At 39.2% G+C, this 283,536-nt stretch overlaps 1 protein-coding gene, 1 non-coding gene and 1 pseudogene across 2 annotated transcripts; all 3 read left to right on the top strand.

The window, feature by feature from the left end:
• The first annotated feature begins 45,085 nt into the window (after positions 1 to 45,085).
• AsnRS (asparagine--tRNA ligase) lies at positions 45,086 to 259,662 on the top strand. Its single transcript, XM_067136961.2, has 11 exons — positions 45,086 to 45,563; positions 65,076 to 65,224; positions 91,750 to 92,011; positions 108,506 to 108,663; positions 128,954 to 129,097; positions 154,983 to 155,131; positions 167,766 to 167,894; positions 203,525 to 203,660; positions 226,315 to 226,428; positions 258,913 to 259,176; positions 259,266 to 259,662. Exons 1-11 carry the CDS (start codon positions 45,524 to 45,526, stop codon positions 259,395 to 259,397), a joined length of 1,677 nt encoding a protein of 558 aa, XP_066993062.1. The 5' UTR covers positions 45,086 to 45,523; the 3' UTR covers positions 259,398 to 259,662.
• On the top strand, positions 158,473 to 158,627 carry LOC136858921 (5.8S ribosomal RNA). Its single transcript, XR_010858700.2, has one exon. It is a non-coding gene; the product is annotated as a 5.8S ribosomal RNA (ribosomal RNA).
• LOC136858934 (5.8S ribosomal RNA) lies at positions 161,569 to 161,723 on the top strand (annotated as a pseudogene).
• Positions 259,663 to 283,536: the final 23,874 nt, after the last annotated feature.

The raw sequence follows: 283,536 nt of genomic DNA, 5'->3' as shown, positions 1-283,536 counted from the left end.
GGAATAATGGCAGAGGAGTGTTTACGGCTGCCTGCGTCTTGGTCATTCCAGCTCTGGAAATTTGGACTGTTAGATCGGCACTGTAGTACTGTTCGTTAAAAGTGAGAAAATGTTTAGTTTTTCATTTGATCGAGAAATATGTGATAACATTGCTTTTAATCGCTACATTCCTACTGACGTTTTTGTAATGACTTATGCTGACTTCAGTTAGGAAAACCACAATCAATCAATCAATCAATCAATCAATACTGATCTGCATTTAGGGCAGTCGCCCAGGTGGCAGATTCCCTATCTGTTGCTTTCCTAGCCTTTTCCGAAATGATTTCAAAGAAATTGGAAATTTATTGAACATCTCCCTTGGTAAGTTATTCCAATCCCTAACTCCCCTTCCTATAAATTAATATTTGCCCTAGTTTGTCCTCTTGAATTCCAACTTTATCTTCATATTGTGATCTTTCCTACTTTTATAGACGCCATTCAAACCTATTCGTCAGTCTTTCTGAGAATCCCGTAGCGAAGCACGGGTACATCAGCTAGTATTATATACATGTATAACTACCATCTCACGTTCGTAACTAAAGTTCCATATCAAAAGTTGAGATCCAGAAAAGAGGTTCGCTTGAGATACAGTGTAAGTCATCTATACAGAAACAATGAACACGCAAAGGACACTCAAATGCAATGTGATCGACTGTCTGCTCTTCTCCGCAGTCACATCACGGTGATGTCTTCCATCCCCATTTGAAGAGAGTGGCTCCACATCCACCTTGGCTGGTCCTGATTAGGTTTAGCGTCCTTCACTGCCGTCTGGGAAGGGAAAATCCATCTGGGCACTTGCAGGGGTTCTCAATGATGTGATGACTTGGTAACAAGGTTTGCTGTTGCCATTGTTCTTTCCAGGCATCCGATACATTAAAAGGGGTGCCCTGTAGATTAATTGCAGTACGCCAAGAAGGGTGTCTGGCTGGATTTCAGTCCTTTAGCTGGAGAAGCTGCCATGTCAGAATGTACATGGAGGTGAGGATTGTTTTATACTTTCGGCCATAAGTTAAGCAGTGATGGTGATATTCTTAGGGATGGATGTGGTATGTTGCCTATGGTGGGAAGCCAGTGTGTTAGTTGCTCGGATGCATCCTGTAATGATACGCATTGCTTTGTTCAGCTGGGTGTCTGCTAGTCGAGTGTGAGCACTATTAAGCCAGGTTGAGCAGCAATATTCAGCGACGGTATAAGAAAGTGCCAGTCTCAATCGAGTAAGCAGTGAGGACGGATGTTCTGAGTGAGTGCTGAAGTATGGGGATAGCGCTAGAGCTCTATCGAGCAAGGATTGGGAGTTGGCTATGCAGGAGGAAGAAGGAAACGGACTTGTGCAAGAGGATGAAGGGTGAGAAAGTAGGGGTGTTGGTAGGGCTGCTGGTGGCAGTGGTGCTATCAGCACTGCTCATAATAGGTGGAGTGGAGTTAAACCCAGGGCCAGGCCCAATTGGTGCCCTAGGATGGGAAGAGAAAGAGGCGCTAAAAGAAGTGGTGAAGGAGGCGTGTCAGATAGACCAACTGAAGGAGATGATACGTAAACATTCCAAGGAGCTAAAGGAATTGCGTCAGTGCGTTAAAATGAGGTGGACGAGCTGAAGAAGAAGGTGGGGAGAAATGAGGCGGAGATGGAGAAAATGCGATAGAAAGTACAGGTGCTGGAGGGGGAGGTGGCGAAACTGAAGAGAGAAATGGCTGATGGGATCCAGGTACGAATGAGAAAAAACATTTTTATATACGGAGTGGAAGAAACAGCGAAAGAATATAAGGTGGCTTTAGTTTTTAAGATAATAAACTTGATAGGGACAGAATGAAGATAAATTTTAGTGAAGTAGATATTGATGAGGCACAGAGAGTGGGAAGAGTGAAAGGTGGAGGTGGTAGACCAATTAAGCTCACGCTGATGTCCAACCTGATGGTGGACATTATCCTAAAGAACGCGGGAAATTTAAAGGAATGAGGAATGGTTGAGGCAGGACATAGGTAGTGAAGCGAGCGCAGGGTTGAAAGTGCTAAGAAGACACATGTGGCGTGCGAGGAAACAAGGATTGAGAGCGTTCATTAGGGGAGCAAGCTGGTGGTGGGAAACGGCCGCTGGACAAGAGAATGGTCAATAGAAAGGCTGCAACATATGAACCAAATTATTTACAGACGATTACAGAAAAGAGAGCGATAGGCGTGACAAGAGAAGAGGAGAGCTCGGTGGCGGACCAGGGAGAAACGGCGTTTGGCGAGAGGGGGAGCGAGGACCAGCGTGAAGAAAGAAGAAGAGGCAAAAGTGAAGATGGACGGGAAGAAGATGAGGACGATCAGGGAGTGGAGCATGACGTCAACAGTCACCGGGAAGTGCTGGAGTGGAAGAGGCGGCAAGTACCGTACCCGGAGAGAGGTAACGACCAGGACTAGAAGTGTAAGTCTGAAAGATCTATGGGGGAAGAGAAATAAAGGGCAGGAAGAGAGGGGGAACAAAGAGTCTGTAAGGGCGGTTAAGAAGGGAGAGAACAGAGAGGATACAGAAGGTCTTGGTAGAACTAGAAGTAAGTTAAATAACGCTGCTGAGATAAATAAAAATAAGGGAGGTAAGGAGGGGTAGGGGAGGGTAGTAGGTAGCGAGGGTGGAAGATAGGCGTGATAGATATTGAAGGCGTGGGAAGTAAGTTGGGGAATGAAGAGGTTTGCAAGATGGTTGAGAGTTTTGATATAGTGGCCCTCCTAGAGACATGGCTAAAAGAAGGGACAAATTTAACCTGTAAGGGGTTCGTGATAAGGAATAAAACGAAGAAAAAGCGGGGAAAGAAGGGGAGAACTTCGGGCGGAATTTCATTATTAGTTAAAGAAGAACTAAGTGATCAAGTCATAGATATATAAAATGAGCTTGAAGAGGTATTATGGGTTAGGTTTAAAATGAGGGGGTGTGGAAAGAAAGAATGCGTGTTTGGGTTTTATATACAACACTCCAAGGGGATCAATATATGCGAATGATTACTTCTTCGATGGCCTGATAGAGGAAATTAATATTATTAGTGGAAAGTACGAAGAGGATGGACTGATTTTGTTAGGGGACTTAAATGCAAGAATAGGAAGCTCTTGTCCAGAGTATGGTAAAGGTGTAAGGAGAGTAAAGATGGGAGATAGGTAAAGTGAAGATAAAGTGAGAAATGTTTACGGTCAGAAGTTGTTAGAAGTATGCGGGGCTTGTGAATTGTATATTCTAAATGGGTGGTGGCAGGGTGATAAGAAAGGAAATATGACTTACATTACATACGAAGGAGGTAGTGTTATTGATCTGATTATGAGTTCGGATGATATGTTGGACAGAATTAACAGAATCGGAGTGGTGGATTGGCTGGAATACCACAATTTCCGGTATATATAATCGTAAATAGAGATGGGGGTGCAGAAGAGAAGAGTTCAGAAAGAGAATGGAGTGTGGGAGGTCTCAGAGTTCCAAAGTATATCTGGTTAGAGGAGGGGAGAGCGAAGTTAGGCAAATATTTGGAGGAGGATGAATTCCAGATCATCAGGGTGGGGATTGAGGCAGCTGAGAAAGGTAATAATATTGACAGAACTGTAGAGCTTTTGGAGTATCCGGGGAGGAAAATAACTGAGGAGAAATCATACAGGAATAAGAATAGAGAGGTGGGAGAGGGTTGGTTCGATGAGGAATGTAAGGAAAAAAGGAAGGCAGTGCTGAGAGCGTTGGCTGAGTTCAGGAAGCATGGTGAGAGGTGGTTAAGGGAAAAAATTTGCAGGATGAGGATAGAATTCAAGAATATGATAGGAGAGAAGAAAAAGGTTTTCGCAGGAGGCTCCAACGGAAGCTTTAAATAGGGAGTGCAAGAACAGGGAAAGAGAAAATGTAGGGGCGAGAGTTAAAAAATAAACAGGGGGACGAGTAGAGTGACGAAACCGAAAATCGGGTATGGAACATGGGTAGAGCACTTCCAGGAATTATTAGGAGTACAGGAAGGGTGGGTTGAGGTCGATGGAGGTGATAAAGTAGATAGGGACTGGAGAGCGGCTGCCAAGAGCTGGAAAAGGGAATAGCAGGTGAGGAGGTGAGGGTAATGATAAAATATTGAGACTGATAATTTAATTTAATTCAATAATTTAATGATCGTGAGGACCATAATTGATAAGTATGTAAGAAAAGCAGGAGCCAAAGTATTTATTGCCACAATTGACTTCCAGAAGGCGTTTGATACAGTGAGCAGGGAGGCCCTGTTTGAAAGATTGGGGAGGGTTGGGGTGGGAGAGAAGATGAGAAGAGCGATTAGAAGTATATATGAGAAAGTCTATTGTAGCATCAGGCTGGAAGAAGGGGTGGTTAGTGGAGTGATTGAGTCGAAATTTGGGGTTGAAACAGGGGTGTAAATTGTCCCCAATCCTTTTCCTATTGTTTATAAACGACCTACTAGATGGTCATGTAGAGAGAAAAAGAGTACTGGGCAAACACGAAATTCCAGGATTAATCTTTGCCGATGATGTGTTGTTGCTGTCGTTAACGGCTGGGAGTTTGCAAAAAAGTTTAAATAAAGTAAGGAGTTTTTCGGAGAAATGGTCCTTGAAGACCCACAGTAAGAAGTCTAAGGTGATGGTACGCAGAAAAGGGAATTAAAAAATCGGGAGTAAAGTGGGCAATAAACGGGGAAGAGATTGAGGTGGTGGAAAAGATGGAGTACCTGGGGGTAATGCTGAGTAGAAATGGTAGTTGGATGGAGCAGATTAGGCGTATTAAATGGAAAGCCCAAGCAGCACTCTCAGTAAATAGGATATTGGAAAATAAGTTTAGCGGAGCAAGCTATGCTATACAAAGTATGGTATTCAACACGGTAGTTAAGGGTAAAATGCTATATGCTTCGGAGGTTTGGGGAGTAGAAAAAGAGTGTGTGATATTAGAGCAGGTTTGCAAGATTGTTACAGGCCTACCCTTGTGCACAGCGAGTGCAGGTGTGAAGATGCTGTATAAGGAGTATATTAAGATCGATATTTTAAAAAGAGTTCTTGGTTACTGGTGTAGATTAAGAGAAGGGGTGGGGGGCCGGATCCTACACTCGGCCTACCAAAGTCAAATAGAGGATAATTATGGTGACCACTGGGTGGACAAGGTGAAGAACACCTTAGATAGACTGTGGTTGGGCGAGTTTTATAACGTTAAATGGGGCTGGAGAAAGGGTACGCATTGGAAACACGTTATTAAGAGAGCGAGTGATATTGCTGAACAAGAATTGGTGGCCGAATGCCGGGAGAAGGCTACCTAAAAATGTTTCTGAGAGTAAATCAGATTCTAAACCTGAGAATGGCAAATGTAAATAAGAATCTTAGTTGTAAGCATGTTTTATTTTTAAAAAATGCTGGCCAGCTTACTTTGGGCATCCTTATATTTTACTTTGAGTCGATTAGCAGTTTGGAAATTATAATAATCGTTTGTGACATTACTAGGTGTCATTCTTAGGTGTTTATTTCCTTTAAGTTTAATGTATTTTATATAAGTGTTAGGTTATGTAAGATTTGCGTCCATGTTCATAACTAGGGATTTTATCTGTGAGACTTTCAGGCCCATGGGTAAACTCCGGTAGACTTTTCTTTTAATCTTTCACATCTATTGAATTTTATTAATAGTGCTTGCCCCGTGGGCTGGGGTATCCCAAGTCAATGGTGCGGGAGGAGAGCTCCCTATGGAGGTTGTCGAGTCACCGGGTGGGTGAATGATTTGTTAGTTGTTAGATAAAAAACCCTCCTGAACACTTCACCCTTCTTCAAGATCTAAATAGTTGGACGATGCCTTTCTTTCAGAAATTCTTCTTTCTGCTGCGGATGTGTTTGTGTTCCTGTGGCTACTTTAACTGGCTCCATTCGAGGTACAACGTGCCGTGCCAGTTTGGGGAGCACGTTGAACTGTGGCGTCACTGTCATCCGACGTGAAATGGAGTGGCCTGATGTTCCTTGTGGCGGCAGTTCTTCTACACTGCGTCACATTTCACTGGTGGTTACTGGTAATTTTTCTACATGGGTGCCTGACATGATGTTCCTACACATCAGGTTGGACTGTTGTTGTATGGAGTTGTTGCCGATCGGCCGTAGTCATCAGCTGCATGTGGTCAGTGACACCTGAAGTAGGAACTCTTCGACTGATTATAGATGTTCTTCTCAAGAACGAAGGTAGTGTTGTTGAGTGTCGAATGTGACATCTGGTAAAAAACCCACCGGTTAACTTAAATTATATTAAAATCTATTTGCCTCGAGCTATGCTCGAGTTTGTAGAGGGAAGTATGTCATGGTGACAAGAAAAAGGACAAGTCATCGTTTTCATTTTGATTTTGTTCTATTGGATTTTGTAAAATATGTTCATTTCCTTTGTAAAAATGTTGATTTGCCTGGCTTTGAAAAATTGATGTGGGAAAAGAAGAACCTTTTAGTGCCTTAATTTGGTTATTGCGTAAAATTTTTAATTATGTAAATAACTCTGTAAATAGCATCTGAATTTACGGTAATACATGTTGTGGCAGGGGGTAGCCGCACGTGTTTTTGCTGGTAAGATGATTCTACCGATATCCTATTGTGTCAGAAAGGAAGTTTCTGTAAATTGTCAAGATCTCTTCTCATAAAAAATTTCTGTGCCCTCATTGGCTAAAATAACGAGGCGTCTAATCGGCTAATCTAAGAATAAATGGTGAGCTATTTGGTTATATTTTGATTGCCCAATTTACGGCTAATGGTGACTTGGCCAGGGTCAAGCTTGTTTCAGTCGTCTTTGAATTCTGACCGGCGAAGGGAACAGTCATCCCCTCCGTCTGATGGGACTTCCGGCCCGTCCGAGGTGAGCACTATTTGTTTCATGTTTTGGATTTCAACAATTAAATGTAAATTCTTATTTTAAATTTCTGGCTGCGCCGGAGTTTGCCCGCGGTATCATTCGCCGATTTTGCTTCAAACGACTTAGAAGCTAGTCATACCCCCTTTGTTCTGGAGGCATTCCCCTTTTCTTTAGTTTGTGTGAATAATATGTAAATTATAACTTGGATTTGTGATAAATGTGTAAATTTTAATTTCCTCCGGGATTCCCTCCAGGCATTCTTTCTTTTAATTCAATAAATGTAGTGTTCAATTGGGATCACCATTAATTTCGTTTTCCCGGCAACGCACTACATTCTCGCGGAACTGGCAGGGTTCCTAACCGCTTCCCTTTTCCTTTCTTTTAGTTGTCATGTTGGTTAATCTGTTATTTATATCTCTACGTTGTTTTCGGAGTGTTACCTTGGTGTGTATGTTTTATTTATTTGGTGCAACCTAAATTTCATTATGTTTATTATTATTATTATTATTATTATTATTATTATTATTATTATTATTATTATTATTATTATTATTATTATTATTATTATTATTATTATTATTATTTTGATGCTATGTAACCAGAAAAGGTTACAAAAACAAGAATGTAATAATCATGGGCGACTTTAATGTAGATTTTTAGAGAATAATGCTGGGCAAGATATGGAAAGGCTAGAAATGTTTATTTCCTTGTATGGTCTAAAGGCAGTTGTAAATCAATCAGCTAGAATATCTGGGGATAACAAGTCAGCGGTAGATCAAGTTGTATTGAATGAGGAAAGGTGGAATTATGAAATAGAAGTTTATGAAACAGGTTTTTCAGAATATTTTGCTGAAAGTTTGCATCTAAATTTTAGGGTAATCCGAAGCCGGAATTTAAAAAAATGTCAATGTAATTTACAGGGAAACTAGAATGAGTAACAAGGAAAATATTTCAAATTTTAGCCAGTTATTGGCCAAGGAAACTTGGGAAAATACATATGAAAATAACTCAACTAATGAGGCCTTCAGTGAGTTTTTGGGTTTGTTCAGCTATTATCACCATGTGGCAATACCAGTCACAAAGTTAATTGTAAAGAATTATGGGAATATTTGGATTACAATATTAATTATAAATTCAAGTAGACGATTGAGAGTTTTAAGCAAATGTGTCAAAGGGAATAACACCTAATCTGAATTGAAGGAATATTATACAAAATACACTGACTGACAGAGCAAATGCAACACCAAGAAGAAGTGGTCAGAACTTTATGCCAATTGCAGGGTAGACTGACGTCACTGAGGTATGCTCATGATGTGAAATGCGCCGCTGTGCTGCGCACGTAGCGAACAATAAATGGGACACGGCGTTGGCGAATGGCCCACTTCGTACCGTGATTTCTCAGCCGACAGTCATTGTAGAACGTGTTGTCGTGTGCCACAGGACACGCGTATAGCAAAGAATGCCAGGCCGCCGTCAACGGAGGCACTTCCAGCAGACAGACGACTTTACGAGGGGTGTGGTGATCGAGCTGAGAAGGGCAGGTTGGTCGCTTCGTCAAATCGCAGCCGATACTCATAGGGATGTGTCCACGGTGCAGCGCCTGTGGCGAAGATGGTTGGCGCAGGGACATGTGGCACGTGCGAGGGGTCCAGGCGCAGCCCGAGTGACGTCAGCACGCGAGGATCGGCGCATCCGCCGTCAAGCGGTGGCAGCCCCGCACGCCACGTCAACCGCCATTCTTCAGCATGTGCAAGACACACTGGCTGTTCCAATATCGACCAGAACAATTTCCCGTCGATTGGTTGAAGGAGGCCTGCACTCCCGGCGTCCGCTCAGAAGACTACCATTGTCTCCACAGCATAGACGTGCACGCCTGGCATGGTGCCGGGCTAGAGCGACTTGGATGAGGGAATGGCGGAACGTCGTGTTCTCCGATGAGTCACGCTTCTGTTCTGTCAGTGATAGTCACCGCAGACGAGTGTGGCGTCGGCGTGGAGAAAGGTCAAATCCGGCAGTAACTGTGGAGCGCCCTACCGCTAGACAACTCGGCATCATGGTTTGGGGCGCTAATGCGTATGATTCCACGTCACCTCTAGTGCGTATTCAAGGCACGTTAAATGCCCACCGCTACGTGCAGCATGTGCTGCGGCCGGTGGCACTCCCGTACCTTCAGGGGCTGCCCAATGCTCTGTTTCAGCAGGATAATGCCCGCCCACACACTGCTCGCATCTCCCAACAGGCTCTACGAGGTGTACAGATGCTTCCGTGGCCAGCGTACTCTCCGGATCTCTCACCAATCGAACACGTGTGGGATCTCATTGGACGCCGTTTGCAAACTCTGCCCCAGCCTCGTACGGACTACCAACTGTGGCAAATGGTTGACAGAGAATGGAGAACCATCCCTCAGGACACCATCCGCACTCTTATTGACTCTGTACCTCGACGTGTTTCTGCGTGCATCGCCGCTCGCGGTGGTCCTACATCCTACTGAGTCGATGCCGTGCGCATTGTGTAACCTGCAAATTGGTTTGAAATAAACATCAATTATTCGTCCGTGCCGTCTCTGTTTTTTCCCCAACTTTCATCCCTTTCGAACCACTCCTTCTTGGTGTTGCATTTGCTCTGTCAGTCAGTGTATAAGAACATATATCGAGAAGTTTTGAAGGTTGCCAAAGGACTGCACAATTAGAATGAGCTAAAATAAAGAACAGTTCTAAATGTATGCGGAAAATACAAAAAGGGAGGAAGGTTCTCTAGTTCCAACAAAAATAATATTATTCTTACAAATGGGGGAAGAAAGTCAGTGATCCAGAAGAAGTTGCAGAAATCTTTTGTAATTATTTTCTAGAAGTAGTTTGAGTTTAACGGGGAATTTTCACACATCAATGATAAGAACATTCTTGAATACAGTTCATAGGAATGTATCATTCGTGTTTCTTACTCTTGTGACTGAGCAAGTGATAGAGAAAATAATAAAAGATATGGGTAAAAGAGATCTTCTGGTTTAGTTGGTTATTCAAAATACGTTATTAAATGCTGTTACCAATACATAATCAAGCCTCTCTGCTATTTGATAAATTGGTCACAAACCACTGGTAAATTTCCAGACAAATTCAAGGTAACCAAAGTTGTTCCGGTACATAAAAATGGCAGTGAAGAAGATGCCGGTAACTAGAGACCTGTCTGCCTCCCGTCTGTATTCTCCAAAATACTGGAAAGAATTACATACGGTACACTGTTATCATTCTTAGAGAAGCATAATATATTAGCTGGTTGCCAAAATGGCTTACGCAAAAGTAAACAAGCTATCACAGCATTCAATAATTTTATTGAACGGATATATAACACACTAGATGGGAAAGGTGCATGTTTAGGTATTTTCTTGCACTTAACAAAAGGTTTTGATATAATTGACCACAGCTTGTTTTTAGAAAGGTTATTCATGTATGGAGTTCGGGGAATGGCCTGTAACTGGTTCAAACATTTTTAGGGGATAGAAGACAGATTATTGAAATATCATAATATACCGGTAATGATTTGTGCAAAAATGAAGTTAAGAATTTATATTTCCGTGCCAGAAACATAGATCAAGGTGTTCCACAGGGTCAGTTTTAGGAGCATTATTATTTTTAGTATTTTTCAATGATATAGTCCAAATTGTCGATGATATGCAAGGAGTGCAGTTAACTTTGTTTGCAGATGATATAACTGTTTTAGTAGCTGAAGAAAGTTCTGAAGGGTTAGAATTAAAGGCAGGCAATATAGTGAGTAATATCCTGAGCTGGCTTGAAGATAATAAATTAATCTTAAGTAAACAGAAAACTTCTGTGTTCATATTTCACCATAAGATTAATATAAATACAGGAATTTGTCCGATATCATTCGGGGACACCATAGTTGAGTACTCATCATTAACAAATGTTCTTGGATTGTAGATGGATGAATCATTAAACCTGGGAAAAGCATACAGAGTTTATAGGGAAAACCTAGTAAACTTTATTTCATGATAATATATTTGAAAAAGTTTTAATTTAGAGGCTTGTCAAATCATGTAATTTGCTTATGTCCATCCCAACTAACATATGGAACCTGTTGAGAAAAGAGGTTATAATGTAACGTTAACACAATTTAACACAATTGCTCCAATTTATTTACATAAAACAAGTTTACAATTCACTGCACTGACCAAGAGATACATTGTACGCCATGATCTACACCACAACCAAAGATTACACAAACAAGATAAACAGTGTTGTGTCACTTTTAATGTTCATAGATATGCCAGTAAGATATGACACGGCAGTCCATGGAATAAATGTGGTTCCGTAACATCCTCCCACCTTGCAATTGTTATTTTCAATTGCAAAATACTCCGTACCACAACTGAAACACAAACACATAACACAATAAATAAATGAACACAAAAGCAAGGTCATATCAAGAGTATTCACAAATCAAGTCTTGATGGCACTTTAATTCTCCGCCCCCCTTTTGATAATTTGAATTCTTCATGTGGAGGCTTTGTCTCAGGCGAAGTGATAGTCACAGATTCAGGCTGCTTCCACTCCTCTGGAGTTGTGTACACCTCCAATGGATAGAGACGCTGGAGTGGTCTGATCAGCTCTCCCTCAGATGTCTTCAGTTTGGCTACTCTTGCTACTTCATCCTTCCCTGGATACACTTCCACGACGACCGCGAGGGGCCAGTTGATGCGTTTTGTGGAATCTGCTCCTATCAATACCACATCTCCCACCTTGATGCTGTTGGTCTTCCTCTGGCCGTGGTGAACTAGGAACGCCAAGTATTCATTCCTGAATCTTTGTCGTAGGTCCTCACGTAGTTTCTGGAGGTACCTACATCGTTTAACATAGTCAACCTTGTCAACTGCATCCAAATCTGGAGTCTCATTTGTAGCAATACCCTGCAGAAATGTTGCTGGTGTCAAAGGCTTTAGTTCAGACGAATGGTCCGCAATGTATGTAAGTGGTCTAGAGTTGATCGCCGCCTCGCAATCACACAACACAGTATATAACTCTTCATAGTACACAGAGGCTCGTCCCAAGATTCGACGCAGTAGTTCTTTCACTGTTCTGATTAGTCTCTCCCACCATCCTCCCCACCAGGCTGCTGTAGGTGGGATAAATTTCCAAGTAATCTTTCTCACAGCCGAGTGGGTTACAATCTCATCACAATCCAACGCTTTCAGGGCATTATTAAGTCCTATGAAATTGGTCCCGTTGTCTGAGTACAGCACAGAAATTCTTCCACTCCGGGCAATGAATCTTCTTAACGCCAGAATGAAAGCATCAGTTGTCAAAGACTGCACCAGCTCCAGATGATTCGCACGATACACCGCACAAGTAAATAATACAACCCACGCCTTTTCTCCAGACTTTAGGTACAGCGGTCCAGCATAATCCACTCCCGAGACCTCGAAAGCTGCTGTTGAGCCCACTCTATCCTTGGGCAAAGGAGCAAAAGCTGGTGCTGTAGGACTAGCCTTGTACCTTTTACATTTGAAACATCTTGCAATAACTCTTTTTGCAACTTTCCTAACTCCAAGAATCCAGAATCTTTCCCTGAGTCTAGCTAACAGCGTCAGTAGCCCTGCATGCTGTGACCGATGATGTTCGTCCCAAACCAATCTGGTCACGATGACATGGTTTGACGGCAACAAGATGGGTTTTGTGAATGCTTCACTTTCTTCCCCAAAGGTAAGTCTTGTTTCAACCCTCAGAACTCCCATTTCGTCCTTGAATACCCTGACTTTCTTCTCAAGTTCCTGCTCGTGATCTCGAAAGCATTCCTGCTGCACAACTCTCAACAAGGTGTTCTCGGCTTGTTGCATTTCTTCACCAGTGAGTTCACCTCTTCTTGCTTGTTTTGCCTTAGTAAGGTTGCGGAAAAATCTGATGATCCAACCAATCATTCTGACTATCTTGACATAACTTGAGAAATACAAGAGACGCGAGCAAAAGTCAGGTGAACTACACGCCACACTCGATATAACTGTCTTCCGTTTCTCAATATTGACTTCGTCTTCAGGTGCGGCAATTTCATAAAAAGGCCACTGCTCTGGATTATCCTTTAGCCACCGTGGTCCTTCCCACCATTTGCTCTCAAAGAGTGCCTTTGGACTGCATCACCTTGATGGAAGATCTGCTGCGTTAAGAGTCCCCGGTAGGTGGCGCCAATCCTCAGTATTGGTGTACTGTCGTATTTCATGACAACGGTTACCCACGAATGTACTCCAATTGTCCGCCCGCTTTATCCAAGTCAAGGCTACTGACGAGTCGCTCCAAAAGAATGTTCTGCACCGTTGTAGTCCCAACGCCTCTTTCACTTGGGTAGAAATTCTGGTACCAATGACTGCTGCCAACAGTTCCAAACGTGGTATAGTGACATGTTTGACAGGAGCAATCCTCGCCTTAGCCTGGATCAACTGGACCGATACCTCTGCGCCTCTCCTCCCTTAAGAATACACAAGCTGCATAAGCAAGTTTGCTCGCATCACAAAATACATGAAGACTGATATCTTCTGCTCCCCAGTCCACTTGTACCATTCTCCTTGGAAGGCGACATCTAGCTAACCATTGCATCTGCTCCACCCAGTTCTTGAATTTACTTGTAATGCTATCCGGAAGCTCTTCATCCCATCGAGATTCGTGTTTCCATGTTTCTTGCAGCATCAGCTTTGGTAGTAAGGTAGACGGACATGTGAAGCCAATTGGGTCGAAAACACGCTGAGCCACAGACAACAGATTCCTCTTGGTAACTCGACAAGTGGTCATCGCAATGGTTTTGACATCACAGAGAAGCTCATCTGTAGTGACATCCCATAAGAGACCCAGGACTGGAACAACTCCATCTTGCATCGCAGCTCTGTCTTCTTGATGAACGGGGCTGCTGATCCATCCGCGAAGATCAAATTGTGCTGTAGACATCAGTGCAGTAGCTTCCCTCACAAATTTCTGCAACTGTTCTTCATTGGCTACACTGGTAACACAGTTGTCCACATAGAAAGAGTCTCTGAGTCGCTCTGCAGTACTATTCAGTTCCTCAGGCGCATGTCTCAAGTGATGTGATATAGTCGCACCCAGTAGAAATGGACTAGACGACACTCCAAAGACAACTCTGCAGTGCCTGAGGATTGCCACCTCTTTGTTACGACAGTCCTTCCACCAAAGGAATCTTAAAAAATCCTTGTCACCTTGGGCTAGCTTGATTTGTAAAAATGCCTTTCTGATATCAGCTGTCACTCCAATAGCATGTTTTCTGAATTGTATCAACAGCTTGGGTATTAATTCCACCAAATTGGGCCCTTTTTCCAGACAGCTGTTAAGTGAGTTGCCTCTTTTATCTTGGGCTGAGGCATCGAACACAGGCCTAATTTTGGTGGTCATACTAGATTCCTTTATTACTGGCTGGTGAGGGAGGTAGTGACCATCATTCTTGCTGGCAGAGGGTATCATTTCCACTATGCCCTACCGCAGCCATTCACGAAAGATTTAATCATACTCTTTCAACTTGCCAATGGTTTCTAGTATTTTGCTTACACTCAACAATCTCTTCTCCGCTAAATCGTAGTTGTCCCTCAGCTGCGGGTGCCCCTCTTTCCAAGGAAGGCAAACCTCGTATCTTCCTTCTTGGTCAACTTTCACTGTCTTCTCGAAGAATTCAAGTGTCTCTGCTTCTAGAACTTCTTTGGTTTTGACGTCTGCCGGGTCGCTAATGCCTATGGCTTCCAGACGCCACAAATCAGCTACATTAAAACCTGCCATACAAAAGAGGTCAGTTACTGTATTGCAGTTGCTGAATATTCTACGCTGCCCCATCACCATCCAGCCCAGCTTAGTTTCGAGAGCAACCATCGTGTCATCTAAAACTAATCTGCAACCTGTTAGCAGTTGCCCCATTACGTCTGCCCCAAGTAATATCTTTACCTCAGGAACATTATAGCCTATATCTGATAAGATTATGTTGTGGTTTCGAAGCACTGGGTAATACCGCTGTGTCTCAAGCCGGGGTACAAAATCACAAATTTTCTGTTGGTCCAACATAGGAATGGTGCACTCAAATTTTTCATCTAAACTTCTAAGAGTAACTTCATAAATACCATGCACTTCTCGACCTGTCTCTACTCCACCAAACAGATTATGTATTAACGTCTCTTCCCCTATCTTCTTCAGCCCAAGCTTGTGAACACTGTCCTTCGTGATGTATGATCTTTGAGATCCCGAGTCTAGTAACACTCTTGCCAACTTAACAATCTTGTCCACCGACACTTTAACTACCAAAGTTTGCAACAATGTCTGACCCTTTTGATGAGACAGTAAGTTCTCTGTTCTACCTGGTTCGTTTCCTTTCTCAACTGAACTTTTCTTGCTGCTATCGACTGGAATTATATCCTTTAAACCCTTGCACATAATAGTGTGATGCCCCTTGCAACAAATCAAGCACTTGAGTACAACTTTGCACTTTTTTGCACTATGGCCCACCTTGAGGCAATGAAAACATGCTCCTTTCTTTTTCAAAACCTTGTTTTTTCTCTGTAGTGAGACCTCTAGCTTTAAAACAGTCCTGAGACATGTGGTTCCCTTTATCGCACCAAATACATGCCCTATCACCCCTTTTCTCTTCACTCGAGAAAATTACTGCTGCTGTCGGTAGCTTTTCTTTGTTGTTTTGCGATGCACTCCCACAGCCACCTAGGAAATTAGAACGAGCCAGAAGGAGACGTTCTTCACTTTCTACCTCTTGTCTCAAAAATCTCAAAAGTGTCTCGAGATAATTAGATTGGTCACCCTTCTTACATGCCTGCGACATACGAGACCGCTCCCATGCTTTCAAAATGTCATCTGGTAGTGCTGATTCTACAAGCTGGTAGAGCATTGCCGCATATTTATCGCTAGTAACCCCTAGTGACTCTAGTGCCCTTAACTGGGTCACCGGTTAATCAAAAAGACTCCGTAGACTTATATCATTTAGCATGCTACTCTTTTGAAGTACTAATTGCAAGAGTTCACGAACGTAAATCTCAATCAGAAGTTCATCTCTTGCAAACCTCGATTTTAATTGCTCTATAGCTTTCTGATAATTTGAAGCTGAGGGTGGGAAACTTTCCACGAGTTCTCTAGCTGACGTCCCGGGTACAGTAGCCTGGCAAAGGTATTGGAATTTATCCTCTTCCTCGATTTCGTCATCCTCATGTATCTTTCTGAACTGCCCCCAGAAGGCTATCCAGTTACGCACATCTCCATCGAACTGTTTAAGTTCTAATTTAGGCAGTCTTAAATTTCTTTTACTCCTGGATTTACTAGAACTAGTACTATCAATACTATTTGCCCCATTGTCACTGAGCGTGTCATCATGCAAAAAATTCTCATACCTGGTCTTTAAGGTTAACCACCTTTCGCGGTATCCCTCCACGATTTCGTATTCGGCAGCGATCTCTTCTTCTTCTACTTCGTGCTCTCCGGCGTACCAAACATCAAGAATTTTTTCATCGAGCACGAATAATCGTTCAGCTTTGTCCTCGAAAATCTTGAATCCTGTGGAGATCTCTTCTCTTGTGGGTTGTTCTGCATTTAACTTCTGTTCAAAGTCATTGTCAGCACGTGTAAACAATCGGCGCAATTGTGTTCGTTCACTTTTCAATTTCGTAATTTCTGCCATATTTACGCGGAAACTAGTCCTGTCACGGTCGCCAGATGTTGAGAAAAGTGGTTATAATGTAACGTTAACACAATTTAACACAATTGCTCCAATTTATTTACATAAAACAAGTTTACAATTCACTGCACTGACCAAGAGATAGCCTACATTGTACGTCATGATCTACACCACAACCTAGAGATGGGCACTATCGACTGATAACTATCGAACTAGTCGATAGTTTAAACTATCGTAACAGTCGACTACTTTAAAAAACAAGTCGACTGAATTCAGTCGCAGTCCCCGTCACGGATCTCTCCACGCTTTGCTCTCCAGTCAGCACAAAACAAGTCGACTGAATTCAGTCGCATTCCCGTCAGCCGACACGGATCTCTCCACGTTTCACTGTCCAGTCAGCACAAAACAAGTCGACTAAATTCAGTCGTACTCCCGTCACAGCGACGCGGAAGCGAATGGAACTATCGGTTTATGATCATTTCGGATATGTAATATATAATATGTTAACTTTATAGGTACATACTTAATGTGGCGATTTTCTCTTGTTGTTTATGTGCTCTTTATTTCGTTGCATATTTGTTTATATTAATTACGTTATTCATAAATAAGGCATAACTATAAAATAATCTGCATAACTATAATAATAATAATCTAGAAAATACAGTAGTAGTGTGTTTGGCTAGTCTCATATAAATTCCCCCTGTGGGTGGGGGCAGTAGAATAACACCCACGGTATCGCCTGCCTGTCGTAAGAGGCGACTTAAAGGGGCCTCAGGGGCTCTGAACTTTGGAGCGTGGGTTGGCGACCACGGGGTCCTCAGCTGAGTCCTGGCATTGCTTCCACTTACTTGTGCCAGGCTCCTCACTTTCATCTATCCTATCCGACCTCCCTTGGTCAACTCTTGTTCTTTTCCGGACCGACGCTATTAGGTTTGCGAGGGCTAGGGAGTCTTTCATTTTCACGCCCTTCGTGGCCCTTGTCTTTCTTTGACCGATATCTTCATTTTTCGAAGTGTCGGATCCCTTCTATTTTTCCCTCTGATTAGTGTTATATAGAGGATGGTTGCCTGGTTGTACTTCCTCTTAAAACAATAATCACCACCACCACCACCATCATCTCATATATATCTTGATTGTGTACTACAGCAACAAATTTTACATATTATTATTGTTAGTACTGTTCGGGAATAGAGCCTCATTGTCGTCTTTCTACGTTTCACTGTCCATTTAGCACCAAGAAAGACCATTCCTATGATGCTGATTCGTATTAAGGGCATCTCCCTATTTATTAGCGCCGCGTCCGGACGAGTGCGTAAATCGGATTTTAACCTGCCAACTGTGAATTCCTCGATAGCGTGATTATATAAGTCTAGGATTGGGGTATGCGCCCAAGGTACAGTACTATTGTGGCATTTGCTAGGAATGAATGTAGAAAACCCCATGGAAAACTGCATTAAGGATACGGTATCCGCTTTCAGTGAATGGAATACGGACCTGGGATATCCAGGTGGCGCAGCTTCTTATTCCTAATGTGGATTGGTGTGACTCCTCGGCTGCGAACGTGGGTCCCTTTGAATACATTTGTAAGTCACTCAATATAACATTAATTTTGTTCTAATGGGTGTCTATACACGTTATTTCGATTTATTGGTAAATTGCGTTAAAATCAGTCAAATTCGTAAAAGTACGATTCTCCACTTTTGATACGGAGAGTTTCGACTGGAAACATTCGAATGTTTTTCATGGACTGACTACTTGCGTTATATGAACTTTCTTTCGACTGAAATCATTCGACTGTTCAGTCTTCTCAACAGGAAGTAATGAATACTTTTGTTCGACTGAAAACATTCGACTATTCTGTCGATAGTTTGAAGGGACTATCGCCCGACTAGTCGACAGTGGTTTTCAGTCGATAGTGACCATCTCTACCACAACCAAAGATTACACAAACAAGATAAACAGTGTTGTGTCACTTGTAATGTTCATAGATATGCCAGTAAGATATGACACGGCAGTCCATGGAATAAATATGGTTCCGTAACAGAACCATTTACTGGGAGAATTCACGATGTAGAGGGGTCATCTTTAAGTTGACAAAGAAAATAATTAGAGAAACGGTCGATGTCAGCAGAAGGACAAGCTGCGAGAATTTTGTAAAACATTATTCTATTTTACAATTGCCTAGCCTTTATATCTTCCAAACACTTGTATAAATGGAAGAGAATGTAATCAGTTTCACCATAAACTCAGATGTACATAGTTATAACACTAGAAATAGACACAGACTGCACATAGAACCACACAAAACTATGAATCAAGTTTGAGGTATGCAGGAATACATTTGTTTAATAAATTGCCAGACTTCATTAAGCATATAAAACCATGTTCAATATTTGTGAAAGAATTATTTGTTTCAAACCATTGTTTTCATTCTATTACAGAATACTTAGCTTTTGAAAATTAACTTATGTATCGTCTTTTTTGTGCTTCTTTACTACCTTGTATATTTCTCTTTATTTCTCATGGCATGTATATTAATGATTTTGTTAATGTAAATATACTTTTTGACGTGTCCCATATCATTGCATGATCAGTTGAATGAAATAAAGTACAATACAATAAGAACATAAAATGGAATATGGAATCAACGAATAAGGCGAATCAAAATGAAAGGGTTGTCCGCTGTATCTAGCACAGCGTGTTTGGAAAGGAAAATGCCAAACACTAAATATAAGCTATATAAAAATATTTTAAACACTCTTCTAAAATCATTGTATGGAGCAGAAGTATGGAGTAGTGGGGTAGATAAAAAAGAACTAGACGTAATTAATCATGAATTCTGCAAAATAATAATGGGTTTACCAGAATGTACAGCTAACAGCGGAGTAAGAATACTATGTGAAGATATAAGCATACGAGCAGACATAGCTGGAAAGATAATAAAATTCTGGCTGAGATTAAGAAGGGGAAACGGAGTGGGGGAATTAAATTTAGCATTCCAACACCAGATAAAACTTTTACGTGATGACTGCTGGCTAACGAAAGTTAAAATGATGCTTGATAGAATAAGAATGGGGCGAATATTGGGATAGAGAGATGCAGAATAAAGGCAATAAATGGTGCAAGAATATAAAGATTAGAGTGAAAGATATTGGGAAGCAAATTATTATAGCAGAATGTAATACTAAAGGACGTTATTCGAATTCTCTGAAATTACTTTAAAAATGTCAATTAAGAAAGGCTTCCAAGCAGAGACGTAAGAAGTATGCTCTGGTGGCTAATGGGACTATTCAGGAATAAGAGTCAGAGAGAGAAACATGACGAGAACTGTTGTTTACTTTGTGAGAAAATAATGAAAGAAGTGGACAGTTTGGCATTTAAGCGCTAGGTGAATATTCAGACTTATACTTGAACACAGATATGCTATTATTTGCTGATGTTTCGAAAATTTTCGTTATGTTTGCATTAAAACGTACAACCTTGACACTTGTCAGTATTATACAGCACCGGGTTAAGTTGGGATGCTATGTTAAAATACACAGAGGGGAATATGGAATTGCTAACCTTTCTTGACATGATACTTTTCATAAAATCAAATATTCGCGTGGTTTAAGTCAATGCTCTGCGCGATCTTCTAATGCTGAAAACAAATCTATGTCCAATTATGATCTAGGTAAGCGGTTTATCGTTTATCTATATATAAATAATCAATACGGTTGGGCTATGGGTCAATATCTACCACTAAATACTTTTCGCTGGCTGTCACAAAGTGAGATTGAGAATTTATAGGTTCAAAACATAGATAATGAAGACATTAAAGGATATATTATAGAAGAAAATCTCCAGTACCCGAAAGAGCTGCACAAACTTCATAATGATTGTCCATTTTGCCTTGAGAATGTGAAATTTCCGAACATCACATCCAAAACAAACATGTTAATTGCAAACTTAAATGATAAATGTAAATATGTAATGCACTACCTAAACGTAAAACAATGTTTGCGAAACGGGTTGAAGCTAACTAAAATTCATCGGGTTTTTGAATTTCACAAGTCACAATGGCTTACATCGATTTCAATACTAACTTAAGAATGATGTCTGCAAACGCTTTTGAAACAGACCTTTACAAACTCATTATTAATTCAGTCTCCGTAAAAGATATTGGAAATGTTGATAAAAGAGTAGATGTTAAATTAATTACAAAATAGGAGAATGTTGGTAATTTAATTTAATAAATAAACCTAAACAGCTGTGCAATTATTCATGAAGATTGAGCTGTAATACAAATGTATCGATTAAAAGTAACCTATGACAAACTAATCAACAATATGTATGGTTTACCTTCCTTGAATGATCAAAAACGCTCATGTACGATTTTCACTATGATTATATGAAGCAGTACACTGTTGATGTAAAATTACTCTATACAGACACTGATCTATTTATTTATTTATTTATTTTATTTATTTATTTATTTATTTATTTATTTATTTATTTATTTATTTATTTATTTATTTATTTATTTATTTATTTATTTATTTATTTATTTATTTATTTATTTATTTATTTATTTATTTATTTATTTTTGAAATTAAATCATACGACTTTTATAATGATATCAAAACTGACACCACACACGTTGGTTACAAGTGACTACCCAGAAAAAATATGTATAACCTCCCACGGGTTAACAAGAAAGTTCTTGGGAAAATGAAAGGTGATTTCAAAGAAAAGTCATGAACAGTTTTTTGGCACTAAGGCTAAAGCATATAGTATTATGCCCGAAAATCATAAAGTAATTAAGAAACTTAAAGGCATTAAATGAATTTTTTTTTGACAACGATCTGAGTGTGAATGATTATAAGAATTATATTACCAATAGTTCAACAGTATTAATGAAGAAAATGTATGGGTTTGAAATCATAAATCATCAGATTTTCACACAGTTAATAAACAGAATTTTTCTAAGTAACGATGATAATAAGGGATTTATTATACCCAACTCAACAGATATCTAGCCTGGTGGAATAGTCTCGTTGACCATTATTACATCAGACAGTTTTACATTTTAGTTTACGGGTATGTAATATGTTTTTACGATTATATGTTTTGTACTATATTGTTATACATGCTTTTAAAATGTATAAAAGGGATAAATGAAATAAAAAGATTATTCTGTATAATACGCTTTGTATTGATTTATAGGTATTTGTAATAAAACCATTTAAAAATAAGAACTCTCTTATTTTTATACCAAGTTCCATCTCGTTGAACACACCGTTGAACGCCCGGTGAATGCACCCTATCCCGTTGATGGTGATGACTGAAGTGACACGTTCAATATCAATATTGGAGTTATCGGCTAAAACTTCTGTGAGGGTTTGTAAATAATAAACTCCCTAAGCCTTACAAACCTATTACAGACAGAGCAGTAAAATATTCAGAGAAGTCAGGCAGTAAAGGCAAAGGCAAAGAGTCTGACATAGGTAAAACTAATTATAGATTCTGCTACAGCCCCGTGGCCCCTAACCAACACTGTCAAAAAGAAAGGATCTGAGTTCTCATTCTAGTCACCTCTTACAGCAGTATTCCACCACCCACAGAAAGAAACCAAAAACCAAAACCAAATCCCATGGCGCAACAGACCGTGAAGGGCCTTGGCCTACTAAGCAACCGCTGCTCAGCCTGAAGGCCTGCAGTTTACGAGGTGCCGTGTGGTCAGCACGACGAATCCTCTCGAACGTTATTCTTGGCATTCTAAACCGGCGCCTCTATCTCACCGTCAGATACCTCCTCAATTTTAATCACATAGGCTGAGTTGACCTCGTACCAGCCCTCCGATCCAGGTAAAAATCCATGGCCTGGCCGGGAATCAACCGCGGGGCCTTCGGATAAGAGGCAAACACGCTACTCCTGCACAGCGGGGCCAGGCTCAAAAAGAATTACATCACTCCATAGCAGACTGGCGTAGGGATGTGCAGCCGGTGAGGAGTAGAAAGCCGCCGAACTCCCACAAAAACTACTATTCTGATCGGGCAGAGGTGCAGAAATCAGGTGTTGGATTGCAAAACATTCCCAGGAGCAGATGTGGACTCCGACCACAACATATTGGTCATGAAATGCCATCTGAAGTTGAAGAAATTGAACAAAGGAAGGAATGCGATGAGGTGGGATCTAGACAAGTTGAACGAAAAGTGTGAGGGATTGTTTCAAGGAATATATTGCACAAGGACTAAATGAAAAGGCTGAAGGAAACACAATAGAGGAAGAATGGACAGTCGTGAAGAATGAGGTCACTAAATTTGCTGAAGTAATGTTAGGAAGAAAGGAAAAATCAACTAAGAATCAATGGAGATATCCTCAGGAGATACCCTATAATAGGATTACTCGTAGATATCATTATCGAGTCCCTGACTACCGGTATAATACCCAATAAACTAAAGATAGCTAAAGTAATCCCTGTGTTTAAGGGAGGGAATAGACTAAATCCAAGTGATTATAGGCCAATCTCGACTTTATTAATTGTTTCCAAAATTATGGAAATAGTTTTGAAGAAAAGATTTTGGCTTTCCTAAACAAAATGAATTTCTTCTATAAGGGAAAATATGTGTTCAGGGAGAGGTCTAGTACCGAAATAGCTACTGTTGATCTCATTACAATGTTACAATCCACCGTAGACAACAACATTGCAGCAGGCTTATTTATTGATCTTACCAAAACTTTTGATACTGTTGATACTGTATTCTTTTCAGAAAATTAGAAAAGGCTGGAATTCGTGGCCTTGCCCTGAATTGGTTTCGAAATTACTTAACAGGACGAAAGCAACTTGTTACCGTGAATAATTACTCGAGCTCTGCCAATTATGTATCCCATGGTGTCCCACAGGCTTCCATACTAGGTCCTGTTTTATTTCTCATTTATATAAATGATATTTCTTCATGTAATCTAAATCTAAATATCTAATCTAATCTAAATATTCCAATAAATTCTCATGGCATGGCTGCAACGTCAAGATCAGAGCTGGCCGTGTGGATCGTCTACCTCCGTTTTGAGACGACGTCTTAAGATGAAGAATCTAAATGGCTATATCTCGTTATACGCGGATGACACCAATATCTTCTATACGGGCAAAAGTAAGGACACGATTTTAGAAAATATGCAGCAGGACATACTCACTCTCCTACACTGATACCAGTGTAATAAATTGACAATGAATCTGGAGAAAACTAAATACATAATTATTTCAAAACAGAAAATCCTTCACTCAAATAGTGACAAATTACTCATAAATGATACGGTACGGAAATAGAAAAAGTAAATAATGTGAAATATCTTGGATTAATTATTGATGAAAACCTGACCTGGAATGATCATTTTGAATACATAACTAAGAAAATCGCCCCAGTTGCTGGGTTACTATAAAGGCTTACATACTTAATCCCTGAACACCTCCTCCTACAAATTTATTATTCACTAGTACATAGCCACTTGCAGTACTTATGTGTAATTTGGTCACATTGTATAAAGTCTTCCTTGAATGAACTAATCGTGATACAAAACAGGGCTATACGGAACACATTTAACTTACCATTATACACCCCAGTAAAAGACCTGTACACTGTAACTATTTGATGAATACTAATAAATAAAATCATGAATAAAATATATAAATAAATAACATTACTAAAAACTTCATGAAATACATGGAATAAATTAATATTCCTCAAAATAATGTATCGAAATGTCCGTAGTATGGGCGCCAGAGTTCACCAGAATGGATCCCTCGAATCTAGATAAGAGCATGATAAACTGTATATCCCAGGGCGTGTACATAATGCTGCGTACTGGTACATCTGCTGCAGGCCTTACCTAACCTCCTGAAAACGACTAATTAGGCAGGAACTGCACCTAGGGTCATCAAAAACACTGATTCTAAAATAGCTAACTATATTCTTAACAAATTCCGTGCATGAGCACCTCATCAACATACAACATTATACATATTATACACACATAAAATATTGCTGGAAGACTCCATATTTACAACAACAACAACAATAATAATAATAATAATAATAATAATAATAATAATAATAATAATAATAATAATAATAATAATAATGAAAATCGTGGGAAAACGAAAGCGAGAACTAAGCTACCATTTGTAGATAGTCCGATGAACAATGTATATGTATGAAGATAAATACCCTTCACTGTCTCTATATCAATTCGACTTACCGATTCTCATAATCGGCAGTTATCACATCACACAGGTACTGTACCTTGTACTATTGTGTTCACATATTTTAACACTTGTTGTAAAGATATATACACACGTCTGTCGATCCTCAACATAAATTATGGAAAGTCTGAGATAGCTTTCACCAACATATAATGCTAGGCCGCCACAAGTGCTACAATACTTAATGCGCAAGCACTCTCCACAATCAGCCACTTTCCACGAACATAACGTTTGAAGTCCAGTCCATTGCAGGCGTGTCACTCCAGTACCGTGTATCAGCACTACTTCCTTCTCGTACATTGCGTCAGTTGTAGTTCTCTTATACATTGTCACTGGTTGTAGTTGTAGTAGTTGTCTTCCTTCTCGTTCCTTTACAATCACCTCGATTGCCGCCGTATGATCAACCTTTATAGACATCAACATCCCCCTCCTCTCAGATGACACGTCTGGATTGGTGCTTGCCAGCCAATCATGAGTGAACCTCCTGTCAAGACCTTGCTCCCAAGAGATAAACAAACTCTGGGGTTTGCCTCGGATGAGTCAACGAACTTCCCTAATACAACAACAAGCTCATCTCATCAGGCTGGGATATATACATGACTCATTGAACATCCCGACACAAGTACATCACAACAAACACTGGGGTATCCACATGACTCAACCAAATTACCAGAGTTATTAAAGCAATGTTTTCCCACTCGTGAAAAAAAATTACTCATACCTACATATGTGGATATCTTCCAGCTTACCAATATAAATGGCAAAATATACAAATGAAATACTGATAATAATAATAATAATAATAATAATAATAATAATAATAATAATAATAATAATAAATCGAATACTGACAATAATATCTCTAACTTCTACATATAATTCGGGGGTGTGATATATGTACTATCACAACACTCAGACAAGAATTCTACCTCTCAGCATAATTACAGCTATTAATTCTGTCATACTAATGTATAAAATAAAAAGAAACATAATATTTCACAACACTACTTTAATAACCAATTCAGACAACCACAGGTATCAAACCAGACATGCAGATGATTTGGCCTTGTATCACATCCATTCTTCCAAACATGGGAAGAACAGTTGTAAATTCTCAGCAATTGAATCTTACAACAAACTTCCTGCTGACGTAAAAATTACCCTTACTTAAATAAGTTTCAAATGAAAGGCAAAGGAAAATCTATGTAATAGATACATCATAGGTCAATTATAAATAAACCGGGCGAGTTGGCCGTGCGCGTAGAGGCGCGCGGCTGTGAGCTTGCATCCGAGAGATAGTAGGTTCGAATCCCACTATCGGCAGCCCTGAAGATGGTTTTCCGTGGTTTCCCATTTTCACACCAGGCAAATGCTGGGGCTGTACCTTAATTAAGGCCACGGCCGCTTCCTTCCAATTCCTAGGCCTTTCCTATCCCATCGTCGCCATAAGACCTATCTGTGTCGGTGCGACGTAAAGCCCCTAGCAAAAAAAAATTATAAATAGGTAATGTTTAAAACAAACACCCAGCTCGCTTTGTCAATCATCCTGTTGCATGTTACTCACTTGTAGTACCGTACTAAATAGTTTAACCCATTCCAGTCTGGGCCTTAATATCCCTAACAAACGTTCTGGACTGGACATTTTTAAGGATCTTTAAAACATTATATCTCTGTACCTGTAGTAGATATTGGCATGATTCTTTTTTCTTTGTGCTTGTTTGAGAATCTAATTTTAAAAGCGCTCTTTGTATCATGTCAACTATCACTTGAGATTTTAAAATTGTTTATATATTATACCATGTTTTGCGAATGGAAGAAAAGTCTGACGGATAACTGAGCAAGTACAGTTTTCTGAAATACAGTTATATTTACCCTATTTCGCTAATATAAATTGTGCATTGTAATTACAAAACAACAACAGTAATGAGTACGATATAAAAACAATAATTTTTCAATAATAATAATAATAATAATAATAATAATAATAATAATAATAATAATAATAATAATAATAATAATAATAATAATAATAATAATAATATTATTATAATATATATATTATATATTATTATATTATTATATATATATTATTATATTATTATAATATAATATATTATATTATTATTATTATTATTATTATTATTATTATTATTATTATTATTATTATTATTATTATTATTATTATTATTATTATTATTATTATTATTATTATTATTATTATTAGAATAACGAAAATGGCAAGTCTTACGAAATTTTATTTTAATTGATAAATTTTGTTAAAACTTACTCAAATGTAAAATTATTGTTCCATTTACCACAAAATGCTTCTGAGAAAGAGAAAATAAGTCTTCTAAACAGACAACTTTACGAATATGTAGACAATCTTACGTATCACGCAAATATGAAATACGCGGGAACATGCGCTGGGCCGTAAAACGATCACCAATCATCATGAAATGCAAAAAGTCGTTTCGAATTCATATGTCAATAATATGTTCATTTGCGCATAATCTTATAATGTATTATAAAATATCGAAAATATCACTTTCGTCAAGCACATGTTCGCCCCGAGAAACCATGTCTTAGAGCTCACTGAGTGACAACATCTACTGATGCATGCAGTTCAAAAATATCGTAAATTCTCTGACTTTGACATATAATACTGCCATCTGCTTAAATACTCTCGTAACTAATACATGAAGAAACACGATGTAACCACCAGAATGCGTGCATAGCTCGTTCTCGATTTTTAGCGAACTGTCAAACCTTACTACGGGCTATGCCCGCAGCGCGTCATGAACGTAATTTCGGCCGCTCAGTTAGACCGGAAAGAGTTAAGTAACTTAGTATAATTAAGGAACTATAGAATGGTATATTGTTTTTACACTTTCTGTATTGATGTCTCCACTTCTACTGTTTAAGACACCTGATTATATCATTGTAAGTATCAGAGTTTATAGATCCGCCATTGAATATATTATTAATTGTACAATTCCTCTGTATGAGCCTTTGGCTCGTTGGAATTAATTATCGAAATAAATATCTCTATCTAGACCTGATCGATGAACGACGAAAATACAAGAATAAAGAAAATTCAGGTGATTAAAAAATGACGTGTAGTGCAGTACAGTGCAGGAGAGCTAAGAAAGTATGACTGAAAGAGAAGTATAGGAAAGTTGAAGATTCTTTGGTCCTAGTAAGATAGATGCTGTACACAGGAAAATCGAGGAAAGCTTTGAAGAAAGCAAAGCTATCTGTATGAATATTCAGAATTCAGAAGGAAAACCACCTACAGGGAAATAAGACAAGGCAGAAAGATGGCAGGAACATATCCAACAGTTTTATCAAGGTAAAGACGTAGATAAAATGGTTCTAAAAAATAAAAGAGGCTGTTGATGCTGATGAAATGGGAGACCCAATTTTGAGTTCAGAATTTGACGGAGCTTTGAGAGACCTTAATAAGGAAAAAGGCACCTGGAATTGATGAAATACATTCTGACTTACTGACTGCCTTATGAGAAATAAGCATGGCGACCTTATTCCATTTCGTGTGTAAAGGCCGGTCTCCACTGATTAACATTTAACACCAACATGTTTAATTTAACATGTTACAATTGACATGTATATTGTAATTGTGTCTTCCAATTGACTTTGCATGTTACCTCAGAATGTTGAGGTTAACACTTTTAACATGTTGGCGTGTTTTCCGCTCCAAGTGGAAAACATGTCAAGTCAATTCGTTGTTCATGAGATGTCGGCCCAGCTTCGACAACTTCCGTGCTGTTTCCATACCAACAGATAGCCTAAACGACGCAAACGACGTGCTTCTCGTGAAGTAGGATTATAGTTACAACACTCCGAAACACTCATTCTCTTTGTTGTAAGCTACAAATACTGTACGAGCACGTATGTCATTCTCTCTGCACTATACGGGTACTAGAATTTATAGTCAGAAATGGAGTGGAGCAAGGAAGATTACGCTGGACTTAATGATATAGTAATAGAAAGGCCTTGTTTGTGGGTTGTCCCATCAAAGGAATACAGAGATAAAGCGAAGAAAGCCGACAGTTTCCACGAACTCGAAATTATCTATAATTGTTCCCGCGAGTGCATCGAAAAAGAACTAGCATCCCTCCGTTCCAAGTACAGTCGAGAATTACAAGAAGTTCAGAAAAGTTGAAGTCGGGGGCGGACGAAGTTTATACTTCAAAGTGGTTTGCTTTTGAAGCAATGAGCAGGGTGAGGGGAGGAAATATGCCTGATAAAACTGCATTTCAAAATCATAACAAGAAGCAACAGTGGCAATGACAAAGGCCAAATCCTCATCTATTTTCTTTTTGCTAGTGGCTTTACGTAGCACCGAAACGGATAGGTTTTATGGCGACAATGAGATAGGAAAGGCCTAGAATTTGGAAGGAAGCAGCCGTGGCTTTAATTAAGGTACAGCCCCAGCATTTGCCTGGTGTGAAAATGGGAAACCGCGGAAAACCACCTTTCGGGCTACCGGCAGTGGGATTCGAACCCACCATCTCCCGGATGCAAGCTCACAGCCGCGTGCCCATAACCGCACGGCCAACTCAATCAATCAATCAATCAATCAATACTCGCCCGGTAATCCTCTTCATCTGAGACCATTGTCCTTGTTTGAAAATACTAGACACGACCTAAATGTATTACTACAAATTGATATACCGGTAATGAACAACCTGTATATAGACAAAGGAAGTCGAGTTTAACATGTTCATTAAGTGTGGACACAATGTTAAATGAAACAGTATTCAACATTTAACATGTCGATGGTGTCACCAGTTAACATTTAACACGTTTAACATTTATCATGTTGTTAAATGTTAATCAGTGGAGACCGGCCTTAAGATGTATGAGACAGGAGATGTGTCAACCGATTTACGGCAGAATGTCGTTGTACCTGTGTCCAAGAAATCCGGTGCTGACAAATATGAAAACTACCGCACCATTAGTTTAATATCTCACACCTGCAAAATTTTAACACGTATTGTTTGCAGAATAATGGATAAACAAGTTGACACTGAGATGAGAGAATATCAATTTGGCTTCAGAAGAAATGTTGGAACACGTGAAGCAATCCTGACTGTACTTTTGATCTTAGAGAATCGAATTAAGAAGGTCAAGTCTGCATACATTGCGTTTGTACATCTAGAAAATGTATTCGATAATGTTGATTGTAACAAGCTATTCGAGATTCTGTAGGTGATCGCGATTAGATAACGAGGAAGAAGAATTATCTACAATCTGTATAAAAATCATTTTGCAGTGATAAGAATCGAAAGTTTTGAATAAGAGACAACAATCCGGAAAGGAGCGAGGCGAGGTTGCAGTTCCCCCCTCCCTTTCAATGTTTATATAGAACAAACAGTAAAGGAAATGAAAGAATACGCTAGTTTGGAAAGAAAACAATTGGAGTTACATTCGTACGAAATCAGGTGATGCAGGAAATATTAGGTAAGGATATGAAGTCTTAAAGGAAGTAGACGTACATTGTTACTTGGATAGTAAAATAAGTAACGAGGTAGAAGTAAGGAGAACATAAAATGCATACTAGTACTAGCAAGGAAGACCTTTCTGAAGAAAATAAATTTGCTCACTTCGAACTACTTGTGCTGCTAGTGGACTTTAGAATATTTAGATGTTCAATCATTACACTATAATTCGAATATTTAATTAAAATAATTTCACACAGTGTATATGGATACATTTCTTATCAAATTATTCAATGTAACAATAGGATGAATCTAACAGATAATGCCTATTGTACCGGGTGGTACACCTCCACACCGCTAATTCAAACTTTGCGCCAGTTAAAACTCCTCTACTAGAGGAAGCCTGAACTTTAACTTCCATATTTATTCAACGATTTCTCAGAAGATGTCATTACTATAAATTTTGAAGTTTTCTGAACTGGGTCGTTTTCGATGTATTTTTGTTTTGCCTGTAGTAAGAAGTGTGGACATTCTCTTCTAGATGGCACTACTGAAGGACTACAATTATGCACCCTAGTGCGAAGTGAAAGAACTGTGTTTTTGGAGAAATTTTGGGTTCATAATTTTGTTCTTTGTTAAATTTCTTTCTGTCATTGTTTAAGTTGGCAATGTTAACCCTTTCTTTCCGCCAGTTTTGAATTTGACCAATAAGGAATTTCTGTAATTAATTTTCCACCTATAAGGTGTTTCTTCTTCGTCTAGTGTAGTAATTTTTGCCATTATCCAATAAAAGGCTTGTGGGCGGGTGTTCTCATTCCTGAAACGCCTCGAACTTTCCACGAGGGTATATAAACTGCTGATTTTCGGGTCTCCGCGCCACTTCAGTAACATCTATCAGTGTGTAAAGTACGTAGCAGGGGGCGGGAAGCGCTTCTTTCTTCGGGCAGCAGTTACCATGTAACTTTCCCCTAAAATGTAAAGACACTCGGTATCAATTCTATCTTTTTAAACTACATATTGGGATAGAGAGTGCTTAACCCTCTCGAGCTCCCACTCATATTGCGTTGAGGTGAACTTATTTTCACAACCGTTTCTTCCTTAATGTAATGTAAATTGTCTCCTTCTATGAGTCACCTCTTCAGTATGGGATTAGCCCTTGCATTAGAGGCCTAGTGCCAAGTAGGTTTTAATAAGGCGTATTAGGAGTGCAGTTTCGCCTCCTCTCAAGTTGGTATTGTGGAGGCCATGTAATATTTCTGTTTCTTCACTGAATAGGCCTCAGTAGGTTGGGTATTTTTACCCCTGTGTATATATCCTTGGAGGACAGCTTGAACGTGGAGTTTGGTGCGGCCTTTGATAGGCTTGAACTTAAGAGCGGGTTGCTCTTTTTGAAAATCTGTTTGTGCGTGCCTCGAGGAGGCTTTACTGTATAATTGGGAGCAAGTGCTCCTGGGCATGATTGGGGTCTTCTGCCCCTTTGTTGAATCCTGTATATCGTAAGGTAGGGCTTATAGCTCGAGAATATCTGAAGTACTTATTTGATTTTTGTTTGCTTGAAGGAGCTATACCAAATGAACGGCGAGGTGCTACAGTTGCCTCTGTGTATAAAGGAAAGGGTGACAGACATAAAGCTGAAAACTACAGGCCAGTAAGTTTGACATGCGTTGCATGGAAGCATTGAAAAGACATTCTTTCTGATTTTATTAGACATGTTTGTGAAATTAATAACTGGTTCGATAGAAGGCAGTTCGGTTTTAGGCAAGGTTATTCCACTGAAGCTCAATTTGTAGGATTCCAGCAAGATATAGTAGATATCTTGGATTCTGGAGGTCAAATGGACTGTATTGCGATTGACCTATGGAGTCTTGGTTGTAGGCGGCTCCACATCGTTCATAAATAAACCAGCCCTCATGGATAATAAGATTTATTTACACAACACACAGTTTTAGTACACCTTTGCATGTGAGATAGTTTACACTGATTATACCAACAAGACACAAACAGGCGTGATGCTCATACTCACTCCACGCAGCCGAATGACGCTAGTTTTGCAAGCTATACCCTGATGCACGGGTGGCCCAGATTGGTTGCGCAGTAGATTTTAGTTTTCCCTCGTTCTGCTCGTGACGTCATCACAGGAGCACCGTGACTGTGTAGCATACAACCGCACGTGTATCTCATTTTGTTGTTTATATATTATTGTCTTATAAAGAAATGATTTCCACTTAATAACTATACGTTATTTCTTTCCGTATATTGCTGTTGGTTTATATAGTGGCCTACTGTATTTTGCGTAGTGTGTGTCGTAGTTCGTTTCTGTGAGATCTCTGTTAAGTTGGTGTGTTTCGTGCAGTGAGGTGCACTTATTTTATTTTCGTTAGTTGCGTGAACAGTGTAACAGTAGCTGGAGTGAAATTTATGTGTTCATAGTACAGTATCGTTGCGATAGAAAACCGTACCGTTAATGATTCACCGACCGAGCTCGATAGCTGCAGTCGCTTAAGTGCCGCCAGTATCCAGTATTCGGGAGATAGTGGGTTCGAACCCTACTGTCGGCAGCCCTGAAGATGGTTTTCCGTGGTTTTCCATTTTTACACCAGGCAAATGCTGGGACTGTACCTTAATTAAGGCCACGGACGCTTCCTTCCCATTCCTAGGCCTTTCCTGTCCCATCGTCGGTGCGACGTAAAGCGAATAGAAAAAAAAAGATTCACCGCAATCTACAGCGACACCTGATTGTTCAGCAGAGGGATTTCGGTACCTCGCCGCCTACCTCGCCGACCGTGAAAGAAAATATGACAGGTCAATGCGAAGTCCCACTGGGGAAATGCTTTACATTTCTTCTGGTACTGCCCCTGTGGGATGGATAGAAATGTTATCTCGGGGAGGTCTACTCGTTCCATCGTTAGAATGGTAAACCAAATAAAGGAATTTGAGTTAATTTTCAGGGACACTCACGGACGTGCTGAACTGTGACGCATACCTAATATTATACGCAAAGTGTGTCAAATAATTAGCAGTAAATTCCCCGCTTACCACCAGAAATATTAAAAATGTATGTTAGAACGAGAATATTTATACGCATACGACAAATGAACATTCGGACAAGAACTGAAAAATTCATAACAGCTCATCGGCGAAAGGCACGACAGTGGATTTCATCTTCAAAAGCAACCACTTCATGACATCTAATCTCAGAGGTAGGACTGTGTTCTAATGAAATGTTTTTCCTGTTCTTTCTTATTGTTTAATTTTTAAAAAGTAGACTATGCGGAGCCTCCGTGGCTCAGACGGCAGCGCGTCGGCTTCTCACCGCTGGATACCGTGGTTCAAACCCCGGTCACTGCATGTGAGATTTGTACTGGTCAAAGAGGGGGCGGGACAGGTTTTTCTCCGGGTACTCCGGTTTTCCCTGTCATCTTTCATTCCAGCAACATTCTCCATTATCATTTCATAGCATTTATCAGTCATTAATAAATCACTTTGGGAGTGGCGACCCCATTGTAATAATAGGCTATATATGGTTCATTCATTAAATCCCTGACCCGGTCAAAGACTGGAAAACAGGTTGCAGGTTTTCCAGCACTATCTATGCATGGTTTCGAATATAAACTTACTTCTGCTGCTGTTATAATATGTGTTAAGCTGTAAACTCGATACCTGCGGAAGTGAGTCAGTATATCGTATGTTAACATACGCTAGTTCCATAACGGAATTTCTGCTGTAAAGATTTAATATGACAAACATTTCATATCTCTAAATATTTAGACTATGTTTACAGATTTGAAAGCGCGTAACCTTCCTCAAACTAAATAGAGGAACTTGGGAATGTTAATAAATTTTAAGCGTTGGTCAGTGTGCCGTCACGTTACATTTACGGCTTATTCGTAATGGAAATAATGAAAAGTTACTATGCTGTACTCTTTTTCAATCTTATAACAGCAGAAATCTTTGTCTGGTCTGCAATTAGTTCTGAGAAACTGTAATGTTTGCTGATAATATGAGATTCCTACTGATTTGCGCGCTCTGGGCTCGGCTGCTTTGCTCCTACTGTGACGTCATTTCGTTAACCAATAGCAGCTCGGCTCGCGTTGGGCCCAACCTTTAGTAGTGTTTAAGAACCTTGACCCTGATGAAATGTTGCATGAGGACGAGTTCGACTGCGCTAGCGAGAACACGTATGTGCTTCTCTCTCCGCTCTCACTCTCCTCTCACCGGGAACCTCTAGAACTTCAAGTGGATACACTACCTGTCCTAATCGGTTACTGCCTCTCAGTACCTAGGGTTAGATAGGGATTCTGTGGCCCAGGGACCCCCGTAACAAGGGATAATCCCGCGTCCACTAGTTCGTATTAGATGCCCCCACATACAAACACACGGCTCCGGGCTCGAGAACTTCAAAAGAGCAATACGCTTAGTGAAGAGCAAATTGTCAGCGAGCCCGGTGCTAATACAGACACCAACGACGATCCGGAAGAACTGACGGAGAGTGAAGGGCTGCCGTTATTACGGCAAGCTACTCACTCCACGGCCGTCAGCCCACCAGCGGAGGGTATAGCGCTGTTGTTACAGCGCACCCCCCAGCCAACCACCATCAGTAGACATGGACTGACCAGTCCTATCTTTATGGGCCTAACCCATAACACGTCTACCAGGAGCCCAGCCCAGGCGGCCAACGGCCATGCTATGCTGAACACTTCGATGAAAATCCCATCATCGCAGTTAAGCAACATAGGCCTTGGTCAGTACTTGGATGGGCGACCGCTAGCGCGCAGCTCAGAGCTAACGGCCCCCGCTACGGCCAAGGACCCGGCCGAGCGGGGACCGGTGGCTACCCAACACAGCGTGCCCCCCGTGAGCAGTGAGCGAAATGCGCCAGAGGAGCACAGAACAGTCACCCCTGATTCTGTGCAAGTAAACCTAACGCACGAAACTCACGTAACGGAGTGCGCCATGCAGTACTTTGCGCTCACCACCAACACGAACACAACAACCACCACCACTACCAGGACAACCCCCATAGCCACCCCGTCAGTAGCCGCTGGCAAGCACATACCTGTGCAGCTGCTGCCCACTCGGCCGGCTGGCTCTACTCGAGCTGAGCCCCGAGAAAGGAGCGCGCAGCGCGGGGAAAGCGAACCATGCAGCCTGACGTTATGTGCGAGTGAACGGGAACCGGGGTTCGACCCTGAAGTGCCGGAACTCGCACTTGGGAAAGTGACTGGGGAGATACCTGAACACAAACAGGAGACTACTTCTCCCCCCAACACAAACCTTGCCCTCAAACCCAACCTAGTGGCAAGCCAGCTGGACGCCGGGAAAGCGGGACCCAGTTCCGCCTACCCGAGCGATGAGGCGGCGCCCAAGGGAAGGAAAGAGGGCAAGAAAAGACGGACTCGGCGGAAGGGGCCACGTAAAGTCCTACCCCCCCCCCCCGGGCAAGCCGGCGAATCGGACTCCGACCAAGATGAGGCAAGACTGGTGATAGATGTATCAAGTACATCCCAGGATGCCGACTCTGAAGGCACGGAGGGAGAGGAGCCGAGCGAGCGCGGGGTGACCGAAACCTTGGACCCAGCCACCCTGCCGGGAAACCAGGATGACGGTTTTAGGGAGGCCAAGAGTGGGAGAAGGAGAAAAGGCGAGGAGAAAGGAAAAGACACCAAGCCTATGAGCCGCAAGGCCCAACAGGGAGGGAGTCGGAATCCGAGTACCCGAGCCGAAAGCTCCACCGACACCTCATATAGCTCGATCATGCCACCACCAAACACTAACACGAGACAGGCACAACAGATAAGACCTCAACAGACACAAACAAGTAAACCAGCCACCCGTAAGGGGTCGACCCCCCCACCCCTTACGGTCTACAGTAACAATATTAAACTCATCGAAATTGAGCTTCTCAAAAAGCTGACACATGAGCAGAGAAATTATTATTTCTCCAAGCCGAGAATAAACGCACATGAAGCGATCCGGCTACATATGTCCAGCTTCGAAAGCTATGAAATCGCTATGAAAGTGCTGCAAGGGCTTAATATCAAGTTTGTACAGATATTGCCCAATTCAGCAGTAAAGCGATTTGTAGTGAGAACGCCCAATAATACGTATGTGCCATATGATATCGGGTTTGCCATGAGAGCCCAAGGTATCCAAGCACTTTCTGTACACAGGATGCGAACAGGAAACAGGCCAGCCAAGGGCTGCCTCTACCTAGTTGCCGTGGCGGATACCCCGGGAGCGGACAGCCTGCGAAAAATGCGGATGCTGAAAAACATGCTGGTGACAGTCGAACCGTACCGCCCGCAAACCACTGGCCCACAATGTGGGGTGTGCCAGAGGCATGGGCACTCAGGGGCGACATGTCAGCTGGATCCCAGATGTCGCAGATGCGCCGCCTCCCACCTGTCCCGCGACTGCCCCCACGGCAATGACCCAGCGTACTCAAAGTGCGCCAACTGCGAGGGGAAACACGCGGCTAATTATAGAGAATGCCCCCGCCGCAGGGACTACGAAGCCGCCTTTCAAGGCAAAAGGCCTAAGGGTAATAAGCGTGGCAACCCTAAAGCCCCAGCAGGCCCATCAGGCACAGACGCTTCACGTGGACAACAACAACAAATAGGCCCCTCAGGCAAAAGGACCCATCAGGACCTACAGGCCATTCAGGCACCAAGGGCCGAAAGCAAGGCCCATCAGGCAAATTAGACCCTTCAGGTGGAGGCAAAGTAACCTTGCAACCCCCAAGGACGGAGGGTACACACAAAACCGGGCCCTCAGCCCAAGCACCCGCCACCTCCGTCCAAAGTAAGACCTCCGAAAATAAAAACAGGAAGAAGGCCCTACCCCAAAGACCCAACCTAAGGCAGGTCAAGTCCACGCACCCTCCCCCGGAGCAGCCTCAGGGCCCGCCCCAGAGCAGCTCCACCCCCCGCAAGGAACCTGCCGCTAATAAAACAGCATCCGACCCACCCCCCCCCCAACCCCCAAACCCCACACAACAACAGTCACACCCATCTCACCACCTGCACATGTAACACTAACACAGGCTCAACAGCCAGAGAGAAACATGGCAGTAAAGGCGTTCAGGGAAAGGATAGAAGAAATCCTGAAAACCTTCTTTCCGAACCTGAACCTCACGGCAGCCATTACCACTGGGGTAATGATGGCCAACATGCTCCCATTTTCCTGGCTAAGGGATCTGGTTAATGCGATCGCTGACCTCCTGTCCCAAGATGCCTGAACAACACGGCGAAGACCACAATAATAATAATAACACGCAGGAGCTTCGAGTTCTAATATGGAACTGCCAAGGCGTCAGATCCAGGAAATATGAGCTCGAAGCCTTCCTAGCCGCGAACACCATACACATAGCTCTCCTAACAGAAACCTTCCTCCCACCGGGGAAGAAGTTCACCATAAGAGGCTATAAAATACACCGAAGCGACAAGGCCAACAGAGTCGGAGGAGTGGCAGTTCTGGTAAGGAAGGACATTAAACATATGGAAATTGACTTACCAGAACTGGTCGAGCTGGAGGCATGCGGAATTGCCATGCCAGTGCGAGGAACACTCGTCAATGTAATATCGGCATACTCCAGACCTAAACACCTTAACACACAAGATATAGAATCGGTACTAAGGCAAAATAGAAACACGATCCTAGGAGGCGACCTAAATTCGAAACACGCCAGCTGGGGGTGCCTGAAACCTAACGCAGACGGCGAAAGGCTGTACAACCACATGCTATCCCAGGACTATGTGGTAACAGCCCCCAGCGAACCCACGTTCCTGGCACCAAACGAACAGGTCGACGATATATTGGACATCGCCCTACTGCGAAATATTCCTCAAAGACACACTATAAAGGTCATTAATGACCTAGGGTCGAGGCATCAACCAGTAATATTTACACTGGAAGCGAATCCGGAGGAATACGAGAATAACCCCAAGCGCCGACTAAACTATAAAGCAGCCAATTGGGGTAAATTTGAAAGAAAACTCGATTCATTCCTACAGGGGACTGAGGACATACAAATAGTAAACCCAGCCCAAACGGATGAATCCCTAAAAACACTCGTAAATGCGATCCAGGCAGCCACAACTGCGAGCATCCCGGTACACAAACCTAGACAAAACACCAACATGGAAATACCGGCCCACATTAAAGATCTAATACGCCAGCGCAACAGACACAAGCGCAACTGGGCCCGACACCACCGCGATGAAGACCGGATACGTAAAAACGAACTCAGGGTCGAAATCGAAACCGAAATAATGGAGTATAGGTCTCGGATCTGGAATAACAAACTGAGTACGTTTGACACAAATACCAGACCGGTGTGGAACTTAGCGAGATATTTCACGCGAGAACCACACGTGATCCCAACAATTAAGGGACCTAACGGACCAGTATATGAAAATCAAGATAAAGCAGAGGTGATAGCCGACTCACTCGAAGAGGCCTTTAAGCCCAATGACGAACCGTCGGACCCCGCCTTCATTAGGCAAACAGAGGCCAAGGTAGCGGAATTCCTAACAAACGCACCTAAGCCCGAGGTTAAGAAGACTAATATCCACGAAATTCAGTGGATAATAGGTCACCTTAACCCGAAGAAGGCACCCGGCCCTGATGAGATTCAGAACATAATACTTAAAAAACTAACCCCGAAAGCCCTCGCACTACTCACTAAAATATACAATGCAATGTTCCAATTGCAGTATTATCCCGAACAGTGGAAAAAGGCGAGAATCCTTGTATTCGGCAAACCAGGCAAGGACAAATCTAACCCCAATAATTACAGGCCCATCAGTCTCCTGGACGCCCTCAGCAAAGTATTTGAGAAAATACTGCTGAAAAGGCTCATAGCACATATCAAGGAAAGAGGAATCATTCGGAACGAACAATTCGGTTTCAGAAACGGCCACTCCGCCCCGCAACTGCTTACCCGGGTCCTAGAACAAGCGACCATCGGACTAAACAAGCGCAGAGACACAGGCGCAGTATTCCTTGATATCCAGAAGGCATTCGATAAAGTCTGGCACGAAGGCCTATTAGCGAAATTAATAGACCTCGAATTCCACCCAGGGTACATAAGATTAATTAAATCATACCTGGAAGGCCGAGAGTTCCAAGTAGATGTTCATAACACACTGTCAAGCACGCGACCAATTAGGGCGGGCGTAGCCCAGGGGTCACTAATAGGGCCAAGCCTGTTCATTCTATTTGCGAATGACATGCCGACAGCGGAACTTACTACCACGCACCTCTACGCGGATGACACTGCTATCACAGGACAACACTTTCAGCTAGCATGCGCCCGAAAGAGACTACAAGTAGCACTGCGAACTCTCGAGCCCTGGCTAACCAAATGGCGTATCAAGGTGAACGTTGACAAATGCCAAGCTGTGATGTTTACTAGGAAGAACAGACGCACACGCATGCCAGCCAATATAAAACCGCTCAAACTGTTCAATCGAGATATAGCATGGCACGACAAGGTCAAATATCTAGGAGTAGTCCTAGATAGAAAACTAACCATGCTATATCACGTCAAAGACATCCAGCGGAAAACAAACGCACGACTGGCACAGCTCTATCCGATACTGAATAAAAGATCCAGTATTAACAAGCGAGTAGCAATAAACATGTACAAGGCCCTAATTAGGCCGATAATAACGTACGCAGCTCCCGCCTGGGGCTACACTGCTATGACGAACCTGGATAAGCTGGAACTAATACAAAACAAATGCATTCGAGCAGCGGCTAGACTCCCGTATGACACACCAATTCGCCACCTACGCGCAATTGCGAAAGTCACCTCCATAAGGCAACACATACGTAAGCAAACACTCCGAATGTACAAGAAGTCATGGGGTAGTAAGGTCAACCCACTAGTCAGTGGAATAGGACGCTATGACGTCGACCTATACACCAAATACCCCACACCGAAACACATTGGGCCGATTGCAGAAACGATGACTAGTTTTAAGCCTTAGACATCGTCTACCTAAACAACGTCTAAATCATTCACGATCTTCCATTGCATAAACAATGTTCAGTCGATGTTTAACTAGACATCCCTTAAAGTTTAAATTTTGGTTTGAAAATGGAGACAGAAGTATCTTTCATGCAACTCTTTGCTTGTCGCAACCAATGAAATTCGTCGGTGCGCGCGCCGAACGCCAGTCAGCTGTTTTTCTTCCTACACACTACTCAAATATGGCTGAGCATGACTTGCCCACAGATAAGAGTATCGCTTTCGGTGCAAATTAAATCTCATAATATTATCGACACTAAAGCGACACGCCACGGTACGGGGAAGTGTAGCTTTCATTATAATGTTGTTACAGTGAGTGTAATCTACTCATAAATACGGTAGCTTCGACGAAGGGAAGATGAAGCAATAGTAATGTGTAACCGAGTGTGTTGTACGGGCCATATAGATGTAGCTTGCATTCTGGAGATCGTAGATTCGAAACGCATCATCGACAGCCGTGAAGATTGTTTTCCGTAGTTTCCCTATTTTTACACCAGGCAAATACTAGGGCTATTATTATGGCCACGGCTCTTCTTCCCCAGTCCTCTTTAAACGATAATCACCACCACTTGCCTTTTCCTATCTGATAGTTGCCGAAAACCTATGCGATTATATATATAAAAATCCCATACAACATACTTTTTAGTTTTCACTATTATGTGTGTTTACTTGGCAGTAAATATAAGTGAATCTCTCCCGGTTGATGTATGTGACAGCCCTCAGACGTTCGGGACACGTAATTGTGATATGTATGTAGTCGAAGTGACCTATAAATCCATGGAAATTACCCCATTATATAATAAAATATATCGATTGCCAAGAATTGTATTCAAGTTGACAGTTACCGGACTGTCACTTTGTCAGTCTCAAGAAACAAGTCTCTCGTAAAGCGGAACCTTATTTTTTGATTATCTCCCCTTGCATGTCAAAGGAATTGCTGCGATTTAGCAGCGGGTGACCCACAGAGAGGCCGTCGGACTAACCTTTCTTCCCGGAATCGTCTCAACATGATAATGCAAATTACATATTTCACGGTACATAACCTCTGATTGTGATTCACTCCTGTCATTTGAGGTTAAACAGTGCTCTCGGCAGTGTTTAAACATGACCGGTTGAACATCGGTTTTAGACAGTGTCTAAGTGATAAATAACGTCTCTGCAATACGGCAGCCATACTTAGGCATTGTTTAACCGTAGACATCGTCTAAATGCCGTTTCTGCAATCGGCCCATTCTGTTCAGGAACAGGGCCAGGAGGCCGGGGGCCCAAAACCGCCCTCGCTCCTAAACTGACACCAACGCAATACACCGCACCACTTAACAATATGCACACACACCACAAAACCTGTATATATGTACATGCTTGTCTACTACCTACATCCTTGTCCTAGATTATGTTATTAATATGTTACAGATTTAGTCAAGCGAGGGAGGATTGAGAGAAGAAATACAACACGACGAAGGCAACACAGCCATGAAAGAGACGATCCAATCCAACCTCGCCCCCACCAGCGACAAAGGAGTGGACGAAACACCCACGCCTGCTAATACCACTAACTATTAATCTACTAATTGTAATTGTACTTGTTCTACAGGACACGAGAGCGGAAAAGCGGCCCGCACTCTACAGAAGAAAAGTAATAATGTATATATAATAGGATCTGTGTATATATGTGTATATATTTACAGAGACAAGTGTGTGACACCAACACCGCAAAGAAGGGACGTCATCAGGCGGGAAAGAAGATGCCCCTTACAACAAGTAAGGCTTGGCACTACTCCCCTTCTCCTTAAAAGGAGACTTGGCACCAGGGACTGCTGGCTGCTGGACCAAGGGACTAACCTGTGGCCCAAAGCCCAGACGCCAGCGGACCCGAGCCGCACCAGGCAGTGACAAGTACGACTGATCCCCCATAATAATTGACAAAAGCTAGGTTAATGGTTATGATTGCATGACACATATTCCTAACTAACACAACCTCTGGTCTTTATCCAGCCCACATCCTTGCATGTGCTATCAAAAGATGTCAGGTTTTACATGTAGGCTCTTTCTTCTTTCTGCCTATGTGGTTTTTCCCTGACCCTTCAATACCATACACCAATACCATATACCTAACACAATCTCGCCTGGTAACGTGTCCGACATGGAAACAGGCAGATACTCCTTGTATCACTTCCCACTCTACCCAGCTATCTCTTTTCTACTTAGAAATTAATAGCATGTCGGAGGCCATGTAGATTGAGTCGATGGTCACGGCGGGGGAGCGGGCTACGGGGGCCCCCCGTAAAAAAAAAAAAGCAATGTTGCATCGTGCACAAGGGTGCGTTCTGTATGTGGGGCGAGTTCATTCTTCCTGATGCCGCCACAGACCTGTCTAAGCATTTGATAGGGTGGATCATGGGAGACTACTGGCAAAAATGAGTGCAATTGGGCTAGATAAAAGAGTGACTGAATGGGTTGCTATATCTCTAGAAAATAGATCTCAGAGAATTAGAGTAGGCGAAGCTTTATCTAACCCTGTAATAAGAGGAGGTTTCCTCAAGGCAGTATTATTTGACCTTTATGTTTTCTTATATATAAATGATATGAGTAAAGGATTGGAATCAGAGGTAAGGCTTTTTGCGGATGATGTTATTCTCTATAGAGTAATAAATAAGTTACAAGATTGTGAGCAACTGCAACGTGACCTCGAAAATGTTGTGAGATGGACAGCAGGCAATGGTATGTTGATAAACGGGGTTAAAAGTCAGGTTGTGAGATTCACAAATAGGACAAGTCCTCTCAGTTTTAATTACTGCGTTGATGGGGTGAAAGTTCCTTTTGGGGATCATTGTAAGTACCTAGGTATTAATATAAGGAAAGATCTTCATTCGGATAATCACATAAATGGGATTTAAATGAAGGATACAGATCTCTGCACATGGTTATGAGGGTGTTTAGGGGTTGTAGTAAGGATGTAAAGGAGAGGGCATATAAGTCTCTGGTGAGACCCCAACTAGAGTATGGTTCCAGTGTATAGGACCCTCACCAGGATTACGGTACCTGATTCAAGAACTGGAAAAAATCCAAAGAAAAGCAGCTCGATTTGTTCTGGGTGATTTCCGACAAAAGACTAGCGTTACAAAAATGTTGCAAAGTTTGGGCTGGGAAGAACTGGGAGAAAGAAGGCGAGCTGCTCGACTAAGTGGTATGTTCCGAGCTGTCAGCGGAGAGATGGCGTGGAATGACATTAGTAAACGAATAAGTTTGAGTGGCGTCTTTAAACGTAGGAAAGATCACAATATGAAGATAAAGTTGGAATTCAAGAGGACAAATTGGGGCAAATCTTCATTTATAGGAAAGGGAGTTAGGAAGTGGAATAACTTACCAAGGAGATGTTCAATAAATTTCCAATTTCCTTTAAATCATTTAAGAAAAGGCTAGAAAAACAACAGATAGGGAATCTGCCACCTGGGCGACTGCCCTAAATGCAGATCAGTATTGATTGATTGATCGATACTTCCTCATTGTGTTTATTTACAATAGCTCAGTGTAGGAATATACAAGGACGTCGATTTCCTGTTTTACAAAAGGTTAGCACATGAGGGCAAGGAATGCACAGGTTTGCTGTTATGGTACGTCTACCGAAGATATGGAGAAATTGCCGAATCGTATGGACAGATTCTTGGGAAAGGAGTACAAGATGCAAATACTTAAGTCCAAAACAAATGTAATGGAGTGCAGTCGAACGAATTCAGGCGATGCATGAAATATTAGATTAGGAAATGAAGTCTTAAAGGAAGTAGATGAATATTGTTACTTGGGCAGAAAAATAACTGACGATGGCAGAAGTAAGGAGGACATAGAATGCAGACCAGCACAAGCAAAGAAGGCCTCTTGTTAAGAAAAGAAATCTGCTCACTTCAAACATTGATATAGGAATTAGAAATATGTTCTTGAATACTTTTGTCTGGAGCGTGACACTACATGGAAGTGAAACACGGATGATAATCATTAGCTCAGAAAGAAAGAGAGTGGACGCTTTAGAAATGTGGTGTTACAGAAGAATGCTGAAGGTGAGATGGTTAGATCGAATCACTAGTGAAGAGATGAAAATGAAAACCTATTTTCCAGTCATTGACCGGATCAGGAATGTAATGAATGAAACATATATAGGCTGTTATTACAATGGGGTCGCCACTCCCAAGGTTATTTATTAATGAATGCTATAAAATGATAATGGAGAGTGTTGCTGGAATGAAAGATGACAGGGAAAACCGGAGTACCCAGAGAAAATCCTGTCCCGCCTCCGCTTTGTCCAGCACAAATCTCACATGGAGTCACCGGGATTTGAACCACGGTATCCAGCGGTGAGAGGCCGACGCGCTGCCGTCTGAGCCACGGAGGCTCCCTGATGAAGAGATACTGAATAGAATTGGTGAGAGGAGAATGATTTGGTTAAATTTGACCAGAAGAAATGATAGAATGTTAGGACACGTCTTAAGACACCCTGGACTTGTGCAGTTGGTTTTTGAGGGAAGTGTCGGCGGTAAGAACGGTCGGGGTAGATCAAGGTTGAATATGACAAGCAGATGTAGGATGTAGGCTAGCAGTTACGTAGAAATAAAAATATTAGAACAGGATAGCGTAAGGTGGAAAGCTGCATCAAACCAGTCTATGGACTGATGACTTAAACAACAACAATGTAGAATGACGAAATGTCTAATTAAATAATGAAGGCTTGCGGTGGAACTGCTACCTGTTACAAAATGAACAGGATTAGTTGAGGAACATGTTATTCTGGTAACATGTTACAGGTTGGCAAACTGTTATCTTAACTGTTACGTTAAATACCGTCTACCTCTTGATGTAGGCCGTAGGCCTACTCATTGGTATTGGACATTTATCTTAAATGATCATTGTATTGGATTTAAAAAAAACTGTAATCAGACATCCTAACTGGTCGTAGCGCTAAAAGCGAAGTCCAATAAATTACCAAGAAGGATACGTTTTCTGTAGCAGACAAGAGTCGATCACATTCTCTATAGGGGGTTCGACTTTCCTCTTGCGTGGCAGTTTAGGGTGATACTGTAGAAGATATTGAAGTTGGATATAATACATATACACAGACTTCTTCCTTATATATGTGATTTTTTTTAAAAGCTTGCGTATTTGGTTTTATTATAAGAAATTTTGGCTTGTGTTGATAGCGTGCCGGTATTGCGTCATTTTTCATGTTCGTGGTTATTTCCTTTGCTTGCTGACGAAATCTTTACATTTGCAGCACGATGCCAGATGTACAAGCTCAACTCGGAGAGATTCCTGTGGGTAAGGAAGATTCCTGTGCTGTCCCATCATCACTGCTGTTGTAGAACACATTTAATTTTATCTTATGCTTATTTTTTTAAAACAGCTGTTTAAGTATGTAAAATGCTTCCAGAGCGTTTGTGTAAGTGCACCTAACCTCGAAATGTGCATAGTCAAAATGCCTAATAGAAATTGTATTCGTGAGAAACAGAATTATCCACTCCTTTTCCAATTTGCAGTTCAGGTTGCTATTTAGTGTGTTGAACCTTTAGTTGGGAGGGATGGACCCATATGGCTGATAAGTTAGTTTGTTTAAAAATTGACAATTTATTTGGAATGGCACGATTTCAGACTACTTTTTCAAAGGATCTGCAAGTGCAGTTGTAAGGAAGTGGTTACATACATACATCTTCATTATAGACTGTTATATCTTTCAGTGTTCATTTTCAAAGCGTCCGTGAATTTACTAAACGCCTCCACATTCCTCTATTTGCAGCTCTGTGGATTCGTTTAGTTCCATACCTCTTATGTTTAAACCATTAGAAATCGATTCTAACTATCACGCCTTTGTCTCCCTCACCACCCATTCCCCTTCCATGACAGTTCATTATTCTCCTAGGTAATCTCTACTCCTCCATTCGCCTCACAGGACCCTACCATCGAAGCCGGTTTGTGGGTAAGGCTTCGCCTGTCAAGTTAATTCGTAACAGCCTTTACTGTTTTGCTCTGAGTATACTCCTGTCATTGTTCCCAGGTGTTCGTACCAGCGACCTTTCTTGTTACTTTCATGTCTGTTACATCTAACTTATCAATAAGCAATCCTGAGCCCACCCAGCTTTCACTTCCATACAACAGAGTTGGTCTGAAAACACATTGGTGTAAAAATAGTCTTGCCCGGGAGTTAGCTTCTTTCTTACAACATACTGTTGACCGCAACTGTGAGCTTACTAGCTTCGCTGCAAGTCTGTTGAATCTCACTTACTATAGCCTACTACTATCTTGGGAGAATACATCCTAAATACCGGTACTTGAAATGATCTACCTGTTCCAATTTTGTTTTCCAAACCTGTATTCTTTTCTCACCGAGCGAGTTGGCCGTACGGTTAGGGTCGCACAGCTGTGAGCTTGCATCCGGGAGGTAGTGGGTTCAAATCCCACTATCGACAGCCCTGAAGATGGTTTTCCGTGGTTTCCCATTTTCACACCAGGCAACTGCTGGGGCTGTACCTTAATTAAGGCCATGGCCGCTTCCTTCCCACTCCTAGCCCTTTCCTATCCCATCGTCGCCATAAGACCTATCTGTGTCGATGTGCCGTAAAGCAAATAGCAAAAATAGCATTCTTTTCTCTTATGTTCTTCCCTACATTAGTTTTGGAGATGCTAATTTTTGTATCATACTCACTGCAGTTATTGCAGGCTTGCAGTGCAATTACTATAGCGTAAAGCATATGCATGTATCGTAGTAATTATATTTACTCCGAAGTGTTTACTAAGCAATATTGTAGTAACCTATACACTAAGCTTGGATTTGCTTCCTTGGAATCTCATCATTACCATATTTTTTTCAATTGAATAGGTAAGAAAAAGTATGTAAAAGAGTACCCTGGATACTGTATGTTAAAAGTACACTATCATTCAATCATACACCCGATTAGGTATTGAAAGGAATCAAGTGGAATGTACCTACATAGACTATTGAACTGTGCTGAGAGCCTTGTGTGAAAATAGGAAACCACAGAAAACAGTCTTCTCAGATGCCGATAGCAGGGTTGGAATCCACCGTCCCCTGAATGCAAGCTAACAGCTACATGGCCTGAATCACAGTGAACCAAAATCTCTTTCGGACTGTTAGCAATTCCTAGCTTGTTTCAGAGATTCAGTAAAGCTTGCTTAATGACTATGAAAGCAGCTCAGTCAATCAATACTGATCTGAGTCATTCCATCATGGACGGGACATTCAGAGATTAATTTAGAGCTTTAAAGTGTGTTTATAAGAACGAAATCATAGTGAAAGGGATGTACCTGATTTTACTTGTTCATACTACTTATTCAAGTATGATTCTATAAAATATTTTCTCTAATTTAAAATTATTATATATATGTAATATCACTTTTAATTGTTAGGGATGGGGCAGCTGTTAGGACACCACAATACTGGTATGTCATGTGTAACTCGGAAGTTTTTCTGTGAACTCTGAAGGAAAAAACATTCTTTTCCTGCAGGAAATTAAATTTCAAAACATCCTTTTTATGATACAAGAAGTTTTAAAGTTTAATTATTGTAAACAATACAATTAAATATTAAGTACATGAGTAGCATGTTACGGACGGGATGTTACAGATGGGACAAGAGGCTCATTATTATGGGAATTCATTTATACCCAAGCCTATATTAAATTAAGTACTTTGTTATCATCAATTATATAAAGTATCACTGTACAACATATTTATGCGATATAATGTTCAAAATTGTGAACAACATTGTATAGTTCTGGAATTTTCTTTGTGAACTTATGGAAAATCCTATCTCCTATTGGTTTTATGTCAGGTTCTGGTAATAATCCTAACACTTCTGAAAATTAACTACATATTTCTTTGCTGTGTCTGTTTTGAAAAGAATGTCTTTGGAAATGCCACTGCAAACTTGTTTCATGTAGTAAACTTCAAAACTGCCATCTTCAATACCTCCTTGACTCAACCACAAATCTGTATTTTGTCTGCTTTTTCTTTCGACTCACATGTTCCATAAGTAAGTGTTGCCCTCCTCTAATATTCTTTTTTGATATCTTAGGCAGGTCAAGTACATGGCTTCCAGTGGAGTCAGTGTCTGTATATACATCACTGTAACTTATTTTAGATCCTGGTTGAATAGCCTAAGATTCTATATCACCCCCTTCTTGCCAAATTTGGTGTAAATGAAGTTCCGATGTTACGGTTTTTCCAGTTACAATACTGCCTTGGTACAGACGAGAAGTCCAGAAGTAATGGCTTGACAGGATGTTTGGAATGGCATTGACAGTTTTCCATCGTTCTTTTTACTTTTCCTTTCTTTTCCTGTACTTTTTCACTGTTTACTAAAATTAAGCGAATCCCCTTGACAGCACCACTGCTTCTCTTGTAAAAGTCTTTGGCTGATGTAACAGTTGCTTGTCTTGCTTTGACTTTTTCCCACACCATCCTCTTAATGGTCCCTCCTATGCCATCCACAGCTCTTTTACCATGAGAGGTGGCAAAGAACCACCACTCACCATCAATACCAAAGTCATTAGTTAGGTAACAGAGATTACCTAATGTGAATTGGCTTGCAGTGCCATCAGAAAAAAATGTTATGTTCGCAATATTATGTCTTTTCCTTAAGTCATTAATTATGGTTTTAAGATACACCCAGACACAACATTTATCATGGCTTTAGATCATCACTTAAAATTGCATAACATTCCGTTGATCCACCTTTCAACCATGCTATACATGTAAATATTGTTAATTGTAAACTGTTCCAATGTACACTCTGGATTTCATCTTGTGCTACGCAGGAATAGTTCTCTGCGTAGTCAATTTAAATGACAGCTTCTTGTGAGTGAATGTTTGTCTTCTGCTGTTCAAAATAATTTTCTTGAATGGTTTTCACAAAACAGTGTAACTTGAATTTTGCTGCTACCTTATCAAGGATATTAACAGACTCCTCGACTGAGCCATCAATAGTGCTAAGTACAGGTTGCCCACAAATTTCAGTCCAGTATTTCCAGGAAATAGTGGCTGTTAGATCACATTCATTTGGTAATGTACTGACGACACTATTCATGCTACAACTACTGCACATACCTGACATACATTGTTCATTACTGAAGTTGCAACAAAGTTTCATCATCAGGTTTTTAGCAGTCTTTGGGAAGTTCTCGATATGCTTTGCCAAAGCTTCAACAGTATAACTGAAGTTTGCATGTTGTTTACACGCGCGCGCACGCACACTCTCTCTCTCTCTCTCACAAACCACGTCTGAATTCTCAAGAAGAGGCGAATGCCATTAGGGATGAGTTTATGGAGTACTTGTGTCAGATGAAGGCTGTGCACCATGGCAGGATTAGTATGCTTAGAGGTACGGGAAGTTTTAGAAGCTTTTGTATGCTGGAATTTCGTAATTCTTCTTAAATGTATTAGTTTAAAGTAGAATATCCTAACCATATTCTCATTACGTTACCCCCTTACAGTTGACATCTATATATATAAAATAAGAGTTTTGTCTGTACATTGCTCAGAATTTGAAAATAATGGTATTTCTAGATTGGTCATGTACATAGTAACAAGAAAATGCACTTTTTACTTTTCCGTAATTTCTGTCTGTATGTATGTACACGCATCACGAGAAAACGGTTGAAGGGAATTTAATGAAAATCGGTATGTGAAGTCGGGGGATGAGCCTCTACAATCTAGGCTATAAATCATTTTACTCACGCTGAGTGAAATGGTAGTTTAGGGGAAGGCCTAAAATTGAATTCTCAACTTTATGTTATTAGTGGTCGTATTTTAAAGAAAATGGGTATGCAAAGTTGGGGAATAAATTGCTACAATCTAGGTTATCAATAATTGTATTCACGCTGAGAAAAATGGTAGTTTAGGGGAAGGCCTAAAATTTAACTTCTCAAATATTGTTGTTATTAGTAGTTCTATCTTGATGATAATCGGTATGCAAAGTCAGGAAATAAGTCGCTATAGTCTAGGCTGTAAATTATTTTATTCATGCTGAGTGAAATGGTAGTTTAAGGGAAGGCCTAAAATGTAATTCTCAAATATTTCTTATTAGAAGTGTAGTCGATGAATGCTAGATAACTAAGGTTAGTATTAAATTTCCTATTATTCATGTCTTATACATTGTTACCGTACTGGCTATGATCACCAAGATATTAATGAATTTGGATTTTTGTTACTAAGTCCATATCAGCGGCGAGTAACGAGAAAATCGGTAAAAACAGTATTTAATGAAAATTGGTATGTAAAGTCAGAGAATAAGAAACTACAGTTTACTATATAAAATATTTTACAAATGACAGACTCGAAAGAAAACGAAATGTGTAGGCCTACAATATAGAAAGCTCATAACATTGATCAACAATAACATTACATTGATCATTGTTTGTCGTGATGTGCTTTGTGTCTTCTGTTGCTCCTCATCTCCGGTAGATAGGATTACTGCTGCGTACAGAGTATTTTTTATTTGATTTCCGTCGCACCGACATAGATAGGTTTTAGGCGATGGTGGGATAGGAAAGGGCTAGGAGTGCCTTAGGCCTTAATTAAGGTACAGGCCCAGCATTTGACTGGTGTGAATGTGGGAAACCACGGAATACCATCTTCAGCGCTGCCGACAGTGGGGTTCGAATCTACTATCTCTCGGATACAAGCTCACAGCTGCGCACCACTAACCCCACGGTCAACTCGCCCAGTCGGACAGAGTGTAACAGCCTGCCTGAATAATGATGGGAAGTAGCTGGGGAGTTAGATAACTTTCTTCTTTAGCATGCCATTCCCCTGGTTTATAAATTTTCTGATACTACTGGTACGTAACACACTGGATCAGCATAGCATTGGGGGTATTCAATCCCTACTCTGAGGCACTGATTGGAATGAACAGTGTGCATATTAAGTGAATAATGACAGATGAGTGTTCATGGCAATCTGCGGCCTGGTCATTCCAGCTCTGGAACTTTGGACTATTAGATTGGCACCGCAATCTAACCGCAGCACTGTTCGTTAAAAGTGATAAAACGTGCGGCTTTCCATTTGATCAAGTATTTTATATGATAGCATTGCTTTCAATCGCTATATTCATACTTACGTTTTTGTAATGACCTATGTTGATTTCAGTTAGGAAAACCACACAGTCAGTCTTTCTGAGAATCCCGTAGCGAAGCATGGGTACATCAGCTAGTTTCTAATAAACTTATACGAGGAGAATGAAAGATAACCCATGGCAACTATGATAATAAGCATAGTGAGGAAGAAAAAGACTGTGATGAAGGAGTTTTGGAAGACTTGGTCTAAGTGGAGTAGTGGCGAATGGATTTCTAAATAAAAAGTAGATTAATAATTATTGTGTGTTAACAGTGTAGAAATGATAACCATTTGTTGTTATGCTATTAAATGATGCATTTATAAGAAATCTATAGGAATGAAAATGTCATACAATACTGAAATGAAGAATATATCATTATTAATAATAATGTTATTGGCTTTACATCCCACTGACTACTTCAGTTTTTGGAAATGTTAAGATGCCGGAACTTAGTCTCTCAGGAGTTCTTTTATGTGCCACGAAATCTATCGACACAAGGCTGACGTATTTAAACACCTTCAAATACCACCGGACTGAGTCAGGTTCGAACTTGCCACGTTTATTACCGCTATTGTTGTAGTAGTTAGTACAATGATGTCATTAAATACTGTATTCAATATCTCTAAGTTATTTCTAGTGCAGATTATTGCCAGTACTAATAATAAAACCAGGCATTGAATATTAATAATAATAATAATAATAATAATAATAATAATAATAATAATAATAATAATGTTAATAATTTTATTGGCTTTACGTCCCACTAACTACTTTTACGGTTTTTGGAGATGCAGAGGTGCCAGAATGTAGTCCCGCAGGAGTTCTTTTATGTGCCAGTAAATCTACCGACACGAGGCTGACGTATTTGAGCACCTTCAAATACCACTGGACTGAGCCAGGATGAAACCTGCCAAGTTAGGGTCAGAAGGCCAGCGCCTCAACCGTATGAACCACTCATCCCAGCAGGCATCAAATAAATCACAATCTTACCTACAAAAGTTCATAAGCAATTAACTTACATTTATTAAAGGAAAACAGTGGTTAAAAATCAATTCACCTCACGTTCCTCATTGTCACCTGACGTTGAAGTAGTTTTCCTTGGAGCATCGATGTCAAGAAGAAAGGTAAGTAGATTATACCTGAACCACATTCTTCCTCTCAATGGAGAAGTACCACTAGTTTTCATTTTCTGAATTTTTTATGCTCTTGGTGCTGAACGCATTTAAAAAAAATTTCTTCAGTTCGTGGACACTGCAGTCATATTTTTCTGAGAGCCATTTCAACGTATCCTTCTTAATGCTGTTGTTTTTATAATCATGAAAGTTACATTCCACAATTCCAGAGCATTGTGGTAATTCTCAATGAAATTCAGCGTTTTCGATAGCCCACTTCATCTTGTTGCACGGAAATTGTAGCACCGATCCACACACTCGGATCCTGGGCGACACTGTTCGACAAGCATATTTTTGAGGCATGCAGCACCAGAGAGTGTTCGACAGATTGTAACATGTCTCATATCACATAGCCGCACACTACTTGTCGCGCTGTGTTTCCTCAATTGAAAGTTTACTGCAGTGTGCGTAACTGTCGCATGCTCCATATCACCCAAATGTTGCCTCAGTGGAATCACGCCTTTACAAAGACCATATATGAATGAAGTCTGTTCGCTTCCTAGTTATTCAGATCCTTTAAGTAGTTAATTCCACAGTTGTTGATCTTTCATATCAGAAGACTTGAAAAATGTGACGATGTGGTGAGAGTGCCCATTTAAATGAAGGAAAAAGCTTTGCCTCCCTTCAATCCCCACTCTGAGACTTTAAGAAGTGTGAATACTTGTATGTATGTATGTATGTATGTATGTATGTATGTATGTATGTATCTATGCTTCCTTGTATTAAAAAATGCAGACTTCACCATTTTTACCACAATATTCAAATCAGACATCACTGTGATCCAACAATTACCAACTAAGCTAAGCTTATGTGCCCAGCACTGCACATGCTTAAGATAATCCCCTATAACCACTTGTGATGTTTCGTAAGAGAGCATCATACATGCAGCACTTTCACGGCGTCATTTAAGATAATTCCGTACATACCTGCCAATTTTTCCGATTTATGCGGGAGACTCCCGATTTTCGACAGATTCCTGCCTCCCAATTATTCTATTATTTCACCTGATTTTAGCTTATATTTTGGTGAACTTCAAACATTTGTTTTCATATGCCACCATTCCAACTTTGTACGCCATTGGCTGGGAGTCCTTCACTCATTGGTCGCTTTCAAATGAAATATTGACGTTTATTAATATGAGAAATGCGTGCGAATGTGCGATGTTTATTGAAACATGTATATCAGTTGTCAATCTCTCGTTCTCGCGTCTTATGTTCGTGTTCGTTCACATCAGTCTAGTCAATTCTAGAGACTAGTCGCTAGATTTGCAGTCTTTTTTTAAGTAATTTAGTGACAGAATTTCAAAGATAGCGACTAGTAAATTTTTCAGAGATTTCTGCAGCCATTTGGAGACAATTCTGGCATATTTTATTTCATAAAAATAGCATTGCGCTTTGCATGATCGTGCGGGCGCGTGGTGTAATATATTAATCTATGCATTTGCTAAGTAGTGGCGTTTAATGCATGACTAATTCATACGTGTGAAGCATGAGTTCATACAATTTTCGGAAGGCTTATCAGAGACCGATCATCTCACTCACATACTCCTGTGAGGGAATAGAGATGTGTAATTATTTTCAGCCCTGTAGCCTCGTATAGCAACAGTCGAGTTTGAGATAATAAGTGTTATAATATACCATAGTACTCCTGTATTGTGCAAGACATGTAGATAAGCAGTTTTCACCAATTGTATCTCGTGATTTATCCTGATTTTTCCTGATTTTCATATCAAAATCTCCAGATTTTTTGTTTTGAAAAGTAGGTAGGTATGGAGAAGCCAAGTGAACATAGATGGAGAACGGTTAGAGAATGTAGAACAGTATGTCTAGGTAGCATTATTAATGGAAGTAATGAAATCAACCCTGAAATTAATAATAGACTAAGTAAAGGTACAACATTTTATCATCAAGTCAGAGATTTTTTTATTGGATGACAAAGTACCCAAGAGAATGAAATTAACATTATATAAACAGTATTTCATACCAATTGTTCCATACGGACTAGAAACGCTGTTAACTAATAAGAGACAAGATAGTAAGATCCAGCAGTAGAATGAAATTTTTAAGAACATCGGTTTAAAAGACAAGAAGAGAATCCAAAATATTAAAATCAGAGAAGAGCAAAATATTGAACCGTTAGTACAGAACATACAGAAAGCAAGATTGAGATGCTTCGGACATATAAAAAAAGAATGGGAAAGGAACGGGTACCAAGAAGGGAATTAGAAAGAGAAGTTAATGGGAGACCAGTTGGAAGACAGAGAAGAAGGTGGATGGATCAGATTTGGAAGGACATTAGAGAAGCTGGATTGGATGTGGCGGAAGTAATGGAGCAGGAAAAGTGGAAGGACAGAAGGGAGTGGAGGAGGCTTGTTAACCACACCCGGGCGACGGGAGTGGGATGATGATGATGATGTGGGCGATGATAGGTTGATTTAATTTGAAGTTAGAAACTGAAGACGTAAGCAATCTTGTGCCAAACCCTAAACAGTTACAATACTCAATTAAACCACACACATTCCAAGCCCCTACGTGGCATTCCAAAATCAAAATTAGTGACATCTGTTAATAAACTTGAAAATCAAGTACTGATGGTACAGTTATTATTGTCTAGGGCTTTTTTACTGTTGCATTCATTGACTTGAAGATGGTTTTCCGTGGTTTCCCATTTTCACATCAGGCTGTACCTTAATTAAGGCCACGGCCGTTTCCTTCCATTTCCTAGGCCTTTCCTATCCCATCGTCGCCATAAGAAAAGAAAAAAAAAATCATTTGAAAATGTGCGAACTTCTCAGATCACTAAAGCATCTACATTTGTACAGTTGTGCTCATGAATTAAGAATAATTGGAGCTTTTGGTACCACACATAGGACACTCCATGAAACTAGTGATGATGTTGAACACAGAAGAAAGACCCTGTTTATTGGAAGAAAAAAAAACCAGAACACATGTGGTACAACATCCACTATAAGTTGCTGTCCCACTGTCTCTTTTTTAGCATGAACATGGGTTTTATTATGGTATGTGATGACCATGTTCATTGGCACATGCAGTACAATGAGTTGGCATACTGTGGATCAGGTTATCTAGCAACTGTTAGGATATGGCCTCCCTTTCTTGCACCTGTGCTCATCGGAGTTCCTGAAGAGTCCTAAGAGTTAGAAGACGTACACCGACATGCCAACCAAGAGCATCCCAGGTGTACTCGATGGGGTTTAGGTCTGAGGAATAGGCAGGCTAGTCCATTTGCCTGGTATCTTCTGTTTAACGGTACTGCTTCATGATAGCTATTAGCTGGGTATGGTCGTGCATTGTCATCCATTTTTAGGAACATGAGTCCTGCAGCAACTCTGAGAAAGACATTGTCTTGTGGAATGACATGCCAGTACTTCTGACTTGTTATTATAGTTACTCTGTCGAACACGTGCAGGGGTGTACGTGAACCCATAATGATGCCGCCTCACACCATAATTCTGCTACCTTTGTATTGGTCCTTTTCAAGAAAGTTATTGGGTAGGTATCTGGCTCCTGGTTCACGCCAGATGATTAGACAATAAGAATCACTGTTGTGACTATACCTGGGACTGTTTTATTGTCCATGTTCTGTATTCTCTACACCAGGTATTACCTGCTCCTCAGTGGGCATTGGCCAGTGGAATGCTGATAGCAAGGCCTGTTGAATCATCTATGCTGGGCTGAGTAACTCAGACGGTTGAGGCACTGGCCTTCTGACCCTAACTTGGCAGGTTCGATCCTGGCTCAATCCAGTGGTATTTGAAGGTGCCCAAATATGTCAGCCTCATGTCGGTAGATTTACTGGCACGTAAAAGAACTCCTGCGGGACAAAAATTCTGGCACCATGGCATCTCCGAAAACCGTAAAAGTAGTTAGTGGGATGTCAAGCCAATAACATTATTATGAATCTTCAGGTGCTTATGGTGGGATACTTGTCCTCTCGTGATGATTTACACTGTTAATGTCTGCTGCTGCAGCATTGGGACATGTTTCCTGTCTGGTAGAATCATTGCGAAAATCATGAGATGACTCTTAGTGGCACATGGAGCTCCTGTGACACCCTGCTGTGTTTGGCCAGCCTCAAGTCGCCCTCTTGTTGTTCTGCCCCACATAATGTTGTCAGTATATGTTCCCTGAGCCATTTTTGGCACACAATCACCATTCACACATATGAAAACAACTGTACACCTCCTTTTAGCACCAAAATCAGGACAGCAGATTTGCACTTGTGAGTTATTGGTCTGTTTACAGTGCCACCACACAACTTCAAGCTGCTACACGCACACCAAAGTTTTGTTTGCACGTGGTTGAACATTATCCTTTATTTATGAGCATTAGTATAGATTGGTGGCTCCTTACCTTAGTCATTCCATATTAGTGGCTAGCAAAGAGAGTAGCAATGTATGCCGAGCTGAAAGGAACTGAGGAATTGAATGAATCCAAGACAATTAATGGGCTCTTATTGTACCTACAATATGATTTTAAAATTCCAATCCAATATATCATCTTATTCAACCCTTTTTTTCTAACACTAGTTTACGATTGCTAGAAGTCATTTTTGCAATAGTTAGCATTCAGGTAGGAGAATCTGAAATGTTTGTATTTTCTTCATTTATGATAGCATCATCAGGAATGTGGAAAATATTTTTCTACATTTGGAGGAGTATTGAATGTGGCAGAAACAGAAACTATTCGAGACAAACGGCATGGTTTTGTAGATAACAAAGAAAAGTTTGACTCAAATTGAGAAGAAGAGCTTTGTAGTCCTATTTAAACATTATTCTCCAGTGAATACATGGATTTGTGATCATAAAGGATTGTGTTGCAGTGAATGGCATGATGCAATAAAAATGAATACCGATATCTCTACTGTGCGTACTGTACCTGGCAGATCCCAGGGCAACAGCCTCTGTCGGCGTTGCCACAGAGAGTTCGGAACTCTTTCACATGTCCTGGGAGCCTGTCCACATAGTGAATTACTACACACCTCATGCCATAATGTAGCCAGATCAAAGATATTTAATGCTTTGAGAGGGCAAAGTTATAATGTCTATGAAGAAGTACACGGTCTCTCCAACAGAAGAAGCGACTGACGCATTGACATTATTGCTTTTAAGCCATACTGTTGTGAAGGTTTCATCGTTGATCCAACAATTAGATTTGAGACCAATGAAAACCAGCCAGAAGAGGTCGATGCGGAAAAATGAAGAATTTATGAAGAAACGGTGGACTTCTATAAGCAAAAGTATAAGCTCTCATCCATCTCTGTAATCGGCTTGATGTTAGGTGCTCGAGGAACCATACCTAATTTTTTTTGTCAACTTCTGCAATACCTTTGGGTTGATTAGAGATTTCATCTATAACATCGCCATTACCACACTAAGGCAGTCCATCATGATCTTCAAGAACCATGCTTGCGGACCTGAAATAAATGTTTGATGTGCCTCACTCTTTTGTCTACGCTTAACTTCATACTGTCTCATGTATCCATGGTCGTTGTTAAGGTACTCTTTGTCGTTGGGCAACCTGCAGTTGTTGCAGGAAGATTGTATAATAATAAATAATAATTAAAACTTGAATAAATTAGAGACAAAGAAAGGTTTCAGATTTGTATTTGTAACAATATTTATACATACAATAACAGGTAATATTTAGTATTAAATTTAAAATAATACATTTCTGTACTGTACTATCGATATATAGGAGATCGACGTGTGTGTTGTAAGATGAGGGAGAAGAGAATTGTGTTTATGCTTTGGATGTAATGGCGACTGTCAATAAAGAGGTGGTTTATTTCTTTTAAATCGCTTATTATTCAGTACATTGGCGCAGTCGGTAAATCCGTTGATTAAATCGGTAAACTAAACCTTTAGAAGATATTAAAATGGAAAGAAACAGGACAAGGCCTATACCAGTTTTCGATGTAAATGGAGATGTCACCAGCCTTGCTTCTAGATGGAAAAAATGGAAACGTTCAGTCGAATTGTATATTGCTGCAAAAGGAATAACAGATTCAGCTAGAAAACAGGCAATTTACCTACATTCGGGTGGAGAAGGCTTGCAAGACATATTTTATTCTATCCCTGAACACAACACTATTCCTACAGGTGCATGAATATACTTTAGAATTGTTAGATAAACATTTTTTACCGAAAAGCAATCTGCTATTTGAGCGGCATATTATGAAATCTATGAAACAGGATGTTAGTGAAACATCTGACACCTTTATATCTAGGTTACGTCAACAAGTTGTCAAATGTGATTTTAAAACCACAACAAAAAAAGAATTGGAGGACATGTTTATTTGTGACCAGTTTGTAGAGGGTTGCAAATCAGCTGAAGTCAGAAAAAGAATATTGGAAAAATCCTCTGTCACACTAGGCGATTTGGTTGACATTGGACGGGCTCACGAAATGATAAACATACAGACATCACATTTTAGTAAGGACGACGGTTCTGAGCAAGAGGTGTATAGTATGTCGAATAGGAAGAAATATGGGATTTCACAAAGAACTATTTCCAATAGTGGCAAAAACACTGGTGCTCTGCCGAAAACTGGTTAAGAATAGAGGAGAAAGGAAATGTTATCGCTGCGGGGAAACAAATCACTTAGCAAGTGACCCCCAGAGCCCTGCAAGAAACAAAGTTTGCCAGGCTTGTAATTTAACGAGGCACTATCGGAAGTGTTGTAGAATAAAAAGGACATATACGTTAGAATCGGGGGAGTCAACTGTTGATGACTTTCTTACGTGGGCAACGTCAAATATGAAGTCTGCCCTGGATGTAGTAGTGATTTAGACTACACCTTTCTTACAAATGACGGGGAAAAAATGGGAAACAACGGGGAAGACCACTTGTCTATTGTCAGGGGTACCCTTCGTTTTTATCATTGACTCAGGATCTACTTGCGATGTTATTGACCAAGAAACTTGGAAGGAATTTAAAAGGAAGCAGGTAACCGGTAAAGTAGAATTACTAAATAGTTCGAAAAGACTTTTTGCTTACGGTAGAACCGATCCGTTGGATATTTTAGGAGAGTTCGAGGCAGACATAACGCATTCCAGTAGAAAAATTAGTACCACTGTTGTAGTTATTAAAGGTAGGAGACCACCTATTTTGGGACGTTCCTCGGCTACGAAACTAGGAATATTACAAATTTCTGAGCACGTTAACCAGACGGTGGTTTCTGACACATCGAGGGTATGCAAAATAAAGAATTTTCAGCTTAAATTACTAATCGAACCGAAAGTCCCACCAGTTATTCAACCTCTGCGGAGGGTGCCATTGGCATTGAAACAAAAAATAGCAGAACGTATCCTTGAGCTGGAGCAAAATGACATAATTGAAAAGGTTGAAGGACCGTCAAGATGGGTTTCCCTTCTTGTACCAATTCCAAAAGGTGACAGCGTTAGATTGTGTGTCGATATGCGAATGGCAAATAAAGCTGTACTAAAGGCTAGTCATCTCTTACCAACCATGGAAGACCTACACCCTGAAATTAGTGAAAGCAAATATTTTCAAAGTTGGATGTTAGGTCAGCTTTTCACCATGTGGAGTTGCATCCAGGCTCATGGGAGATAACCACATTTAGCACACATTTAGGCTTATATAGGTTCAAGCGGCTAATGTTTGGTTTGAATCGGGCAGCTCCTGAGTTCCAAAAGATAATGGAGCATCTGATAAGGAACAAGATTCCTAAAGGTGTTTACGTATTTATTGATGACATTCTGGTGTATGGGGAAACTAAAGAAATACAATGATTCAAGATTTAAAAAGGTTCTTGAAGTTTTTTGCGAGCACGATGTTGAACTGAATGAGGAAAAGTGTGAATATGGTAAAACTTCAATTAAGTTCTTGGGTCACATAATATCAGCTAATGGCATTGGGCCTACCGAAGACAGAGTGGCGGCTCTGAAGAATTACAGAAGACCACAAAATGTGTCTGAGCTGAGAGGTTTTCTAGGCCTACTGAACTATGTAAATAGATTTATTCCGAACATATCAACCATGACAGAACCACAGCGACAGCTTACACATAAATCTGCACAGTTTGTATGGAAACAAATACACCAAGAGGCTTTTAATAAAATAAAAAAAGTACTTAAATCTAGTTCAGTTTTAGGATATTTCAACCCCAGGGACGAAACGATAGTGATGGCAGACGCTGGCCCAAAAGGACTTGGTGTGGTGCTGATACAACGGAACAATGAAGGGATCCCACGCATAATTTGCTACATTAGTCGCAGCCTGTCGGATGTCGAACAAAGGTACTCTCAGACGAAGAAAGAAGCTCTTGGGATTGTCTGGGCGTGTAAGCATCTAAGGATTTTCCTGACGGGTAAGCAGTTTTGCCTGTATACGGACCATAAACCACTAGAGGTAATTTTTGGGCCTAGATCAAAACCCTGCACGAGAATTGAACGTTGGCTTCTGAGACTCCAATCTTTTGACTTCCAAGTATGTAAAGGGGAAAAATAACATAGCAGATCCTTTATCACAGTTAAGTGAGAATTCAATCGGTGAAGCCAAGAAGGACAATTATCTGATGCACTTAGCTACGTATTTGGCACCAGTTGCATTATCTTTGGAAGAAATAGATGAAGCTTCAAAAATTGATCCCACTCTAAAAAAGGTCCGGTCACATTTACAAACAGGGTGTTGGGATCGTAATGACGTTGACCTCCTTCCATTTCGGGTGATGATGTCTCAATTATGCGTCATGGACAATATATTACTGAAAGAAACTAAGTTGGTAATTCCGAAAAGTTTACAGACTAGGGTCCTTAGTTTGGCACACGAGGGTCATCCGAGAATTTTGGAAATGAAAAACAGACTCAGATCTAAAGTATGGTGGCCTGGAATGGACAAAGCAGCGGAACGGACAGTGAGAACATGTCTGGGTTGTCAGATTACCAGTAAACCCGAGAAGCCCGAAAAAATATCTCTTGACAGTAATTCCTAAAAAGCCTTCTGGGTCCTTTTCCTAATGGGGTACAACTATTAATCTTGATAGATTATTTTAGCCGTTTCATGGATGTAACGAAACTAAGTAGTACTGACTCTAAAAGCATAATAAAGGCCCTAGATGGTATTTTTGCAAGATACGGGTATCCTGAGGTTCTCTCAACAGATAACGGCACGAACTTCGTCAGTGCAGAGATGGAAAATTACCTGCAACAGTGTGGAATTCATCACCACAGAGTTACCCCGTTACACCCACAAGCAAATGGCACAGTGGAAAGACTGAACCCAGGGATAACTCAACGACTACAGATTGCCAATGCCATGAAATTAGATTGGGAGTTAGAACTAAACAAGTACCTACTGATGTACCGGAACCATGAGCACCAGACTACAGGGGTTAGTCCAGCGGAGTTATTTTTTAACAGAAAATTGAGGGACAAAATTCCCGGCCTGGCCCCATACAAAACAGAAAAAATATTGGAAGAGGTGGTGGAACGAGACCTTATTCAAAAGTTTAAAAAGGGAGAATACATTAGACGTGGGGCCCGAGAAAATAAATTATCAGAGGGCGACAAGATTTTGATGTGTAACCCCAAAGTAAACAAATTTTCAACCACATCTGGACCCACACCCTTGAAAGTCGTCAAGAAGAATGGCAACGCTGCGACAGTAGAGACTTCGGATGGTAGACAAATAACTCGCAACTCTACATTCTTCCGGCCTTTTCATGAGCTGTTGTCTGAGGACGAGTCAGAGAGTGTGAAAGAGCAACCAGAGGAACAAGAAGAAGAAGAATATCAACCAGAGAAGAAAGAAGAAGAAGGGAGCCAAGAATCGGGACCGAGGTGAAGTCGATGGGAGAGGAAACCCCCAGGGATTTGTCAGACTACGATTTAAAGTAAGGAAAAAAAAAAGGGGGGGGGGAGTGTACTATCGATATATAGGAGATCGATATGTGTGTTGTAAGATGAGGGAGAAGAGAATTGTTGTTTATGCTTTGGATGTAATGGCGACTGTCAATAAAGAGGTTGTTTATTTCGTTTAAATTGCTAATTATTCAGTACAATTTCTCATTTGATAACTGTTTAATACTCTTCTATGATATCAGTTTTAATTTTGACTAGCAATGTTTTGTGTTGTAACTTTATACTATGCTAATATTAATAATTGATATAAATAAATTAGTATTATCACTTTATATGTAGGCTACTTTCAGGTTTCAGCCATAAATGTAATAAGTAGGCATACTAAGCAAAATTGTCAGTAAATGACACATTTAAAAAATATACAATCATGTAGGATACAATGCACTGGTTATATTAATATATACCTATATAAAACACTAACATGTATGTTTCACAAAACTAAGCTCTTAAACCAGAGGGAGTTAAAAGGTGCAGTTTGTACCAAAATCTTCCAAATCGTCGTTGTAGTACAAGAAAAATCTTGCATTTCTCAAAAAGTTAATGGAAATATATATATATTTTTTTTTTTCAAGGTAAAATAAAATAAAATCACTAAATGACCATTCCAATAATCACAGGCGAAGGATTATTCTAGCCTGCAATACATTCTGTACTTCAAATCAAATTCACTTTATTTGTAAATGAAGTGTCTACCTTGGTGGCAAGTGATACTTAGTGGGTTGCTAAGCAATTAACACTTTCATTAATTGTGGTATATGAGATTTTCATCCTTAGTAATGTGATTGCATGCAGCCATGTTTGATTACTACCTGTCAAGCCAGAGAGTATACACTTTCTCTGATCATGGAAGAATACTATTCTCTGCTAGATACTCTTTGGTTCTCGGATCTTCCCCAGTTTTTAAATATACTCAACAGATTGCAAAACGTTCATAATTACTTACATGCTGCCAAGAGAAAACAGCCGATGTACGCACAGACGAGAAGGTTGACTAGCCTTCTGTATGACCATTAATAAAGCACAGTGACAAACTCTTGAAAAAGTGGGTGTCTACTTACCTGAAGCAATATTCAATCACAGCCAGTTGTATGTTTCACTATCTCGGACAAGGTGTTTGAAAATGTTTAGATCCAGATACGCCCGAATGATCAAAGCAAAGTGAAAACTGTATGGAAAGCAGTATTAAACTACATAGTGAATGAATGAGTTATTATGTACCAGTATTAAATGTTCATAAAACTATTTAAAAGGGCAGGCAAAACAATACGACTACGACAGGCATATCTAGACGAGTTATCTGACTTGTTTATAACGAATACTGTGGAGCAGTGCGGGTCTACTAATTCATAATGAAAAGGAAATTACATGTTGTCTAAGGTGAAGAGTCTGATTTATTTGATTTTTAAAATAAAACTACACTTAACCAACCCTTTAGTGATTATAAGAAGGTCTGGACAGGCAAGAGACTTATTTTTTAAATCTTTCTTGTTGACAAAAGCAATAACTGTACCAATCAGCTAGCATGGGAACTAAGATTGTAACAGCTATCAAGACTTAAAAAAAAAAAAAAAAAAAATCTATTACGTGCCAAGTGCTTCAGCATTATGGAGAGGAGAATAGGTACATGAGTAGAAAGTAACTTTGATGAAAGTGTGACACACGGGAAGAGATTTCCAATACACAGAGAAATGCTATACTGTAGAAGGAATACATTGTTACCAGTGTTTATGTACGATATCAATATTAATTCTAGAAATTTAGATAAGACATATTGACAGAAAAATCATAGATAATGATATCAAGGGAAGGCAAGTTACCTCCGTTGGAAATCAGGCTGATATGGAAATTATTATTGATTTAAGATAGTTGTAGGATTCAAATAAAGCAGTTATCTTTTTTGGATTGTAATTTTATACATTGATCTTATTGTGATTCAGTATGTTATCTGGCAGAGTGGGAAATCACTAGACAGATATTACGTAGGGTGTTTAACCTATGTTGACAGTTTATGACAATTCTAGTGGAAGATTGTAATGCTACTTAAAGGAAGTGTAAAGACTTGGATGCCGACTAGGAGAAGGTCTTTTTAAGAATATGGGCTTTACATTCCAGGATGACTATAAAGAAACTGATCAAAAATTTTACGTAACTAATCCAGCAGCTTCTCTGTTGCAATCTATCTAAAGTTGTTCCTTAGATCAAACTATTCCCACATATGTTAAAAATAATTTCTGGTTAACACGTTTGTTAAACTACTGATTTGCGAGATGTAACCTGATCTGGTAAACCTTTCTCGTCAAGAAGAATGTAGATATCTGGGAAAGTAAACCCAAGGAATTCAGAGAATTTTGTCCCAAGAGTGGTGGTGGTGGTGATTATTGTTTTAATAGGATGTACAACTGGACAGGCATCCTCTATTTTTGTCCCAAGAGTCCCATACACCAACCCAGATGCTGAATATGAGGTTTCAGTTGTAATCTTAAGGTTAGCCATGGTTAGATAAGAGAGAATTTTCTATTATGTTGATGACTAAATGCCAGCTGTTTTTAATTTAGAGTATATTAGTGAATTTTGTTGTTGGAGAATAATTAAACCATCTTACTAAGATTGCTTTTTCTCATTTTTAGGAGCAATTTATACATCAGAGAAGACTGGATGTGATGAAAGTGGAGATGGGTCTGAATTAAAACCATTGAAATCTATTCTTCAGGCTATGAGGCTTGCTGGAAAGGAACCATTTCCTACTATTTATGTTGATTCTAAAACTGAGGGTCAGGTAATCATTGTTTTTCTTTCTTAGTTTAGTTGTATAGTCCTCTCCGTGTAACGACGTACCCTAAGGGTGCAACCTTACCCTTTCTCCCCTGTAATATTAAGATATTGATTTATGGTTACTTTTCTTGCTGTTGGGTCTTTTTCAGTGTCGGTAACCATACAGTTTAGGGACCCTACTTGCCGATACGACGTCTTACATTTACCGTTAATCTGGCACGTTGGCAACGTTCATCACTGCTCTAGCGTGAAGTGCGTGTTGCCACCGCATCGCCGTTAAAGTCACTAGTGATACATTTGCGAGAATATTTAAAGCATTTTTTTTTTTTTTTTCTGTGGGATTGTAAATCTATTTGGCTAATACCAGGTAAGTAGGATTGTGGCATGTTCGGATAATGCATTTAATAACATAGTTTGTGTGAAATGATGAAAGTGCTCAAATACGTCAGTCTCATGTCTAGATCTACCGGTACATGAAATAACTCTTGCGGGACGAAATTTTGGCAGTAGAACTTATAACATTATTATTTTCAAATCCGCAGTGAACTTGAAAGCTGACCTAAATTAAGTTCACGGAGCTTGGCACATTAGTATTCCTATATGTTTCCTGATAAGCTTGAAGATATAACCAGCCTGCAGGCTGAAAATATGCCCAATAATCTCTCTCCTTACTGGTTACCGGTATTGAAGAGAGAAGGAAATATTCGCGCAAAAGAAAGGGAAGTCATTGGATGTCTGGAACTTTCGAAAATCACACTGCAAAGACTTATTAAATAAATTGCATCGTTTAACACGCCCCTCTTTTCAAGAATATGGTTATAGTACGCCTACTGTATATCAAAATAAAGACAGATAATTTAAGTGAGAAAGTGTGTTTATTTCCTTAATTCCTCATTGAGGAGATATTCATATATATTTTGATTTATTTCATCTTATCTTTTATCATTTACTAGGGTAGGGACACATTCATTATCGGTGTTTACATTGAGGTTAGTTTGTTATGGTTATGTCTGATGATTTTAATATGTAACCAGGCAGGTTGGCAGCAGTGATCAGCCATTACAAAAAAGAGAAAAGAAGAGCATCGGGCGGCGATATTTACTTTCTGGGGTATTTCCTTACGTGGCAATTACTATACTCTTGGACAGATATACTGAACTTATATTAATGTTTGACTATTATCTTTTTGTGGTGATTAAGTAATATTATTACATGGCATGGCAAAAATTCACACCATGCTTCCCAAGGTTTGTAACATTATAAGGAAGTAGAAATTATGCAAATCTTACTTGGAATTCCTTTCAGAGGAGAGATGAGTTCATTGCAATGTCTAGGAATCCACCAACCTGCCCCCAGAAGTAGCCTGCATTTACTTTTAATAACCTGATAAAGAGCAGCACCCACTATTCTCCATTGCTGAAGTAGCTGCTTTTATTCCTATTTGCCAGTGTGAAATGAGATGTGATGCCATTCCCATCAATGACGATAATTAGATTCCGTTACTAACCCCTGCAGAATAAAAGCACAAATAAATGGAACATGTAAAGGAAACAGTGTGGAATACAGATACTAAAGATTCAAACATGCAATCGGACCAGAAGATGTATTTATTTGATGTCAAAAATATGTTCTCGAATATTCCAGTATCAAAAATGATAAATCTTGTAAAGAACAATCTATTTAAATACAGTAGTTTAAGTAGGCAAGAGGTAGCTGATTTTATTATCTTGGAGTTTGTCACTGCTAATAATTACTTCACCTTTAATGGCTAGATATATAAACAGGAAGGTCTTCAGGAATTATGGCATGAATTTATATGGATTTTCTTGAAAATACTAAAATCAACAACATTAAAGGAATAATATGCTGGTTGAGATACGTAGATGACACGTTTACAATAATTGATCACAGCATTACTAATGGAGAGGAGGTATTAGAACAATTAAATAATATGGATTCACAGATGAAATTTTCTTTCGAAAGTGAAAATAATAAAGCGTTAAATTTTCTTGATATTACAATTGTTAATGACTAATAAACTTAGGTATAAAATATTCAGGAAACCCACTCTCAAACAGTGAACGTAATTAGACAGAATTCCATACACCCAGCAGCACATAAGAGGGCCTCCTTTTATAGTATGATTTACAGGGCTTATAATATACCCATGTCAGAAGTAGATTGTAAAAATGAATTGGATACTATTTATTTTATAGCTAAAAGTAACGGGTTCAACAGGCAATGTGTGGACAAAATTATTAGCAAAATCGAGAAGAAATCATTTTTGACATTAATCAATGCTACTAAAAAGAAAGAAGATATTTACGCCCTTTTCACCTGCAGTCATAGTAAAATCTACAAAATCACAAATGTTTTCAAGAAACTTGATATGAAAGTTTCTTTATAGACAACCAACAACAACGTTCATCTTTTCTATAATCAGCACACTATCAATAACGACAATAACAAATTTCAGAAATCAGGAGTTTACAAATTAAAGTGCCAACAATGTTCCGCCAGTTATATCAGACAGACAGGCCGCAGTTTTAACATAAGTTATAAGGAGCATGTTAATGCGTCAAAATACTGCAGATTCTCGGCATTCGGTTCTCATATGGTTGATACCGTACATACATTCACGGACATAAAACAAGACCTTCAAATTCTCCAGTTAAGTAAGAAAGAGAATCTATTGAATATTTTGGAAAACATTTTTATAAATATTGATAAAAAATGTAACCCCATTTATAATCTGAATGAAATATCAAGGGAAATCAATATACTTTTCGAGGAGATAATCATTAAATTCTTTACACGAAGGCATGTGAGTAGTGCTTTACCTTACACCTCTGCCCTTACATCAAACTCCCATCAACCTCCCCTCCTAGTCAGTCCTCAACGGCCTTCGAGGACGTCACTCAGTTAGCTTTAACACTTGTGGTGGACACAGGATGGGCATGGAGGTAAGTGACCAGATGGGCACTCAGTTTACGTTTCAATTGAATTTTTTCTTTAATTCACTCATATTTTTTTCTTTTTTAGGCCCATATTGTCAACACACAATCAAGTTCAACTTGCGTCATCAACATAACGCTACCTTCTGCATCTAATCAAGGATGCTAATTTAATGTGGCATTATTATCACACTATTTTATGTACAATATGCATATAATTTTATTCGCATAGCCACTCATGTTGTTTTATAATTGGGCAATTCCATGCATATAACAGCATTTTAATCTGTGTTTTCACTGGACTTCATAGTTCATATCATGTTTATGATGCACCATTTTAAGATTCAAGATTGACACAACGCCAACACGCCGCGTCACAAGATTTAAAGACTTTTCAGTAACTTATTTTAACGTGTCCTCACCATATTTTCAATGTTTGTATGTATGACTGAAGATGTCCCATAAGAGGACGAAACATGTATCATGAATATAGTCTAATGTAGTCTTTTCAATAAAGACAATTACAGTATTGTAAAGGTTGAATTATACATTTAAATTTTCACATGTAGAGCCCTGCACAGATATACAAAATATTATCCACATGCACCCTTCATCCGCACTCGCATTTCCTTCATCCACATCCGTGAATGGTTATCCGTGGATATTGCAACTAATCGACTATATTACACTGCAGGGGATTGTACAGACCCCAAAATTAAGACATGATATTTCTCGCAATTGCTTGTTGACCACGCCTGTTTTCTATGGGCTGAAGACAGAGAAGAGAATTTTCCTCCACAGCTTTTTACATTTCTCTGACAATGAGGACCATAATGGACAAATTCTCTTTGCACCCTTTGCCAAAATTTACAAGATAAAGCCAGTATTTGACCAACTGGTAGCAAAATTTTTGGAAGCTTACACCCCTGATTGCAAAATGTCTATTGATGAGAACCTCTTGTTATGGAAAGGGTGGCTAGGGTGGAAAGTTCACATACCAAAAAAAAAACCCTCATTTCGGAATGGAATCATACAAATTATGTGAAGCCGGGACAGGGTATGCAACATGATCTGCTGTGTATCATAATGAACAGCTGTAAAAGACAACACTGTGAAGACTGTAAATACTGTAAATATTACCTGTAGTATAATATAGTCCATTTGTGGCACCTATGAACTGTAGGTATACAGGGTGTCTAAAGCCTTTTGGGTCAGATTCAAACAGATGATAGTGGGTCCGCAACAAATTATATTGAGATAGGGAACCAAAAGTTAGAAATGCATATTTATTGTGCTATGGACATACACAGTGTACACCACATAACAGCTTAGCTCGTAGTAATTGTTTAAAGTGACAACCGCCAGTCTCAATGCATGTATTGTAACGGTGCAAGCAGTTCTGCCACACTCGCGCAAAGATCCCAGGTGTCTATTGTACACTGGAACAGGCAGCGGGTGATAAACAGCGTACTCCCCTGACCACCAAACAGATGTACTGAACACAACTTACCTAATAGCATGCGTCATGTAACGACTGCATGAAACGCACAAGCACATTAACCTTTGCAGCACGCGCACCACTATCCCTGGTGTCAGTTGTCCATTGCATCAGACAGCTTGTGATGTCTCCATGGTGAGGTGTGTTACCGTGTACAGTGCATGACGCGTAGTCAAAGATGAAATGTTACTCATCACGAGAGTTGGCAGGCATTAATTTAATGTACAGTGCAGCAGAAGGTAGTGCCCGTAAAGCAGCACGAATGTACAGAGAACACTTTCCCAACGGGCGTCATCTTAATTGGAAGTTTATCTCCATGGATAGCAACTTACGAGAGATGGGGTCGTTGACGCCACAGAGAGCCGGCCACAATTCCCGCCAAAGACATGTCTAAATACCAGACTTTGAGGAGATGGTGTTGGATCGTGTGGCCGACCACCCAGTAATAAGCACCCTTCAGTTTGCCCGTAAAATGCGCACTTACAAAAGATACAGTGTGGAGAGTACTGGTGGGACACGTATTACACCCCTATCAAAAGAACGTGTGCAAGCACTGGAATTTTAGCCCCGTGATATCGTCTGTCAAACCCAACCTGGGCCCAATGTTTGGAAAGCCAGGCTCTGCCTGTTCAGGACAAAGGGCGAGTGATAGAGGATTACCACCTCTTTAAAAAATCTTGGTCCAGCTGACCCAGCTGGTAGTCCCATTTAAGGGTCCCTTGCCAAGGTTACGGTGAAGACCTCAACGGCAGTGAAGGTTGAGAAGAGGGACTTCGGAACGGTGGAACTGACGGAAGAGGCAACCCTCCTATTCGGGGAAAATAGAACAGGAACTGCTGCCTTGTAGTTAGAAGTGGGAACTTACAGGCTAAGGGAAGAAACCCCGACAGAAAATCAGTAGGCCTGGCTACTTAAAAGGCAGCCCCTTCACCAGACTTTGGGTGCTGAAGGCCAGTAACTTCCACGCCCAAGATTAACCCATTACAGAAACATCAATGAATAAAAGCCGGATGGATAAAATGGATTTGACCTTTAGCATGAAATCGGACATGAGAATTGGAATGTGGAATGTACAGACATTGTGGCAGACAGGAAGATTGGCTGAAGTATCTAGGGATATGAAGCAATACAGGTTGGACATAGTAGGCTTGAGTGAGACGAGATGGACTGGGTTCGGTGAGATAAAGACCCAGAAAGGGGACACACTGCTGTACTTGGGAAGAGAATAAGAATATAGAGGGGGTGTTGGATTACTGATCACTCAAAAAACAAGGAAGAGTTTGATAGAATGGTACCCAGTCTCAGAAAGGATTGTAGTGGCTTGATTTGCATTAGAGTTAGACCATTTACAGTGGTGCAGTGTTATACGCCAATAGAGGCTGGAGAAGAAGAAGGGCCATTTTATGGTCAGCTACATCAAACTCTGTTAAAGGCAAAGAAAAAGATCATTATGGTTGTGATGGGAGACCTGAATGCGAAAGTTGGCCATGATAACCAAGGAGTAGAAAATATAATGGGAAAACATGGTATAGCATACCTGCCAACTTTCCCGATTTAGGCGGGAGACTCCTGATATTTGACAGTTTTTCCCGCCTCCAAATCATTCTATTATTTCTCCCGATTTTAGCTTATTTTTTAGTAAACTTCAAATATTTGTTTTCAAATCCCGCCATTTCAGCATTTTTACGCCAGTGGCCGGAAGTCCTTCGCTTACTGGCCGCCTTCAAACGAAATATCAGCGTTTATTAATGCGAGAAATGTGCGCGAATGTGCGATGTTTATTGAAACCTATATATATTGCGACGCGTATATCGATTGTCAGTCTCTCGTGCGTGCGTGGTATGTTCATGTTCGTTTGCATGTCTAGTCGATTCTAGAAACTAGTCACTAGATATGGAGTTTTTTTAAGTAATTTAGTGACAGAATTTCAATAATAACAACCAGTGACGTTTTAAGAGATTTTAGGAGCTATTTGGAGACAATTCTGACTCATTTTAATTTATCTCAATATAAATAAAATAAGAGTTTTGTCTGTACGTTGTGCAGAATTTAAAAAGAATTATATTTCTGTACCGGTCGTGACCACAGTAACAAGGGGAAATGCACATTTCAGTTTTCCGTGTTTTCTGTCTGTATGTATGTATGTATGTATGTATGTATGTATGTATGCGCATCACGAGAAAACGGATGAAGAGAATGTAATGAAAATCGGTATTTAAAGTCAGGGAATAAGTCGCTACACTCTAGACCAAAAATAATTTTATATATGCTGAGTGAAATGGTGGTTTAGGGGAATACCTTAAATTTAATTCTCGAATATTTGTTATTATTTGCCCTGTCGATAAATACTACATAACTAAAGTTATATATTATTAAATTTCATATAATTTATGTCTTATACAGTACATTTTTACTGTACCAGGTATGATAACAGAGACCAGTATGAGAAAATGAGTTAACAGAATTTAATGAAAATCGGTATGTTAAGTCGGGGAATAAGGAACTACAGTCTACACTATAAATAATTTTATTCACCCTGTTTGAAATGGTAGTTTAGGGGAAGGTGCCAAAAATTTAATTTTTAATTACCGGTACCTATCTTATTGGTCATATCAAAAACTGCTACATAACAAAAGTTATAGAGTGTACAATGTCTGGTTATTTGTGTCTTATTCAGTTTTATGCACCGACTATCATAATATTGGTGGTGATGGTGATTAAATTGTGAAGATGATTATAAGAATGAGAAAAAAGTCATGAAGGAACGATTACTTAAATCATAACACAAGAGGGAGTCATGAAGAAAGGACTCTCTTTACATAAGATGCTGTAATATCGCAGTGTCGGAAGAAAACTAAATGTGAAGGCCCGCAATACAGAAAGCTCATAAAATTGATCAACAATAACATTACATTGACCATTATTTGTTATGATGTGCTTTGTGTATTCTGCTGGCATTTATCTCCGATAGATGGGATTACTGCTATGTATCGAGTATAACAGCCTGTCTGAATATTGGCGGGAAGTAGCTGGGGAGTTAGATCTCTCTCTTCTTTAGCATACCATTCCTCTGGTTCATAAATTTTCTGATACTACTGGTACGTAACACACTGGATCATCATAGTATTCCAGCTATTCGATACCTACTCTGAGGCAGTGATTGGAATCAGCAGTGTGCGCACTTAAATGGAATAATGACACATGAGTGTTCGCAGCTGTATGCAGCCTGGTCATTCTAGCTCTGGAACTTTGAACTGTTAGATCGTGCATCTTGGTGGGTGTGCTATTTACCAACTGATGAGCCCAACTTAGCACTCTGGGGTGAAACGCTGGTAACCAGGAATGAAATAGCTGGAAAATTGATAATGTCCAATAACGTACCATACTACTTTTCCTTAAAAGTGAGAAAATGTGCTGTTTTTCAGTTTATCGAATATTTCATATAACAGCATTGCTTTTAATCATGAGATTCATACTGATGGCATTGTAATGGCCTATGTTGACTACAGTTGGGAAAACTATAAGGACAGTCTTTTTGAGAATTCCGTAGCGAAGCACGGGTACATCGGTTAGTTATTTGATACAAATAGCATTGTGCTTCGCATAATCGCATGGGCGCTCAATGCAATATATTAATCTGTGCATTTGCTAAGTAATAGCATCTAAGTGCATGACTGATTCACACGTGTGGAGCATGAGTTCATACTATTTTCGGAAGGCTTATCAGAGACCAATCATCTCACTCACATACTTCCTGTGAGGCAATAGTGATGTGTAATTTTTAGCCTTGTAGCGTCATATAGCAACGGTCAGGCTTTGAGACAATATAAATGTATCATAGTGCAGTTTGCGCAAGACATGTAGAATAAGCAGTTTTGACCACTTGTATCTCCTGATTTTCATATCAATATCTCTTGATTTTTGGTGTTGTAAAGTTAGCAGGTATGGCATAGGTAATAGAAATGAGAATGGTGAAAGACTTATTGAATCTTGTAGTAACCACAGGCTGGTGATAGGAGGCACTATCTTCCCTCATAAGAATTGCCATAAAGTGACGTGAGTTTCCCCTGACCATAGAACGGAGAATCAGATCGACCATTTCACTATCAGCAAGACATGGCGAACCTCCCTGTTGGATGTGAGGAACAAGATGGGGCAGATGTGGGAAGTGACCATCACTTAGTAGTAGCTACGCTCCGACTGAAGATTGCAAGTACTAGGCACATACACCAGAAGAGGGGGATAAAGTATAACTGGGATAAACTGAAGAATAAGGAGGTGCAACAATATTTTTCACTAGAATTGAGTAACTGATTCCAACAGCTAAGAGAGGAAGAAGAACAAGGTATTGAACATAAGTAGAAGAGCATAGAGATTACCTACATTAATACCTGTGAAAAGGTCTTAGGCAAAAGGGGAAGAGGAAGAGAGGAATGGATTACCATACTTCTGAGACATGGGAAGCCGTGAATCAAAGAAAGGAATGGAAGAAAAGACTCAATACTGCAAGAACACAAGAAGAGAAGATAAAAGCTAGAACTGACTTTAATGAACTGAACAAAATAGTGAAGAGGAGATTTCGATATGACAAATTAGCACTTATCAATAATCTTGCAACACAAGTGGAGATGGCAGCACAAAACAATGATAGTAAGACCCTTTACCACATTACCAAGAGACTAACAGGAAAGTTTTCTGGATCTGACAAGCCAGTGAAAGCCAAAGATGCGGGATTATTGTCCACACAAAAGGAACAGCTAGAAAGATGGAGCGAACACTTTCTGGAGGTCTTGAATGGTGAAACAGTCGAGGAGCAGGAGACAGAGGTGATGACAGAAGAAGAGCAGGAAGATGTTGCTATCAGTACAGAACCACCATCAAGAATTGAGATCCAAAGGGCCAGTAAACAACTAAAGAATGGCAAAGCAGCAGGTATGGAGAATATTGCACCGGAGGCCTTGAAAGTGGATGTGAGTACTTCAGTCAAGATTCTGTTCCCACTTTTGAAGAAGAATTGGGAAGAAGAGAAGATCCCCACAGATTGGAAGAAAGGACTGTTGATTAAGCTTCCGAAGAAAGGAGATTTGTTAGAATGTGGTAACTGAAGAGGGATTAACCTCCTTTCGATACCAAGTAAGGTACTCAAGGTACTCTCACGAGTAATTTTAGAAAAGATGAAAAACAAGTTAACTCAAGGCTGAGGAAAGTACAAGCAGGATTTAGAGAAGGTTATTCCTGTACAGACCAGATCAATTCACTGCACATAATTATAGAACAATTCACGGAGCTGCAATCGTCACTGTATCCACTATTTGTAGACTTTGAAAAGGCGTTTCGTAGTGTAATGACTAATGAGGAAGAAGATGTGGAAAACCATGAAAGAATTTGGGATTCCAAAGAAAATTATAAAGATAACCCAAGAAATGTATGAGAACTACACATGTCAAGTTTTACATCAGGGGATGTTGTCTGAGCCCATCCCAGTAAACACAGGAGTTAAGCAAGGATGTTTGCTGTCACCTATACTATTTCTGATGGTGCTGGATCTTATGATGAAGAAGGGAATGAATTGCCGAAGAGGAATTCAATGGGGACTGACAGGCAGGTTGGAAGACTTGGAGTTCGCGGATAACTTGTGTTTGCTGGCCAGCAGTTTTAAAGGATATTGAAGCAAAGCTGAATGATTTAAAAACTGAAGCATCAGAGGTGGAATTGAAGATAAATGGAAAGAAACCCAAGGAGATGCGCTATAATACGCTATAATAACTGAAACAAGGCACTATTAGTTTTAGGAAACCAAGAGATCGAGCAAGTCAAGCAATTTTGCAACTGGGGAAGTATAGTCACCCCTGAGGGAGGAACTGTAGAGGATATAGGAAATAGAATAAATAAGGCTGAAGGAGCATTTGCAATGCTGAGACCAATCTGGAAATCAAGGGAACTTAACAGCTATACCAAACTACGCATCTTCAATACAAATGTCAAGTCAGTACTGCTCTATGGGTGTGAAACATGGAAGACTAATAAACAACTGATTAGCAGACTTCAAACATTTGTGAACAGAAGTTTGAGGATATGGTGGCCACAAGTAATCTCCAATGAAGAGTCATGGAGAAGAACCCATCTAACACCCATTGATATTGAGATGTGTTGTAGGAAACGGAAGTGGATCGGGCATACATTATGGCGAGATAAAGACAACATAGCAAAACAAGCTCTGGAATGGAACCCATTAGGTAGCAGGAGAAGAGGCAGACCAAAGAACACATGGAGGAGGAGTGTAATAGCACAAGGGATGGAAAAAGGAGGGAAGACCTGGATCGAGACCAGGACGATTGCGCAGAACAAAGTCTGGTGGCGGAATTTCATTGATGCCCTATGCTCCACTTAGGAGATAAAGGAAATAAGTTAAGAAGTAAGTCAAGATCACTTCTGTCAATGGATTATCCACCGTAGTGCTGTAGTGTCGAACTTTGTACAGTTGGTATTGTTCACGGATGGGGCCTCATTTACCCATGATGGTGTTTTAAACAGCCGCGACAGCCATGTCTGGAGTGAGGTCAATCCTCACACCACCCACATCGATGACCACCAGCAACGATTCTCTGTCAGTGTATGGGTGGGCATTGTCCAAGATCACCTAACAGGACCTTATTTGCTCCTGCCCGTTTGACTGGTCCACGTTACCTGGTGTTCCTGCGAGATGTGCTGCCACAGTTTCTGGAGACTATATTCCTTGTTGTCCGCGAAGGGTGTGGTTTCAATATGATGGTGCACCAGCCCACTTTGATGTTCATGTCCGCGAGCACGTGAACAACATGTACCACCAGGCAAGTTGGCCGTGTGGTCAGGAGCGCGCAGCTGTGAGCTTGGATCCGGGAGATAGTGGGTTTGAACTCCACTGTCGGCAGCCCTGAAGATGGTTTACCGTGGTTTCCCATTTTCACACCAGGCAAATGCTGGGGCTGTACCTTAAACAAGGCCACGGTCGATTCCTTCCCACTCCTATCCCTTCCGTATCCACCGTCGCCATAAGACATATCTGTGTCGGTGCAACGTAAAACAAATGGCAAAAAAGAAACATGTACCCTCATCGTTGGGTTCGAAGGAGAGGTCCTGTTCCATGGCCAGCATGGTCGCCGGATGTCACACCTCTGGACTTTTTTCCCTGGGGCTACGTCGAGTCGTTGGTGTATAAAACCCCCGTAGAAAAGGATGAAGTCTGGCTTGCTGGGATCCAATTGGCTTGTCTCCTGGTACACAACAGACACCAGAGATCTTTGAGAGTGCGGCAGATCTTCATTCGCCATTGCCATGCATGCATTGAGACTGGCAGTCATCACTTTGAATAAATACTATGAGCTATGTTGTTGTTATGTGGTGTGCTCTGTGTATGTCCATAACAATAAATATACATTTCCGACCATTGGTTCCCTATCTCAATATAATTGGTTGTGGACCCACTATCAACTGTTTCAATTTGACCCAAAAGGTTTGAGACACCCTGTATAAACTGGATCCCTCAAAAGCGTTAACCAACATAACAGAAAATTTTGTATTATAATTTATTCCATTCTAAATCTTTTAAGTACATGTAAACTTTGCAAATCTACAATTTATGTACAAAAATTTTATTTCCAGGCAGAGATGGTTGGTAAATTGCTTAAAATATTTATGTATAAGTTATTGTATAGACAAAAACCAGAGCTTTGCTATTAAGAAGAAACAAGCTTGGTATCACAGTTCGAAAGCACTTCATACGTTCTTGCAGAAAGTATCGAAAAATTAAAGTAATACGATTTTTCAACAATTAAATACACTACATTCAAGTAAATATTTCTCTTAGGGCCCTTCTACAGTTCATTTTAGTCTAAGATTGTTTTAGAGCAAGTAATTAAATATTTTCTTCAGTCAGAGAAATCGCTACCCACCTGGGAGTGAACCGGAGTGTACTGAGCTCCCCAGTTAAGGGGCTATGAGAGATTTCCGCTTGCAACAACTACTGACATATTGAGCGGTTCTCTTTCAGAACTTTTGTTCCCTCTTTTGGCAGGAGCCAGTTAGGCTCTGGTCAGATTTACGGCTTTATGGACTCGAGGCTCTTTATATGTCACCATTTTCCCATACCAGTGTCAAGGGTTGCCTCACCACAAGCAAAAATACCTGCATGAAATGTTTGAAAGACTCGCTTATCGAGATTTCTAGAGTATACCTGAGCGAAAATCAATAAACATAATTATCCACACTGCCGTACAGTTTGCATCCACCAAGTCACTAAGTTCGCGGATATCAGAGCGCTAGCTATATGCATCAACAAGGCACAAGGATAATCGCTTAAAGTTGTAGGATTCAGTCTTCGGAAAGCATGCCTCTCTGATGGTAAATTGTATGTGGGTCGTTCAAGAGTTGGAAAGGCAAACACTGTATACATCTTAGCGCTTAATATAGTTTATCTGGAAGCTCTATAAGGAAAAATAGTTTTTTTTAAATTATAAGAGAGGCATGGGAAGATTTTAAAAAGTAATTATGCTCATTGGAAAATGGTAAATAAAAATATAAAGAAGCTTATTATGGGATGACTATAAAGCCATTGTTGGGAGTGTGAAAACAGATATGTACCTTTTAAAGCTGGTAAGGAACGGTGAAGACCCACTATATTTATAAACAAAGAAATAAAGAGATTAAGGAGGAGGTGGAAGTTGGGAAGAAGTAGTTAGGAATGGTTGTGGAAGTCATGAGAAATTGAAGCAAAGTGATAAGTCAGCCAAGGATAACATGATGGCAAGCATGATTGGCAGTCATATGAATTGTAGTGAGACATGGAAGGGTATGTATAACTATAGTCTGCGCACCTTATAGCGATATTTCTTTGTACAGGGGGGGCTGGAGTACGGAGGGAGCTCTCACGGTTCCGGTAATACTGCCAACTGAATGAAAATGAAATCTGAATTGAATCGATAATATGATCGATCGATATGAATTTTCTAAACCTTTATTATCTTAAGCCAACAACTATGTCATATACACTTTATATAACATTATATAACATTTCGCGATGCGAATCTTGTTCCCAGCATGAATTCTGTAGTTTTGCTTTGCTGTGTAAACAACAACAGTACTAGTATGTAAAGTGTACGCCAGATGTCACACAACGATTCATAGCTCGTGTTTCAAAGGTTGCCAATACGAATCTCGAAGATACCCGAGGTCGACCTACTCAGCACTAGGGTGTCCATGTATCGCCAAAAGGTGCGCATACGGTAGGTACTTTAAGGCAGGAACAGGTTCTAGGAAGGACATTCCACAAATGATTGTGAAGTTACTACCTATTTGATAGAAGGCCTTTTGCAGATGATGTAATTATGTATAGAGTAATACATATGTTATAGATACATTACAGGATTTATTAATGTCATTTTTCCTTTTCTCATTAGTCAGTTCTGAATATGAGAGGAAGGGACCAGCTTAACCCTATAAAAATTATTTTAGTTTCATTGCTTATCTAAATGAGTGAGTCCTAAAACAGGAATGTTTAGCCTCCTGAGGCCCAGAACATTTCTCTTTTGGTCAGTTATCATAAAAGTGTATACTTTTTTAACGGTGTCTGTGGGAGACAGTGAAGTGAGAAGCATATCACACCAAGGTAAATTAATTTCCCCCCCCCCCAAAAATGGAACACCAACAAAAGGTCAATTTTTATTTTTTATTTTTAAAATATTTATTTTACGGGATATTCCATTTTTAAGCAGTGTCCTTTTAAAAGGACACCAGGTCTCAGGATAATACAACTCTTCAGTGTGTCAGCTCCTGAAGGTCACTGCATAAAATAGGGCTGTGTGTAAGAACATGAGGAAAGTTAGATTGTATTGTGTAATAAATGTTAGGTGTTAGTGCTGAAAATAGAATGTACTGTTTCCTGAGTATACCTTCAGGTGACCATCATCAAGGTTAAAAATCAAACTTTGTTTACTGGTTGGATATTAAAAATTGTTGAATGTGGGGGGGGGGGGGGGTTTGTTAATCATTTGCATTATAAGCATCATGGGCACATGGTTCACCATCTGATGTTTGTATCCTTTTGCAACATAGCTGGAAATATGGATCTTACAATCAGTCTGTTGTCATTGATCTGCATTTAGGGCTGTCACCCAGGCTTGAGGAAGTGGAAAAGGTGGTAAATTACATTGTCATAAAACAGCAGGAATAGATGAAATTAGACCTGAAATGGTGAAGTGTAGTGGGAAGGCAGGGATGAAATGGCTTCATAGAATAATAAGATTAGCATGGAGTGCTGGTTAGGTACCTTCAGATTGGACAAAAGCAGTGATTGCATCTATCTATAAGCAAGGGAACAGTAAGGATTGCAACAACTATCGAGGTATCTCATTGATTAGTATACCAGGCAAAGTATTCACTGGCATTTTGGAAGGGAGGGTGTGATCAGTGGTTGAGAGGAAGTTGGATGAAAATCAGTGTGGTTTCAGACCACAGAGGGGCTCTCACGATCACATTTTCAGCATGTGCCAGGTAATTGAAAAGTGTTACGAGAGGAATAGACAGTTATGTTTCGTAGATCTAGAGAAAGCATATGAGAGGGTACCAACCGAAAAGATGTTTGCCATACTTATGGGATTAATTGTAGATTACAAAAATCAGTCAGAGGCATTTATGTTGACAATTGGGCTGCAGTGAGTTCTTGGTTCAGGGTACTTACAGGGGTTAGACAAGGCTGTAATCTTTCACCTTTGTTGTTCGTAGTTTACATGGGTCATCTGCCGAAAGGTATCAAGTGGCAGGGAGGGATTCAGTTAGATGGAAATGTGGTAAGCAGTGTGGCCTATGCTGACGACTTGATATTAATGGCAGATTATGCCGAAAGCCTGCAGTCTAATATCTTGGAACTTGAAAATAGTTGCAATGAGCATGGTATGAAAATTAGCCTTTTGAAGACTAAATTGATGTCAGTAAGTAAAAAATCCAAGAGAATTGAATGTCAGATTTGTGATAGAAAGCTGGAACAGGTAAAGAATTTAAAGTATTTAGGATATGTGTTCTCCCAGGATGGTAATATAGTAAGTGAGATTGAATCAAGGTGTAGTAAAGCTAATGCAGTGAGCTCGCAGTTGCGATCAACAGTATTCTGTAAGAAGGAAGTCAGCTTCCGAACGAAACTATCTTTACATCGGTCTGTTTTCAGACCAACTTTGCTTTACGGGAGCAAAAGCTGGGTGGACTCAGGATATCTTATTCATAAGTTACAAGTAACAGACATGAAAGTAGCGAGAATGATTGCTGGTACAAACAGGTGGGAACAGTGGCAGGAGGATACTCGGAATCAGGAGATAAAGGCTAAGTTAGGAATGAACTTGATGGATAAAGCTGTAGGTATAAACCGGCTTCGGTGGTGGAGTTATATGAGGCGAATGGAGGAGGATAGGTTGCCTAGGAGAATAATTGACTGTTATGGAAGGTAAGAGAAGCAGAGGGAGACCAAGACGACGATGGTTAGACTCGGTTTCTAACGATTTAAAGAAGAGGTATAGAACTAAATGAGGCCACAGTACTGGTTGCAGATAGAGAATTGTGGCGATGTTTAGTAAATTCACAGAGGCTTGCAGACTGAATGCTGAAAGGCATAACGGTCTATAATGATGATATATGTTATAACTTAAAAAGCCTATAACTCTTAATTTGTTTTTGTTCTCTACTGCTGTGTCAGTGGATGCAGAGCGGGTTTCGGCCCACAAGTGGCCACGTCTGTTTCGTGGTCCGACAACTCTACACTCCGACCGGTCAACCGAGCGGAGGAGGAGTGGTCACAGTTCTACCGTGGCTCTACACCTCTGTATTCGGAAGACGGAGAGAGGCTGGTCCCTATCGTTGGCTGTCCTGGGAATGGTTTTCTGTGATTGTCCATTCTCTTGCACTAAGATAAATGCCGGGACAGTTTATAGTATAGGCCATGGCCGCCAACCCTCTCACTTTCTCCGCACATCTCCTCCTCTGATACAATCTCCTGGCCTGAGGAACGGCATCACCATCTAGGAGGCCCGCCTTAGTAGTAGTAGTAGTAGTAGTAGTAGTAGTAGTAGTAGTAGTAGTAGTAGTCTGCTGCTGCTGCTATTACTACTACTTATAATTTAGTTTTTAAAATGCCCAGTGTTTTAAAAGCTACTCATAGAGGTGCTAACTATTATGGACTGCCTGTAATTATTCTGCAAAAGCCAACTTATCACAGAAAAAAATCTGGAAAGAAGTATTGTGTCAATGGTGTTTGATTCTCTGCACACTAAAGATAATTTCATGTTAAGAAAACAGTACTGCTCTTACGGACCTACAAGGAGTGAACACACTCTCTCTTAGACACCCATAATTCGTTGTGATTAAGTAGTATTATAATGTACATTATATTGTATTATGAAAGAGAGAAAATGGATAACCCTTTTTATTTTGCCCTTGAGTTATTGAAAGAACTACTAAACATACCATACTCTATTTCATAAATACATTTGCAGGGAGGAATTACAATGGTGGGAACAGCCATCACTTTGTTGCCTTCCTTCATTTTTAATCTGAGTTGCTCTGGCACATGTAACACATAATCTGTTATGCTGTGAATCATCACCAGTTTATCGATGTTGAAGAGAAGTCAACTATTTCTTTGTGTGTGTTCTAATTCTCATGCTGTACAGCAGTTGTTACGGAAGATATTGATGCTGTGGTGTGCAGCAATACGTCTCGCAGCATGACTTGTACTGATACAGAAATTCACTATGATTATCTTTGTTTGGTTTTGTTATTTAGCTGTTGTTTCTTAAGCACATTTTATTTTTACCATTTTTTTTTTTTACAAGTGTACTTAATTTTACCATTTTTATTTTTATTTTTATGGGTGGTGCTATGGCACAGTAGTAGTACCCGGCATTGTCAAGACAAATGTATTAAATGCAATTAACTGCATCCTCTCCCCCTCTCCATTCTGTACAAATTATCTTTTTTCCACTCAGTTTGCCTTGAATTTCAATACTGACGTTTTGTATGTGCAGTAGTTTACCATTGTTCCTGTAAAAACCTAAATAAGCCCTCTAAAACCCCTGTATCCTTGATTTTGTAAAAAATAATTTTCAGCTTAGTTTCTTCCCCCTTTCATCATGAAATGATATACTGAGTTTTACCAGTATATGTGTCGCTGTTTTCCCGTGATGCTGTTGAGCAGAGCTCTTAGACATGGCTGTGCTTCATTGCGCTTCGCATAGACGGCGATCTTTTGAGGTCCGCATTGAACTGGGAACGTTGTCCTTAATAACATCTAAAGGACTTACGGCTCATTTCTACCTCACTAGGATTGCTCCATTAAAGGAACACTGTAGTTTTTACTGATTCATTTCTTCTACGATTCTACGTCAAGTTTTAACAAGCGTGATAAATTGAGCACAAAGTTACCTCAAGACTAGTTCTTTTTAAGTTGTTGTTCTTTTAAATCCATGTTATTTCATAAGTGAGCAAACTGGTTTGCATATGATTTTATCAGTTTATGGCTTAAGACTCGCAAGTCTTGGACCCGTAGAAAATATAATATAATTTTAACACAGTTTCAGTATGTTAATATGGTTTTAAATTGTGATCAATTTGAAGTAGATAAACTTATATGATTGTCGATTTTTCCACAAACTTATATCAGCTGATGATGACGCAGAATGGAGTCAAAACTAGTTCTGATTGAAATATATGTTGTAATTACATCTAAGGAACAATTTTTATGTATTGAATAAGGTGGATCCAAATTATAATAAATGTTGTAATCTTGGTTCAATACGGACAAACAATGAAGTCCGTACAACCCTGACCTACAACCCTGACTAAGGTTGATCAAAGCAATCCTTGGACACAAATGTTAGGTCAGGGTTGTAGTCTCTTCTCCGGCGAGCAGAATTGAAAGTGCCTTTGTCTTTTGCATCAAAAACTAGGTGCAGTTCGGATATTTCAGTCCACTGAGTTAATGCCTAACCATCTTCATCAACTGTGTCATATCACCAGTTAGTGTGATGGCTGTTAAAATCTCCAGTGTAAATGCAGGGATGGCTGAAGGTTGGCAAAATGCAAGGCGGCCATCTGATGCTAGGAGGCTTATACACGTTAACAACTGTTACGTTATTAACCTGTATTACTATAGAGAAAATGAGATCCTTTACACTTGACTCAATGACCCGAACTCCTGTAAGACTGGATTTGGCATAGGTGGCAATTCCATACTGCTGATGGTGGATAACATTGACTAGGGAATATCCCAGTATTCGTCCTCTTCTGTAGTGTAGTGTGCGTCTCCTGAATATTGACGATATCAATGTCGAGGTTATTCAGCTGTTTTCTAAGATATTCACACTTGGCATGACTTAAGCCTTCAATATTTAGTTGGAAAATACGGACTGAAGGTCCAGTGTCTATTGTTGAGTGGTTCTGAAAAGAACCGTTATTTCCAGAAGTTTGATACATTATGTTGTTCAGTTCAATCACCTTATGTCGCTGTTGCTCGCTTAGCACCACCCGGGGGATACGTGCAGGGAAATCAATAGGTACAATCCTGCGGACGTGAGCAACGGTCATTAACAGATTGGCACTTTGTGATACGATGTAGCTTGATTGACTTATGATACATTTATTTCAAGTTCTTTAAGCCATTGTAAGTGTTCATGCAAAATACATTTCAAGACGACTCCAGAGTATGATTAATATACTCGAGTGTCATTCTTGTGTACCATGTCCCACTAAATTTAATGCATGGAAAATGGGAATATCCTGGGGAAAATGCAGGGAAAACAGATTTAGGTTACTAGTGGGTACCCTGGTTAAAAATCTGCAAGTGGCAAATAAATTTTTTTTCTTACTTATTGTTAAATTTGCCAAATATCTTTCATGGCTAAGGAAACTGACCAGCAGTTGTTGGTGACTAAGAAAGGGTAAGAAAACTATTTATAATGTGAGTCCTGTGTATTTAAGATACGTGCAGATGCACAATACAGAACTGTGATAATCAGGAGAAAGTCTTCCTAATGTGTCTCAAGCACCAACCTTCGCACCCACTCTTCAGCCAGTCATTCACTCCTGCGTACCTCAAGACTAAGTACAAATGAAAATGGGATATATTACTTGTAAAACCATTCTTACACACTAGAATTCACTTTGATCAGATATTGTAAAATTGTTTTTTACTTATAGCATTTTTCCATAAATTTAAGGGCATTTTATTGATTACTTTTATTGATTCTGTACTTTGATACGTAAAAATGTTCTCAGCTTATTTAATGACTTCTTTACTGCTTTACATCATCTTGTCTTGTTTCTTACAGTTCTTTGTTTTGTTTTTCAACCAGTAATGAATCATTTTATTCACCATTATATTCAACATGTAAGGCTCCCTAAAAGATTCTACACTTGAACAAAACTTGATGGAGAACACTTTCTTAGTGATAAAGATTCTAGACTTGGTGTTTACGAAGCCACAGTTGCTACATACTTCCAACTTCACAAAGCATACAAAAGTGACTCAGTGGATCCATATGAACTGACCATATAATATCTGAAAACATTTTGGAAGTTCCCAGGTTTCTGGTTCTAAAAAGGAGTAGTGAAATGTGATAATTTGTTTGCATGATCATGAGAAAACATTGAGTTTGTTTTGGGAAAGTACCTCTATCAGTAGTTTATAGGCATAGGAAATGACTGGACTGAGTGGCTCAGATGTTAGAGATTTGGCTTTCTGAGCCTACGTTGGTCGGTTTGATCCAGGCTCAGTCTGGTGGTATTTGCAAGTGCTCAAATACGTGAGCCTCATGTCATTGAAATTTAGATCAAAATCACTTTATTTGCAAATGAGGTGTCTGCAATTAACACTACCGTAACAATTTTTCTATTGAACACACAGCTCGTCCTTAATAAATTTATATTACAGTAGAAGTCTGTTATAGCGAGAATTCATAACGGCGAAAAATTTACTCGCTATAACGGATTGTCGTTATATCCGATTTTTGTAATAAAAGTCGAAAAACCCTTCATGCACTTTAAAATCGGTATGAAACGGCAATCAGTTTGTTCAAAACTTGCGTTTCCGTAGATGATATCCACACTACGGCTTACTTGTTTGTTATTTTTCGTAATCCGATACTACGTTAAAGTGTATGTTTAATTTCATTCTGAAAAAAAATATAGTACCGTATATCTCCGAATCCAAGATGAACCCCACTTTTTCCTTCAAAAATTTAAATCAGGCTCAGAAAGAAGTTTGTAAAATCATATGAATGCCTTGTCTTACAGTAGGCCTACGCATTTTTTGACTATCTTTAGACGCCGAAGATTGACTTTCGTCTCGCCGTATTTCTTTATTTTTGGCGGCTGCACAATTATTTATTTCCGCGGGTTTAAGGACCAATAATTTAACATTGGCATCATAATACAGAAGAGAACTCGTTGAAAATTTTCCGGCAATACCTATTCCATGCGTCTCTACAATACAACGATCCATCAGGAAATTATTCTTGCTGTCTATAAAACTGTTACTTTTACGCAGCGTCAGATATAACCGGCTGCCGCTACACGCACGTCTCGCTTGTCGGGTTCGGCCAAATTCAGCGGCTAGCGATGTATTGGCCTAATCGCGAACATTGAAGGTCAACGAACGAGGTTATTGCGCCACGGCGTGGTCATTCCGCCCTTGCGTTTTTCGTGCACATACCTCACAATTTCATCTTTGACTTCTTTAAAGCGTCCTTGTTGCGGACCACTGAATGTATTTTTTGTACCGCTACAGTACGCATTTTTTTAGCTCTTTGTCTTCACGCTAACGCCAAATATTGGCTTTAGTTCGGCCTATGCCGTATTTACTTGCGGCTACACAATTATTCTACATTATCGTGTGTTTAATAAACATTAACTTATAATTGGCATCATAATATCAACTAGAACCCGTTGAAAATTTGCCGGCAATACCTTTTCCACGTATCTTTACAATACGACTATCCATCACGAAAATATTCCTGCTGTCTATAAACCTTAATTTTACTAAGCGTCAAGTACAGTAGACGCGTTATGACTCTGCCACTGAGTAGCCATGGCTTTTCTAAGAATTCGAAGGGTCGCACGCTTTGATGCCATTCTGCAGATTTGAGAAAAACACAGGCTCTGTACAACCGGTTGTCGCGGCTAGCGATGTGTAGTATAGAGGTGGTTGTTTATTGTCAACGAGTTCTGTGCGCGTGTGAAAAGAAGCAGCGTGGTTATCGCGGTAATTGCCAGTGGTATCCATTAACTTACTGTTAGGCCGCGAATGCAACAACCCTTGAGTTTTCGCATGAGATTCTGAGAAAAAAAAGTCTTGGATTCGGAGAAATACGGTATCATTCCAGAGACTTCTGTGGCAAACACCTCAGCTTTCTTCTTCAAACAGCGTCACCTAACCTAACCGTATATGTAGTCTATCATGAAAACATATTTGAAACGCATGTAGAGAATAGTGATGGGACATTCGATTCATTTTACTGAATCGATTCATTTGATTCCGTTCACGTTACTGAATCGATAGAGTGATCCGATTCACGGCTCATTGATCACCGCTCCTACTGCATCTGTATAGTATGTGCTGGTAAGACAGCAGCAACAGCATTCAGTGCTCGCAAGCTGCCACCTGGTCTTCATACTATGAACTCCTTTCTTAGAAAAAAATGGTAGTTACTCTAATACATCGAAGGTTTCCGGCGACGCAGGGTGGGAAAGGTTAGGATTAGGAAGGTAGTAGCCATGGCCTGAATTAAGGTACAGTCCCAACATTTCCTGGTGTGAAAATGGGGAAACTACGGAAAACCATCTTAACGGCTGCCGACGGTGGGATTCGAACCCACCACCCCCCGAATGCAAGCGCATAGCCACGCGATATTAACCGCTCGACAACTCGCTCAGTCATTTTTGAAAATATGTATTTTTCTATCAGCTGAGGATTTTTTTAAATCGTCATATTTTGTGTAGGCTACCCGAGATGTACAGTAGCCCGCTGGTTTTCTGATTCAACATACTGTTGGTTAAGTTATTGCGTCTGTCCACATATGATTGAAGTCTTGTGCAACGATGTGATATATGAACTGAGAGAATACTGAGCCGTTCTTCCCAATATAAAACAGGTACTTTTGAGTGGTCATGAGCATGACTCATAGTCACAGGGCAGGCTAGAGTCGAGTTTAATTGTCAAAAGTCAACTAAGTTATAATACTAAGATTCATTAAACTAATATATAGTATAACCTAATAGCCTACCTACTTACTAGCTACTTCAGAATTATGTTGTGACTACCCTTTTAACAGTGCAAATAAATCCATCTATTATTTAAACCTCCCTGTAAGAAGAGGACAGTGAATGCAAATGGGTATTGTTTTCAAATGAGCTGAGCTCGAGAGTCCATTATAGCATACGATTCTTTCAGTATAGCATGGCTCACTGTATGTCTCGCTGCAGTGAGCCGATAAGGAGCCGTGCGTATCTTGTGTCTCACTGAGCCGGCTCGTTCACGATTCTTTCCGTGTGCCATGGCTCACTGTATGTCTCGCTGCAGCGGAAGCTCGGCTGTCCGCGTGTCCAGTGAGCCGATAAGGAGCCGTGTGTATCATGTGTCTCACTGAGCCGCGCTCGTTCACGATTCGATGTGCCATGATTCACTGTCTCGCTGCAGCGGAAGCTCGGCTCCCCGTCAACGTCCAGTGAGTGCGCCACTCAGCACTGTCCGCTGGGAGTAAGCTGAATCGTGTGCCGTGAGCTCGCCGTTCCTGTGAATCGATTTACTCGGACAATTGAATGAATCGATACACTGCTTCGAATCATGCATTCAGTAACCAACACTAGTAGAGAAATAACCTCCTCGCGAAAAATGTACATGTAAATAGCCATAACTAGACGCGAGAAGATATGAAATATCCTCTGAAATCAATGATGTACTCTGCCATATCTTGAGGTGTATCACATTATTACTTAATTTCCGTACATAACATTAAAATTAAGATATCGTTTACTTCAGTCTTTATTTTTAATGAGTTAACAACTGCTATCGGCCACGTTATTTACGCATTTATTACGAAAACGTGTTTTCCTCTTTCATTTCGAATTTTCTTCATAAAACAGCAGTCAATGGGTATTACTAATAAACTCCAACATCGCCTTTGAATGTCAACGAGAGAGCTCGCAAATGCACAAAGTGAGAAAACTATACCGTGCCGATGATGATCGATAGCATTTTGTTGCAAACGTTTCAGTTTTCTTATTCAAATAGCGTCACGCATCCTAACTTAACCGTACTATACGAATGATGAAAACACACTTCAAGCGCCAGTAGGGAAATTATACCTTTCTCGCTATACATTTTCATAATAGCTTTTCCGTAATTTAACCAGACGCGACAAAATATAAACTAACCTCTGAAATCAATTAAGCACTCTGCCATATCTCAAGGTGTATCCCATTCTTACTTAATTGCAGTATTTAGCCTCAAAATTAAGCGGCAGTTTAGTCAGCCTTATATTTAACGAGTTAACAACAGTTATCGGACACGTTATTTACGCATTTATTACGAAAGTATGTTCTCTTTCATTTCGAATTTTCTTTACGGAACAACTGTCGACGGATATTACTAATCGACTCCGACATCGCCTTCGAATGTCGACGAGAGAAATCGCTAGTGCACATAGCGAGGAAACGATGCCGAATGTAATCGATCGCATGCAATATCATCGCTGGTTTTGCATAAATATCGGAAACGGAAAAATCGCGCGCGCTTAATCGCTCGTAATAACGGATGCGCCAGTGATAGGGTTCTCGCTGTAACCGAAGGACGATACACAGTTTAAGATAGGAATTTTGAAGGGACAGAAAAATGTCGCTATAACGGAGTTCTCGTTATATGCCGTACTCGCTATAGCGGGCATATAGCCTACTCTATTTACAAAATTCTACTCCTAATATCTTACGTACTTACGCACATAATCAACACATATACAGTATGTGAAATTACTTAAAATTATGCTATACAACTGCTATAAGAATTAAATTTAAATTTCATTTTTTAAACCTATTTTGGTACCTAACATGCATAATGACCTGCTGTGGCTTAACCAGAGCCCCTTTTGCCACTGCTTTTCAGGGTTTCAACCAAGACATGTAAGAACTCTGCATTTCATTTACCAAGACATATAAAAACTCACAAGATGAAATTGCAGCACCTTTGCATCTCCATAAACCTTTTAACTGGTAACATTATTATTGCATAGAAAACGGATGCATATTGTTCTGCTTTTGTTAGCCTTCTTATATGAGCACCAGTTTTTAATTTCAAAGGCGTTATTCATTTTGGTTGAGATATTTCTCCTTCCATCTATGGTTTGTTATGATCTATGACATCATCTCATTAAGGAAAGCAGTGTGATAGTAAGATAATAATGGACTTGCCTTCATATCCAGTCAGACACAAATTTGGTTGCTGGTAGGAAGAAATGAGTGAAAGTAATTGAAAATAAAGTTGTTAATCTTGAATTAATAGCAGGGGCGAAGCGTCAGGGGAGACAGGGTAGACAGCGTGTACCCTTAACATTTTGTGAAAGAATTATTGTCTAGTTAATGCAATTAGTTTTTAGAACATTAATTATTTCCACATTCGTGACGTTATTGTATTCCCGCTTTACTTATTTTCTTCTCACTTAGGCAATGCTAAGGCTCGCATCAGTTTACACGAAGCACGTAGGCGAAAGTAGACGCTGTCCATTCTGTGTATTTTCCCTTTGATTTTCAAAGCTTTCAGATAGAGCAACACTAACGCTATCTGTAGGCACTGACTGTGGAACTATGACTTTCCTATAGCGAGATGTCTCCGCCCAGTAGACAGAGTTACCAGCGTCTCTTCTTGCTCTCATTGGCTAGTATTTGGATCTCTCTTGTAAAGGTGCTCGTATTGGATACCATCTCAGACATGCTTTTAATGTAATTAATTTGAATTTACTTTATTATAAGACACGTCTAAAAATAAATTAATAATATTCAAATACAAAGTATAATAAACTTACACCTAATAAATGAATGACAGCATCAAAACCCTTCAAGTACGTGCATTTTCTTGCCCGCCAATGTTAGTTGCGGTATCATAACCCCAACAACTATTGACTTCCAGTCTTAATAAGGTATTCTAGAGTACACATACGGAAAAAAACTGCTTAACTTGATGCTGTATATTCCGTTAAAGTCAGTTTCTATTGAACGCGCTATGAGTGCCTTCCAACGAATTAAAACGTATATAAGGAATTGGACGACCAACCAGAGACTGTCTAACTTGGGAACTCTAGCTATAGAGAAGGAATTTCTGTGGAATCTTAGCAAGATGCCCGACTTCAAGACGAAAGTAATAGATATATTTGCCGAAATGAAGGACAGGCGGATTAAACTCATTTACAAGAATATTGTTTAAGGTGACTTGTACGAACAACTATTTATTTCTTATTTCTCTTATTAAATCTACATAACAATGGAATATTTTGCTATTTTTTATTTTAAAAGTATATTGTTATTTGACAACTCCCGCGGCATATTTCGTCTATATTTAAAAATAAATCAAGTGCACGTAGGGTTATAGGTTTGTCTTATTTTCAGTCCTTAATATACTACTGAATACAGATGTATGCGTCGAAAACAAAATTCTTTATAATAATAATATGCTTGAAACAGTTTAAATATAATAAATCTCTGTCTACCCCCTTACTTAGTTCACGCTTCGCCACTGATTAATAGTAGTATTAATATTTAAGACTTGTCATTCTGACAAGAAAGTTACTTGTAATGTTTATGAGTCAACGTAGTAGAAAGTCTTATTGTTATGCTTTGATCCTGTCTAAAAAAATTTATTTTATGGCATGTGATTGCAAAATTTAGTCATGTAAAACTGTAAGATTGCTTCTGCACCTAATGGCAAGAGCTACTTTGGTATTTCATTTCTCTCATTGTCTTGAACAGTATGTGTATTGTGGTGATATTTATGTAATATATATTTTTTATTCACAGAGATATGAACCTGCAGCCAAATCTCAGTTAAAGAAGATACAGAAAATATGGGTGAGGGAAAGTTATAAATCTGCTGATAAACTTAAGAAAGAAGAAGAAGATGCAGAGAAAAGAGCCAAGAATTTAGAAGATGCCAGACAGATAAAAATTACTGAAGATCCTTCTTTACCTTCAGCAATAAAAATAAAAATTCATCAAGGAAGTGAATATAGAGATAAAAGGGTCAAGATATATGGATGGGTTCACAGATTACGTCGGCAAGGTAATGTTTGTTAATTTTAAAAGCAACATGAAAGGAAGTATAATTGACAAAAGTTTACATTATTCAAATCACAAAGCATCAAAGTTGTGTTACTTCCTTAATATTTCTAGTTTGATTATGAAATATCAGATGAGAGGAACGGGAGTCGCTGTTTTTATCATAAAAGAAAAATGCAGAGAACATTGTATATTCAATGCTCCTGGGTATATTGCCTATTCAATACACTCAATTTTGCCCTATAACTAATGGCTCAAAGGGAAGGTATCACTTAGAGCAAGCCATTCTGAATGTCTTATGCTTGCCACACTTCAAAGTTATGATTTCGTTTTTATTTTTTGCTAGTAGTTTATTGTTGCACTAACACATCGAAGGTTTTCGATGATGCAGGGATGGGAAAGAGCTAGGAATAGGAAGGTAGGTGCCGTGGCCTTAATAAAGGTACAGCCCTAGCATTTGCCTGGTGTGAAAATGGAAAAACCACAGCAAAACATCTTCAGAGCTGCTGACGGTGTGATTCAAATCCATCATATCCTAAATGCAAGTTCACAGCCATGCGACTGTAACCGCATGGCCAACTTGCTTTGTTTCATTTTAATTCTTGGAATATATGTCCTGATAATTATGACAGTTCATGGTGTGTACAACAATGGTTTTTGTACATTTTTGAGCGGCACTCCTAGCTAGATCAAGGAGCTACTTACCCCTATCTTATAACTGTTGTTTTCATATGAAAGGGTGGCAAATTTCTTTTCTAGTCAACAGAATGTGAGCTACCCATCCAAGCGATTACTGTCTATACCAAGAGTCCAAAGAAGGAAACCAGTTTACCCTCAGAATACCTAAAAACGAGCCGCTCTTGCCATCTAGTTAGCCTTTCATAGTAATAATATTTGAATGGTAAAACTCTTAGAATGGATGTCTGAGGCAATGTGCAGCCAACTGTCATTTATTAGAAACTACAAGGGCTGTAAATAAAGTAGTGGCAACATAGTTCAGACACTCGCAGATCGGGCATGTGCAAATAGGATATGGGATCGGTCAGGTGGTGCTATTGTCGATGTGTAGTGTGCATTTGATGGGCATCTGGTTGGGAGTATTGTTGCTGTGTGGCGTTGAAGTGAAGAGTGTCAATTTCACAATGCTATAGCATATTTTCAAAAGGTGGTCAGCATTCATGGATTAAAATTGAGGTTGCTCATGGCAAAAATGCATCAAAATGTTATTGAGGATTACGTGAAGCATGTGGCAAGAATGCCGTATAGGACAGTTGCGTGATGGGACAAGGCGTTTCGTGTGGGTTGGAAGGAGGTTACGGATTTGTACCGTACAGGTTGGCCGTCCATTCTTCAAGATCAGATTGACATTGTGAGTGGTCTCATTTCCGTAGACTATCAATGGACTGTCTGGGAATTATCCATAGAGGTTGGTCTTGGTCATCAAACAGTGTGGCACGTACTGACGAAATGTCTTAACATGAGGAAAATTGTGTCCCATTGGGTTCCACATCAACACACAGACATGCAGAAATGGCACCTGTATGCACTGGCTGGCATCCACTTGGACAGATACCACCATTAATGGGATGTGGGCACGAGCCTACGAGCCCGAATTAAAGTATCGGTTGAATGAATGGCGTCGCCCAGGTTCACCACGTCCGTAGAAATTTTGACAGAAACCCAGACGGATGAAGCTTATGCTGATTGTGGCTTACAACTACGAGGGTGTTATTCTTAGCATGCTGTGTCTGAGGGACAAACCGTCAACAGCGACTACTATTACCGATTTCTGGAGCAACATTTGCATCCGGCTATGCGGTGCAAACGCTCACGTTTATTGCGAGACAATCGCCCTATCGTGTTATATGACTATGCACGTTGTCATGTCGCAAACAGTGTCAAGATCTTATTGCAACGATAGCGTTGAGAGGTCTTAAAACACCCTCCATGCTCACCAGACATGAGTCCTCTGTGACTGCAACCTGTTTCCGAAGTTGAAGGAATCGCTCCCAGGTCGCCGATTTCCTGATGTGGCATCTGTACTCCGCGCACTAGGGTGCTCCATCGCTGTCATCAACAGAGAACGCCTAGCAAACAGTCCCCAACTGCTTCCCAACATTTTGGCAAGAGGTAATAGACTTTGCGGTTGACTACATTGAAGGAATGTACCTGTTAGTTCATTAAATATTGTGTTCTATCAGTATTGCCACTACTTTATTTACAGACCTCGTAACCTTTTACATGGATTAATGACAGCAGTTTATTACAAAATACCGTATTTACTCATGTATTAGACCCCTTCGCGTATTAGACCCCCCCGGCTTTTCGAGATGAAGAAAATGAAAATAATAAATCTCGCATATAAGACCCCCCAACGTAATTCGTCAGAGAAGAACAACGAAGCGGGTACAATTGCAGCTCTGATGACATTGCACAAATTTGTGAATAGTTTCGTCCGTACGACTATGCAATGAAAACGCATCAAATCCATGTGGTACATCTGTGTTTCGTAGTTAAGAAATATCTGCCTCCATAGCGTAGGTCTACTGCAGCTCTGATGACGTCACACAAATAGGTGAATAGGCCTAGCTTCGTGTCCAACCCGCACATTGCAAGCACGCATCAGTCATATGTAGTTAATAATGTCCGGCAGCGTAATGGTTAGCACAATTAGTTGCTGTTCTCGGGAGTCTGACTTTGATTCCTGGTACCGTACTGCCAGAGATTTGCAAATGGCAGGAAGGTTGATATGCGGTAAAAGCGGTGCATGTAACTCCCCTCCACTGGGGATGTGTCTAAAAAGAGCTCTATCACCTCGGGATGAGGTATAGGAAAACGAAAGGAATATGTGGAAACACTAATCAAATTTTAGCCTAATTAATGTTTCCTAAGCAATTTATGGTGAATCCCAATGGAGATATGGCAAATGAGTTTAGAGAAATATTCGCGGTTGTTGCTATTTATACAGCACGCGAGATCATTAACAAAGCGGTCGTTTAATATCTCGTAACTTGGGTCAATATCGGTATATATTTGGAGAGAAGTAAGTTTAAAACGTGATAAAAGCTATCATATTAAAATGATTGTTTTACTCGCCAACGTACCTAACAAATAATAATAATAATAATAATAATAATAATAATAATAATAATTTTATGTTCCCACGTACTTTAAACGATTTTCGGAGACGCCAAACAAAACATAATAGGGTATGCGTAAATAAAAAAAGAGACAGCGAACATACAAAATTAAACATTATGATAATAAAACCCATTACCGCCACACCTGTAGATATCCATAAATGCGGTATATTTTCCTGTTATTTATTTATATTCTTTCTGTCGAGGAACTTTTGGCACTATCAGGGCGATAATATACCTAACCTAAACAATGTGGTCTGTCTTATCTCATGGACAGATGTTTACGTAAATCCTGATGTGATAAATGTAGAGAACAATCAAAAAATGTACTTTTAAAGAAAGGTCTGTGTTTCAACAGCCGCAGTTCTCAAAAAAATGTTTCCAGTCACTGTGTATTACATTCAGAAGTACAATTCGTAACATACGCTAATTATCAGCTGATGTTTTGGTATGCCCTCTACAGCACGGCTTCAGAGTGGCTTCTGCTACATATACACCAACTGGGAATATCAGAGACCATCTCCAGAAACCATTGGGGAATAGATTCACACTGTTTAGACTCTATAGTCGGGAACAAAATCATTTTTATAAGGTTCAGAAAGACGGGACCTCGTATGCTCTCGATTGCAGTGCATGGCTCAAAGAGAATGAAGCATGGCTGACGCGCCTGACGAGATGGCAGTGAAGATGATGTCACTTGGAATGCTGACACGCCGGTAGCAGGGCAGGGAATTTGGCGGCGCAAGGCGATAATTCAAATGAAAGCAGTGATCAGGTTTACTGTGTGCAGGCCTACTGCTGAACTGACAGAGACAAATGACTGGCCATTAAGTTCTTTTGTATCAGTATTTAATTAAATGAAATGGCGTATGGCTTTTAGTGCCGGGAGTGTCCGAAGACATGGTCGGCTCGCCAGGTGCAGGTCTTTTGATTTGACTCCCGTAGGCGACCTGCACATCGTGATGAGGATGAAATGATGATGAATACGACACATATACCCAGCGTCCGTGCCGGCGAAATTAAACAATGATGGTTAAAATTCCCGACCCTGCCGGGAATCGAACCCGGGACCCCTGTGACCAAAGGCCAGCACGCTAACCATTTAGCCATGGAGCTGGACTCAATATTTAATTATATGATAACACGATATCCTTATCCCTTTTTTCTACGGGGTCGGGTATGAAGTGAGATGAATCTTCTTAGCGAGTTTTTATGGTCATATGCCCTTCCTGACATCAACCTCACCAGAGCAATTAATGAGATGTAACAAATGACATGATATGAGTACCGTATGTACCGTAGGCTTAAAAGTTGTGTTCACCATTTATTGTCTTTTTATGTTTAGAAATACTGCCTTGCGATGAAAATAGGAAGTATAACGTAAATACTTTCTATGTTTGTTAAATAATAGTATAGAATGTTTACACGTACAATTTATAGCTCTTTATAGCTTAGAAGTCCTGTGTTCGCTGCACAAAATTTTGAGGTTATCGCATATTGGATCACCCTTTACTATTTTTGGCTGTAAAAGTGAGGGAAAAAAGGGGGGTCTAATGCGCGAGTAAATACAGTATTCATTTTAGAGCCGTACTAATGACAGCTTTTCTTCAAAACGTATCCGTAGTAGAATCATTTATTCAACTCGGACATCTCACTAGCATTGTATAAACATTAAAATGTCGTCCTGAATGTTGTATTTTTTTGAAAATCTGGTGAAGTGGTCAACTGGATTAACCCATGCATTTAAATGACACATCCCCTCTCCTAACTATGTTACAATTCTATTCAGGTATGATTCTTAAATGAGTAGCACTTACAACTGACACCCACCCTCCAGGTTTACATCAGCTAGTTAAAGTAGCATACTCCTGGTGATTATAGGGGGAAATGGAAAAATAAAATGTTTTCTTCTTCAGGTATTTTCTAAATTTATTTTATCCTGAATTCATTTAGACAGACTGAAGAACTTCACAGTGGTAGATTGGCTGAGTGGTATGGGCCACATAGCTATCAGATTTTGTACAGAAGATCATGGGTTCAAACCTCATTATCAGCTTCCCTGATAGTGGTTTCCTGTTTTCTCAGCAGGCAAATGCTGAGGCTGTACCTTGATTAATGCCACCGCTCCTTCCTTCCCAGTCTTCGTACTTCGTTGCCAAAAATCTCTGGCTAACACTTCTGTGACACCATGCTTCAATTAGAGTGGCCTGCACATTTGATTGTCATAGTGATGATATACTATGCATTCTATCCAAGAGCTCACAACTTAATAACAGCATGTGCAAGTAGATCACTTTCAGCTTTCTCTGCACACAGAGCTGGCTGTCCTTCATGAGTAGTTGTGATTTTGTCAGAATGTGTTGAGCCAATGTACAGTTGTAACAAATTATCAGTACACCACCATGCAAAGATTATTTATTTTAAGCATTCTTTGTTATAGATTATCTCCATCCTCCATATTCAGTTAATTTATCACTTACTACTGTATGAGTTGGCCGTGCGGTTAGGGGCGTGCAGCTGTAAGCTTGCATCCGGGAGATAATGGGTTCGAACCCCACTGCCGGCAGCCCTGAAGATGGTTTTCCATGGTTTCTCATTTTTACACCAGGCAAATGCTGGGGCTGTACCTTAATTAAGGCCATGGCTGCTTTCTTCCCACTCCTAGCCCTTACCTATCCCATTGTCGCCATAAGACCTACAGTATCTGTGTCGGTGCGATGTAAAGCAACTAAAAAAAATTATCACATCTTGTATTCATTGTTGAGATGTCGGGTACCTCTTGAAAGAGAAATTGTGGAAAAAGAGGGTACATAATTTTCTTCGGCATCAGATCCAATAATTATATTCCATTTGTGTAAAAGGTGGTAAGACAGGTTCTGTCTTCGGGAAGTGGTGTGGTTGAAGACACTATGGAAGCAGAGTTGCTAGTGTCTAAAACTTTTTTTGAAAGTGCTTAAATGAAAATGGACGTAACGTTTTAGCTCCTACATGCCGGTGAGGCAAGGGCCACTATTAATTAGTTTGTCAATGGTGCTCTTTTTATTGAATTATTTTGGTCAACAAATGTCAGGAGGCTGTGGTGGGGGCTATATGTTGGACTAAACGCAGGGATATGGAAGGAAACATAAGTAGGTTAATGGGGCAAAAGAGAAATTGTGGGAAGGTGCATAATTTTCTTCAGCATCAGAGCCAATAATCATATTCCATTTGTGACTAATTCTCTGCATTGTGCTCGTATTGAAATTGTTAGTTTTCTTATTGTTTTCTGTGTCCAGTATCATCTAAATATTTACATAATGAGTATGAAACAGTCAGTCAGAATTATTATAAATGAAGTCTCAGAAGTTAGTAATATCAGTAACATAGGCAAGGAAAGTAATATTGATGAGAGGAGTGCAAAACTGGCATAAGTAACAGTGTTGATACATATGTTGTGAAACCTAGTGTTTTATATGGAACTATTCAGAAACCTTTCTCTTGAATCGACTGAAAGATTGATCTTCATGGTAACAAAAGGAGTTTAGAGTAGTATGAAGTGACGAATTGGGATCCAGGACCACAGAAATCCCGATGTACAATATTGGTGACAATTTCTGTTTGTATTGTCATTTTATATAGAAACTGGGGTCCGTTGAATATTTATTTTGCACGATAGTATTTTCCTTAAACCACTTTCTGGATCTTTGATGGCCTCATTAAAACATGAAGGATTCTTCAATAGTTTGTCTTGCTTATCCATTTCCTGCAGAATGCTTTCAGTTATATATGGTCGTAACTTCTGTAGTTATGACAATTTTGTCAAGGTGTATTTACTAATCAGATAATGCCCAGTCTCCCAGATTTTTTCACCAGGAGGAACATCTTGAGATCCTTCCCAATCACCAAATATTGCTTTATGTCTATAATTGCAGATAGTCGATCTAAATGCATATCACCACCTATTTTTTTAATACAGATCCTTAAGGCTGAGCGATCAGTTCCGCTGTTAATCGCAAGCCAAGAGATGGCAGCACTCTTACCCCTCGCCAGCCGCTGCAAGTGTGTTAGTGACTTGCACAACCTTTCCGTTACCCCCCTATTGCTTCTCCTCAACCCTCAATGTCTCTCAACTTGTGTTTGCATTGCCTTGCTTCTGAGTCATACACTAGACCTGCTTTCCGAGCCGTATGACAAATTTATGGACAAGGCACTCCCTTGCCGTCCAACCAATAAAAAAGAGATCGGCATATATTATGATATATTATGATTTTGAAGATTACAACTCTAATAAAGTTCTATTGATCATAAACATTATTTTATTCTGTGATTATAACTTACAGAATTCTATAAAGTATAATAATTTTTAGTCCGCCTCTGTGGTGCAGTGGTTAGTGTGATTAGCTGCTACGCCCGGAGGCCCAGGTTTGATTCCCGACTCTACCATGAAATTTGAAAAGTGGTGTGAATGCTGGAATGGGGTCCACTTACCCTTGAGAGGTCAACTGAGTAGAGGGGGGTTGATTCCCTCCTCTGCCATCCTCAAATTGGTTTTCCGTGGTTTCGCACTTCTCCATAGGTTATAAACTTCATGGTTCTGATCCGTATTGAATTGTAAGTACAATATAATTATTAAATTAATGTAGTAATGGTCCACCTTTCAATGCTATAATATGTAATATTCTAAACTACATTAATTAATTAATTAGGGACTAGTTTCGGCCGGGGCTGGCCATCTTCAGCCTTAATGTAAAACATCTAATAACTAACCAAATGTACATGCACACAATTGACATAAAACAAATGAAACAAATACAAATTGACATTAAAAAACTGGGATGAAATTATGATTAAATTTGAAAATAAATTAGGTTCTAACTTCTTGAGTATGCTCATCATTGAGAATATTAATTAATACTTGAAATATTCTCAATGATAAGCATACTCAAGAAGTTAGAACCTAGTTTATTTTCAAATTTAATCATAATTTCATCCTAGTTTTATAATGTCAATTTGTACATATTTGTTTCATTTGTTTTATGTCAATTGTGTGCATGTACATTTGTTTGGTTATTCGATGTTTTACATTAAGGCTGAAGATGGCCAGCCCCGGCCAAAACTAGTCCCTAATTAATAAATTAATGTAATTTAGAATATTACATATTATAGTATTGAAAGGTGGACCATTACTACATTAATTTAATAATTATATTGTTCCTACTTCTCCTCCAGGCAAATGCCGGGATGGTACCTAACTGAAGGCCACGGCCGCTTCCTTCCCCGCTCCTTGTATATCCCTTCCAATCTTCCCTTCACTCACAAGACCCCTGTTCAGCATAGCAGGTGATGCCACCTGAGCGAGGCACTGGTCCTCATCTCCAGTTGTATCCTCGCAACCAAAAGTCTCACGCTCCAGGACACTGCCCTTGAAGCGGTAGAGGTGGGATCCCTTGCTGACCCCCCTCTAGGGGCACCAAGACCTTGACGTCGTTGTTGGGGGCTTGTGTGCTTGTTGATACCGAGGGCTGTGCCAGCTCAGGGTTACCAATGCTGGATTGGCCTCGGTGTATGGCAAGACTCCCGAGTTGCCTGAGTGGTGTCTGTGCTCTTTATTTTTCATAACTATTTCTACCCTTCTATTCTCACCTTAAATTTCATTCCTCTTCCTGTCTAGCCACCCTCTCTGCCTCGGGTCAAATAGCTTAGTATGGAGGTTTTATCCTCCCCCAATCACAAGTCTCGGGTCGTGGCGAGGTGATGCATGGCTACTGGGGAAGTAGTTGTTAGCGATGCCCTCCAGATACCGGGTGCCCTCTGGAGTGTATAGCCTTGCCTCTGGCACGTCAGGGCTCTGTTAAAGGTCGACCTTCTTATCCCGGATACTCGTGGGACCGAAAACTGAACCCCCCATACTCGGCTAGATGCAGTTGTAGTTCGCACTCCGTTGCCAGTAATGACAACGGTGTGCAACATTTACATTCCACCAGATTGTGATATTGAAATGCGTGCACTACAAGATTTGATCGCTCAGTTACCTCCTCCTTTTCTCATGCTGGGAGACATGAACGCTCGTAACACACTCTGGGGTTCTCCATCTTCCTGTGCTAGGGGGAGGATGCTCGAGCGATTGATAGACCTGTTCGATCTTTGCGTGCTTAATACAGGGGAACCGACACATTTCAGTAGCGCACACGGCACTTTCTCACACCTGGATGTCACTTTGTACAGCCATGCGCTAGTTCCCCTGTACAGTGGCAAGTACATGACGACCTCTGTGATAGTGACCACTTCTCGATAATTCTATCTCTCTTGAATCAAAGACGGTCCGAAGTACCCAAGTGCTGGTTACTTCGGTGGGCAAATTGGCCAGAATTTTCCAAACGCGCAGTGATGGCTGATGATATGCTGGAGTCTGTTGACGACCTTGTTTCTTCCATTACTACTGGAATTTTGACTGCTGCAGAGAAAAAAAAATTCCTTCCTCGTTTGGTATTCCTCGCCGGAAACAGGTCCCGTGGTTGACAGACAAAATTGCAGTGGCCATACGTGATTGCTGTCGGGCTTTTAAGCATTATCGTTGGAACCCAATGATGGCCAATCATATCACATTTAAGTGTCTGCGCGTGAAGGCCCATTTCTTGATTCGAGAAAGTAAGAAAGCTACGTGGGAAAAGTATGAGTCTTCCATGATGCCACATACTCCCTCTTCGTCACATCCTTACTACAACCTCTAAATACCCTCATATTCATATAAAGAGATCTATGACCTTTATTTACTATCCTGTTAATGTGACTACCCTATTGAAAATCTTTCCTTATTTTAAAACCTAGGTACCATTCTTAACAGTAATCCCCTTCCCTCTTTCAAGACGGTAATTAAAACTGAGAGGACTTTTCCTCTTGGTGAAAGTTAACAGCCTGACTTTTCACCACGTTTACCATCATACTATTGTTTGCTCAAAGGTTCCGAGAAGACTGATCAGCAGGAAGGTAAAGCAATTATGAGTAAAGGAAGAAGTAACAGTTTAAAAGACATCTGGGGAATAAATACAAGGAGCAAGAATAGAGGGGGAGACTTAGAAGGGAGGGAGGGAAAGTTATAACTATATTGGAAAATAGGATGTGTGAATATTGAGGGAGTAATGAATAAATTAGGGAATAAGAAAGTCCGGGAAGTAATAGAAAGTTTCGATGTTGTGGCACTCTTGGAGACGTGGCTGGATACAGGGAGGGAGATTTCATGGAAGGGGTTTGTGATAAAATATAAATATAGAAGAAAGGAGAGGAATAAGGGCCGCTCCCCAGGAGGGATGATAGTTTTAATAAGGGAAGAAATTAGTGATCTGGTAGAGGATATAGAGACGGATATGAAAGAAACTATATGGTTGAGATTGAATATGGGAGGGGTTGAGGGAAAGGGGAAGATAATAAATCTAGTTTTCGTTTACTGCCATCCTAGTAGTTCAGCATATGCAAACAAATATTTTTTGAAGAGTTATTGGTGGACATTAGTAGGATAAGAGGAAAGTTTCCAGGAGAAGAGGATATGTTGTTATTCGGGGATTGGAATGTGAGAATAGGGGAACAGAGCCCAGCATATAGTAGGGAGGATGGATTGTGTATGTGGAAGAGTAGAAGGAGTGAGGATAAAATTATAAACAGTTATGGGGAAAAGCTCCTAGAGATGTGCGCTGTGGGGAATTTGTATATCCTGAATGGATGGATGGAGGGTGACAGTAAGGGGAAATTTACATATGTTACTGAGAAGGGTGGTAGTGTGATAGATATGATCTTAAGTTCGGAAGGAGTGACTGAGGATATTGTAAGAATGGAAGTAGGAGACTGGATTGAATCACACCATTTCCCAGTGTGGGTTATGTTTAGAAGAGGGGAAGAGAAGGGTACAGGGAAGAAAGCTGAGACGAAGGATAAACACGGGAGTAGATATAATAAGTATAAATTGACGGAGGAAGTGGGAAGGGTTTGGAATAGGGTAGTAAAAGAGGAAGTACAACTTCTGAAATATGGGTGGGAAGATGCGTTAGAGGAGAATAATATTGATAAAGCCTTGGAATTGCTGCTACATCCTATAAAGATGATAGCGCAGAAGGCGGAATGTGGAAAGAGAAATAAGAAAGAGGGAGAAGCATGGTTTAACAGAGAGTGTGAAGAAATGCGGTGAAAAGTGCGGGGCGCGTTAGGAGAATACAGAAAGAAAGGTGGGGGCCAAGAAAGGGAGATTTTCTGCAATTTGAGGAAGGAGTATAAAAAGATAATTTGTGAGGTAAAAAAAGGCGTGGTTAGAGGAACAAATTGAAACCATAAATAAGGATTGTAAGTCTAACAACTTTGAGAGAGTATGGGATAAGATTAATAGAATAATTAAAGGTGGAAGGAATATAGAGAGAGCGAGTATTGAGGAAGTTCAATGGGTTAGGTACTTTGATGAATTACTGGAGGAGAAGGGGGAAGAAAGATGGAGAAGGGCAGGGGATGAAGTAATTTGGAGGAATAGGAGAGTGGCAATTTATGAACTGGACAAGGAAATTACAAGGGAGGAAATCCTGAGAGTGATAAGCAGAGTTAGAGGAAAGTCGGCCGGGGGATGTGATGGGATAAATAACAAGTTTTGGAAAGAAATTAGCAAAAATGAGACTATGATAGAGGGCATAGTTAAATTATTTAATAAGATCTGTGAGGGAGGTAAGTACCCGAAGGAATGGGAAATAGGAATTGTATGTCCAATATATAAAGGTAAGGGTAGTAGGAACAGTGTGAACAATTGGTGATTATGATGCTTGTTGTTTAAAGGGGCCTAACATCGAAGGTCATCGGCCCAGTGTGAATAATTATAGAGGAATATCTCTGTTAGACTCCTTAAGTAAAATATAAACTGGGGTGTTAGTGAACAGATTAAGCGGGTGGGCGGAAGATAATGAAATATTGACAGATTTTCAAGGGGGATTTAGGAAAAAGAAGAGAACAGTGGATAATATAATGATAGTGAAGACTGTTTTAGAAAAGTACAAGAGTATGGCTAGAAGTACGGTTTATGTGGCAGCAATAGATTTTGAGAAAGCGTTTGATAAAGTGAATAGAGAAGCCCTATTAGAGAAATTAGGTAGGCTGGGGATTTCAGACAAGATGTTGAGGGCAGTAGAGGGAATATATAGGGTTGTCAGGTTTTGTGTAAAATTGGGAGACGAGAGACTGAGTAGACCCTTAGAGTCCAGGGTAGGTTTAAAACAAGGGTGCAAGTTATCGCCAATATTGTTTATTTTATTTATTAACGATATTCTGTAGGGGCATGGGGCAAACAACTGGGCTGAGCCGATAATTAATGGCCTGGAGGTACCGGGACTGATATTTGCTGATGACGTGATACTGATGACTCTAACTTCAGGGGGGATGAATAGAGCTTTAAATGCAGTGTCGCTGTTTGCGAAGAAATGGGGCTTGAAAATTAATGGTAATAAATCTAAAATATTAGTAGTTCAGGGAGACAAAGGAAGAAAGATGGAAGGGAAATGGATACTTCAGGGAGAAAGATTGGAACAAGTAAGGAAGTTGGAATATTTAGGAGTTATTTTTAACAGTAAAGGAACGTGGAAAGATAAGATTAGAATGATGAAAAACAAGAGGATTGGCAGCCCTAGCCTCAGTCAGAAACTTCATAGCCAAATACCCGGGTATTAGTTATAACACCTTGAGGATAGTGTTAAGATCGGTTATTTTTGGGAGGGTATTATTGTAGGCGCAGAAGTTTGATGGTTGGATGAGAGAAGAGGGGAATTAAGAAGTATTATTAGTAGTTTTGGTAAAATAGTAATGGGTTTGCCGAGGTGCACAGCAAATGCAGGGGCGGAATTAATGTGTGGGGAGGATTTAGAATCCGAGGGTGTGAAAAGAATAGTTAGATACAGGATGAATTTAAAAAGACAGGAAGGTGGGAGGGTTTTACAGGCAGTGTATGAACAGCAAAGTAAGAGCATGTATAAGGGCGGATGGCTAGAAAAAAATTAAGGGATATTTGGAGATGATAGGATTAGGACACCTGTGGGGGGGAGGTATGGACGAAGACAGAAGTTAGAGGGATGAAGATCCTTGAGAGGAGGATTAGAGATATTAATAGGCAGAAATTATTGGGGGAAAGTAGACTGAGAAATTCGCTGAATGTTTTAACGAAAATAGAGGAGATAGCAGGGATGAATATTACATTCATTGACAGGTCTAAAAGGTATGGGATGATGTGGTGGCTCTTAGGATTGCATAAGGATAAGGGGTGGCTGCAAGGGAGGGACAAGATTGTGTGTATACTTTGCGGGGCAGTAAATGATGATTTTCACTTATTAAGTGACTGTGAAGAAATGAGTAAGATAAGGCAAAGATTATTGAGTGCCGAGCATAAGAAACTATTGGGAAGAGGGGACGAGCAATCAATTCTGAGATGGATTATTAAGCAGTGGGAAAGCGGGGGTGAGTTGAACAGGTATTTATGTACGGTAAAAAAGTCCTGTGAGAGCAGAATGAAAGAGGGTGAGTTAGAGGGTGGACAAGAGGGTAGGTGATTGGAATAGGCATGTAGGTTGAGGGAAAGAGTGAGTAATAAGCAGTGCTTAGGCAATGGAAGGAGAGAGTATGATAAAATTGAATGGGAAGGAGAGTATAGGTGTGGAGTACATTGTTAAGCATGTGGAGTTGGGTAATTGATATGTGATTTCATAAAGGCAGGGTCTCCTTGTTAATGTTATGGCGGGTTGGAATGGAAATGCTGAATGCTGCTGTTTTGGTATCGATCGGGAGTAGGTCAGGGAACAATGAGTGTGACGAAAGTGCTGAGTACATAAGGACATGTGAAGAGTATGCTAAGAACCTTGAGACAGTGACTGATACAGCTAACAGTTTGACTCCTATTATTATTATTATTATTATTATTATTATTATTATTATTATTATTATTATTATTATTATTATTATTATTATTATTATTATTTATTAGTATTATTATTAGTATTGATATTATGATTATTACTATTATTATTGTTTGTGTTATTATTATTATTAATACTATGAATATGTTGGTATTATTATTACATAAATTGTTATTATTAATATTATTATTATTACTATAATTAATATTATGGATAGTGGGTTGTATTCAGTAGAGCAGGTGCTTTTGTCTCACTCTTCAAGCATAGTGGGAGCTGGTAAGGAAGAATGGGTAAGGGAGGGCAGGACATACCCGTAAAAAGACGGGGTGGGACGGGCCCACTCCAAATAAGTCAAAGAAGGGAGATATGAGATAGACGGGAGGAGAGCGGCTCCAGTTTCACGGGGATGGCCGCAACAGAATGGTGAGAAAAAAAAAAGCATTGTCATCTGGTAGGGTTGATGAGGCCTTCATTAGGACCTCACGGATAGGGCCGGTCGTGTCATCATCGGGAGGGCGACCTTCTTCTCACCAGGGGTGATGACGTGGCCGGACAGTAGTAGGAGTATTTAGGGGAGATGATGGACATGGCATGAAGGTACCGAGGATGACTACTGTGGTGACCTTATCTTTAGGGGTCGCGTTTCCGGGGTATCCGACGGGCTTCATGGCATGTCTAAGGAGTACGTTTGGGATGATCACTACTATCATCATTTATTGCAGGTAGTATTATTTTTATTGGTAGTTTGTTTTGTCTATTTCTGTTTATTATTATTTATTTATGGTATTATTATTTTATTAGTAGTGTGTTTTGTCAGTTTCTGTTTGTGGAGTTGGTGGCTTAGGTTGAACATTGTTATTTTTCTCATTCAATGGATCGAATGGGTATTTGGTTACTGTGATCTGGAGAAAAATAATAATAAAGAATAATAATAATAATAAAGAGAAAAGAACTATTGTTTGCTGTCCCTCTCACAACATTTGCAATTGCACACAATCCTGTATCACATTTATTACTTTATACTGTTTAACATCATTTGCAAACGGATTAATTATCTGTGATTCCTGTTCTATACTCATATCATTTACAAATATAAGAAAATGTAAAGGTCCAATAGTGCTGCCTTGTAGAATACCCCTCTTTATCCTTACAGGCTTAGATAATGCTTCAGCTGCCGGTACCCTAATTCTCTGGGATCTGTTTTCTTTTACTTTTATTACAAGATATTAGAATCATTCCATATTGACGGTTTTTACTTTACAATGGCGAAAAATGAGAGTATCCTCCTATTCAATACATCATTTTTTTTATTTTTTTTATTTTTTTATTGACATGTTGTGGCTCGCTTGAGCCATCTTCAGTGAAAAAAATTAGGGGGGTTGGAATAATTTACATAATATAAGATGAAAAAATGCTAAAAAACATAATGAAAGAGCAAATGAAAAAACAAACGAAAGGGAGCCTAGACGGAAACAAAATCAGCACAAATATACAATATTTACATCAATGGATTTTCTAGAAATTTAGCCACCCATTCGATCACACTTTTGTCTGGTCCAATAATCTTAATTTTCATCAGTGGTCTCTCATGATCTATCCTATCAAAAGCCTTGGATTGGTGAATAAGCTGCTTGTTTCACTGATGCCACCCATTGGTCACCAGTGTTACTGAGTGATGATTTTGACTGAATAAATACTGCCCAGCTTAAAATACAAGATTTTCATTTTTTTGAACTGAAATATACCATGATTGATGCGTTAACTCCCATGATCCTTGGTGTAACTGACCTGTTATTTGCTGCTGACCTGTCAAAAATACAACCTTTTAATTTACTAATTTTAAACCTATATCAGTGAAAAACATTTCAGATTTTTAAACTTTATAAAATGAAATAAATGTCACTATGTAATAATATATATGTTAACATATTCTATTTTTGGGAGATAGTTACATTGTATTGTCAGAAACACATTTGTCAAATTTACCTCCAGTTTCATGAATGCAAATGTACAATTTCTGCAAACATTACAATCGTGCACCCTGCTATCGTAAGCCTTATATTTGCAGTTGCGGGTGATTGCAAAATGCCGCAATTCACTAGTTCTCTTGCTTGTTCACTCCAAAACATTTCTTGACGGTTGTCATTGGGAGGTCTGAAGGCTTCCCTTGTAAGTAGGTGTTTAGTACAGAGCTAGCTGGCATTGCATGACTTTGGAATCAAACCAGAAGGCTCTACCAATTGATTCAGCTATTGTGACATGCTATCTTGCCCTGTAGACTAAGTTACTACTGCTAGCATTTTCATAGAAAGAAATATTTTGATGTCCACATTAAGTTTTGGTTTTATATGTATTTCTCATTCAGGTATTACAGCATTTTGCATTTTGATTGTGTGTTGTGTTTATGTATTTTAAAATGCCAATAATTATACAGGTTATGTTATTTTACAGGGAAGTCTCTCATGTTTATTACTCTGCGTGATGGATCTGGCTTCCTACAATGCGTTTTGAATGACATTCTTTGTCAAACATACGAGGCTTTGCTGCTTTCAACAGAGTCTTCTGTTCTTCTCTTTGGAATGTTGAAAGCTGTACCTCCAGGGAAAACAGTGAGTGATTTATCTTGAAAGTATGCTTCCCAGTCATTTTTATTTATACATTTATAAGTTTTTTACTTTTTTTCATGATGTTGAAGGATAGCTGTGATGAATGTTTGAACTCTTTGTATATTGTTATAATGAAGTCTAAAATTAAAATTTATATTTCATGGTTATGTTTAATGCTTTTATGCTTAATGACAGAATTTTTGTGGAATTTTAGTTTTCTTTTATCATCTAACTTAGCCCGCCTGGTGGCTATGATCATTAAGGAGTTGAAGTCCAAACTGTCTGACACCATGGTTCGCCAGTTTGAGTCCCATTGCTCAAAAAATAAATTTCGCCATCAGAATGTTGATAAAGATGTTGATTCACATAGGGAACCTGAAATATTTGTTCCGAATGAGTAAATTTATAATACTAATATAGTTGGTCCATTATTGGACATTATAAATTTTCCAGCTAACTCATTCCTGGTTGCCAGTGTTTCGCCCCAGTGTTCTAAGTTGGGATCATCAGTTGGTAAATATATGCACTTGACATGCGTCTTGGTGTGTGTGCTATTTACCAACTGATGAGCCCAACTTAGCACACTGGCGAAACACTGGCAACCAGGAGTGAGTTAGCTGGAAAATTTATAATATTCAATAACGGGTCAACTATATTGATATCAGAATGTTGGCCGGCAGGGTAGTAGGGGAGGTGGTGGTATTCAATTTCTAATCATTAGATTGCATGCCAAAAGCCTGGATTAAATTCCAAACCTCTCTGCAGTGCTCATATGGAGTGACATACGCTGTTGATGGTGATTTGTCTGTAGGATGCAGAAGTTAAGCCTTGAGCTTTGGTGCTATTTGACAGGGGTAGGCTATGTGCCTGCACCGGATTTCACCCTCTCCCTTCCTACATTTTCATGTCATTCATTTCATCTCATAAACTCCTCTGGTGAGGTTGACGTTAGGAAGGGTATCCGGTCATAAAAACCCGCCACAACAGATTCATCTCACCTCATACCCGATGCCATAGAGAAACGGGACAAGGGTTGGACAGACAACAACAATTTTATCTTCTAACTTGATTAGTATCCTTTTCCCTTGTCCTCTTGTCTGTTATCTTAACCTGAGATGTTCTCCCCCATGTAACAGGTCTAGTTTGGCAGCAGACATGCTTTTTGCATTTCCTGTCCATTTTTAATTATTTAAGCATTTCATTTTTCTTTGAATATTACACTTTCTTTGTTTATTTTACCATCTTTAACCACTTTTTAAGGACAAGATATTAAATGATTTTACCAAATTATTGGAAATATGATAAAGCAAACTAGGACAGTTTTCTTCACAAGAATTAAAGCAGGTATCAACTGAAAAATACTCTACAACCATGCAGTATGTTAGTTGAATATTGGAAGTGGACGGGAGACCCTGTAGAGTGAGTAAATTTTGTGATGTACATGCAGAAAGGGTTGGAATAAGACCTGAACAGGATTTGCACTAAGGGAGAGGAACCATAATAATCAGGAAAAAGTTCGGATATTTCAAGTCTGAATTGTCTTTAAATTCCTGTAACAGAACTGCAAATGAATTGTCTGAGGCCAGGTGTTAATGTGCTGTTGGTTAAGCACCTATTGTGCCCAAAATTGTAGGATTGAATCCTAGTACAGTGGCTTGGCATTAAAGACTGCCAATGAACAGGAGGAAAAACATTTCACTAAAAGATATCCATCCAAAATAAATAAGTAAACAAGCAAGCAAGCAAGCAAGCCCCACGGCATTACAACCCAGAATGCCTTGGCCTACCAAGTGACCGCTTCTCTAAAGCCTGCAGATTACATCTTGATGCATAGAGATTGCGACAGATCCTCTCAACTGTTTTTGGCTTTCTAGACCGGGACCATTGTCTCGCTGTTGAGTGAACCTTGAACTAGCCCGTAGAGGTAAAATTCATGGCCAGGAATTGTATCGAGAACCTGTTGGTAAGAAACAGGCTTGCGATCTCTAGACTGTGAGGCTGGCCTTGTTCCTCTGTGCAGACACCAGACACCATTTATTATGCCTAGCTGAGCAGATCTAAGGAAGTCCTGGAAAATTGAAAAAGGAATAATTGTACTCTGCTGGCCTGAGTGGCTCAGACAGTTGAGGCGCTGGCCTTCTGACCCCAACTTGGCAGGTTCGATCCTGGCTCAGTCCGGTGGTAATTGAAGGTGCTGAAATACGTCAGCCTCGTGTTGGTAGATTTACTGGCACGTAAAAGAACTCCTGCGGGACTAAATTCCATCACCTCGATGTCTCCGAAAACCGAGAAAAAGGTAGGTAGTGGGACATAAAGCAAATAACATTATTATTATTATTATTATTATTATTATTATTATTATTATTATTATTATTATTATTACATTGTAGTCTGGTATAAATGGATACTTTTCTGGTAATATCATAGTTTACATTCATTAAAATGCTAGGGATAATGTGGCTTCTTACAAGGGAACATCGGCAATGGGTAAGTCGCCGATCGCGATGAAACTTGGAAAACACATTGAGGTACACGTAAAAATGATGTCGGCATCAATTTTTGGTGCCAACATTCATTAGGGCATTAACTACGGGGCCTAAAAGTTGCGACATTTCAAATTCCGCGCGATCAGCGATGAATACCTGCTGGCCAGTGCTAAGCTGGCACATTGCGTACCTGGAGACTCGCCTCTGCACCTCCTCCTCTCCCCGCGGGGAGAAGGGAAACATGCGGTGACAAACCAATTGGAGCGGGGAGAGGAGGAGGTGCAGAGGCGAGTCTCCAGGTACGCAATGTGCCAGCTTAGCACTGGCCAGCAGGTATTCATCGCTGATCGCGCGGAATTTGATTCTCCGTTTTGGAGGGACCACGGAAAAAAAAAAAAGTACAACATGGGAAAACGGAAAATCCGGGAACGAATGAACCATCAACAATTTGGCTAAACATCACAAAAATGAAATATGTGTACTTATAATCTTACAAACGCCCCTAAATCAAACCAGACTACAGCCCCAATGGGCCTTCCGCCTACCAAGCGACCGCCCTTGGTCTGAAGGCCTGCAGATTACGAGGTGATGCATGGTCAGTGTGACGAATCCTCTCGGTTGTTATTCCTGGCTCTCTAGACCGGGGACACCATATCACCATTAAATAGCTCCTCAATTAAAGGTACCGTAATCGTAGAATGACTGAACCTGGAACCAGCCCTCATATCCAGATAAAAAATGCCTGACCTGGCCAGTAATCGAACCCGGGCCCTTCCGGATGAGAGGCAGGCAAGTTAGACCGCGGGGCTGGCTTCAAACGTTTATTACTGGTACACGACTTAAAAAGCTTGAAACTTTACATTTGTTTTACCGGGGAAACTTCGTCAGTTTCCTCTGAAAACTTTGTCATATTCCTTTAAAAACTTCTTTCAGTTCAGCAACTTTGATCAGTCGAACTCTTCGAAATATTTAATCGTAACGCCAAGCCAAACAACAATCAACCACAAGTAGTTTTTCATTCTCTAATCAAATAAAGTAAAGCATATTAGATACAAAAGTGATGGCAAAATCTTTTTTTTAAATCTCCCATTGTAATTTGGTCACCGGTATACTGTTCCTAGTCAGTTTATGGAAATCTTGTACAGCGTAAATTAGGCTTACATCGACATTTAAAGGTTATGTTGAACTCGAGAATATGGTTTCGAAAGTATCAATCCTCGAGTTCTCGAATGCATTATATTTAGTTCAGTGCGTCACTAATCACAATCAAATTGGAAAGAGGAAAAATATCATTAACACTTCCGAAATTGATAGAGTGGAACATGGAGTATTATTAAAGAAATTGGAGGGAATAGGATTGGACGTAAGGGTTACACGTTGGATAAACACATTTCTAAATTCAAGGGTTCAGAAAGTCAAAGTAGGAAATAATGTATCTCAGGAAGAGAAAGTTTGGAAGGGAATTGCACAGGGTAGTATAATCGGTCTGTTACTTTTCTTAATATACGCAAATGATTTAGGGAACAATATAACATCAAAAATAAGATTGTATGCAGATGACATAATTGTTTATAGGGAAATAAACAACATTGAGGATTGTTCAGAATTACAAAGGGACCTTGAAAGTATCCAACAATGGGTTGAAGAAAATAATATGGAGGTTAATGCAGGCAAATCAATTGTTACAACTTTTACAAACAGGAGCTTTAAAACTGAATTTGAATATACTTTGGATGAGGTAGTTATCCCAAAAGATGGCAAGTGCAAATACTTAGGTGTGAGATTTGAAAGTAATTTGCACTGGAAGGGTCCTGTTGACGACATTGTTGGGAAAGCATACAGATTGTTACATGTCATAATGAGGCTACTTAAAGGATGCAACAAAGAATTAAAAGGAAAAAGTTACTTGAGTATGGTTCGTCCATTATTGGAATATGCAAACAGTGTTTGGGATCCTCACCAAGAATACCTAATAAAAGAAATAGATAGTGTGTAGAGGAAAGCAGCAAGATTTGTAACAGGGGATTTCATGAGAAAGAGTAGTGTATCAGAAATGTTAAAGGAACTTGGGTGGGAAACTTTAAGTAAGAGAAGGGAGAAAACTAGACTTATAGGATTATATAAAGCCTATATAAGAGAAGAAGCATGGGGAGATATCCGTGAGAGGCTTCAGTTGGAAAATAATTATATCGGCAGGACTGACCACAAATATAAAATTAGAAGGAATTTTAGCAGAAGCGATTGGGGTAAATTTTCATTCATTGGAAAGGGTGTGAAGGAGTGGAACAGTTTACCAGGGGTAGTGTTTCATCCTTTTCCAAAATCTGTACAGATATTCAAGAAGAGAATAAACAGCAACAGAGAAAATAAATGAAGTGTTAGAGGGCATTCGACCAGTGCAGGTTATTGTAAAAAAATAAAAAATAATTTTAAAAAAATGTGTGTGAATAAATTAATTCCATCCCCTGGTCTAAGGAGTTTGGACAGCCAAAGTAGGGGACTGCCGGTAGGGGTGAAGTACAGTGGGGACTTCGAGGGCCCTGGGACCGCTACGGTAGCTGTGAAGGCCCTTCAGGAACTCTGAAAAGTAGTGGCAAAGGGGGCTCTGGTTAAGACGCAGCAGGTCGTTATGCTACTTAGGTTCCAGAACTGGTAAAAAAAAAAAAAGTATATAAGTAAATAAATGCAATGTAAATATTAATCTTATGCCAGTTGTATAGTATCTTTTGAGGTAATTCCACATACTGTATATCAGTTGACTATATTTGTAAGTAGTACAGGAGATATTATAAGTAGAATTTTGTAAACAATATAAATTTATTAAGGATGAGCTGTGTGTTTAATAGAAAACATTGTTAGCATAAATTGTATTATAGAAAAATTTCTTCTCTTGTTAATTTAATATTTAGTGCTTGACAATAATGTATTTTAGTGTACCATTTGCCACTGAGGTAGACACCTCATTTGCAAATAAAGAGATTTTGATTTTTGATTTGATTTGAATTACGATTAATCACGACCTTGAGCTCAGCGGGAAAGCGCGCTCGCTGTACAAGTCAGTACGAGTGCAGAATGATACAAAAATTTTAAATGTAATGTGCGCAATAAAACAACGGCGGCTTTTATAACATTTTAACACAAAAACATGATATTCCCAGTCTTATATTAAGACGAAAAAAGTAATAGGCAATCCCAAAACCTCCCATGGTTTTATGTACGGTATGTAAGGTGCAACATCTGTTCTGGTCTCGATAACATAATCATATTACACGTTATGAGTCTCATTATGATAGCCGTATTGGAGTACAGAATGTAAAAGTTCCAAACAAATTTATTTAAAAACCAACATTCCAGTACTTTAAAATACAAATACTACATACATGTTAAAATGGGACATGTTTCGCTTAGGCTTTGTAAGCATCTTCAGCCATACTTAATCTAAAGCTAAGTCAGGGCCCTGAAATGGGTTTCTTATTAAAGTATAATAATACAAGATAAAACAGTCATAAAATCTAGTTTGTGGAAGAAGCAATACTTAAATGCAAATAAAAATCAATAATGAACTTTCCATAGTATTATATGTACATGGAATGAATACTAGTGTTCATCTAAAAAAGTACACGTTAGTTATTTGTAGAACGAGACAGTCATAATGATCTGACATACATTTGGATTGTACAGATTGTTTGACATTAATGAAGCGTGGATTAATTAAAAATGTTGAAAAATAAATCTTCGAGCGTTGTTGACTGAAAATCAGGTACGTAGAATACAGTAGAGTTGTTGACTCCAAGTGATTGCGTAATAAGGTCAAAAGGCGCTTGAAGCATCAGTATAGAAGTGTTGTCTCCTTCTAGAATAATCTTTGTAACAGATTGTAGTCGTGAGCTGTCTAGCGTAGATTCAACAAATAGGGTGTTCAATGAAGCCTTAGATGTGGGAGAATTCGCAAAGTAGCGCGTGTTGAAAACCCTAGTGTTGACAGAGAGGTGACTAGTCTTGTTGGTTGTTTGAGACGATCTGGCTGATCGTTGACCTTATTATGCAACCACTTGGAGTCAACAACTCTACTGTATTCTACATACCTGATTCTCAGTCAACAATGCTCAAAGATTTATTTTTCAACATTTTTAATTAATCCACTCTTCATTAATGTCAAACAGTCTGTACAATACAAATGTATGTCAGATCATTATGACTGTCTCGTTCTACAAATAACTACCGTGTACTTTTTTAGATGAACACTAGTATTCATTCCATATACATATAATACTATGACAAGTTCATTATCGAATTTTATTTGCATTCAAGTATTGCTTTTTCCACAAACTAGATTTTATGACTGTTTTATCTTGTATTGTTATTCTTTAATGAGAAACCCATTTCAGGGCCCTGACTTAGCTTTAGATTAAGTATGGCTGAAGATGCTTACAAAGCCTAAGCGAAACATGTCCCATTTTAACATGTATGTAGTATTTGTATCTTCGACTTAGAGATTTTTAAGTATTGGAATGGTGGTTTTTAAATAAATTTGTTTGAAACTTTTACAACATAATCGTATACGATAATATTAAAATACTAAATTAGTGTTACTTAAGAAGGAGCAGTTTCATTTCCTACCTGAAAGCCCAGTGACTATACAGTGCCCTCAGGGAAATGCCGAATACCTGTTTGGCGACACATTCGGGGGGGGGCATCTAACCCTGGACATAATGTAGATGTTTTGCAATTATGAAACTCGTTCCGTCTTCAAATAGAGCTGTCGAAAAGCGCTTTGTCTCCTTCCAGTTGTCGTGTAACACTCTGTTTTATGATTTCTGAGGATTCTGTAGACAGTACTACCCATATGCGATGCTAAGATGATTCCTCATGCAAGTTCACCGCCGATCGCTTTTCCAGTACAGTACATCTTCAAATTACCGCAATGACGGGACGTCAACACCAAGATCCTTAAGTACCGTATGCTGTAGCCGTCCTTTCGTAAGTTTCAGTTTCTTGAAAAATGCGTGATCAAGGATTTAGCATTGATGGGACTGAAATTTCTGGACGGTTGATCCGGGAAATAGTTTCTTCGAGGAACGGTTAATGCGGGATTTTTACAGCGTGATTTAATTAGGATACTCGCGGGACCACGTAATTTGAACGAATAATACGGGAAAACGTAGTTTCCGGGAACGTATAATAGAGGTTTCTGAGTTGAAGATTTTCACATCATTCTTGGCATTATTGTTATTGAATTTGTCCTGACATACTTTCTGTGTTCATCAAGCCATTCTTGGTTCAGTTTGTCCCATTCATCATTGACGATTCTGATAAGTCTTGAAAATTACGTGATCATTCTGGACATCCACAAACAACTCATTTCAGTTTATGCCTTACGTGTTTAGTCAAGGAAACATGGTGTGCCATTCCATTTGGGTGGTCCTAGCATGGCGAAGGAAGGTGTTAAGGGTAAATATATGATAGAAATGCAAATTATCGTCCATTAAGATGAATTGCTGGCAATATGTTTCCATTGATGGTTTGAGAATAACAACCCTGTACTTTGGAGCATTTCGTGTGCTCTGAAGAACCATAAGCAGTAAGTTTCATTCTGGATGTATTGACAAACTGAACACACTCGAAGGTAGGGAATTTGAAGGATCCATAACAGGAGAAAATTAGAGGATGCATAATATTTTGCTCGGCTTGAAAATTAACCACACCTAACGTAACTGAACACTGAGGAAACATAAGGTATAACTTTTCCCTTTGGTATCTGTCTGTGTATTCCTAAAAGTGGAAAACTGCCAGACTTATTTCAGAATGGCTTGATGAACATAGAAAGTATGCCAGGACAATAAATTAATTATTATGTTTTAGTAATAACTAGCATATGTACCTGTTTTTTGCATCGGAATATGCAGTCGATTTCATGTTTCCTTCAGGAATTCATGAGAAGTAACATCACTCTATTCACACGTTTAATGTGACATGTTAAATTGATATTTTTCTACGAAAGCACGTGGCAGTAACGTGAAATTTGATGAAGCTGAACAAAATCGAGAAAGAGAATGAGGACGATTTCCAGATTTATTGGACGGTACAGCTCCTGCTCCGAAATTGTGCAAAATTCTCTCTGGTTCTCAGGTTGCATATTGTATCTCCGACTACTATCATAGGTTATGATTTTCATTTCCGTGTTGACGTATAACTGTTATAATAGGGTTTGCTGCTCTGGTGATGATACCTCCCTTAATATCTGCCCTATCAAAAAGAGTAAAATGGCTTTTTATTTTTTCCCATTACCCACCTTGAAGTGACACGCATCTCCTATCCCACGGGACTTGGACTAAACATCCAATTTTCTTAATCAAATGCATTAGTATCCATTGTATGATAAATAAGTACATGGCATAAAGGAACGGAAATAACGTATTTTGAAACGTTTGTTATGTACAGTCTTTTGATAGACCTAAAATTAACAAAAATATTTGAGAATCTTCCTATAAATACCAACTTCATGTGATCATGTGACATCATATGCACCTGCTAACACAATCTTGAGTTAGTAGATTCCTAATACATAGTTTGGTTGAAATAAGTCTGGCAGTTTTCCACTTTTAGGAATACACAGACAGATACCAAAGGGAAAAGTTATACCTTATGTTTCCTCAGTGTTCAGTTACGTTAGGTGGGGTTAATTTTCAAGCCGAGCAAAATATTATGCATCCTCTAATTTTCTCCTGTTATGGATCCTTCAAATAACTGTGTCTGCGAGGGTGACGGTCTGGCTGCAGAGCATGAAGCCCGAACAAAATAGTGTAATTTGAAGAGTAAGTAAAATTATGCACATGACAAAAATGATTTAAAATGAAGGGGCATTTCACATATAGTCTACAGATTTTTACATATAATCAATAGTGTAAGAGAAAATTGAAAAAAATAAACTCTTCTGGTTTTCCTATAAATCTTAAGTCTGTTTAGTGATTTTTAAATGATATACATATCGAAACATGCTTCTGAATGAGTGGACTCTAAACATGAAATTTGGTTGAACATGATGGTGGAACAAACAGACAAATTCAAAAGCTAAAAACTACTGATCCAATCTTCAGCTGACCCAAAACAGATAAATATATCAAAATATGGCAAAATAAATGACATTACAGACAGTGGATCCCCTACAACTTCATTTATAAAACCAGTTACACTACCGAACCCTAGCGAAAGTGTCTGGTTCTCTTAAATGTTGGGCAGCGATGGGTTTAAAAGGCTTAGCCGTTAACTGTTTTGTTACTCTATGGGCAGAAGGTAATGACACATTAGCTTGTACGGCGAGATGCAACAGGGATTTTGTTGGAGTGCTTTCTAAGAGAGCTATTTCATTAAGCTTTTCCTCTTTTAAAACAGTTTGCCTCCTGCATTTTTTTTCACTAAATTACATATTATGTTCCTATGGGGAGGGAGGATGGCAGGAAATTTCCAAATGATTCAAAAGCAGCACTCTAACAGAACAATGCTTCGCATAGCACAACAATGAATACACGCTATTCTACTGTATAAGTCACTCATTAAATGCCTTGAATTCATACAGAAACTACACTGTTTGAAAGGTAACACATTGAGCACACTATCAATACCATAGATGTTAAACCAAACTATTGCTTTGAAGACGCGGGACTTATGGCTTAATCGTTACTGCATTACATCACATTAGCCCAACATGAAGCAATATATCTCTTGGCAAATGAGTTACCTTTCCGTGTAGATCCTCAGACACTAACCCAGAGCTAAAAAAAGATACCCTGTAAAATAGCATGATGAAAGAATTCTATCATTGAAAGAAAAATTCTAATGACGATGGAAAGAGCAAATACAATAGGGAACATGCATGATCCGGGGTTTTAATTAAAAATATGCCAATCTGATTCAAAATTTCATGCAGAATTCAAAAATGTGATCAGAATGTACAAATAATAACTCCAAACATGATAAAAATCTACGAAAATGTCACGTCACTCAAGTACGCGATCTCATTGGTCTGACGTCACCGTACAGGTTGACTGAATTAGCAGACGAAATAACACATAGTGTGCTGTGAGAAGCAGGATACACTTCGCGTATTTCTACTTTACGTTAGTGTCTAGTATGGTTAAATTCGAGGTCTATACATCGGATAATAATCTGAGTGGTATATTTTAGACTGATAATGAATCCTGCGCAGACAGTGAGTCAGAAAACTTATAAATGGTGTAGAGTTCCGATGTGCAATAGCACATCGCATACCATACCAAACAAATTGTTTATACATGTTCCAAAGACGCTAAAACTAGGGAGAAATGGATTTTGGCGAGCCGGAGAAATGCTGGTGATATATCGGAAAAGTATACAGTTTATTTTTTTTGAAGATTTTAACGTAAGATGAATTTGTTTGAATTTTCAAATCACTTTTCCATGTCAGCTGTTCTAGTAGTAAAACTTTAAATTTTAATGTATGATGCTTTATTTAAATGCTTCAATTACATCTTGGAATATGAAAGTAATAAACAGTGCATTAAATAATGTTGATTATTAAAGTATTCTCCAAACCTAACCTATGTTTTGGCTGATCCATGTCAAGATAATAAATCAAAGGGGTTATGAACCATTTTGACAGCTCTAATTCTACCAATATATCTTGGCATGGGACAGTTATGTATGTCTTTATTGAAGAGCTTAATTGGTAAAGAAATTTAGGCTATATCCAAATACTCTGTAATGTAACAAAGAATAGGCGTGTACATCATGAAAGGAAACAACGTGAATTTAACAAATGTATAACTCTACACAAAAGCAATGCTTGTATGTTGGGGTCTTATAAGTTAACAATGCTCAATTATAATAATTATCATAATATTAATGAAATAAATAACATAATTGCACACAGGTGAAAATAGTGATGTAGGTGTTTAAAATATTATCCAACTTAGCCTAAGTTTTAGGTTATATAAGCCAAGTCAATAAACCGAAGGGTAAAAATACCGCGCGAGTTGGCCGTGCGGTTAGGAGCGCGCAGCTGTGAGCTCGCATCCGGGAGATAGAAGGTTTTGAACCCCACTGCTGGCAGCCCTGAAGATGGTTTTCCGTGGTTTCCCCATTTTCACACCAGGCAAATGCTGAGGCTGTACCTAAGGCCACGGCCGCTTTGTTCCCATTCCTAGGCCTTTCCTGTCCCATCGTCGCCATAAGACCTAGATGTGACGGTGTGACGTAAAGCAAACAGCAAAAACAAAAACAAAAAAAAGTAAAAGTCACAGCACCCAAAGACATTCCTGTATTGAGCGATTATGTCACCAGGACACTTTTCTTTCCTGATATGCTCAGCTTGTTAAAAGCCAAATGTAATTAATGTTATTGGCTTCACGCCCCGCTAACTACTCCTACGATTTTAGGAGACGCCGATGTGCAGGAATTTAGTCCTGCAGGAGTTCTTTTACGTGCCAGTAAATCTACCGACACGAGGCTGACGTATTTGAGCACCTTCAACTACCACCGGACTGAACCAGGATCGAACCTGCCAAGTTGGGGTCAGAAGGCCAGCACCTCAACCGTCTGAACCACTCAGCCCAACTTGTGAAAACTAGATGAAGTCATATTTATCTTTATCATGTTTAAATTTTTCCCTCCACATAGATATTTAATTCTCTTTCACGGGCCCCGGAAGTGGGTAGGCCAGTTGCCCCAACCATAAATATATATTTTTTCAGAAATGATAGGTTATAGACCTACAGTACTATGATCTTTCTTTCTTTCCTTCTTTCTTTCTTTCTTAATTTGTTTATCCTTCAAGGTTCGTTTTCTCTCGGACTCAGCGAGGGATTTCACCTCTACCACTTCAAGGGCAGTGTCCTGGAACGTGAGACTTCGAGTATGGTGATGAAACTGGTGAGGAGGGCCATTACCTCGCCCAGGCGGCCTCACCTGTTATGCTCAACAGGGGCCTTGTTGGAGGATGGGAGGATCGGAAGGGATAGATAAGGAAGAGGGAAGGAAACGGCCGTGGCCTTAGGTGCCTGGAGGAGAAGTAGGAAAATACGAAAAACCACTTCGAGGATGGCCGAGGTGGGATTCGAAACCCTTCTACTCAGTTGACCTCCTGAGGCTGAGTAGACCCTGTTCCAGCCCTCGTACTATTTGTTTTCAACTTTCATGGCAGAGCCGGGAATCGAAACCGGGCCTCCGGGAGTGGCACACATTAACCACTACACCACAGAAGCGGACTAGTACTATAATGCTACCTATATGTTTATGTTAGTGCTGAAATCTGATTTCTTACTTTACTAATGCTGAAAGCCCGAAAATGTAATGTTATTCTTTAATAGGGGAATCAGTCTAGAAGGAAATGTTGAAAGTGATGTGATATCTATCCAGGTTCGTTGTTATCCTAATACTATGGGTTACAGTACATTGCACGTATATAAAAGACGCCACTTACAAACTTGCTTGTTATCCGCTAATTTCTGCGGCCACAAAAGTCACATTTTTCAAGAATAATGACATCTATACATGGTAGATTGTCTGGCTGTGCTGTTTTGAACCTTTCTTCTGTCATTTCGAAGTTATTCGCGATCATGAATAATAAACAATCGGCTTTTAGCAACGGCTGATGCACAACGGCTGGTAGAGCTCCATGCGGTACTGGATCGTGACGTCACAGCGCGCCGCTTACGTCAGAGGCCGTTTCACTCGCCTTGCGGAAAGGCACTATTAAATATTTTTTTAATGGTAGAAAACAAGGCAACATACCACAATGTAATACGTTTACGTACTATTTCATTGGTGTACTTTTCAAAAAAAATATTTTTGAAAATGATGCATGTTCCCAATTGTAATGAAAATGTATGCCAGTATTTACTTGAAAAGTTCATGCACCTCATAACCTATTAAGCAGGACACATTTATTAATGCTGTTTATAACAACAGGCAATGAGTTGCCTGCTGTAGTTGCATGGTAGTTGCATGGCCTCCTATCAAGAAAGGTACTTTATAAAACATGGCGGCCTGTTTCTATCCTCCTATATACAACATTTCTTTCCGGACTATCATGATACAGCGTAAGTTGCTGTCTCCTAGCGACAGCCTGTCCTTCAAATAGATCCAATCTTGGTGCGGCTTTGCCATTAACAATATTATATAAAATTACTCATCATAAAAAAACTACCTGTCAGATTTCGTTCGAACAACTTCCTAAACAGTCTCAGAAGTAACAAGAACAAATTGTAAAATTTTCAGCCAAGTCAGTCCAGTAGTTTCTGAGTCTGAATGAGACAAACACGCACCACATAGTTTCACTTTTATATGTATAGATGCTACTAGTTCCAACCACTTAACTTAGGTCATCTTCCGCCATGCATACCAAATATCAAGGCAAAAACAATCACCAAATATAAAACCAAACTTGGCATGTCTTAACCCTAGAACTGGCAATGTTAAATCTTGTGGTGGCAGCCATATTTGGCAGCTTTTACTTGTCTCAATAAAATATAAAATATCCACGAGGTATGAAATAAATCTACAAAGTTTTATATATCTACATAAAGCTAATACACTAAGGATTGTTGTATTGGCACGAAATTGGATACATTTTCTGACTAGAAAAATGTACAGTCTGTTCAAAAAATGTAATTCAGAATAATAATAATAATAAAAATTTTGATTATATGTACACAAAATGGAAACATGTCACAAAGAAACTGAAATATACAGATTGTGAATGATTTCCTGTAATGCACTAGGAAAAGTTTCATTATTCTGAGAGGTATATTCTTGAAAATATTAGGGGAAATGTATTGCCATGCCTTGCTCAGGAGGTGCGACCTTAAACCACGTTGTTACGATAGATTGCTATATGATAGGCTTGTTATCACTTTCACTTTCCAATATTTGGTGCAAAGAAATAGCAGATACACATTCTGAATTTGACTCGAAATCTGTTCGCTCATTCTCAATATCCTCAAAATCAGATTCATCACTTTCATCTTCCAAAAAATGTTGCCATACTTCATCTCTAATTTTCCGTAATGAAGGTGCCATATTTAGACACACACTGTATTAAAAATGTATGTAATCAATCAAATAAGAATATATATATATATATATATATATATAAAGAAATAAATAACCCACACTGAATAGAAAACTACGAAATAAAATGAAATAGAATAGCAAAACAAAAGACCTGCTCAAACAGATGGTCGGTAAACTGCACTCATTTATTTTCCTGAAATTGCGCCCAAAGAGGTTGTAACTATGAATGAAACTGAACTCATGGCTGCTGTGAACATCGAGAATGACAGAAAGTAGACCGTCGTGACATCTGTTGAAGTGAGAAAATTCATGATGAAATACGAACGTGTTGAATATTCGACAGTGCCACTACGGCAGGGACCAAAGTGTTGAATATTCAACAGTTGCCGGTTCTAGGGTTAAATTTGTAGTCCAAGAAACATGTTCAAAAGCACATGAAGTCTTAACCATACTGATGTTGATCGACTGACTAGTGAATACAAAATGTAATGGGGCTTGTGTTACAACTTGTGTCCCCATATTAGAGTGACTAAAATCTTATTCATAAAATTGTGTGTGTGAATATAAAACAATACAGTTAAAAATGAAATGAAAGAAACACATTAAAACTGACTGCCTCATATCTTTTCTGTATAAAACAATTTGTTTCTTTAATCAGCCTAAGTCCTATATTTTCAATGTTAATCTGGTGTGCCTTAGGATTTCCTGGTATTTATAAATTATTTTCCAGATGTTGTACAGTTCTCAAATTGTTTGTTTGCAGACAATGTTAAGTTGTTCAAAGAAAGTAACTATAATGATGCACTTCAGTTACAAGTAAATGTGAGACACTGCAATAATTGGGGTACAGAAAAGAAACTTCCTTTTATTATAAAAAAAAAAAAAGGAATCTGCAGTGAGATCTACTTCGAATATAAGTTGAATATTGAAACATAGGAAGGGTAAACGCCGTGAGAGATCTAGGTGTTACTTTAACACAAAATATTTCGTTTAATTTGCATATTGGCAAAATTTGTTGCAATATGTATAAACTACTAGGATCTATTATAAGAAATAGCAAGAGATTTACAAGACCTGACCTCAAAATCAACTCTTTTAATTGTTTGTTAAGTAGTAGTCTGGAATATGCTTCTGTAGTTTGAATGTCACATTGTAAATCACATATTGACAAACTGGAGAGAATACAAAACAAATTTTTAAGATTCCTATACTTGAAATGACGTTAATGAGAAACGGACCTTAATTTATTCTATAGAGCAGAGGAAAGCTACATTTCTTGGACACATCCTATGACATGACACCTTTATCCAGAATGTCTTTGGCCGGGCTGAGTGGCTCAGACGGTTAAGGCGCTGGCCTTCTAACCCCAACTTGGCAGGTTCGATCCTAGCTCAGTCTGGTGGTATTTGAAGGTGCTCAAATACGACAGCCTCATGTCGGTAGATTTACTGGCATGTAAAAGAACTCCTGTGGGACTAAATTCCGGCACCTCGGCGTCTCCGAAGACCTAAAAAAGTAGTTAGCGGGACGTAAAGCAAATAGCATTATTATTATTATTATTATTATTATTATTATTATTATTATTATTAGAATGTCTTTGAAGGAAAAGGTCCTAGGGAAGAAGTCGAGAGGAAGACCACGTCTCTCATACCTTAGGAACAGAATCATTCAGCTGGGTTTTGCTTCCTATGTCACGATGAAAATGACTGCTGAAGACCGTGGGATGTGGCTGCAGCGACAAGGCTTAGCCTTTAGATAATGGACGGACGGATGGTATAATCGTTTTTATTTGGATAGATTATCTTATAGTAACCTCCTATGTGATTTTCATTTTGTTTCCTTAAAGAATTGAAGAGAAATATCACAGTTGTTTTTTCTATATAATCAGTCAAAATCAATCAATGCTGATTTGCATTTAGGGCAGTCGCCCAGGTGGCAGATTCCGTATCTGTTGTTTTCTAGCCTTTTCTTAAATGATTTCAAAGAAATTAGAAATTTATTGAACATCTCCATTGGTAAGTTATTCCAATCCTTAACTCCCCTTTCTATAAAGGAATATTTGCCCCAATTTGTCTTCTTTGTGAATGGCATATTGGACAATAGCGTTTTGCTTGAACAGTTTAATTTTAATGTAAGAACATCTAGCTTACGTCTAAGGCAACTTTTCTATTATAATGGAAGCAAAACTCTCTAGGCTACCTTAAAATTTCCCCACTACAGAGAATGTGCGGAGCATTTAATAATTTGATATGAAACGGCATAGACATTGACTTTGGTTTTACATTTTCAAAATTCCTCGTTTTGATCAAAGAACTGTTCAGAGTATAAAATCCAAATGTCACTATTTGTAGATTTATTTCATTTAGTTATAACTTTGTTCCTTAGAGAGGTGTTTCTACTTTTGTTCTTTGTTACCAATATGGCCATTGCTGTGAAGATAATATACCGTACAGTTTGTAGCTTACTGAAACTTAATTTAATAATCCTTTATTGTGCATGTTACTGTAACATTATATATGACTGTATATCTGGTGTATATAACAGTTTCTGCAATTAGTTTTGACTCTTAGTGTTTTCTTTATGTTTTTACGTTCTTAGTTTGTTACTTTATAACTTTCAATCAGTGTATTTCTCCAGTTAGTCTACTGTAATTGGAACATTGCTCTATTGTAGACTGTAATAAATAAATAAATAAATAAATAAATAAATAAATAAATAAATAAATAAATAAATAAATAAATAAATGAATCTAAAATTATGATAAAATTTTGGCAATTATCTTTGTATTTTCTTCTTTATTCTTGACTTGTCTTGAGGACAGTTGATCAAACATATACTGTATATGAGAGGCGCTTAAATTAAAACAAGTTGTTCCTGAGAATGGTTGATATACATTTATGAGTTTTGTGAGGCTGAAGGGGACATTTACAACTTGAATTGTGGGCCTTCTGGTCTGATGAAATGATCCGTCTATCAGTAATTCAGTATGGAGTAAATGTCTGAAAAGAAGATGGGAGTAATTTAGAAAATATTTAGAAATTAGAGGGGGTGGACGGTCGAGGAAAGGAGATGAATATGAAAGAACATGAGGCTGTATGAGACTCAGCACGCAAGCAGGTGCCAAACTTACGCTGAGAGAGAGCAAAGGCTATCGCGTAGGAACGGGGAATCGGGGGAGGGGCGGGTAGAGTGTGATATGCAGATGGGTTCAGTTTCTTGCTGGCTTTACGTTTGCTATTTCCATATATGGGAATGATTGCATCAAAAAGAACATTGAATTTTTCAGAAATTTCATTAATATTATAGTTAGGGTTGAAGTGTTGCTCCAAATGAATATGACAATTCTCCAAAATGTTGAGCGTGACTCCTTTCTTTTCGACCTTTAGAATGCGTAAGTCTTGATCAATGGATGTGAAGCTATGTTTAAAATCTGACACATGCTGTCTCATAGCGGAAAACCGATTATACCTTATGGCATTGACCTATTCGATGTATCGTATTGAGAAGCTTCGGCCTGTTTGACCAATATATGAGGCCTCAGTTATTACATTGTACTTTATAGAAATCCAAATTATTGCCAGTCTGTATCAGTTAAGCTTGATAGCACTAACTCCTGTGCTATTGAAATAAAGCAAGGAGTGAGGCAAGGCTCTATTCTATCTCTACTTCTCAGTATTTACTCTGAAAGGGTATTTTCTGAAGTACTACAAGGAAAACAACAGGGCATCATTGTTATTGGGATCACAATAAATAATCTGCGATATGCAGATGACACTGTTCTGCTTGAAACAAGTGCTGAAGATCTGTAGACATTACTAAACTGAGTGGTCGAACACAGTGCTTTAGCACGTCTGCGTTTAAACATGAAAAAGACCAAAGTAATGGTCATAAGCAAACTTTACTATAGCTGGCACATCATTGGAGCAAGTCCAACTCTTTCAGTATCTCGGCAGCATACTTGATCACAGCTGGTACAATGCTGTTGAAATTAGGTCCCGGATTGAACAGGCAAGGACTGCATTCAAAAGAATGAGCGAACTTCTCTGTAACAGGGACTTTAAGATCAATCTCCGTCTCCATTTACTTTGGTGTTATGCATTTTGTCTTACTTTATGGTGCCGAGACTTGGACCCTAATAGAGAACACCACCAACAAGCTTTGATCCTTTGAGATGTGGTACTACTGATGCCTGCTCAGAAAATAGAAAAAAAATTATTATTGGTTTTGAAAGCTATTTGTTGATTGTGCTTCTTAAAAATGTTAGTAATTTCATATATATTTTCACTATTGAACATAAAAGAATTTTTTTTTACGCACTGATTCTCTAGCTAAAGTGAAAAGCTGACGTTGTTTGGTCATGTTACTGGCTATTGAGCGGATAATATTTCATTCATCTTGGAGGTATTACCTCGATACAGGATGGTGAGGGGCCTGTTGACCATGCTGTGTATTATGCTGCTTTTTGTGGATTGAGAATGTAGGGAATCTCTTTGGATGGTACTAGCTGTTTGGGTGGGTTTTCTACATATGCAGTAGAACAGTTGATTGGAAAGTTTAATTATGTTTAGGTCCAAGTAATTTAAATTTTGTTGAAATTTAGACTCTTAGGGTGAAGTTGATATAGGGATCTAAAGCATTTAGCTCGGATAGAGTGGAGCTCGCATGAATAGGATCATGGTTTTACATGTCTAAAAGTCATCTACATCTACGTAACAAGCCCAAAAACAAATATTATTGAAAGTGGGATTATTTAAGATTTTGGTATGTTCTAGGTTGTCTAAATAAATTCCTGCCAAGATCCCTGAGGCTGGCGACCCCAGGGCCAACCTTATTTTGTTGATAAATGTTGTTGAAACAAAGTAATTGTTATGTAAAACCAATTTCAAAATAGTCATAAATTCCTAAATTTCTTGTGTGCTCAAGTTGCTGAATTTTCTTAGATTGATATATTTATATATGGTTTCATCAGTTGGAATACTTAGGTATATGTTTTTAATGTCAAAGGAATGAATTGTGTGGTGAGATTGAATTGTAACGTTTTTGAGACTGTTGACTCTTTCAATTGTATTTTTGATCGATTTTCTAGCTAAAAAGTGGAGCATGAACATTAAAGATAGTTCTAGAATTTCAAATGGTTTTCTAAAATCAAATTCTCAATATGCACTTATTAATGAGTAAAGATCATTACAAAAATAGTCTGAACTGCTTCAATAGGGAAAAACTATAGAACTAGAGATGATGCTTGGCTAAGTATCATGGAAACAATGTTGATTATACCAGAGGATTATAGTATCACTGATAATTTGTTACATTCTGATATGCCTGTGTGAGAGTTGGAATTTTTCATTGAGAGTTATGACAGAAATCAGACAAGATTGAAATCCTTCTGCCATATTGTTTAGTTTACATGAATCATTTACCAAGAATAATACAATGATAGGATTGGTCATGGATGCAATTCTTGTACCCATTTTGACATACACTGATTACCTGCTTGTAATTATGGGCTATACCAAAGGGTATTGTTGGTTGTGACCTAAAGAGAAATGTGTGTCATAGCTGAAAGAAATTTCTTTTTTTTTTTTTTTCTTGGCTGATAAAATTCTAATTTTTACAAGTATTGGAGACCAGGAAGAATTTTAGCACCCTCATTGATACATGTAGACATTGAAGTATCTTCCAACGTTGTATACATCAACCTTTCAGAAATATTCTCTAATTCTATAGAAACAGTTAGTTATTTCTCTGTTGATTTTCAGGCACCAGGTGGTCATGAGCTTCAGGTGGACTACTGGGAGTTAGTAGGTCTTGCTCCTCCAGGAGGTGCTGACAGTATTCTCAATGAAGAAGCACATTCTGATGTTCAGCTGGACAACCGGCACATTATGATCAGAGGAGAGAACGTAAGTGCCAGAACATTGAGATTATTATTAATTTTTTTTTCACATCGTTATGCCCAATTGAGGAGCACGCTTGAACTTGTTTAGCTGATGATTTCCCAAAATTCCTTCATTCTCTCACTGAAATTCTTCTTACGTTCTTCTCTCCAGGTTTTATTAGTTCTAGCTTTTGACTTCGCAAAACAATGGTTATTAATCAGTGTTCTAAAATCAGATCGGTTCTTCACAGTTTCATGGTTGCTGTTGATTTCCTGAAGATCTGATTCTATTTCATTTAGCCAATTGTTCTTGACTTTCAGTGTGAGGGCAAGATTTAAAATTATTTTGGTCAGTCTATCATTGTTCATTCTTAGAATGTGACCATAGAATTCCAACCTCCATTTCCTGATAGTGTCTGAGATTTTTTCAGTATGGCAATAAATTTCATGAGATTTCCTTTTCATCCATACTCCCTGTGTGCAGACTGGGCCAAAAATTCTCCATAAAATTTTTCTTTCTTGCTTTTCTATATCTTTTATGAGTGATCTACTGCCAGTGATTAAGGTTTCCGATACGTATAATGCTTCAGGTTTTATTACTGTATTATAATGTCTTAGTTTTTTTTTCCAAGATAATGATTTTTTGTTATACGAGGGTCGAGTCATAAGTCATGGCAACTATTTGTTTCTCTCACGAACAGGAGACAACACGGAAAATATAAGATATACATTTGGAAATATAGGGATGTACTTATGCATAGTGCCTGAAGACAAATTCTGACTTCAGGAGATTCTCGTAGGAAAGTGACAGAACCCAGGCCATTGGTAAACACTGTTTTATTATGGTATAGACAGCAAATACACAAGACTATGTACAAAGGACAGGTCTCTACTGCTTAGAGACCTTCGAAATAATCACCCAAGGTTTCCACTGTGCATTGCCAGCGGTGAGGCAGGCGCTGAATACCATTCGCTGCATGTGTATCTCTAACGTGTAACACCTCTCTCCAAAATGCTGTTACGATGTCCTCTTTGTTAGCAAATCGTTGTCCACGTAATGGCTTCTTGACTTTCGGGATTAGATCATAATCACACACCTAATGCTTCCTGCAGCTCTGCATGGCATTGGCATGCAGAGCTGCCACGGAGAACTGCTATTTTAATATACAATCGTTGCTCCTGCTTGTTGACTTCCATTTTGTGACGCTCTCACTCTCACACTGAACTTGGCGGCATGCTTAGACCCACACTTTTGTTTACATAAATCATCTAGTGGCATCATACACAAGTACATACTGTACTTTTCCAAATGCATATCTTAGATTTTCCGTCTTATCTCCTGTTCGCGAGGGAAAAAAATGTTTACATGTAACTAATCTCATTTTTAGGCCCTTATTGAACTATGCTATGTTATATTAACAATTTGTTGGTTATTTTGATCCACCTTTTCAATACAAATTACAGTTTGTGTTGTTAAGTTGTAATGTTACAACACTAATTTATCAGGACATGTTTCGCTTTTATTCATAAGCGTCATCAGCCTATACAATTGTCTCAAGGTTTGTCATATTTGGATTGTTGTTACAAATTTCATTACATTGAATGTTGTAACCGTACAACAAGGTTACAGATTCCATTCAGTATTTATTATTATTATTATTATTATTATTATTATTATTATTATTATTATTATTATCATTATTATTATTATTAACCCGATTCATTAGATTTTATATTCTGTTTTGCATCACTTAGACTGTAATAATTAGGTATCACGTATATTATTGTATTTAATCATAGGTTAAGTGAAATTTATTTGTAATAATTCTGTATTGTAGTAAGTGAGATTTGTTGGTTTCATATTGTCATGCTGTGGCTTGTAACTCTGGCTAGATGAGCTGGCATAGTATTTTGCAATCGAGGCTATGTTTAACTGTGCAAGTAGATTTCCCGGTGACGCATTCAGCATAGTCATTCCCAATCCGCTTGGGTACGCTTAGACAACACTTGACTGATGACATCAGTGCGTGAGCACGTGATTGCGACCAAGTGTCAGTATTCGCCAGCTACTGTATGTGGAAGTGGAAGGGATGAACAGTGAGTAGGGAGATGAGTCGTCATCGCGAGGTTATATAAGTTGATGCAACGGTAGGGAGAGGTATTCAGATCATATCGTTCAGTTCATATTATTCAGATGATATTGTGCAGATCATATGTAACAGTCAGATGTATCAAATGGAAGAAGTGGTCTTAGTGTGATGGTCAGAGCTAAGAGTTGTGTTTTCAAGAGGTCTTGTAATCATCGAGGAGGTCTACAAGTGGTGGTTGTATCCGAGCAGAGACGGGTACTATGCAGATAAAGAAACATCATCTTCTTGTGAGGATGGACTTCACAAGATGTTTCAATAATATTTTCCAATTTCTTATAATATATTGAGTGGACGTAATTACATTGGAGCTCCCTACACGCGTACATGATATGTAGGCCAACTCCTTGTTATATAAGAAGATAACAGCAGACGGCTCCCAATTTCAGCTCAGAGGTTTTCCCAAGAATTTAAAGTTCAACAGCGGTGTAAGCAGACATCAGGTAATTAAAGCATCAGACATGTTATGCATTCATAACATGAAGAAGAATGTAATCAACGGCGATATCACATCTCGCTTCAAGTTCATGCCAATAGTTTTTTTTTAGATTAAATTTTCCTTTTATTAGTACCGCAAATCTCACGATATATTTTTTTGTTAAATTAAAAGACGTCAATGATTGTTCATTGTGATGTAAATTATAGTCATAAACTCAGTTTTATTTTAATTATAATAAGTGATTCCAGTTCCATGTACAATCCTCAATTGTGGAAATGCAACAGTAATTTAATATTTTCCTGATCCATATCCCTGTATATTGCCAAATATGTGAGTTTATCACCTCACGCCTTGAGATAATTGATATAAGAGGTATGCTCTACCGAATGTTGTTGTTTTTCTTAAAAAAGCAACTGGCGCTCAAACAAATGTCATTTATATTGTGTGGAAGATATGAAGGTATAAGAATAGTGGTTAGAGTAGCCACAATGTAAATCTAATTTCAGTGATAACAATATTTAAAACACAAGAATAATATACACATTAAAAATTATGACAATATGATTTGCAATTGCTCCATTTTAACATTCAATGTAATGAAATTTGTAACAACAATCCAAATATGACAAACCTTGAGACAATTGTATAGGCTGATGATGCTTATGAATAAAAGCGAAACATGTCCCGATAAATTAGTGTTGTAACATTACAACTTAACAACACAAACTGTAATTTGTATTGAAAAGGTGGATCAAAATAACCAACAAATTGTTAATATATAAAAAAAATGGTTGCCATGACTTATGACTCGACCTCCATATGTGTTTCAAGTGATTCGATATGCTTTCTGTAATTTTATAATTCTCTCATTATTTGCCTCACGATTCAATCCAGAAGGTTGAATGATTTCTCCAAGGTATTTGAATTTATTTACTTGGGAATTTGTTCAAATTTAGTCATCATCAATCAATCAATCATTCAATCAATCAATATCAGTCAATCAATCAATATTGATCTGCATTTAGGGCAGTCACCCAGGTGGCAGATTCCCTATCTGTTGCTTTCCTAGCCTTTTCCTAAATGATTTCAAAGAAATTGGAAATTTATTGAACGTCTCCCATGGTAAGTTATTCCAATCCCTAACTCCCCTTCCTGTAAATGAATATTTGCCCCAGTTTGTCCTCTTGAATTCCAACTTCATCTTCATATTGTGATCTTTCCTACTTTTATAAACGCCACTCAAACTTATTCGTCTACTAATGTCATTCCACGCCATCTCTCCGCTGACAGCTCGAAACATACCACTTAGTCGAGCAGCTTTTCTTCTTTCTCTCAATTCTTCCCAACCCAAACTTTGCAACATTTTTGTAACGCTACTCTTTTGTCGGAAATCACCCAGAACAAATCGAGCTGCTTTTCTTTAGAATTTTTTCAGTTCTTGACTCGGGTAATCCTAGTGAGGGTCCCATACACTGGAACCATACTCTAGTTGGGGTCTTACCAGAGACTTATATGCCCTCTCCTTTACATCCTTACTACAACCCCTAAACACCCTCATAACCATGTGCAGAGATCTGTACTCTTTATTTACAATCCCATTTATGTGATTACCCCAATGAAGATCTTTTCTTATATTAACACCTAGATACTTACAATGATCCCCAAAAGGAACTTTCACCCCATCAATGCAGTAATTAAAACTGAGAGGACTTTTCCTATTTGTGAAACTCACAACCTGACTTTTAACCCCGTTTATCAACATACCATTGCCTGCTGTCCATCTCACAACATTTTCGAGGTCACGTTGCAGTTGCTCACAATCTTGTAACTTATTTATCACTCTATAGAGAATAACATCATCCGCAAAAAGCCTTACCTCCGATTCCACTGCTTTACTCATATCATTTATATATATAAGAAAACATAAAGGTCCGATAATACTGCCTTGAGGAATTCCCCTCTTAATTATTACAGGGTCAGATAAAGCTTCACCTACTCTAATTCTCTGAGATCTATTTTCTAGAAATATAGCAACCCATTGAGTCACTCTTTTGTCTACCAATATAAATGGTCCGTTATTGGACATTATAAATTTTCCAGCTAACTCATTCCTGGTTGCCAGCGTTTCGCTCCCGTGTGCTAGGCTGGGCTCATCAGTTGGTACCTAGCACACCTACCAAGACGCTGGCTAGTGCATACCGTGGAGGCCACTGCGTAGGCTGATTGTAGCCACCAGCAGTGCCAATGCACTATGAGAGACTTTGTCCCACTACCAAAAATTGATGCCTGCTTGGCCATCAGGTGATATAGATGTTGATTCCCATAGGGAATCAGAAATATTTGTTCCGAATGAGTAAATTTATAATACCAATATAAATGGTCCGTTATTGGACATTATAAATTTTCCAGCTAACTCATTCCTGGTTGCCAGCGTTTCGCCCCCATGTGCTAGGCTGGGCTCATCAGTTGGTACCTAGCACACCTACCAAGACGCTGGCTAGTGCTAGTGCTCATTCGGAACAAATATTTCTGATTCCCTGTGGGAATCAACATCTATATCACCTGATGGCCAAGCAGGCATCAATTTTTGGTAGTGGGACAAAGTCTCTCGTAGTGCATTGGCACTGCTGGTGGCTACAATTAGCCTACGCAGTGGCCTCCACGGTATGCACTAGCCAGCGTCTTGGTAGGTGTGCTAGGTACCAACTGATGAGCCCAGCCTAGCACACGGGAGCAAAACGCTGGCAACCAGGATAGCTGGAAAATTTATAATGTCCAATAACGGACCATTTATATTGGTATTATAAATTTACTCATTCGGAACAAATATTTCTGATTCCCTATGGGAATCAACATCTATATCACTCTTTTGTCTCGTCCAGTTGCACTCATTTTTGCCAGTAGTTTCCCATGATCCACCCTATCAAATGCTTTAGACAGGTCTATCGCGATGCAATCCATTTGACCTCCAGAATCCAAGATATCTGCTATATCTTGCTGAAATCCTACAAGTTGAGCTTCAGTGGAATAACCTTTCCTAAAACTGAATTGCCTTTTATCGAACCAGTTATTCATTTTACAAACATGTCTAATATAATCAGAAGAAATGCCTTCCCAAAGCTTACATACAATGCATGTCAAACTGGCCTGTAATTTTCAGCTTTATGTCTATCACCCTTTCCTTTATACACAGGGGCTACAATAGCAACTCTCCATTCATCTGGTATAGCTCCTCTGACCAAACAATAATCAAATAAGTATTTCAGATATGGTACTTTATCCCAACCCATTGTCTTTAGTATATCTCCAGAAATCTGATCAATTCCAGCCGCTTTTCTAGTTTTCAACTTTTGTATCTTATTGTAAATGTCATTTTTATCATATGTAAATAATATTACTTCTTTGGCCTTAGTCTCCTCCTCAATCTTGACAACCGAGGGGCTCCTTCCATGTACTGGTTTTTTTTTCATATGATTTTTGAAGTCTTGTTTTGACTGCAGTTTCATGTAGGTTTTCGAGGGAGTGGATTGCTTCTTGCCTATTATTAGAAAGAATTGCCAGATCGTCTGCAAAAGCTAGACACCGCACGTGAATTCTATTTTTCAGTTGTCTACCAAGAGTTATTTCTTTAACTACTTTTTCCCAGGTTCTGATTACTTTTTCTAGAACAAGATTGAACAAGAGAGGTGACAGTCCATCTCCTTGTCGAACCCCTATGTTGACATCAAAAGGCTCAGGTATTTCTCTTAAGAATTTAACTTTGGAAGTAGTGTCAGTTAATGTTTGTCTGATCAATTCTTTTGTTTTTCTGTCTACTTTAAATTCTTCGAGTACTTTGAAAAGTATCTGTCGGTTTATGGAGTCATATGCTTTTCTAAAGTCTATGAAGGTAATCACTGTTTGTCTAGTTTTGCACATTTGTAAGATAGTTTTGAGATTGAGTATTTGTTCTGTGCATGATCTCCCCTTTCTGAAACCTGCCTGGTATTCTCCAATGAGGTGATCTGTTTGTCTTTCAAGTCTTCTCAGTAGAACTTTGGAAAACTTTTTGTAGGTAACTGATACCAAGAAGATACCTCTGTAGTTGTTGATATCAGTTTTATCACCTTTTTTTGTGCAGTGGATGAATTAGTGCACATTTCCAGTCCTTAGGAATCTTTTCCATGATCCAGATATTGCTGAGAATAGCATGAAGTTTCGAGGCAAGACTTTCACCACTAATTTTCCACATTTCTGCAGTTATACCATCCTCGCCTGGAGCTTTGTTATTTTTCAGTTTACTGATAATTTTTTTGATTTCTTCTAATGTAAGTGATTCTGAATCTGGATTTGGTGTGGGTTTTTCAAAGGTGAGTTGTTCTCCAGGAGATTCACAGTTTAAAAGATTCTGAAAATGGTTTGCTAACAGTTTGCAAATTTCCTCGTTATTTGTTTCTAAGAGTTTCATCTGGGCGTTTGAAACAAAGGCTAGGTGCCTGGCAATTTGATATTTCTTCTCTGAAGGTTCTGTAAAAGTTTTGTGTGTTATTTTTTGTGAATTCCAGTTCAATTTCTGCCAATCTTCTGTGATTATATTTGTGTTTCTCACATCTGATGGTTTTTGAGGTTTGTTTCTGGATCTTAATGAATTCCTGCCAAGTTTTTCCAGTTTTATGGGAATTCTAATCTCTCCAGGCTCTCGTTCTAAGTTCTGTGGCCTTATTGCAGGTTTCATTCCACCATCTCTGTTTACGTTTCCTGGAAAGGATGCCTATACTTTTGGAAGCTTCTACAAATGCTTCTTAGAGTTCTAACCAGTTGAATGGATTCTGATTGGAGATATTTGCAATAAAGGAGCCCAAGTTTTCTTTAAGGTGTTCTGGGTCGATTCGCAGTTTCCTGTTTGTTTTGATTTTGGGTCTGTCAGGTTGAAATTTGACTTTAACTAGAGGTAAGTGGTGATCAGAGTAAATAACTCCTTCCTCGACTTTAACATTCATAATTTCCCTTTGATTTTTCTTTGAAATCGCTACACGACCTAACTTTCATTTAGGGGATCTTTAAGTTGTTTTCTTTCATGGTAATGCCAGGAAATGTGTTGACATTAATTTTAAATTAAAACTTTCACAGAAGCCAATTAATCTTTCTCCGTTTCTGTTGGTTCTCTGGTGAGCTGGATAGAGTCCCACAATGGTTCGGAACTTCTTTTCCTTGCCAATTTGGGCATTAAAATCTCCCAAAATGATGTTGACATGATGCTTCGGAATTTTGGCTGTAGCCTCCTCTAGGTGTTCCCAGAAGTCGTCTACTTTCTGTGGATCTTTTTGATTGTAGTTGTGTGTAGGTGCATATGCATTGAGTAGTGTACAGACTGTTTCCTGACGTAATTGAGAGTAATGAAATTCTTTCAGAAGGAGACTTGGAAGTTCAATACTGAGTTCGTAAGATTTCTCCTCACTGCAAACGCAATACCAAACTGATCTGGCTTGTTAGGGAAGGAGATTGCTGGTTTACCTTTGTAAATTCTGTAACTGTCTGAATCAAAATGATTTTCATTAGCATACGTGGTTTCTTGGAGTGCTAGAATTCGGACGTTGAATTTACCTAGTATGTTTGTTAGTTGTTTTAGCTTTCTAGTCTTAAGAAGAGTATTGATGTTTAAGGTGCCAATGAAATGTTTGCGTTTTGGGCGAAGAGATTTGGGAAGCTCCGATCCATTCCCGCATGATGTTCTCTGTCCCCCGAATCCAATGACCGAGAAAGACTAGTATGAATACTAGGGCCTGGGGTAGTATTGTCCTGATGTTTCCATCATGCTAGCAAGTTGAAGAAAGTGGGGAGATTGACATTCGTCAACCTCATTGGTACAACTAAGATGTTGAGACTTCGAGGTTGCCTCATGATGTTTTCTGGCTTTACCTGTTTTTGATCCGTGAGAGGTATTTTATTTCGCTCAGACCCTCCGGACAAGTCCGGCGAACCCCCCGATCTGCCACCTGGGACGCGCCCGATAGAGGAACAGGAAAACCCCCACGGGATTGTTGTTGTTGTTGTTGTTCCCTCCTGGTGGCCATCATCATTAAGGCATCAAGTCACTATGGTCCGATACTGTAGTTAGCTGGTTTTAGTCCCGTTAGTAGAAAAAATCACCGTAAAAATATTGACAGGCAGGGTAGAAGAGGGGGTGGTATTAAAATTTCTAATCATTAGATTGCATACCAAAAGATAGCCCACCTGGTGGCCGTGATTGTTAAGGCGTTGAAGTCTAAATGGTCTGACACCGAGGTTAGCCGGTTCGAGCCATGTTGGTCGAAAAAATGTTCACTATCAGAATGTTGGCCGGCAAGGTAAGGGAGTGATGGTATAAAATTTCTAATCACTAGATTGCATGCCAAAGCCTGGATTAAATTCCAAACCTCTCTGCAGGGCTCATATGGAGTGAGGGCATATGACGCTGTTGATGGTGATTTGTCTGTCGGATGGGGACGTTAAGCCTTGAGCAGACCCCTTGGTACTATTCGACAGGTGTAGGCTACGTGCCGGCACCGGGTTTCACCCTCTCCCTTTCTAGTGTCATATCACGTCATTTATTTCATCTCATTAACTCCTCTGATGAGGTTGACGACAGCGTCCGGTCATAAAAACCCACCACGACACATTCATCTCACCCCACCTCATACCCGACCCCGTAGAGAAACGGGACAAGGGTTGGACAAACAAACAGGATTACATACCAAAAGGATTAGACTTATTTTCTAACTTCTCCACAGTGTTTGTATCGAAACCTTTCATTCACTGGAACAAGTATGGTTGACAGTAATGTGTCATGTTCATGGAGGATAAAAGTGACATTTCCTTTCATGAAGTATACTATATGAAATAAATTTCACAACATACTTAATGACAAATTAGTAGGCTTAGATGGTTATTAATATCAAGAATAGTGAGTTGAAAAGTATATCTGGAAGTAGTTACACACAGGTTTTCTCTAGGGAACATAGGAGTAAAAGCCATACCGATCCTCCGATGTTTCAGTGGCAGAGTAACGTGTTTAGTCCAATCATGCATGATTTTGATGGCACAAATAGTGGTAGTACTCCTGGTCTGTTACAGAATGAAACATTGGCTTTGGACATTTATCAGTTATTTTTCACCTTTTCTTATGCAAGAAAAAGGAAATGAAACAAATAAATATTAAAAGTTTGTCTTGGGGAAAACTCCGCCGAGTTCAAAATCATGGTTACAACAGTTGAAAGACACTGTTCTTGAAGAGTTTTATATATTTTTTGCAATGACAATGCTGATGATTCAAATGAAGAAACTGAACATCACGGAATCCTCGTCTATTGATGTACTCGTAGCCACCCTTCAATTTTCAGATTACATGTTTAGAGATATGTACTTATTACTGCTCCGTATGATTCACTTCTGTGATAGTAACATACACCTGTGATAAGATTTCAAGGAAAAATCAAGACAAGGATACAGCATGTGTAAATTCCTGTCAACAATGAAGAGAATGTTAATTGTAAATAACCGCCAGTTAGTTCTAATACTGCTAATCATTACTAATTCAGTTGTAAATGGGAACTGGTAAATGTTGATCCCGTAGTTCATCATCAAATCTATTTGAATGGCGTTAGCCGCATGCAAGTCATTGGATGTCGCTGTAAATACATTGGATGGCCTGTTTGACCCAGGCAGTGTTGGCTGGTGTTGACACTGTTACATTCCTTCGAGAACTGGTTCCCTTGCCCACCGATGTGCACCCTGTTTTCCAACCTTCCACCCTGTTGTAAACAGTTTTCTGTAATGGCACATGTTCTCCAACGACTGCCACCAAGCATAGAAACCAAGTCGGCTAGCACTGTTCCTGATCGCTGCTTTCCATGTTGTCTGCTCCTGCGCTGACAGTGTTGTTATGAAATGGATATGATGAGTGCATTCATTGGCCCCTATGCGTCTGCTACCAAACAGTGGAACAAGGCATTAGTTACATGCCACCACCTTCAAAAGTGAAATATGAACCATACCTGGACATACAAAAAATAAAGTGTAAAACAATACAGTACGCCGTTCGTATATTTACTCAAGATGATTATATATGATAACAAGAAAATTTATAATGGTGTATGATAACATAATAATTTTCTTTACGTCGGGACATGAATGATGATGAATATTAGGAGGTTGTTTAATAAATTGAATACCTATAATTTGTTTAATGGTCGTTAAAGACAATTTACAGTTAGGTAAACATTGAAGTTGAGTGAAGATGTCAGATAATCGGACACAATGTGATTAATATTTGTGGTGTAATGTAATAATGCTGAATTGTGATTAGAAATCAGAGATAAAATTACTCTCTATTCAGGATTCCAAGTATCATACGTGAATATTATTAGTAAGTATTCTGAATTTCATTTGAGGAAAATTATTCTGTTTAATCTTCATAATGACCGGGCGAGTTGGCCGTGCGCGTAGAGGCGCGCGGCTGTGAGCTTGCATCCGGGAGGTAGTAGGTTCGAATCCCACTATTGGCAGCCCTGAAAATGGTTTTCCATGGTTTCCCATTTTCACACCAAGTAAATGCTGGGGCTCTACCTTAATTAAGGCCACGGCCGCTACCTTCCAACTCCTAGGCCTTTCCTATCCCATCATCGCCATAAGACCTATCTGTGTCAGTGCGAAGTAAAGCCCCTAGCAGAAAATAAAATAAAATCTTCATAATGAGAACTAACATCTACATGGTTTTAATACCAGTTGGAGAATGTAACGGTATTGTGATTCATTAGAAGTAGTATTTTTGGATAGAATTGAGTGAGTAAATTGTAGATTGTAGGTAAATTGTGGTAGTGTCATGTTGTTGCAATTCATTTTAATTTTCAGGACATGTATATTTTCATAGTATCTTGGTGATTATATTTTGGTGTCATTGTACGATATTCCTTATGACAACTATGATCGTGATGAGGATGAAAAGATGATGAAGACGACACATACATCCAGCCCCCGAGCCAGCTGAATTAACCAATTATGGTTAAAATTCCCGACCCTGCTGTGAATCGAACCCGGGACCCCTGCGACCAAAGGCCAGCACGCTAACCAATTAGCCATGGAGCCGGACAGAGAATCTGAAAAGGGAGATGGATAGACTAAAGTTAGATGTAGTTGGTATAAGTGAGGTACGTTGGCAGGAAGAACAGGATTTTTTGGTCAGGCGACTACCGAATTATCAACACAGAATCACACAGGAGAAATGCAGGAGTTGGTTTAATAATGAATAAGAAAATAGGGCACCAGATAAGCTACTACAACCACCATAGTGAAAGAATTATTGTCGTGAAAATAGACACCAAACCAATGCCCACCACAGTAATGCACGCCCATATGCCCACTAGTTCAGCAAATGATGAGGAAATCAAAAGAATACATGAAGAGGTAGAAGATTTAATACAATATGTAAAAGGTGAGGAGAATTTAATTGTGATGGGAGACTGGAATGCAGTGGTAGGCCAAGGAAGAGAAGGTAATACAGTGGGAGAATTCGGATTGGGACAAAAGAACGAAAGAGGAAATCATCTAGTTGAATTCTGCTCTGATCATAATTTAGTCCTTTCCAATACTTGGTTTAAACACCACAAACGACGGCTGTATACGTGGACGAGACCTGGAGACACTGGAAGATATCAAATAGACTTCATTATGAGTAGGCAGAAATTCAGAAACCATGTGTTGGATTGCAAAACTTTCCATTGCAGACGTGGACTCTGACCACAACTTGTTGGTCATGAAATGCCAGCTGAAGTTGAAGAAATTGAAGAAAGGAAGGAATACAAGGAGATGGGATCTAGACAAGTTGAAAGAAAAGAGTGTGAGGGATTGTTTCAAGGAACATGTTGTACAAGGACTAGATGTAAAGGCTGAAGGAAACACAATAGAGGAAGAGTGGATAGTCATGAAAAATGAGGTCAGTAGGGCTGCTGAAGAAATGTTAGGAAGGAAGAAAAGATCAACTAAGAATCAGTGGATAACTCAGGAGATACTAGACCTGATTGATGAGCGACTAAACACAAGAATGCTAGAAATGAAGAGGGCAGAAAGGAATACAGGCGATTAAGGAATGAAGTGGATAGAAAGTGCAAGGTAGCTAAGGAAGAATGGCTGAAGGAGAAGTGCAAGGATGTCGAAGGTTGTATGGTCCTAGGAAAGGTAGATGCTGCATACAGGAAAATCAAGGAAACCTTTGGAGAAAAGAAATCTAGGTGTATGAATATATTAAGAGCTCTGATGGAAAGAGACTTCTAGGGAAAGAAGACAGAGAAGAAAGATGGCAGGAACATATCCAACAGTTCTATCAAGGTAAAGATGTAGATGATTTGGTTCTAGAACAAGAAGAGGCTGTTGATGCTGATGAAATGGGAGACTCAATTTTGAGGTTTGACGGAGCTGTGAGAGACCTAAATGGGATCAAGGCACCTGGAATTGATGACATTCCCTCTGAATTACTGACTGCCTTAGGAGAAACCAGCATGGCAAGGTTATTCCATTTAGTGTATAAGATATGAGACAGGAGAAGTGCCATCCGATTTTCGGCAGAATGTTGTTATACTTATTCCCAAGAAAGGCGGTGCTGACAAGTGTGAAAATTACCGCACCATTAGTTTAGTATTTCATGACTACAAAATTTTAACATGTATTATTTACAGAAGAATGGAAAAACAAGTTGAGGCTGAGTTGGGAGAGGATCAATTTGGCTTCAGAAGAAATTTAGGAACATATGAAGCAATCCACACTTTACATCTGATCTTAGAGGAACGAATTAAGAAGGACAAGCCCACGTACATGGCATTCGTAGATCTAGAAAAGGCATTCGATAATGTTGATTGGACCAAGCTATTTAAGATTATGAATGTGATTGGGATCAGATACCAAGAACGAAGAATTATCTACAACCTGTATAAAAATCAGTCTGCAGTGATAAGAATCAAGGGCTTTGAAAAAGAAGCAGCAATCCAGAAAGGAGTGAGGCAAGGCTGCAGTATGTTCCCCCTCCTTTTCATTGTTTAGATAAAACAGGTAGTAAAGGAAATCAAAGAGGAATTTCGAAAGTGAATCATAATCCAAGGAGACAAAATAAAAACCTTGAGATTAGCCGATGATATTGTTATTTTATCTGAGACTGCAGATGATCTCAAAGCTGCTGAATGGTATGGATGAAGTCTTGGGTGGGGAGTACAAGATGAAAATAAATAAGTCCAAAACAAAAGTAATGGAGTGCAGTTGAACGAAGGCAGGTGATGCAGGAAATATTAGATTAGGAAATGAAGTCTTAAAGAAAGTAGATGAATATTGTTACTTGGGTAGTAAAATAACTAATGATGGCAGAAGTAAGAAGGACATAAAATGTAGACTATCACAAGCAAGGAAGAGCTTTCTTAAGAAAAGGAATTTGCTCGCTTCACACATTGATATAGGAATTAGAAAGATGTTTCTGAAAACTTTCGTGTGGAGCGTGGCATTGTATGGAAGTGAAACATAGATGATAACTAGCTCAGAAAGAAAGAGAATAGAAGCTTTTGAAATGTGGTGTTAAAGAAGAATGCTGAAGGTGAGATGGATAGATCGAATCACAAATAAAGTGATACTAAATCGAATTGGTGAGAGGAGATCGATTTGGCTATATTTGACGAGAAGAAGAGATAGAATGACAGGGCACATCTTAAGACATCCAGTACTTGTTCAGCTGGTTTTTGAAGGAAGTGTAGGCGGTAAGAACAGTACGGGTAGACCAAGGTATGAATATGACAAGCAGATTAGAGCAGATGTAGGATGCAATAGTTACATAGAAATGAAAAGGTTATCACAGGATAGGGTGGCATGGAGAGCTGCATCAAACCAGTCTATGGACTGATGACTCAAACAACAACACAAAACTATTTTAATGATTTATAAAAATTGAGAATTGGGTTTTAATTAATTATTTAATTAATTTAGGCATCCCAACGAGCTCTTAGTTTAATCTAATGTATCTGTACCACTTCTATTTGAACCTACTCTAGAAGATAAAAGGTGTATAAAGAAGAAATATGAAAGCTCACGATGAGGAGCAAAGAAGATAAAATATTTCACATTTAATGAGCATAGCTTTAGTCAAAGATTAATCCTCTATCCATGCATGAAGTTTATAACTTGTTATAGGTACAATATCCATTTTAATAATGTAGTATTATTGCCTCCATCCACCCCCCCCCACCATGGCACTACAGCCCTTGAAGGGCCTTGGCCTACCAAGTGACCGCTGCTCAGCCCGAAGGCCTGCAGATTGCGAGGTGTCATGTGGTCAGCACGACGAATCCTCTCAGCTGTTATTCTTGGTTTTCTAGACCAGGGCCGCTATCTCACCGTCAGATAGCTCCTCAATTCTAATCACGCAGGCTGAGTGGACCTCGAACCAGCCTTCAGGTCCAGGTAAAAATCCCTGACCTGGCCGGGAATTGAACCCGGGGCCTCCAGGTAAGGGGCAGGCACGCTACCCCTACACCACGGGGCCGGCTATTATTGCTTTCATGCTTGTGCAAAAAATACTTAGCAATGCAGATTTTATTATTTAGTGCATAACATACAAAGCATGTAAAGAAGGTAAAATTGAAGAAGATATATTTTTATACAAATAAATAGGGGAGAATTCAGTGGACCGTGGTGGTGCAGCTGCCTGGACAGCTGACTATCAAGATTCTTCAGGCAGTCAACCACCTTACTGCTGACATTAATGAAGTTTCCTCTTCTGTCTGTGTAAGACCTGACAGAACATTCAAATGCGATTTGGATGATGGTCTGGTTGCCATTTCCACAGTCCCAGGTAGTTGACTGCTTTAAGCCCTACTTCAGTGCCGATACAGTACAGCGTCCACGATTGGTTTACACCCTATTAACACGTTGACCACCAGCTCCTCAACGGGTGGTTTAAACCTCCAGCCCAGCCTTTTTAAATCCCCTCATCTCTTTAGTGCAGTATTTTACATTAAATGTTACTTTACAAAAACTGGTCACTGAGCCTTCTGAGACTCGGCCTAATTTTGTATAGCATATCAGGATTCCCCCAATAATAACTGCTGTCGTTAAAGTGCAAGAATGATAATGTGTTTTTGAGCCGGGTTCGTGCCATGGATTTTGAAAAAATCAGCGAGCCAAAATTATCATCTGATTTTTTAATTATTCCGGTTACAAATATTAGTCCTAAAAACTTTTTCATCTCATTTACGTCGACCGGTTTCCACGTTTGAAAAATAGAATAAGCTTATTTATTGAATGGACGCGGTTCTGTACCAATAACTTTGTCTGATGGCATACATATTCAAGGAAATAGTCATTTACAAATAAATTGACAAAAGACATAATTTCGTTGCTATTTTGGATGTCAACATTTAATCCTACCTGGCCAGTGAACTTGATTGTAAGCAGGCAACAAGGCGGATGCGTATCGGTTATTTGAACGTGCTGAATTTCACTTTGCCCAAAGTCTGGTATATCATCATCGGAATTACTTTCGCTATCACTGAAATCAGGGATGAGTTCACCAGAATCATCGTTCTGTGGTATGTCTTAAATTTCCTCACTTCCTATACTGTGTTTGTAACCCGTCATTTTATCGCGACACAATAACTCACTTCACTACACACCCTCACAAGAATACCACGACTGGCTTAGGTCCGTGTTTACTTAAAGATAAAAAGAAGGAAAGCATTGGAATGTACCCTCTGTTCAGGTAGCCGGGGTGAGGAACTCTTCATTTATATGCCATCTATGGTTTTCAACACGAACTTCGTCTTTGTACGAATATAGTGCTAAATTCGAAAAAATGTTTACTTCGCGCAACCTTAAACGCCTTAACTCGGATACAGTCCCGCACGTAAGTTGCTCTTAAACGCCTTAAGGCGTGTATGGGAGTGAATATGTTAAGACGAGCCCAAATATAACACGATTGGTAAAATCTCATAGACCTAGCCTTCTGCTTTTTGATGGTATGTCGCTGTGGAGGTACTTTGGAGGACAAATCATTCCAATTTTGATTAAAATTTAAAGCATTTGCAAAATGAATGAAACCTGCAGATATTTGGTGTTTCTTGTGATGTTATTCTGGGATGTAGTATCTTATGGCCCAGCAGATCACATGAACTGGTAACTGAAGGTTAGGGAGTATCTTTCAATACTTGCAGATAAGGGCATTTTGTCATCTTTGCTAGGGAACAGTATTACAGAGTGTTAGTAACCAATAGAGAGGAGCGGATTTAATTGTCCTTGATATTAGCCTCATCTTGTGGTTCAGCTGAATGTCAACCTTCTGGCAGCTGCCGAGCTAAGCGGATTCACAGTATTCATCAACAGAGTACACTAATCCAAGTGCAGTTGTGTGGAGTACACTTGCTTGTTCTGTTAACTGGCACATGTTTTTGTATACTCCAATTTTAACTGGTGTTCTAGAAAGGTATTGACGGAATGTCTGTGATCTGTCAACTGTTACACCCAGGTATTTAGGATGTCTGTTATGGTTAAGCTGCATACTGTCAAAACTAGACCCGTAGCTCCCTGTTGGCAAGTCTACTATTCAATGAAGCAACATACTGCCAATTTAGCCATGCTAGGACAAAGTCTCTATTTCCAGAATTAATTTCCTATCATAGTTCAGTCATTTGTCAAGGTGTCCTCAGTCACTGCAATAGACTGATGTGTTTATGGCCAGTCGTCAGTGCACCCAAATTTCCTGTGAGATGTTAATGGCATATCATACTAGTTAAAGAGGAGTTGAGCAAGAACTGATCCTTGTTCCAGTCCATTGTTCAGCTTGAACTTCTTGTAGTTTTGTCACGTAGAGGTACTATGATCCATCTCCTACCCAAGCTTAATACAGGTGGTCAATGCTAGTACTTGATCTTTGCAGCTTCAGTCAAGTTGAAAGCCTGCTTGCTCCCAGGGAATTACATCCATTATTTGAGGAATAGTATGAGTGCACTGTAGTCTCTCAAACAGTTTAAAACAGCAGCTTAGCAGTGCAGTTGGGCAGTAGCTGTATGGTGTATCACTTTGCTTGTTAGATTTCAAAAGTGCTATTTTCATGTTCTTGAATTCCTTCTGTAAGATCCTGATAGTAAAATGTTACTAAAAACTTTGATAGCTAATACTTGGTGTTTTCATCACAACACTTGAGAAATTCTGGGTAAATTCCTTCTCTGCCTGATTTCCCTACCTTCAGCTGCTGGAGACCATCTTTTATCTCATCTACTGTGAAAGGGTTTGAAAAGGTTGATGAATCGTGGGCAGTTCTTTTGAACAAATGGGGAGTTCCTAGTGAATTTTTCTGGTATGATCTCCATCGGATGGAACATTGTTGGACACCAACATTATTCTTTTCTCAGTTACATTAGGATTGTTTTGGGGTTTCTAAGAAGACTCCAGACTTCTCTGCTCACGTGTATAAAGTTCATATTTTCAACCAGTTCAGTCCACTTTTCTTTGTGGATATGGTCAATTTGTTGAAGGTCATCATCAGCCTTGTGGTCTCCACTTTGAAAACTTCTTTCTTTAATCGATCACATTCAGGATTTCATTCTGGGGTATCCTGGGGTGTAGCCGGTAGCCTCATGGTATGGATTTTCTGGCAGCGGAGAGAGTAGTTTTAACAAACCTGTTGTACTGGGTTGATTCTGGTGGAATCCATCTGACAACACTATCAAGCCAAACTTAAAATTGACTCCAGTCTGCCTTCTGAAAAATTCAGTTTGGCACATGGTGTTCTGACCACTCTGATCTTGTACCAAGTTTCAACTATTACAGAATGATGCTGATTGTGTAAGAAGTCTTTTAGAACTTTCCTTGTGACTAGGAATGAGATCTAGTTAGTATCTTTGTTACAATACAGAGATCCGAGTAGTAGTCCTGTTTCCACCTTCCATATTTAAAGGATCCTTGATTCTTTGCCTCAAGAACTAGATGCATGCTGTTTCTTTCCATCCAGTCTACCAAGTCTTCCCCATTCTGGTCACTGGAAGAGTATTTCTAGTTCATGTGATAACTGTTGAAGTCACCCATACATATAGCAGGTTGTTCAACTAGTAAGAGGTATGTATGACTAGCCAACCTATAGGGAGCGTGCACGGCCGCTCTTAGCGCCTCTAGCGGAAGAAATCGGTAACGTTTAGGTGATCATGTCTTGAGCGGTCAATCCAGGCTGTGTAACTGTAGGTGTGAAATTGTGGTAGTAGTAGTGTATCAAAATGCCTAAATCAAATAGAAACTGTTGTGCAGTGAATTGCCACAACACACAAAGAAAAACACGCATGGAAAATGATTTACATTTCACACATTTCCTGGTCTCCATGGGAATCGGACAGATGCAGGAAGTGGATTTCGGCTGTAGGAAGAATAAAGTAAGTACAGTACCTTATTTCATTTGTGACGTAAATCAAACATTTCATATCACACATTTCAAGCATACCAGGTATGCCAAGTCAAGAACACATTAATTTAAGTACACTTTGAAATAGTACATTTCATTTCAAGTATGCATTGCAGCAGGTTCGTATGTTTACATTCATGTCCTTCCATGTGCACGTGTCTTAACTACACCGAATATTAATTTAATAATAATAATAATAATAATAATAATAATAATAATAATAATAATAATAATAAAATATTTTCCTGCATTTCAATGCATGGGAACCTACCAAATGCTCCGTCATTTGCAGTGAACATTTTGTTGGAGGAAAGCCAAGTAATATTGAAAATCAAATATCATATATACCATCTGTGTTTCACGAGAGCTATATGAAGAAACCGAAAGGAGAATGTGATGCATCCCGGTTTGAAAGAGCGAGTAAACGAACAAAATGCTCAAATATACACACGTCTTCTAATCAGGAAATTCATGCATTTATTGTGAAAAATGAGTGTGAAAAATTATATATAAGTCGGTGCAAGCAGCATTTCTTGATTGAACCAACAACTTTCGAAATCACTTGTGTTTTTAGTGGGAATGATGTTTGACTCATTGGCTGAATGGTCAGCGTACTTGCCTTCGGTTCAGAGGGTCCCAGGTTCGATTCACGGCCGGGTCGGGGATTTTAACCTTAATCGGTTAATTCCAATGGCACGGGGGCTGGGTGTATGTGTTGTCTTCATCATTTCATCCTCATTACGACACGCAGGTCGCCTACGGGAGTCAAATAGAAAGACCTGCACCTGGCGAGCCGAACCCGTCCTGGGATATCCCGGCACTAAAAGCCATACGACATTTCATTTTCAGTGGGAATGATGTAGGCACACAGTGCAACTCAAGCACAGTACCTCCAAGTATTTCATAGAAGGTGGATAAAATTTATGGTCCCAACACCCCCTGGACATATGCAGAGGATGTTATGAACACCAGAGCATAAAAAGTGTGGCACAGTTGAAGGATTTAACTTTTTTCTGCTATTTGCTTTACATCGTACCGACACAGATATGTCTTATGGCGACGATGGGATAGGAAAGGCCTAGGAGTTGGAAGGAAGCGGCCGTGGCCTTAATTAAGGTACAGCCCCAGCATTTGCCTGGTGTGAAAATGGGAAACCACGGAAAACCATCTTCAGGGCTGCCAAAAGTGTGGTTCGAACCCACTATCTCCCGATTACTGGATACTGGCTGCACTTAAGCGACTGCAGCTATTGAGCTCGGTGAAGGATTTAACAAGTGTTTAATTTAAAACATTCAATTTTTATACTTTCTTTCTTTATTTCTTAAGTGTCTATAATATGAGTAATAACAATGTTGTTTACTCTTTTTAATGAAAATGCTGCCTTGACAGTCATATTTGGTGTACATCAGATTACTCCTACACGAATATTTTTTACTGCTCTCGGAGTAGTCAAGAAATACACTTCTAATTTTATTCTCTGACCTAGCAAACTATCCGTGCAAAATACTTTGCTTCGGCTTTTAAAACATTTTGTCCTGACGCACGAGTTATAATAGATTGCTCAGAAATGAAATCAGAAACGCCAGCAAGAATAGATGGGAGATGTTACGTGTATTCATCGTACAAATCATGTTATACATTTAAATTATACCTTCAACCATTTATCACCTTCACTTGGACACTGAGTTTTAAATGCTACATCAAGTTTTTTTTGCCGGGCTGAGTGGCTCAGACGGTTAAGGCGCTGGCCTTCTAACCCCAACTTGGCAGGTTCGATCCTGGCTCAGTCCGGTGGTATTTGAAGGTGCTCAAATACGACAGCCTCGTGTCGGTGGATTTACTGGCACGTAAAAGAACTCCTGTGGGACTAAATTCCGGCACCTCGGCGTCTCCAAAGACCGTAAAAGTAGTTAGTGGGACGTGAAGCAAATAACATTATTATTATTATTATTATTATTATTATTATTATTATTATTATTATTATTATTATTATTATTATTATTAAGTATTTTTTTCTGTTGTTAGCGTAATATGAGGAGTATAAAAATCGTCACTTAAAACAAACTCTCCAGAAGTGAACACTGTGGAATCTTCTTGAAGTTGAAGCAACTCGTTCATGAGTTTATTAAAATTTGTTCTTATGCAAATACTGATGCTATTGTTGCACAACTCTTCACAAAAACTTTTATCTACCGATTCAGACTCTGTTTTTAGCTCCGCTCTAATCATTTCAGTCCAAGGCGAATTATCTATATCTATTTTTCCTAGTTCATGGATGCTAATAACAGCACCCTTGTCAGTTCTCGCCCTCTTCTTGGGAAATAGATCTTCAGCCTTCTTCCCTTTCGCATATTTTAAGGACCCTAGAAGATATAAAATCTACACTGTATTAATCATATTGTGAGCACTTAAATTTATTACATAATTAACAGTGAGAAGATTACATACCAGCTGTTTACAAATTCAGTTTCTCCATTCTTGCGGCAAATTTGTCTTACTAAACCCTGAATTAGAATTGCAGTACTGTATAATGGCACATACATGTTTACAGTGCCCTCTGGCATCAGCCACACAGTAACAGTTTGATTCAACACAGTTTCCTTCATTTTTTCTTTATTTTACAAGTAGCTTTACGTTGCCCCGACACAGATAGGTCTTATGGCGACGATGTAAGAGGAAAGGGCTAGGAGTGGGAAGGAAGCAGACGTGGCCTTAGTTAAGCTACAGCCCCAGCATTCGCTTGGTGTGAAAATGGGAAACTATGGAAAACCATCTTCAGGGCTGCCGACAGTGGGGTTCGAACCCACTATCTCCCGAATACTGGATACTGGCCGCACTTAAATGACTGCAGCTATCGAGCTCGGTGAACAACACAGTTTCGTTGATTGTCAAGCTGTAATAGAAATTCAAAGTAGGCCTGTTATAGACTTCACTGAATCACATAAAATTAAAATGTAAAATATAATACTGTATGTTTAACAATAATGAGGTAACGTAATTACCTCAATTGTAACCTTGTACGGGCTTTTGCTAACACTCGTCTGTCTTATGACGAAGCCGGTAAGTGTACAACTGGAAACAGTTCGTCTTTCTTCAACTTGTAACACATGGCCACTGTCAACTAGTTTCTGCGCTTTATTCACTGTTGACTTGCGAGTATTTTGGAAGTGTATGTACTCAAACCCATACTGTATTACAACTTCCATAGCACTACTTCATATCTTGACGACAAGATGCAACGATATTTTTTTGCCGTAACTATGACGCAAGTCTTCACTTCAACGGAACGCACTCTCACTGTGTTAATGCTCGGAACTCCGCCAGAGCGCTCTGATACTAGTACCGTGCACGCTCCCTATACTAGGGAGCTTGTAAATATTGTTAATTTTTTTACCAGCCACATCCACTGCGATGGTAAAGATTCCATTCATACAATTCTCCTCTACATAATAACAAGAATGATGGTGATAAACTTACGGATTATAGCAGATTGTAGTTATATCAGATTTTCCCTGGGAGTCAGAAAAAGATACCCCAGTAAAATTAAAATCGGTATGAAACAGCAAATTAAAATCGGTATGAAACAGCAAGGGGTCATATTGAGAGATCTTCAGTCTTGATATTGGAAGTGTGAGATGAAAAGAAAGATGGGTAGTTTTCTACTGCTTGTACTCATTTTTATCATTTTTGACTCCTCCTCTTTTCTCTTTTTTACTGAAATCTGTAGTATTAAATGTGATTACTGGTATCAACTCCAAATAATAATTTAAGCTGAAGTTGAGTATATTCCAGATTAAAATGGACTTAACCTACTCAAGTCACAATAAAAAACTACGTTGTTGACTGTGGAATCAGATTTAATTTGCCTGCCCATAGTTTGAGTGTACCTCTCACAGGAAAACTTGTGTAAAATAAGAACTAATGCAGGTAATTCACTCAAATTTTGCATTCATACCATTGAAGGTTATGACTTACCATTCTTCATTCCTTGAGGACTGCTGGCGGTGGTACAAATGTTTCATTTGAAATAATTTCAAAAAGACGTCCGACTCGTTGGCTGAACGGTCAGCGTACTGGCCTCCGGTTCAGGGGTCCCGGGTTCGATTCCCGGCTGGGTCGGGGATTTTAACCTTAATTGGTTAATTCCTTCGTCACGGGGGCTGGGTGTATGTGTTGTCCTCATCATCATTTCATCCCCATCACGACGCGCAGGTCGCCTACGGGAGTCAAATAGAAAGACCTGCACCTGGTGAGCCGAACTCGTCCTGGGATATCCCGGCACTAAAAGCCATACGACATTTCATTTTCATTTCATTTCAAAAAGACAAGATCCTTGTACTCTAAAAAACATTGCAATTTCGGGCAGTGGACGGACTGTACATACTTCGTAAATATTTATGAGACATCACTGTATCCACAAAATGGATATATATCTGTATTATTGTCTTTTTTCTCTAATTTCCAATCGCGACGGTTTTTTCAGATCACCGGCCGCGCGCGTTTGGAAGAACCTGGCACGGCACATTCGCGCTTACTTTCTTCAATGCTCTGCTCATTTCAGTAACTTTCAGTGTTGTTATCAGTAACCTTGAACTCGGATTCATTTTCCAAAATGTTATTATTGCCATAATCACCATTACAACAATGTCTACAGGCGCTTTCAATCTCTCATCGTTAGAGATGAGCTTAAATAATATTTCAGAATATCTGTGACCAGCATATCTGTGACACAAAAATATCTGTGATTCAGTCACAGGAAGCACAAGCATATGATTATCATCAGGGTCACTCTTTGATCACGGGCGGCCAGTATGGAAATACTTTTAGTTGATATGATGACAACATTGGGTAGTATTTTTCAGAAGATTCGGGACATTAGAAATGGGAAAAATAATAGTCACATTTATAATTTGAAAATAGTCATATTTTTAATTTGAAGTTTTAATAATGCATAGGGAAAAGATTAACATAATGCAACCAGAATTTGTTTACTCATGTCATGTCTCCTGGATACCAATTATTTACAGTATTTAATGTAGGTTTAAAAATAAAATGACTAAAAATAATAAATTTATGAAAATACAAAGATTCCTCCCAATGCAGGGTTATTCAACAAAGTTGTCCACCTCAAATAACTTGTGAATGGTTAAAGATATTGACATACTGTGTCATGGCTTTAATATTTTCTGAGATCATGTTACTAATCCCCCTGTGGGTGGGGGTGGTATAATAACACCCATGATATCCCCTGCCTGTCATTAGAGGTTACTAAATGGGGCCCCAGGGGCTCTGAACTTTGAAGTATGGGTTGGCGACCATGGGGCTCTTAGCTGAGTCCTGGCATTGCTTCCACTTTCTTGTGCTAGGCTGCTCACTTTCATCTATCCTATTCAACCTCCCTTGGTCAACTCTTGTTCTTTTCTGACCCTCACGGTATTAGAGCACTCGAGGCCTAGGGAGTTTTTCATTTACATGCTCTTCGTGGCCCTCGTCTTCCTTTGGCCGATACCTTCAGTTTTCAAAGTGTTGGACCCCTTCCACTTTTTCTCTCTGATTAGTGTTATATAGAGGATGGTTGCCTAGTTGCACTTCCTCTTAAAACAATCACCACCACCACCACTCATGGTACTAACTTCGCTTTTTTAAACAGTACCACACTATTTTGTACACATAGCCTTACATCTACAAACACTACAAATTCGATACCGTGATTATTGTGAAAATCGGACAAGTACTTCTCAAAAAACTATTATGTATTCAAACATGCCTCATTTGCCAGCTGAGAACTGATCTGTTCAGTTTGCACTATGTATGAAACATGAGCTTGCTATATAGTTGCTACATAGGTATTTCTCTTTACTGTGCTCATAAATACACTATGATAAAATGTATGATTTAACACCTTTAATATCACCATTGCTAACTGGTAAATGAAAAACTTACATAGATCTTGAGCTACAGCAGATAACATAGCCCTGTGAACATGATCCCAGTACACAACTTAAACAATATTTTGTCGCAGATACTATCGTGACAGCGTATCTGATATATCGGTGACAGAAAAATATCAGTGACAAAGTAGCAGGCTGTGATTTATCAACCATCTCTACTCATCGTCATTGCCGCGAAACCGGTTCTACTGCATAATGAACGCTGAATACTGATGAAAATAAACTGTCGTTCAATAATCCTAGTGTCACACAGAAATACAGACAGCATTGTTTACCAACAGTACATGCCTCTAGTTCCTTACAGTGTGTATTGTTAGAAATTATATTGCAAAGGAAATCTAATATACAAAGATAAGCGAGGCACTGCTTATTGATTCATGCGCCAAAACACCGTATGCGACCACAGCTGGTCATATGACACACATGAGTTAAAGCTTTTATGGTGTACTTGGGGAACAAAACATGACGACCTCAACTCACACCACTACCCTCCAGCGGCAGCCCGGTTTCTGTTGGTGGCTTATAGGATTTACTACGTCTACTGTAGCCGGAGTTGCCAAATCATCTACTGCACTCGACAAGAAGAAAGGGTAACACTTAAGAAAGTGGTTCGGCAACCTCTCCTCACCAAACAAGGATCACTTAGAACTCGTTAACTCGGCAGAGTGCACGATGTGATTGACTGCTGGCTTGCAGCTTGCTTCCAGGAATTGAGGCCATCATGTTCTGTCCCTAAGTATAACTGGGAAGATGGGTGTAGTAGTAGTGGTAATGAGTCTTTTCATGTAGACCGTTATCGTTAGGATATTATAAAAATATCTCTATTTAAATGGCTGGCATTCTAGTCATAAATTTATCTTCTTTTTTAGAGTGTGTGCCTTCATGGACAATGTTCACATTCCAAGACTCTCTTGTATTTTTATCTTTCTTTCTTTCAGACATCTCGTATATTAAAGATGCGTTCTGTAGTCATGCAAGCATTTAGAGATCATTATGCAAGTAGGGGATATGTTGAAGTGACACCACCCACTCTAGTACAGACACAAGTTGAAGGAGGATCTACTCTCTTCAAGCTTGATTACTTTGGGTGAGTAGACATTTTGTACCAGATTTACTGTATTTACTTCAGTAATAATGCCATATCTTTTTCCTTCAATTTCATATTTAGAAACTTACTAAAAGCTTAAAACCTGAAGTACTTGTTGTATTTGATGTTTTTATCTGTTTTCTCTCTTTCAAGATAATGGCTTTTTTCTTTTTGGGACCTCCTGAGTATACTGGCATAGTGTATCGTCCATTGTTTTATTAATAAGTTTGAAGTACAGTAAAACTTGCTCAAAGCAGAATCGCAAGGGACCCCTTTTTTCTTTTCCGATTTAGAAAAGTGTCTGCATTACTCAAAACATAGTCTTTTTGCCTTAAAACACTAATCATGACCACTGCTACACACAATCAATCAATCAATCAATCAATCAATCAATACTGATCTGCATTTAGGGCAGTCGCCCACAACACAATACAGTAAACAGAAATTTAAAACATTACTTAGAGCTTACCTGTATCTGCCTACTCATGACACTCGGCTATCCAAATTGACGTACGTAGTACTGTAGCACACTGATTTGTTAATTATTATTACTGCACTTTATTATTACTTACAGTATGTATATAATTTCAACACTATCACAACACTACGCTATTTGACAACACTGGATACACGCTCCTTAAACTTATTTCCACCACAACACATTATACAGTACTCCACAACACTAAACTTTCTTCCACAGATCAAATAAACTTGTTTCCCTTTCTTTTTAATCATGTCTTCCTGAGTGCAATCCCGAGCCGACTCCATTCATTCAAGAAGCGTGGAAGAGTTATGGCAAATTGCTTTATGTCACAAATGCACTGTAGGGCCTGTTTGTGGATTCAAATCTCGATTTGATATTCATCTTCTTGCTCATCTCCATCTTTCATCTGCTCCTCTTTTTTGGCCTTTCTCACTGCTAGAAGGGCTATTGCTGATTTGAAATTGTGATGTGTCGTTAGTTGTTTATCGCTTCGAATGAAGTTCCTTGATTCGCAGAGAAATTTTCTTGCTTAACACAGATCGGATATTGCCGATACGTTTTCAAGCCCTTCATTCGTTTCATCATCTGTATCACTTTACCTGTTTGTCTTAGAAAACAGATTACTGGTTTTACCCTCACAAAAATTCCTGAAGTGTCCCAGTAAAAAAAAAAAAAAAAAAAAAAAAAAGAGGCAGATGCTCTGATGGTACAGATGTCCAAACACATGCTTCAGTCAGTCCATACAGTGACCGATCATATCAGCAGCAGCAACACACAAATATTAAACATAGTACTACATCAATTCGTAATATTTTCTGCATTGTATAAGCAGATTCGTTTCAGTTTCCGCATTGAGGAGATTCTGCATTATACAAAAGTAAAAACATTATAACGATGTAAGCTTTGCCAGGAGCAAGAAAAAATCTGTAGTGGACAAGTTTCCACTTTATTCAAGTTCCGCTATGAGCAAGTTTTACTGTATTAAATTCGTGTAAACAGTTCAATAAAATTTTGTGTAATTACAAAGGAAACTAATTACCATATAATCTCAAATACCACCCGCACTGTTTTTTCGAAAATATCACTTCCAAAATTTTGTGCGGGTCTTGTTTAAAATTTTGAGAAATTTATCTTTCCGAATGCGCGTAAATCGGGCATTACCGCCGGCGCGGCTTGGCAACAATGCTCTCTCCACTCTCAGTATACGCTACTTCCGTGCTTGGCGTCAGTCTCAGGCACATTCTCGGGGTATCAACATGAATTCCACAAAGTGTTTGTGGTCTTCTACTGCGAGTGGGAAACTGAAAGTCGTTCGGGAAGCCGAAATTACTGGAAATTGTGCCGCCGGTAGGAAATACGATATTGACGACTCGTGTATTTGTGATTGGAGAAAGAATGAACATATGCTATTAACATGTAGTGGTGATCGTAGAGCTTTTCGTTGACTGAGTGTACAGTTTCCAGAAATTGAATGGATGGCGGCTGATCACACACTGACGCCAACTGGTCGCATTCAGCGCCCGGAAGTTCAGCTGCTGTGTTCGTGGATTTTGACGGCATGGAATCCAATCCCTGGAAGAGCTTCAGGAAATATAGCATTTCTAATGCTACGGATCGCAACAATGACATTTTGTGAGAAGGTGATGGTGATGAAAGTTCCGAAGTTGTTACTCATGATGATGAATGAACTCGCTGGATATCGTTCTGGAAATGTTTGTTTACTTTTATTTGTATTTTCTAATCATTTGATGTGTGTTAGTAATTATCGTAAATAATTTTGACTTCACTTTTAAAAATTTTGTTTTTTCAAAATAAGGGTGTGGGTCTTATTCGGTGGCGGGTGGTTTTCGAGATTATACGGTATTCTGTAAGTTAATAATGAATAACTTACATGTTCATGGTGAACTCTCATACATCAGCATTGTCCTAGGAATGTTTGGAAAATGTACCACAATTAATTATACCTGTTGTAACCAAGATCTACTTGGGATGTGCAGTGAAGTGCCAGATCTTTAGGAAAACTCTTACATTTGATCATTCTTGCACCCTTCCCGCGTCCAGGTGCGACGCAAGTAAAAATACTCCAACTGCTCAATAAACTCTCAGGGTAATTCTTCATGCAAATAAATCAGTTTAACGTGAATTCAGAAGAGAAATTCGACCTCAATGAGACATAATTTCAATACCGGATGAATGTCTTCATTCTATCGCATATTCTTCCAACGCACGTAACATCAAAGATTGCAAAAATCCACTTGAGACTAAGTTATCCAACAATAATAGCCAAAAATCAATTACTCACACATGTAAAAATCTAAAATAACAAGTTTATTAACCTAATTTAATGCATAAGAAAAGAGAAAATAATTAATCAAAATATCTGTTTGATAAATCAAACAATTAATATTACCCAAGGATATCATTTTTATCAGCGCTGGTTAATATTATTCAATTTCAATCTTGATATGAGCTAACACCTTGTTTTCACATCATCATTTGATATTTAAATATTTAATTAGTTCATCACAATATTTAAATAATAATTAAATTAAAAATCAATCATATCACTGTTTAAAATGACACATAATTCATATTTAAATGTTTTTCTTCAAGTTATGAATCCTAAATTGTTCTGTTGTCATTGCTTCATCTCTGTTTACCACCGTTGAATGACATGCTAAGGTTACTAACACCTACTGCCACTCATAATCTTGGCACCTACCATCCTAGTCTTACTATATTTAAACATTTGAAAATCATCTCATATCTTTCCAAAATAAAAATCTAAATCTCATTCGCCCATGCTCGAAACACTTCTTAGCTCTGTGATGAGAAACCATCGAAAAATGAAATAAAAAACCCTGAACGGTAGATCGCTCAGCTCATGGGTCAATGAAGAACGCAGCAAATTGCGTGTTGACATGTGAACTGCAGGATACATGAATATCGACATTTCGAACGCACATTGCGGTCCATGGATTCCGTTCCCGGACCACGCCTGGTTGTGGGTCAGTTGCTAAAACTGAACGCGACATTGCATTCGAAGGGTGGGAGTGTCGTGGTTTGTGCAGCCACGGCCACCGCCGCGTCTCCTGAAATGACCTTCACCCCGGTGAAGCTGGACCAGTCGACACCTACACTGAGAGTGTGTGAGACGGGAAGGTTGGTCCGTGCAGCGTCTGTGTGTCTGCTGGCGCCGTTTAAACATTTGAAATTCATTTCATATCATTCCAGAATAAAAATCTAAATCTCATTACTAACTCTACTAGTTCTTAATTAATCGAGAGCGGCAGGCTCCCTGCCCACGACTGCAGTGCTGCGAGCCTCTGCACACGCAGTGTTCAGGCTCATATGCGGCGCTCAATAATGTTGGTAACCGCTCGCCCTTACTTGGGTGTGAGAATGTTGTGTCGTACGCCTCTCGTACGGTCCTGCCGGCCTCAGCAGCGGCCGAAGTGGAGATGTGACGATGGATGAAGGGATCCGATCCCTAGTGAAGGCACGCCGGCCGGTTGAGAGCCTGTGCTCGGCAGCCTATGAAATTTTCGGCCGCCCAACAGAGTAAAGCAAGTCTGTGTCCCGCAGGCCGCACTAGGCGGCGGCGGGCTACAACGCTCGGTTTCGGCTCTTGAGCGAGCCAGCTCCGTGGTTGATCCTGCCAGTAGTCATATGCTTGTCTCAAAGATTAAGCCATGCAAGCCAAATTAAGGTGAAACCACGAATGGCTCATTAAATCAGTTATGGTTCCTTAGATCGTACCACTTTACTTGGATAACTGTGGTAATTCTAGAGCTAATACATGCAAACAGAGTCCTGACCAGAAGTGGAAGGGACGCTTTTATTAGATCAAAATCAATTGGTCGGCTCGTCCGGTCAGTTTGCCTTGGTGACTCTGAATAACTTTGAGCTGATCGCACGGTCCTCGTACCGGCGACGCATCTTTCAAATGTCCGCTTTATCAACTGTCGATGGTAGGTTCTGTGCCTACCATGATTGTAACGGGTAACGAGGAATCGGGTTCGATTCCGGAGAGGGAGCCTGAGAAACGGGTACTACATCCAAGAAAGGCAGAAGGCGCACAAATTACCCACTCCCGGCACGGGGAGGTAGTGACGAAAAAGAACGATAAGGGACTCATCCGAGGCCCCGCAATCGGAATGAGTACACTTTAAATCCTTTAACGAGTATCCATTGGAGGGCAAGTCTGGTGGCAGCAGCCGCGGTAATTCCAGCTCCAATAGCGTATATTAAAGTTGTTGCGGTTAAAAGCTCGTAGTTGGATTTGTGTCTCACACTGTCGGTTCATCGCTCATCGGTGTCTAACTGGCATGGTTCGTGGGTCGTCCTGCCAGTGGTGGCGAGTCGAAAGTGCGTGGCCGCCATGGTTATCCACATGCGGTTCCTGCGCGCCGTAGGCGGACCCCAATGAAATCCTACCGCGGTGCTCTTTATCGAGTGTCGAGGTGGGCCGGCACGTTTACTTTGAACAAATTAGAGTGCTTAAAGCAGGCTGGCTGTGCCTGAATACTGTGTGCATGGAATAATGGAATAGGACCTCGGTTCTGTTTTATTGGTTTTCGGGACCCGAGGTAATGATTGATAGGGACAGGCGGGGGCATTCTTATTGCGACGTTAGAGGTGAAATTCTTGAATCATCGCTAGATGGACCGAAGTGAAAGCATTTGGCAAGTACGTTTTCATTAATCAAGAACGAAAGTTAGAGGTTCGAAGGCGATCAGATACTGCCCTAGTTCTAACCATAAACGATGCCAGCTAGTGATCCGCCGAAGTTCCTCCGATGACTCGGTGCGCAGCTCCCAGGAAACCAAAGCTTTGAGTTCCGGGGAAGTATGGTTGCAAAGCTGAAACTTAAAGGAATTGACGGAAGGGCACCACCAGGAGTGGAGCCTGCGGCTTAATTTGACTCAGCACGGGAAACCTCACCAGGCCCGGACACCGGAAGGATTGACAGATTGAGAGCTCTTTCTTGATTCAGTGGGTGGTAGTGCATGGCCATTCTTAGTTGGAGTGATTTGTCTGGTTAATTCCGATAACAAACGAGACTCTAGCCTGCTAAATAGTCGCATGCGGTATCCGTTCATGCTACTGGCGACAACACATATTCTTAGAGGGCAGGCGGCTTCTAGCTGCGTGAGATCGAGCAATAACAGGTCTGTGATGCCCTTAGATGTTCTGGGCCGCGTGCACGCTACACTGAAGGAATCAGCGTGTCCTCCTAGTCCGAAAGGACCAGGCAACCCGTTGAACGTCCTTCGTGCTAGGGATTAGGGCTTGCAATTGTTCCCCATGAACGAGGAATTTCCAGTAAGCGCGAGTCATAAACTTGCGTTGATTACGTCCCTGCCCTTTGTACACACCGCCCATCGCTACTACCGATTGAATGATTTAGCGAGGTCTTCGGACCGGTGCGCGGGATCTGCTTTGCGCAGTTTCCGATATGTCTGGAAAGATGACCAAACTTGATTATTTAGAGGAAGTAAAAGTCGTAACAAAGTTTCCGTAGGTGAACCTGCGGAAGGATCATTACCAAAATTGTTTTATCAAAAAACATTTCAAAAAGGAGGAGTCAGACGGCCCCGCACAGTCCTCTCCTCCGACGAGGCTCCTGCCGAGCCCGCTGTTGCGAGCTCAGGCGAGTCCCGTGCGTACTCTGTAAGCGGCGACTCCGTCCGTTGCCGACAGCGGAAGTGTCGTGGTGCATGTGGCCACGTCTCCTTTGATGCAGGCGTTCGGCATTGGTACCTACCTCCCTCGCTCAGTGGAATGGGGATAACATGAGGGGACCCATCTTAGCTTCGGCCCGACGGGCAGCTTTTAAATGAACACAATGCCCATGCTCGAAACACTTCTTAGCTCTGTGACGAGAAACCCATGAAAATGATTGCTTCTCCTCCACTCACCGTGGAGAGAATGATCGAAAAATGAAGAAAATAACCCTGAACTGTGGATCACTCGGCTCGCAGGTCGATGAAGAATGCGGCAAATTGCGCATCAACATGTGAACTGCAGGATACATGAACATCAACATTTCAAAAGCTCGTTGCGGTCCATGGAATCCGTTCCCGGACCACGCCTGGCTGAGGGTCGGTTGCTAAAACTGAACGCGACATTGTGTTCGAAGGGTGGGAGCGTCGCACGCCGCGTCTCCTGAAAAGAGCTTCCCCCTGGTGGAGCAGGACCGGTCGAGACCTCTACTGAGAGTGTGTGAGACGGGAGGGTTGGTCCGCGCAGCGTCTTTGTGTCTGCTGGCGCCAGTTCACCGCCCTTGCCCCGCGACCAAGTTCGTAAGTGTGTGCTGTGTGTGCAGCGACCGAACATTTTGTTCTACACGCACAAACCAAACACGACCTCAGAGCAGGCGAGACTACCCGCTGAATTTAAGCATATTATTAAGCGGAGGAAAACAAACTAACAAGGATTCCCTTAGTAGCGGCGAGCGAACAGGGAAGAGCCCAGCACCGAATCTCGCAGGTTCACCCTGCCGAGAAATGTGGTGTTTGGGAGGGTCCACATATCCCGGGAACCTGCAGCAAGTTCAAGTTCTTCTTGAATGGGGCCACGCTCCGCAGAGGGTGCCAGGCCCATAGAGACCGCTGCGGCTTCCGGGAGGATCTCTCCTTAGAGTCGGGTTGCTTGAGAGTGCAGCTCTATCTGGGTGGTAAACTCCATCTAAGGCTAAATATGACCACGAGACCGATAGCAAAAAAGTGCTGTCAGGGAAAGTTGAAAATAACTTTGAAGAGAGTGTTCAAGAGTACGTGAAACCATTTGGGGGTAAACGTGAGAAACCCAAAAATACCTCAACCGGGGTGATTCGAGCCTTATCTGCGCCTCTTCCCCTGCTTTGGCCAGATGGGTCCATCCCCCTGCACGGAGCAATCCAGCGTCAGGGTGGTAACTGGTTTCTATTTGGCCGGGTAGTAGTGGGGAGGTCGGTGGGCGCACTTCTCCCCTCGTTGGACGTTGCGGCCCATTGGGTGTCGGTCTAAGGCCTGGGTGTGTAGCCTGTTCGTCTGCGTCGCATGGCGTCTTAGTCAGACAGACCCCCGGTGTTCCGGCCGACGGCTCTACGGTATGTGTGCGCGGAGTTGATTCACCGCCCTTCTGGGCAGGCGTCCAGCCCTTGACAAGCGAGGGCACGTGGCATGGACGGCGGACCTCTGGCATGGCTCCGGCCCCGCTCAGCTGTTGGTTTGGGGATTCCTCGGACAGAAGAATCTTGTAGACTCCCGTCAGCAGCGCAGAAGCTTCGGGTAATTTCACGACCCTTCTTGAAACACGGACCAAGGAGTCTAACGTGTGCGCGAGTCATTTGGTTGACACTAAACCTAAAGGTGAAATGAAAGTGAAGGTCCCGCCTCATGCAGACCGAGGGAAGATGGGCCGTGCTGCTGTGTGGCTCCACATTCCCGGGGAGTCTCGTTCTCACTGCAAGTTGAGGCGCACCCAGAGCTTGCACGTTGGGACCTGAAAGATGGTGAACTATACCTGGCCAGGACGAAGTCAGGGGAACCCCTGATGGAGGTCCGTAGCAATTCTGACGTGCAAATCGATCGTCGGAGCTGGGTATAGGGGCGAAAGACTAATCAAACCATGTAGTAGCTGGTTCCCTCCGAAGTTTTCCTCAGGATAGCTGGTGCTCGAACGAGTCTCATCCGGTCAAGCGAATGATTAGAGGCCTTGGGGCCAAAACAACCTCACTTATTCTCAAACTTTAAATGGGTGAGATCTCCAGCTTGCTTAAAACATTTTTGAAGCCACGAGAGATTTATTTCTTGGATCGGAGTGCCAAGTGGGCCACGTTTGGTAAGCAGAAGTGGCACTGTGGGATGAACCAAATGCAGAGTTAAGGTGCCCGAATGGACGCTCATGGGAAACCATGAAAGGCGTTGGTTGCTTAAGACAGCAGGACGGTGGCCATGGAAGTCGGAATCCGTATGTAACAACTCGCCTGCCGAAGCAACTAGCCCTGAAAATGGATGGCGCGGAAGCGTCCTGCCTATACTCTGCCGTCAGCTCGGCAATGAGGGGTGCGCGGTTTCGCTTCAGCGGCCCGCCCTGTGAAGCCCTGATGAGTAGAAGGGTCGCGGCAGTGAGCGCAGAAGGGTCTAGGCATGAGCCTGCCTGGAGCCACCGTCGGTGCAGATCTTGGTGGTAGTAGCAAATACTCCAGCGAGGCCCTGAAGGACTGACGTGGAGAACTGTTTAGTGTGAACAGCCGTTGCACACGAATCAGTCGATCCTAAGCACCAGGAGAAATCCGATGTCGATGGGGTCTGAGACTACAAGGACCCCATGGGGCGAAAGGGAATCCGGTTCCTATTCCGGAACCCAGCAGCGGAACCGTAAGAAGTCGGACCCCTCGAATGAGTAGCTCGTCGGGATAACCCAAAAGGGCCCGGAGATGCCGTCGGGAGATCGGGGAAGCGTTTTCTTTTCTGCATGAGCGTTCGAGTTCCCTGGAATCCTCTAGCAGGGAGATAGGGTTTGGAACGCGAAGAGCACCGCAGTTGCGGCGGTGTCCCAATCTTCCCCTCGGACCTTGAAAATCCGGGAGAGGGCCACGTGGAGGTGTCGCGCCGGCTCGTACCCATAAACGCAAGAGGTCTTCGACCTCTTATTCCATATTCACCATCCACCATCTGTAATAATCACATAACCACATTTTAGTTGTGAAATGTAGTGTAGATACGGTATATTAGATAGTATCTTGCCTGTTATATTCGTGTGTATTTTTGTGCAAACGGCAGGTTTCATTTCTATTACAGCATAGTAGGATAAAGTAGTACTAATATTAATCTGTCTGCGTGTTTAACTTTGTTGGTAATCTTTGAGTACCGGTAGTTCTTGCAAATATCTAATTTAGGCCTAATTGGAATTTTCATTTCTATTTGTGCTTAGTAATAACCTATTGTAATTAGGATCCGACTGAACGTAGTTTAAACATTATTGTAGTGTAGTATAGTAACTTATTAGAAATTAGAGTGCCTATTCTATTATTTTGAGTAGTTTTGCGAATTTCGAACTTTAATGGTAATTTTCTTTTCTGTTTGTGCTTGGTAATAACCTGTTGTAATTAGAATACGTCTGAACGTAGTTTTAAAATATTGTAGCGTATTATAATATTTTATTAGAAAATAGTGTGTTTATTGTATTACTGTGAAATATATGTATAGTATAATACCGTATCTGTGGCATCCGTAGTAACTCTCTTACTAGAATTCTGTTGTAGTAATTAGAGTAGACATAACTGCAGTTAAGAATTGTGTAATTCTTGTGTATTATTCTCTGTTTCCAGTAATTAACAGCAATTTTCATCCTGTTAGGGTGTTGTAGGAATAAAAAATTGTACAATTAAGTAGTATTATAGTGTAGTAGTAGCCTATATTGATTAACTTATTGTCGTGTGATCTTTGTGAACTATCCTAGACAATATTTCTTTCCTTTCATTTTTTATTTTGCACAGCATAAGTTATCTTATTTTTCCTTTTCTTTTCATTATTCAGTAAAGAATGGCTAAGGAATGCAAGTGTAGGAACTGTGGGTGTGGCCAGGCATTAAGGAGTATGAGAGAGGAGTTGGAGAGCTTGAGGGAGATAATTAGGATTCTCTCAGAGGACAGGAAGGAAAGTAGGCCTCCCTCAAACAATGTACAGGGTACAGTAGGTATAAAAGAAGGATGGGAAGGAAAGGGGGGAATTGTAGAAGACAGGTGGTCTAATGTTTTAAGGGGAAGGGCTCCATTCAGGATCATAATTCAGGACAGGTGTCTGTGAGAAATCGGTATGAATCACTGCAGGTAGAACAACCGAGGGAAGATGAGGAACAGGGAACTGTTGCTGAGAAGTGTGGAAGTAGGAGAAAGGGAAGAGGTAGGAAAGGGAAATGTGGAGTAGTGGGTAGGAAAAGACAGGTGGAACAGGGTCATGGGATGGAGAAAAGGGAGGAGGAAGTAGCTTCTGCAGTTGTCAGGAAAGATAGGGCTGACCAGGAGGGGAGGGGATCAAGTGAGGTGGGTAGGGTTGAGGCTCTGGTCATGGGGGATTCCATCGTTAGACATGTTGAAAGTGTGTGGAGGAGAGGGTACCAGGGTAGAGTGTTATCCAGAAATTCGGTTAATGCAGATGTTGAGGAAAGTAGAAGAGAAGGAGGAGGCAAAGGAGAAGGTGATAGTGTTTCACATTGGTACTAACAATGTAAGACAAGCAGGTATAAGTACCAACATAGTTGGGGATGTGCGGGACCTGGTAAATGCAGCACGGGTGTCAGTGGAATACTGTGTAGGAGGGATACTGACTGGAAGGTGATTGGGGATTTAAATGAGACTATGGAGTGGGTAGGTGGGAAACTGGGAGTGAGATTTCTATATCCTAATGGGTGGGTAGGAGATAGGGATCTGCGCTCAGATGGCCTTCACTTAAACCGAGTGGTACATATAAGTTAGGAAATTTGTTTAGAGGGTTATATGGAGGTACATTCAGGGAAACGGGGTGGCCTAGGGAGCAGTGTTAAGGGAACAGGGAACTGGAAATCAAGTAGGGATGACATAAAAATGTTAGTACTCAACTGTAGAAGTATTGTAAAGAAAGGAATAGAATTAAGTAATTTAATAGATATATCTACTTATCAGATATTGGAATAGGAGTTGAATCATGGCTGAGAAATGATATAATGGATGCAGAAATTTTCTCACGGACCTGGAGGGTGTATCATAGAGATAGGATAGGAATGGTACGAAGGGGAGTATTCATTCTGGTGAAAAAAGTATTTGTAAGCTACGAAAAAGTTAAAGTTTCCCAATGCTCCACTGTTGTAGGTTTTCAAGGCACATTTTACAAATTACGTGGGGAGCCCACGACTTGTCCAAGTCTCCTAATTTTACCTTAAAATATGCATATTATAAACGTTTCACTGATGCAGTTGCTGGCCTACTCTGTCCCTTCATAATATAACACCCACACACATAACAGAACGAGTCTGGCTTATTCACACATCTTCTTCTAATTCCTGACACATTTGCCATTTTTGCAGCACAGCACAGTATAAAAAGGTCAGACTTCTACCACACTCATGATGCAACTGACTAGCTTCACCGCATTGCCGCTACCACGAGCTAAAAATAGACTCTGTTATCTGACTAATTCAATGGAGGGGACGTAGTCGGTGGAGGAAGTTTGGATTGACAAACGTACGCAACATTAACAAAGCAAACCACGGCCACTCTAACAACAGCTAATTCGCTGTTATCACAAAGCAGCACTGTGCAGCAATGACACATTTTCAGACAGTAAATGGCAAATAACATGAAAACTAGATGTGATACAATAGAACCATTGACATTTCTGAAATCAGGAGACCTTATTTAGTTAATATCACGTATCAGATGCTTTGCTGCAAAAATCATGCTGGGTAGTGTTATTTCTCTTTACTTCATATTGTATACGTTGTTTTTTTGTCCTTTTTAGAATAGTATAATTTTATGTTAATTAAACAATATACTGTTGTAACTGGTTTTTGAGGGAAGTGTAGGCAGTAAGAGCGGTAGAGGTAGCCCAAGGTATGAATATGTGACAAGCATATTAGAGCAGATGTATAATGCAGTAATTGCGTAGAAATGAAAAGATTATCATAGGATAGGGTGGTATGAGAGCTGCATCAAACCAGTCTGTGGACTGATGACTCAAATTATAACTGTTGTACCTCAGACAAAATCTATCACATAGTAAAATAATTAAATCTTCTACTGTATGTATTGTACATGTAAATAGTTACCTACTTGAATTGATTTCAATGATCCTCTCATATACCTTATCAAAGTCTTCAATGTATCCCTGTGTGTTCCAGCTCAAGATTATTCCTTATCCTTTCTTAGTTAGTAACCCTCTGCTGTAAAACAGCCTGTATTATTATTATTATTATTATTATTATTATTATTATTATTATTATTATTATTATTATTATTATTATTATTATTATTATTATTATTATTATTATTATTATTATTGTTCTTTGTAGTTGCTACTCCTGAACATTTTCATTTCATCAGGAAATTAATCTCTGTGTACTTCTCATAATATCATTAAGCTATTATTAACTTGTGTACTCATGTTAGCTGTTGTATGTTTCCAGAGAAGAAGCATACCTCACTCAGAGCTCACAGTTGTACTTGGAAACATGTATACCTTCCCTTGGTGATGTTTTCTGCGTTGCTCAAAGTTACCGCGCTGAACAGAGTCGCACAAGAAGACACTTGGCTGAGTAAGAAGTTGTATCATTTTATTTTGCATGTTTGGTTATGTATTACCTTAAAACAATATGTCTCTAGAAGAAAAGGCACCTAGCCAGTTGGCTATGCAGTATGGATCTTCTAACTGTAAGCCTGCATTCAGGAGTTGGTGGGTTTGAACTCACATGGTTGGTAACATACAGACCTTACTGTGCATTAGTTATGTCTGCTACTTTGGTGGTCCTAGCCCCTTCACACTATTGGGAAGAAATCTTTCTTTTAGTGCACTATTAAACCACTAACATAAAGAAAAGTGACTTACAAAGGTAAGGAAAAGAAATACACACTCATTCTAGAAGAGAATAATACAAAAATTAAAATATTTGAATTTATTCGTCAGCAGTGAAATTGAAAAAAGTCTAGTTGAAACCAAGCAAATTGTCTAGCAGGATAGTTCATAATTTTAGAGTGATGGGTTCAAACCTTACCTTTTATAAAATAAATTAAAATCAAATCATATTGTATAATGATACCAAATTGTATCTAAACTACTTAAGGCATAGGAATGGAATAAGAATGAGAGTTTTACCATGTGATATTGGCTGCCTGGGACAGTGCAGTGTTTGTATTTTATCACTTCTCTTATATCTCTTTCAATTTATGATTAATGTGGATTGAAGGGTCTGTGTATTAGTTATGTCTGCTACTTTGGTGGTCCTAGCTCCTTCACACTGTTGGGAAGAAATCTGTCTATTAGTGCACCATTAAACCACTAACGTAAAGAAAAGTGACTTACAAAGGTAAGTCATCTGGGAGTCATCCATTGTGCAAGACTATCTAGAAGTTCACAGTTACATTCTTGAAGATGAAAACTTCTCTAATGACAATCTCGGTCATAGCCCACCAACCCATATTACTTCTGTAATCACCAAGAAATAATCCAAATGAAGATACATGATCACCAAGAAAAATAAAATAAGAGAACATTACACCAGTGACCGAAACTTAAATCACTCGAATATCACAAAACAGCAGCAGGTCCTCTACTCGGCGGCAAAAAATCATGACCATCACAGCACATGGTTCTAGCCGTTAATAATCATATCAGATCCTCGGCTGTCACATGCAGCAGGGCAACGCCCACCCACGTGTGCATTCTATTACATCGTACAGTAACAAAACACAGTCACCATAATTCAAAATGGCTACACCAGTACCGAGTAACCATAGAAAAGCTTTCATCTAAACAACATTCCAACATTACCTAACACCCTCGAATAGGTTTGAAAAATTTAGTAATCAAATAATTATTATTATTATTAAAAGGGAAATAAAGAAACATGGATTAGGTTGCTCCGAAACTACATACATATTTACCTTAGTGAGGAGCTCCTCAAATATAAAATCTTGCTTCATGCGCATGAAACTTTAAGTAACAGAACCAAAAGTCAAAATTAATATCATAGTTACAATCGAAATTTGAAGCCCCCAACCTACATTGAATCTTACAAGCTCGTAACGAAGACCAGTTGGAAAGTCCTTCACTTTAAATGGTCAAAACAAATGTCCAAAACATCAAATTTTCCATTTCTCACATATCGCAGCCCTTAAAATTCTGTATGTCTTCAAACATCATTAATAGTAGTTTCATCGGCTAGATCAAGCCAGTCCAGAAGTACAAATGAATCTACTTACGAGGTCAGAGAGTAGAAGTGGATAAATCATTTTTTTTTTTAATTTTTTTTTTTTTTTTTTTTTTAAGGAACAAACCAAACTTCGAGCCTAACGCTCAGATGGAAATCCATCAACCCAGATCGAAATTCACCAACATCTTCTTTTCTTGAGCAATAAATTTGTCGTTAAACCACAACCAAGAGCACTTCAAAGCGTCTCTTCAATTCGGTCCCAAGAATCAAAAACAAACGCTCACACATGCATTGTCGAGCACGGTCCCTCGCATAGTAAACTTCACTTCTCGCGGCCAGATCGCTGCACACACTAGCCACCTCGTATTTCTAGAACCAAGTCCATCGCAAGATGGCTCCCCATTCACAAATCAGAGCAAGGTCCATGGTATCTCGAACTCTGAATTCGTGGACACGCACACCATAATATTAAAACATAAATTAAATCCAAAATATGTAGGACTAAGGTAATGGAGTAATTCAAACTCCATTACAGCGTTCAAAGCGGAAGCTGACGGAAACATCAGAATCGGTCTGAAAGGGTCACATAACATAACAGGTGTACGCAAAATATGACATTGACAGGTGTATGACATTGACACAAGCCCGGAATGAAAATCTGGTGATGAGGAATGTACAAATTTGGAAAACACCGAAACGAAATAACAGTAGTGAAGGGACAGGGATGGGAACTACCTACGTAAATCCTGAATGGCTGGCAACCAGGTATTACTTATTTGATAGCCAGTGTCCCTGTTGAAATTGTTAGGATTTCTTCATATTTCCACAGCTTCCCGTATAATCCTGTTCCTGTAGTGTCTAGTGTGGGTAAGAGCTCGAGCATCTTGGAACATGACATCATGACCAGACGATAGAGCGTGCTCAGCTATTGCTGATTTGTCTGGCTGGTTGAGGCTAATATTACGTTCATGTTCCTTGATACGGGTACCAATGGACCGGCATGTTTGGCTGATGTATACCTTACCGCAAGTACAGGGAATTTTGTAAAAGTGGGGACAATTTGTCCTTGGTTTTACCCAGACTGTAAGCAGTTTTAGTGACGGTGCCAAACACGGATTTTATATTGTGTTTGCGGAGGACCTTGGCAATTCAATCTGTGGTGTTGTGAATGAAAGGCAGGTAGGCAGTTCCCTTCACTTCTTCCTTCTGTGAGCTTTGCTTGGTCTTTTCTCTGGGATACAGGGCTCTATGAATCTGCAAATCGCTGTAACCATTACCCTTGAACGTGACTTTGAGCGTGTCCATCTCCATCTGGATATCTGATTCTCACAAATTCGTCTCACCCTCTTGGCGAGTGTCGTGAGAATGCTTTTACTGGATGGTGGTGAGAATCTGCATGAAGATAGTGATTTGTGTGGGTAGGCTTACGATAGACAGTATGTCCTAAGGAGCCGTCTGGTTTCTTTCGTAGTAGAATATCCAAGAAAGGAAGGCATCCGCCCGACTCCATCTCTATAGTGAATTTAATTGAAGGATGTTGCTGATTTAGGTGGTTTAGAAATAGATTAAGTTTCTCAGGACCTTCTCTCCAGACCACACAATATATCATATCATATAGGTTTGACAGGCGCCAAAGCAATAGCCTCCTCCTTAAAATGCTCCATAAAGAAATTAGCCACTACGGGCGAAAGTGGACTTCCCGTAGCCACTCCGTCCGTCTGTTCGTAAAAATTTCAACCCCACAAGAAATAGCTGGAAGTCATGAAGTGGTAAAATAGCTTCTTCTATTTTGTCTGTGAAGGGATCTTCAACCGGAATGTGAAGACACGTTTTAAACTTAAACATCCCACAGCAAACATTTATCAAAGTAGGTTCATATTGGTGCATCATGACTCAAAAGATGAAAAAGGAACAACTGAAGCTTCAAGTCCTGTCCCTGTCTCATCTGTTCAAAAAATAATCAGACAAACCTATATGAATAGAATGGGGTCTTTGGGACAAAATTGTGGCCTGCACAACAGATAATGCTTCAAATATGGTTAGTGCAGTTCAAAAGTGCAAGTGGTGGCACGTTCCATAAAACTAACGAGAGAGAAAGTAAAACGTATTGTCAAATTCCTAAAAAGGAGCCCACAAACCTGAGAGAAACTTCACAGTACTCAAACAGATGGGTTATCCTGTTCCGACTCTAAAACAGGACTGTCCAACACGATGGAACTCGACATACGAGATGAGAGTCATTCAGACCAAGAAGCCACTACAAAGTACTCTTGCAAGAATGAACAATAATTCTGTGGAAGCCTTAAAGAGTGAAGACTGGTACATAATCGAGAAAGCTGTTGAAGTTCCATGATGCTTGGTTGAAATGACTGACTGTGAACTCCACGGGAGTGTTTCTTACACACAGCACTCTACACACAGCTCGCAGACAGCACTGAACAGCACTAAATATGACTGAATTCCAAGCCAAGGGGCTCGAACACATTATACATAATCAAATCACAAACTATCTCAATGACCACGACATACCAGACCCACACCAGTCAGGTTTTTGACGCAATCACAGTACATGTACTGCCTTACTAAGTGTGACTGATGATATAAGGCAGTATATTGATGAGCAAAAAGTGACAATTCTAGTATTATTAGACTTCAGCAAAACATTTGACTCTGTAAACCATGAGTTACTCCTATCCAAACTTTATCGCCTACGTTTCTCCTACAGTACTCGGAGATGGATGGAAGCCTATTTACACGAACATCAACAATGTGTCATCAATCAAGGTACCTTTTCTTCATGGCAATATGTGAAAACAGGTGTCCCATAAGGGTCAACCCTAGCTCCTTTGCTATTTTCAGTCTATAGCAACAACCTAGTTAAACAGCCGACACATTGTAAATGTCACATTTTTGCTGACAATGTACAGTTGTACATCCATGCAAAACCAACAGACATTTCAACAGCAATCAAGCAAATTAACATGGATCTAAAGGTTGTAAGCAAATGGTCTTCCCAGCATAGATTTATTTTAAACCCAAAAAAATCCCAAACCATAGCAATCGCCCACCCAAGACTTATTTCCAGTAACTACCGCATGTTCATCCCTGACATATGACTTCAAAACCAAGTTTTGCCCTTTTGCAAGATCGTAAAATTCCTGGCAGTAATCATTGACCTGTACCTCTCGAGGTTGGATCAGATCTGTGAGTAGACAAGTTATTTCCATGTTGCACACTTTAAACATTTTCAAATTTACTTTTCTGTTCATTTAGAGATGAAACTAGTCAAAATCCTTGTTCTTCCAATATTAGACTATTGTAAGCAAAGCAAGCAAACTCGTGTCCTCATCCCGAGGTGGTGCAGCTCTTTTCAGGCATGCCCCCATTGGAAGTGAGCTGCATGTACCACTTTAACCACATACCAGCCCTCCTGCCATTCTTAAATATCTGGCAGTACCGGGAATCGAACCCGGGCCCCCGAGGACGGCAGCTAATAACGCTAACCATTATGCAACAGAGGCAGACATTCGACTATTGTGACGTAGTATACAAAGAAGCGGAAACCAAACTTCAAGATAACATACAACATGCACAAAATGCCTGTCGAAGATTTATGTGCAATAAGAAATTTTTAGGTCATGTTACCCACTCTTACGTCAACCTCGGATGGCTACGCCTCGAAGACAGGCGCACGCTGCATACCCTGACTTCATTGCACCGAATCCTGACCTTACAATCCCCAACTTACCTGTGTGAACGATTTCATAGCCATTCTGAACACCAAGATAAAAACACCAGAGCGCTGAACATGACATTGCTTGCTATTCTTAAGCATAAATCCTCAACCTACAATAATTCCTTCTCTGTGGTGGCCAGCCATGACTGGAACTTCCTTCCACAGGAGGTCAAAGGGGTCTCAAACCACAAAAGATTTAAGCAAATGTGCTCAAAATATCTCCATGAGACAAGCTTGTAGTGCGACAGTTTTCCTTCTTCTTGTTTTGTTTCAGCCAACTAAGGACCACATCATTTCAGCTGTTTCCTTTGAGCTGTAATGTTGGCCCAGTATTCCTTCATTCGTAGACGGTGTTGCTCCTTTCGCACTTTCGTCCATGCTTTTCTGGTTTTCAGTTTTGGCTTTGGTTGGAAGCTGATGTTCTTGGAGACCTTTTTTTTTTTTATGGGGTCACGCTCCTGGATGTCTTCAAACGAGATCCCAATCTCCTGCAGATCTTTTTGTACCTCACTGAACTATGTCCCCTTTGCCTTTTTCTCTTGGAGGAAAGTGAAAATGCGGTTGGTTATCCTTGTTGACTTCATTCAGGCATGTGTCCATAAAAAATCATCCTCCTTTTGCCCGTCATGTTGGTTATTTTCTCCACATGCAAGTACAATTCCTGGTTGTACCGTCTCCTAAATTCGCCACTGTCTTTGCTGGAGCTAAGATTTTCCTCAAAATCTTCCTTTCCTTAGCCTCCTATTTCTCCATCATGCCTTTCTTGTTCATTGCGAGACATTCCACTGTATATAGAGCCTCTTAGTGTTTAATTTTTGCATTCAGAGATATAGATCTTTTATTATAGACATTTTTATTCAGATGGTAAGCCATTTCAATTTTATTCATGCGTGATGCAAAGGCTTCTTTTTGGAACATGTTAGGTTCTATCCATTCACCAAGATACTTAAATATTTTACCGCTTGACTCTTCTGTGAGTCACTTCTAGCTCACGTGGTGTCATTTTGATGTTTGTAATGAATTTCGTTTTCTCAAAGGAGATCTGGAGGCCCGCCTTTGCAGCTTGTGTTTGAAACTGGTTGATCTGCTTCGTGGCCACATCCAAGGAATCAGCAAAAATTGCAAGATCATCGGCAAATGCTAGACAGTCAATTGAAAGGTTCTTTTTCTTGTGGCTTAGTCTGACTCGGCTTCCGACTCCTTCATAACTCATATCTCTGCGCCATTCACGGATCACACTTTCTCAAGAACGCAGTTGAACAACAGAGGTGAGAGACCATTTCCCTGCCTAACTCCTGTCCGTATTTCAAAGGCATCTGAAGTCTCTCCTCTGAACTTCACTTTTGAGATGGTATTGGTGAGAGTCTCTTGGATGATCTCTCTTGTTTTACCGTCAAAGCCAGATTCCTTTAGGATCTGAATTAAGGTAGTTCTGTCAATTGAATCATTGGCCTTCTTAAAGTCAATGAATATTACTATGAAAGGCTTGCTCCTTAGTTTAAGATATGAAATGACATATTTCAAATTCATAATCTGCTTCACACATGACCGACCTTTCCTGAAACCTCGTTGGTAATCACCCAGCTCTGGATTTATTTCTCACAGCTGAATTTATCTAATACCTGTGCGAGCAAACAAATCTGTGTGGCAGTCAGGTAATCAGTGCTGTGCCACGTCCCTTCTCTAAACACACACTTACACAAACCTGGAGTCCGGTGATGGTTTCAGAAATGAGACAATTCCTGGGTTTGATGTTCACTACCGGCATCATTAGTAAACCATCTCTCAGAATGTACTGGACAGAAGATCCAGTTTTATCCACTCCTATTTTCTCAAAAACCATGTCACGAAATTGTTTCAAAAGTATCCTGTCATTTGTCAACTTTAGTGACAACAACAAATACAAACACAGCACTGACAGATTATATAAAATTAGACCCATTTTACAGAAACTCTCTGACAGATTTACAGAGCTTTACACTACCAGACAGAAAATTACTCTCGATGAGGAAATGCTAGCCTGGAGAGGACGCCTAAGATTCTGCGTATTCAACCCCGGTAAAATAATAAAATATGGGATTTTATTGAGGATGGTTTGTGAGTCTAACATGGGTTATATCAGTAAACTCATGATATGGTCAGGGGTATACAGTATATATGGATAATTATTACAACAGCGTTGGACTCGCAGAAAAATTACAGGAAGAGAAACTGTCGTATGTAGAACAATACGGTCAAATAGGAGTGTACTAAAAGATTTTTTTTTTTTTTGCTTTACGTCGCACCAACACAGATAGGTCTTATGGCGATGATTCCGAAAGATCTAAAGGAATACCAGGCAATTCTCAAATGGGGTGAAATAGCTTTCAGGAGGGACGAGGATGTATTGCTTGTTACTAGGAGAGACAAAAAAGTTACTATGGTAACTACCATCCACTCGGCAGAAATGGTTGAACAAACAAATCTGGAAAAAGCAACTGAAACCAGAGTCTGTGACCGACTATAATCAACACATGCATGGCGTTGATACTGCGGACAAGTACTTGGCACTCTATCCTTTCATGAGGAAAACAGTGAAGTGGCCAAAATAGGTTTTCAAAAACAATAACATTCCTGAATTTCATGCAGATGGTAGTTAGAACTTGCTCCAGGAAATAAGTGAATCCGACATAAAAGTACAGTCACTTCTCTCTGACATCATGTCCTGCAATTTTGCCGCCTAAAAAGGGCACTGGTCAAGGATCCACCATTTAGATTAGATGGGAAGATGAAGAAGCATATTCTCTTGAAGTTTCCACCATCAAATAAAGTACAGTTCCCCTCAAGAAGGTGCGAAGTGTGCTTCAAAAATAAAATTATTAGTGAGACATGCTATTTTTGTAGAAAGTGTGGTGTTCCCATTCACCCAGGAAAGTGTGACATTAGCTACCACACCCTGTAGAGATACTAGAGGCTTCTTGAAGGTATGTGCAAAATTTTGTTTCCATATCTTGTTTAGTTTAGAACTTATTGTAAACATAATTCATTGTTGTTTGCTGTGCCACTAACAGCTGGTATAGCTGGGCCAGCCATTTAAATAGCCTGCTCAGATGGTGTTAAAATAAACCATATCTATCTGTACGCTAACTACAAATGCCATTGCGGAAGTATTTATATTTGTTTTTTAGTATTGAAAATGTGTCTGACAATTGTCCTCTTGAGTGTGAAGTATGCACTGTGATTAGTTTTCTAAATGTAGAAGACATATGAAGGCCATTGAAATTCATCAGCAGATTAGCAAAGTGTATGGAGAACACACTGTGAGCAAAGGAATGGACTGTGTTTTGGGATAGGCAGACTGTGTTGCTTATGGATTATTATTTTTGTACCTGGGTGTCACAATAAATGTAGAGATTTATTGTGTGACTTGACTTAAATTCCGTCATGCAATCCAAAACAAACTGCATGGCATGCTCGCAAGGGGGATTCTTTTGCTTAATGACAATGTGCAATCTCACACACATGGTTAATCGAACCCAAGACCTCATCACTTCATTTGTTAGGTAACAATCTGATCATCCTCTGTATATTCCTGACCTATCACTTAGTGACTACCACTTGTTCCTGCACTTGAAAAAACATTCAGGAAGTCATTGTCTCGGCGATGAGAATGACCTAAAAACGACCTTGCTGCAGTGGCTGGCACTTCAGGTGGCAGATTTCTATGTGGATGGAATTCAGAAACTGGTTTCACGATATGACAAGTGCCTTAATATTCTTGGAACTTAGGTTGAGAAGTAGTTTAAGGTATAGGCTTACACGTAAAAAAAGAATTGTTCAAAAAAAATTGAATTACTTATTTTTCTATATGAAAACTGTACTTGCTTAAAAGCATGTCTCGTATTCTTTCTGTATATATTAGACATTTGCGTTATTACTAATTGGTTTGATAGAAGGCAGTTTGGATTTAAGAAATGTTATTCTTGTGGGGCTCAACTTGTAGAATTTCAGCAAGATATAGCAGATATTTTAGATTCAGGGGGTGAAATTGACTGTATCGCTATTGATTACCCAAGGCTTTTGACAGGGTATATCATGGAAGATTATTAACAAAAATGAAGGCTATTGGAATCTACAAAAATGTGACTGAATGGGTGGCTAAATTTCTCAAAAACAGAACTCAGGGAATTAGAGTAGTTGAAGCGTTGTCTAATCCTGTAATGATTGGGGCGGGGGCTGCAATGCAGTGTTATTGGACCTTTGTGTTTTCTTATATGTAAATGATGTGAGTAAGGAACTGGAAGCACAGATAAGGCTCTTGGCAGATGTATAATACTGTATGGAGTAATAAATAATTTACAGAATTGTGAGCGACTGCAAAAAGATCTTGACAGAGTTATGAGATGGGCAGCAGGCAATGAAAGGTATGTTGGTCAACGGGCTGAAAATTCAGGTTGTAATTTTCACACTGAGATGTCCTCAGAGTTTTAATTACTGTGTTGATGGGATGACAGTAACTTATGGGTATCACTATAAGTACCTAGGTATTAATAAAAGGAAAGATCTTCATTTGTTCTGGGTGATATCCAACCAAAGAGTAGTGTTACTGAAATGTTGCAAACTTTGGGCTGGGAAGACTTGGAAGTAAGGAGACGAGCTGCTCGAATATGCGGAATGTTTTGAGCTGTCAGTAGTGAGATGGCTTCGAATGATATCAGTAGACAAATAAGCTTGAGTGGGGTTTTTAAGAGTAGAAAAGATCGTAAAATGAAGACAAATTTGGAATTCAAAAGGACAATTGAGGGCCGATATGAGTTTATAGAAAGAGAAATTAGGAATTGGAATAATTTATCATGGGAGATGTTTGATAAATTTCAAACTTCTTCAAAATAATTTAAGAACAGACTAGATGAAGAACTGTTACGGAATCTGCCACCTGGGTGACAACCCTAAACAGATCAATGGTGATTGATTGATTGACTGATTGATTGATTGATTGATTGATTGATTGATTGATTGATTCATTCATTCATTCATTCATTCATTCATTCATTCTGACTTCATGTTTAATGATAAAATAATACCATGAGGTACTGAGTGGTATGCCTCTGCCTATATTCATTGAATTCCACACACATTCCATATGTACTTTTTGTCAGAATAACCTTGTGTGGGATTCATATAAAGCCTAAAATTTGAAAGTAGTATGAAATATGTCTTAACGAAATTTAAAGAGCAAAGTGGGGTGGAATCTTCAGGTGTGTATGATTGTTGAGGTGGTTTTGGTTGGCTTTTCTTGTGATGTGTGTTTCTATCGCTTACTTTATGTTGAACGAGATGCTTTACTTTCCGATGTGTAAAATTGAACGTCTGTGTTGATATGTGTGAAATGTTGGGAGCTGTTGTATGCTTTCATAAGGCTGAATATTAGTTGTATCTAACTCAGGGTTCCCAGTGACCTGGTAAGTCAGGGAATCACAACATTTTCAGGGAAAGTCAGGGAAGTCTTTTAAAAATTGGCATGTCAGGGAAAGTCAGGGAAGTTGACTCAAATTTGTTGTGTGTCAGGTAATTCATACTGATGACATACTGCAACGTGTGAATCCTTTGAAGCAAGGAGAAGTGATCGATTGATGAGGTAAGTTGAATTTATTTTTAAAAAATTAATTCGGGCTATGGCAGCATTAAAACAAGATGAGTTTGAAATGCTGAAAAATGTGTGGTGGCTCTAGCCCTACCAAGCTGTACAAGTATATTTTTATTCCAACAAGGTATCTTTACATTGCTGAGATATAATTTTGTGTACAATTAACATGCTTTTCTTTTGTTTCAGATTAGACCTATGCATTCGATATGATGGCAAGAAAAACAACTTTTAACTATCAGTGGCTGGATTCCACCCTTAATCCAGAGTTTGTAGATTGGCTCAGTGATGTACTGGACAATAAATTTGAAACCTACAGTAATGTGTGCAGAAAGTAGTTTAAATTCAGCAATTCATTCACATAGAACTGGACCAAAACACACTCAGCTTCAGAATATTAAATCAAGACAGCCATCATTATCATTTTTTTTGTCAAACCTAGTGCTAGTTCAACAGAATTAAGAAATGTAGCTGCTAGTTCAACAGAAACAATTACTGTACCTATTGGACATGGATCTCTTTGATAATGCCACTGTCAAACCATACCTTTAGAGGCGCGCGGCTGTGAGCTTGCATCCGGGAGATAGTAGGTTCGAATCCCACTATCGGCAGCCCTGAAGATGGTTTTCCGTGGTTTCCCATTTTCACACCAGGCAAATGCTGGGGCTGTACCTTAATTAAGGCCACGGCCGCTTCCTTCCAAATCCTAGGCCTTTCCTATCCCATCGTCGCCATAAGACCTATCTGTGTCGGTGCGACGTAAAACCCCTAGCAAAAAAAAAAAAAAAACCATACCTTACCGAGCTCGATAGCTGCAGTCGCTTAAGTGCAGCCAGTATCCAATATTCGGGAGATAGTAGGTTCGAACCCCACTGTCGGCAGCCCTAAAGATGGTTTTCCGTGGTTTCCCATTTTCACACCAGGCAAATGCTGGGGCTGTACCTTAATTAAGGCCACGGCTGCTTCCTTCCCACTCCTAGCCCTTTCCTGTCCCATCATCGCCATAAGACCTATCTGTGTCGGTGCGACTTAAACAACTAGCATAAAAGCATATAAACCATACATTAGTTGAACAGAAACAGTAATGGCTGAGGCAGGGATAGAAAGTGGAAAGTCAGTACATTGTGCTACTTCTTATTTTAATAAAGATGAAGTAGCCAAAGCAGAAATTTTATGGGCATTGAAAGTTGTTGCTAGTAAATACAAGAGGAGTTCATGTGCAGAGTGCAGATACACGTGATACATTTGAACTTATGTTCACAGATAGTGTAATTGCATCTAAATACACCTTTGGTGAAAGTAAGTGTTCCTATGTGATTAATCATGGTATTGCACCACATTTTAGTGAGTTATTAACGAACAATTTGGAAACTTGTGAGGACTCTGTAGTTTATTTTGATGAGTCGCTCAGTAAGGTAACACAACAAGGACAAATGGATCTCATTGTCAGATTTTTTTATATCAACACTCATAAAGTGGTTTCCAGATATTGGAACAGTGTTTCTCTGGGTCATACTTACTGCCCAAGATCTGCTGCAGAAATTTAATCATGGACTGACACCTCTTCAAAGAAAAAACTTGTTGCAAGTCTCAGTAGATAGGCCTAATGTGAGCTTGAGCTTTCTCAAGAAGCTTGAAGTGAAAATTGAGACAGAAAGTCCTGATGGGAAAACATTATTGAATCTAGGAGTGTGTGGTTTGCATGTCATCAGTGGAGCTGTTAAAACAGGTTTAATGACTGTAAATTGGGAGTGTAACTCATTCCTGCATAACATGTATTATTTATTCAAAGATTCACCAGCTCGCCAAGCCCAGTTCCCACTGAAGTATTGTACAGTACGATGGCTTGAAAATGTTCACTGTCTGAAATGAGCCTTAGAAGAATTTAACCATATCAAGGCATATGTTGCAAATGCTAAGTTGCCAGAAAGTAAGTCCTGTGAAAATATTAAGGAACAAATCCAAGACCCTTTAATAAAATGCAAACTAGCATTTTTCAAAATAATTTCTTTGGAACGTGAGCTCTTTTTTTTTCCCAGGTGATTTCAAAGTAACAAACTGCTTGCTCCATTTTTGTACTCCCATCGGAATGAGCTATTAAGACGTTTGATGAATCTCTTTGTCAAGCGTAATAAAATGACAAATGCCTTTGATATTAGGAGTGTTATTTTGTCTGATCTACAGGACCCAACACACTTAATTGAGGTAGATAAAGTTGATGTTGGATTTAGTACAAAAAAGGTACTTGAAAGAACTAAAATTGTCAGAGAGAGAAATTCTTGGTTTTAGACACAAATGTCAGAAAATATTAGTGCCAGTTGAGACAAAACTGTTGGATAAGAGTATAGATTAGTGAAAGGGCTTAAGAGTTTGAACCCACATATATCAGCAACCGAGTCTTGGTCAACTTGACTTACTTATTTCCTGTATCTCCTAAGTGGAGCGTAGGGCATCAACGAACTTCCGCCACCGGACTCTGTTCTGCGCCATCATCCTGATCTCTGTCCAGGTCTTTCCTCCTTTCTCCATCCCTTCTGCTATTACACTCCTCCTCCATGTGTTTCTTGGTCTGCCTCTTCTCCTGCTACCTTGTGGGTTCCATTCCAGGGCTTGTCTTGCTATGTTGTCTTTATCTCGCCGTAATGTATGCCCGATCCACTTCCATTTCCTACGGCGCATCTCAATATCAATGGGTGTTTGATGGTTTTTTTTCCATAGTTCTTCATTGGAGATTACTTGTGGCCACCATATCCTCAGGATATTCCTCAAACTTCTGTTCACAAATGTTTGAAGTCTGCTAATCAGTTGTTTGTTAGTCTTCCATGTTTCACACCCATAGAGCAGTACTGACTTGACATTTGTATTGAAAATGCGTAGTTTGGTATAGATTTTAAGTTCCTTAGATTTCCAGATTGGTCTCAGCATTGCAAATGCTCCTTTAGCCTTATTTATTCTATTTCCTATATCCTCTATAGTTCCTCCCTCAGGGGTGACTATACTTCCCAGGTAGCAAAACTGGTTGACTTGTTCGATCTCTTGGTTTCCTAAAAATAATAGTGCCTTGTTTTGGTTATTATAACGCATCTCCTTGGTTTTCTTTCCATTTATCTTCAATCCCACCTCTGATGCTTCGGTTTTTAAATCATTCAGCTTTTCTTCCATATCCTTAAAACTGTTGGCTAACAAACACAAGTCATCCGCAAAGTCGAAGCCCTCCAACCTGCCTGTCAGTCCCCATTGAATTCATCTTCGGCGATTCATTGCCTTCTTCATCATAAGATCCAGCACCATCAGAAATAGTATTGGTGACAGCAAACATCCTTACTTAACCCCTGTGTTTACTGGGATGGGCTCAGACAACATCCCCTGATGTAAAACTTGGCATGTGTAGTTCTCATACATTTCTTGGGTTATCTTTATAATTTTCTTTGGAATCCCAAATTCTTTCATGGCTTTCCACATCTTCTTCCTCATTACATTATCAAATGCCTTTTCAAAGTCTACAAATAGCAGATACAGTGACGACTGCAGCTCCGTGGATTGTTCTATAATTATGCGCAGTGTGTTGATCTGGTCTGTACAGGAGTAACCTTCTCTAAGTCCTGCCTGTTCTTTCCTCAGCCTTGAGTTAACTCGCTTTTTGATCCTTTCTAAAATTATTCGTGAGAGTACCTTACTTGGTATCGAAAGGAGGGTAATCTCTCTCCAGTTATCACATTCCAATAAATCTCCTTTCTTTGGAAGCTTAATCAACAGCCCTTTCTTCCAATCTGTGGGGATCTTCTCTTCTTCCCAAATCTTCTTGAAAAGTGGGAACAGAATCTCGACTGAAGTACCCACGTCCACTTTTAAGGCCTCTGGTGTGATATTGTCCATACCTGCCGCTTTGCCATTCTTTAGTTGTTTAATGGCCCTTTGGATCTCTGTTCTTGATGGCGGTTCTGTACTGATAGCAACATCTTCCTGCTCTTCTACGGTCATCACCTCTGTATCTTCTTCCTCGATTGCTTCACGATTCAAGATCTCCAGAAAGTGTTCTCTCCATCTTTCTAGCTGTTCTTTTTGTGTGGACAATAATCTCCCATCTTTGGCTTTCACTGGCTTGTCAGATCTAGAAAACTTTCCTGTTAGTCTCTTGGTAATGTGGTAGAGGGTCTTACTATCATTGTTTTGTGCTGCCGTCTCAGCTTGTGTTGCAATATTATTGATAAATGCTCGTTTGTCACGTCAAAATCTCCTCTTCACTATTTTGTTAAGTTCATTAAAGTTAGTTCTAGCTTGTGCCTTCTCTTCTTGTGTTCTTGCGGTATTGAGTCTTTTCTTACATTCCTTCCTTTGATTCACGGCTTCCCATGTCTCAGAAGTAATCCATTCCTCTCTTCCTCTCTCCCTTTTGCCTAAGACCTTTTCACAGGTATTAATGTAGGTACTCTCTATGCTCTTCCAATTATGTTCAATATCCTGTCCTTCTTCCTCTCTTAGCTGTTGGAATCGGTTATTCAATTCTAGTGAAAAATTTTGTTGCACCTCCTTGTCCTTCAGTTTATCCCAGTTATACTTTATCCTCCTCTTCTGATGAATGTGCCTAGTACTTGCAATCTTAAGTCAGAGCGTAGCTACTACTAAGTGATGGTCACTTCCCACATCTGCCCCCCTCTTGTTCCTCACGTCCAAAAGGGAGGTTCGCCATGTCTTGCTGATAGTGAAATGGTCGATCTGATTCTCCGTTCTATGGTTAGGGGAAACCCACGTCACTTTATGGCAATTCTTATGGGGGAAGATAGTGCCTCTAATAACCAACCTGTGGTTACTACAAAATTCAATAAGCCTTTCACCATTCTCATTTCTATTACCTATACCATGTTTTCCCATTATATTTTCTATTCCTTGGTTATCATTGCCAACTTTTGCATTCAGGTCTCCCATCACGACCATTATATCCCTTTTCTTTGCCTTTAACAGGGTTCGATGTAGCTGACCATAAAATTGCTCTTTTTTCTTCTTCTTCTCCTGCCTCTGTTGGTGCATAACACTGCACCACTGTAATTGGTCTTACTCTTGATGCAAATCGAGCTACTAGAATCCTTTCTGAGACTGGGTACCGTTCTATCAAACTCTTCCTTGTCTTTTGAGTGATCAATAATCCAACACCCTCTCTATGTTCTTCTTCTCTTCCTGAGTACAGCAGCGTGTCCCCTTCCTGGGTCTTCATCTCACCAAACCCAGTCCATCTCATCTCACTCAAGCCTAATATGTCCAGCCTGTATCGCTTCATCTCCCTTGATACTTCAGCCAATCTTCCTGCCTGCCACATTGTCTGTACATTCCACATTCCAATTCTCGTGTCCGATTTCATGCTAAAAGTCAAATCCATTTTATCCATCCGGCTTCTATTCTTTGATGTTTCTGTAATAGGTTAATCTCGGGTGTGTAGGTTATTGGCCTTCAGCACCCAAAGCCTGGTGAAGGGGCTGCCTTCTAAGTAGCCAGGCCTACTGATTTTCTGTTGGGGTTTCTTCCCTTAGCCTTTGAAGTTCCCACTTCTGACCACAAGGCAGCAGTTCCTATTCTATTTTCCCCGCACAGGAGGGTTGCCTCGTCCGTCAGTTCCACCGTTCCGAAGTCCGTCTTCTCCGCCTTCACTGCCGTTGAGGTCTTCACCGTAACCCTGGCAAGGGACCCTTACATGGGACTACCAGCCGGGTCAGCTGGACCAAGGTTTTTTAAAGAGGTGTTACTCCTCTATCACTCGCCCTTTGTCCTGACTTGTGACAGGCAGAGCCTGGCTTCCCAAACATTGGGCCCAGGTTGGTGGGTTTAGTCTTGGTCAAACCCGAATGGAATATGTCTTGGAAGTGTTGCATGAAGCTAACAGACTAACTGAAAATATGGCCGATAGTGCTAAAGCACAATACATTTCTCTGTGTTGTGAATCAAAGGAAGCTTTTGAAACTAAATTCAAAGAATATATCTCAACATCTGATGATAGTATGGGTTTAGACATTTTCTTTGCTGACATTTTAGCAGAAAACTAACAGTATCGTGAACTTTGGCTAGTAATAAAGCTTTATCTTATACTGTCTCATGGAAATGCTGCAGTGGAGAGTGGCTTTTCTATAAATAAATCAATATTGGCAGTAAACATGCATGAGGAGTCAATCATTGCACAAAGATAAGTGTATGATTCCATTTTGTACTATGGAGGTGTTAGATGCGTATCAATTAATCATAGAATGTTGTTATCGGTGAGATGTGCTCATAAGAAATACCAGCATTACTTGGAGAAGACATGCCTGAAGGTCAAAGAAGAGAACAGAAAAACGCTGAAAAAATTAGAATAAGTGATGAAATACGAAAGTTGTAAGACGAAAAAAAGCTAAAAGAATGCACTCACAAGAATATGAAGCCAAAATTGAAGATAAAATACGCCTACATGAAACCAGAAAAAATTGTGTGTAATTTTGTTGTGCTGCATTTTGTTCTTTTTTTTTAAGTTTATTTTTTTTTACATTATTACTAACATTGTGTGTTCATTAGTAATTTTAATAGTAATGCTTTCATTATTCATGTATAAATAAAATGTATTAACATTTATTATTATTATCCGACAGATAATTATTAAATTATATGTACTTTACTGTTCAAAATATTGTATTTCCTATTTGAGTAATACATATTGTGTACAGGTGTGTGTTGGACAGCTAATGGGGGTGGAAGAGGCTGTTAAAAATTGTGCAAATGCCAAATTTTTGTCAGGGAAATACAATATTTTGGTCAGGGAAATGCCAAGGAAATTAATTTGAATTGACTTTCTGGCTGGGAACCCTGTAACTGCATTTCTATGTTCTTTGTACCTGGTGTGGAAATTGCATTTTATTTGACCGACATGTGGCATTGCATTTTCGTTCACGGCATTTGAATTCACTCCTGGTTAGGAGGAATGTTCTTTTAATTATTTTCTTTATAATCAATCTGCAGTTGCTTTCAAAACATATATGAACCTTGGATGCAAACGGGGAATTCAGAGTGGACAACAACACTCGCAGACCGACGCCAGGTATGATGGCATACAGTCTGGTGATAGGTGAGACCTTGCGAGTGTACAACAACCCAGGAGAAGACAAACTCAAATAGAAATAATCATTGTACTGAGTTTGAGTGGGAAATGTGAAGAGTTACTGGACATCAGGGAGAGAAGGAAAATATCAATCCTAGGACTGAGTGAAACTAAATGGAAAGGTAAAGGGAAGAAGCAGTTGAGGAAAAACTATTTCTACTGGAATGGTAACAACAAAGAGATGAGAAATGTAGTGGGATTGTTATTGGCAAATGACTTTGATAGTATTACAGAGATCCATTGCGTCAGTGAGAGGATTATAAAGGCAACAGTTCATCTAGGGAAAGATAAGCTGACACTAGTGCAAGTATATGTCCCCCCTCCCCCAGAAGATCTGAAAGACATCCGTATATGAAAAACATTGCCTAGAAAATTACCTGAGATTAAGGTGTGGAAACTACGACAGATTGAAAAGCGGACTGACTATCAGGACCATATAAGAGGACAACTGCCTACAGAAGTGTAGAGTGGTGAGGTAGAGTCGACAAGATTTAAAAAAAAAAAAAAAAAAGCCTTGAGAAAAGAAGCAATTGAGGTTTGCGGGAAGACAAGTGTGATAATAAGGGGGAAAAATACCCCCCATCCCCACCCCCTCCCTGTTCAAATGAAAGAAAGGAACGTAGCAAAAAAACAAAAAAATTAGAACGAGAGAAATCCAAGCCAGAACGGATAAGAAATGGGAAAATCACTTGAGCAAGTCTACCGGAACAAGAAACTGAGAGTTAAAAGAGTAGTAGAAGAGAAGATAAAATGCTGAGAGAACTTTACTCAAAAACTGGAGGAAGACAGCAGGGGCAATATGAAACTTTTGTTCTATCTGATTAAAAACAAAATGAAGGCCTTCAAAACCATCAAAGCAATTGAGGAACCCAATGGAAACCTGGCCAGGAGAGAAGAGGACATCAGAGAGGTTCTGAGGAATCATTTTGATCACCTACCGAACAGGACAGAAGCAGATCAGAGAATAAAATAACTAATAATAATAACAATAATAATATTTGCTTTACATCCCACTAACTACCTTTTTAACTGTTTTCGGAGACGCTGAGAGGTGCCGGAATTTTGTCCCACAGAAGTTCTTTAACATGCCAGTCAATCTACCAACACGAGGCTGACTTATTTGAGACCTTCAGATACCACCGGACTTAACGAGGATCGAACCTGTCAAGTTGGGGTCGGAAGTTCAGCGCCTCAACCATCTGAGCCACTCATCCTGGCTACAAAATAACTAGCTGTTGAAACCTACACAGAGGTATCTCCCATTTCACAGGCAGAAACAGAAACATCCCTTAAGAAGATGCCATAAGGAAACTCCACAGGAATCGAAGTCAACATGGACATGATTAAGCAGTAGGAGTCCAGGGTTTAGAGTGGCTACATGGAGTGATCATTGCAGTCTGGAAGGATGACAAGATACCTGCTGATTGCAGCAAGGGTGTCATTATCCCCCTGTTTAAGAAAGGAAATCTCTGAAAATTCTCCAACTACTGGGGAATAACACTCCTTTCCCATGGGCTTAAGATTCTTGAGAAGATAATAGAGGATAGACTGAGTCATCTTAGAGTCACAGTTAGAAAAGGAACAGTATGGCTTTAGGCCTCATAGGTCCACAATAGACCTAATCTTCAGTATCTGTATCTTAATGGAGAAATATTGAGAGAAAGGTAAAGATGTGTTTATGGTTTTCATGGATATTGAGAAGACATATGACAGCACTGCAAGAGAGAAGATATGGGAATGACTGGGAAAGAGGAATGTGCCTGAGGGACTGGTGAGAAAAGTTCATTCAAATGCTGTATGAGCACTACACCAGTTGTGTCCTTTTTGGTGACAAACATTCATCCTGGTTTCAGACCAAAAGTGGATTCCAGCAAGGTGATGCACTATCCTCATTATTGTTTGTCACTGATGCAGGGTTTCCATGGGTGACAGGTGTAAGAAGCATGAGGTGAATGGGTGGACAAGGAATTAATTAGAGCATAACTTAAGACAACAAATTTTGAAATTTTATTTCTTTCCTTTTTTTTTCTACTTTAAAATTTATAAATAGAAAATATGAATGAATAATAACAATATTAATGAGCTTGTCAGCTCTAGAAATCACAAGGACTTAAATTCCGACGATCAGGCACAAAATTTATAGTAGTTACTGTTTGGTTGATTTACATAGAAAAAAGCGTTTTTGCTCTTGGCAGGTACAATATTTTACAAAGAGCATGTTTTGCTCTAATCATTTATACAACATAGGAGTCTGAGCTCTAAAAGGTGCTATAGTCCAGCCTCACATAGGCCTAAATTTCTCATTGTGCACTAAATTACACCTGACAATCCGTTGGTTGTCCTTAATTAAAGTTTTCACATAAAACGGTCCCAAGATGGGCTTATATATTGCTCAACAGTTTATAACTTTCTGTTTGTGAAGGGAACTTCACACCAGAAACAATTCTGCACACAACCATAAATTTACAGGGGCACAAAATGCCCATCCTCAGTGGCCTTAGTGAAAAAAGAAGAGGTTGAATATAACTGGCCATAAACAAAAGGGTAGGAGGCAAAACACTTGCCCTCCTCTAGAAATACTTAAAACCCTAAGTGGATTTATGGCCCAGTGATACAGGACTAAGCCTATTCTACAGCGGGGTGACTCAGTAAGAAATAATAAATACCAAATAAGTGTTAAGAATGTTTGAGGTTTTAAAAACTGCAGTCACCGCATACCAAGTTGAATGGGAACCAACAGAGGGTAATCACTCTTTGTTTCCTTAGATTACATATTTCCCAGTAGGGAATAGAACAGATTCTTCTGAGTTGCTGAAAATTCTACATTTAAGCCACCAACTTTAGAAATTTACATGAAATGAAAGAGGTTGAAACCTTCCCTTCAAGCTATCCGCAGGACCTATCACATGTTTTTGGAAATTCTGCCATTACCTTGTGTTGCTGGGCCTTCCGAATACCGCCTGCGGCCCCTGCCTCCCTTAGGACATGCCGCACTCAATTAACTGGAGCAAGAAGAAGACAGTACGGCCCTAAAGCGCCCAGCTTTTATAGTATTTTTTAGAGGAAGTTTCCAGAACTCTTTACTGATAAGCTGGATTCCTGTACACACCCCGAAATTTAATTGGCTAGAGAAAATATTTACAAATTTCTAATAGGTTAATTACTATTGAAGAAGGAACCAGTAGAAGTGATGACAACTTTGGTGCATGAAGAAAACCATCTTCAAAACCTAAGGTTAGCCAATAGTAAAAATAAATTTTCCTTTAATAATTATCTTTGATCCTGCCAGAGGGGGTGCTTATCCTGATGATAGAGACATCTAGCAGTCGAAAACCAAAGTATCTAGTAATGTATCAGTTCAAGTTAGATTACATAGATGGCCTTATAGAAGGCGCGCAGTTTAACTGGCCGGAGATGGTGTACGCCCGGTACAATTACCATCATAGATAACATAATGAAGAAAATCAAGCAAAACCTCTGGTGAACTAAATGCAATGGCTTTCGCTGATGATGTCATGATTGGGGAGAAACTGAGGAACAAGTACAGTTGAGACTCAATAAATGGAAGGTAAACTTCCAGGAATTCAATTGTATAATAAGCAAAGTCAAAACAGTAGTGATAGCAACAAACGGAGAGGGATGGCCAGAGAACATGATGCTAGAAAACTGTCCACTGGAAAATGTAGAAAACTTTACATACCTTGGCAGTGTAATTTCTCAGAACATACTAGCCACAAAGAAGATGGTGAATAGAATGCAGAAGAGCTCTCGCTTTTACCAGCAAGGAAGAACACTTCTCTGGGTGGTGGTGGTGATTATTGTTTTAAGAGGAAGTACAACTAGGCAACCATCCTCTATATAACACTAATCAGAGAGAAAAAATGGAAGGGAACCGACACTTCAAAAAATGAAGGTATCGGCCAAAGAAAGACAAGGGCCACGAAGGGCGTGAAAATGAATGACTCCCTAGCCCTCGCAAACCTAATAGCGTCGGGGTCGGAAAAGAACAAGAGTTGACCAAGGGAGGTCGGATAGGATAGATGAAAGTGAGGAGCCTGGCACAAGTAAGTGGAAGCAATGCCAGGACTCAGCTAAGGGCCCCGTGGTCGCCAACCCACGCTCCAAAGTTCAGAGCCCTTGGGGCCCCTTTTAGTCGCCTCTTACGACAGGCAGGGGATACCGTGGGTGTTATTCTACAGCCCCCACCCACAGGGGGACACTTCTCTGGGACCCCAGAGTAGCAACAAAAACAAAGCTGGTGGTGTGACTTCATATCATTCTTAACCTATGGTATTAGAACATGCACCCTCACTAAGAAGAACTCGTCAAGATCTGAGTAGTAGTCCACAATTTAAAAAGGAGGAAAAGGATGAAGAAGAAGAAGAAGAAGAAGAAGAAGAAGAAGAAGAAGAAGAAGAAGAAGAAGAAGAAGAAGCAGCAGCAGCAGCTGGACAAGTTTAGGAAGACATGGTTAGAAAGAAAGCTGGTATTGAGACATTGTTAGATCAGGTCAGTAAATCCAGTCTCAGGTGGCATGCAATGAGGATGGAGCTGACAAGAACAGGTTTTATTAATTTGGAGAGGCATGTGGCAGGAAAACTGATGGTGGGAAGACAAAGAACCCACTGGATAGACATTGTAATGATGGACCTTGCAGATCGGCGAAGAGCACTAGAGGACATCATTAATAACGGAACATATCTCAATCTTCTTAATCTTCTTATGCTATTTTTAAGGACACTTTCTCTCAAAGCATTGATGAAATGAAACGGCTTATGGCTTTTAGTGCTGGGAGTGTCCGAGGACAAGTTTGGCTCGCCAGATGCAGGCCTTTTGATTTGACGACCGTAGGCAACCTGTGCGTTTTGATGTGGATGAAACGATGATGAAGATGACACATACACCCATCCCCCGTGCCAGAGAAATTAACCAATTACGGTTAAAATTCCCGACCCTTCCGGGAATCAAGCCCGGGACCCCTGTGACCAAAGGCCAGCACGCTAACCATTTAGCCATGGAGCCGGACAAAAGCATTGATACTTTGCCAATATATAAAAATTTTATCTAAACAGTGTTATGTGGCTGAAGACGTTAATAATATATGAAACGTACCACTTTGAACCAATAAGTTGCCTTAAGCAACGAATGTATTGCGCCGTTCCCGCGTCCAGGTCAAGTCGCATGAGATCCAGGCTAGCTGGAATATATCTTAATTTCTCCTTTCTCAAAATTTATGGGCTATGGGTTCCCCATAAGATCGCTGGCTCATACTTGCAGGAAAGACCTAATCTACGTAGTGGACATCTCCTACCTGTAATTTGATTAGTTTCGCATTTGGCTCATGAAAATATAAAATAATCATCACTTACATATAATACTTATTCTAAGAAGTCATTGAAAGAGTGCTTAAGTTTTACAATACAATATTTATTTGAAAATGAAAATAAAACTTGAGGAGAATAACTAAATGTTGAATTCTTCTTCGAGAAAGTAGATAAGAAATAACTGACTTGATGTCATATAAATTAAACCCAAAAATATATATATATATATAAAATATCAGAAATGTCTTGGAAATATTAGATTGAAAATATTAGATGCATCTAATTGAATGAAGGGAAATATATCAGATTACATTATTTACAACGTCGTCGATTGAGAGTTATCAAATGCATTGGACGCATATTTTTACGACTGAATTACAAATAAAAATTAGAATCACATCTTTCATCTTATTAACTCTTGTGCGAAATGTTCCTACAATCTATCTCGCCTTCATCAAACACTTGCTAATTCCATCACAGTGTAATGATTTCGCTTGATTGTAACTGTTCATGTTCAATTACGGACAACAGGTTATTCATGAGAAAATGTTTTCAGAAACCATAAAATATTCAACATGTATTACACTTTTCTAACATTCTTTCAAGATTCTTAGCGCTTTCTTTTTTTGTAGAGAAAGATAATCCATTTAGTTATTACATCCTTCAGAAAAATATGATCAAATATAATGCCTAAAAATTACTCATTGTTCTCTTAGTTGTAAGTCTTAATTAATTTGAGTGCTTATCTATGTCATAATATGCTACTATTATCTATATCTGACAGTCATTCAACCAGATCATGCTGTTTTCAGGTGATCTAGCTTGTACAAAGATTCTATCGATTATTAACAATCTTCAATTGTGAAGAAAAATTACTAGTGATATTGGGTAATGCAGAAAAATAAGTTTCCTAGCTTTGCTAACCTGAGTAAGAATTCTTGTGGTTAGAAGAAACACATGAAAATAGGCTATTTCTATGTTATCCCTCTTATTAGGAATTATTCGATGATCGACCAACTAAATATCAACATAAGAACGTTACTGAGATCGTATTCTACGCTATATGTGGCTTATTCAAGTGTCAATGGTCGATTGAAAACAAATTGTAATCATCCATCATCTCAAAAATACGCAAATTGAAACAATATCATCGCTAAAATAAACTAAAACTTCACTTGCGATGAAACAATAAATATCACCAACATTATTCATCATAATCTCTTACCATTACTTGCATATAAAACCATCACTTCACATTATTCATCTCATATAACATTCTGCATTACCTTAAACACATCAATTCATTTCATCCTGATGTATATTACTATGCCATCATTGACCATTCACCTGATTATTCCGCTGTATACTCAATCTTGAATAAATTCATAAATATCACCACATTTTACTTTTAATCCCTCAAAATCTTATATACGATCTCATTTCCACTCAATTTCATGTCACATGTTCTTCTACAAACCTAGTGGCTACCACAACGTCGTATATCATTCACGTAAAGGAGAAACTTAACCGCTTTTCACTTAATATTGACAGCATTACGAACGGAATACCTAATTATCACTGGTTAACTGCCTCCTATATATGGATTTGACGGCTTTGTCAGATGATTAACTACCAACCTCTAACCTATTTATAAAAGTCGTCTTCTCGTATGTTATTACCCCTACGATATTAAGATAGCACTTTCAAAAGAAATGAATTTCATTTACAATAATAACTCCAATGACTTATCTTTGTAATCCCTCGTTGTCATCACATGTCTCGGTGGTTAGACATGCAGGCTTGGTTCACGGCATTTCCCTCATCTATTTGGTAACTCCTGGGACAGTCTCAGTCGGTTACCGGTCATCATGGGTTGGATCCGTCATCTCGTGTCTCCATAATCTAGGTAGCTGTGCCTCCTTTTCCTTAGTGCATGATGTTATTGGTCTCTTCCACACTCAAAACGGAACAATACGTCAATATGGTTAATTTCGTCATCTTACACATATAGCCTCCTATAATCTGTATGTCATATGGGAATACCGCTTCTTCTTTTTTTTTTTTTTTTGCTAGGGGCTTTACGTCGCACCGACACAGATAGGTCTTATGGCGACGGTGGGATAGGAAAGGCCTAGGAGTTGGAAGGAAGCGGCCGTGGCCTTAATTAAGGTACAGCCCCAGCATTTGCCTGGTGTGAAAATGGGAAACCACGGAAAACCATCTTCAGGGCTGCCGATAGTGGGATTCGAACCTACTATCTCCCGGATGCAAGCCCACAGCCACGCGCCTCTACGCGCACGGCCAACTCGCCCGGTTATACCGCTTCTTAAAAATTATCTTTGGGTCACTCTAAGACTTGTAATGTATGTACGAATATTTCAATTGAGCTCTGGTAGTAAACATTTTTCTTTTCTCTTTTGCTGATATCACTGCAATGTAGCCTCTCAAAGTCAGTTATACTGGCTAACACGTTGTTTTATAAACATATCGTGATGTAGTAGTACGGAAGTCTTTTTACTCTGTAGGGACAGTTTCAATTTTCGAAGTGAAATATTATTCAGCGCCGATATCTCGCAAAATAGTTCATGGACAGTAACCCTTATCTATCTAATGTCTTAAACTTCGTCTAGATTATATTGTTCTTCCTCTTGAGTAGTTCTGGATGAGGTTCTCCTTCTGTACCTTCCATTGCGAATCGAATGTTATATTCCAATAATAAATTTTAACAATCTTCTTGCGTCTTTCTTTACCACCGCCTTCTATGCTCCTTTCTCATCAAGTACCTGACGAAAATAGTACTCCTTTGACATGTAAGAATATTGTGACGCTTTACCAATGGCGTTCTCATGGCTCAAACTCCATTTTTGTTCCAATTAGACCTGCTTGGGAACAGTGAAATGGCACAGTATCGACAAGGTGGAAAATAAAAAATACTTAGTTGTGACTAAATTGATGTCAGTAGGTAAGAAATTCAACAGAATTGAATGTCAGATTTGTGATATTAAGCTGGAACAGGTAGATAATTCAAAGTATTTAGGTTGTGTGTTCTCCCAGGATGGTAATATAGTAAGTGAGATTGAATCAAGGTGTAGTAAAGCTAATGCAGTGAGCTCACACTTGCGATCAACAGTGTTCTGTAAGAAGGAAGTCAGCTCCCGGAATAAACTATCTTTACAACGGTCTATTTTCAGTCCAACTTTGCTTTACAGGAGTGAAAGCTGGGTGGACTCAGGATATCTTATTCATAAGTTAGAAGTAACAGACATGAAAGTAGCAAGAATAATTGCTGGTACAAACAGGTGGGAACAATGACAGGAGGGTAATTGGAACTAGGATATAAAGGCTAAGTTAGGTATGAACACTATGGATGAAGCTGTACGCATAAACCGGCTTTGGTGGTGGGGCCATGTAAGACGAATGGAGGAGGATAGGTTACCTAGGAGAATAATGGGCTCTGTTATGGAGGGTAAGAGGAGTAGAGGGAGACCAAGACGGTGATGGTTAGACTCAGTTTCTAATTATTTAAAGATAAGATATATAGAACTCAATGAGGCCACAGTACTAGTTGCAGTACTAGCGTATGGTCGCGTATGCGAATTAGGGTGTTTGACAACCATAACATCAGTACTCAAACTAAGCTGTATGTATACCAAGCCATTGTTGTTCCAACTCTATGGTTGTGAAACTTGGGTTACATACAGAAGGCACTTGCTATGCCTGGAAAAATACCATCAACACTACATTAGGAGAATCCTAGGAATAAAATGGCAAGACAGACACACTAACATAAGCGTTTTGGAGCAAGCTAATACAACCAGCATTGAGGCTCTCATAATAAAACACCAGCTTTGATGGACAGGTCATGTAATTCACATGCCTGAGTCACGTCTCCCAAAACTAATCATGTACTGTCAGTTGAAGGACAAACAGAGAAAACAAGGTGGGCAACAAAAACACTATAAAGATCTTCTGAAGGCAAATCTAAAGAGGTGTCGAATTGACCCAGAAAATTGGGAGGTTGTATCATCCACTCGTCCAGAATGGCGTTGCGTCGTCCACCAAGGACAGCTATCCTTTGAGCAACAATGGAGGTAACTCTTGGCCAACAGATGCAGTGCTAGGAAAGAGCGTATGAATAGCAGAAGTATTAACTCTCAAGGACCAGTGGCTACCGAAGACACCATGTGCCAACATTATGGAAGAGTCTGTGGTTCCAAAATTGGATTATACAGCCATCAAAGAACTCATGTGATTTGAACGTACCTTTGGAAGACAGTCATACTCGTTAATGAGTGATAACCTAATAATGATAAGTTACAAACAGAGGATTGTGGCGACGAGTAAATTCACAGAGGCTTGCAGACTGAACGCTGAAAGGCATAAGTCTATAATGATAATGCCTGTATGTATATATGATTAAAGTCTGTCCTAGCTTGTACCTTCCTTTGCGGTATTGAATCTTTTCTTGCATTCCTTCCTTTGATTCACGGCTTCCCATATCTCAGAAGTAATCCATTCCTCTTTCCCTCTTGCCTAGAACCTTTTTATAAGTATTAATGTAGGAACTCTCTATGCTCTACCAATTATGTTCAATATCCTGTGCTCCTTCCTCTCTGAGGTGTTGAAATTGGTTACTGGATTCTAGTGGAAAATGTTGTTGCACCTCCTTATCCTTCAATTTATCAAAGTTATATATCTTCCTCTTTTGATGTATGTGCCTAGTACTTACAATCTCCAGTTGGAGTGTAGCTACTACTAAATGATGGTTACTCATCTACCCCCATCTTGTTCCTCACATCCAACAGGGATGTTTGCCATTTTCGCCATGTCTTGCTAATAGTGAAGTGCTTCGGTTAGTTTAGTGAGTTTTAAATCAATCAGTTATCTTCAACTGAAATCTTTTATTTTAGCATTTGGTTGAGTAGTTTGTTTACATTGTGGTGTGCCTTTGAAATTTACTATTTGTCTGACAGGATGTGAATCTCTATGTATTTTAGGAAGGGTTCTTTTTGTGGGGAGCTGAGGATTTTTATGGTAATTTATTGTCACTTGTTTTATCTCATTTTGAAATTTATTTATTGGGTTGCACTCTCTCTTGTATTCCATTGTTGTTAATGAATTGTTTTTCTATTTACTGTTCTTTTTTCATTATGATCATTGTGCTCTCTTTTATCTGCTGTTCTGGAAATTGGGTTCTAGTTTTTTATTTTGCTCTTAATGGTTTTTAATACAGGGTTTTGATTGTTTTAAGAAATTTTCTTGTCAAATTATTTTTAGTGCTTTATTGAAAATTACACTTTCTGTTATTTTTGTGGTATGTTTATATTGTGGTAGGCAATCTCTACCTCAGTGATGAGTTGTTTTATGTTGTTTAACATGTGACAGTTTTGGCAATTGATCTTGAAATTTTTCTCCCAGATTTTTCTTATTCAGAAAGATTGTGTTGGATCTGTTGATTACTCTCGGTTAGAATTCAATAACTTTTTTATGGTAGTTGTTGTTTGTCTTGGTTTATTGCTTAGGTTACTGCTTTTGTTGTCAATGACTGTTTGGTTTTGGATTGTTTCTTTTTTAATGTAAATAAATGTAATGTAATACATAGATATAAATAATTTTGCATGTGCATAAGTAGAGGACATACTCTTAAGCAATTTCACAGAATTTTGTCAGAGATATTTCTCTGCGCTTAGATGTCATTACGTGATATCTGCCACATGGGTTATCACAAAGTTTGCATAGGCTTAGTTCATCCAGTTGGTGGTAGATGTCTCTCGTGCAGATACAGTGGTGAAAACCATGAACAGCAAAACGCGTCATGAAGTGTCTCAATGCTATCCATTCTCTGTTGACCATAGCATCTGTAGCTTAAAATTCAGGAAATATTTCTTCTCTTTTTCCTTGCAGTTCTCAGAGTAGACTCTGGTATGCTTCTGTTGATGGCAGGCATAGGTCGTATCTCAAGTCCTCAATGTAGAAGGATTCTCTGGCGAGAACATATGTCAGACGTGAGGGTGTATACCTTGAAATACACAAGGCCTTTTTCAGGAATCTTGCTTTTAATTTTTCTATTTCCTTGAGGTTCTTTTTTTCTTAGTTGGTCCCAGATTAATGTCAAACCGTTTGTCACTATTGGGGTGATTTTTAACTTAAAAATTTTTAACACATAATTTAATGATAATTTCCGTAAATTCAGTATACTGCTCATAGTTGAAAAAGCAGCAATAACTCTCTCCCGAACATAGATACTGTTTACATTTCCGTGAGTACGTAATGTGATTCCCAAATATTTGTAATGTGTTACGATATGTCTCTTATAAGTTATAACATTGTTAGCTCCAGTTTGCCTCCTTTTCTGAAAGTCATTGACACAGTTTTGTTTTCATTTAATTGAAGTTCATTCTCGGTTGCCCATACTGTAAGTTTGTTGAAAGCCTCCTGGAGATTAGTTAACTCATTGTATACAAGCACCTTGTCGTCCGCGTATGCGTACAATTTGACCTTTTCTGTTCTAATGCTCTGAGTTATGTCCGCAGTTACTATGTTAAATAGGATCGGGCTAAGCGGATCACCTTGTAAAACTCCGTTCGTTTGTTCTTATATATCAACATTGTCGTCTATTTGTATGAAATTTTTGTTCAGAATGTTCCTTCAAATCCTTGTGATGTAATTTTTTCCAGTGAGTTTTTCCAGTTTATTGATTGCTATATTTCTATTTACGAGTTTGAAGGTCTTAGTGTAATCTATAAAGACAGCATGTAGTTTACCTCTCTGGAATTTTAATGCATCTTCTATATCCCCTTGTAAACATTTTACTGCTTGGAGAGTGGATTTACCCTTCATGAATCCAAATTGCTCTTCCGGTATTGATCCTTCAACCAAGCTGCATAGATGTTCTGTTATAAGGCTTGTCAATATTTTTATGGCAGTACATTCGAGAGCTATTCCATGATGTGCGTTTGGATCTCGAATGTCTCCTTTCCCTTTGTACAAAATTTTAAGTCTCCAGTTATGAGGTATTTTTCCTTGCTTTATGTATTCATTGTATAGGAGGTGTGTTACTGTACCTTTAAGATTTTCGTAGTAAATTCTGTCTGGACCACAAGCCTTTTTGTCTTTTATTGTGTTTGTTACATGTTCTACTTCTTCTACCGTAAAAGGATTGAAATTAATCGTAAGATACTCATCTTCATTTAGCTCTTCTGGTCGAGTTTCTTTTGCCTGCACGTGGCGCATCCCAGGTGGCGGATAGGGGGATGCTAACCGGCTTGCCGGCGGACTTGAGGGAAATAAAATACCTCTTGTGGACCAAACACACACCGTCTGTGGGTGGGGGAGGCAGGCGTAGAATTCACCCACGGTATCCCCTGCCTGTCGTAAGAGGCGACTAAAAGGGGCGACCAAGGGATGATCCAATTAGAACCATGAAACTACTTGTAATTAGTACCATCACGCAGGGAACACCATGGGTTGCATTTACTTGCGCGTAGTACCACTATGTTAGGTACGCAATAGATTTGTGATTAGTAGCGACAGTGTGTGAATCAGGAGGTGGGTCCTACAGTACCTGCGATTCGTACCCCTATATGAGCGACGCCATGGGATTAGTGACTCCATGGTTCTGCCTTACCTATGCTCAGTTCCCACTATGTGAGGAATTCCATGAGATAGTACGAGTCTCTGTGGTTAGTCCACTTATGTGAGGAACGCCATAGGTTTGCGTTGCCTGCAAATAGTGCCGCAATGATGTGCGAAACACCATAGGTCTGTGTTACATGTGCGCATTACACTACCTGTGAATAGTACCATAATGTGTGGAATACTGTGAGTCTCCGCTACTTTTGATTAGTACCGCAACATTACACATAGCATGGTTCTACTTTCCTAGCGATAAATACCATAATGAGGGGCTGATTACCTGGAATTTGGACCCGTTTCGACTATAAGCATAATCGATTCAGCATCGTGCTATAGAAGCAGTCTCTTGGTCAGTAATACTGTTGTTTTGTGCCAGCTTCTGTGCATGTGAGGCACTGTGGGTCGGATCCACTGATCGTTTTAAATTCATATCCATCCATTCATTCTTCATCCTCATGCTTTGAATTCTGGTCAGTGGAGGATTTTGGACTTTTAAGTTGTCATTTCATTTCGTCTCATTTCGTACCATTAGGGGCCGATGACCTCGATGTTAGGCCCCTTTAAACAACAAACATCCATCAGTCAGTCTATGGCCTGCAAAACTTTGCTGAAATGTTCTTTCCATATTTTAATCGGGATGTTGTTTGGAAAATGTGGTTGTTTGGGCAGTATTGCTTTGTACCATTGTTGTTCTGCCTCTTCTATTTGTTTTTGCTCTTTGTCTTGAAACATGTTTTTTGCTTTTCTGATTGTTGTTTTATATTTCTTTCTTGTGTCATATTTTCGTAGGGATGTTTCTGTTGACGTTATTCTTGCGCATCTCAGTGCCTTCAGCGTGTCTTTACTTACTTTATAGCAGTTGTAATTAAACCAGGGTTTCGCTTTTCGATTTTGTTGATTGTTATATATGACGATATCTTTGATACATCTTTCTAAATTGGCATTGGCATTATCTATATTTCCTTCACAAATTTTTTCTGTTATTGTATCTGTGTCTATTTCAGTTAATCCAATTTGGTCAACTCTTCTTCCCCTCTTGGGTTTTTCTTTTTCATTTTCAGTCTTTTGCAATTCCTCCAGTTTTATGATAGTGTCCACTGATAGGTGCTTCCTTGCAACTATATTTGATAGTACCTTCTGTTGCATTGACCTTACATTGCTGAAGACTAGATCAATTATACTGCAACTATTTACAGATATGTATGTTTTAGAGTGTCTTTTATTTACCATTATCAAGCCTTTGCTTTCTAAATACTGAAGTACATTCTCCAATTTCTTTTGACTAATGTCAACTCTGCAGTTAAAATCTCCCACTAATATGGTTCTTTCATTCTGGTGTATCATATTTATTGCTGTGGCCAGTTCATCGATGATATCTTCTTTATATTCGGGCTGAAAGTAGGCAGCGATTATTAGTCATAGTTTTGTTTTTACCATTAGAATGGTATCGGTTTCCATCATGACACTGAATGGGTACAGTCTGGCTTTTAATAGCAAGGTAATACCGCCTTTAGGTCTGCCACGTAGACTTTGTGTTGCATGAGAATGTATGGAGTAGACCCCGTCGCATATTAGACCTCCCTTGGCTCTTCGAGATGAAAAAAAAAATGAAAAAATAAATCTTGCATACAGAACCCCCCCAACGTAATTTATCAGAGAAGAACAATGATTCCGTTTTGAAGCGGGTACAGGCCTTACTGCAGCTCTGATGGCATCACACAAATTTGTGAATAGTTTCATCTGTACGGCCCATGCAATGAAAACACGCGTCAAAGTCGTGCAGTACTTCTCTGTTTCGTAGTTAAGAAATGTCCCGCCTCTGTAGCGTAGGCCTACTGCAGCTCTGATGATGCACAAATAGGTGTATAATTTTGTGTCCGACCTGCGCATTGCAAGCACGCATTAGTCATGTATATATGTCTGTTTTTTGTAGTTAAGTATGTCTGCCAGTGTAATGGTTAGCACAGTTAGCTACCATTCTTGGGAGCCTAAGTTCGATTCCCGGTACCGTGTTGCCGGAGATTTGCGAATGGCAGGAAGGTTGATTTACGGTTAACCTTCGACTGGCGTTGTGGTTTCTTTAAAGATACCCGTGACTTAGTACAACCCTGTCACTCCCTCAGTATTACGTTCTGGCTATCGCCGTTCACTGTAGCTGTTACTTAGTGCAGGGTCAACTGCTATCTGGAGTTGTAGCGTTTAGTAAATATTGGTTTTCTCAGGAATTTGATTTAAATATTGTGTGGTGCTGTTTACGACCCCACAGCGGCGTTTGTGTTACGAAGTTTGTCGTGACTTAAAATTTTGTAAGCGTTCATATTTCATTCAAAGTGCATGTTTGGTACTTTTTCTTCATGTAAGCCTTGCTATGACTTCCACATCTCGCCCTGGCATGTCAGTGTGTGATCCTAGGATCGCAGTGTTTTAGAGGAAGATGCCGAAGGAAGTGACGACAGCGATCTCTCAGATGAAAATGATCCAGATTACAGTTCCGAGCACGACACGGATTCGGAACAAGAAGAAGATGAGGAAGACGAAGAGGAAAGTTTCACGGACAACCTAGACGTCCATAACCAGCCGTCATCTTTCTCTGGTAGGAACAGATAGAAGTGGTCAGCTACCGAACCCAACAGGCAAGTGAGACGTCAAAGTCAGAACATTATTGTCAATCTTCCAATCGTTACGTGGTTGTGAAAATGACGTAAATGACTGTGAAATTCAGAAGTTAATATTTAAATCTACCTTTTAATTTGCTTTGGAGCAATGGACATTTAAAATTTGTTTACATTTAAGTTTAATTCACGGGAGTCCGATTTTCTTTTAAAATCAGTGACGGTAAAACAATTGTGCATTATCTCACAATCTATAATAAGTAAAAATATTAATTTCTCACTGTATGTAATGGAAAAGATATAAGGAAATATACTTATTTTTGAAACTTAAATAAAGCGTGTTTGAGGTCATCCATTTTATGGTATCATTTTTGACCCTACAACACCATTTACGTACCAAAGTTTTCACAACGCCAGTCTAGGGTTAAAATGGTACATGCAAACCCCTTCCACTGGGGGCCTGTCTAAAAAGAGCTGCACCATCTTGAGATGAGGAAACGAGTTTACTTTAGTTAAGAAATATTCACGGTTGTTGCTAATAATATAGCGGGCGAGATCATTAACAAAGCGATTGTTTACTATCTTGTAACTCAGGCCAATATAGGTTTTTATGGAGAGAAGTAGGTTTAAAATGCGATTAAATCAATCCAATTATAACGATTGTTTTACTCACCAACGTACCTCACGAATAATAATAATTTTACATCCTCACTTAACGATTTTCGGAGGTGCCAAACAAAACATACTATGCGTTAATAAAAAAAATGGAGACAACGATCGTATGAAATTAAACATTATGGTGAAATCCAAAGAACGCTTCCAGTCACTATGTATTACATTCGGAAGTACAACTCATAACATACGCTAGTTATCAGCTGGTTGGCACACTTTCTGGTTTCTAGAGCACAGCTTTATTAGGAAAGAGTGACTTCTGCTATACATACACCAACTGGGAATGTCAGAGACCATCTCCAGAAACCATTTTAAAATAGATTCTCACTGTGTGGACTTTATAGTCGGGAACAAAACTATTTTTAAAAGTTTCGAAGAAAAAAAAAAGACAGGTCCTCGATTGCTCTCGATGCATGGCTGACGAGATGACAGTGGAAATGACGTCATTTGGACTGACGACATGCTGGTAGCAAGGAAGTTGGCAGCACAAGGCGATAATTCAAATGAAAGCAGTGATAAGGTTTACTCAGGTTTACTGTGTGGTAGGCCTACTGCTCAACTGACAGAGACAAATGACTTGGCCATTAAGTTCTTTTATATCAGTATTGCATAATATGATAATACGATGATCTTATCCCTTTTCTCTACGGGATGGAGTATGAAGTGAGATGAATCTTCGTAGCAAGTTTCTATGACCTTATGCCCTTCCTGACATCATCTTAACCAGAGGAATTAATAAGATGAAACGAATGACGTGACATGAGTAACTACAAGTGACTATAAGTTTATTTACTTTATATGTAGGCCGAAAAGTCACGTTCACCATTTATTGTCTTTTTACATTTCGAAATACTGCCTTCCAACGAAATATAGCCAGTTTAACTCATACACACTCATAAGTTTGTTAAAGAATAGTGTAGAATGTTTATGTGTATTATTTATAGTTCTTTATAGCCTAGAAGCCACGTGTTCACTGCAAAAAAATTGAGGTTATTGCATAGTGGACCCCCCTTACTATTTTTGGCTGTAAAAGTGGGGGGGGGGGGCAGAAAGGGGTCTAATATGCAAGTAAATACATTATTTGTTATGATATGCATGAAAAACGTTGGTAGAGATGTTGTTGATGACTAGGCAAGTTATTACATTTTACTTTTCCTTTCCCAGATTGTGAATTTGAATCTTTTGTGGCATTTCTATTCTGATAATCATACTTGCCCATTGATCTGCATTGTTTGTGTGACATAACATTGAAAGTTACTGTCTGATGTAAAATGAATGTTTCTCTATCATGTAATAGGTATACTCATATTGAAGCAGAATGTCCTTTCATTTCGTTTGATGACTTACTGGATCGTTTGGAAGACTTGGTCTGTGATGTTGTTCAGCGAGTTTTGGACTCTCCATATGGGGAAATTGTTAAGGAACTTAACCCGGTAAGTTTGTGAAACTGGTGGGTTTTAGTAAATTTCTGTAGCCTTTACTTAACTTTGCTTTCTGAGATGATTCTATGATCATTTCTGAAAACTGTCATTTGTACTATTATCGCACCCCTGAAAGAAGGCTGTCACAAGTCAAAAACAATAATTTTTCAGGAGAAGCTCCCAAAGGTTTGAATCAATGGGAAAAATACTAAATAATATTTCAGGATAATGATACTTGTATACGATGGTCCTCTGACATTCAGCATTATAACAGCACAATGTGTTATGAACATATGACAGAAGTTCATAAATTTTAAGTCATACATGGAAAATTCGACTTCCGACTGTTTTCTGTTAAGCGGTCATGGAAATACCAACACTTACGGCCATAGTATTAATCAATAATTTAATTGAATTTGTATTTTAAATAACTTTCCCACAGCTCTATACCTTACTATTGTAAACAGAATAATGCTTACAAATACATTTTACTGGATTAGTCACAGCTGCAAAGCTAATATTCTTTTAATAACATGGATTCTACTTTCGAAAGAACCATCTAACCGATGTAGTAGGTCTTAAAATGAAGAGACATTTAAATTATTCTTCCGTCACTAGTTTCCAGTGTATTAGGGTCAGCACATAATGTAGATCTGGCCCAGTTATATAGCCAGATGCCCTTCCTTAAGCTAACCCTAAGTGTATTCACTATTGCACGTTTCTGTGATGATTGATACTGGGGTGTATTGTATGTATTAGGATGAACACAAACGCTCAATCCCAGAACTAGAGACATTAATCATATTCAGTTAAAATTCTCTGGACCGGCCAGCATTTGAATCTGGGGTACTCCGAACAAGATCAGTACGCTGACAATTTGGCCGAGCAGCTGGACAGTAAAGGAACCTTTCCATCTGGAATATAATTATCAGAGATAGTTACAACACATCAGGTTCCCAAAAGAAAACTACCATAACTGATATGTGGCAGTCTTCTAATATTTGAGTTGCAACTTTCCTGTGAGTAGAAAACTGAAACATAGGCTGTAGCAATGATAAAAGTACGATTTGACTTGTGACATTTTTTCAAGACAAAGACTAAATATAAACCAATCATATGTATGTAAAAAAAGCAAAGTCATCTCCATACAGGCCATGAAGGCCCTTGGAGTAGTGGAAGGTAAAGGCTTCCAACTATTCGTAACCTCGGCACTTGATGGGGTAGAGTGGTTAGCTCTACGCCTGACCGCCTTTGCCCCCAGGAATTAACCTGGTACTCATTTTTGGTGTAGGCTGAGTGAACCTCAGGGCCATATGCACCTCCGGAAGTGGAAATCTCGTTTCTTAAATTTTACGACTTCCTGGCGGGGATTCGAACCCACGTCCTTCCGGACGAACCGAGCACACCTTTACCGCCTCGGCCACGCAGCCCCTAATCATATGTATTACACCCTTCCACCTACCATTTATTTTTACTAATCTTTTCAAGAACGGGGGTTAATTGCGTAAATCATGTACTGTGGTAGGAAGACTCAGGGTAAAAATATATCAACTTAGTCCATAAAAATCTTTTAATATAATCGCAGGTTCCGTTGAAGAGTAAAGATATTCACATATCAAACATTCAACCCCCCAAAATCAAGCAATTAACCGTGATATCGCTCATATCATATCATAGATTATTACTATTAGCACTTATGCTACCTTATGGCTACATATTATTACCTATTCTCAGAAAGAAAACACAGAAATTATCGTAAATCTAGTTTATTAGCATGCTAATATGATATCAAATAAAATAAAATCGAATTGAGGACTGTAGGGAAAAGAAAATGAAGTTATGTTACATATTAAAATTGAATACATAAATTATTTCCATTGACATAGTTGAAACTGGATGTACTATAACCTTTCATTCATAACTTGTCATTATTACTTTGTTGAATCATCTCAGTTCATCACTTTTGCATATAAATATTTCATGGGGCAAATGAGGATTGATTCTTTATTTCAGGAGGGAGTAGGGTTTCTTCATATTTAGTTTGTTTGGATTTCTGTATTAACATTTTCGAGATACGAGATAATCAATAAGTTTCCCGAGTATGCTTTCAAAATGTCATCACACTTTAAATTACTATGTTTATAAGAATACGAAGTAAATATTGTCATATTCATTCAGACATGCCAGTAGAAATCAAATATTTTATCAGTAAGTGCCATTAATAGAATAACCAGTCATTTCAAACTATGATAATAGTGCTGTGTGATTACATATTTATGTGCTACTGTAATTAAAATAAACTCTTATATCATTTACCGCTGTGCCAATATTACGTTGTAATTCAAATGACCAATCTATATTCACATTGTGAAACATTTGTTCACCGAGCTCAATAGCTGCAGTTGCTTAAGTGCGGCCAGTATCCAGTATTCGGGAGATAGTAGGTTCGAACCCCACTGTCGGCAGCCCGAAAATGGTTTTCCGTGGTTTCCCCATTTTCACACCAGGCAAATGCTGGGGCTGTACCTTAATTAAGGCCACGGCCGCTTCCTTCCCACTCCTAGCCCTTTCCTGTCCCTTCGTCGCCGTAAGACCTATCTGTGTCGGTGCGACATAAAACAACTAGCAAAAAAAAAAAAAAAAAAAATTTGTTCTGTAAGGCGATGTTCCTTCATATCCCTATATCTACTCCATAAAGTATGTGAGATTCAATTAAACTAGCATAATCTCTCATATTATACTTCCAATCGACCGTTAATCACCTGGACTGTATCTTTATATTCATATTAGCATGACCTAACCTCGCTGCTTGCATCTTATTTATCATACAATAACTGTAACTAACACATAAATCCGTAACTACATCTTTCAACCATTGCTCACACAATGAACAATTAATATTCTCCAATACTATCATTACTTCATAATTCTCAAATATCTCTTCTTCCAGACTCACCTGCATATATAAATTCTCATCTCATTTCTTCTAAACAACCTCTTTGTTATGGTTTATTAGTCCATCGACGTCAAATTCTTCTTATTAACCGCAAATTCCCGATATTTAATCCATTTCTTCTTATAATACAGTCATAATGGCCATGTCTGCTGATTTGGTCCTTGCAATATCCAGGTTTTACTCTGTAATTCACAGACTCTCTTCCTGGCCTCGCCTAGTTCAATGCTAAATGATCTTTCCGAGTAGATTGGTACATATACATCGATATACACCATCCATATATGTTTGCAATAACCTAAAATCATCTTACGAGCACGGTATAACTATTACTCAAATTGGCACGCGCTTCCTGTTAACTTCTTAAAATATAGCACTGACATTCAGATACTGGCACATATAATTTATTTGTAGGCAATTCTGCACTCCTACTATTATATTTCAACAACTACAAATAACTTTGAACTGGTAATTCGGAAACTTATTACTTATCTCGTCTCGTTTGGTCAACCTCTGGCTCTTTCTCGCTTCTTATGCCATCTCTGAGCACTCAGCCTTGGTCTCCATGTACGTCACAGCTGGGCATCGGTCTCGGCAGTCTGGCTTGAGTCAAAGCATCTGAGGTAGTCTTCCTCCACCAGTTTAAGCGTGATTCATCATATCTCCAGTGTCCATGCAATAAGAAGACAACATTATTTGGGCAGAATACATAATTAGATCTTCCATTTTAAGCTTTCTAGGACGTATGAATGGCTATTGGTATTCCTTAATACTCAAAAGTTGTGCTCTAAATATCTATGTATTTCCAATAAAGCTTGTTCTCGTTAAATATATTGCCTATTGAATGTTGATTAGAGCTTCTGAATAATATCTCTGCATTTTTTGACGGTATAAGGCCACTTATTATAATGCAACTGGCCCTTTTCTTCTTAATCTTTTACTGGTCCGTATCTTTCCTTAACTTCAATATTTTAAAACGAAAGTGTATACGTTTTCCTCTCATCTCAGCTTATTTCTGCAGGTGTAAATAACTCAATTCTTCGCTTGAATGTATATTATCTCACGGCTTCCTCCTCGTACGTTGATAATCTTCTTAGCTCGCAGTAAAATTGCTATCTTTTAAATGTGATCTTCTCTTACAAAGTAGTTGTTCTATCTAAGAAACTCTTTTCTTTCTCGCCGGTCTTTATAAGTCTCCGCCTTCTAATTACGATCAACATGCCACATGGATATACTTCATATATATTTGCGCTGTCTGAAGCTGCTCCACGCCATTTTATCTGCTACATCTCCCTGTTAATGATCATCTCAACTGTAATGTAATGGTACAGTATGTAATAACTCAAAATTGAACTTTTTTAACTTGTGGCAGTCTTCTTCCAGGGGTGCGTTGTTGTTGTTGTTGTTGTTGTTATTATTATTATTATTATTATTATTATTATTATTATTATTATTATTATTATTATTATTATTATTATGCCTTAAACCACAAGAGGTTTTATAAGGTCATCTCATTCAGTAATGCACGCCCTTTGTTTGAATGTTTTCTTCATTGTTTTTCATACTCAATCCATATAATTTATGTATTGTACAGGTATATGTTTTGAGCCCGCCTGGTGGCCATGATCGTTAAGGCGCTGAAGTCTAAAAACGGTCTAACACCGAGGTTAGCCGGTTCGAGTCCCGTTGGTCGAAAAAATTTTCACCATCAGAATGTTGGCCGGCAGGGTAGGGGAGGTGGTGGTATACAATTTCTAATCACTAGATTGCGTGCCAAAAGCCTGGATTAAATTCCAAACCTCTCCGCAGTGCTCATATGGAGTGAGGGCATATGACGCTGTTGATGGTGATTCGTCCGTCGGATGGGGACGTTAAGCCTTGAGCAGACCCCTTGGTGCTATTCGACAGGAGTAGGCTATGTGCCGGCACCGGGTTTCACCCTCTCCCTACTATCATATATCACGTCATTCATTTCATCTCTCATTAACTCCTCTGATGAGGTTGACGTCAGGAAGGGCATCCGGTCATAAAAAACCGCCAAGACAAATTCATCTCACCTCATACCCGACCCCGTAGGGAAACGGGACAAGGGTTGGACAAACAACAACAGGTATATGTTTTGAACAAAGTTAAATGGAAGGGGAAAGGAAAGAAGAGAATGAGGAAAGGATATACAGTGGAACCTCGATTCTCTATTTTTGGAGGGACAATTAAAATAAAACGTACAACACGGGAAAACAGAAAATCCGGGAGTGAATGAAAGCCATCAGAAATTTTGCTAAACATCACAAAAATGAAATATGTATAATTATAATCTTACAACACTCCTAAACCAAACCATACCAAACCAAACAAAACCAAACTACAGCCCCAATGGGCCTTTGCCTGCCAAGGGACTGCTGCTCAGCTCGAAGGCCTGCAGATTACGAGGTGACGCATGGTCAGTGTGACGAATCCTCTCAGCCGTTATTCCTCGTGGCTCTCTAGACTGTGGTCGCCATCTCACCATTAGATAGCTCCTCAATTAAAGGTAATCACTAGGGAGCGGATTTTTATGTAATTACATATTCTTTTTGCGTATGTTTTAACGCGAGTTACGAAGTTCATTATTCCTATTGTGCATCCCCAAATGTAAAAACTGAACCCTATTTCACATAAAAACACATATTTTCACATTTTTAAAATGTAAATACATATTTTAAGAAAATCAATAATAAGCACATAAATCGGCAATATTTGTTGATCAATAAAATTTAAAATGCTTCTGTGTTATAAAACAATGCTCATATTTTCATTTTACGATTACGGTATTGTTTTTAACAGTGTATTTAACATAATGTATCTGAATGTTTCGGCTATTTATGGACTTCCCTCCATAAGTTCTAAAACTTGCTGGTCACTGGCTACGTCGTTACATTTAGACAGCGATTTGATTTGCTGCACAAGATGTTTCCTTGCATGATGTCATTCCAACTCTCTATGAGTCAGCCCTCTCGGGTTTTGTTTATAGAATATCAGCGAAAGGCAATCACGAAGAGATAAGGTGACGTAATTCCGTTACGACATGGGGAACTCGGACGAATATTGCCCCACCATTAGGTAGTGGAATTCATCACACCTAAGAGTAAGGTTAGCTGTTCGGGTCCATATATCATTCCTGTGGTCGTGTGATTTTGTATGGATTTATAAGAAATATTTCCTTCAGTGTACGCTGCTATTCTTTTTACTGAAATAGTGATTCACCGTAAATGCGTGTGTCGTAACCTGCAAAATGATGCCAAAAGAGAAGTCGAGTACAAGGTCGCGTCTTCAACAATATGTAGTGGAATTTAAAAGCATTTTCACTACCGATGGAAAAGTATTATTTTGCCAACCGTGTGGTAAAACAGTACGTGCCGATCAACGTTCTGAAGTAATCCAGCATTTGTCTGGAAATAAGCATACTGCGGCTGCTTTGCATGTGTGTTCGCGACAATTACTAATAGCTGAACCAGCTACTTCAAATGCAGGCCCATCTAAATATTCCCAGTATTATTTAGATGTGTGCAGAGCATTTGTTTGCGCCGACATTCCTCTTGGTAAAATAAATAATCCGGGACTGAGAAATTTCCTAACAAATTACATTAATTTTGAGCCTCCAGACGAATCCACATTAAGGAAAAACTATCTCCCAAAATGTTACGAAGAAACTTTACAGAGAATTCAGGCAGTATGTGATAGCGAAAAACTGTGGGTGAGTATTGACGAAACCACTGATTCAAGTGGCAGAAAAGTAGGAAATGTTGTAGTTGGTGTGTTGAAGAATGACAAAACTGCTTGCGAACATTCTTATTTGCTAGCGTGTAAAGAAATGCTTGCTGCAAACCATGTCACTGTAGCTAGGTTATTCAATGAAGCCATGCACTTACTTTGGCCAAAAGGTATAAAATACGACCATGTATTGCTTTTCCTTACTGACAGTGCAGCTTACATGAAAAAGGCAGCCGAAGACCTTTCTGTGAGCTTTCCGAAAATGATACACGTGACTTGCATTGTTCATGCTCTATACAGGTTATGTGAAACTGTGCGGGCTCAGTATCCTTAAGTGGATAAATTAGTGTCTAATGGCAAAAAAGTCTTCGTAAAAGCACCCTCAAGAATCGATCTTTAAAGAGAAAAACCCCGATCTTGCGCTTCCTCCTCTGCCTATTGTTACGCAGTGGGGTACCTGGCTTAGCGCTGTGGTATACTACGCAGACAATTTCAAAAGTTTTGCATCCATTGTGAACGTGCTAGATAAAAACGACGCGTCAATTGAGATTCTTCAAGAGATACTAAAAGACAGCTGTTTGAAAAATGATTTGGCGTTTATATCTTCCAATCTAAGCTTCTTGTGTAAAACTATAGACATACTTGAAAAATCCACTAACCTGTTGTCCGAAACAGTGAAGGAAGTGCGCGCTGTTGAAAATAAATTAGATTCACTCCCGGCTTCGCAGGTACAGGGACTGTTAAAGGTCAAATATCAAAATTTGTTCAGGAAAAACAAAGGATTTCAAACAATGTGCCAAATTTCTAGTGTATTAAGAGGGTGCTCATGTTGGCGAAATTGATGGCGTTATTGTTGGTGACATTCCTCTCTTTATCTATGCTCGTCTGACTTCCTGTGATGCGGAGCGATCGTTTTCGCAGTATAAGGCGTTCTATAGAGATAATCGGCATGCATTTATGATGAACAATTTGTAGATGACCTTTGTTGTTCACTGCAATTCTGAGACTACTTCTAGCAACTAATATTCCAGCGTATGATGGGTGAGTACGAACTGGTACTATTTTTTCAAAGATGATAGGTTGCTTTTGCCATATTTAAACAAAACATTACCTTTAAAAATAACCATTCATAATATCTACTCTGGCATATAAAAAATTAATATACCATACAGCACATTTCCATACACAGACATCATTTTGCCTTAAGGAGCACGTTTGGTAGCACTATATTCTAATACAAAACATTATACTTATTTACTTCTTGAGCGCAAGTAGTTATGTGATATTTAAAGGAAAATAATTTCAATTTTTTATCACATATTTTAAAGTTTTTCAGCACATAAAAAATTAATATTTTTCACATTTTTAGCACATAAAAATCCTCTCCCTAGTAATCACGCAGGCTGAGTGGACCTGGAACCAGCCCTTTTATCCTGGTAAAAATGCCTGACCTGGCCGGGAATCGAATCCGGGCCCTCCGGATGAGAGGCAGGCAAGTTAGACCGCAAAACCGGCATCAAACATTTATTACTGCTATGCGAGTTCAAAATCTCGATACTTTATATTCAGTTTTACAGGGGTGAAAACTTTCAGTTCAGCAACTTTGATTAGCCAAAATCTTCAAAAAATCAAATAACGTCAAGCCAAACAACAATCGACCATAAGTAGTTTTTAATTCTCTCAACTAATAAAATGAAACACATTAGATACAAAAGCACTCAGTATGATGGCAAAGTCCCTTCTTTTCTTAATCTTCCATTGTAATTTGGTCTTTGGTTCATAGTCAGTTTCTGGAAATCTTGTACCGCGTAAATTAGGCCTACATTGACTTTTAAAGGTTACGTTGAACTCGAGAACGGTTTCGAAGAACAATTCTCAGAATTTCTCGAATGCATTGTATTCAATTCTGCCCGTCACTAATCCAATCAAATTGGAAAGAGAAAAAAATACCATCAAAACTTAGAAATTACGGTTATTCGTGACTTGGGCTCAGCTGGAAAGCGCGCTTGCTGCACATGTCAGTACGGTACGAGTTGGAAATGATACAAATCATTTATTTTGTACATGATACGTGCGCAAATAAAACGACTGCAGTTTTTTACTTTTAACACGAAAACGTAAAATTCCCAGTCTTATATTAGGACCAAAACAGTAACAGGCAATCCCAAGACCTCCCATGGCTTTTTGTATGTAAGGTGCAACATCTGTTCTGGTCTGGGTAGCATAATCGTATACGATAATATTAATACTAGGTTTGTGCAAGATTTGTGTTAAGAAGGAGCAGTTTTGATTCCTGCCTAAAAGCCCAGTTACTATACAGTGCCCTGAGGAAAGTGCCAAAAACCTGTTCAGCAATACAATCGAAAAAAGTAAAAATATAAACATCTAACCCTGGACATAATGTGGAATGTTTATAAGTGCGAACACTTGACGAAACTCGTTCCGTCTTCAAGTAGAGCTGTCGAAATGCTCTGTATCATCTTACAATTATTGTGGCCGTTCTCCGCTTTATAATTTCCGAGATTCTCTAAACAATACCACCCGAATTCGATGATAAGATGGTCCCTTATGCAAGATCACTGCCGATCGCTTTTACAGTACAGTACTTGCTCTAATTATCGCAATAACGGGGCGTTAATGCCAACATCCATAAATATGCCATAGTTGTCCTTTCGTGAGATACAGTTTATTGAAAAACGCTTGATCGAGGATTTAGCATTGATGGGACTGAAATTTCTGGACAGTTGATACGGGAAATCGTTTCTTCGAGGAACGGATATGTGGGATTTTTACAGCATGATTTAATTACGATGCTTGCTGCACCACACAATTTGAGCGCATGATCCGGGAACGGATAATCAAGGTTCCACTGAACACTATACTGGAATGGTGGCCAAGAGGTGAAAAATGGAGTAGGCCTTATAATTTTGAAATAGCTGGAGGAGTATGTGGATATGGTAGAACACATCAGGGACAGGATAATGAAAATTACAGTAGACTGAGAATGAGGAACAAAGTGAAGGACTTCATTCAAGTGTATGCACCACAGACATGGATAAAAGGGGGGGATGTTGAGGAAATCCTGGAGAAACTAGAGAAGGAGATAACTGATGTTGAAGTGATTATAATGGGAGACTTAAATGCAGAAGTGGCAAACAAAAGACAATGAAAGGAAGAAGTTATCAGACCATATTGATATGGGAAAAGGAATATAGGAGAGAAACTAGTTGTTTTGTGAGGGGAATGGAATGATTGTGGGCAACACGTGTTTTTGGAAGAAAAACAGCAAGAAAATTACAAGATGTGGCTGGGGTGACAGAAGAATAAAATTGGTGATTGATTACTTCATGGTTGATAGGACAAAACTCAGACAGTTGGATTCTCTCAGACTCAGCAAGGGATCCCACCCCTACCACCTCATAGGCAGTGTTCCGAAGATGAGACTTTCGGTCGGGGATACAACTGGGAAGGAGGACCGGTACCTCGCCCAGGGCAGCCTCACCTGCTAAGCTGATTTATCAGCAGAAGCATTAGTTGGAGATCATAGAGTTGTGATAACAAAATATGAACGTGGAGAAAATGCAAGAAAATAAAGGAGATAACAGATAGTAAAATAAAAGTGTGGAAATAAAAATACAAGAATGTACAGGAGGAATTTCTGGAGAGACTGAAACAACAAAATCCAGTTGCTGAAGTAGGAAATGTGCAGGTGGCAGATTCCCTATCTGTTGTTTACCTATTATTTTCTTTAATAATTGCTAAGAATTTGGAAATTTATTGAATATCTCCCATGGTAATTTATTCCAATCCCTAACTTCCCTTCCTATAAACAAATATTTGCCCCAATTTGTCCTCTTGAATTCCAACTTTATCTTCATGTTATGATGTTTCCTACTTTTAGAAACGCCACGCGAACTTATTTGTCTACTAATGTCGTTCCATGCAATCTCTACACTGACAGCTCGGAACATACCACTTATTACCAAGTAATGAATTTCATTTGGTCCGTGGTGGAATTATTATATATAACAAATTCCAACTTGTAAGTTTGAGAAGTTCCACCTTTCCACCACTTCAAAATCTTATGATTTTTCTTAGATTAAAATATCATTGATTTATTTTAAAATTAGTTGGTACATGTTTCGTTTCTCATAGAAAATATCTTCAGCCGTAATCTTGATTTACAGTTAAAATCTGCACATAAACACAGGTTACATAAGTAAAACACATTTAAACTCTCATATTAAAAACATGTCCTTGGCAAGATGAAAGAGTCATTGGGTTTTTTTTTTTTTTTTTTTTTTTTTTGTTTTTTTTTTTTTTTCCACTATATGACACCTCTTGATACTTGATATAAAAGATGTCCTAGTCGTAAAATACCACGTGGAAAATTATCCCAAGAGAAAGAGAAATTAAAGTTTCTTGATAAATAGATGAAACATCAGTGTACAACTATGCAAATTTTTGTGACATTCAACACTTGATGTGAATGGAAAGGGTGATTTTTCTTGTCAGATGAAATGGACTGATTGTGTTTGAGATGGAAAGCAACTCCCTATGATGTTGTTGCATCCAGATCTGGAAAGGAGAATGAAATTTTGAAGCTCGATAACAAAAGTGATCTGGCTGTCTTGATTAATAAAAGCTTAAGTTTTACTTGCCACCTGACATCTCTCATGGCTGACTCACATCAGGCTTCCTACTGCGCTCAAAGCTGTTTTCCTCCTAGTGTTGTATCTGTGGATGCCAGCAAGGTCTGCATGCTTGATGGAGGGAAGGGGAACAACAGCTGTGTAATGAGGTGGAAGGGAAAGGTTCCGTCTAGGTGGGGGGAAATTCATCCTTCTCTAACCTGTTTTGTTATCGACGCCGAGTAGGTTTAATAAGGGAGGTCTATTTTCTATGTTGTCCTTCAGATTGTATTTATTACTACAGAACTTGTCCAGAAAATGAAATAGGTTCTCCATTGTACTCATGAAGCTTCCTTTCTTCCCTTTTTATTACTTCCAGATCTTGTTCTATGGAGGTATATATATGTCCGGACTCTTCCATGTGGATACTCATAGCAGAGAATTTTCAGTTTTTACTGGCATTTTCATGTTCCATGTATCTAGTTGTGAAGTCTCATCCAATTTTTCCAGTGTATGAGGCTCCACAACTAGCACAATTAAGTCTGTAAATACCTGAATCTATATTACTGCCGGTTCTGTTTTGTGGGTTAACACTACTGTGATTAAAAATGTATTGGCATTCATATTATGTGTGGAGTATGCCACTTTAAAAAAAAATTCCAGATAGTTAAAACTATCTATCTGGACTTTTCTTCTTTTAAACACATTTGCTATTTGTAAAATTGTGGGATTATTATATGAGAAAACAGCAAAGCCAAATTTTTTTACTTGTGTCTGGGGTCAGTTTTGAAAAATGTTTCCTCTTTACCTTATGATTTTATTGATAAACTTTACGTAAAAACCATTGAATGTGGCTACATTACATAAATATTTCAACTCTTTTGAAAGTTCATTTTTAGAAAGGGGTAATTTAAAAGCTCAGTGTACAGCACTATAAGAAGCTGCTTTCTTATGATTTTATTGATAAACTTTATGTCAAAACCATTGAATGTGGCTACATTACATAAATATTTCAACTCTTTTGAAAGTTCATTTTTAGAAAGGGGTAATTTAAAAGCTCAGTGTACAGCACTATAAGAAGCTGCTTTCTTATGCCCGGCTGGATACATAGTTACATTCAATTGTGATGGGTGAATGTGTCAATTTCCTGTATACTTTCTAGATGAAATATTCCTGGTCTTTTGTAATAGTGACATCAAAAAAGTTTATGGAATTATTTACCTCATCCTCAACAGTGAACTTGATGTTTTTATGTAACGAATCAAGGTATTTGAGAATATCGTGGCTATTGTTTTTGCTCTGGTCAGTGGCGATAATTTTATTTAGCGTATGGCTTATACAGATAATATCAGTAATATATATATATTTACAGTTGAGAAACAAAGTAATTTGTGCTTCACAATTGAATATCAAGTTTTTCAATCCAACGTATAGCATCTGGAGATACCAGCAGGAAGTCATCTTCATCACCGTGATAGGCTCGCATCTTACATTCCCTGACGATATGATGAATAGTCTGGTGTGGAGCTCCGCAGTCACACTCTGCATTAGGTAACTTTTTCCACTTATGGAGAGCGGCTCTGCACCGGCCATGTCTTGTTCTGATTCTATTCAGGACAGTCCAGGTCTCTAGGCCCTGCACTTGTCCAATAATTTTAGAATTTTCCAAAAAATCTAGAAAAACATCAGCTAAAATCCCAGACGCCAGAGCTCCCTTTGGAAGGCCCATTCGATGATACATTTTATGGTTAAATGTAAAATAATACTGTAGTTGTTTAAAACAATATCTAAAATGTTGATGAAATTAGCTAGAAATAGAAAATTGAGATCACCTGCTACAATCACGTTCCTTTCTGTATAGTTTCCTGCATAGTTGATTATCTTCTCAAATAATTCCGAATCAGCATCTGTATCACCCTTTCCAGATCTGCACACTTAAAAACATCAAGTTGCCTATTATCTTTAGAGATGAGCCTTACACCTAGAATCTCATATTTCTCATTTTTAGTTCTTTCACCACAATGAATACTCCGCTCCTACCATTCCTATCCTGTTTCTACGATAATCTCCAGTTCCATGAGAGAATTTCTGCATCCATTGTATCATTTCTCAGCCATTATTCAACTCTTATTACAATATCTGGTAAGTATATATCTTTTGATTTCTTACAATAGTTTTACAGTTCAACACTAGCATTTTTAGGTTATCCCTACTTGACTTCCAGATCCCTCTACCCTTATGATAACTGCTCCCTAGTCCACCCCATTTTCTTGAGTGCACCTCCTTATAACCCTTATAAATAAACTTCATAACTTATATGTACCACTGCAGTTCAAGTGAAGGCCATTTGACCGTAGATCCCTATCTCCTACCCACCCATTAAGATCTGCAAATTTCGCTCCCAGTTTCCCTCACAGCCATTCCGTAATCTCATTTAAATCCCCAATTACCAGTCATTATCCCTCCTACATAATATCCTACTGATAACAATGGGTGGTTCAAATCACGAATGAAGAGTTACTGAATCGAATTGGTGAGAGGAGATCGATTTGGCGAGAAGAGGAGATAGAATGATAGAACACATTTAAGACACCCAGGACTTGTTCAATTGGTTTGTGAGGGAAGTTTAGGCAGTAAGAATGGTAGGAGTAGATCAAGGTATGAATATGACAAACAGATTAGAGCATATGTAGGATTCAGTAGTTATGTAGAAATAAAATGATTAGCACAGGATAGGTTGGCATGGAGAGCTGCACCAAACAAGTCTATGGACTGATGGCTCAAACAACAATAACAACAATCTCTGCTTCCTTAAACTTCTTCTGTGCTGCTGTAACCAGATCCCATCTGCAGTGACTCATACAGATTCCTCACCAATACCTCTCCTGGGCCCACTGCTAGAGGAAAAGTCTTAGCCCTCGTTTTCCTTCACTTTAAAACATTAGCCCACCTGTCTTCCAAAACTTCTCTCCTTCCTTCACCTCCCTCTTGCCTACCTACCTTATCCTAATTCTAATTATCTCCCTCAAACTCGCTATCTTTTCCCTCATCTTGCCTCATGTTGAGCAATGTGAGAATGTCTAGGTGCTTGTTGAATATGGGCCAGTGATATTTTCTCTGATATTCACTACTCCCTAAGGAACATGCTGACTTTTAACTTTCAAATTGCTTTCATCTGAAAATACACCTTTCTTCCAATCTTCCACCGTCCAATGTTTATGTAGTTAAGCCCATATCAATAACTTTTTCTGCATAGCATCCGTCAGAAGCCGCATGCTCTTTTCCTGCCTCCAACAGTCTGTGGTGAATTATTGCAGTTTCAAGAACGTTTCAGCCACTCTGACTTAAATGTCAGTTTAGGTCAATGGTTCAGAGCCTGGGGTTTATTTTCCTCTTTCTACTGAGTAATAGTGTAGTCTTGAGTTGCCTACCACAGTTTCGTTTCTTCAGACATAAAAAGGACCTGGTATCTCGTTATCTCTTCAAAATGTAATATACTGTAGCCACACCAACGCCACATTGTAAAGTAATATTTGTCTTTGTGTCATAGAATTATGCTCGGCTAATGGTCACAATGTTTTAACATTTCCACGGGGTGGTATTCATTATCATTTTGCAGTACAGTAACACAGCGCAATACTGAAAAAGTATACGACTTTACCCAGAGACATTGAACTAATTACTGTGTTATAAAGAACATCCGGTAATGCCAGTAATGTTACCAGTAATGCCGCCATACACCTGCAATCCTCCCCTTCGAACTATGTGACCTTGGCATGGTGGGGAGGCTTGTGCATCCCGGTAATGAAGATAGATGAGCTGTAGGTACAACCATATCAGATGGGTATCTGTCGAGAGAACAGACTAATGAATGCTTCATTGAAAGGCGGGTACCAGCTTTTCGGAAGTTGCAAGTGCAGCAGTCTAGATGATTGACTGATATGGACCGGTAATAGTACTTAACATGGTTTAGCTATGTTGATACTGCTACGTGGATGAAAGCAACGGGAAACTATAACCGTAACTAACTTCCGAAGACATGCAGCTCTCTGTATGAATGATGTACTGACGATGGCTTTCTCGCGGGTAAAATATTCCTGAGGTAGAACAGTTCCCCATTCGGATCTCCAGTTAAGGACTACACAATAGGGGGAATTCATCAGGAAGGTGGATAGTGTCGTTCTGCGAGTCGGAGTGTGGTAGGTCATAGAATCTGAAAAGGAAAATGGATAGACTAAAGTTAGATGTAGTTGGTATAAGTACGTTGGCAGGAAGAGCAGGTTTTTTGGTCAGGTGACTACAGAATTATAAACACAAAATCAAACAGGGGAAATGAAGGAGTTTGTTTAATAATGAATAAGGAAAAAAGACAGTGGGTAGGCTACTACGACCAGCATAGTGAAAGGATTATTGTTGTCAAGATAGACAACAAGCCAATGCCCACCACAATAGTGCAGGTCTATATGCCTACTAGTTCAGCAGATGATGAAGAAATCAAAAGAATATATGAAGGGATAGGAGATTTAATACAATATGTAAAAGGTAACAAGAATCTAATTGTAATGGGAGACTGGAATGCAGTGATAGGTCAAGGAAGAGAAGGTAATACAGTAGGAGAATTTGAATTGGGACATAGGAAGGAAAGAGGAAGTCAGCTGGTTGAATTTTGCACCGATCATAATATAGTCCTCACTAATACAAACACCACAAACTACGGCTGTATACGTGGACGAGACCTGGAGACAGGGAAAATATCAAATAGACTTCATTATTGTAGTGTTGGTCTTGGCAGTATGGAAAAAGACAATAAAAAACGAGAACAAAAACTAGAAGACAGTGATGTAGACTCATTGGATGATGTGTTTGGTGCCTGTATTTTGTTAATGTCAATTTGTTATTTTTGTATTATTCTTCTATCCAGATATACCTTTGTAATTTCCTACAAACTTGGGGGCTCATCTGGGATGGATGGAGAATAATGCGAAATACGGAAGATGGAGAAACTTACGATGATGATTACTGAATATATGACGCAGTCGTAAAGACACCATCGAAGAGAAGACGAATTACGCCGCAGATATTTCAAGACATAGTTAGTGAAGAAATCTCAAATCATGAGTACAATATATTTTTCTATGATAAGATGTGAATATTCAAATAGGATGCATGCTGATAACTTGTGACCAGGTGAATCATAACCTATTACATTGTCAACCTTAAGCAAGATAGAAGGGATTGAAAATATTTCGACGCAGTCACTGACCACATTTAGGACCCTGCATAAGTTTGTGTATGGAAACGAAGGAGATAGGCAGAATAGATGACGCTTAAGAGGATTTGGAGGTTTTCAGTTCTCGCATGGTGATGCAGAATATGATCAGAAGGTTAGGTTCGTACAGGATAATTTGGGTGGAGGTGGACGCGATTTGATTGCTGTGAGTAAGGTATTGTGCTTAAGCTATGAAGGAGACAAGAATCAGTTAATATCACGAATCATAACCCATCTGAATGACTTAACAAAGCTTGCGAAGAATGAAGAAGAAGAAGATCATGAGGAGGATGGCAGCAATAATTCAGCGCGTTTTAAGAGCAGACTTGCAACCAAGGAGAGGCACAGACAGAAGAATCACAAGGTTACATGTGTAGGTATCCATCTACAGGGAGCGAGGATGACTGCAGTGGACTTTATGAACCTCGGAGTTTTAAGCCTACGCTCTCTCTTGAAACAATTGGGCGGAGTTTCTTCCTTATATTCAAAGATGTTGAAAGCTGCATACACCCATTTAATGCCAGTGGAGGTATCCTGTTGAGAAATGGATTCTAGAATTCAAAGACAGAGCCTCACTCTTCAATTGGAACGAGATCCAGAAGTTTGTCTCAAGTATTATTACAGAAGTTTGTAAAGAATTCCTGTCGGGTCTCACAAGGCTGTTCGTTCAAGGAGAACAAAAGATATCTTTGTGGGGGAAATTAGCTTCTGCACTCAAAAGAAGAATTCTCGACTGAAGTTAGCACCAAAGACATCCACGTGATGCTCGCTGAGAGGATAATGAAGGAAGAGTCATGCCAAGAGTACTTACTGGTTATGAAAGAAATTGCTGGTAAACAGTTGCTGATTCAATATGTGATTGATGGCATACAGGATGAACTGAACAACAACAAAAGCAGCAGTAACCCATCTATTGGAAATGAGTGGCAGCGGAAGAGACAAATCACATCACAACAATGGTCAATATAATGTTACTGTTGATCAGTTTTATGAGCTTGAGAAATTGTAGGCCTCCACATTTAGTTTTCTTCCGACTCTGGGATATTAGAGCATCTAATGTAAAGGCAGTCCTTCCTTCTTTCATGATTCCCTTCTGTCTTATTCTTCAAGTGATCCTTCCTTTACAATTTTTTCTCATTTTTTATAATCACATTCACATTTTTCCTTGTCAACACCGATCGATGTCCACATGGTTTTACACCTTAAGACAGTCATGACAAAAACCATTGCCTCACCAGTTAACACTATTAAACAATAGGCCTATTTCCATGCTAACAATGCTTGGCATTGATATTGACTAAACAACAAAAGTCTAAATTCACTATTCTAAAACTGTATAAGACATAAACGATTGTAACGTATATTCTATATAAAGTTTGTTACGGTATGTAATGATTTTCGACAGGACCAATAACATAGGTACCGGTATTTAAAAAAAAAATTTAGGTACCTACCCCTCAACTACCATTTCATCCAGTGTGAATAAAAATTATTTATAACCTAGACTGTAGCACCTTATTCCCAGACTTTACATACCAATTTTCATTAAATTCTGTTCACACATTTCTGGTTTGGCGTTGAGATGGACTTAACAAAAATTGAAAATCACAATTATCTCTGTTACCATAGCTGGTACAGTAAAAATGTATAAGACATAAATGATCAGAAATGTAATTCTATATCACTTTAGTTATGTAGTATTTATTAATAGGACCATTAATAACAAATATTTGAGAATTAAATTTTAGGCCTTCTCCTAAACCACCATTTCACTCAGCGTGAATAAAATTATTTATAGCACCGGGCTCGATAACTGCAGTCGCTTAAGTGCGGCCATTATCCCGTATTCGGGAGATAGTGGGCTTGAACCCCACTGTCGGTAGCCCTGAAGATGGTTTGCTTCCTTCCCGCTCCTAGTCCTTTCCTGTCCCATCATCGCCATAAGACCTATCTGTGTCGGTGCGACGTAAAGCCCCTAGCAAAAAAAAAAAAGGACTGTGAGTCACTTTGACATATACACCATCCTTGCTATATATACGGTGCTCTTAGATTCTAGCCTCTTTCTCTCAGCGCACGTTTTCATAACATAAACATGCACTGATCAACATAATAATAATAATTGAAGTCCATTGATCCTCCTGTTGTCATAAATATAAAAGATCCAAATTCCTTTGTCATATAACCTCAATTCAGCAATACAATTCCTTTGAACTTGTACATAACCTTCACGCAATCCCTTCGAACTTTCACAGCATAATCTTAATTTCAATATGTTGCAACTAACGAAATTTAAACAATCGCGTGGTCGAGTAAAAGGCACGATAACAAGAATAATGAAGTCGATTACAGCTGACATGTCAAAATCAGAGGCGAAGGTTAGAATTTTAAAATGTGAAGAGCTATGGAATTCTTTTGAAGACGTACAAATAAAAATAGAGGAAACTGAGATCACTGATGAAACAGCTAAATTACAGTTTGAAGAGGAATGTGAGGGAGAACGAGAGCTATTTGAATCTATTTACTTCAGCCCAGTTAAACAACTGCAAGCGATAATAGATGAAGCAGAGGATGTTCAAAATAATTTACTAGCTCAAATGAACACGGCAGTAAACAACGACGTTCATCAACAGGGAGTTCCACAACATCATAACAGAAGAATGCAGAAATTACCAGAAATTAAAGTACCGGAAATTAACGGCAAATTCACAAAATGGTTGCTTTTTAAGAACAGTTTTGAGTCAACCATTCATAATGATACTCAACTAACAAATATCCAAAAATATCAGTATCTGATCGGTCTTCTGCAGGGCGAGGCACGCAAAGTCATTCAAGGTTTTACCATTTCAGAAGAAAACTACACAAATGCTTGGAACTTGCTTGTAGATACATATGATAATCAAATGATGATAATCGAGACACATCTAGATGAACTTTTCAAGATTCCTACAGTTTTTAAAGAGAACAAATCTGAATCACTCAGGCAATTACAATTTCATATTCAAACTCACATGGCTTCATTAAAAGCAATGAAGCAACCAGTACAATATTGGGATACATTGGTTATTCATCTAGCAAAGAAGCAGATGGATTTCATTGAGCAAAGAGACTGGCAGGAAAGGGTGAAAGGCAACACTCCAGAAAATATGCCAACGTTGGATGATTTCTTGAAATTTTTAACTGAACGTTCCCAATCATATATGCTGTTAAATCACAACAAAACCAAGGCATTGAACACACAGGCAAATCCGAAGGACAAACAACCTAGCAAGAAAGTTGTTATGACGACGACTCAGGCAAGCTGTAATCTGTGTGGTGGAAGTCACCTCATTTTTACATGTGAAGAATTAATTAAACGATCAGTTGAAGACAGAAGAAAACTGTTTCGAGAAAAAGGACAGTGTCATAACTGCTTGAAACCAGGACATATTGCAAAAAATTGCAGAGGATCAAAATGCAAGAAATGAGGACTTCTTCACAACACACTTTTACATGCTGAGGAAGATGACAAACGGAAACAAAATGTTAAAGAAAATCAAGTGCCCATAAACCTGTGTGTCGAATCTCAGCATTCACCTGCTTCACTCAATGTGAGCTTGGCGAAAGGAATAACATCACAGATACTTTTGTCAACAGCTTTAATTGATGTGAAAGATGTTCACGGAAGAAGAATGACATGCCGAGCCTTACTGGATCCGGGATCTCAGTCGAATCTAATAAAGAAAGGTCTGTATAAGAAACTTGGTTTACCGAATGTCAAGACAAACACACAGATCATTGGAGTAGATTGTTCCAAAGTGCCTGACACACAGACCACAACCACAGCACTCAGTGGACTGACTGAATGCGGAAAGAAGTTTAGACTGGGTAGCCTATAAAAAAGAATGCAGCTTCTGTATGTCACGTGATTATCTGAAGCATGGTATTGGCTAGAAATGAACGAGAGTCAATGTGACGATCTAGCTCTTTCTTAGAGTCGCAGTTGATAAAAGAGTCAGCTCGTAAGTAAACGACTAGCTCTCAAGGAGCAAAGAGGGAGCTAGCTCTTTACAAGAGTCGACTCTCAATTAGAGAGCTAGCTCTCTCCTCCCAATGAGTCCTTCAGAAGAGTCAGTTCGTTCATGAATGACCCATCACTACTCCAGTATGCACGTTGACGGAGATTACCCCTAGCTGTAAACGCTTTATTGCATTCGACACAGCGGAACGGTTTCTCTCCAGTATGTGTACACTTTCCGTGTTCATTGTCTAACCTGGACCGTTGGATAAGAGTAAACAATTGAATTCTTCATATTCTTGACTAAAGAATCTTCAAGTACAACAAGACGAAATTTAAGCTTAACCTCCTTCAATTTCCTCTGTTTATTAGGACTCACTCCCGCGTAATCAGCTGTAATATCTTCTGGATTCCCAAGGATATCAAAGCGATTTGCTGCTGTTATGGGCGGTGCATAATTTATATCGTGTGTTTTTGTTGGGGGTGCTTTCAATTTTTGTACTGTCACGTATTATTCTTTCTTCTCTTCTACGATGTTTTCACTATCTAGAAGACAACGGATTTCTTCCTGTGCATTTTTCGAAGTTTCTTCTTAATGCTCTAATAATTTTCTCCTCAGTAGCAAGCTACAACTTGATTTGGCAAACGATAGCAACAATAATCTCGGTAGCCATTTCATCAAAGGTCACATGTCCATTATGTTTTTCTTTCCATAGACCACGTTAGTATCACGTTCTTATTAGTTTTCTTGACCCTGTATGCTTAACACCTGTCTACATCATAACTTGCTCTTTTTACACTTGCACGTTTCCCCACTCTATCTATATACCGGTACTACCATTTCTAATCATGACTTGACAAATTTCATTATAGCGTACTTCAAGTCTGAATGACTTGCAACAACCCTCGGATTGATGTACCATACCTCTGGTCCACATGGGTTTTGTTGTTCAGGTGGTTGATTCTTCGTTCTTCAAACAAGTTGGAAACTCCACAGTGCTTGGGACCCTGAATAATGTTCTGTCCATTCCATAATACAAGAATATCCACTAAATAAAGTGCTGCCACATGAATTTTTCATAGAATAATTAAGTAAATATATTCTTGTTTCACTATACGAAATAATTGCCTTGTCATTCATGCTCCCACTACTCCAACACTGGCTTAGATTTCAAACACTGCTACATTACACCGGTCGTAATCAGTAAGTTATGTATCATCTTATGAAAAGTTGGCACTCACTTCACCTAACAATCAAAAAACATCTTGCAAATTCACGGTATTTCGGCCATAAACAACATACAAATGGGAGCACTCCGTGCCTCATATCTTACTCAACCACGGCGTCTCCGAAAAAATCTGCTCGAACTTAGACTGAAAAACGGTTCGTTAATGATATCTCCCTTATTAATCCTTATTTTTAGAAATTGATTTCCATTAAGTTTGGTTGTGTATATTTTGTGGAAGTGCAAAATCACTGTTTCAGTTTCATATAAACACCCAGTCATTTCAAGGATTTAGAAACAATATTGGCCTTAAAACCTACCCAAGGACAGGTGGATTCTAAATATGAAGTTTGGTAGAAATATATCTAGTAGTTTTCAAGTTATAAGAACTCAGACAAACAGAGAAACTGACTGTAAAATAAGACACCAAAGGTAAAAAATATGCAGATGGTCATTAGGCCTATTACACCTGAAACGGATAACTGAATGAAAATTTCGCCAAAATAGTCAATGTGCAGGCACACGGTCGTTACAATTTTATTTATATAGATTTTCTTTAAAATAAGTTTTCCTACTATTCATTTATTATTCAGAAATACACAGTATAGAATGAAAACTAGCTGCATCATGTCAAACATGCTTAGACATTTCTGGAAGACAAAATATATATTGCATTATTTGATGGTGGGGGAATCGTGTGATACGCTATATTTTCCTTGCTGTAGTAATTCACTACTATCCTTGTGTATATTTCCTTTCATTGAAATTTTCTCATGCTGTCAACTGTGAGTAGTAATTATTTGCTGCAGTTTGTATTTTAACATGTATATCTAATGATTTCAGGCATTCCAAGCACCAAAAAAGCCTTTTAAAAGGATGAACTACACTGAAGCCATCGAGTATCTCAAAGAGCATAACATAACTAAGGAAGATGGCAGCTTCTATGAATTTGGAGAGGTATGGGGTTTTTTTAATCCATCTGCTTACATTTTTGCTATTTTGCTTAACGTTGCACCGACACAGATATGTCTTATGGCGATGATGGGATAGGAAAGGTCATGGATGTGGACGGAAGCGGCCGTGGCCTTAATTAAGGTACAGCCTCGGCATTTGCCTGGTGTGAAAATGGGAAACCACGGAAAACCACCTTCAGGTCTGCCAACAGTGGGGCTCGAACCCACTATCTCCCATTTACTGGATACTGGCCGCACTTAAGCGACTGCAGCTGTCGAGCTCGGTTGCTTACATTTTCTTCTACTGTTACATATTATAAAAAAAGAATAGATGAAAAACAAGAACATACTAAACAATGTAAATGAAAGTTGAAGCATGGAGAATGCTATAACAATAAATGTTTTATATTTATGAATTGGGGTTATTAAATTCAAATTCTTATGTGCAACTAGAATTTTGGACATTTGTACAAGACACTAGACTATACACGTTCTCATATGCTGGTGTAAATTTAAGAATCTTGGCTCATCTGATTGAATTTACTTATTTAACTATTTCCTTGCAACTATGGTCATATTAGTCTTATGCAACTGAATGATGTTGAATCTCTTCGAAGAAAATATTATTGTAAGAGGTGAGTATAGATGGACAGGAAAAATCATGCGTACCATTAATCTGGTGGAAGGCAATAGTTATGACAGAAGTTTATTTTACAATGTAATGTGTAAGCACTGTGGATACAGTACACACAACAGAAACACATGGGTCCAAAATTTTCAGCTGCTGCCTTCATCAGTGGAGAGTAAAATGAGAAACCTACATACATACTTATCTGATGCTAAGTTGCTGCTCTCCATCTGTTTCTTATACACATTGCTGTATTTTGCTCCTGTTAGCATTCTTTCCTAAGCATTTATTTTGCAATTCTAGTGGCAAAATAACAAACTGCAAAAGATTGTTGGAATAACTTAACTGTCCTACCACATGTTTGCAACTATCCAAATTGCAAATTGGTTGGTTCCATTATTCATGTTGAAAGTATTCAGTGTTTTAAAATGTGGAATAAAGAAAAAATCAATCAAATTAACTGTCAGATTGCATTTTTCCAGAGCATTAGCATTTGCCACATCTGACCATGAAGGATGGACGCATTGTACAATGACACACACATATGCCATACCATACTGTACTGTACTGTACTGTACTGTACAGTCTGATCTTCACTGCAGCTTTTTTTACTTCTCTTGCCATGTGATTCCATCATGACAAAAAATGTTTTTAAGGTCACTAGGTACTCTTATATGAAAGAAAATATTTTTAAAAATATTTTGGCCATGATGCCTTGTTAGCCATGTACACATTAAATGTCATCATTGCTCTACTAGAAAAACACAAAAATTGTTAGTTGAGAGCCTTGATGTGTGATGCTTATCTGCTAGCCAAGTACTTGCAACAAGGCACTCTGTTGGGGCGATGGAAACATCTACTTTATGTAGCGTTTGGTTGAACTACCCTTTGCCGTGCATGGATCTGTTTGCATTTAATAGGTTTCAGGTGAATTGCCAGAAAGTATATTTCTCAATATTCAAGAAGTTCTATTACAGTTGGAGAAGGTGCTGGTAGGTACAGAATCAATTCAGGAAATTTCATAAAGGTTACTCACAATAAAGGGGAGAATTTCTTTGAAAAGCACATGTATTGTTTTCAGGGAATAAACAACTGTTTGTGAAAAGATGCACATTTAATATGAGTTTGGTCTTCCAACGAATCTTATGAACTTAGATAATAGAATGAATTATTGAAATACAGATATGTATTAATTTAATCTTCCTAAGCTACAAGAACCACTGACTAGAATTTGACAACCAGGTAAATCAAAACTTGGAAAACACTGAATAACAACAAGAATTACATACATTCATCTTTGCCCAAAAGTCGCAGAAAAGCCTAGAAGGGGAGGGAGGGAGAAATGCTGAGTATGCAAAGAGGGGAATCATCCTTAAAATGATTTAGTTGAATTGGTGAATGGAATATTCACGCAAAATCTCGCAGTCCTTGTTCTTCTGGTTGTACAAGTTATGAATCTCGGCAAAAGTTCAGTAACCACAACAATTTTTCTGCACACACATCTACGCGTGATTGCACTGTCATTTGTTTATCTCTCGCTGACTTCTCGTGATGGCCGTGATCGTGTGGTGAACAGGGATGCCAACTGTTCATCTAAAGAACTAGTCCTAGTGCAGCAGCGCTACTTTTGAATTTACAAATCTTGTACGGTGACAAAGCCATTGGTCTGGATTTGTTAGGTCCGGCTAGCGACAAAGCCATTGGACTAGGATTAAGCAACGGGGGTCTGGGGGGCGTAAGCCCTCAGGTTAGGGCCGCGAAGCGGCTTTTAGGCCTCTAGCATTTTGTATGATGATAGCAGCTAGTGACAAAGCCATTGGTCGGGATTGGTTAGGTCCGGCTAGTGACAAAGCCATTGGTCTGGATTCGTTAGGTCCGGTTGGTGACAAAGCCATTGGTCTGGATTGGTTATGTTCGGTTAGTGACAAAGCTGTGATGTACCCTCCCCTGCATTAAGGTGAGTTGAATAGAGAATTATTGTTCTTCTGTATTGCACAGTGTTTGTTTACAGATTGCATTCAGTTGTGTATTTATTGTTCGCGGGTTGGTAACTGAATTCGTTTCAGTTGATTGCTTGGAGTGACGTCATATCCGATTGTGTCTCATCCAATGGAAATGCTGCTGCGTAGTTAAACGCTGAACAATAGTGCGGGATAAATTGTATTAGGTAATAAAAGTACTTCTGGGGGATGGCGGGTGGGTCCCTGGCTGTCGCAGTGAACACATCTCTCCTCTACAAGGTATTCCACGTATGATTTGTTACATATCACATCCTTATGATGCTATAAAACTAATGTTGTGCATACTGAATTTCTATCTGAATCTGGATAGAGGCAAGCCAGCCTCAAGAGAGGCGAGGGGGTCAGTAAGAGCCAGCACGATTTCCCCATTTCATACTTAAATCAACACACACTCCACTACTAAGACATACATTTTTTCTTGTTACAGACGCTCAGTCAACTAACTTCAAATTGAAGCTACAGGATTCCAACTTTATCGTTAACAAATTGAGAAGTCCCCTATTCAAACCTCTACAGTGACAAGCAGAATGCTACTCCACAATTTCAGCAACACAAGCAACTCAATAGATGCAACAATATTTTACTAACACGCTTGCTAAGTTGAATTCAGAAGGTGACACCCAGTTTCAATAACATTGCTAATAGGAGCACAAAATATAGTGACATTTCAAGAATTCGTATTCAATCAAATTTAAAATAATACGCCCTTTGAACATTAAAGACTGCACAATTAAACTAGTCAGTGTTTTTTAATAAGATACAAGCATAACAATTAGTTTTATTTAATGTTCATCAGGTGTAAACTTACGTTTTTAACAGAATTATTAGGCATTGTTCATTTTGACAACCCAACTCGACAATATTCCAATGGAAGCATAAAAATTGTGACTACAAGATTATGTATTCAATCAACCAAGAATTTACACACCAGTGGACAGTACAGACTGAGCAATTAAACCTGCCAAAATCTTTCAAGAAATTATAAACATAGCTATTTAATTTTAACCAATGCTTACTTTTTAGCTGAATAAGTGTATTATTATCATTGTTTTGCATACTCCACTAACCGTCAAAAATCTAGTCAGAGGTATACATTAATCATATAGTGTAGCATACATGCCAACCCTTCCGATTTACCCGGAAACTTTCTGTTTCTTAACTTGTCTTCTGATTTTCGGATTTATTTTTAATTCGTCCTATTTTTGACCAATATAACCTCCAGTACGGTCAATACTCTTCCCCTAGAATAAAGAATAAATTCTTTTGTGCTTGTGTAATTTTCCCAACCTCATTTCCAAGCGTATTAATTTTATGCTTTATTTCGCAAGTCTATCGTCCGTCGCCTTCGTGTATTGTGTTTCCTGCTCGCTACAGCAGCATGTGTGCTTTACGGCTGGAGATTTGGGACGGCAATTGTCCTACAAGCAAGAGAGGCTAGCCCGCGCTAGCGACTCAGTTAATCGGGACGAAAGTATGAGTTTCTTAATGTGTGTTTCGCGCATTATTAACATTGTTTCTGTGTGTAATTTTGTTGGAGTTTTAGGCCACGTGTTTTTTCTAGCACTTCTGTGCTTTTACCCGTGTCACAGTTGTATGTTAAAAATGTATGAGACATACCGATCTTTCGTATGTGGTAGTTTCGCGTATTTCAGAGCATTTTTGTTCATTCTTACTTCATAATTGTAATGAGTTGAATGAATTTCAGGGAGTTGTGTCGGTGACAGTTTCTGGTATTTTCTCTACACATTATGGCCAAAAACATAACAAACATTATCTCCAAGTGTTCAGAGATACCTATAAAATTAAATTTCCATTCATTTTACAGTCTAATAAAGGAAACTATTATGCAATTTGTTACGTGTGTTGGTGTGATATAAATACAGTGGAACCCCGATATCTCGAATCACCTCGGGAGTTACATTTTATTTCGAGTTATCGAAATTTTGGAATATAGAGAATACCTTTTTTGAGCATGTATAGCACATAATTGAATCTTACTGAACCCTTTGGTCCATTTTAAGGGATACCTACCTTTCTTACCTATCAGCAAAGTTCATGAGATCTGTCTCTTGGGTCGTATCGGGTTCTTCGTCACTTGCTGAGGTAAAGGTAGGGTTCAGTAATTCTAATCTATCTACTGGAATGAAAGTCTACTTAAAAGATTCCTATTTATTCAGGAAAATTCCGAAGCAATCTGATATGTCAACGGTATCATAGAAGTCAACTGTATCCACTGGACACCACAATCATTTTTAACATAATGGTCGGAACACTGGTGTGAGACTTTAACGTAACTGCCTGATGGGCATTCTTACTAGAAACCATTGTCTCAATTATTAATTATTTAAGAAAGGAAAGTCTGGAAATCCTTAAATTCGGCTTCCATGTGAGACCACATGTACCATCATAGTGATTCGTTATGGTCCAGCCCTCGTAACACGAACTCTGGACTCTGGGTATAATTAAGGCAGTCCAAAAGGTGTGTGCCACACAGTGGTTCTACGGCATGGACCCTTAATTGAATCGATGTGACCTGCGTCTATGTCATGGACCGACATCTAATCTTCTGAGTTACTTTAAAGTCATTGTGGATGATGACCGCAAGGAAATGATTCTACAATGGCATATGGCCCTAATCCAAGTCACTGAGGTTGATGACCCCCTGACCATCCAAGTTTCTAGGCTGAAGGCTGAACACAATTAAGTTACATCGGTTTTTGACCAAAGTTTCCACTTTACTATCCCCAGCACATTCACTGCTCAATCAATCAAAGTTCACTAATTACAACAATAGCAATGCTCACAAACTTTGTGGCAGTAAAATCCATTTCCTTCGGATATGTCCCCTTAATCGTTACTTTATATTTAAATATTCCCCAGAAAAACAAACTAAAATTTCCAGAATGCATCTCCAAGTTATTCGCTTGATTAAAGTTATTTCAAAATGCGGTTTCACTGAATTTAATAATTTAATAAATTTAAATGATTTGACGAAATGTTAAAGAACAGTAAATTTTATCTCCGCGGACTCTGGTTTCTTCACAAATTCCTACGCAGCTGTGATGTGAATTCAATCTAGTGATATTTATCTGGCTGGAAAAGAATTGTTACATAATTCATGTCCAGTTATATATCTTGTCTCATGATTTCACACTTTAAAATCTAATCTAGTCCTAACCGTTATTAACACTTGGATATCCTATGAATCTACGTACAAACCAAACAACTCGACATATAATTACGATGTCATATCTCGTCATACCATTTATGAATTTTGCACACCCCTCACAGACAAACCAATCATCACAACCATCGCTCTATATTTTGGACAACCCTGAATTTGGTTACTCTGTTCCTTATACTCAAAGTTCGTGATTTCAAATGTTCATTACGTCCCCAATTAAACAAATTTTACAGTATTTCACAATACTCAGATCATTACCAGCTATGAATTTCAACTAAATCCGCATTTTAACGTTTTCCCCGGCCAAGAATACAGTACAATCTCAATTCCACGCCTGTCCCGTTATCACAGCTGAGGCCTCTCGTCCCCAAGTTCGCTTGGCAGTTACATGAAACACCTGGTTTATTCCAGTTGACTGGCTTCTCAAAATGCTCTCCTTTAAACTCTGCCGACATAATTAAACAAATACGATATTCTGACCAACAAAATGCACAGATTAAGCTTCAAGATGCCCACACTAATTATACGCGTCGCCAATTAATACCGCTATGGATTTCTATGTATTTCTTTCCATTCTCAACATTATAAAATATTCCTCGGGCTATCATGTCCCAGCTTCAATGACAGGACTCTAACCTGATTCGCACATCTCATCTCAACTCATATAAAACATTCCTCGGGCTTCCGTGTCCCGGCTTCAATGACAGGTCCAACCTGATTCACAAATATCATATCAACAAAACTAACCTCTGTTTCCCAGCTCCACAATTATCATCGACAAAGAACTGGAATAAAATCCTTACTAGAAATCTCGATGTCTAATATCGCACAACGCATTAATCATGAATAACTTCGCATAAAGGATATCGTATTTAATAACTTGATTTTTACGAGAAATGACTGAAACATTCTACTAGATCTTTTTATTGTCAGTCAGACACAGTTTAAAATGGGCCTAGAAAAACGTTTCTCTCCGTGACCAAATTCATCACCCTAGGTTCTCACCCGACAGCGCGCTTCCACTCGATTGAAAATGAGTGACCATGGATTTCTACATTATTAACTCAAATTGCAGACAGGAAAATTTTACGTCGACTGAACATCTTAATTTGGCATCACAAAATATAGGCAGTACACTCACACGGATGACGATCTACATTGGACGTGATATCACTTCGGAACCCTATTCAATAACTTTTACAACATTATACGGCACTCGCAAGACTTCAAAAATTTTATCCAAGTGGAAAATAAAACAAATGACTCTTTTAGTCGTATTCTCACATTTACAAAACTTAGTAGGGGTGACCACTGCGTCGTATATCCCCATTCAAATACACTTTTAGAGATCATGAGACAAGATATAAGAGGTAGTAAGATGGTAAGTCACCTACCTCATGTAGTCACACCATTGTTCGTCATAGGGCTCACCTGTGACCCTGGCATTTTATTTAGCCATTTTTACATTCATGGCTTTACAAACCATTTTTATTTTTCTTCAGGTTTCCTGGAATAAAGCATTAAAAAAAAGAAAATACCCTTCACTTGTTTGCTGAGCGCACACGATGGACTATAATTATTTCTGCACACGAATTATTTAATCACATTAGAATTTATTCAGTACTTTGACCGTCCTATCTGGTACAATTATTTCACTCAAGAAAACTATCTCCTCATGGAGACAAGACCTAGCCACAATGGCTAAAATCTGCAGTTGAACTCAGTCTACTTTCGTTGGTTTGATTTCGCAGAGCAGCTCAACAATTTTTCGTCCGCTTTGTATCACAAATGCCGGAGAAGGAGACTTCGTCATGGCGTCCCTTCATATTTATAGCAGTTACCCCCTCTCTTCGGATATCTCCCTTTGCCGCCAAGAAAATTTCTATAAATTTTCTGACTTACCTAAACTGTAATTTCAAGAGTTTTGAAAGTGACTACATGCTTGCTACATTTCTGGCGGTAGTGTTCATGGACATTTAAAATGTATACGGGTTCGATTTGTGAGATGATTGACCTCCTTTGATAGGCACTATATTTTTTTGACTTGGCTTGGATCACGCCATATACACGCGCTTTGAAATAGTTCACAAAAATGACTTGAGATTCTTCCGCCGTCGACATGTGTGGCTGACGTCACGTACCCCAGAGCGTGGGACCGAAGGTAATCACCCCCTCGTCACGTGTCAAATCCATGCTATCAAGAATCCAACTTTTAGTTTAATTGTTAATTTATGCATAATGTTCTTAGGGCACAAATGTCATGGGTTCAATATGTATCAACGGTTTTTTACTGAATACATTATTTTTAACAGTACTTAAAAGTATACGAAGAAACTCTAATTTACAGCATCACTTTAATTATAACACTTATTATAGTAACTTATTAGAAAACAGGATACAGTACATACAGTAGTGAAACAAGAAATATAGCTCCGTTAACACAGTTGGAAAAAAATCCGTTAGTCTGTTCTGTTTGTTGCGGTTAACCTTTCCTCCCTTCACGTTGAAACTTCTAGTCAATACCACATCACCGGGTTTCGTAAATGGAGTAAATGGAGCTTGTCATCCGCGATTTCTGGGCTTGCTTTCGTACGTGACCGGTAATTGACACCCAAGAAACAGCAAGGCTTTGCCGATTTTCCAATCGCTAGAAGTTTGAGTTTTTTGGTTCCCGTCATATTAGTTCCCAGCTTCACTGGAACCCTTTCTTTACTTCTTAAATGTTCCTCACAAACCACAAATGCCATATTGCACAGTTACTCTTGCACAAAATTTACAGTGTATTTTTTGCTTCAAGGGAGGAAATGTTTGCTTCGAGAAATCGAGAAATTTGTGTAACCGAATTTCTGATAATAGAGAAATAAATACACGTGTCGAATAGGACAAACAGCCGGAAAATTTAAGTTACTTCGAGATACTGAAAATTCGAGTAATGGAACCGAGCTTCGACTGTATTATTATTCATATGTGTGTGTGTCATGAATGTGGGTGATTAGCTACATTTTCTTGTAACCATTTTATGTGTTTTTTAGTTTTAAGATTTTAAATTAATGGTCAATTCACATTGTAACTGTAGATATGTATGCCATTTATCCTGTCCTGTTTTCACTTAGACCGTTGCGCAATATATGTGATGAAATCCAAGAATTTAAAAATCTTCCTATTTTTGATTTCTAAAAGTTGGCAGCTATGCTGTAGTTATACAAAAGCATATTTTTTAAACAACTTCCAAGAGCATTAATTTTAAAGATTTTATATGGATAAAAATAACCAGGATCCTGCATGTTTTGATTCATTCAATTAAAAAACATGGCTGATGATGCCTAAAATACGGGCGAAACATGTCCGATAATAAAACAATAACAATGTAAAGTTTTTTAATGTGGAATAAAAACTATATTGTTTTGAAAAGGTGGTTATTTCAAATAAAAGTTTTAAGTAAATACAGTAATACCAATGTGGTTTTCGAGCCACTCGCTCGACCACTGACCACTTGGTACGCCTGGAGAGTTTATCCATGATTCATTTCTCCGAAAACAGCATTTGGTGACTGTTTTCTTTCATTTAGAAAAGGCCTATGACACCGCATGGCGATATGGTATCCTTTCAGCCCTGCATTAATGGAAATTCCGAGGTAACTTACCGGTATTTATTGCGAATATTCCATGTCCGAGTAGGGAGGGCATATTGGCAATACCATGTACAGAAAAATGTAGTCCCACAGGGATCAGTTCTTAGTGTCACTCTGTTCATGATCGCCATAAACAGTATTCACAATTAAGTATTTATTATTTTCCACCTAGTCGATACAATGATTGCTTAAGGCAATTTAATGTTTAAAAGTGGTACATGTTTTGTATTTTATCAACATCTTCAGCCACATAACACTGTTTAGATGAAAAATATATCAAATTGACAAAGTAATGCTTAAGAGGAAGTGTCCTTAAAATTAACATAAGATCGACAACATTAAAACAAACAAAAACTCAAGAGAAAATATATAAATTATTACTACAATTGAAAGCAGTTGTCAAGGAAACACTTGTACAATATTCCATAGAGAATATGTCCTAAATGAATATTATTTTCTTAATAATTCATGAAAAAAGGTCAAATTATAATTTATCCAGTTTATAAGTAATTGTCGAAATGAAGAAAACCAGATATCACAATGTGGTTCTTATTATTAATGCAGATGAAAATATAACTAATTCCTAGTTGTCAATTATTATTAAGCCTGCTTTCCTTTGGAACAGTAACTCCTGTCATTCTTTCACAGTCTTGTGTCTGGTGTAATATTGATGATGCGTTCTTCCTTGCTGTTGCACCTGAGGAGTAGGAGGAGCGGGGGATATAGGTGTGTCAAGAACCTCCTTGCTGCCACCTATAGCTTCAACTGAGGAGGAATAAGTTGTAGGGCTATCTGTAGATGGAGAAATTCCAATTCTTTTTTCGTGATCTTTCTCAAGCATTTTCAAATATACTAGAATTTGATAATATAAAGGATTCTTATATTCTACAGCCTCATTAAGGTTATCATTTTTCTTTATAAGTTGGTCTAGATGAATGTATAGATCTTCATATGTGTTCATTAAGCTGCCCTTCTTTAATTTCTTTATGATGGTCAGGTCTTGTTCTATGTTGGTAAATTTATGACCTGTGGCAGTCATGCGTGATCCCATAGCTGAGAATCTTCTATGTTTTTCAGCATTCACATGTTCCAAATATCTAACTTTAAAAATGCGGCCAGATTGTCCTATGTATGTATTCTTGCATTCAAAGCATGTGAGTTTATATATTCCTGAATCAAAAAATTTATCTTTTTCCGAGAGATTTATTGTATCATGGTTGAAAATACTATGTTTCATGTTGTTATTGGTGGAAAATGCAATTTTGAAATTTTTTCTCTTAAATTTGTTATTACGTGTATGTTTGGATTATTATATGTGAACTTGATGTATTTTTCAGTTTTACTAGGTTCGATTGCTAATTTGGAATGCTGCTTCTCCGAAAATTTATTAATTATTTTATCAATCATGTTATTGTTGAAACCATTCAAGAGGGCTTGTTGTCGGATAAACAACAGTTCTTTATTCCTTTCAGATTTGGATAAAGGAATACTAAACGCACTGTTAACGTAACTATAATATGCTGATCTTTTCTGTGCCTCAGGGTGTAACGAGTTGTTCTTGATAGTGGTCAGTGTGAAAGTAGATTTTCTGTGTATTTTGAAAGAAAATCCTTTTTCTTCTCTCGTTGTGACTATGTCCAGAAAATTCAGTGATCTCTCTACTTCCTCTTCTAAAGTGAATTTGATATTGGAATCCAAATTGTTCAATATATTTAAAACTTTATTGCTATCGGTAAGTCTGTTATCTATTATAGCGTAAACATCGTCCACATATCGTGTCCAAAAATCCAAACCCTCTATTTGATTAATAATTTTCGTGTGTTCCAAATAGTCTAAGTATATATTAGCCAATATTCCTGATGCTGGGGCTCCCTTTGAGGGTCCTTTTTGTCGGTAAATTTTATTATTAAATGTAAAATAATTTTGATTTAACACGAATTTTAAAACATTAATAAAATCTTCAATTTCTGGTATGCTTACTAATTTGTTCTTCATTAAATTCTTCTTAATGATTCTGATAGTGTCTTCTATCGGAATGTTTGTATACATGTTGGTTATGTCAAACGAACATGTCGTGTGAGATGATCCAAGTTTAAAAACTTTAACTAGATTGCAAAAATCCACTGAGTTTTTGATAGGTGTTTTAGAATGAAATACGTATTTACTTGATAAGAAATTATGTATAAATCTAGAAGTTTTATAAATGGGGCTATGTTTGAAATTTATGATAGGTCTAATCGGTTCTCCTTGTTTATGTATGTGCTCTTGCAGTCGGGAGTCTAGGGTTCATATTTATTAATGTTTGCACATCATGTTCATTAAACAAGAATAACGTGGTTTTTAATAGTTTTTTTAAGATCCCTCTGAATACGTGATGTCGGGTCTTTATCAATTGTACTAAACGAATTGTTATTTAAAAATGTTTCTGTTTTATCAATATAAACATTTCTATCTAGGGCTACAACTGTTCCTCCTTTATCTGCTTTTGTGATAATCAAGTTATTTAGCTTGATTTTTTGCTTCTAGTTATTAACTGCCTTGTTGGTGCCTTGAAGTGATAGTAAACCTTTTACTAAAATAGGAATTTTCTTCTTAGCTTCATACCTTAAGTCATTCTGTAAATCTACAGGTACATTCTGTATTGCTGTTTCTGTTTCTGCTAATGTTGTGATTAAATCGTAACTTTTGTTTGAACTTGGCCAATTGAAATTAGGGCCTTGACTTAAAATAGAGGTTTCTTCTTCATTAAAATCTATCTCAGAAGAGTTTTTTATTGGAGGTGGATAAACACTATCATCAAATGTAAGATTAGGAACTAACCTTCTTTCTTCTCCATTAGATGCTAAATTTTTCAACTTAAATAATTTATTATCCAAAGTTTCTTGTTTCATTTTAAGTGTGTTGTCCATTTTCTCATTGATATGTTTCTGGAAAGAATCCCATTCCAGAGGAAGCAAGTTCAGTGGTGCTGAGAGGTGTGCGAAGTACATTTTCTCATTAAGAAGTTTCTTTCTCTTATACATAAATTTAATTTCTCTTTTTAACCATATTTTATTGACCTTCATTTGAGTAAACTTATGATGATTAGAATTTTTCTTTGGGCACTTTTAAGAAAACTGGGAATCAAATTATTTTTAAGGCATTCCTTCAAAAACACTATATCTTTTGTCACTTTAGCTATTTTCATCTTTAAGTTGAGGTAGGTGTTAGCTTCTTTGCTTGCCTGGTTGGCATTAGGATTACATAAAATCAGTTTCATGGTCCGTATCGCACTTCAGTAGATTCACAATTATTTATTATTTTCCACCTAGTCGATACAATGATTGCTTAAGACAATTTAATGGTTAAAAGTGGTACATGTTTCGTATTTTATCAACATCTTCAGCCACATAACACTGTTTAGATGAAAAATATATCAAATTGACAAAGTAATGCTTAAGAGGAAGTGTCCTTAAAATTAACATAAGATTGACAACATTAAAACAAACAAAAACTCAAGAGAAAATATATAAATTATTAATTTAATGTTGCTTTTTTGTATTATTATTTGCCATTTGGTGTGCTAGCCTCAACTATTGTATGATTGACAGGTCATTAAATTAAGCTGATGTAAGCGATGATACCCCTTAATTGCTTTCTTCTAAAACGAGGGTTATGACTAGAGTTGCCAGGTGTCCCTATTATACGGGATTTCCCGTATTTGAAGGTCTGAAGTACAGTTCCGTACTTGCTTCTGCCATGTTTAAATTTTCTATTTACAGTGATGTAAATATTTTTAAGAAACTAGAGGCTATACATTTGAAAGATGTTAAATTTTTGCGTTTTGAAGAAATTATCAATTCTTTGAAATGTACTGAAATCTGTCCATCTTTTAATTTGGATAGCTTTTATGAAGAATTTTCTTCCCATAACATTGAATTACAAGATGCTTGAGCTAGATATAACTGTACTGATATTGATAGTGATCAGAGTTGTAATGTGAACTCAGAATGAGTTGAGTTTTTTCTCTAAAGCTTTTTTTTTTTTACATCGCACTGACACAGATAGGTCTTATAGCGACGATGGTATAGGAAAGGGCCAGGAGTGCAAAGGAAGCGGCCTTGGCCTTAATTAAGGTACAGCCCCTGCATTTGTCTAGTGTAAAAATGGGAAACCATGGAAAACCATCTTCAGGACTGCTGACAGGGGGTTCGAACCCACTATCTCCAGAATACTGGGTACTGGCCGTACTTAAGCGACTGCAGTTATTGAGCTCGGTTAAAGTTAATTTAGATTTTGTTCCAAGTATACTAATGCTGGTATGTTATGGTGTTTTTTTGCTAGGGGCTTTACGTCGCACCGACACAGATAGGTCTTATGGCGACGATGGGATAGGCAAGGCCTAGAAGTTGGAAGGAAGCGGCCGTGGCCTTAATTAAGGTACAGCCCCAGCATTTGCCTGGTGTGAAAATGGGAAACCACGGAAAACCATCTTCAGGGCTGCCGATAGTGGGATTCGAACCTACTATCTCCCGGTTGCAAGCTCACAGCCGCGCGCCTCTGCGCACACGGCCAACTCGCCTGGTATGTTATGTTCTGTCATCATCATCATGAATTCCTTCCTGCGAGCCCGTTAGGATGTTTAAGAACGATGTATACCTGGTTCAAATAAATAATGTTGAAAGAGATTTTTCAATTTTTAAAAACAAATTGAATGATGAAAGGAATAGATGTTCAGCAGCTCTGATAAAGTCAGAAATTATTCAAGTCTCACTTAGTTTCTATCATAGTTGTCAGAAATTTCATGACTCCCTTATTGGGAGATTCAGCAGTATTGAGAGCCCATTTTATTGCAATATTACCATCGATCCGATCGTCAGGGGAAAATAATTGAAGACCTCTGCCTAAGGAAGCATTCGGGAATAGATGTATCATTGCTTGATGGTATTTGTTTTAGAATACTGTGAGGTAGACAAGATAGTGAAGGGGTTGAAGATATCAAAGAGCATTATTACTGCAACATAATTTGCATTATTGCTCCCATTCCATGATTACAAGACAATGGATGCAAACAATCACTTTGGAGGTGAATGCAAACTGTTTACACAAGATGGTGTCACAGGATAATTGGCGGTACGTGGCGGGAAGTTTGTAACAGTATTTATGACTAGACTAGGTAGAATAAATCACCTCATGCCAGAAAAGTAGATACAGCATATGGAGTAAATTGACTGTCCTGCTGGCAGCAAATCTCTGAAGTACGATATTTGCTGAGAAGAAACTACTGTTGGTGCTGTTGCTAATCATTACTGCCTCCTCCGTCTCGCTTTCTGAAGGCTCATGGCTGAATTAAGCCACACCTTTTGCCTAGGGGACTAGGGGATTCACTGGTTCGCCCCACTGTATATCCCTTTCTCGCTACGAGGACGGCTTGGCTGATGCTTCTTATCAAGGGTTATGAACTTTGTATTGTTAGTCCGTATTGAACTGAGCTTACATATAAATAATAAACATTAAAAAGTTTTCCATCTATTCAATACATAGTTATATTTACAATGCGTGTATTTACATTACATGGGACTAGTTTCAACCCTACTCGAGGTCATCATCAGCCATATTTAAACAGTACACAATATTTGACGAAATCCTAAAACATGTTTCTAAGCAGTAAGAACATTATGAATATATAATCTATATATATAAAATAAGAGTTTTGTCTGTACATTGCTCAGAATTTGAAAAGAATGGTATTTCTGTATCGGTCATGTCCACAGTAACAAGAAAATGCATTTTTTACTTTTCCATAATGTCTGTCTGTCTGTCTGTATGTACACGCATCACGAGAAAACGGCTGAAGAGAATTTTATGAAAATCGGAATGTAAAGTCGGGTGATGAACTGATACAATCCAGGCTATAAATTATTTTAATCACGCTGGGTGAAATGGTAGTTTAGGGGACGGCCTGAAATTTAATTCTCAAATATTTATGTTATTAGTGGTCGTGTCTTAATGAAAATCGCTAGACAAAGATGGAAAATAAGTCGCTACAATATAGGCTATACACGCTGAGAAAAATGGTAGTTTAGTTTACGTCGCACCGACACAGATTGGTCTTATGGCGACGATGGGATAGGCAAGGCCTAGAAGTTGGAAGGAAGCGGCCATGGCCTTAATTAAGGTACAGCCCCAGCATTTGCCTGGTGTGAAAATGGGAAACCACGGAAAACCATCTTCAGGGCTGTCGATAGTGGGATTCACTGGTTCGCCCCACTGTATATCCCTTTCTCGCTACGAGGACGGCTTGGCTGATGCTTCTTATCAAGGGTTATGAACTTTGTATTGTTGGTCCGTATTGGTCAGTTAGGAGATATTCCGAGATATTCAGAATTGTCAAATATTTATTTTATTAGTGGTCGTATCTTCACGAAAATTGGTATGAAAACTGGGGGAATAGGTCGCTATAATCTAGGCTATCAATAATGTTATTCACGCTGAGTGAAATGGTAGTTTAGGGAAAGGCCTTAAATTTAATTATAGAATATTTATATTATTAGCAGTCCTATCCTTCTCTGAGGCACTGATTGGAATGAGTAGTGTGCATATTTAATGGAATAATGACAGAGGAGTGTTCATGGCAGTCTGCGACCTGGTTGTTCCAGTTCTGGAACTTTGGACTGTTAGAGCGGCACCGTAGTACTGTTCATTGAAAGTGAGAAAGTGTGCGGTTTTTAATTTGATCGAGTATTTTATATGATAACATTGCTTTCAATCGCTACATTCCTACTGACGTTTTTGTAATGTGACCTATGTTTAATTCAGTTAGGAGATATTCCGAGATATTCAGAATTGTCAAATATTTATTTTATTAGTGGTCATATCTTCACGAAAATTGGTATGAAAACTGGGGGAATAGGTCGCTATAATCTAGGCTATCAATAATGTTATTCATGCTGAGTGAAATGGTAGTTTAGGGAAAGGCCTTAAATTTAATTATAGAATATTTATATTATTAGCAGTCCTATCGATAAATACTATATAACTAAAGTAGTATAGAATTCAATTTCCAATCATTTATGTCTTATACATTGTTACCGTACCAGCTCTGATAACACAGATATTAATGATTTTGTAGTTTTGTTGCTAAGTCCATATCAACGCCGAGCCACGAGAAAATGGGTTAACAGAATTTAATGAAAACCGCTATATAGAGTCGGGGAATAAGAAACTGCAGTCTAAGCTGTAAATAATTTTATTTTCCCGAGATGAAATGGTAGTTTAGGTGAAGGCGCCTGAAATTTAATTTTTAAATACCTGTACGTATGTTATTGGTGCTATCGAAAAGTATGGTACTACATAACAAAAGTTATAGACAATACAATTTCCGATCATTCATGTTTCATTCAGTTTTACTGTACCGACTATGATAAGAGTGGTATTTCAGAAGGCCTACAATATCCAAAGCGCATAACACTGATCAACAATAACTTTACATTGACCATTGTTTGTTGTGATGTTCTTCGTGCCGCTCAACTCCGATAGATGTGATTACTACTGCGTATCGAGTATAACAGCCTCACTGAACATTGACGGGAAATAGCTAGGGAGTTGGAAAACTTTCTTCTTTAGCATGCCACTCCTCTGGTTAATACGTTTTCTGATACTGCAGGTACGTAACACACTGGTTCATCATAGCATTCGAGATATTCAATCCCTTCTCTGAGGCACTGATTGGAATGAGTAGTGTGCATATTTAATGGAATAATGACAGAGGAGTGTTCATGGCAGTCTGCGACCTGGTTGTTCCAGTTCTGGAACTTTGGACTGTTAGAGCGGCACCGTAGTACTGTTCGTTGAAAGTGAGAAAGTGTGCGGTTTTTCATTTGATCGAGTATTTTATTTGATAACATTGCTTTCAATCGCTACATTCCTACTGACATTTTTGTAATGTGACCTATGTTTAATTCAGTTAGGAAAACCACCAAGTCAGTCTTTCTGAGAATCCCGTAGCGAAGCACGGGTACATCAGCTAGTTAACACTATAATGTGTGGTTGAATTAGGCGAAGTTCTATGGAGCCCAAAATGTTGCAAATGAAAGTGAAATATTACGAGTGACATAGGTGAGCAATATATAATACAAGTACAATAAACACGTTCAAAAGTCTGGGTATAAAAGTACAAATGAGATGCTTTATGTTGTAGATCAACTTGAGTATGATTTTGGACACATGGTGTTACAGATAGAATTCAGTAGGTCCTGGTTGTGGACCAAGTGCTATGGTACTGGACTGAACACAATATAACATGACACATATAATAAAAGTATACAAGTATGTACAAATGTTTCAGTAACATATGTGTAGATGATACTCTCTTGAAGAATCTGTGAGGATTTGATTATACACTAGAGGTCTGCATTATCTCTGATTTTTACCGGCAAGTACCGCTCGCCTCTCTGGCTCTCGGGAGTATGCGGCCGAGCGTCCTGTGCAGCCGGTTGCGGGCTACCGATCATCAGCGACTGGCCGAGCGCACCAAACGCTCGGTCGGTCGCCAGTAACCGGCGGACTCAGTGCTAGCCAGCCAGCGAGCTGCGCTTCGCCGGACTCGGGATCATAGGCCACTACTTTACATTAATCCTCACCTATTTCTTTTACAAATGTCTTTCGTTTTTTACTATAGTTCTATAACCTAAATATTACAATTGTATATGTTACATTTGAAGTGTGTTAATATGTTGCAGACTATTGGATTTTCGTCGTTGAGGTGATCATGTATTCCAATAATTGTAATGTTATGAACTGTAAAGTCTTCATGTAGTATTTTGTTCCGTTCGCTAGATAAACGGGGACACTGTAATAGTGGGCTATGTGTAGCCTATCTCCAGACTCGGCCACATATACACTGTACTAATATCAAATGCAGGATCAACAAGGAATGCAGGATTGTTTTTAAACAAATACTCATCGATTTTCTTTTTACAAGCGTTAATTTATAAACAAATTATGACCTGTAAATAAAGTTATATGTGAATCATAACTATACAATTCGTTTTTCGTCATTGGTGCTGCCTGATGCACAGGATTCATTTGTGTTCCTGGAGCTACTACTACAGCTGGTGGTTTTCACTTCTTCCTGTGAAGTAAATGAAAGTAGAATCATACATTTATAGCGTTTGAGGCATATTTCCTTTCTTGTGATTACGTGGAATGTTCAGAATACTTACGAAATTGTAATGGATCAATAAGAGATCATCCACCTTGTCTGATTCCAAGCACGATCTTTTGCTGGACAGCAGGTGACCGGCCTAGCTAACATTTCTCTCGCTGGCAGCACTAGTGGCAGGAATGCAGAGTACTCTTCTGGCTACTACCGACAGCCTTGGAAATAACTCCGCATGCGCTTTCCACCACTACAAAATGATTTTTTTTTTTTTTTTGCTAGTTGCTTTACGTCGCACCGACACAGATAGGTCTTATGGCGACGATGGGATAGGAAAGGGCTAGGAGTGGGAAGGAAGCGGCCGTGGCCTTAATTAAGGTACAGCCCCAGCATTTGCCTGGTGTGAAACTACAAAATGTGTCCTTCGGCACAGCTACAGTTGGATTTGTAGAGCGAAAGGTACCTGTCGATATCATTAGTAGTATTTGTGTGTCCATCTTCGTCGTCCTCATCCGAACTCCAGTCCACATTGGACTTTTCATGGGAAGAACTTGGTCACTGTTTGCTTGAATGGGTTCTAAAAATGAACAAAACATCCGTAATGCATTCCTGTCACCTTTAAATATGTATAAAACTTAGGATTACTGTTTATTAAAATGCTATATTTCCAGTGCGTTCCTAGACTATATATATATCGCAAAAATTACATTAAAACGCATTGTTGAATTTTTAGGCTGCGAAACCCTTCCCAAATATTGTACATTTTAGACGGCATAATTGCTAATCTAACGAAAGGTGGAAGATTAGGCAAACAAACATTCGTTTTGTTGTCGTTAACGCTTACCGGCCCGTACTTAAAGACATGATACTGTAGCCTATAGGCTTTTGGGCTTATGCCTTATTTTCTTGACACGGCATAAGCCCAGAGTGATTCGACCTTACCATTTACAGCCAGTTCCGAGCACAATCGTCGAACTTTAGCATACGCGACCTGCTTTTCTTCTGCTGTGACTTTCTTCAAGTGACGTCGTGATAGCCATAGAACCGTGGCAACGTAATTTGCGCTTCTCTCTGATGAAGTATGCTGTTCTCGTTTTTATTTTCGTCGTGCACTGAAAAGGAAAAACAATATATACATAATTAAATCCGATAATTCAGCAAGTTTATAAACGATCGTAACTTATAAAAGTATTTCTTACTTCGTTGTCACTCTCTTCTGATTCACAATGATGTAACAGACGCGTGTACCAAGGCAGCACACGTTCCAGCCTTGTTACACTTTCCAAATCCAAACTCGCTTCTTTAAAGGGGTTAGAAAAGCGATAACTTCTCGTACGCACTCTTCATGGAAAGTTTCTAAGTGTTTCGATTGCCCGCGGGATTCTAGTAGATCTCGAAGATCGTCAATTTGACTTATGATGGAATTGAGCATTAACAGTATACTGTTCCACTGCGTTACAGCTTCTTGCTTCATAGAGTGCTGCAGACGCCCCGAGTGACCCTATCTCTTCAAATAGCCTACTATAGCTCTTGCTGATAGCAGACACAACAGGATTTCAGGAGCTTCGTTTTCTAAAAACGGCTCTTAAAATGTGTGACGAAGCGCAGTCATCAGGCAGTGATCAAAGTAAGGCAAACGCTCGTAAGATTCAAGTGCCTTCTTCATATTAGCTCCTTGGTCGGTGACAAAGTAAATTTTGCAAGATCATTCTTGTTAATTGCTAACTCAAGCAACCGCTCTTCGATTTCGTGCCGAATGTTATCTCCTGTCTTAGGTATGTCCGGAAACTCAGTTGTTAGCAAAACAAGCGTTTCTAGCTGCCACTCATTGTTAACATAATGCGATGTCAGTCAAAAACTTTCTCTTCTTGTAGTTATCAGACCACAGATCACTGTCTAGAGCGCACATTTTGTTCTTTATGGCACATATTAGCTTGGGCACCATTGTCGCCCGTATTTTGTCGGCCTTTTCTTTAACATGCCGTGATACAGTGGTAGGGTGCGGAAGAACATCTTCTATATTGACTTTGCCATAAGTGGCGCCAACATTGATGAGCTCCTGCGAGTAAATCTTGAAGCCAATCTTACTACGGTAGCAAATCTATTCCACTCATCGACCAACTTATCAACACCAACTTTCTTTATGCTGCTTGGTACTGCACGTGTTCGGTGGAATTCTGATCCTCAGTTACTTTTGCAGCGCCAAATCATACCTGCTGTGCTTGGCTTGTAAGAAAGTACAGTATCACATGTGGCACACTGCACGAACCCAAAAGAAGCCTGCGTGACAGGATCCACTACAAGTGCAAAGGATTTCCAAGCTTCACTCTTCGCCTTCTCTTCGGACATATCTTTGTTCTTCAGGACTAACGAGACGCTCCTAATTCTCTCCAGAATACTTCTCTTCGTTTCTTGAATGCAGCGTTTACGATCTATACTTGGTTGATCCATAACGCTGTCTGCACTGCTCAAAGGCCAGTCACCAACTGATTTTACACACGATTTCTAATGCATTCCGCACTGTAGAGCGCGTGGCGGTTTTACTATCACCGACCGGGATTATGATTTCGCTCGAGCGCCCGGCAGTGCTCGACACTTCCACTGATCGCCGAGAGGTGAAGGACGACCGGCCACATGGTCCATCAGACGGCCACAGCCTTATCGCAGCGTGGGCTTTTCCCAGCCGTCGAGCAGCGGCACGAAGTGGGCAATGCTCGAGCGGTTGTTTTCTTCAAAATGCAGAGCTCTATTATACACTGTATCAGCTTAAGCAGAATATTTGATACTTGGTATATTAGGTAACCAAGCTATGTTGATATGGCTGCACGGTTGATTGTTGGAGCTGTGCAGACTGAATATGAAGTTTTAGAATTCTTCTGTAGTTGTAAGTATACACTGCGCGTAGTGATATTAATGGGTGGAACTCTCAGTTCATGGCGGAACAAATGGGACCTATTAAAATTGAGAAAAGCCAGTGAAAAACGCAAAGTACGCGGAAAGAAGAATAAATGACAACAAAGCGAATGGACACTCACCTTGCACTGCAGTGTGTGCAGCTTAGCTGGTAGTGTGCGACTGGTGGCTGAAGGAGATATATGAGAGGGGAGGAAGGTGAGGGGTAGGCAGAGTGATGGTGGTTTGGGAGGGATGGGGGGGAGGAGGGGAGGAAATTTAAGGTGGAGCTGAAGGGTGTGGGAGAAAGGGTAATTGTTTCGGAAAAGTACCATTAATTAAACTTAGGAATGAATTCTGGTTGGCTGCATTATTGTTTCTGAGAAAAGTGATAAATAAATAAAAAGGATGTTGGGTTTCTCTGAGATTTCATTGGCGTTAAAATATTGGTCTAGGTGTATGTAGTAATTTTCCATTATGTTGAGTAAAGGACCCTTATTTGCTGATTCAAGAATGTCCATGTGTTGTTCGATATTGATGAAATTATGGTTATAATCTTGCATGTGTTGGCCGATAGCTGAAAAATTATACTTTATTGTGTTAGTGTGCTCATGGTATTTTATATTGAAGTTTCTTCCGATCTGCCCAATGTAGGACTTGTCACAGGTATTACATTTGATCCTATAAACTTCTGATTTTAAAAAACTGCTGGTCTTGTTGATAATTGTGTAAAATGTCATGTTCTTATTGTTGGTTTTGAAAGCTATTTTAACGCCTTGTTTGTTAAAAATATTGGTTATCTTGTAAATATCATTGTTGAACGTGAAGGTGGAAAATGTTAGAGGTTTAGTTATTTCTTTTTTTGAGGGTAGTTTTAGGGCGATGTTTGTGTTCATTAATTATCTTTTCTATAGAATGATTGCTGAAACCGTTGGATTTTGCAACTCTGCGGATTGTGTTTATTTATTTATTTATTTATTGACTTTAGCAGTGGCGAAGTTAGGGCTCGTGGCCCTCTCTTACACTTAACCACATAATTAATCTACAGATAATACATATATAAAAGAAATGTACTATTCTATCATAAAATCAAAGATAAGCTAAATATTACAGATTTGGACAACATATAATGAAGAAAGAAAGCAGAGTTCAACAAATAAAATATAATAAAATTTGGAGCGTAAAGATAATGAGAAAGGGACAAAGTCATAATGAAAAAGATACAAACTGAAAAAAATAAGCAATGCATAAAGAGAACACAATAAATATTAAAGTAAATGGAAATATAAATATGGCCATAATAGTGATCTATGTACATGAGTAAGAAGCTAAATATTATGCACATTACACTATAATAATAATAATAATAATAATAATAATAATAATAATAATAATAATAATAATAATAATAATAATAATCACACAACCTATCATACGTCATCATACACATGAAACAATCACACTAAACAATCAGCGGTATTCAGCAGGTAATCTCTACATGCAATCTTAAATTTTGATATTGAGTTTGAGTTCCTGACAGCAGCTGGGAGTTAATTCCAAAGTCGTGACCCAGCCACAATGAGGGATCTGTTATATATTGAAGAGTTGACGGGAATAGCGAGGGAAGTACCAGATCTAGTGTTACAACTATGGAATGAGGATAATAAATGGAATTTTGAAGAGATGTATTCGGATAGATTTTCCTTCTGAGTTCGATATATCAACGTAAGTACGTGGAATTTCCGTCACCTCTCGGGTTTCAGTCAGGAAAGAAAGTGTAGCTAGGGGTTATGTGAGCATCGTGACTCAAGTTAAAAACAAATCGAAGACCAAAGTTCAAAGCTCGTTGAAGTTTCATAGTTTGTTCACAGGTTGCATCAATGAGGACAATGTCGCAGTTGTCAGGTATTGGTAGTATCAAAGTTTGGAGTAGTTTTATCTTTACGTCTTGTGGCAAAATGTCCTTATGTCGTTTCAGAGGGTGTAGCGTCGCATACATCTTTCTACATGTATTTCTTACGTGTGCAGACCAGTCAAGAGTTTGTCAGGGTCATACCTAGGTTCTTTACCTCCTTACTAAACGGGATTGTGGTGGCATTTAATGTCACCGGAGGAATAGCATAATTTTTATACATGATGTTTAATAATTTCTGAGAACCGATAATAATTGTTCGAGTTTTTTGGGGGTTGAGGAGGAGAGAGTTTTCACTGGCGTACACACTGAGTTGTTGAAGGTCGGAGTTAATATCTCTTACTGCATTCGATATATCATTTATATTAACGTGGCAGTAAATTTGGAGGTCTTCGGCAAAGAGGTGATATCTATTATACTTTATTTTAGAGGAGATGTCATTTATATAGAGGACAAACAAAAGGGGTCCAAGAACAGAACCTTGGGGGGTTCCTGCCTACCGGAGTCACCACTGAGAAGCAGCATCTTGTACTGTAACACATTGCATACGATCTGTAAGATATGCGATGAAAAATTTTAAAGCAACATTACCGAAAAACTATTTGAGCTTCATCAGCAATGTCTGGATGTTTATCGTGTCAAAAGCACTGCTGAAGTCAAGGAGTGTGAGTATTGTCACTTGTCTTTCGTCCATTGCTTGTCTGATGTCCTCAGTCACTTTGAGTAAGGCAGTGGCTGTACTATGACCCTTCTTGAAGCCAGATTGCACCGGTTCAAGAAGAGGGTGAGCCTGAAGGTATTCCAATATTTGCGCATGTACTAACCGTTCTAACGCTTTGGAGAGAGCAGGGAGAATCGAAATGGGATGGTAATCGGATAGGAGTTTCGAACCTCGGTTTTTAGGAAGTGGAATTACATTGGCGTACTTCCAAACTGTCGGTAATGTGCCGTTTTTGAGACAGTAATTAAAAATATGGGTGAGAATGGGTAGAATAGTGCCAATAATATTATGTATGAAAGTAATAGGAATTTTATTGACACCGCTTGCTTTGGATTTAATAGAATACAAGACTTTCTTAACTTCATTAGTGCTGACGATACGAAAGGCATAGCAGGGGCGATTTTGTGGGACAGGTGCTGGGATGTTAGTTACGTGTGGTCTGTTAAGCGGATTAGACTGAGCTCTCTTTTCCGTGAAATACTCATTTAAATCGTCAAGTGGAATGTCAGTTAAGTAGGTGCGTTTCAAACTCAAGTAAGGTACTTTAGATGGTCGGTAAACCACTCCAATAAGTATTTTCTGTCCACTAGCAACTACTTCAATGAACATCAACTCCGTCCTCCGCAATTCACCGGTCGATGAGGTACAAATGACACGGCTCTTCAGGTCATCTCTACAGTAGAGAACAATACCTCCACCCCTCTTATTTGTAATATTCTGATCTGTCTTTCCGGTGCATGTTTGTTGTATAGATTGTGTATTGTGTATTTTTTTTCATCAGTGGCTGTCAGATTTAAAATGCTATTTCATGGAAGATTGTAGGCATCGTGTCTTAATTCAAAGATGTCGATATCTTTCATATTCCTGCACGTTATATACCTAGGTTTATATTTTGGAATGCGAAGTGAGTACGCAAGAAATATAAGATCATGCGTGGACACGGCCGGTACTGAAATTTGTCTGTGGGTTACCACTTTCTGAGGGTTGTTTGTTACTTTGAGATCTGTTAAGGTGTGGGAAACGTTGTTGGCAGTATGTACATGGTTTGTAGGGTCAGAGGGAAGGATAGTCAAGTCACATGAGGAAAACAAGTCTTCTAGTTTCTTAGTATCGTATTTCTTCATAAGTAGATTTGTATTGAAGTCCCCTAATATAATGATACGTTGATAGGCTGGTAGCAAGTTAAGTAGGTGCGTTTCAAACTCAAGTAAGGTACTTTAGATGGTCGGTAAACCACTCCAATAAGTATTTTCTGTCCACTAGCAACTACTTCAACGAACATAAACTCCGTCCTCGGCAATTCACCGGTCGGTGAGGTACAAATAACACGGCTCTTCAGGTCATCTCTACAGTAGAGAACAATACCTCCACCCCTCTTATTTGTACAATCATGGCGGTAGAGGTTATAGCCGTCAAGACGAACCATGTTGTTTGGAATTGATGGCGATAACCAGCTTTCACTAATACCTATCAAATGGACGCTATTTTTGTTAAATATAGCCTGAATTTCATCACTGTGTGCGGGCAAGCTTAGGCTGTTCAAGTGACAACACTGGAGAGTATGAGGATATAGTGAAAGTTCTTGTTTCAAAAGGTTACCGACATCTACGTTCTGTGAAGGAGTGAGGGGTGTGCTATTCTTAGAGAGGTCATTGTTATGAGGAAATATCGTAGCTACCTGACTAATGGGCACACTTTAACTGAGACAAAAAAAAATCTTTCCTGGATTTCCTGAAGAAATGGACTGCTGACTGGTTAACGCGCCACACACACACGCACGCGCGCGCGTAAATATGATGATAATAATAATAATAACAACAACATTTACTGGGCACATCACAATTGTCATATCACTCCGATAATCCACCTAACCGCCTCATGTAAGTTCAGTTCATTAGGTGAGCTAATGTGGAGCTTTTTCCCGTCTTCCAAATGAACGATAATGCGGCCGTCCTGCGTCGAAACTCGCCGCATACCCCAGAAGTCTCCAGCTTTACGCAGTACTTCTTTCCTTGTGGATGTCAGAGATTCAGTTATTAATAATTTGGTACCTTTAAGAGCTCGCTTGGCGCGCCAGATGCGGTCTCTTTCATGGTTCCCGAGGAATTGAATGATGATCGGCCTATTACCTGCGGACACCACCTCAGCTACTGTCCTCTCCATACAGCCGAGTCTATGACATCGATCTACGCTGTCTATAAACAATTCTATGTTCAGACTGTTTTTTAACGTACTCAGCGCCACAGCGTACGTGTCCTCGTTGGGGATCTCACAAACACCATGAAGGAGTAGGCAGTTCCTTCTGCTATATTGCTCTGCCTCGTCAATCACGATGTCCTGCTGGTCGAGACGTTCCTGTAGATGGCTTACCTCCTTCTTCATTTCACTTAATTCCTCTGAAATTATTTCCCAAAAGTCCTGGAACTCTGAAGCGAGGCCGGTTAATGTGTCGCCTGGGTTGGCAGCACTGGTCGCGCCAGCAGCCATGGCTTCCTCCAAGCGTGCTTGGAATTCTGCCATTTGCTTCTCGAACTTCAAAAGACGTTCATTTAGGGCCTTCAGCGTCATAGTACTTTACGACTATTGAAGTTCACACTTAAATAAAGCACTAGCACACCCACGAATATTAAAATAATTATTATCTGGCTGATATGGCAGGTGAATTTCAGAGCACGTTTACTCGCGTTGTTCAGCGTGCGCCATCTGATCTATTCTAGTTCATTCTGTAGATCCTTCTTGGACATATGTATGCTGAAAGCTCGATGAACTAGGTTATTGTATGTAGCTTGTTTGTGGGACTGCGGGTGCATTGAATCTTGGTGAATGGTGGAAGCTGTTTGAGCAGGTTTTCTGAATATTTTATAACTTAAAGAATCTGAGTGTCTAGTGATGGTTAAATCTAGAAAGTTTATTTTTTGATTTGATTCAGTTTCTAGTGTGAATTTGATATGGGGATCAATACTGTTGAGTCTTACGAGGGTGGTGGAAGCGTTAATTGATTCTTCGTCCATAATTACAAAAACATCATCAACGTACCTGGCTCAGAAGTGAATGTTTTTGAATTTGTCAAGTTTGGCTTATATACCTAGATTTCCTGTACAATCTCAATAGACAACGGGATGGAATTAATTTATTCACCAAAATTCTTTATATACAATAACCTGCACAAGTTGAATTCCCTCTACCATTTCATTTCTTTTCTCTGTTGCTGTTTGTTCTTTCCTTGAATATCTGTCCAGATTTTGGAAAAGGATTAAACACTTCCCCTGGTAAACTGTTCCACTCATTCACACCTTTTCCAATTAATGAATATTTACCCCAGTCGCTTCTGCTAAAGTCCTGCCTAATTTTATACTTGTGGTCAGCCCTGCCAATATAATTATTTTTCAGCTGACGTCTCTCATAGATTTCCCCCCATGCTGCTTCTCTTGTATATGCTCTATATAATCCTATAAGTGTAGTTTTCTCCCTTCTCGTACTTAAAGCTTCTTACCCAAGTTTCTATAACATTTTTGATACACTACTATTTCTCCTGAAATCCCCTGTCACAAATCTTGCTGCTTTCCTCTGCACGCCATCTGTTTCTTTTATTAGGTATTCCTGGTGAGAATCCCAAACACTGTTTGCAGATTCCAGTAATGGACAACCATACTTAAGTAACTTTTCTCTTTTAATTCTTTGTTGCATCCTTTAAGTAGCCTCATTATGACATGTAACAATCTGTTTGACTTCCCAAAAATGTCACCAACATGACCTTTCCACTGCAAATTACTTTCAAATCTCACACGTAAGTATTTGCACTTGCCATCTTTTGGGACAATTACCTCATCCAAAATATATTTAAATTCAGTTTTTAAGCTCCTGTTCATACTGTTAAGATAGTTGATTTGCTTCCATTAACCTTCACATTATTCTCTTCAACCAATTGTTGGATGCTGTTAAGGTCCTTTTGTAATACTGTACAGTCCTCTCTGTTATTTATTTCCCTATAAACAATTATGTCATCTCCATATAATCTTATTTTTGATGTTACATTGTTCCCTAAAACCTTAGCATATATTAAGAAAATTAATGGACCGATTATACTACCCTGTGGAATTCCCTTCCAAACTTTCTCTTCCTGTGATGACACGATTTCCTACTTTGACTTTCTGAACCCTTGAATGAAGAAATGTTCCACTCTGTTAAATGCTTTGGAAAGCTCTATGGCTATGCAATCCAACTGGCCTTCTGAATTTAACTGATCTGATATGTCCTGCTGAAATCCCACCAGTTGTGTCTCGTAAGAATATGTCTTTCTTAATCCATACTGGTTCCTCATGAACCATTTATTTAATATACTTTGCTATTAAACTCTTCTGTATTTTACAAACTACACTGGTCAGGCTGACTGGTCTGTAGTTCTCAGGTTTCCTTTTATCATCCTTTCTTTATAAATTGGTATTATTATAGATTCCTTCCATTCCTTTAGTATTACACTATTATTCATGACATAGTCAGAGAGAAATTTTAAATAAGGCACTATGTACCACCCCATTGTCTTTAGTTCCCCAGTAATTTGATCACTCCCTGCTGCTTTTCCTTGCTGAAGCAGTTGTATTTTTCTGAAGATATCCTCATTTGTGAATGAAAAACTCCTTCTTTCTGTATCTGTCGCTCCCTCTCTATCTTCTGTTTCGGTTTCCAACTCCTGACAATCTTCTACTGAATCTATGAACTCCGTACTAAATAGATTTGCTTTCCCATTGTCTGTAAATAAGTGTTCACCCCCTTTTCAAACCATTGTGGTAATTTGAATTCCATTTTCCTTTTGATTCCTAATTTATGAATACAGCCTTTTCCATTTCCCTTTGTGCTCATTACTCTCATGAAGTATGCCATTACCGGGCGAGTTGGCCGTGTGGTTAGGGCACGCAGCTGTGAGCTTGCATCTGGGAGATGGTGGGTCTGAACCCCCACTGTTGGCAGCCCTGAAGATGGTTTTCCGTGGTTTCCCATTTTTGCACCAGGCAAATGCTGGGGCTGTACTTTAATTAAGGTCCACGGCTACATCCTTCCCACTCCTAGGGCATTTCTATTCCATCACCGCCATAAGACCTATCTGTGTCAGTATGACGTAAAGCAAATTGTAAAAATATATATATATAATTTGTATAGTTCTCTTTTGCTTCCTTTTTCACTCTATTAAGTTCCCTTATTAGATGTTTTCTAGTGTCTCTATTCTCCCTACCCTCTTTGATTTTCCTGTGTACTATTCTGAATTTTCCTTTTAATTTTCTTATTTCCTTTGTATAAATAAACAGGGTCTGAACAGGTACAAATCTCTTCTTTCCTTCCCAAATGATTCCTTTAAAGTTTGCCCAAAGTGTATCCACATTACTCTCATCACTTATCCAACAACTGAACTGTGATTTAAGGTAAGTTCCAAATTTATCAACTTTAGTTTTTCTGTACAGTTTTTTGTCTTGTGTGACCCTCTTATTAAGCATTTTCGGTACCAGTCCTGCATCGATAATTACAGCCTCACGATCACCTATTCCTTCAGTTACCTTGGTTTTATCAACAGTTTCCCATGGTTTAACCAAGAATGCATTTAGTAAGTTATTGAGTTGAGTTGGTGCTTGTACTACTTGTGTAAATCATCCCTCTCAAATTAACTTATTTGCCAGTTTCTGTTCTTGGTCTTCACTTGCAGCTCCAATCCATTCAACTTCAGGGAAGTTAGATCTCCCCCAATTATTACCATATTATTATTATTGTTTTAATGAGTATAATCTACTAGCTGCTCAAATATTTCCATGTCTCTTCCCTCTCTTCCAGGCCTATGTTCCTATAATTCCCACTTCTTTCATATTATCACAAACTAATTTTATCCCTAATATTTCATCCCTTTCATTGATAAAGCATTCATGTGAGCAATAAGTTTCCTTCACCAGAATAAACACCTCCTTCCCATCTTATCTGCTCGGTCTCTGCAATAGACTGTATACCCTTCTGGAAATACTTCTCTATTACCCACCTCTTCTCTCAACAATGATCACTGTTCTGTCACCACATCACTTACAAGATTCCATCAATGTACTGAATTTTAATTGCTTATTTATTACACTTTGACAGTTTACCAAGAGCAATCTCAGACCCCCTTCCTCCCTAAAACTTGACTGTTGCAATTGGATAACTTGAAATTCCTTACTTTCCTCGTTTGTTTTCTAAATTTCATGTCACTGTCCTTCTGTACTCCTTTCAGTGCCTTCAATTAGTTTAAAGAGCACGGAAGTGCAATTATGTTTGGTGATACTGTAAACTCTTTAACCCTTCCCAAGAAATCTTTATCCCAGTTATTCATATGCATACCATGCCTTGTAAAATGCTGTTTACCTAATTTATTTAAGTTTACCATCTTAACATGATTAAAGTGCATAGAGATACTAATCAAACGTTTTTTAGTTTTGTCAGTTTCCTTATTCACACAAGACTAGAGCTGAGAGTGGAGCAAGTAATACTGGCGGGTAATCCGGTTGTAGTGGTAGAGTGCATCACCAATCCCGTTTACTTACAACTGCAAGTATTCGCGGAGGACTAGAGCACAGAGTAGCGTACAACACAATGTTTAGAGTACTGCTGTATTCAATCTGTGCTTATCAAATTTGCTTCTATATTTATTCTGCTTGTTGTGTTTTGTAGATAATGTAAAGTATATTAAATATAAATATTAATTGTAGTATTGGTTTGATATTTAATCCCATTTTTGGACGGTATTTATATTTTTAAAATATTTAAAGGAATTTAAAGAAATTTTAACAGGAATTTATACACATATGCCTCAAAAACCGTTTGATGTATGGCAGTTCATTGTAATTACTGATGATAAAAATCAGCAAAATGCAGATTTTGTGGCCACATTTACGCAACGGGTGGTGGCATATCAGATTTGTGGGATCATATCAAGAGGCATCACAAGGATGAAATGAACAGGTCAGCTTCTCCAGTAGGAAACAACATTGCTGTATTCAACAAAACAGTTATGTTGTGAGAAAAGGGCATTGAATAGACAGGTGAAATACCTTTGCGTTCTCATACCAATAACTTGCTTAAACGCGCCACTACCGTACATTCACTCGATAGTTCACTTGGTACAACCGGGTGATGGCGTCACAACTACTACTCTGCTCCGCACTGTTCAGTCCCCACCTCTACACAAGACCATTCTGGAAAATGATACCTATGGGGTAATTTCATAACTAACACATTTGTTGAATGTAAGAGGGACAGAGTTGATTTCAGATGTTTAATAGCAGTGTCCGCTTCATTTCTATAAAATCATTAGAACCTGCACACAAAATCCCAGTCATGTTTCATCTGTTTTTTTCACATTTCTTGCGAACACTTGCCATTATCACAGAAGTAGTAGCCCCAGAATATGCACTACCATCCAATTCCCTGATGCTACATTCTATAAAGAAATATGGGTCTCATCAGTTTTGAGATCTGCTAATGAGTTTATCAAAAAACACAGTGAAATAAGAAGACATATTTTACCCTAGTTTTTTATTGACCACGCTGTATAAGTGTTTAAAAGGACTTTTTAAACTAACATTATGACAAACTGTCACAGTTTACTGTGTAATTGTTTCTAAGCCCCCTCTTTTACCTCCTCCCCCGTAGCCAATCATTACTGTTTACCAATAGTTTTAAGTAGTCAAGTATGTTTTTAAGAATATCTTGAGAAGACTATATCTTTGCACATTTAATATTTTTTATCTAAACAAGATATCTGTTGCTGATGATGTTTATATTACAACAAAACATGTACTACTACTAATTTGTGAACTTGCTTAAGGCACACAACATATTGTATTGATAAGGTAGAACAATAATTACTGTCAATTAGTTAAATTATGCTACACATCGATACGGTTCATGAAGTTGATTACGTACAATTGTTTTGATCACTCAAATACTGGCTGCCCTTTATGAACTTGCCTCTGCAAGGAGCGCTGATGTCAGGTGTGCAGCCCCTCTCTGTTATTCTAGCTTGTTGGGATGGAGCCCGCCAAGTTGAGGTCAGAAGGCCAGTCCCTCCAACCATCTCAGTCACTCAATCTACTTTCTCCTTAGCACTCCGCACTCTCCTTCATGTATTGTTTTGTGACTTATAAAATGAATTGTCTTGTTCATAGATATGTATAAAAATTCTTTCCATAGTACAAGAATTTTGCTAAATTTATACTATAATTTCAATTCTCAAGACTGTAACAAACCTGGTTAGTGTTTTATTTAATGTCTTCGTTTTTTAGTTTAATGGTAGAGTATATTTTCTCTCCCTTTTAAATCTCTTACAAGAACTATTTTATTTCTAGGATATACCAGAAATGCCGGAAAGAAAAATGACTGACCAAATTAATGAACCCATCATGTTGTGTCGTTTCCCTGCTCCAATCAAGTCTTTCTATATGTCACGTTGTCCTGAAGATGACCGTTTAACTGAGTCAGTTGATGTTCTTCTACCAAATGTGGGTGAAATTGTTGGTGGATCAATGCGTATTTGGGATCATGATCAGTTGATAGCTGGATATAAAAGAGAACAAATTGATCCCACTCCCTATTATTGGTATACAGACCAGGTAATTGTTCACAAGATAATTGTTGATATTTGAAATAAATTTATGCTCTACTAATGAAGTGTAAAACTCGTTTACCTATTCTGTTTCAGAGGAAGTATGGTACCTGCCCTCATGGAGGTTATGGTCTAGGCCTAGAGAGGTTCTTGTGTTGGCTACTAAATCGTTACCACATTCGTGAAGTTTGTTTGTATCCACGTTTCCTTGAGAGATGTCGTCCCTGAATACTTTTTTCCAGTCTGTCTGGTACTGATGTAAATTTTAATAATACTTTTGCCATCCTAATTATAACTGAAATAGTTCTGTCACAATTGTTGGCATTCAATATTTTCTGCTTAATCTTGAATGCTGTTTAACCCACTTTGTAACACATACCATTAGTAGACAGTGTTTCCCAGTGCTAGAATTTCACTCTGTGCATACAAAATATTTAAAATCAAATTTTGGCCTGATATGACTTTCTGAAATACATGGAAATTTTGAACGAAACATTTTTGTGTGACTTAATGTGTCCCCTTATGTTATTTGTTTTAACCCACCATGTTATGATTTTAAAACTATTTTCCTTTATATGAAACTTAAACCACATTGCATTCATAGTGTCACTCCTGCAGCTACTTAGTATAATTTGTGCTGTTCATTTTGTCATGGTAATCCTGTGATTATGACTTCAAGTAGTGCATGAACTCTACACATTGAATAAACCCCATTTCACCACCTGCATGAACTACAATAGTTCTTTGTCCTGCACTTAGATTCACGTTAACCCCTGGAACGTATTCATATATGACAGGTTTTTTTAGGACCATTTACATTCTCCTCATTGCACTAAGAAATGCTGCACATTGTGCAACAATATCACTATGCTCCATCAACATGTGTCTCACATTTATATAACTTTTAAGTTTAAAGCCCATACTGTTTATGAATTTCTAAGAATGTGCGTTTCCCTCCTTAAACAGCATTTTTCTCGTGACAGTATTAAGAAGTTTACGTAAAGTGGTGATTTCTTTGCGAACTTCATAAAATTCCAGAAATATTCACCACACAACACACTCACCAAATTTATCGAACTCTGACTTCTTCCAACAAGGACAACTTTTACCTGGAGTACAAATCACAGTTCCATCTTCAGCAGCTTCTTCACACTGCCCAGTAATATTACGCACAGTCCTTTCATTTCTACCAATAGCTTTAATAGTCCTTCCCACAGCTTTTTGGAGGGGGATTATAAGACCTCTTCTCCTTACAAAACTGTAGATTATATATTAACTACCAAGCTCCATGGCTTCAGTCGCTTAAGTGCGGCCAGTATCCAGTAACAAGTAACTAATCTCATTTTGTTCCATATTGAAGATACAATAAGTAAAATTCTCTCAAGAATAAAATTACTGTGTCCACCTATTCAATACAATTATATTTTGTAGTGATTAAATCCTACATGAATTATAAACACTAGTTATTTGGAACGTCGGCAAACTGCGTGTGATGTGCAGACAACTACAACACGGTTAAACCCGGAAATTAAATCAAATAACTAGTTAGGAACATGTTTCGCCCTAATTTTGGGCATCTTCAGCCTAATACTAATCTTAAGGTCAAGTCTTAAATCTATTAAACATTGAAACTTAATACTAAATACAATGGTCTTATGCTAAAAATATTTTTACAAAAATTGATATTTACATAGTTTACAATATGTACATTAATTAAAAGCCAGAATTTGTGAACAAGGAAGCAACTAAATTATTTTATTTTACAATGACTAGATAACGTCCCAAATGTAATATGGATTTCTCCTACTGTATGGATGAAAGTTTATGCAAATGTGTTCATATTGACTAGATCACAACGTGAATTGTGGTTTCACCAACTGTATTGATGAACATTAGGTTGAAGATTTTACAGTTGGTTCGTTCGAAGGAGGCTGTCAGGGATTGAGACGCCATCTGTGCCCTCTATCGGTGTATTATTCTGTGACAGAGACTAGCAGAGAGTTGTGTATCTGTAAAACTAAAGAATTTGTACTAACAATAATAAAGGGATTTGTTTATAACTTGTAAACGGTCGTTACTCGCAAGGAACAAAATATAATACTGGTGCCGAAAACCCCGGAAACGAAGAACCATCAACACTAACATTAAAGAAGACTACACTGAACGGATATCTGCAAGAGATTTTCCTTTCCTTCACGCCACGAGTATTTACATCACAAGAGTATCAACATCACGACAGACGGCAGATGAGTAGATCGCATTCTATTTATTCTGTAATAGTTAATTAGGAAAGTTGTTGTAAAAGAAATAATGTTGAATGAAGAGGGTTGTAGTAAAGGGAAGCATGCCTATTGAGAAATGGTCAAGCTTACATCGCAATAGAAGGTTATAAGTGCATGACATCTTAGAAGCAGAAAGCGGCCATCTTGAATATTAATACATACGTAATCTGCTGGTATACGAAGGTCATCCACGAATCAGTAAGGTACAGGTGCTGCCATCTGTCAGAAAGCAATACAATTACATAAGATTTCATAAACATCTGTCAGCGCACACTCACAAACTTCTCCATCACTGCCATACTAGCCCACCTCAGGTCAACTTTCCCTTGAGTTTCACTATGACGGAAAATGAAGAGCTTCTTAAAAAACTTAAAAGGACACGAAAGATCCACCGGTCAAATGTTACACATTTCTCCACATACCTGAATGAAGTTAACGACTCGACGGAACATGATGAAATAGCTCACACTCTTGACTGCTTACAAGATACTCTACAAAAACTATTAATCCTGGACGAACAAGTACACGATTTGTTGAATGATGATGAGTACAAGACGGACGCACAGGATTGCGAGCAATATATTGACCGCTCGAAGCGTGCAATACGGAAAGCCACTAATCTCATTAAAGAGAAGCGTAAGGGCACCACTCAAGCCACCGCTGATCAATTACACAACCACCAATCACTCAAGACGTTAAACTACCTACTATCAGACTTGAACCTTTCACAGGCGATATCGAGACGTGGCCCAGGTTCTGGGAACAATTCCAGTCTTCTGTGGACAACAGTGCACGTCTTTCAACCATGAATAAACACGTGTTTCTCCGAGGTTACCTCGAGAGTGAACCTAAAATTTCTGGTTGACGGAATAGCGGTCACGGCAGATAACTATGACCGAACGAAGCGGATTCTTCAATCAAGATACAGCGACACGGACCGAATTATACATAGCCACCTAGATTTCTTGGAAAATATAGAACCCACCACGTCGGATAGCCCAGCGATGTTAAACACTACCTACATTGAGTGCCATCAACGATTAGAAGCACTAAGAGCACTAGGGGAAAACATAGACGCGTTCGGACGGATATTAGCACCCAAACTGCTTAGAGCATTTCCAGAAGACCTTTGCTGCCGCTGGCTAATTCATGAAAAAAGAAATGGCTTACAGGAAGGCAACCTTCCGCGTTTAATGGAATTTCTAAATGAAGAAATTCAAGGAGCTCTAGCCGCTCAAAAGATACGTGGTGATGCTACTCAACTACTGAACTACATGCCAACGGCAGCTGCTCTTCAAGTGAATACGAAGACCAAGAAGAGTAAGAAAGGGGTCAATTCAACACTATAGCCATTTTGCATGTATTGTGAGAAGAATTCCAGACATTGGAGTCAAGACTGTCATCAAATGAAAGATATCCAGTCAAGAACCGAAAAACTGAGAGCTACGAATCATTGTTTTCTATGCTTAAGGTGAGGCCACAACAAAGGTCAATGTTTCAAACGCGGAAGGCATTTTGCACTAAATGTAAAGAGTAACACCATGTCTCTATCTGCAATAGAAATGAAAACTTGCAGACGTCAGTGGGCAAGATTTCAGTTACGACTCCAAACTTCACGTACTTACAAACAGCCCGCATATGGATCAAAGGCCCAACAGGGAGAAACAAACTAACGCGCTGCATACTGGATTCGGGAAGCCAGTCGAGCTTCATTCACAGTTCCTTAATACATTCACTGGAACTTAATGTCACCGGTGACAAGAGTCTACAAATCACTGCTTTTGAAGCGCCCTCTAGTACTGCAGAAAAAAGAAGAGAAGTCCGTTTTGACATCATGGGATACTCAACAAACGTCTTGATTACCATTACGGCTTTCGAAAGTAATAACACATATTCAGCGCAACCAACACCGCCGCAAGACATCGAAGTTCTGGCTTCGGTCAGGAACGTAAAACTAGCTGATCCACGAGACAAATCTAACAAAGACCTACCTATAGAAGTTCTTATAGGTGTGGATTACTATTGGAAGATCGTGACTTCAAAACAGCCAATTAGTGTCACCTTCACTGGTCCTGCTTTCCACAATTTTTGGACACATACTTAGTGGGAACAGATCAAGTACTATAGTCAAACAAACCACAGTACATCACATTTCAGTGCACGAAGACGTGGTATTGGACAACGTCGTTAGATGGTTCTGGGAGCTAGAGTCTATCGGGATACAACAGAAGGCCACCAGAACCCCCCTGGCGAAAGAAAAGCTTATCCTTCAAGAGTTTCATGACAGTTACTGCATTAAAGTTGGTAGGAGAGTAGTGTCACTCCCTAGAAAGAAGGATGTTCAGTTTTCAAGTAATCTCCCCACAGCAAGAAAACGGTTTCAAGTCCTAGAGATGAGACTAAAGAGAGATGGAGATTTTCGCAACATGTATCACAAGCATATGCTAGACTTCTTTGCTAAAGACAAGATAGAGAGCGTGCCTGCAAACGATTCATCTGAAAATGTGTTCTACTTGCCACATCATGCCATGAAGAAGAATACTGGTAATGTTACTAAGTTCAGGATTGTATTTGATGCGTCATCACATGAAAAGGGGTCACCGTCCTTAAATGATGCCCTAGAAACTGGACCAAACTTACTGCCCGAAATTCTTGCTACCCTATTATGTTTTCGGCAGTATCATAATGCAATTGTTTCAGATGGAAGCCAAGCATTTCTCCAACTGTATCTAAATGAGAAAGACCACAACTTAACTAGATTTCTGTGGTATCGCATAAATTCAGATGGCCCTGGAGACTATCAGGTGCCGGAAGAGATCACTGCATATCACTTCACACGCTTTCCCTTCAGCCTCGCAAGCAGCCCATTCCTATTATCTGCCACTTTAAGGGAACTAGCTTCACTTCATAAGGAAACGTACCCGTTAGCGACAGCTCTTATTGACAAATCAACCTTCATGGATGACTTCACAATCAGCCTAGAAGATAACAACGAAGTGATCACAAACTACTACGAGTTGAATAGTCTTCTGAAACTAATAAAACTCCCCCATTCAAAATGGGCTACGAACTCAATACCACTTAAGGAGATAGAGGCCATACGCATACTTCAATACGCAGACCTGACGCATACAGAAAGACATCCAATACATTTGGATGGATCCCACACTTTCACCAGACTTCTGATAAGGCAGACACACATCAGGCTTCATCACTTAGGTGTACGGATAGTGCTGTCAGAGCTACGATCAGAATACTGGATTCTTCGCGCCAGGCAAGCCAGAAAGAAAGTTCTGCGCACTTGTCTGCCCTGTAAAATGGTGCACAACAAATTTGGTGAAGCTATTGAAGCACCCTTGCCACCTGACCGTGTAAAGCCCTTACGACAATTCGAAGTGACTGGCATTGACTTTGCAGGCCCCTTATATATCAAGGTGGGGAATGAGTCAAAGAAATGTTATATTGCTCTCTTTACGTGTGCATCAACGAGGGCCTTACACCTGGAATGTTCAGACATGACCACTGAAACATTCATCCTCGCATTACAAAGATTTGCAGGGAGACGAGGGTTGCCGCGTGTAATCTACACGGACAACGCTAAGACTTTCCATGCTACAAGCACAGAATTGTCTTCACTCTGGCAATACCTCACCGCATCTTCCGTCCACCAGTACCTAGCACATCATTCTATCAAATGGCGGGTCATTCCTCCACGGGCAGCTTGGTGGGGAGGATGGTTGGCACTACAAAACAATGCCTGAGGAAGGTGTTAGGCAAGGCGTTGATAACCGAGGAAAGGCTTAACACCATTCTAGTCAATATTGAAGCTGCCATCAACTCACGACCCATCTCTCAGAATGAAGATGAAACAGAAGCTCTGACTCCCGCCCATTTCTTGACCAGACAAAGATTAACGGCCATACCAACTGGACCAGAACCAGCATTAAGGACGAACCTGACAAAGGAGTTAGCAGTACGACAAAAGATCTCAAACGACTTCTGGAAGCGCTGGACTAAGGAATACCTCATGGAGCTGAGGAGCTTTCAAAAAGTTTGACGTCCTCGAGGTAACAGACCACAGCTGAGAGTTGGAGACGTAGCACTCCTCCAAGAAGACAACCAACCACGACACATGTGGAAGAAGACCCGCATAGTGGAAATCCGAGCTGGAAGAGACGGAGTGACAGAACCATGATTCTTAAGGATTCAAAGGGGGCTGTGATAACTCGTCCAGTGCAGCTGGTCATCCCCCTGGAGATAGACCAGGGTGGAGAGGCTGTCAGGGATTGAGACGCCATCTATGCCCTCTATCGGTGTATTATTCTGTGACAGAGACTAACAAAGAGTTGTGTATCTGTAAAACCAAATAGTTTGTACTAACAATAATAAAGGGATTTGTTTATAACTTGTAAATGGTCGTTACTTACAAGGAACAAAATATAATAGAGGCTATGGTCACCTATGTCGTAAGTATATTGTTGCAAAACCGGAACCGTGGTATAAAGCCGATCATGTTGGGTTTGAATATTCTTTTAGAAAGAAGCATGGTAATATTTTATAGATTAAATCATGTACGTTGGAAACATATTGTTGATATCATTCATTAGTGCTCATCTGATTAAATTTTTTGGAATATTGTGCCATTCTTGTGCCAGCTAACATCTGACAGGACAAACAACTCATAATTCCTCCCAAGGTTAAACAATGCACCAACGGGAACGTTAATCGACAAGAATGGCAGAATATTCCAAAAAAATTTATCAGACGACCACTAATGAATGATATCAACAAAATGTTTCCAATGTACATGATTTAACCTATAAAATATTACCATGCTTCTTTCTAAAGGAATATTCAAACCCAACATGATCGGCTTTATACCACAGTTCCGGTTTTGCAACAATATACTTACGACATAGGTGACCATTGCCTCCTTTGAACGAACCAACTGTAAAACCTTCAACCTAATGTTCATCCATACAGTTGGTGAAACTCCAATTGACGTTGTGATCTAGTCAATATGAACACATTTGCATAAACTTTCATCCATACAGTAGGAGAAATCCATATTACATTTTGGACGTTATCTAGTCATTGTAAAATAAAATAATTTAGTTGCTTCCTTGTTCACAAATTCTGGCTTTTAATTAATGTACATATTGTAAACTATGTAAATATCAACTTGCGTAAAAATATTTTTAGCATAAGACCATTGCATTTAGTATTACCCCACTGTCGGCAGCCCTGAAAATGGTTTTCCATGGTTTCCCATTTTCACACCAGGCAAATGCTGGGGCTGTACCTTAATTAAGGCCACGGCCGCTTCCTTCCCACTCCTAGCCCTTCCCTGTCCCAACGTCGCCATAAACCTATCTGTGTCGGTGCGACGTAAAGCAACTAGCAAAAAAAAAAATTTTTTTTAATTAGTATTAAGTTCCAATGTTTAATAGATTTAAGACTTGACCTTAAGATTAGTATTAGGCTGAAGATGCCCAAAATTAGGGCGAAACATGTTCCTAACTAGTGTTTATAATTCAAGTAGGATTTAATCACTACAAAATATAATTGTATTGAATAGGTGGACACAGTAATTTTATTCTTGAAAGAATTTTACTTATAGTATCCAGTAATCGGGAGATAGTGGGTTCGAACCCCACTGTCGGCAGCTCTGAAGATTGTTTTCCGTGGTTTCCCATTTTCACACCAGGCAAATGCTGGGGCTATACCTTAATTAAGGCCACGGCCGCTTCCTCCCCATTCCTAGGCCTTTCCTATCCCATTGTTGCCATAAGACCTATCTGTGTCAGTGTGACGTAAAGCAAATAGCAAAATATATATTAACTTCTTGCTCTGAGATCAGAGCACATTGCACGATTTCTTCGGGGGTGTCTGCATTCTGAATACAAGGCAATGACATGTCAGATTTGATTTCTATTCACGGTGTACTACAAAGATGGTCTGATGGAGCCGGACAGTCTACCAGAAATCTTTATTTACACTATTTACATACAATGACGTAAGTCATCTATTCCTTCATCTCTCCTTTCTCTGATTACTTGATTATTAGTCAACAAATTCTGCTAATTCTTCACTAATTCCTCTCTGAAATTCATCATTAATCTTACTATTCAATAAAATGAACTTAATTCTGGTCCATAACACTATAAATCTGCTTTAATAGCTTTATTAGGTCAAATTTAATCATTCCTGACTTTAATTCACAATTATCAGTTTATAACTTCATTATCTGGTCTCAGTAACTGAATTAATTGTCATTTAATTAATTTATAACTTAATCCTGCTAATTATTATCAAATATTATTAGTAGACTTCAACACGACTGATTTTTAACATACAGTTTATCTCCTTATCCTATCAAATTACAATCTGTTGATTTGGTTTCCTTCATTTTACATGTTATTTCCATTCGTTGGATTTTACTTCATTTTATTAGTTTGTCTATCCTCCGAGAATATACTACGCTCATTTTAGTTGACTTCTGTGTACAAAACAGAACAATCAAAATATATTGGTCTGTTGAACAGGTTTGAGTCTAGTGAATTTCTTGAAAATTTAGTTTTGTTTTGTGATGTACTCACTGAACTAGCAAATCTTCCCTTGCACCTTCAAGGCAAACAGTGCAGTATAGTTTGAGTAGACACACTTATTCATCAGACCATCTTTGTGGTACACCGTGAATAGAAGTCTCTGAAATAATGTTGCAAAAATATGAAGAGAGCAAGCAACCAAATGCCTCTGATAGGGTACAGTTGTTCAAAACAGGGTGCAGTAAGTATGTGCTTGCCTTCCTTAGATGATAGTGGCAAAAATCTAACTGCTGCTTTTAAGCCACAGTTCCAGCCAATCGTCTGCGAGTTTGATAATGATGTTGGATTCCATACTGAAGTAATCACCAGAGTGAAGGACATAGAAGTTGTCAAACCAGACTCTGCATGTCCATCTTTTTTCATGATTGAAGATTAGGAGTTTGAAGAAGGACAAAGTGAAGAGGATGTGTCTGCAGCTCTAATCCGGGGCCTTTAACTTCCACTGCCTGAAAAGAGGAAGGAAGAAGACATCCGGGAGACATTTTATAATATGAGGCTCGAGTGCTTGGGAAGAAGAGCCCCCATCAAAATGAAGACTTGAATTTAGAACTAGAAATTAAGATAAAAGAATTCCAGAAAAAATTAAGTGTTGATAACAGATCATTAATTAAAAGTTCAAAAATACCTAAATGTTGTTATTCAGTGCAGTTCTGAGTGATATGTTTTCTCTTCCACTTCCCTGATTTACAGCAGAAATAGGCAGTTCCTGATAAATCATCCTTCCTCAAAAAACAGCATCATCAACATCAGGAGTATCATCATCTGCATTAATGGCTAAAGTATGTACACAAGAACCTCGTTTATCCGGTCCTCATTAATCCGGATCTCCAGTTTTTCCGGATCGAAAATAATAACAATGTATTTTTACTTGTACAGTATTTCTTTTATGGAATCGACTTGAATGTCTTTTCCGCCAAGGATAGTTAAGGACAGGAATTGGAAGTAATTCGGCCACTGTCTATCAAAGGTACCGTCCCGGCATTCGCCTGAAATTGAGAATGGGAAACCGAGGAAAACCATTCCCAGGACGGCCGAGGTGACTCATGGAGATGCAGGAATGCAGCTGGACAAACTGATGGCCTATTTAGAATCCTAGACTGAAACCACACCGGCAGAACTATTGTTAGTAAAGCGTCTTTGTTATCATGCTGCGCGCAAACGCTATACAAATGTAAAACAGAAAAATACACACATTATTTTAGTACATAAAACAGAGTTGTAAATGTAAGAAAAGTGTTCTTATACTTTTTTTTTGTACAATTGAAAAGAGGGTATTACTGTACAACTTCTGTTAACAGATTATATACCATGTACCGTATTTGGTTCTTTTAGTTTTCTGGATTATCCGGATAAACAAGGTTCTTGTGTAATACATTGCCATTATGATAGGTAGAACTGCAAGTAATTGTACTACTAGTTTCATTTGTGACCATGGTAATTGCCTTTCGACAGCACTGATAGACCGTTCGATTACTGACCTTGTTTGCCTGTGTGCCCTGTTACTGCTCATTCTGCATGGATTTCTTCTTGCATTGTAGGTGTAAGTAACTTAAGTAGTAACAGCAGCAGTATGCACCGTCTCCCAAGAGTACACCTTGGGGAAAATCTCCAGCTTCAAATTGGACGTGAATTCTAGAATTCTTAAAAATATTGCTGTCGTGCAGATCCTGGCTATCTGGCAACAATATTTTGAAAACAAAGTTTTGAATCACAACTATCTTGTATATTTAAAGAAAACCAACCATGGTATCATCACACCTCTATGCTGTGGTGTCTTCTTATGTCTTACATTTGAACTTCAAGCGGGTTTACAGCCAGCAGAACTTTGTCCGCCGTGGTGTAAGGATTGAACATCAGTCAAGTTGGTGGACAGTGCTGTGTTGGTTCATCACCAGGTGTAATAGATGATTTAAATAAAGGCCATAGACAAAAAAAAAAAAAAATTTAAAAGATTTTCTTGACATTTTTATTGTTATTATTTTTATTATTACGAAGGGCATACTATATTGTTTTACTCTTTATTTTTTCTTCCAAAATGAAGTACATTACACATCAGTTATGTCCACCTTCTCAACATAATCTCGTAACTGTATGCACTTTTGCCATCGATGTGTCAGTCTCTCCAGACCTTCCTGAAACCATTCTCTCGGAGTGCTGCGTACCCATTCCTTGATAGCTATGTCCAGTTCTGCAAAATCCACAAAACGGCGACCATGCAGAGGTTTCTTCATGTTCCCGAACAGGTGATGATCACTTGGTGCCAAGTCGGGAGAGTATGGTGGGTGTGGCAGCACCGTGAATCCCATTTGATCAGTGGCAGTGGTGGTCTCTCGGCTAGTGTGGGGCCAGGCATTGTCATGTTGCAGAAGCACACCTTTAGCCCGTTTTCCTGGCCGCTTAGTTTGAATGGTACAACGTAAGCGCTTAAAGGTTGCCACATATGCTGCACTGTTAATCATGGCCCCTGTCGCCATTCACTTGCCAACTGATTGCACTGTTCGACATTTCTTTGGCAGTGGACTGCCCCTATGCTTCCGTTGCATCGATTGTTGTTTTGTTTGTGGCTCATGGTAATGGAGCCATGTCTCATCACCAGTCGCAAGCCTAGCCATGAAGTTGGTTGGATTTGGCATTGCAAAAGTTCTCGGCACACATCCACACACCTCTGCTTTTCATCTGCGGACAAGAGTCTAGGCACCCACGTGGATGACACCTTCCTCAACTGTAAGTGGCTGTGCACGATCTGCTGCAAGGTGTTTTGGCTAATACGTGTGGCTGCCGCCATTTCCGTAAATGTGATGCATTTGTTTCCTTGGATGGCCTGTTCGACCCAGGCAATGTTGGCTGGTGTAGACACTGTCACATACCTTCAATGTTAGGCCCCTTTAAACAACAAGCACCGAGCTCGATAGCTGCAGTCACTTAAGTGCGGCCAGTATCCAGTATTCGGGAGATAGTAGGTTCGAACCCCACTGTCGGCAGCCCTGAAAATGTTTTTCCGTGGTTTCCCATTTTCACACCAGGCAAATGCTGGGGCTGTACCTTAATTAAGGCCATGGCCGCTTCCTTCCCACTCCTAACACTTTCCTGTCCCGTTGTCGCCATAAGACATATCTGTGTCGGTGCGACGTAAAGCAACTAGCAAAAAAATAAATAAATAAATAAATAAATAAACAACAAGCAAGCGACATTGTCACATTCCTTCCAGAACTGGTTCCCTTGTCCACCGATATGCGCCGTTTTCCAACCTTCCACCCAGTTGTAAACTGTTTTCCGTGATGGCACATGTTCTCCACAGACTGCCACCAAGTACTGATGAATTTCTGCTGTGGCGATGCCTTCTTTCCGTAGGAAGCAAGTCGTATAGTACTGTCCCTGACGGTTGCTTTCCATGTCTGCTCTTACACTGACAGTGTTGTTATGAAATGGCTTCGACAAGTACATTGGTTGGCCCCTGTGCGTGTGCTGCAAACGGTGGAACAAAGCACTAGTTACACGTCACCACCTTCAAAAGTGAAATGTGAAGCATACCCAGACGTACAAAATATAAAGTGTAAAACAATATAGTACGCCCCTTGTACATTAATATTATTTGTTATCATTTGTGTTCCAAGTGTGTGTACAATGGTTTCTCTTCTGTTACGTATATATGTAAGACATACTTGCAGATTACTTTCCATTCAGTCACTCCCAATTCATACATTATATTTTAAACCTTAAGTTATAACAATAAAATATTGTTTTTAATAGATGAACTAATTTGTACACTTGCATAGGCAATTGGTTTAAGTAATGTATACCGTGAAATAAACCCCAAAATAATTTTCCTCTCTCCTGAAAATGTACTGAATTGTTGGTTACATCCTTATTCCAGGGAGGTCTTCAATTGATATATATATGTGTACACTCTACACCTAAAACTCCAGGAAAGTTGCACATATTATAGACGTCACAGTACTCTTCTTTTAGAGCCACAATCTTTCTGGTGACTTTGTGTTCCTTTATTTACCTTAAGTATATCTCAAATTACTGTTTTGAAGCTTCCAGTTGCATAAAATCCTAATGTGAGAAGGATCGTGAACATTGGATTCAATGCATGATTTATTCTAGTTCGTGTCCTTAAGTGTGGATGTAATCTTCGCTATAGTTTTTCAACTGTGTGTTTTTGCAATCAAAAAATTCAAAATTGTTGATTTCTAAGTAGGGATTCCTTTTATGTTGAAACATGCGAGGAGCTCTGTCGACTACAAACTCTCCGTACTTGAATGGAACATCCGAGTAATTTGAAATATAAGCATAAAACGGTGGACAACAACCAACTTGTTAATTGCAGGATTATGATTCAAAAAATTACCGTATTTACTCGCGTATTAGTGATAGGCAACGCTCTCGCGAGAACCTCGAGACCGATCCTCCTGTAGTGTAAGCTGTGCGACTTACCAGTAACTACGACTGTAAACTTGACAGTTATTGCGTGAAATAACGTTCTCATATGAAAACGTGTGAGCAAATACATTTTGTCAAAAGCCTGGAAAAGTACTGCGTGTTCAACTATGAACCCCTTAATACCGTTAACGAAAGTGAAAACAGTGTCAGTACCGGTATCTTAAACTGTTCACGACATATTTGGGGTAGACATCTTGGCTGAATAACCCTGCATAATTTGTGAATAACTGTACATAGGGTGAACACCTACTTGAATACTACAGGCGTGCATTATTCGAACTTGAGACGGGGAAGATGTGTTTGGTACGTATGCAACCCACATTACACGTGAGTGGAACGTGTAATCTAAAATGCCTGACTGCTCCAATTCTTTCAGCGGAGGTGATAGCGAACGCTCTCAGAACCGATTCTCGTGTGCGACGTCCCAGTAATTTCGAGTGAAGCTTGATAGTTATCATCAGCAGTTCTCATATGGAAACGTGTGTGACGATAAATTTTGTCAAAAGCCTAGATAAGGACCGCATGTTGAACTATGAGTTCCTTAATATCATTAACGAAAATGAAGACAGAATGCCAGTATCATAAACGAGTTATTTCAGGTGGACTTCTTAGCTGAATAACCCATAGTCTATAATTTGTTAATAACTGTTAATAGGATATAAACCTACCTGGATGCCTCACAATCGTCGACAGCGTAGCTTCTTGTGATTCAGACCGGGCCAGAGGTGTTCTGTACGATTCCTCTTCATTGATATGCGTTTGTAAAGTGCCGAATCATCCCAGAAGTATTTCTGCCGACGTATTTTACTTCTTTTGAATAAACAACACAGCGGGCTGTCCTATGTGACGTCTCTTCAAAATAATCGACATCCACGGCTTACGTTGCGTTTTGGACATAGTCTTAAAGTTGACGCGTTCAACTAGACACAATTTCACACTGAACCGTCATATACGGTATCGAAGTACCGGTACCTAATTGTGACGCGAACACTCTGTAACATTGTAAGGAATTATTTCCTTCGCCACCAAAATATCGGTAAACACAACCAGTGGTCATGTTATTGGATGCGGGGTCTGATAACGATTTACACCTGCCTGTCGAAAGAACTGGAGTATTTTAGATTACACATTCCACTCATGCGTAATGGTGGTGGCATATGCAGCAAGGCGCCTCTTGCCTCGTATCGAGTTCGAATAATGCACGCCTCTAGTATCCAGGTACGTGTACCTACAGTAGCCGTCAGTTTCTGTACTTAAACCACTCATTCGTGTACCTAGCAGTGCATACAGTGCTAGAATGCGTACCGGTATCCTTTATAATTATGTTATACTGCGTCAAAATAGACCTCTGTAGAAATGAACGCCCTAGTCGCTTGTTGACACGTATTTACGAAATGGAGAAGGCCCGTGATTGGCTATTCGCATACTCGGCACAAACAACATTCTGCTCCGACTATCTGTAGGCCTACGACACGCTGCTCGCCGCACAATGCGGGGACAACGCTCTCGAGATTTCTCGAAATTTCTCGCGAGAAATAGTGCCTGCGCTAGTCTCGACAAATCTCGAGACCTCGTCTCACACTGATCAACACTGGTACTAGACCTCTTTTTTTTCCCCCACTTTTACAGCCAAAAAAATATAAAGGGCGTTCCAATATGCGATAACCTCAAATTTTGTGCAGCGAACAAATGACTTCTAGGCTATATAAAGCTATAAATTGTACATGTAAACATTCTACACTATTCTTCAACAAACTTATGGATGTATTTGAGTTATACTAGATATTTTCGTTGGAAGGCAGTATGTCTAAGTGTAAAAAGACAATAAATGGTGAACACGACTTTTAGGCCTACATATAAAGAAAATATAGTACGTTTTGTTACCGGATCGGTATTCTTCTTTCTTGTCTTGATAATTTGATGGGCTTCGCGTGATAGCGGTGTACCCAGTCACAGAGGATCGGTATTCATATCACGTCATTTGTTACATCTCATTAATTCCTCGTGTTATCATAAATTATGCAATATTGATACCCAAAAAGAACTTAATGGCCAGTCATTTGTCTCTGTTAGCAGTAGGCGTATCCTTCGAGCATACAAACAAGAAACCTCTTTCTCGAAAAGTCCTGAAGCAATTTTTTAGTTTTTCTGTTACTTTCAGATTTCAAATTGTGCTTGTATGTTTATCTAGCTGTATTTACACGGTAACTGGGGCCATCTGGTACTGCCATCTAGCGGCAGAATGCTTGTAAGTCGTTGCGCCTTTCAATATGGAATGAGCAGGTATCGGATGCAGGTCGAGCAGGCAGTGACTGTGGTAGGCTCTTCGAGCATTGAGGTGGAAACGTTATTCTAGCGCGTGCTGCATTCTGTTTTTCTTCGATTACACGCATTAAATAACCACAGACTAATGCCTGGGAAGCAGTTTTCAAAGTGACACACATTGAATCAGGGGGCTCACGAACACCTTCCTGTAAATCAAGTACATACTCTTTATTTCGACATTATAAGCAAACCCTAGATGACGCAGACTTCGAATCTTACCGCATCTTAAGAAATCGCACAAAGCAATTACTAAGAAATAAAAAATGTGCATATTTCCTGAATGTAGCTAACAACATAAATTCTAATCATGCATGGGACCAACTTAGAGCTCTGGGAATAGGAAAACATCAACAGAGACAGACAACTCCTGACATTCCACTTGATGAACTGAAAGATTACTTTAGTAGAATAAATATTCAACCTACCCCAATTAATTGCACCGACTCACCGCCCTCCCCTCCAGCCAATCCACCATTCACATTTCACAGTGTCACAGAACATCAGGTTAAAAAGGCTTTGTACTCGATTAAATCAAAGGCCACAGGTGTAGACGATATTCCTATTGCTTTTATACATAACATTATGGGTGCTGTCCTGCGTATACTGACGCACATACTGAACTTTTGTTTACTAAACGGAACTTTCCCAACTGTCTGGAAAACAACCAATATTATACCGGTACCTAAACGTTTAGACCCACAATCACCCTCTGACTATCGTCCGGTGTCCATGCTCTCTGCGCTTTCTAAAGCCTTCGAACGTTTATTATACGAGCAGGTTCTGGAGTACCTAACTAAAAATACTCTTTTGGGCCCTTTACAGTACCGCGAGAGCACTTTTGAAGGTTACTGAAGACATTAGAAATGCTATGGACAAACGATTGCTTACTATACTTATCCTTCTTGACTTCAGTAGCGCCTTTGACACTATAGACATTCAGACTATGATAAAGAAAATGCAACTACTGAATTTTGACCTGGCTGCGCTTAAGTTTTTTAGTTCTTATTTGAGTAACCGTCAACAGCGTGTAACAGTAAACGACAAGGTCTCTAAATGGAAAATGAAACTTAGTGGTGCCCCACAGGGCAGTATTCTAGGGCCCTTACTTTTCTGTATTTATATCAATGACATATCATCTGTGACAGGAAATAACACACACCACCTCTATGCTGACGATCTTCAGATTTATCGACACTGCAAGACTTCAGACTTAGACGAAACAATGCAAGGTATTAACAATGACCTCTGACGACTCAGTATATATGCACAGCGAAATTACCTTATACTAAACTCCACAAAATCTCAGGCAATCATAATTGGAACACGAAAATTACTGAACTGCTCAAACAATATTACAATCCCGCCTATCCTACTGAATGGTAACATTATTCCCTACAATAAAACAGTTAAAAATCTCGGCGTAATTATGAATGAAACACTTGATTGGTCTGATCACACGAAAATCATCTGTAAAAAGATTTTTGGAGCGCTTCACCCTCTTAAACGGCAAAGGGATGTATTTCCATTTGAGCTTAAGGCCAAACTAATACAGACACTGGTTCTCCCTATTCTTGATTATTGTGACGTTCTAGTTGATATGACAAGAGAAGAAACACTTAAACTTCAACGAGCACTGAATTCCTGCGTGCAATTTACTTACAATATTGGGTACGATGTTCACATTACCCCATACTATAAGGCTATCTCATGGCTGAAGCCTGGTAAACGTCGGCAGCTACACATTTTACCGATGGTGTTTAGAGTACTAGCGGAAAGTCAGCCATTGTATATTTCTTCTAAACTCACCTTTATATCATCATTTCACAACTTAAATACACGTTCCAGATCCACTCTTTCTATTCCAGTGTACCGCACAAATAAAATTAATAGATCGTTTGTAGTGACCGGCGCCAGATTATGGAATTCCCTGCCAGCTCAGGTCAGAGAAACTAGCTCTTTACAAAGGTTTAAAGTCACCTGCCGAGACTACCTGCTGAGGACAGCTAACTGAATGGCTGAAGTATGAATGTGTGCGCGCCTAAGGATTAGTCATTATTAAGAGTTATTACTATTAATTAGTTTATTATTAACTTAGTAATGTATTTAAATTTGTTCTCAAATCTATTAATTTTTTGTTTAGTTTTAACTATTTTAAATATCTCATAATTTTAGTTATGATTTTGATTAGTATGTGGTTAAGTGGAAGAGAGGGCCTCGAGCCCTAACTTCGCCACTGAAAAAAGGCATTAATAAATAAATAAATAAATAAATAAATACTGAGGGAGCAACGCTGGTTCTGTTTCGTCAAGTCCGGGAGAGGATACTGAGGCAGAAAATGTTTTGCTTGTGGACAACGTTAGCACCAACGGTGGACATTAAAATACCGGATTTCAGAATTTTCTTTATGGCATTCTGAGCAGCACGGGAGTCAGTCATGTCATTGCACCCTCCTCCCATTCTTATAGCACTAAATATGGCTTCAAGTGGATCTCCTGAAAACGCCCATGTCAAGACATTAAAAAAATCCATTCTGCAGAAGATGAGCAATGCACGGAGAAGTAGATAAGGCAGTGAAAATAATAGCTTGATGCGTTTCTTTGGTAAGTCCCTTTTTATTGAGAGCTTTGGACGCTTCTTGTATCTCTTCAAGATACGGTATTGACAGAAATCTTCTTTCAGTAACTGGAGACGCTCGTCTCCGGATTATTTTGCCTCAAGTGCTGTGTTTTATCGCTTGTATCATGGGCACTGAAGAATGCATACACAGAAGTAGTATAATGGGAGAGTTCTGGCGCCTCCTCCGCCGCACGCCTCCGCCCGCCTCCTCCTCCGCCGCCGCCGCCCGCGGGAAATTTGAATTTTGGCGCGAGATTTGAATTTGTAAACAAAGCCACGTGCTTTTTGACAGCTGTCATCGACAACAACGCAACGCTAACCTCACTTCTGCCATCTTGACGGGCCTAAACCTCACTAGTACCAACTTAACCTAACTAGCATGAGGTAAACAAAGCCACGTGTTTTATGACAGCCACGTGCTTTTTGACAGACAACAACGCATCGCTAACCTCAGTACTGCCATCTTGACGGGCCTAAACCTCAGTAGTGCCAACTTAACCTCACTAGCGCGAGGTAAACAAAGCCACGTGCTTTTTGACAGCCACGTGCTTTTTGACAGATTTGTAAACAAAGCCACGTGCTTTTTGACAGCTGTCATCGACAACAACGCATCGCAAACCTCAGTACTACCATCTTGACGGGCCTAAACCTCAGTAGTGCCAACTTAACCTAACTAGCATGAGGTAAACAAAGCCACGTGCTTTTTGACAGCCACGTGCTTTTTGACAGATTTGTAAACAAAGCCACGTGCTTTTTGACAGACAACAACGCATCGCTAACCTCAGTACTGCCATCTTGACGGGAATAAACCTCGGTGGTACCAACTTAACCTAACTAGCTCGAGATAAACAAAGCCACGTGCTTTTTGACAGCCACGTGCTTTTTGACAGCTGTCATCCGCCATCTTTAAACTACAGAGCGCTATGCTGCCCTCTTTCGTCACCTGTCATCGGCAGTGCTGCCATCTTGGCGGGCCTAAACCTTAGTGCTACCAACTTAACCTCACTAGCTCGAGATAAACAAATCCACGTGCTTTTTGACAGCTGTCATCCGCCATCTTTAATCCATAGAGCACAGTGCTGCCCTCTTTAGCTACTTACCTTTGAAATGTGGTGGCGGATAATTTGAAAAAATGCTTTTTTTACAGCAGCCATCTTTGAGCACCGTGCTACACTCTTTAGCTAGTTACCTTTGAAATGTGGTGGCAGGCAATTCCACATGACAGCAGTCATCTTTAATCAAGAGAGCACCGTGCTGCCCTCTATGTGGTGGCGGCAAATTGAAAAATTCTACATGCTCTTGTTTGGAAACAAACTCACGCGCTTTTTTGACAGCCGTCATCCGCCATCTTTAATCAACAGAGCACAGTGCTGTACTCTTTAGCTAGATACCTTTGAAATGTGGTGGCGGCAATTTGAAAAATTCTATGTGCTCTTGTTGGGAAACAAAGCCACGTGCTTTTTTGACAGCTGTCATCCGCCATCTTTAATCAATAGAGCACTGTGCTGCTATCATGCGGGCAATTTCGTCAGCTGTCATCCGCCATCTTTAATCCAGAGAGAACTGTGCTGAACTCTATGTGGTGGCGGTAAATTCCACGTGCTTTACAAACCCATGTGCTTTTCTGACAGCTGTCATCCGCCATCTTTAATCTAGAGAGAACAGTGCTGCACTCTATGTGGTGGCGGCAAATTCCACGTGCTTTACAAACCTATGCGCTTTTCTGTCATCCACCATCTTTAATCTAGAGAGAACAGTGCTGCACTCTATGCGGTGGCGGCAAATTCCACGTGCTTTACAAACCTATGCGCTTTTCTGTCATCCACCATCTTTAATCTAGAGAGAACAGTGCTGCACTCTATGTGGTGGCGGCAAATTCTACGTGCTCTTATTTGGAAACAAATTCTACTCGCTCTTCAGCTGTCATCCACCATCTTTAATCAAGAGAGCACCGTGCTGCCCTCTTTGTGGTGGCGGATAATTTGAAAAAATTCAGCAGCCATCTTTAATCCAGAGAGAACAGTGCTGCCCTCTTTAGCTACTTACCTTTGAGGCGGTTAATTTGAAAAATTCTTTTCGACAAGCTGCCATCTTTAATCCAGAGAGAACAGTGCTGCCCTCTTTAGCTACTTACCTTTGAGGCGGTTAATTTGAAATATTCTATTTAACAAGCTGCCATCTTTAATGAAAAGAGCATCGTGGTGCTATCTTGCGGGTAATATTTTACGTCACAGCTGTCATCCACCATCTTGCATTGCTAACCTTAGTGCTGCCCTCTTTAGCTACTTACCTTTGAAACAAAAAATCTATTTGACAAGCTGTCATCCGCCATCTTTAATCCAGAGAGAACAGTGCTGCACTCTATGTGGTGGCGGATAACTTGAAAAAATCTTTTTGACAAGCAGCCATCTTTAATCAACAGAGCACCGTGCTGACATCTTTAGCTACCGCCATCTTACATCGCTTACCTCGCTGCTGCACTCTATGTGGTGGCGGTAAATTCGAACAAGTTTAATCACGCATCGGGAAAGCTAGAGTAAGCACGTGCTGCAGTGATGACGTCATCATGCATGTTTAGACTTGTCCGTTTTCTTAAGAGTAAGTCGGTGTAAAGGAATGTGGTAGCGGTAAATTCGAACAAGTTTAAACATGCATCGGGAAAGCTAGAGTAAGCAAGTGCTGTTGTGATGACGTCATTGTGCATGTTTAGACCTGATCGTTTTTCTTAAGAGTAAGTCGGTGTAAAGCAATGCAATAAGTACAACATTTTTTGAATGCGATCAAATATTTATTTACAAATGTACTACAACAGTGTTCGTTTTTGCTGCTGACAAGGTTGGTGTGCTTCTTAACAACGTATGCTTCTGAAATGCCTCCTGCAACATTCAAATTAAACAAAGCATTTAGAAATATATTATACTAAGTATGTTATGCTTTACAGAGAAGATCATGTACTTCTTACCTTGCTGTTATTCCTTTTCGGAATCATCATCATCATCATGAAGTACTAGAGAAAGTTCATTCATACACTGTGTACAGTGTTCAATCCTCGGATTTGGTCCATCCCAATCATCATCACCATTTTCTCCTCGATGCTTGTAATGTCGTTCACAAGTTCTGCATAAAGCTACTTCGATTGACATCTTACTGTGTAGAGGAAGGATGTCCCAAAAATTATGTACGTAAGAGGCAGCGTACGTATATAAAAATCCTGGTGGTAAGTATTGAATAAGATGTTTCGGCATCGACGATCTACGTTTATAGAACATCTTAATAGCCTCACTCACTCGTGAAACATAAATAAGATGTTGCGTATGAGCATGCAAACAGCATGCACATTTACAGTTTTGTTCCATAGCGTACGATGTCGAAGCACACACTAATGAAAATGATAAAGATCTATTCTTATTTATAGTCTCGTAACAATATTCGTTAGCGGATGGTAAGTAACATCACTCATATGAATAATAAGACAATAGGCTGCTGTGTTAGCAGGAATGTTTTCAGATGTTTCAAATTCTAAACGAATATCAACTGGAGATTCTTTTATAGATTCTTCATGATAAGAGCAGTCTATAACTACAATCGGTGCTTTATTTTTAAATTCTTGAGGTGTAAATAGCGGACGATCTTCTTTCTGATAATACGATGATTGAAATTTACAAAACATGTCATAGAGCATCCCAAACTTATTTTTCTCAAAGTTAATGTCGATGTTTTCGTAGGGATACGTAATTCCATTGAGATATAGTCTAACGTGTCTTAATTTGCAGTGATCAAACAGTGAGCTATCTTTTTCGTGATTGAATTTACGATTAGTTTGAAATCCAAAAATAATGTACAAGGGCTTCTCAGTTAAACGTGATGTTTTAACAGCCCAGCTATGCTTGTTTGTAGGTGGTAACACAGGATATTCATGCAGCTCCCAACTTCTAAAACGTATAGGTAATGGTGTATCATTTTCTACAATCTTGAGCAATCGAAGTTTTTCACGATCAGATAAGGTTACATGTGGGATCCGCCACAGTATACGATGCAGTGTTATTTTCGATTCTACAGGTGTTTCTACTGCTTTAAGAGAATTGTAATCACTTCGATCATGGATTAGAATAAGCTCTTGTTTTACGTTGATTATAATACGTGTAAAGTCTTCTGCGAATCCAAAAATATGTTTCAGTGATAACATACCCGTAAAAGTTCCATCCTCATTAATCATCCAGTTGTTAGTAGCTTTTGGACACCATCCAGCCATCCGCAAAAGATTACTTTCTTCATCACAGACAGAAGGGTAGAGTTTCGTTGCGCTTGTAATACCAACATTCTTCGTTCGATCTATTTCAACATTATTTACTTCATATCGCGCTTCAGAAAAGAGAAAAGCTAGAGCATGGTTGTTTAGTTGTGAAGTGCTTGGTCCACTTCCATCAGACTTTTCTAATCGTCCTTCAATATAGAGGTAGCTTTCGTGTGGTAAGGTGTAAACATCTTGTTGATTAATAATAAAATGAATTTCATCATTGTTATTTAATCCAAACGTAAAAGGTTGATAGGAATGAAGCTCACTTCGTACTACACCTTCACGACTTTCTACTGTATTCGTAATGTCTAGCATTTCTTCCATTCTGTTGTAGTAGTGTATATCCTAAATCTTGGAGTATCTGCTTATGGGTATCTGTTAACTCGATGAGTCTCTGCACACATGTAGTATGCCTTCGGAATGTACACCGTGTTTTATAGATGGTTTTCATACTGGTTTAAGATGTAGTTTGTAAGCTACGTACGCGTGCTGATCTAAATGAATAAGCTGATTATGTTTATTTACAAGTCTAAGAGTAATGTTGCTAATGTGTTTTACAGACACAGGATGATAAAGAACTACTGCTGGTTTCTCACAAATAGTATATCCACGTTCCTCTGTAACAATAAAGTCGTGCAGGACGTGCGAAGGTTGTAGATTACTATTCAAGTCTGTAATAATATTACAAGTAATGTTCACATTATAATCATCGAAGAGTTTTATAGGTTGATCAGACTCGTAACGTACGTTCGGTAGGAGCTCCCTCGATGAAAATCCAAGCAGTGGACCAATCGAATCAGGTTGTGATTTGAAGTCAATCTTAAATGATGATTCAATAACACATTTGTGCGTAATGTTGCTTATAGTGATTGAGAACTTGTAATTATGATTACTAAAACTATCTTCCCCAAACTGATCAATTAACGTACTTTCAATATAGTCGTGAATATCATCTACTGTATAACTACCTGAGGGTAGTGTTAGCACATACTCATCGTAATAGAACTTGTTTAAACCATCACGCACATTATAGATTTTATTGTAGCTTTCAAACGATACTAGTCCAAGACTATGCGGCTGATAACCAAGTTCGATTGGCGGATTAAAATAGATGGTTGTTTCAGGTCCTTCTCCACGTACAGCAAACGTTCTTTCACTGTTCGTCATCACGTAGACACTAATACACTTTCTCTACTGTCTGGGTTTGATATAAGAACATAAGACATAATCGTCCGCACATGCGTGTATTAAAGTTTTGCACACGGTTTTTATTGTAAACAATGTCTGCACTGCTTCCGAAATAACGTATGAGCTCAAAAGGAGGAGGTAAATCTCCATAGCTATCAAAATACCATACTTTAGATTTACGTTTTACATAAGCAACGTAATGAGTTCCAGGTCCACGACTGTCGTCCAAGTTAATTACGGCACTTTCACGTTCACGTGGACGTGCTGGTAGTTGATCACGCATATACACTCCTCGAAAATAATGAATTCCTAGTTGTTTAGCAAACGTAAAAACTTCATCATGCGTTAGAGCTCGATATGGCAGTGCATTCAGTAGACGTTTTTTGGAGAAATGTAGATACCAAGCCCTTTCTTGTATGGCGCTAGCTTCATGTTCACACCTTTGCCTCGTAACGCAATTGCCTCCATCGTCTTGTTATGACGTTCACTCTCTTTCAACTGTTGTTTCGCTTCTCTTACAGCTTTGACAGTTCTCGCTACAGCACTAGCACCACCTAGCAATGACCCTAAAGCTGCTAAGCCAGCAAACAGCGCAGGAAGAAATC

The sequence above is a fragment of the Anabrus simplex genome, chromosome 1 (genome assembly GCF_040414725.1).
Source record: "Anabrus simplex isolate iqAnaSimp1 chromosome 1, ASM4041472v1, whole genome shotgun sequence".
Taxonomy (NCBI): Eukaryota; Metazoa; Arthropoda; class Insecta; order Orthoptera; family Tettigoniidae; genus Anabrus; species Anabrus simplex.
The sequence above is the reverse complement of the archived record's forward strand: the minus strand, read 5'-3'. Positions and strand labels throughout refer to the sequence as shown.

Coding starts and splice junctions, on each gene's coding strand:
- AsnRS (XM_067136961.2), top strand. CDS start 45,524: ATGCCAGATGTACAAGCTCAACTCGGAGAGATTCCTGTGG. Junction 92,012..108,505: donor TCACAGATTACGTCGGCAAG/GTAATGTTTGTT, acceptor GTTATTTTACAG/GGAAGTCTCTCATGTTTATT. Junction 108,664..128,953: donor CTGTACCTCCAGGGAAAACA/GTGAGTGATTTA, acceptor GTTGATTTTCAG/GCACCAGGTGGTCATGAGCT.